General features: G+C 40.0%; 1 protein-coding gene across 1 annotated transcript; it reads left to right on the top strand.

The window, feature by feature from the left end:
* Nucleotides 1-52,934: 52,934 nt before the first annotated feature.
* LOC124595810 (anoctamin-4) lies at nucleotides 52,935-201,436 on the top strand. The gene is made up of 15 exons (XM_047134704.1): nucleotides 52,935-52,944; nucleotides 66,454-66,590; nucleotides 83,398-83,497; nucleotides 93,147-93,254; nucleotides 105,158-105,363; nucleotides 112,471-112,637; nucleotides 115,061-115,278; nucleotides 115,957-116,118; nucleotides 119,088-119,231; nucleotides 144,804-144,973; nucleotides 149,902-150,041; nucleotides 168,608-168,813; nucleotides 184,960-185,065; nucleotides 199,639-199,826; nucleotides 201,096-201,436. Exons 2-15 carry the CDS (start codon nucleotides 66,511-66,513, stop codon nucleotides 201,405-201,407), a joined length of 2,307 nt encoding a protein of 768 aa, XP_046990660.1. The 5' UTR covers nucleotides 52,935-52,944; nucleotides 66,454-66,510; the 3' UTR covers nucleotides 201,408-201,436.
* The last annotated feature ends 86,922 nt before the right edge of the window (nucleotides 201,437-288,358 follow it).

A 288,358-nucleotide genomic window follows, 5' to 3' on the forward strand; every position in this document is an offset into this window, starting at 1 on the left:
CTCTGCTATAACGGTATACAGAACAATATTAATTTGACTATACTGGTGTTATGACTCTCCAGAAAATGAGAATTGTGATTTTAGTGAAAAACAGGAACAAAAAATGGTAGAATTGTTTTCCAAAAGCAAACAGAAAGCAAAGGCTACAAAATATAGTATCTTATTGTAATTTTATAAGTAAGTTGTCCATTTCTGGTGATTAACATACAAGTAATATAATGATTTTTCGCATGTATGAACAGCATGTTTTATAAAAACAGTAAATAGCAGTTTCCTGCAAAAACGTTTGTAGTTTTGTAATGTATGCAATTTTGGGTCCACATCAGTTTGGATAATTTGGAGATTGCTATTTTTTTCTACAATACATGTTTCCTATTTCAGGATTTGTAGATGACTACTTATTTCTGTTCAAGAGTGAATTGAATTGAATTTGATCCTGGAGGATTACATGGTGTACAGTGAATGTAAATGTGATACAGGATACATCAAACATAGAAAACATTCATTGTCACATACTTCCTAACCATTTTTCTTACATTCTAACATCACTGATGATAGGTAACAGTATATACAAATTTAATGTGATGTGTACTCTTCAATGCTGTAAAATTCCTTTCTCACCAATCTGTCTTTGAGGTTCTTTGAAAACTTAATGTCATGTGTATTATCACAAAGACTTCTTAGTAATTTGATACCTGAATATTATGATCCTTTTCCAAGCACTGTCAGTCGGTGGGGTATGCTTCATATGTCATTCTTCCTTCGTGTGTTGTGGGTCCAACCTGCACTATATTTTGTGATGCATATTAAAGTTTTATATATTTACAAGGAAGTAAAAGTTAAAATGTCTAGTCGTTTGAAGCAGTTGCTGCGTCTTTAAGAAGTCTTTTTTCTTAGTATGATCCTGATTGCTATTTTTTGTAATGTGAACACCCTTTTTATTTGTTGAATGTTTGAGCTTCCCCACTCTGTCACGCCATACTGCAGGTATGGTTTGAAGAGTCAGTGGTATATTGCACACAGAAGCTGCTTGTCTGCATACAGTGATAGCTGCCTCATTATGAATATGATGGAGCTGAGTTTCTTACAGATAGAATTAATATGTTGCTTCCATTTCAGCTCATTATACACAGTAATACCTAAGAATCTAGTGGATTCTGGTTCTTCCAGTCTCATTTCATCCACCTCCAAACCATTGTGCACAGCCATCTCTTTATTTCTGAACACTGCAGTCCACCTTGGTAGCTGCATGGTCAGCATGGACGACTGCTATGCAGAGGGGTCCAGGTTCGATTCCCAGCTGGATCGGATATTTATCCTGCTCAGGGACTGGATGTTGTGTTGTCCTCATCATCACCTCATCCACATCGACATGCAAGTCACCAAAGTGGTTTCAGCCCACAACACTTGCACCAAGCAACTGGTCTACCTGATGGAAGGCCCTAGCCACACGACATTATTTGAACACTGCATACGTAGTCTTTTTTAGGTTTATAACAATTCCATTTTCCAGGAGCTACTGAGCTGTAGTGTTTGCAGATATGTACACTCTTCTCTCAATCCGTACCACATTTTGGAATGTCAAAGAGTCCAAAGGGAGTGGTAATCATTGTTTTTTCTATGCCCTCAGGTACCACAGGGACCTGCGTGTATGCCTTCGTACTGTTGATTTTCTAAATGCAGTTGCAGCTGCCAAAGCATGGCTGAAGTCCAGCAGATGTGACACTGCATATCTGTCTGGCACTGTCCTTAAATTTAGTGCATGGTAATCCCCAGATTGTCTTTCTTGGGCAGAAAACGTAAGGCAGAAGACCACAGGCTGCTTGAGGGTCAAACGACACATGTTTGCAACATTGCCTTGAACTTGTCTGAGGAAATCTGCACCTGGAATCGGCTCGTTGATGTCGGCCATCATGAAACTCCACTAAATGTGTGGTGTGGTCCAAGATCCACATTCCGATAATGAGTGCCATATGTTTTTATGGTGAAATTGTTTGCTGTGGTGAGGAACAGTGTTTCAGAGTTGTTATGATCTTTTAACATGGTTCTTGGCAAAGCTGATAAATTTGACCCAGTGTCTACCAGGTACCTCATGCTCCCATTCCATTCTGCCACAAACAGACACTTCAATATAGCACTGCAGCCAGGTGCGTCTAGGTCCAGTCGCAGCTGGCATCTGGGTGCGAGGACCTCGGCCGCTTCACAGCTGAAACCGGAGTGATACCAGCAGACGCTGCTTGGAATCTGCTCTGCTGTACTGTTAGAGTGGCTGTTATTGTTGTGTGGACCAAGTGAGCCATGCCGCCCGTAGCCTGATCTGCTGCTGCTGTGATGCCCACTGCCGTCTTGCCACGAGCACGTCAGCCATCGGTCTGTGTACAGAGTGCTGCCACCGGGGCAGTCAAGTTCTGCATGAGGTGCTGAAGGTTGGTGTCCATTGCAGGGGCTGGGGGAAGCATGTGTTACCATGGAGTGAAGGTGGTTGGTAGGGGAAAGGGCTCATGGGCAGCTGTGGATGCTGCCCTTGGTGCCGTTGCCAACAAACCATGCACCCTATCTGCCAGATCTGCTATGGTGTCCAGCTGCATGTTGTTCTGCATGGCTATCACTGCTTGAACTTGGAAGGGGAGGCTCCACACCCAGATAGAATGCAACAGTGAATCCAGAACCATGTCAAACTATGTGAGGCTCTATAGGTGTAGGAACTGTAAAGGCCTGCAGTCACCGCATTTTTGTTGGTGCAGCAGTTGCTGTACTTGCTGCTCCTTGGTTGACAAAATCCAGTGTATCATCTCATCTTTATGCTGCTTGTAGGAGGACTGCATCAGCAGGGTGATTATTATGTCCCACACTTCAACCACATAATTCTATGCCAGTTGGCTCACCACATGTCCAAATTTCGTGAGGTCACATGTGATGCTGTTGCTTACAAAAACTGCCTCCACCTGGCGAAACCACATGAATGAGTCTTAGGACCAAAAGGGAGGCAGCCTAACCAACAGATGTCCAGCACTGGTCGCCGCTCCAGAGGAGGTGGAGGGCAGTGATGTGGTGCTGTTTTGTGCATGCAAATTTTCATGTGCTGGCTCCTGGTGGGCAGTGGCCATGTACTTTGCCCATGACTGCAGCTCGTTTTCCAGCAACTGATTATTTGCCAACAGCTCTTCTAGATGCATTTTCAGATCATCCATGGTTGTCATTGTACTATTGCACAAGTTCTCCAAGAAAAGGGACACATTAAAAGTACTGAGACACACACAAAAGAAAAGCACACTAAAAGAAAAAATGGTTGAGTTCCAAATATTGTCTGCACAAGACTGTGGGTGAGCACAGAAATGTTCAAAAGTGAGTCCACTCACGATTATTCCTGGTTGCTTATGCCACTCGAGCCCATCATCACGTTTTTACCTACAAATGAACATTTCGGGGTCATTACTGAAGCAAGCATTGTTTTGTGCCACTTTCAAACCTGCCGTACTGTGAGCTGTCTTACTGCCATGCCCATGCACTAAGTCTAAGCTGTAGGTATGGGTGATAGTAATTAAATACATGTGGTTATGCATAGCACATTCATTCACAGCAATATACGTACACATGAAAGATGTAATAATTACTCTGGAAATGTCCGCATGTGTGATAGAGTAGAGAATAGCTCAACCACTGATCCCAGAGGGTATACACTCCTCAGTGATTGAACGCACAGTGCAGACTCATGGCTGCATAAGGCAATGGACGAGTGTCTGGCTGAGTGTGCAAATGTTCTCACGTTTCATGGATGTCATTTAATTCATGGGTGCAAGAAATGTAGCAAACAAGTGGCGGCTGTCCGATTTGTGTATGTGACAGCGGGGAGCATGCATTGTGCTCGACCCATGTGGACTGTGGCTGGCGAGATCACAGAATGCCACAGACGTCCATTGAGTAACAGTGGCTGGCTCATACTGGTGTCTCTCTTTGTGTCCTGTGTGCTCTTTGGTGCTGCATTGTTGACATGCTTTGGCCTAATGCTACTTTTTCGCAGGGATGCATGTGGACAAATGTTGGCCCATTGACTGTGTCGTGTGCAGTTGCCGTGCTGCTGTGAGAGGCTGCTATGGCCCCATTACGGATCCGTGTGGCTCTCCACATTTGATCAATTTGTTTTCTGACTGATATGCATTCCCTGTTGATAAATATTGTTTCCTGTTGCATAAGTACGATTCTGTCTACTCACCTGCTTGCCTGTGAGTACCATAATTTTCCATTTTTCTTATCACTATATGATGGTCAACAGTGTCAAATGCTATGGATAGACCCAGAAACATTGTGGATACAACTTGTTTTTCATCTAAGGACAGTATAATATATTCTGTCAGACTGGCAATTGCTCATTCCATAGATTTACTCTTTCTGAAACCATTCTGAGATGGTATAAGAATGTTGTATTTGTCCAGATAATCAAATAATTTATAATCAATTTAAGCATTTCCACGATTTTGAGAAAATATCAGTGACACTGGCCCATAGTTGTTGGGGCCACCCTTATCCCTTTCCTTGAACACTGGCACCACCCTGCTTATCTTCAGTTTTTCTGGAGAGACTCCATCTCTGAAAGAGCTGTTTGCTATGTCAAGTAATAGTGAGATTATTTGCTCACTTACTTGTTTATATTTCACCATCACCAGCTGATTTCTTGGGCTTCAGTGTTTGTATAGTTTTCCTGAGGTAATTTTCTGTGATTGGTTTCAAGAACATAGATCTGCTTCATTTTTTGATAACTTAGTAACCTTCTTTTGTAGACAATTTATTTCAAGTTTTAAGTTCTCTATCACATTTATATAGTTATTGTTGAGTATGTTGGCTGTTTCTGTACCATCTGTAACCACTGTGTTGTCAATTTTCATTACCCTGATATCTGTTTCTTTGTCTGATCCAGCCCATTCCTTTCTTTCACCATTAAATGCATTCCAAGCTTCCTTTACCTTGTTTTTTGAGTTCATTATGATGGCATTAATAGCTCTTGGTTTTACCTCTCCAATTATTTTTCTGTACTTCTTTCATAGTATTTTATTATTTTAAGTTTCAACTCTTTGTCTCAGATTCTGCAGCTTCGTTTGCAGTTCTATTATTTGACCTGTAATACACTTTGTCTGATCCTGCAGCTTTTCTCATCTCTTTAATTTGGGGAATGCTACATTAAAATGGTGTTTAATTGTTGTAGTAAATGAATCATACATTTCCGTTCTGCACCTGTAGGGTTTCATTCCAGGTTTCCCTGCTTAATATTGTTCTAAATATGGTAATGTACTGTTCCCTGGTACTCCTGGTTTCTTTGGTTGTATGTTTTGGTTCTCATATTATGTCCTTACCTCTGCCGAAGCAGATCAGCTACCCACAATGAGCAGATTTCTGTTTGGACTACACATGATTCAAAGTTACATCTGCTAATGTTAGTAATGATGTTTGCAATAATTATCTGACTTCAAGAAGTCACTCTTGTCGGTGCTGATATTGTTGGCTCCATATTGTATAGTGTTAACAATCCTTCAAAATCTTGTCATCTTTTCCCATGTCAGTATTGAAGTCTCCACATATAACAAAGTTTTTCTTCACATTTATTCTTAGTAGGTAATTCTTTTCGAAAAGATGCTAATCTTGTCACTTGGTGATCTATACACACAAAACTATCAAGATTCATCAGTCACTACATCAATAATTTCAAAGTCTTTTTCTCTTGGTAAGTCTTTAGGAGCTTTCCTGTTTTAATGTACATTCATCCTCAGAAAAAAAAAAACAATACACCTTGAATGACTGTAGATAAGATGTTCATATTCACAGGACATGTACATTAGTATGCTCTGGAGAAATGATTAGCATTTGAATCACATCAGCCAGTGAGTTCAAGGTCAACATCGCTATCACAGCACAACACCACCTACTGTTAAAATGTCCCTGTGGCTCTCATTGTTGTTATAAACTGAAGGTAATGGATGAGTGTGACTTGAGCAGATGTGCAGGATACCTTGCAGACATATGCATGAACTATACCATCAAATCAGTGAGTTTGAAAGAGGACACAATATAGGCATGAAAGAATGTGATGTATCCATCCAGTAAATTGCTTCTTTTATGGGATGAAGTGTTTTGGCAATGTAGCAGGTGTGCACAGGCACATCTCACCTCCCAGACCAACCCCCTTGAATATCAACACCTCATCCAAATGGCATTGCAGGACAGATGTATGTCCCTCTTGGCTCTGGCACAACAGTGGAACAATGAAACACATCGTACACTATCAGGATTGACTGTCTGTTGCCATTTATTACGTCATGGGCTATGTGCACATTATTCACTTTCCTTCTACCTTTGACAGATGTGCAGAAACATGCTAGATGGCAATGGTGTATGGAACTATGTCACTGGGAACAGGAATGGCATCAGATAGTGTTTTTAGACAAATTCAGGTTCTTTTTGCTTGAGAATGATGGCCACATTTTGGTTCACCACAGAAGGGGGGCCAGCATCACAGTGACTGTATTTGCCCTGGACATGCAGCGCCATCTCAAGGCCTTTTGATGTGGGGTGCTATTGGGAACAGCCACAGGTTATATTTGGTTCAGTTCCAGGACACTGTGACCTATGTGAATGGTATCCTGAAACCTGTAGTCATACCCTTTGTGCACAACACCCTGAATGCAATTTTTCAGTAAGACAATGCCGGGAAAATATGCTTTCTTGGTGTCACAGAATGTCAGCCTTTTGCCCTGGCCCACAAGATCACCAGACTTGTCACCAATCAAAAATGCGTGGGACATGGTGAAATAACACATACACACTGTAACCCACTACCAACCACCACAGATGAACTTTGGAACCAGGTGAATGCAGCATCGATGGCTATACCAGAAGACACTATAGGTGCTTCATACACATTGATGCCATCACCCATGGAACAAGTTATCAGGGACTATGGTGGACCTTGTACTTACTAGGCTACAGGACACATGCTGAACTGAGGTGACTGAAATCCTAATCATTCATGCAGAACATTCTAATATACATGACACTTGAATATGGAGGTCCTTTCTCTAATTGTTCAAGGTATTCTGTTTTTTTCTTAATGTGAGTGTGTACAGAAACTCCACCACCTTATGTGTAGCTCTACAGAAGTAACTGGATAAGGTATAGTCCTTTATTGTTGAGTTAGCTATCTGACTTTCAGATAGACTGTGTTCACTGATACATAGTATGTCTGGTTGTATTTCACTTAGGACTACTTTTGCTTCAGTTCCTTGTTACCATTGTATTGAATATTCTGATGTAGTACATTTATGTAACTTTCCTTTTGCTGGGTTACACCTTTCATCACTCACTTGTCACATTCCCTACACAAAGAAATGTTAATTTTTTGCCTTTTTTAATGAGAGCAAAGTGTCAGTACACTTTCCTGTCAGTGCCCTCTTGCACTGTTTCTGTGGTATAGAAGGAGCTGTTGACTTGTCATTTCTGTTGTTTGTTAGATATTACATTTCCATGGGTAGACTGTCAAAGACTTCTTTAGCTGTGTGTTTCACTCCTTTCTGTGTCACAGTTAGATTTTGTGTAGGAAGGTGCAGATCAGTTTTTCCTTTTAGTATTTTATTTGTAAATGTCTGTATTACTCTCAAATTGTAATGGATTGTTGCCATTACATTTCATTAGTCACTCAATGTACTGTGAGACTGTGGTTAATATTCCCACTTCAGTAAACAGATGCCTGCATGATGTGCATGTGTGAACATCACACACAATTCCAATAACTTCCTTTTGTGCAGCAAACACCTTTTCTCCTGTGGGACTTCAGTGAATGAAACTATCGTAGTTTATTTATTTCTATGTCCACAAAGCTGGCACTTATTTGTATGGAAAAAGCAGTAGGATCTACACATTTTAGCAAGTTCATAGAGTTTTTCTAGCCTTGAGTTTTCATCAATATGCAAACCCAAGAACATAAAACTTTCTACGCTGTTTATTATTTTTTATTTGTGCACTACATTAATAGGAAATGGGGCTTATTTTTTACATTACAAAACTAGGTGAACTGTGTTTTTTCCCCAAGATTATAGCTATTTCATTTGTGTAAAATCATCTAATGATTTTAACAATTTTTTTATTACTCTAACATCTTTTTACATCTTCTTTCTTAACTTGGAACTAAACCCAGCATGTACAGAACCATACATGTCATGAAAACTTAATTTCTTCAATAGAGTACCTTGAATGAGACACTGAAATCCTTTCAGTAACTTGCAGAAGATCCCAGCTTGTGGTATCTTATCATTTAAAATTTTTATTTTGTGCCCAGTGAAAATATAAACAGCTACCATAGCAGGGTATCCCTTTTGAAATACAAATTGTAATTGACTAAGTATTCCATTACTACGCAGGCTGGTGACTGTACTTGAGTACATTACCTTCTCAAAAATTTTGGAAATTCTTGTGTGGAATGACACTCACCAATGGTTATTACATCTGTGGCCTCACAAAAAGAGTCTTAATAATGATGTATTTCAGTCTGTGAAAACACCCTAAATTAATGACATATTACACAAGTGACTGACAACATTATATATTATAGGTTCACAACTTTATAATGTGTTACTGATACTATTATCAACACGATAAGAACTTTTGCTTTTAAAGATTGAATGATTCTTCCTTGTTTTGGATGGGGAAGTGTGAGAATTTTTCAATTTGCTTTGCCTTGCTTTTTCTTCTGAAATTATTTTCTCAACTGATTATAAAATATATTGGCTGTATATGAACTGTCTATTAAAATGCTTGGCTACTTGCTTTTGAAGCTGCAGGGGAGATTATAAGTAACACCAACGTTTATTAGGGAGTGAAAACAGTTGTATTAAGTATCACATATTATGTACACAAGGTAAAAAATGACTGTGCATGGACAGAGCTGTCATTTGTACTCAGATGATTCATGTGAAAATGTTTCCGGTGTGATTATGGACATACGATGGGAATTAACAGACTTTGAATTCAGAATGGTAGTTGTAACTATAAGCATGGGACATCCCTTTTCAGAAATTGTCAGGGAATTCAGTATCTGAAATCCACAGTGTCAAGAGTGTGCCAAGAATACCAAATTTCAGACATTATCTCTCACCATGGACAACACAGTGGTCAACAGCCTCCACGTAACGACTGAGACCAGTAGCACTTGCATAGAGTTGTCAGTGTTAAAAGACAAGCAACACTGAATGAAATAACCACAGAAACCGAAGTGGAACGTATGACAAACATATCCTTTAGGACAGTGCAGCAAAAATCAGTGTTAATGGACTATGGCAGCAAATGACAGATGTGAGTGCCTTTGCTAACAGCATGACTTCACCTGCAGTGCCTCTCCTTGGCTCTTGACCATATTGGTTGGACTCTTGAAAACTGGAAAATTGAGGCCTGATCAGATGAGTCCCAGTTTCAGTTTGTGAAAGCTGATGGTAGGGTTTAAGTGTGGTGCAGGCCTGACAACACCATGGGTCCAAGTTTTCAACAACACTGTGCAAGCAGGTGGTGGCTCCATCGTGATGGTATGGGCAGTGTTTACATGGAATGGTTTGGGTCGGATACTTGGTGACCATCTGCAGTCATTCATGGACTTCATGTTCCCAAACAACTATGGAATTTTTGTAGATGACAATGCACCATGTCACTGGGCCACAATTATTCACAACTGATTTGAAGAACATTTTGGGCAGTTTGAGTGAATGATTTGATCATCCAGATTGCTGACATGAATCCCATCAAACACTTATGGGACATAATTGAGAGGTTAGTTCATCCTCAAAATCCTGCTTCAGCAACATCTTCACGATTATGGATGGCTGTAGAGACAGCATGGCTCAGTATTTCTGCAGGGGACTTCCAATGACTTGTTGAGACCATGCCACATCAAGTTGCTGCATTACACTGACAAAATGAGGTCTGACACAATATTAGGAGGTATCCCAAGACTTTTACCACCTCAGTACATGTGCTTTGCTACCGTAACTCGAATTTTACATGTATGGACTAAAATTCAGTTCTTAAACTTGACAAAATTATTAAAATCACAGAAATACTGGATGTGTAGCAAGTATTTAGCAACAGGCGATGTAAGTCTGATAACTAAAGACTTAAACAGACAATAATAATCCCTTTTTGTTTTTATTTTTAACAATGTTATTTTTGTGATCTCTTAACCATGCTTCTGTATGCAGCCATATTATGGAATGCTGGATGACATTATGTGTCGTGGATTGTCATGTCATTTGAGTTAACTTCCTGTAAATGTTGAAGCTTTGAGTCCTGTTTTCTGGTCTATAGTAAGGTACAGAAAATGGATCGTATGATTGGTTTCATACTCAATTGTCAACTGAACTTTTTATTTAAGCTATTGAAGAAGGCACATATCTTATTTAATTATTCCTCCCTTCCATTAAAAAGCATAATATGTTAGGACTATAACTATAGTAGTAAATTATTTTATTAATGAAAGGGTATATTGATGCTAAAAATTTGTTTTGTTAGGTGTCAACGAAAATATAAAGTATTGTGACATGCTTGGTTCCATGGCTAGACCATCATGCTGATATTAAGTTTTGTTTTGAATCTAGGGCATCATGCTGCTGCTAAATTTCATTTTCAATATTAAACTAATTGTGAAAGGGGACAAATTGTCCTAGCCAGCAATGTTCAAGAAACCAGGCAAGATGTTAAACTGCTACAAGAAATAGCACAGAAAATCAGCCTTGGAGTATTATTTGAACAAGTAGAGGTTATACTAACTGATCCACCACTTGCAAACAAAATTACAGTAGAGGCTTAGAAAATCAAAATTGTTGATAAATTTAAATATTTTGGTGAAATCATAACATACAATCTAATTGAGAAACCAGTGTGCCAAAAAAGATTTAAAAAGCTGAACAAAGCAAGTTACATTACCAAAAACTCATAACAACAATAAAAGACTATCTACAGCTGCAAAATTAAAACATTATAAAACAGTAACACAACCAAAAATGACATACACAGCAGAAATCACCTTCAAAGCAACTAATACAGCAGAAACTGACAAAATACTTAAGACAGAAAGAAGAATAATCAGGACATGCATAAATAAATAATAATAAGTAAATGGGCATTGCAGAATAGCTTCAAGTGAAAGAATATGCAAGAAAATAGAACCAGTAATGTGCAGAATCAGGAAAAAAGTGCATCTCATTCTTTGGACATCTGATTAGAACACCAGAAAACAGAATTAGTAAGAGAATACTAGAAAAATTGTGAAATGGAAAGAACAACATTAAATGGATCACATAAATTAAGGAAGGTAAAAGAACTTCAAATTACATTAGATGACCTCGTCACAAGTTGGTGGGTTTTTAGACTTGCAAACTCGACATTGTGTTCTAGTCACAGCGAGCATTAGATGTGAATGAATGTGTGGATTGAATTAATACTTTATTTTGTTAAATAGCATGCTTTCATATTCAACATGATAACCAGAAAACACAATGTACTCACTAACACAAAAGTGTAAACAATCACGTTTTCCTATGTAACCAGTTGAATTAATAAACGAGGAACACAAAAAACAACAACAGTATTAAAGTAATGGAACTCCATTCTGCAGCAAGGAGAAGGCATTGCACAGCACTCCTCACAGCCAGTGCGTGAACTGTGTTGACACCTGCCAAATGATCAGCTGATCATCTGACGTCTGTGGCTGTCGCTTGTCACTACACAGTCCTTTTCAGGATGTCAGAGCATTGTCCATGATTGATGCTTGGAGTACCATCCATGAATTGTGCCAGGAAGTATACCTGTTGTCCAGAATGCATTTGCTGTTGAGTCAATGTTGGTGAAAGTTCCGATGGAGGATGCTTAGTGACAGGCAGAGATTTTGTCTGGTTTTGTGGAACATGTGGATGTCAAGATTCTTGTATGATAAATGCTAACTTCACTCTGACAATGGAGAAAGTGTTAATCCTGCCATTTACCAGGGTTTCAAATGTTTACTCACCTCTCTTAATGATGCTATGGGTACCATTCTAAGATGGTGTCAGTGGCGGTGGTGTCAGTAGCAGTGGTGTCAGTGGTCTGGGGTGGATGTTGAATTCTGGTGTATTAGTGTTGTGCATCAGAAAAGCACATGGGTTGATGACCTCACTGGGAAGTTGTAGTATTTCCCCACATACTGGCTCTGGTGGTGAGGCTACCATCTCCTGTTTGCCCAAGTTGTGTAGTCCTAGCAAAACTAATGCTAAGGCAGATGTACACTGTGAGTCATGGAATGTTAGTGCAGCTTTAAGCGACTGGTACAAGTGTTTAGTCATTCCATTAGTGATAGTGTGGTTACTTGTTTGTTAACTGGTGCACTGCGCTGCAAAATTTGCTCAATTGGGAAAATAGATCGGATTTGAACTGCCATCCTCTGTCCATCGTTATGTTGTACGGACAACCAAAATGAGAGATCCAATGTCAAACAAATGCAGTGGCTAGTGTCTCAGCTGAAATATTATCCATTGGAGCAGCTTCTGGCCAGCGTATGGGATGGTCTGTTACTGCCAGTAGGTAAAGTTGTCCTTCTGAAGGAGACAGTGGAGATACGACATTAATATGAAGGTGTGTAAATTGTGCTGTCAGTGCTTGAACATGACAAGATAGCTTGCTGCACTTGCATTTTACACATGTGAGAGCCCATGTTTGACAGTCTTTTTGTATCCCAGGCCACACAAAACTGCTAGCTATTAGTTTAACTATTGTCTTCACACTGGGGTGGCATAGCTTTCAATGACTGGCTTGCAGAATGCTGAAGGAATGAACAGACGAATTTTCCCATTTCAATCCTCACCGTATAACATGGCATCCAAGGCTGGAATTCGCCAGGCTCAAGTTGAAGAGCAAATGTGGTATCTTTTACAAAATCCTGAAGTTCCCAGTTAGAATCTAGAGCTTGGACTTGCCATGTAAAATCAACTGTCTTCATGAAACAATGGAAACTCCAGGTAGGAATATCAACAATGGAGGACAAAACAGATTATTGCTTACCATAAAGAAGACACATTAAGTTACTGGCAAGCACAATTAAAAGACACTTACCTAAAGCTTTCAGCCACAGCCTTCATCAACAAAAGAGATATACACATCATTCATATACACGAGCAACCCCACTTCATCATCACATTACTGCTAAATCCAGCATCTCAGGCCTGAGGTGCTGGAGTTGGTGGTCATATGTGCATGAGATGTGCTTGCTTGTGTGTATGAATGACATGTGTCTCTTTTTTAGTGATGGACACTGTGGCTGAAAGCTTAATATTAGTGTCTTTTATGTCTTTCTGTAACCTAACGTGTCTTCTTTATGGTAAGTAGCAATCTGTCTTTTCCTACATTGTCAACTATCTGCTCACCTAGGAGAGGCAGTCTTGCCACTACATTGTCAATTCCTGATATATGCCTTTCACAATTTGTGAAATACACTAATGAATTCCAGTTGATTGTATCGTCTGTATTGTCTTAGGGAACATTGGTCATTATTTTGCTGAAAGGCATAGGGTAGGGGTTTATAGTCTGTACAAATGATGAAATCCTTCACTTGCAACTGTGTAGAAAATATTTAATGGGCTCATAAACTGCCAGCAATTTGCAATTATACACACTCCATTGTCGCTGAGCTGGACAGAGTTATCATGAAAAGAATTTATTTATTTTATTTATTTATTTTATTTATCCATCCATTGACAATAAATGTTGTATGGATGTGAGTGTCTGCCACACCTCATCTACATACTGCTGCACTGTAGCACTGATTGCTGTTTGGGTAGTTTCTACTATGATTGTGAGAGATGCTACTAAGGCCGGATGTGCAAGGACTGCATTTGCTATACTTTTCTTATATGCTTAGAACACCTCACTGGCATTTTGCCTTTAACCTTAGGACCAGCTAAAGCTGTGATATGATGTTCATTGAGTTCTGCCACAAGAGGTAGGTGATATCAACAGATGTTAAGAACTCCAAGGAATCTTTGCAATTCCTTCACAATTTCAGGCAGTGGAATACTTAAAAAAAGCATTGACTTTCTCTGGTAATGGCACTGATCCAGCTAATAATATGAGCTGGCCTAAAAAGATAACCTTTGCCTGGCCAGAAACACACTTTGAGGTATTCAACACTACTCAAGACACTTAAATATCTCATCAGGTGCTGTTTATGTTCCTCTGGGGTTGCTGAAAAAATGAATATAACATCAGGATACGCAAAGCAATACCACAAGCATTGTAAAACTGAAACTATAAATTTGTGCAATGTCAGGGCAGCATTTCTTAATCTGATGTCATAAACAGGCTTTGAAATAGACCAAATGTTGTTATAATAGCTATTTTCAGAATATCTATTTCAGCTGTGACCTCACACAAAGGAAGAAAGAAAATATCTGAAAGAATGAAGAAATATTAGGCAGACAGAAGAGTAAAATACCCTTTGTATAATAATAAATTATAATAATTGTTGTATAACCACTATATCATTAAACTGTCTTATGACCTGAATTGTATTTATGAATAACAACAATTTCTTGCACATTTCGCTAGAGTGGTCCAGTGAAGACTATAAGATGAATAATAATTGTAAGTCTGTTATTGTATAGGTTTAAAGTGTTCGTAGAAGCCAGGTGATATTAATTTTGTGATTGCCTGTCAGGATTCGTATGTAGTAGCTTCATCATTCTCCAGTGTGTATGTAGTTTTCCAAAGTTTTAGTGTCACCTGGCAGCTTTTTAAGTTAACTATTCACCTCACTGAGTTGCCTAATTTATGGAATTTTGGTTGGCATCTTAAAGTTGATGACTGTGAGCTCATATTGATCAGGTCTTGTTTCTTCGATGAAGAAAACGCAGGAACTGGTCTTTAATTTATCTTTAATTTGCTTTTGGAAATTCTGTATGAGATCTTTGTTCAATTAAGTAAACTGATTTTTTCACACAGAAACCATTTGCCTACTGTGCTGAAGTATAATTTCTGTGATATTGCATTCATCTACATTTACACTGATGGATTGGCCCATTTCTTATTACAGCATTGATGCTGACTTGTGTAGCTGAGTGGTAACGTGTTTACCTACCATGCAGCAGGCCTGGGTTCGATTCCTGGTTGGGTTGGAGAGTTTTCTCCACTTGTAGACTGGGTGTTGTGGTGTCATCATCCTTTCATCATCATCACCAAAACACAACTCACCAAATGTGACATTGCCTGAAACAAGACTTGCAACTCGGTGGCCGAACTTCCCTGGATGGGGCCTCCTGGCCATCAATGCCACATGATCATTTCATTTCATTTTACAGCACTGATATTATAAATGTGATGAAACATTTTCTGTGCTCTTGAATCATGTGTAACTTCTATGGCAATATTTGTTATTAAGTTGTCAAGTACTAGACCTTAATTTAGAAGCTTTAGTTTCTTTTTAATAAATGTGATATCCATCAAATTTACAAATAGTAGCAGTACCTAGATATTTTTCTCACTTGTTTGGCAACTTTTCAAGTGTTTTCATGTTTCTATGGATATGAGTGTATTAATTTTCTTTTCATGTGTTGCCTTACTTATAGTTTCAGTGAACTCCTTTAGTTTATTGCTTGAGATAATCTTCAACTTTCTTAATTTTTTTTAGTACTGTGAATAGGCCATCTGAGGACCACATTCCAATTTCATTCCTTCATTCTTTTCTATTCTTCCAGTATGCTTTCATCTGTTCATTGTGTTTCTTCTTTCTGTCTTCAGACCATTTTGACCCAGCTTTTTAGCAACCCTGCCTTGGGATCCTTCCATTTTAATACTTTTTCCCAAAAGGCTTCTCTGTTGTTTGTCTTCTGTTTCTATACTGTTTCTCTATAAATTCTTTTTTACTTCACTGACCCACAAATATTTGAAAGTCTTATTAGTTAATCTACAGTCTTGCATTCAAAATAAATTCTTCTTTTCTCATTATGTCTCAAATATTTCAGCATTACTTTGTAATTTCTTACCTTCTGCTTGGTATTCTGGTCATAATATTTTCCTTATAATTTACCTTTCTAGTACTTCTAATTTATCTAAATTATAGTTTAATTCCAGGCATTCACTTGCATATAGGTGTTCTGGCTTCACTACTATTTGTAATGCCTTATTTTTGCATTTTTGGATAGGTACTTTTTATGGTAAAGATCTTTGGTGATACAATATCCTCTCCGCACTTTATGCAACCTTTCCTCTATTGTAGATTTTACCAAGGCATTTTCTTGGCTTATCTCCCCTACACATTTGAATTTGCTTACCCACTCTATTTGGTCAGTATCTGCTTTCAGGAATTTTGTAGCATCATTAATGTTTGGACCTTCCTTTCCTAAAACCACTTTGATATTCAGCTTAATGACTGTTTATTGTTGCTTCCATCCCGCTTAATAAAATCTTGAAAAATATTTTACATGCTACTGGCAGTAAAGAGATTGCTCTCTAATTGTGTACACCCTGTTTCTTACCTTTTTTGTGGTGTGGATGTATCAAGGCAACATTCTATTCCTCTGTGATTTTTTTCTGTTTTCCAGATTTCTTCAAAGAGTAAATTTAGCTCCTTTGCTATATTTGTCAACAACTAGTTCAAAAGTTCAGCTGTGATAAAATCTTCTCCACTAGCTTTGTTGTTTTTGGGAGTTTTAATCGTTTCTTAAATTTCTTCTATAGTTGGTGGTAAGTCTTCTTCCAAATTTTCATTAATATTTGAGAATTCCAATTTATGACTTGATTCAGGACAGTTCAGAAGCTGATGAAAATATCTTCCTAGTATTTCATAACTTACAGTATTGCTTAACCCAATTTTACTGTTTTCATTTTTGAAATAGATATTTGGAGTTTAGTATCCCTTTAATTTTTTCAAAAACGTTTGTTAAAAGTCACGAGCATAATTTTTTACAAAATTTTTGTCTGTTTCCAAAAGTTTCTCCTTTTCAAAGGCTCATCTGGTATTTCTGATTCACCTGGCTGTTTACTTTGTTTAGTGTTTAAATTGATTATAATATTCAGTTTTCTTCAAGCATTTCCATTTTTCTGCCTTTTTAGCCCTCACTGCTAAAGCTTGTTCACATATTTCATTCCACCATATTTTCCTTTTTATTTTTTATTGACCCAAATATTTTCTGTGCAGCATTATCAATTGCTTTGGATATTTCTCACAAGTTGCCATGTTTAGACACTTTGACTTCATCTTGATAACTTTTAACTGATACTTTTGTCGGAGTAAGTCTGTCTGTATTATGTTTTATTGACCTTTGTAACTTTCTTTGTTATTTATTAGGCAGGAGTTTGACTTCAATTTTAGAGCTGTAATGATCAGACTTGAAGTCACCATTCCTTACTACTTGCACATTCATAATTTCCATTGTACTTCTTTAGAAATAGCCACATGATCTATCTGAAATTCTCCTAACATTGGGTTGGGAGAAATCCACATTTTCAGTTTTCTTGGAAGTTTCTTAAAGAAGTTGACATTGGTGTCAGGTGAGAGCTTAAATACAAACTGATTAACCTCATACCATCTGTGTTGTTTCTTCTATGAGCTGGATATTGTCTTACTACATTTCTAAATTTCTTTTCTGTGCCTATTTGTGCATTATAATCGTCTAATAGTAATATGGTGTTCATCTTTGGTATTTTAAGTATTTCAGTTTCCAAAAGATCCCAGAATTCCTCTGTTTTTTGTGAATGTTCCCTATTGTCTTCATTTCTTAGTGCAAAGCTATTAATAAGTGCATGTATCTTGTTTTTTCATTTAACTGATAGGAAAGATATTCTCTCTGAGGTAGATTTAAATACTGTTACAGTTCATATTATAGTTTTACAAACACAGAAAGCTGTACCCAATAATGGCAACTGATACGTAATTTTTATTGGTGGTGTGCCTTTGAAAATTCTGCATCTAGGAACCTTGTTGCTTAAATTGCTAAAATTTGAATTTTTTTAAAAAGTATTTCTATTTCTTTTTGTTTACCAGTCTTGATTAGATAAATTACTTTTAAAGTGCCTAGAGAGAATTTCTTTTTGAATTTTATTTTAGAAAGATTCCAAAGCTGCTCCAATTCTACCTTCTAACTGCAGTTGTTGGGGTTCCCCAGAACTCTTTGTCTCAATGCTTTGCATGACGCAGTGGTGGATTTAAGTCTTGAGTTATCACCTGGGGTAGTGCATTCATTTTGCAGACTTTCCATACTGCAATTGAAATTGTATTACATACAAAATAAGGAATTGAATTCCAAGATAAGATTGGATTGTTAGTCCGAAATTCGATTTTTTATTTTTATTATACTTGAAATTGGTTCTGTGCTCACATATTGTTCTTGCATTCATCTGTTTGCCTAGATACCGTGTTGTTATTTTGTGCCTGATATATTTCTATCCACTGTCTCCAACTGTAACATAGCTACATATACATCTACATCTATATTCTGCAAGCCACTCAATGGTGTGTGGCGGAGGACACTTTACGTGCCACTGTCATTACCTCCCTTTCCTGTTCCAGTCACGTATGTTTTGTGGTAAGAACGACTGCCGGAAAGCCTCCATGCATGCTCGAATTTCTCTAATTTTACATTCGTGATCTCCTCTGGAGGTATAAGTAGAGGGAAGCAATATATTCGATACCTCATCCAGAAACGCACCCTCTCGAAACCTGGACAGCAAGCTACACCGCGTTGCAGAGCGCCTCTCTTGAGTTTGCTAAACATCTCCGTAATGCTATCATGCTTACCAAGTAACCCTGTGACGAAACGCGCCACTCTTCTTTGGATCTTCTCTATCTCCTCTGTCAACCCAACCTGGTACAGATCCCACACTGATGAGCAATACTCAAGTATAGGTCAAACAAGTGTTTTGTAAGCCACCTCCTATGCTGATGGACTACATTTTCTAAGGACTCTCCCAATGGTTCTCAACCTGGCACCTGCCTTACCAACAATTAATTTTATATGATAATTCCACTTCAAATCGTTCCATACGCATACTCCCAGATATTTTAGAGAAGTAACTGCTACCAGTGTTTTTTCCATTATCATATAATCATACAATAAAGAATCCTTCTTTCTATGTATTCGCAATACATTACATTTGTCTATGTTAAGGGTCAGTTGCCAGTCCCTGCACCAAGTGCCTATCTGCTGCAGATCTTCATGCATTTCGCTGCAATTTTCTAATGCTGCAACTTCTCTGTATACTACAGCATCATCTGCAAAAAGCCGCATGGAACTTCTGACACTATCTACTAAGTCATTTATATATACTGCGAAAAGCAATGGTCCCATAACACTCCCCTGTGGCATCCCAGAGGTTGCTTTAATGTCTGTAGACGTCTCTCCATTGAGAACAACATGCTGTGTTCTGTTTGCTAAAAACTCTTCAATCCAGCCACACAGCTGGTCTGATATTCCGTAGGCTCTTACTTTGTTTATCAGGCGACAGTGCTGAACTATATCGAACGCCTTCCGGAAGTCAAGGAAAATAGCATCTACCTGGGAGCCTGTATCTAATATTTTGGGTCTCATGAACAAATAAAGCGAGTTGGGTCTCAGACGATCGCTGTTTCCGGAATCCATGTTGATTCCTACAGAGTAGATTCTGGGTTTCCAGAAATGACATGATATGCAAGCAAAAAACATGTTCTAAAATTCTACAACAGATCGATGTCAGAGATATAGGTCTATAGTTTTGGGGATCTGCTTGATGACCCTTCTTGAAGACTGGGACTACCTGTGCTCTTTTCCAATCATTTGGAACCTTCCGTTCCTCTGGAGACTTGCGGTACATGGCTGTTAGAAGGGGGGCAAGTTTGTTCGTGTACTTTGTGTAAAATCGAATTGGTATCCCATCAGGTCCAGTGGACTTTCCTCTGTTGAGTGATTTCAGTTGCTTTTCTATTCCTTGGACACTTATTTTGATGTCAGCCATTTTTTCGTTTGTGTGAGGATTTAGAGAAGGAACTGCAGTGCGGTCTTCCTCTGTGAAATAGCTTTGGAAAAAGGTGTTTAGTATATCAGCTTTACATGTGTCATCCTCTGTTTTAATGCCATCATCATCCCAGAGTGTCTGGATATGCTGTTTTGAGCCACTTACTGATTTAACGTAAGACCAGAACTTCCTAAGATTTTCTGTCAAATCGGTACATAGAATTTTACTTTTGAATTCACTGTACGCTTCACGCATAGCTCTCCTTACGCTAACTTTGACATCATTTAGCTTCTGTTTGTCTGAGAGGTTTTGGCTGCATTTAAACTTGCAGTGAAGCTCTCTTTGCTTTTGCAGTAGTTTCCTAACTTTGTTGTTGAGCCATGGTGGGTTTATCCCATCCCTCACAGTTTTACTCGGCACGTACTTGTCTAAAACGCATTTTACGATTGTGTTGAACTTTTTCCACAAACACTCAACATTGTCAGTGTCGGAACAGAAATTTTTGTTTTGATCCGTTAGGTAGTCTGAAACCTGCCTTCTATTACTCTTGCTAAACAGATAAACCTTCCTCCCTTTTTTTATATTCCTATTTATATGTGTATTCAGGGCTGCTGCAACAGCCCTATGATCGCTGATTCCCTGTTCTGCACTTACAGAGTCGAAAAGTTCAGGTCTGTTTGTTATCAGTAGGTCCAAGATGTTATCTCCATGAGTCAGTTCTCTGTTTAATTGCTTGAGGTAATTTTTGGATAGTGCACTCAGTATAATGTCACTCAATGCTCTGTCCCTACCACCAACCTAAACATCTGAGTGTCCCGGTCTATATCTGGTAAATTGAAATCTCCACCTAAGACTATAACATGCTGAGAAAATTTATGTGAAATGTATTCCAGATTTTCTCTCAGTTGTTCTGCTACTAATGCTGCTGAGTTGGGAGGTCGGTAAAAGGAGCCAATTATTAACCTAGCTCGGTTGTTGAGTGTAACCTCCACCCATAATAATTCACAGGAACTATCCACTTCTACTTCACTACAGGATAAACTACTACTAACAGCGACAAACACGCCACCACTGGTTGCATGCAGTCTATCCATTCTAAACACCATCTGTGCCTTTGTAAAAATTTTGGCAGAATTTATCTCTGGCTTCAGCCAGCTTTCCATACCTATAACAATTTCAGCTTTGGTGCTTTCTATCAGTGCTTGAAGTTCCGGTACTTTACCAATGTAGCTTTGACAGTTTGCAATTACAATACCGATTGCTGCTTGGTCCCCGCATGTCCTGACTTTGCCCCGCACCCTTTGAGGTTGTTGCCCTTTCTGTACTTGCCCGAGGCCATCTAACCTGAAAAACCACCCAGTCCACGCCACACAACCCTTGCTACCCATGTAGCCACCTGCGGTGTGTAGTGGACGCCTGACCTATCCAGCGGAACCTGAAACCCCACCACCCTATGGCGCAAGTTGAGGAATCTGCAGCCCACAGAACTGTCTCAGCCTCTGATTCAGACCCTCCACTTGGCTCAGTACCAAAGGTCTGCAGTCAGTCCTGTTGACGATGCTGCAGATGGTGAGCCCTGCTTTCATCCCGCTAGCAAGACTGGCAGTCACCACCAGATCAGATAGCCGCTGGAATCCAGAGAGGATTTCCTCCGATCCATAGGGCCACACATCATTGGTGCCAACATGAGCGACCATCTGCAGATGGGTGCACCTGTACCCTTCATGGCATCTGGTAGGACCCTTTCCACATCTGGAATGACTCCCCCCAGTATGCACATGGAGTGCACATTGGTTTTCTTTCCCTTTCTTGCTGCCATATCCCTAAGGGGCCCCATTACGCACCTGACGTTGGAGTTCCCAACTACCAGCTGGGGTCAGTGTCTCTTATTATGGCGTACAATTTGCTATTGTTGTATTGTTTGTTACTTGTCCTAGTTTGTCATTTAACTTGTCTCAGTAGATTTTTTTAGCTATAGATCTTCTGAACGCAGTACAGTTACTACTACAGTGCTCACGTTGGTCTATAATTTAGTTGCTATGTTTCCTGCCAGGTATGGATGTGCCTCTGCATTCAGGACAGTAATCTTATTGTATCATATACACAGACCAGCCTTTGCTAGGTTATTTGTTGATGCTGTACCCTCCTCTTCTTCCCATCTAACTATGCCAGGAAATCCACCTGTGTTGTTCCTCAACTTGCAGCAAATCTATATTTCTTCAGTTTCCATGGTTTCCTCTACTTATCTCCGCCTCTTCAAGCATTTTCATCGTGATTACCTCCATTGCTCTTATCTAAAACTTGTCTGCCAATGATAATGAAGTCTGATGTTAAGTTCTGATCAATGTGTTGTCCTAAAGTTCTGTCACTAACACAAGTGTCATATTTCAAGTCCTGTGCTTTATAAAGTGTATAGTGTATGATTCACAACTATAGAAATCCTGCTTTTAGGAAGTCTACAAAGGCCATTATATTTTTCCTTCTTATTTGCCAGTGTTAAAATATTGTAGTGACTTTAGCTAACAAGTCATCCCATTTTTCAGCATTGGCAATGTTGAGAATGACAAATGCTGGAAGGCCCATGCTCTCCAACAGTCAGTACATCACTACCTACTGTGATACGAGGTTTGGAGTGTGTGCAGCTTTTACACATTGCCCATTATATAGAATAATTAGCCTGATGGTACTAGTACATCCTTGGACAGCAGTCATTTTTCTTGTTGGCGTGCAGACCAATAAAGTGTATTTTTTTGTGAAGTGTACCATCTACTAAGTACCTGCAAAGTGGTGACCACAATGAAAGAATCATGGAACAGTTATAACAACAGTTATAACAGCAACAAGAACAAATCGAAAAACTGTGGCAGCAATTATAGCACCAGGAACAACTGACACAACAACAGCAGCAACTACTGTGCAATTAGCAGCAGCAGCAGCACGTAGAAGAGCTTGTAACACTACAGTAGTGACACCAGGAACTGCTACGAATATGGCATGAAGCAGAGGCATCACCTACAGCACAACTCTGAGGATTGCTGCTGCCACACAACCAGAAAGTGCATGTCTGGTCTCCTGGCATCGCCTGCCAGCTGCTGTCCAGTGGACAACACCAGTTCATGGGGGACCCTGCCTGTACTGCCAAGTCCAGTATGTCTTACTACCTGTCGCCACCTGCTGGGACTGTCTCAGTAACACCTGTGAACCATGTGGCATTCAAAGCTGCAGCTCTCTGGACAGATTGTCCATAACTATGGTTCACACACATCAAAAGCCGTTTAGCCACCACGAGGATAATGCAAGGCTCCACCATATATACAAATATGGTGGTACTACTAGACAACCATTCCACCAGTGAGGTTAGCAACATAATCACAAACTGGCCTCTCTCTGGAAAGTACAAGTTACTACAAAAAGAGCTCAAGCAGTAGCTTTCCCTCTCTAACAACCAATGGTTAGGATGTTGCACAAGAAGGAAATTGGTGGCAGGAAGCCTTAAAAGTTCCTGTGACATCTCCACACCTTGGCTGGACCAGACATTCTGGAGTCACTTCTACACTCCACATGGATATCTTGCCTGTCAGAGATGCATTACATCCTGCTTTCAGTAATGCAAGAGGCAAACTTGAGCTCCATGGCAGAGATCACAGACATAGTATCCGAGACCACCACTCAGCAAGTGCTCACTACATCATCTGCCTGACACAGAGATGAGGTGACACAGCAGCTTGCAGCATTCTGTGTATGAACAATAAGACCACATGCCATCACACGAGCAATGCAGCGTGCACTCCTCACTCATCCCAGATAGGAACAAGTGTTTTTATCACCATTGTTTTGGTGACAGAGCATGTAGGTACAGACAGTTGTTTTCCTGGGTGGGAAACACTAACAGCAGCCTCCCACACCAAGTGGGCAAGCACCAGCCTGGGCAACTATCATGATGTTTACTGGCAACAGACAAGACCACTAAGCTGCAGATCCTGGTAGATACCAGCTAATGTGTATGTGTGTTCCCAAGTGCCTACTGTGGTAACTGTGACCTAAAGCAAATTATGATGTAGCAGCTCCAAATGGTTCACTCAGAGCTACAGATGTACACATGACTTTAAATTTGAACGTTGGTCTTTGAAAGTCATACAAGTGGCGATTTATAGTTGTAAACATGACCAGCCTTGTCATTGGACTGGATTTCTTGTCATTCTGCGACCTCATCCTACTTTTAATGAATGCTTCCATTTTGGACTGTGTCACATCTTTGAAGGTTGCATCCCAACCCACACCGTGCAGCAGTCCATTGGTATTATTTCTAGCCACACTGCCGCCATGGTCACATCTGTTAAATGAGCTTCTGTAGTCACATGACCCACCATAGTGCCATCATTGCTATGCAACTGGATAACATCAAGACCATGCCTGATCCTCCTGTTTTCTGATGGCCCAAATAGCTGGCTCCCAAGAAACTCCACATCACAAAAGCAGAATTTGACACAATGATTCAAACAGCTGCAGGATGACCATCACAAAGCAACTGGGCTTCTCCTCTTTTATAGAGTATTCAGTGCTCAGACAATTGCCAACTGGTACCCAGTGCGCCACATCAGAGATTTTCCATACCAACTGGCAGAGAACACCATTTTCTCGATGTTGGGCCTAGTAAAAGCCTAGAACCATATACTTGTGGCAACAGACAACATCCATAAAACTGCAATAACTATGCTCTTTGGACTATTTTAATTCCCATACATGTCATATTTCCTGTGGTAAATGGCACAGACTTTTCAGCACTCTATTCATGAAGTTCTGCAGGGACAAGGTATCTGTTACGCATACATAGATGGTGTGTTGGTGGTATCGTCATCCTCAGATGAACATGAAAGACATCACTGCATAGTTTTCTGAAGGCTTGAAAACTATGGAATCTGGATTCCTGGGATTTCAAGTTCCATGATCGATGCATATCCATTACCTGAGGGCACCAGTGTACTTGCATCTTACTCGGACCCAAAAATAATGTGTAAAATGCATCAGTACCTGAGAATGATCACTATTTGCCATTGTTTTTTACCTCACGCTACTGATATCCAGGCATCATTCCATGCTGTCTTCACTGACCCCAAAGAGCATGATTTAATGCCTGTCACTTAGACTGAAGAACTACAGGCAGCATTTGAAGCCTGCCAGACACGCCTTGAATAAGCCATCCTCCTCACACATCCAATCGCAGATGTCCCACTAGTGATTTCATCGGATGCCTCATACTGTGCTTTCAGTGCCACGCTACACCAGAATGTAGGTGGGCACTGGCAGCTTATGGGTATCTTCTCCAAGATCACAGAGAATCAGTGATCTTGGTCACCATCCTTTACAGAACTGTTTGCTACCTATGAAGCATTTAGATATTTCTGATTCAGAGTCAAAGGGTGTACCTCCACTGTACATAAAGACCAATGACCACTGAATTTGCACTTCCACATCCATGTAACAACTATCCCCCAGTGCAAATCAACCAATTAAATTTTATTTCACAATTACAACTGACATTTGGCATGTAAGCAGTTTAAGAACATTACCAGTGAAATTCTGTCAACAGTAGAAATCATTTCCACATCTGTGGTTTTTGCCAAGCTAGTGGCAGTGCAAAATGATGAGGAGAAATTGAAGACCAGCTGCATTGTGAGATGGTCCTGCACTTGCATCATATGCCACTGCCAGACAGTAAGGATCTGATATACTGTGAAGAGTCAGCAGGGCTACAGCAGCCATATGTGCCTGTCCTTCTACAATGCCAGGTTTTCAATTCACTACATGGACTCAGCCATCCAGGAACCTGCACTATGAGGGCACTAGTAATTCAGTGTCTTGTGTGGCCTGGCATACAGAGGGACTACCTTACATGGACTCAGACTTATATCCCCTGACAGAAATTCAAGGAAACGTGGCATGTAGGGGCTCCACTTGGAAGTTTTGATGTCCCAGAAACACATTTCTTACACATCAGTGTGGGCACTCTCAGTTACATGTAACTACTGGTGCTGCCTCAGTGTGGTTGATGACAGATACACCGGGTGGCTGGAGGTATTCCCATTAGAAACACAAACTGCTGAGAATGTGGCATGTGCATTTACCTATGGTTGGGCGTCACCAGAAAATTACTTCTGACCAAGGTCAGGAATGGTAGGAGAAGTATTTCATAAAATGGTCCATCTGTTCATGGTATACATGACAAGGACTTCACCATATCATGCAGCTGCAAATGGCATTGTGTAGCATCTACACCATTTCTTGAAGGGCACTGTAACATGCCACACCACGGATTCATAGATTGGCACCCTCCAAGTAGTGCTGTTGGGACTGCTCAGTGCATTAAAAGAAAACCTTCAACCCTCTCCTGCGGACCTGGTATATGGCAAATCTCTGTATCCATCAAGAGAGTTTTTCAAACAACAGACTGGCCCCCCTCTCCACTTCTCAAGGTTTCCTTGTGGATCTCCAGAGGTGTGGAAGTCATGCTGCTGAGTGGAACTCCATGACATGAGAAACAGTCTACTTTTGTTTTCAAAGACCTGGCAATGACAAAGTACACTTTACTCTGACGTGGCCCACTATGCTTACCACTGGAGCTGTCTTTCCAAGGCCAATCCACAGTTACAGAATGAAATGATGGGACACTCACTCTCCACATTAAAATGATAGAGACAGTAGTGTCCATTGACCAGTGCAAGTCCAGAAGATGCTGCCACCGTATGCAGAACACTTGCTATGTCACATCTGCCAGCAACACTGTGTCATCCAGAATAGAGCAGCCCACCTGGAAACTGAGCATCCACTGCTCACTCTAATCAATTCATTCCCTTATGGTTAAAAGAGTTCAACAATAAAAAGAGCCTAAAGTTCAATTTCTTAAGCACTTTTGTCTCAGAATAACCTGACATACAAAAGTATAATGATATTGCTCAGGAAATGGAGTTGTAGATTGTCTGTAAACTGGCTGTTATGTGAAGACCCAACTAATGTATATGCTCACCTTAACCTCAAGTTGGAACAGTGGCTCAGGTCTTCGTTCAGTTTTTCTGCTGGGGGATGATTTGCAGAGAAGTCCATATTTTTATCATGTTTCTGTGAAGATAAATAATGGTAAGTTCCATTATTGATAATGATAATTAATAGTCATGATGAAAATAATTTTGGTCAGAAATTAAACTCTTTCTTTTTTCTCATAAGTTGTATGTTCTTTCCAAAATTGATGATTAACATACCTATAATACAAATCTCCAGTCACAAGACAAAGTTATGCTTTTACATTAATTAATTAATGCCATTTTTAGCCATCCCAAATAACATACAACTTCTTCCAGTATCAAACACAGATGTAGTGACTTTCTTTAACTAACTTACAAAGATGGTCCACTACAAAGGCACAAAGAGTTTAATGCATGTTGGAAATATCGATTTATGATAACAGTTATGCAAATGCCAATATCTGACTCATAAATACATTTCCGAATATATGAAGGATTAGGTAATTTTTTTTTTTTATATATCTTGTGCATTGTCAGAAATTTACTTCATCTGTCAAAACACATGACTGAACATTTTCAGAGTTCAAATATGGCAAATATAGTGAAATATGGATATTTAATATATAAAGTAATAATAAAGACAGAATTTTAATTGCTATAATAATCATAGTAGTCATAATGTACATGAAAACTCCCTTTCTGAGTGTAAGCCACACAAATATTGGAGAAACTGAGAGCTTCTAATCACACATCTAATCACACATCTGTTTTGCCATCAACCACTGGATGGAACTCACAAAGCCAAAGCTTTATTTGACCACCCAGATGCAGCAGTCACCTCACAACACCAGCCAACCAACCAACATGCAGAAACTCATTACAGACAAAAACTGTGGTTCTGTTTCAACCTGGCAGTCATTTCGTAGCTCAAGTTTTTTTTTTTTTTAATTTTATTTTTATTTTTTTATTTATTTATTTTTAACCCCCCCTGGAGCATATGACGATGCAACCTCAGCTCATATGTCACTCCACACCTTACTGTTGGCAACATCATCATGAACTACAAATTTCAGAAATACCATGCTCTCCAGCAGACAGTACATCGATATCTGCTGCAACATGAGGATTGGAGAGAGTGGGGCTGTCAGATGTGCAATACACAAAATAACTAGTGTAATGCTACTAGTACATTCTGTGATAGCATTTATTTATCTAATGGAATGGTGTACTGACCGGTGAAGTGCCTTATCGTTATATTTACTAAGTACCTACAACATCATTTTTAGAGCAAAAATATGTTCTGACAACTTCTCAATTCATAAAGAATTCCATATTGTTAATTCATCCTTGGTTCAATCTGATATTCAAATTGTTCAGCAACAACCACTCTAAAATATTGCATCTGATTTCCTTGAGGGTAATGTCTCTGCCATTATTTGGTACTTTCTTGTTTCTTCTGTTATATAATTCTGCAAAAACACATTTTTCTTCCTGTCCAAAGGTTTCTTCCTGCAGGTGGAATTTAAATTTGATGTGGTTTTCAGCATTCCTCTGGAAAATTCAATGCTGACTAATTGTTTTAATTTTTTGCAGATGGCTTTTGACCAGAAAACATACTTTCTCAAAATCCACATTCCATGGAAAGCCTTGACGAGATATGCAGAAGTAATGAATTTGAAAATGCCTACTAAGGTATGTAAACTTTAAAAAGATGAAAAATAAAAAGAAAACTGTGTGTATAGTGTAACCTCATGATCTTAAATAAACCAGGGAATCATTATAGTTCAGCATTTCATCTTGTAATCAAATAGATAAACTAAAATAAATCAACAATATGATGTAGCATTGCATATATTTCTTTCTTTAACTATTAACACTTTATGGAGTGAGTGGATGAAAATTTTCCATTAAGTGAATATGCAAATAAAAATGTTTAGCACCTTTGAAAGTCTTATTACTATTGATGTTTTCAGATAGTATGAAGGGCCACAATCAAGTATATATTCATCGTGTAGTACAAGATAATAACAAACTGTTGAAGATCATCAATCCTTGGTTTACAAAATGAAAATTACTGTGTAATAGAAAACTTTTTTATCACATTAATATGCAGTTTTATTGCAGGGTCTCAAATATGTGGCCAGAATGCCAAGATCTGTGAACAGGGTCTCTCATAATAGGAACAGAATCTCTCATTGTAGTTTCCTGGTAATTAGACAAATGAAACGAAAAACAATAAAATCTGTGGTTTTGCAGTTTGCTGTAAATATTTCTGCTTGTGTGAGTTTTACTTATGGATAATCAGAGAATATTATTTACACAGACAAGGCATACTGCCTTATGAACACTTTGACCATCTTGTAATTTTTTAAAATATTGTGTCACTTTGACCATCTTGTAATTTTTTAAATATTGTGTATTTCAGCATTAGGTCATACAAGTGTTATCACTTCCAGTTATAGACATATTACCAAGTCATCAGATGATTTTGCATAATAATAGAGCAAAAATAATTTTTTAAAAGGCTTTGTTGTGGTAGTCACTTTGTTCATTTAACCCCGACGTGGGTATTTTTTTGACTAGTAAACATTTAATGCCCTTCAAGCCTACTCGAATAGTAACATAATCACAGATGTCAAGATATTAATCTATGCCTCCTGCTTTATCTCTGCATTTCTCAAAAAAGAGAACCAAAAGCTGTTTCATTACTACCTACACCATCCATTCAAAAATCTCCAAAATTGCTTTTATTATTGGCGTAGAGCTGAGGTCAGTGCAGTAAATACTGTGGCAGCTTGAACTAACAACTGCAAATTACAGATGTGGATTTTACTGGTCAGTTGTGGAATGGGTCTCTCATGGTTTGCCAATACCAAAGAAGTTGAAAGAAGTTGTGAATGGGATGTGCGAGTTGAATAACAACCCAAAGAAGGACTTTTCTGACAGTTTCACACATAGTTGTATGAACATTCCATGCATTGTACTCATCTTCTTCTTCATTTCTCTCTTTTGCAGGGTGGGGGGGGGGGGGGGGTGTACTATGCAGAACATCTGAAGCATTAAAACTTACCTTTTTGAATTTTCTCAATTTTCATTATTAATTCAGTCTCCAAACTTTTTGGTCTGATGGAATATATTAAAATGTTCTCTAAAGAAAACATTAAAAACTCTGCCTATTTGGCTTATACATTTTATCATATACACCCCTAACTTCGAGCATTTATTATATGTTATCTTATCTTATGCAGTATTTTATGTTGAACTCAATTGTCAGAATGAAAACCTTTTTGTCAAGTATTTTTTGATCTGGTATGAAGTTTTTTCTTCATTTTTTTGTTAGGGTCCCTTTTTATGCTTGCTTGCCCTAGTCTAAAAACAGCTTCATTTATCAGTTATTCCATATGGTCTCTTGAATGTAAACATGCAACTGCCAGACACTAGTTTATTATTCACAGATCAAGTCAGCAGGAGGACATCATCTGTTCTGCTTCTAGCATATGTTTAATTCATCTACATAAGTAATTAAGTAGTTTTTTATATCTAAAAACAAAGATGCTGTAACTTACCAATCAAAAGCGTTGGTATGTTGATAGAGGCAATAACAAACACAAGCACACACAAATATTTCAAGCTTTCGCAACCCACAGTTGCTTCATCAGGAAAGAGGGAAGGAGAGGGAAAGATGAAAGGATGTAGGTTTTAAGGGAGAGGGTAAGGAGTCATTCCAATACTGGGAGCAGAAAGATTAACCTTAGGGGGAAATAGGGACAGGTATACACTCGCACACACACACATATCCATCTGCACCCAGCTTTTGCTCTGAGGAGGCTTTCTTTCTTACACACTCAATTTTACATTGTGAACTTTGTTAACCTTATATTTCCAACCACCACATAGAGGAGGTGTTCATTGCAAACAGTCCCAATAAAAAAAAGACTGCTAGATTTTTTAAGCTTTTGGACAAAGTCCTTTGTCCTGAAATAGAAAGAACAGACACACTCACACAAGCACAGTTCACAGAAACCTGCATGCTGGATTCTGACCAGTGCCCAGAGGCAGTGGCCATGAGTGTGTGAATTGTGATTGTGCGAATGTGTGTTTTCAATTTTGGAAGAAGAATGTTGTCTGAAAGCTTAAATATTTTAGTAATCTTTTTCATTGTACCTGTCTGCAACTTAATGCCGTCTGTATGTGGGGAACGGTGATCTAATTTGTCCTTGGTTAGGGTTTCTTCATTAATAATCTTCCATTGTCAGTCACAAATTTTATTTTCTAATCACTGTCTGACATGTTTTGGAGCTATAAATCCATTTTCAAGTCCTGTAGGATAGGCTGGGTGTCACATGTTCTTCAGTTTTTCACATAAGAGTGACAGAATGAGACAGTTATCAGATTTAATGAGATAAATTGTACCTTGGGTGGAACCAATGAGATAAAGCTAGAAAAATGAGAGAAATAAAGTCTAGTGAAATATTAGTGTAGTTTGACTCAAGACTTATGTCTTCTGCATTGGTGAAAAACCAACATTTGCATTGATTAATATGCACCTTTTGACTCATGCAGTACTGTAATAAATATGTTAAATAGTTCCAAAATGTAAGTGTAAATGTGGAAGATTTTCACCAATGCACATGAGGCAAGTCGTTTGGTCAGACTCAAGTAATACGTTAGTAGATTTTATTCCCCTCATTTCTCTACCTTTATCTAATTACTCCCAACTGAGGAACAGTTTATCTTGTTAAATCTAACAACTATATCATTCTGTCAGTGGTATGTGAGAAACTGTACCACATGTAACACCCAGAGTATCCATACAGCCCTGAAAAATAGTGCTGTAGCTCTGAAACACATTGGACAACATTTATGAAATACAATTTGTAACTAGTGACAGAATATTATTAATTAATAATCCATAAACAAGAAGATACAGTCATAGACAGCTCACAACTTAATGGCTATTAATAACATAAATATCTTTTCCTTATCATTGTTATTCCATCCTTGACTTTCCATGGTTTAATCTTATATATGAGTTAAAAGAGTTACTTTATTTTATTATGTAGCCAACTGTTGCCTTTAGTGCTGATAATCAGAATGCAGATATATCTACATTATGAATGCTTCTTTGGGCTTCTTCAGTTGGCAAGTTACTGTGTAATGTATTAAAGTACATATGGTTCTGTATAGATGTTATTTTGATTTGTAGTTTAGTTTCCTAGTATTTAACTATTTCCTTTTTCCTTCTCTTTAAACAGAGCATATCTTGACGACTTGGTCATAAGTCAAAACTAGTAATGATACCACTTGTATGACTAAACCAAAATATACAATAAAGAGAATGCTATCTACTGGCTCCAAAATGAGGCAGGATGTTTACTATTTAATTAACTATTGACAGTGCTGAAACAAAAATTTCTTAGTAGTGATTTGCATGAACTGACACAAGAAAATTTCAGCTTTGTAAATATGCTAATGAATAATTTAGCTGCAGTAAAGTACTACTATTTGCTTGTTCACAAGAAAATATTCTTCTGCTTATTGTTACTATTTGAAGACTGCCTTTTCAATTTTCATGAATAATCTTCATGACAGCATTACATTTTTTGTCAAATAATAGTTGTGCCTGTTTAGGCATATGTCCTAGAATATGATAAATTATTATTCTGGGGAACACACAAAATTCTGTGCTCTCCTCTAATGTTGTATTCTGTGTGGTGCAGCCACCATATATGATTATACAGTACTTAGATTAATACACTAAATGGTAAAAGACTACTACTTCTCTGTAGGTACTACTTTTACTCAAAGGAAATAAGGCTAGTTAAATTATTAAGGAACAGTATGTGATGGCATATTAATGCTCAAAAATTAGTTGCTAGTCACCATATAGCAGAATCCGCCTCAATACCTGAGTGGTCAGCAAGACGGATTGCCGTCCTACGGGCCTGGGTTCGATTCCCGGATGGGTTGGGGATTTTCTCCGCTCAGGGACTGGGTGCTGTGCTGTCTCCATAATCATTTCATCCCCATCCGGCATGCAGGTCGCTCAATGTTGTGTTGAATGTAATAAGACCTGCACCAAGGCGACCGGACCTGCATCGCAAGTGGCCTCCTGGCCAATGATGCCAAACACTCATTTCCATTTACCGTATAGCAGAGATGCTGAGTCACAGAAAGTACAACAAAAAGACCATCAGGAAGTCAGCTTTCAAGTAACAAGACCTTTGTCAAAAGTAGACAACTTACACACATACATACACACTCACGCAAACTCAACTCATACACACACATCCACAGTCTCTGGCAGCTGGAGTCAGCCCCTCCCCACCCCAGCCTCCTCCTTATCCCCACCACCACGCCAGGCTGCATCACCTATTATGTGCAGCTGCTTGCTATGTGGCCTCAGCAGCCAGAGACTGTGGTCATATGTGTGTGAGTTGTGCTGGTGTGAGTGTGTGTGTATGTGTGTGTGTTTGTGTATGCTGTCTATTTTTGACAATGGCCTTGCTAGCCAAAAAGTAACTTTCTGACAGTCTTTTTGTTGTGCCTTTCTGCCACTCAGCACCTCTGCTATATGTTGAGTAACAAATATCCTTTTCATTATATTGTTACATTGCATCCTGGATTTTCCACTGTTTAATGCTCAAACATTTGTTGACTTTGATCTGTGTCCTATGCTTTGAGTAGTTGTTTAAGAATTGATTATCGCAGTGGTTGTGGACAAGCACTTTTCCACAGACTTAGTCATGCACTTCATCAGAAGACACAAATGCCAGACCTTCATCAGGTATTTTTTCTTCTTTTTGTGTGAGACCTTGTGCATGAAATTTTCTGGGAGTATGCAAGAACACAGTTTAGTAAACTGCTTATCCACTGACACTCAGTTGATCAATTATGATGAAATTAATCAAGAGAATAAGGACATAGTTCAAAATCGGTGAAGAGTTACACACTAATAGGTTACAACAAATAGTTCTTTAGTAAGCTAGCAGTCTTGTTTCTTTTGTGTTGATGTGTAGGTCTTAACAAGCACTGGCTAACTCCAAATGGTTTCCTGATATGACAGGACATCTAACAATCCAATAGAATCATTAATTAATGGTGTTGTAAACTTTTGGATGCTTATTAATGATAAATCATCAGGGTCCAAATTTTACATCAAAATTAGATAATTTTTTGAAACCTCATTTGTCTCATGATGTATCCTTCAATGAATTTGGTATATAGATCTATCTGCATGATTTACAAACCCCAGAATAAAAACTGACCATTAAAAATATGCCACAACCAGTCTCAGGTAATTATGTACTGGTCTCTAGTGCATAGTTTTGTATAAACAAATCAGCCAATAGTGCACTACAAATGATAAGTTACAACAGAAATAACTGGTTACCAGGTTCCTAAATGTACTAATTGTATTATGCATTCTGCTGAATCACATTACTGTTACCTACTGCCAATATCAGAGTCATCACTGTTTGGAAGACAGATAGCAGCTACATGATTCGAAAATGATGATGGCGCATATGTATAGGCATTTGGAACTAATGGTCTGCAGCACTTCTTGTGAAAGTAGATAATAGGTAATTAATACAGTTGAAATGACAATCAAAATTGTCTCACAGAATTCTGATTGAGTGAATACCTGGAAAATATAACAGTTATGGAAGCATTTTGAAAACTTAATCACATTCTCCCAACCATGTGTGGCAAGGCATGTTACAGTGCTGAAAGACCCAGTAATGCCTGAGGAATATAATACCTTGTGGGATTCACAACCAAATCACTCAAGAATATCTTCCACATGAAGTAATGGTCATAAAAAAACAGCATGAAAACATTTCTGTGATATATATTTGCCCATACTACCTTGTCTTCCTCCTTCAGAGATTGCAGTATGTCATTTATGGTGCAACCATTTATGTCTTATCTTTCCTTTAATACACCAGGAAAGATTACACACCACCAGTCAAAAACAAATTGAAGTATTTATCCTTCATGACTTTACATTACCTTTAACATTGGTGTAAACACCCGTCTGTTTTGGCATCCCCTACACAGAAAGTTATATTTAATTGGTGAGGCAGAATTCAGCCTTCTTGCCGATAGCTTATCTGGATGATAAGGTGCTCCATTATGAGAAATTCACTACCCATCTAAGCACCACCTAGACAATTTTCACATTGGAAATCGATGCCACATGGAGCTTTGTAGCTTCTACACTGGTTGTTTGTAGTGGTACATTAAAAGTCTTAGATTAGGTCCAGTGGCATATTTACATGTTTCGTGCAGGAATGTTGTCAGCACTCACTGTTACATATGATGGGAAGCCAAGGGCTTGTGTCAGCAGGTGGTTCTATGCAGCCAGTGAGAGTGAAACAGAAAGAGACAACATGTTTTGAAGTAAGAGACAAAGAAACCTTATCACATTCTCATGTCAGTATATCACAAGCTCCAAAATTCTAACATGTTTCTGAGAAACAGGCAAATATTTTGACAACCAGGACTATTAAATTAATTTAACCTGTGCTGTTAGGTTCTAACCTATCCACAACATCATAATTCATGACAAATTCAGAAAAAACTGTCTGAAGTTATTAATATAATTTTTACAAGTAAAACTGTGACATTCTACCCTAACCTAGGTGTTGGGATAAGCTACAGATCAGTATCACCACAACTAGATAGTTTAGCTTTCACATTCATTGGCTTCATCTGTTCATAAAAAATGCCACATTTCAGCCTAATGACATCATAATTTTTGACATACTCATAAAAAAACAAGTCAAATATTTGTGGCAGCCAAGATTACAAATTTAATTGCTGCTGGTTTCAATACCTCTTATCTCATGACATTTGGAAAAAAAAATACTTGTGACAGTACTGATGAAGAGAATGTTTTCAATTTCACTGCTAGAAATTCACTGTCTCTTTTCTTGCCTCTTATTGCTTATGTGGAAGTATTGTCCTAATGGCTACATGAAACTGACATATCGCCAACCTATAAGATGTAGAGAAACCCCAAAGTGACTTCTGCTGGCTCTGATTTGTAGTTTGGTCCAGTAATACTGTTAGTGTTTTCATGATTCACTTCCACTACAGATCCCTGTGGGCAATTATAGAAGCTCACCTTTTAACAAATTTTACCACTCCTGATCCAAAAGCTAGTGATCATGTTGTTTGGAACTCAAATAAACAATTTGTTTACCCAGTGAGAGTATTATGTAAAATATATTCAGACTGACTGTCATCCCTCTTATATATCTAATTAGCCAGTAGATACATGCTGCTGTGTAAATACTGTAGATGTTACAATTAGCTGGTGGTATAATATTACACTCTAAGACTATAAAAAAGATGCCCTGCAAAGGAATTATCTGATGGGATGGTAATCAGTAGATGTGATGGACATGTACAGTCAAACAAATGATTACAATATCAGAAAATTGGGTGATTTATTCAAGAGAAAGAGCCTCACAAATTGACCAAGTCAATAATGTATTGGTCCACCTCTGGCCCATATGAAAGTAGTTATTTCTCTTTTAATTGGCTGATAGAATATTTGGATGTCCTCCTGAGGGATATCATTGCCAAATTCCATCCACTAGAAACTCTCACCGTGTGTGTGCATGCATTATCTTGCTGACTTGCCATGAAGGGCAACAAAATGGGGTGCAGAATATCATTGATGTACTGCTGTGCTGTAAGAGTGTTGGAGATGACAACCTAAATTGCCCTGCTATGAAATGAAATGGCATCCCAGAACATCACTCCTAGTTGTCAGGTGACAGTCAGGTTGGCATCAACTCTATCAGTTAATGCCAAGCTGAATACCTGCTTGCATTAGGGTCAGAGTTGTACCAACACATTGACTTGCTCAATTTGTGAAGCACTCTCTCTTGAATAAATCATTCAGTTTTTCAGAAATTGTGATCATTTGTTTATCTGTATTTGTATAGCACATCTATTGATTTTTGTCCCATTCAAATGATTCCTTCATGGTGCATCCTTTTTATTTACTTAGAGTGTATTGTTAGATTTATAGTAATTTTAGCAGACATTGATTGTGCACTGATGATAACATCTGTTCCAAGGAAACCAACAATAAACACAAATGTTTTCTTAAATTTTTGTTCCTTCAAGCAGTGTGTATAGAGCCACTTACGACACATTGACATGTGTTATATGGTATGATGACATCTGTGAGACATAAAGAAGCTTCAAAATTTAATACTTTCCAGGCACAACTATTTTTCCTTATGACAAAAAATGTACAATCACCAGAAAGACAAAACTGTGAGTTAAATGTAGTTTTAAGTGAATTTAAATAAGGGTTTGTTATGCATAAGTATCAAAACAGCAGAATATAACTGCTTCTTAACAACTGGCAGTGGAACTAAACAAGAAGTCAGAAGTGACAGTCATACTTTTCTTACTGTGGTCTGTAAGTAATTATTTACAGTGCACTGAAATACATGTGGTAAAGTGATGATGTGCAGTCGTTTTTTGTCCCATTTCTTTATAGATACGTAACTGTTGGACCAAGTTTTTATTATTCATTAAGTTTATTTGTAAGCAAAGAAGTCAACCACACTTGCTGCTAATATATGCAACATGAACTTTTTTTCATCCATTGCCACATTCAACCTTGTTTGCTGCAAGCTGGAAGAATCGTCTGGGTTTCAGTGACAGTGAACTTCATTCAGGCAGCCCCTCAGCATGCTGAAATACAATGTTATTGAGCAAGTGCAGCTTTGGTCTTGGATGACTGGCTTATCACATCATGAGAACTTACATATTAGATAGGGGTAAGCATTTGATTAGGTAATTCAATTTTAACTGATGATTTGTGTATTAGGAGAGTACCTGCAAAATTTGCACCAATTACATCTGGAAATAACGTAGGTCATACTGGAAAATGAAAACATTAACCTCGGCTTTCTGAACAACGCAGTCACAATCAATAACAAACAAGTTTATGGGTATGACCAAGGAATCAAGTTGCAGTCATCACAGTGAAAATATTTGACAACCCCAATGCCAATAAAAGTGCAGCAGGTTCGCACCAATATCAAAATCATGTTGACAGTTTTTTCAACTCTCATTAGATTAGATTAGATTTACTTTCATTCCAATTGATCCATAATGAGGAGGTCCTCCAGGATCCAGAACATGTCAGAAAAACAACAATACATGACAAGTATTTACAACTCAAACAAATAAGCTAATGTACCATTCCACAGGTCCCAAGTGGCATGGTCATCATTTTTTAATGAACACTATATGAAAGAATCATTTTACAAATACTAATGCACTGAATTCAAAATAAAAAAGTTTTTTATTTATTTATAAGGTAATAAACATGTAATACAATTACTAAATATGTATTTACAATGAACACATTACTGCACTGAACTGGTGCAGAAGTTAGATTGTACTTATATATACATACACACACAAATCAGTTGGTTCTACTGAGAAATTCATCAATGGAGTAGAAGTAGTTGGCCACCAATACATCCTTTAGTCTTCTCTTAAACTGAATTTCATTGGTTCTTAAGCTTTTTAAGGCTGCTCGCAAGTTATTGAAAATGTGTGTTCCTAAATAACGCACACATTTTTGTACAAGACTAAGTGACTTTAAATCCTTGTGAAGATTATTCTTATTTCTAGTATTGATTCCATGAATTGAGCTGTTGATTTGAAAAAGTGATATATTTTTAATGACAAATTTCATTAAGGAATAAATATATTGGGAAGCAGTAGTTAGTATCCCTAGTACCCTAAACAGGGTTGCTGCATCAAAAGTATGCCCCAAAAGGCCACACTATCAGAAAGAAATACTACCAGGAGATCCTTCATTGTCTTTGTGCTGCTGTGTAATGCACATTACTGTATTTGTGGCAGTAAAAGCTTGGCAGCTCCATCATAACACACCCATGCTGTGCATTTGATTCAGAATTTCTTCCTGTGTTTAGTCAGGATCCCTACTCTCCCAAAATGGCTCTATATGACTTCTGGCTATTTCCCAAGATGAAAATGCCCCTGAAAGGAACATGATTTGAGTCAAGAGAATCCATTGTGTGGAATGTGATGGCCCAGCTACTCACCATTCCAATAAAAGTGTTCTGGAAGCTTTTCCAGCAATGGTAGGAACACTGGAAGAAGTAAGAAAAAGAAGGCAGGAGTATTAGGATTTAATGTCCCATTGACATTGAGGTCATTATAGATGAAACACATGCTCAGAATGTTCCAAGAATGGGAAAGGAAATTGGCTGTGTCCTTTCAAAGGAACCATCCCAGCATTTGCCTGGAACAACTTAGGGAAATCATAGATAACCTACTTCTAGATGGGTGGATCCAGATTTGAATTGTTGTTCTCCTGAATGCAGGTCCAGTGTGCTGACTATGCCATCTCGTTCAGAGGGAGAAATGTGTTCATTACTAAGGAGACTACTTTGAAGGGGATTAGGTTTCTGTACCTCCAAATCAAAACATGTATTTGTGCCATTCAAATGTTTGACACTTCTTGAACTCACCTTGCATGCTAATATATGGCTTTACCACTGCAATATCACAGCTGGTCCCTGACTAGGAAGTAACAATGCCAATTTTCAAGAGGTCACACTCATACTTACAGTTTACATATTCCCTATTGTTCTTGTTGTATCATAGGGCAGCAGTAAAGACCTTCCCTCAGGTTCTGTTGGCAGTCAAACATTTCACTTCTCTCCATGATTTACCAGCTTTCATATCTCCTTCTTCTATCTTTCTTTTCCAGACCTTTTTTGGGCAGATCCACCTACATGTTTCTTGCAGGTTTCAATCTATTGCAGCCTTTTCAACAGCTCCTTGTTGTATGCGTATTGTGTGACCAATCCACCTCCATTTCCTTTCCTTTATTTGCTCACAGATAGGTAGCCGATCTATTATCTTCCACGTTCATCATTTGCTGTTTCATTTTGCCACCTCATATTTACAGTTTGCCAAAGACTGAGGTTAATGAAGATTTGAGAGAGTGTACAGCTGTGTTTGTTACCTTTGATATTTCACAACTGTACAGGAGCACTGCCTTTATTTTGTTTTTGAACAGTCACTGGGTGATTTGTCTTGAGATGCTCTTATTATGCCAGACAGGGTATAGTTGGGCAAAGGATCTATTTGCCTTCTGTATACAACCCTATATCCCATCCGCCAACCCACTCCACCCCATCTTTTCAGATGGTGCTTCCTAATTATACAAAGGAATCTATTTGTTCCATTTCCTCTCCATACCCACTTAGCTTTGCATTCTCATTTTATTAGTGTTCTGAATACTTACTTTTAGTCCTGTGTTATCTGCTTCCTCTTCCAGTCTTACCATTTTTTCATTCATTTCACAATATATCTGTGAGACCAGACATATATTGTCAGCAAAATTAATTTCTTCAGGCCTATCTTGCATTCCCCGTCGAATATCTCTTCTCCAACGATCAACAACTCTCTTCATAATGCTGTCCGCAACAACAAGAACAAGGTAGGTGACAGAATATATCCCTGCCTCATCCCAACATACTTTTTTGAACAGGTTTATTAATTTTCCCTTTGTGGAGCACCTTACATTCGTATCCCTTATACATTGCTTTAATAATATTAATAATATGTGATGGTGTTCCACATTCTTCCAAGGTATGCCACATAACTCTTCTATTAAGAGAGTCAGATGCCTTCTCAAAATTAATAAATGTAAGGTTGTGTGCATTCTGTCATTCTGCACTCTGCTGAAGTATTGATGAGATCAAAATAAGTTCAGTGTTCTCTGAAACCAGCTTCCTTTTTTTCTTAGCTGTGACTCCACAGAGTCTTTAATACAATTTAGCATTAATCTTCAGAGTACTCTGCTTGATACAGTAGGAGGGCAATGTCTCACCAGTTGTTGTAGTTGATTACTACCAACTTTCTTCAGCAAATTAATAATCAGTCCCTCTTTGCAATCCTTTGGTGGTTTCTTCTGTCCACATCTTCTCAAACATGCAGTAGATTTACAGTGGTGTCAATATCTGCTTAACACTTTGAGTGCCATACCCACAATATTATGTTGCCTTCAACATTGAAAAGAATGCCACACCTGTAATATAACAGCACAACATTCAAAGAGTAGTGCTATGCCCATAATATGAGTTTGGAAGTTCTCACTAACATGCTTTGCCCATAATATTATGGGCATGGCCGAATTTGCAACATAAAAGAAAACATAATATTACAGGCATGACACTCAAAGCGTTAAGAATATCAGGTGCAATATTATCCTTTCCTGGAGCCTTCCCATTCTTTATCTGCTTGAGGGCTATTTTGATGTCAGCCTTAATTCGTGTGTTTACTTTGATTCTCTCAATGGCATGCGACACATGCCATTGTCTCATCCCCTCTTCAGGTTGCTCTTTGTTCAGTACTTCAGAAAAATGTTCTCTCCATCTTCTAAGCTGGTCTACTTCTGCCATAAACAATTGACCACCCTTATTTTTTACAGGTCTGTTCTAATTGAAACCTTTTTAAGACAACATTTGAGTGATTCTATATAGTTGTTTAGCATCACACTCACTGCAGCTGTTTCTGCTCTCAGAGCTTGATAATTCATCCACTTTTTTGTATCATTACTCACACTTCTCTTTTCTAGACTCAGTAGCTGTGTACTCAGCTTGTATTTCAGTTTTTCTATTGCCTTGTTTTACTCATTTTTAGTTTTGCTTTTATATCCTTCCTACAGCTGATCAAATTCAGTGTACTTTCAGACATGCAGTTGTGGGTTTTATGGCTATAGTGACGGACCACGCACCGAAAACTCCAACTTATTACGATAAGACACTTTTATTACGGTTCGTATATTTACAGAAACACAAGAAAAACAATGCACAGTTTCACGACATGTGTATCACTAGTCAAGTCGCAGACGGGACTGCCAAAGAAGCTCGAGTCTCCAAAGACCGTTTACTCTGCGCTTCGCCGGTGAAGAAGTTACTGGTAGTCGGACTGTCGCCACAGAGACCCCCCCCCCAGGAGTGCGCAGCACTGGGGGAAGGACGTGGGTGTCTTCCTGTGTAGTGGCATTGTGGGATGCTCGCTGGTTGATAGCAGTGTGTGCTAAGTGTCCATACTGTCTGTGCAGGGTGGACTAGCGCTCGTATAGTCCGCCATCCAGTGGGGGGAGGGGGGGGGGGGGGCGGACTGGTTGACCTGCGCACGTGAACTGGATGGGCACAGGAGATGTCGTTGCAGTACCGGCGGAGAGGGAGATGCGAATCTTGAGCATCCCGTTGGTGCTGAACGTTGCAGTTATGGCAGCCGTATCCACCCCATTTGCATTTTGGATAGGGACTGTGCGCAGGATGGTGATGTGTGATGTGGGTGTGGACCCACGTGAAGTGTCCCCTATGCGGAGGATGAAGAGGGATCCCTCATGGAGCTGCAAGGAAAGCTCGCCGCGTTGGCACTCAGAGGCGTTGATTGCGATGCAAATTTCGTCGGCGGTGGATGTAGGGTGCACTAGGGGGGTTGGGGGCGAAAAGTAATGTAGTTCAGGAGATACATTGGAACACTCTGTGAAGGTATTGGGTACCAACACTTGGGACGGTGTAATGTCACACACAACATGAGGTTGAGCCTGAGGTTGTGGATTGTCACACGCAGTGCCTGTTTGGAACGAGGGTAGAATATCATCGTACGCAACCGCTGAGTTGCCCTCAGGTGTAGGCTTGGTGCACATACGATCATGGTGGGGCGCAGGATGGTGGGTGGTCCATGTGGGATCGGGGTCGTCACCATCTGATGGAAGAACACTCGACTTGGGGGGGTGTGTTATAGATTCTTCGATCATCCAGGCTGGTTTCACGCATTGGAGGGAAACTGTCTGCTGGCGACCACTGACGAGAATGTTCATAGTATTGTCTGTGTGAGCCACTACTCGATGTGGGCCAGAGTAGGGTGGCTGTAATGCCGGTTTGACTGTGTCATCCCGTAACATAACGAACTCACAAAAGTCCAGTGCCGCATGCCGGAACACCTGAGGGCGGGTATGTGGCCTTGGAGGAGGTGTGCGGATCGCAGCTATGTGTGTCCGGACCCGTTCAACTAGCATGGGGTGTCGAATAGGTCAGCGTTTGCTTTGTCATTGATGAACTCTGTGGGGAGGACTAGGGTCTCACCATACAGGAGCTCTGCAAGTGAAGCCTGGAGGTCTGTCTCGTAAGCCGTGCATATTCCTAGCATAACTCAGGGAAGGGCATCGCACCACTCACCACCGTGGCACATGAGTGCCGCTTTCAGCGTTCTGTGCCACCGCTCGACCAGTCCATTGTTCTGGGGGTGGTAAGCCGTAGTGCGGAATCTATCCACCCCACAGAGGACGCAGAGTTTGTTAAACAGCAGGGATTCAAACTGTCTTCCCTGGTCGGTGGTGATGGATGTAGGACAGCCAAATCGAGCTATCCAGGAGGATACAAATGCGCGTGCTACAGAATCTGCTGTGATGTCCTGCAGGGGGATTGCCTCCACCCAACGTGTAATGCGATTAATGCCGGACAGGATATACCTGAAACCATTCGACATGGGTAACGGTCCTACGAAATCCTCATGTACATGACGGAAGCGGCCTTTCGAGATGTCGAATTTACCTAGACTGGGTTGTGTGTGCCTGCCGACTTTGCTGCGCTGGCACTGTAAACAAGCACGAGCCCAAGTACAACAATCCCTCTTCACACCTGGCCACACAAAGCGTTCTGTAACCAGGCGCGTAGTAGCCTTAGCACCAGGATGTGCCAGGTTATGTAAAGTAGTGAACACTTGGCGACGCAGCACAGGGGGAACAATAGGCCGAGCGGTGTCCATGGATGTATCACACCACAGTGGCTTGGCCAAGCATGGTAGGTTGCACGAAACGATCTGAAGGGAAGTATCTGGGTCCTGTTGGAGGTTGTGCAATTCGGTGTCACTGTCCTGTAAGTGGGCCAATTCATTGAAAGTAATGGGGGATGAAATTGCAGTGATACGTGATAGGTAGTCAGCCACCACATTTTCTGACCCTCGAATGTAATGGATGTCTGTTGTGTATTGGCAAATTAAGTCCATTTGCCGGAACCTATGTAGGGGAAGGTCAGTAGTGGCGTTACGGATAGCCTCCGCGAGGGGGCGGTGGTCCGTGAAAATTGTTATATTCCTTCCTTGAATGTCTGTGCAGAAATTTTACAGCTTCATAAACTGCAAGCAATTCTCTGTAGAATGCTGACCATTTACGTTGAGCTGTAGATAATTTTTTGGAAAAAAACTGGAGTGGTTGAGTCGTGTCATTGACATGCTGTTGTAGGACTGCACCAATTGCGAAATCACTTGCATCCGCTGTAATTGAGATGCAGGCATCTGGCAAAGGATGGGCAAGAGTGACACCACATGCTAACGCTGATTTAAGGTCTTCAAAAGCTCTCACCATGTTGTCAGACCATGGTACTCGGCGACTGCCTGAGGTTTGTTTCCCGTCCAATCCATCAGTCAAAAGGGCTTGAATTGCTGCCGCCATCGGCTGGTTACTACGGTAGAAATTGACAGTTCCTAAAAACCGGCACAATTAACGAAATGACACTGGGAGGGGTAGCTCACGAATGCAGTCAACCCACTCCTGCAGGGGCCATATACCATCCGAGGAGACTGTGTACCCCAGAAAAGTGACGGCGGTTCAGCGGAGTTGTGACTTGTCGTTATTGATCTCGACTCCGTTACGTGTCAATAAGTCCTGTATTGTGGCCAGGTGGAGTTCATGTTCCCTGTCAGAGGGGGAGAAAATTAGTATGTCATTGAGGTATGCATAGCAATATGTGCAGTTAAAGAGAAGTGAGTCTATAAAACGCTGACAAGTTTGGGCCGCGTTTCTGAGACCATAAGGCATGTAACAAAATTCGTACAGGCCAAAAGGTGTGATTACTGCTATCTTTGGGATGTCACTCTGTTCCATTGGTATCTGTAAATATGCCTTGCAGCAGTCCAAGACACTGAAGATGCATGCTCCGCTAAGTACTTGCGCAAAGTCTTGTATGTGAGGTATCGGGTAATTGTCTAATACCGTCCGCACGTTGAGGCGACGATAGTCGCCGCAGAGGCGCATAATGCCGTCCTTTTTGGGGACTAAATGTATGGGGGAGGACCAGTTACTGTCCGATGGGTGAACAATGCCTGTCCTTAGAAGTTCCTCCACTGCGGCTTTAGCAAGGCGTAGTTTATGTGGTGGCAGTTGGCGCGCTTTATGGCGCACTGGAGGCCCATCTGTCGTGACAATTTTGTGTGTCGTGCCATTCGTGATAGTGTTCAGCTTGGCTGGCGAACTCATTCTGGGGCCGTCATTGGTTGGTTGGTTGTGTCGGGGAAGGAGACCAGACAGCGAGGGCATCGGTCTCATCGGATTAGGGAAGTTCGGGGAAGGAAGTCGGCCGTGCCCTTTGAAAGGAACCATCCCGGCATTTGCCTGGAGCGATTTAGGGAAATCACGGAAAACCTAAATCAGGACGGCCGGATGCGGGATTGAACCGTCGTCCTCCCGAATGGGAGTCCAGTGTCTAACCACTGCGCCACCTCGCTCGGTGGGGCCGTCGTGAACAGGGATCGGTAGTACACAAGAATCACTAACCTGATGTGCCCGGGAAGCTGTCTGCTTCGGTGACGACAAAGTTCCACAAGGTACATCTCCGGTGTCAGGTGGTGGCGGCGTTGGCAGGCATTGTACGAGGTGTCATGCCTCGGTGAGGGCTTGCATTGCCGATGATCTGGCACAGTTCCGTTCGGCATTGTGAGCACAGAGATCGTCGACTGGAGGGCGTTCGGGCTGGAGATGGGCAGTGGAAATTGTGAGGCTGTCCACCAATGAAGAGCACTTAATGGGAGCGGTGTCCAGGTCGTCGGGCAGCTGGGAGGGGGGGGGGGGGGGGGGAGCGGGGGACGAAGAGGCGACTGAACTGAACATGCAATGTGCGTGGACGAGCCGTGGTGGAATAATGCAGCTGACTGAAGATCTGGAGATAGTCCGAAGTGGAAAAAGAAGTCGATGCCTAATACTGGAACTTCGACATCAGCCATGTAGAAGGACCAAGTGAACTGTTTACCAGATATGAGTTCAATAGGTAACTTGGCCAAACCCTTGACATGAAGTATCGACTTATTTGCTGCTCGAAGGGACAGTTTGGTTGGTGTCGTGTCCTTTACAGAAAATGTGGGAGGTATGACACTAACGTCTGCTCCGGTATCAATGAGAAAATACCGGCGTGAACCTACATCCAAGGAGTACAGACGTCCTCGTGGGGTGGGGAATCTGACAGAATGCAATGTCTGTGGGCGCCCCTGCCTGTATCTGTGGGCCGTGGCGCCTACTGCGGCCCATGTGCAGCGTTTGGGAATGTGCAGGGTGGACGGCAGTTGCGAGCGGCGTCCCTGAAAGTCGTGTGAAACCAGCATATGCATGAGTCAGCTGTACTCATCCCACCAGCCGAAACGTCAGGCGGGGGGGGGGGGAAGGTAGGGCAGGCAGGCGCTAGCCCGGTTGGGGTGGGGAGCGGCCGTTGCCGACCCGCTGGCAGTTCCCGATCTTGGCTGCTAGGTGGCTGCTGTTCCGTGTGCTGTCCACGATACGCACGTGCTTGGCCTCTACCGCCCGACAGTGGAAGTATACCCACAGGTTACCAACCTTGGCGGTGTTAGACACTGTGCTGCGCGGGGGAAGGTGGCTGTGTCGAATAATGGCGTATGCCTGGTCCGCCAGCCGTAGTTTATCCTCTAGTGACACTGCGGTATGTGGAAGCAAATGTAACTGTAGTTCTTGCGGCAGCTTCACCAACCACAATGCCCAGAGCGCTAAGTTCGGCAGGATCTCGGTACCGACCTTTGCACGCAAGCATCGCCACACCTGTGAGGGTGTTCTGTCGTTTAAAGTCTCATCGTAAATTATGTTGTGAATAGTATCGGCCGGTGGACGAGAGAGCCATTTGATAAGTATATTTGTTGCTCTTAGGTGGGTTCAGCAATAAGTCTCTGATGAGATCAGGGTGGTCGTGCAGGTGGTTCACTAAACACACGAAACGGGTGCTGTCATCCGCAATACCGCATATGTCCAACATGTTGTCCACCAAATTAAACCACGTCACTGGGTTGTCTGGTTGTAGCGGCGGCAGCTTCGGAAAACACCCGGGGGCCAGTGTTTGCAGGGCTGTAGGAGAGGCACGAAATGCACGGGGATCCTGCACGGTGTTCACTGGTGTGAGATGGGCCTCAGTGGCAGGCGATGTGTTGCGTTGAACGTCCATTAGCTGTGTAGGCGAGACATGGTATCCAGTCCTTGTAGGCACAGAATCTGTGCGGCCACACGACAAGCGCGGCGCGGCAGACGTGGGCGGGTCAACTGCTGGTGCAGCTGAAATCTCGAGCAGAGGCGCGAGATCGCGATTGAGCGCCGAGTGACGGGGCGGAACCACGACAGGTGCGTCACCCGAGGTGTGCGCGGGGCGGCAGGATGGATAGGCATATAAATGGTCCAGCGCGGTTGGCACGAGTGTCCCTACAACCGCCGCGAAGGGGGACACGTTAAACGGCGGCCGTGCATGTGGACCCAGAAACTGGCCAGCCGTGTGGTCCATGTTGTGCGGTAGAAACTCGGGGTTTCCGGGGTCCTGTGCTGAAGAGGCATTCTGTCGAGTGTAGAATGCCATAGAAGGTGTCCGCAATGATGTGTACAGCACCCGTTGTGGTATGCCGGCAGAGGTTAGAGTCATCCGGCCAGGCGAGGCAAACACGAGAGATACAAACATTCCCGGTGTATTAGTGGCACACGGGGTGAAGCGTTGCGCTTCACAGTCGAATGTCCATTCTGTGGTAGCGGCGTCGTGCACTGCCGAAAAAACTGGAGACTGCGACATTGTCTATTGGCGCAAAACCGGTGATACACAGCGAGCAACTGCAACGTATTTTCGCAACTCGGGGTCACCAATGTGGGTTTTTATGGCTATAGTGACAGACCACGCACCGCAAACTCCAACTTATTATGATAAGACACTTTTATTACGGTTCGTATATTTACAGAAACACAAGAAAAACAATGCACAATTTCACGACACGTGTATCACTAGTCAAGTCGCAGACGGGACTGCCAAAGAAGCTCAAGTCTCCAAAGACCGTTTACTCTGCGCTTCGCCGGTGAAGTTACTGGCAGTCGACTGTCGCCACACAGTCTTTTTTAAAGTGGTTTCTAAAGCCAATGACCTGTTCACTCACACTGCAGTAGATGTCTGTAACCTGAGTCCATGTACGATCAACATTATTTTTATTGTTTTCCTGTGCCTCTTGGAGTGCCTTGCCGTGGCTTTGTAGCTCAGTGTGGAATTCTTCTAGTTTTGCTGTTATTCTAAGATTACCAACGTCACCTTCTTTTCAGTTTTTCATAATTCTTGTTTGTAGATTTTATTTTCAGTTGAAGATTTGTGACAATAAGGTGATGATCATTGCCAAATCAGCTCCATGTTTATTCCTCGCATCAGTGGCCTTCTAAATTTTTTGCTTGGCACTATATGATCAACTTGATTTTCCTTTCTGTGGACAGTCAACACCCATGTAATCTTGTGGCAATTTGTGTGTGAAAATGTTGTACCTCCAATCACTAAATTGGGATTGGCACAAAAATTTGTAAACATATTCCCATTTTGATTCATTTTTCTAAGACCATGGTCTCTCATTACACTCCCAGGCCTTCATTATCGTTTTCAACTTTTGCTCTCAAGCATCCCATAATAATCAAGATCTCCTGCTGGTTCTTTTAATGATGTCATTTAAGGAGTGATAAATCTCTTTTTTCTGTACATCTAAGGTTTCCATGTTTGTTTTGAAGCATGCTGCCTGCAGTCTTTCTGAAACCAGTTTCCATTCCATAAGGCTCCTTTTGTTCTGTCCATTAACAAAAGTGCAACACCACTTATGTGCTCTGTATCTTCTCCAGTGAGTCCAGAGTATAAAAAGGTATATCTGTCTCACTTTTGGATTTCTCCGCAATCTACCAATCTCACCTCATGAAGTCCAAGAGTGTCCGGTGTCCAAATGTAACTTAACATCTCCTCTGTAACACACACACCTCCTCACAGAATGCTGCTTTAAAGTAACACTGTCCATGTGGGCAAGGATGCTTATGTGCTCTGGATCCAAAGGATTTTGCTGGTGGTAGCTTAGCTTCCAGCAGCGTCACACACATTGGAGTGGCCAAAGGGGAGAAACCAGACATAATGTTTCCCACCAATAGCCCATTGGTCCTTTCCTCCTGTCCTAAACCTATCCTTATGCTGTCACTTTCCTTTCATCATGAATCATAAAAAGGGTGGGGAGTAGGGGGGACTCTTAGGTATAGAGAAGCCAGCCACCCAAGGGGACTAAACAATTAAACTGGGCAAATTTGGAGGCTCTGAGATGGCAGCCCCACCACCAGACTAGGTGGCCATGAAATGTATTTGCATTTGCGAATATGGACAACCATCAGCCTATAATGGATTGACACCAATGAAATTTTTCCTTTTGACTGGGGCTTGAACATAGATTTCCTGCTTATTGCGAGTGGTCCTCTTACCATTAGGCTATCCGAGCATGATTCATGGCCAAACCACTGGCCGCTGTGGTCGAGGGGTTCTAGGCACCTCGGTCTGGAACCACATGGCTGCTATGGTCACAAGTTCAAATCCTGCCTTGGGCATGGATGTGTGTGATGTCCTTAGTTTAGTTAGGTTTAGGTAGTTCTAAGTCTAGGGGACTGATGACCTCAGATGTTAAGTCTCATAGTGCTTAGAGCCATTTGAACCATTTGAGTGGCCAGACCCAAACATCTGTATGTTGTCAGTCATCAAGCATGTCTCTCCAACTCGAACTTGCCCATTCACTATGTATGTTCCCTTTAATTGAAAGTCACTTGCCTAGTGCCAATGAATAAATTTGATATTGCAATGCCTGTGTTGTTCAGAATTATGATGCCAAGATCCTTCGAACATGGATGCAGGCATGCGTGTCCCTTTCATGTGAATATACATAATGAATGTACACATGAAGGCTGTAGACAAATGGTTGATGAGTTATAAAAGTTTGGGTATGGCCATAAGTCATGCTCAGATAGCCTAATGGTGAGGTGACCACTTGTGGTAAGTCGGAGATCCAGGTCTGAGTTCCGTTCTAGCACAAATTTTCATCGTCGTCATTCAATTATACAGCTGACAGTTGTCCATATTCACAACTGCAAAAAATATTTCATGCATTTCCTAATGGCTGTGCCTGTTCTGTTGGACATGCATATATGTCCAAAGGACCATTGCATAATAATTCTGAACAACACAGGCTCTGTAATATCATAGACTACGGAACTGTGGGCCACTCGCTGGCACTCACTAGAGTACACAATTAAAGAAATAGCGAAAAAGACAGCCAGACAGAATCAAAGTTGATGACTTTCAGCATGAACAGGGCAACAAAAATAGGCCTCTGTAATGTAAAAACATTGAGTGAAGCCAGTAGACTGAGACATACTTAGAAGCTTTTTAAATCATAGTATGTTACAGAGTGTGCACACCTGAATATACAACAGACATATTCAGTGCATCTCAAATTGAGTAATATCTGCTGACTGTCACAGAAATCTTATAAAGAAATAAGAGCAGAAATTACAGTAGTTTATTGGGTTGGTGCATAAGTGCATAGCATTTTTCATAAGTTTAATAAACACAACAGATATACTTAACAGAGACTTTAGTCACCAATAATATATTCTCCTTCATTGTTTACAACCGTCTGCCAAAACTGGAATAACCTTTAGATTCCATGACTGTAGAAACCATATGATTTTGAGGCAAATAACTCATTGAGCCATGTTTGTAGTGCGTTTTCATCTGGAAAGTAAGTTCCTTGAAGGTTGTTCAATAGAGAGCAGGCAAGGTGAAACTCTGAGGGTACAAGATTAGGTGAATAAGTTGAATGTGGAATGACTTCTCAGTCCATCTCCTGTTGTGTTTCTTGCCATCGTAGCAGAATGTGGGTGGGTGTTATCATGGAGAAGCATAACTTCACACACACAATCTTCCTGGTCATTGTTCTTGGATTGTGTCAGTTGTTGACAATAAATGTCAGCTGTCAGGATTACACCTCAGGGATGCACTTCATAGTACACCACACCATCGCTGTTCTATCAGCTGCATAATGTTATATTTTGCTGATGTGCCCAGGTCTTTGTACAGGGAGTTGCTGCTTTGTTTGGCCTCAACTATTCCTATTGGTTTGTTATGTTTGTCTAAGTAGCACCAGTAACAATATATGACAGGAATGGTCAGTGTTGTTCGTGAGCCAACTGATGACAAGCAAGCAGAGATGCACATAAGGTAACCCCCTGATTTTTGTGACTTTGTTGTAGAGCATGTGATACCCATAAACTTGAATTTTGACTCTTCCTCATTACATACAAATGTTGCACACTGATGGAATGATCAAATTTCATAACATTTGCCAGTTCTTGAGTACACTGACATGTATCATTGTGGATTAATGCATTTAAAGCATCTTCATCAAACACCAGAGGTCTTCCTGAATTTAGAGCCACTAACGTCAAAACGATCCTCCTTTTATATATAAAAAATTCATTATCACATACGTGGTGCAAGTGTATCTAGCTGCCTCCCCTGCTGTCACCCCTCTATTGAACTCTGACAGAAAGATATCTCAGAAATGTTCTAAATGTTCTGATTTATCCACTTGGCACTTACTATCTTCAAATAACAAAATGACAATATGTAAACTTAGATAGCAACAGTGAACAACAAATAAAAAATGAGAGTTGGTAAATAAACCCATAGCAACTGGAAAACTGGAATAGCAACATGCAAACCAAAAATGCTACAAACTTCTACAGCAACGTAATATGTTAAGATGGAGTCTAACATTTAACTAAGAACTGCATTAGTAAAGAATTCAGTTTACAAGTATTAAATGTTACTTGGCAATCAGGAGATATGTTTAATGACCTTCAAATATGCAAGGAAAAATATTTAACAACATTTTGCCAGGATTTTAGAATTAATAGATTTTATGTGAAACACAATTTAACTCACTTAATGGTTTGCAAAATGTACATTTCCTTGAATTTTTCATATTGTATATCAGACAATGAAAGATGAGTCTAGAAGCACAGGAAGGTGAGTCTAGAAGCACATTTTACAAAATAGGTACTAGATTTACAAACATTTTTATGTATTAAGAGTAAATATTGTGAAAATTAAGAAATAATGCTCCTCTATATCAAATAGAAGAAACCTAAAATTACAGGATGTATTTTCACTCCTTAGAGGAGTGTGCACTGATTTTAAACTTCCTGGCAGATTAAAAGTGTGTGTCAGGAAGTTTAAAATCACCACATTCAGCTGCAGAGTGATAATTCATTCTGGAGATAAGCTTCCAGACTGTGGCTACGCCATATCTCTGCAATATCCTTTCTTCCAAGAGTGCTAGTACCACAAGGTATGCAGAAGAACTTCTGAGAAGTTTGGAAGGTAGAAGATGAGGTACTGGCAGAAGGAAAGCTGTGAGCATGTCATTAGTCATGCTTCGATAGGTCAGTCAGTACAGCACTTGCCCATGGGAAGCATAGGCCCCAGTGTAGCTCATAGTTTTAATCTGGCAGGATGTTTCAACTTAAAATTGAATGATTATTTCTTGCAATGATATTCACATTATTTTTCCCTCTTTTGTTCCACTGCCAGTTGTACTTCCATAAAATAATCACAGTTTTTTTAATGTAATAAGCTTTTAAAGTTATGAAGTACATTAGCTCTGTTTCTGATCTGCTTACAATTCTCTTTTCTTTACAAACTTATCACGACTGATTAAACAGAGATTCATAGCACTTTCCAGCAATGCTTGGGTAAGTGACCGTAGAGAAGTACAATCTACAGACTGCACTTGTGAAGCACCAATGTATACTACATAAGTAATATAATCACATTTGTATAACATTACATCCAGTTCATTTTTCCTCTCTGTATTACATTTAAAATTTAGTCACGATGAGATAAAAATTGTTGGATCTCATACTGTATCAGACTGATGTTATACTTGAACCATAGTGGAATTTCAATTCTGAATCATTTTTTCCTTCCATAGATTACATGTTACAATTATGTTGGAAATGTCGTGTTTACAGTTTTATAAACACATAAAACAATTTTTTTTAGAAATTTGTCACTGACATATGAAAACAATGTTTTTTGCAATAATGTTTTGAGGATAATTATAAATAATATGCAATGATGATATATAATGAAGAGCCAAAGAAACTAGTACACCTGCCTAATATCATGTAGGGCCCTCATGAGCACCCAGAAGTGCCACAACACAACATGGCATGGACTCGACTGATGTCTGAAGTTGTGCTAGAGGGAACTGACACCATGAATCCTGCAGGGCTGTCCATAAATCTGTAAGAGTATGAAGGGGTGGAAATCCCTTCTGAACAGCACGTTGCAAGGTGTCCCAGATATGCTCAATAATGTTCATGTCTTGGGAGTTGGTGGCCAGCATTTACTCAGAAGAGTGTTCCTGGAGCCCTTCTATACCAATTCTGGAAGTGCGGGTTGTTGCATTGTCCAGCTACAATTGCCAAAGTCTGTTGAATGCACAATGGACATGAATAGGTGTAGGTGACCAGACAGGATGTTTAAGTATGTGTAACTTGTCAGAGTCGTATCTAGACATATCAGAGGTCCCATATCACTCCAGCTGCACATGCCTCACACCATTACAGTCTCCAGCAGCTTGAAAAATCCCCTGCTGGCATACTGGATCCATGGGGTCATGAGGTTGTTTCCATACCTGTACGCATCCATCCACTTGATACAATTTGAAACATGACTCATCCAAGCAGGCAACATCTTTCTAGTCATCAACAGTCCAATGTCAATGTTGACAGGCCCAGGTGAGGCATAAAGCTTGTGTCATGCAGTCATCAATGGTACACGAGTTGGCCAATGGCTTGGAAAGCCCATATTGATTGTGTTTCATTGAATGGTTCGCACACTGACACTTATTGATGGCCCAGTGTTGAAATCTGCGGCAGTTTGTGGGAGGGTTGCACTTATGTCATTCTGAACGATTCTCTTCAGTCATCATTGGTCCCATTCTTGCATGATCTTCATCCGGCTGCAGCAGTGTTGGACATTTGATGTTTTAGCACATTCCTGATATTCACGGTACACTCATGAAATGTTCGTATGGGAAAATCCCCACTTCATCGCCATTTCTGAGATGCTGTGTCCCATCGCTTGTGCGCCGACTATAATGCCACATTCAAACTCACTTAAATCTTGATAACCTGCCATTGCAGCAGCAGTAACTGGTCTAAGAATTGCGCCAAATACTTGTTGTCTTATATAGGCATTGCCGACCACAGCACCATATTCTGCCTGTTTATATATCTCTGTATTTGAATACACATGCCTACACCAGTTTCTTTGGCATTTCAATGTACATTAATAGCCTGCATTCATTTGTACTGCTGAAAATACTAATATATTTAGACAAAATGAAAAATAATTTTTTAAGCCATATATATTGTGAAAACACATTTAAATCATATCTCCACCAATATGCTTAGTCTATATGTTCTCTTCAGTATTTCAGTATTTTCAGTACTACACTTCATTTTCCATTTTCCTTCTTTCAGTAAATTTGTTCCCTTGTGAAAAAGAAAGTGTTTTACTCCATTTCCAACTTAACATGTACTTTTGTTCTATGGATTTGCCTACAAGTACTTCTTAACCTTATACCAACATCCAGAGATGAGTTTTCTTATGAAGGTGCTCAGTTCCTTTATGCTCTTTATGCAAAGTGGCAGCCTGTAATTTCTGCATTTGCAGGGCCCTTCCTTTGCTGCAGATGTGGTAGTTTCCTGTAGTTCTTGTGTGGTGGTCTTGTAATTCTCTGTTTAGAAGTGTTGTACAATTTATGATTAAAAGAAATAGTGTCTCATATATGTACAATCCTGGTACAGTTAATATTTTAAATTCTTTGAATTTGTTTTTGCAGGATTCCCATGGTGTTAGTTTAGCTATGCATCTGATGGCTTTCTTTTTAAGTTTTAGGATTCTCTGAATGTGTGCTTCTGCTACTCCTCCCCCTGCTGGAATACAGTGCAGTATGTGTGGGAAGATAAGTCTGTAGTACTTTTTTTTTTAGGAAGGTTGCTATGTCCACCATACAGCACACTTTTTCATTAAGAATATATTTGAACTTATTTTTTGAAAGATCTTATCACTGTGGTATTCCCATGTCAGAAATTTGTCCACCTCAATTCCCAGGACCTGTTACAGTCCATTTGTTCTTAGTGTCCACACCCAATGCTCAGAATAAACTCCTCTGAGCTGTTAGTTCTCTTTGTTTCAAATTTTGTACACATAGCTTTCTTCCTGTTGATCAGTAAATTATTTTCTCGAAAATACCATTCTGTCATTTCATGATTCTCACTGGCTCTCTTTTTCTGAATCCTTCTCTGAGTCACTATGTACCAGTAAAGTTGTTCATCAGCATACATTCATCTACTGCAGTAGGCATACCATTTACACACACACACACACACACACACACACACACACACACAAGTAGTACTGATCCCTGAGCTACTCCACATTTTACCTCCAGAAAATCAGAGAAAACATTTTCCTATGTATTTCCGAATTTATGTTTTATTTTGACACACTGTTGTCTGTTTTCAACAAAGGTTTTTATAAATGTCTGCAGCTTTTCCTCTTATGCTATTGCAGTCTAATTTTTCTATACGAATTATATGACACACAGAATCAAAAGCATTTGTAAGGTCTGAGTATATTCCAGACACTTTCCTTTGACGATCCAGTGCCTCAGTGATTTATATTATGAAGTTTGCCACTGCAGTCTTAGTGGATCTCCCCTTTCTAAATTCATGTTGTGCTTCATTTAAGATGTTACCTTTCACTACAAAGTTTATAATTCTGTCTTTAATCAATGCTTCTGCTATTTTAGACAGAACAGTTGTGATCTTTATGGGTCTATAGTTACCTGGATCTCTTTTATCCCCTACTTTAAGTAGTGGTTCTATCTTGCTTTCCTTCATTATTAAATTTATCAGGAATGCCAGAGGCTTTGCAAGATACGTAGCACAGTGTTCGACCATTTTTGCTGATATGACATCCAGACCCTCCGTAGTTTTAGTTTTTAGTGTTCCAATTCATCTGAAACTTCCAATTCATCTGTAGGGAGTAGGTATAGACTTTGAGCCAGCCTTTTCAGAATTTCCATGCTCTTTGGTACTGATATGTTCGGTTTTAGAAATTTCTTTGCTATAGCTATGTGGTTCTGATTGAAGATTTACACACTTGTGGGCCTGTCATTTATTTCCCCTCCTCTGTCAATATTATGTTTGTACCTTTTAAGACATGTGACTCTTTTCCATTCTCATTTATGTAATTCCAGACAGCTTTAGAGATGTTAGAAGATGTTTGTATTTCAAATTTTTAGTGGCTAGACTTTGCCTCTCTTATCATCGTAGTGTATGCTTTCTTCTTGCACCTGTAGACCTCATGACAGTTATGTCCTTTGTCAGTTCACTTCTTGCTTTTTTGATTTCTTTGGTGTACTATTTCTTGTTTGGCTTATCCCTAATAGTTCTGCATATTTTAGGACAAGTTATATCTATGTAGTGTCTTCCTACATCAAAGAAAGATTCCCAGATCTTTTCTACACTGGCCTCTTTGTACACATCATCCCATTTTGCTGCTTTTAGCAAAATTTCTAGTCTACTCAGATTTCCAATTTAGCCCCTATGTTTTCTTCACTTTTTGTATTATCTCAGAGTTTGCTTGTTTTTCCAATGTGGTCTTCAACAACAGTATTTATAACCTGAACTTTTAGTCTATCTGGAGATATATTTGAAAAACATGGCCTGTTAATGTGTTTGACGTTTCTGTATATCTTGTTGGATTTTTTGCTTGAAACTGGAGATTGTGTGTCCTCAAAACCTCATGAAAATTTCTTGTGCCTGTTTTACTTGTCTGGATATCAATTAAAAATTGAAAAGTTAGCATTTTATTTAACTGGCCAAGACCTACAGGCCACCCATCTGTAGGTTTTCTGGCTACCATGAACACACATTGTATGATTTGAAACCTGTTTGCTTTTTCTTCACTAAGTTTTTCTAATTCTGTAGCCTTCCTGTCTGTGTCGGTATTATTTTTTCTAATCAGCATCTTTTTCTCCAATAAAACTTTCACTAATATTCACTTTCCTATGCAAATGAGTACGAATTAATATTTTTCTGGCAGTACAAACATATCTATATTTTCATAAACTATGAATAAAAAAATAGAGGTGCGGGTAAGCTACTACAAACAGCATAGTGAATGCATTATTGTGGCCGAGATAGACACGAAGCCCACGCCTACTACAGTAGTACAAGTTTATATGCCAACTAGCTCTGCAGATGATGAAGAAATTGATGAAATGTATGATGAGATAAAAGAAATTATTCAGATAGTGAAGGGAGATGAAAATTTAATGGTCATGGGTGATTGGAATTTGATAGTAGGAAAAGGGAGAGAAGGAAATGTAGTAGGTGAATATGGACTGGGGGGCAAGAAATGAAAGAGGAAGCCACCTGGTAGAATTTTGCACAGAGCATAACTTAATCATAGCTAACACTTGGTTCAAGAATCATGAAAGAAGGTTGTATACATGGAAGAAACCTGGAGATACTAGAAGGTATCAGATAGATTATATAATGGTAAGACAGAGATTTAGGAACCAGGTTTTAAATTGTAAGACATTTCCAGGGGCGAATGTGGACTCTGACCACAATCTATTGGTTATGAACTGTAAGTTAAAACTGAAGAAACTGCAAAAAGGTGAGAATTTGAGGAGATGGGCCTGGATAAACTGACTAAACCAGAGGTTGTACAGAGTTTCAGGAAGAGCATAAGGGAACAATTGACAGGAATGGAGGAAAGAAATACAGTAGAAGAAGAATGGGTAGCCTTTAGGGATGAAGTAGTGAAGGCAGCAGAGGATCAAGTAGGTAAAAAGACGAGGGCTAATAGAAATCCTTGGGTAACAGAAGAAATATTGAATTTAACTGATGAAAGGAGAAAATATAAAAATGCAGCAAATGAAACTGGCAAAAAGGAATACAAACGTCTCAAAAATGAGATCAACAAGAAGTGCAAAGTGGCTAAGCAGGGATGGCTAGAGGACAAATGTAAGGATGTAGAGGCTTATCTCACTAGGGGTAAGATAGATACTGCCTACAGGAAAATTAAAGAGACCTTTGGAGAAAAGAGAACCACTTGCATGAATATCAAGAGCTCAAATGGAAATCCAGTTGTAAGCAAAGAAGGGAAAGCAGAAAGGGGGAAGGAGTATATAGAGGGTCTATACAAGGGTGATGTACTTGAGGGCAATGTTATGGAAATGGAAGATGATGTAGATGAAAATGAAATGGGTGGTTGTGATATTGCATGAAGAGTTTGACATAGCACTGAAAGACTTGAGTCGAAACAAGGCTCCGGGAGTAGACAACATTCCATTAGAACTACTGACAGATTTGGGAGTGCCAGCCCTAACAAAACTGTACCACCTGGTGAGCAAGATATATAAGACAGGCGAAATACCCTCAGACTTCAAGAAGAATATAATAATTCCAATCCCAAAGAAAGCAGGTGTTGACAGATGTGAAAATTGCCGAACTATCAGTTTAATAAATCACGGCTGCAAGATGCTAACACGGATTCTTTACAAATGAATGGAAAAACTGGTAGAAGCTGGCCTTGGGGAAGATCAGTTTGGATTCCATAGAAATGTTGGAACATGTGAGGCAATACTGACTCTATGACTTATCTTAGAAGATAGATTAAGGAAAGGCAAACCTATGTTTCTAGCATTTGTAGACTTAGAGAAAGCTTTTGACAATGCTGACTGGAATACTCTCTTTCAAATTAAGGGGGCAGGGGTAAAATACAGAGAGCGAAAGGCTATTTACAATTTGTACAGAAACCAGATGGCAGTCATGAGAGTCGAGGGGTATGAAAGGGAAGCAGTGGTTGGGAAGGGAGTACTGGCGGGCAGCGTGGAGGGTAAAAATCGTAGAGGGAGACCAAGAGATGAATATACTAAGCAGATTCAGAAGGATGTAGGTTGTAGCCACTCCCTGATGCTATTCAATATGTATATTGAGGAAGCAGTAAAGGAAACAAAAGAAAAATTCGGAGTAAATATTAAAATCCATGGAAAAGAAATAAAAACTTTGAGGTTCGCTGATGACATTGTAATTATGTCAGAGACAGCAAAGGACTTGGAAGAGCAGTTGAACAGAATGGATGGTGTCTTGAAAGGAGGATATAAGATGAACATCAAGAAAAGCAAAACGAGGATAATGGAATGTAGTCGAATTAAGTTGGGTGATGCTGAGGGAATTCGATTAGGAAAAGAGACACTTAAAGTAGTAAAGGAATTCTGCTATTTGGGGAGCAAAATAACTGATGATGGTCAAGGTAGAGAGGATATTAAATGTAGACTGGCAATGGAAGGAAAGCGTTTCTGAAGAAGAGAAATTTGTTAACATCCAGTATAGATTTAAGTGTCAGGAAGGCATCTCTGAAAGTATTTGTATGGAGTGTAGCCATGTATGGAAGTGAAACGTGGATGATAAATAGTTTGGACAAGAATAGAATAGAAGCTTTCGAATTGTGGTGCTACAGAAGAATGCTGAAAATTACATGGGTAGATCATGTAACTCATGAGGAGGTATTGAATAGAATTGGGGAGAAGAGGAGTTTGTGGCACAACTTGACAAGAAGAAGGGATCGGTTGGTAGGACATGTTCTGAGGCATCAAGGGATCACCAATTTAATACTGGAGGGCAGCATGGAGGGTAAAAATCGTAGAGGGAGACCAAGAGATGAATATACTAAGCAGATTCAGAAGGATGTAGGTTGCAGTAGGTACTGGGAGATGAAGAAGCTTGCACAGGATAGAATAGCATGGAGAGCTGCATCAAAAAAGTCTCAGGACTGAAGACCACAACAAACCACAACATATGTAAAGAGGTATAATATCAGCACAAGACTGTTTGCCAGATTGCTGCAATATTCATGTTGATTTTTTTGTTAGCCCTAACGAAAAATAATGCACGTATGAACAACCTAAAACATTTAAATACTAACTATGAGGATTGATTGGTTGGTGGAGAGGAGACCAAATAGTGAGTTCATCAGTCTCATCTAGTTAGGGAAAGATAGGGAAGGAAGTTGGCCATGCCCTTTTGAGGGAACCATTCCAGCACTTGCCTGAAGTGATTTAGGTAAATCACGGGAAATCTAATTCAGGATGGCCAGACGTGGGTTTGAACCACCATCCTCCCAAATGTGAGTTCAGTGTGCTAACCACTGTGCCACCTCACTCAATCTAACTATTAGGAAAATGTGAAGGCTCAATTCAAGCTGTAGTAGCATAAAAATAATAGTGTCAACAAAAAAATAAAAATCAAATTCAGTGTGATGACAAATATAACAGTACATTAATCACCAAATGTCAACAATTGGAAATGTCTTGTGTAGTACATTTTCTGATATCAAACTGACATAAATTTCATAGTGCCTGACAGGAAACAAATGTTTGTGATCACAGACTGCAGCTCATGACATCCTAGCAGTAATATTTGATACTGACATTAAAAAATACTAAACTTCACCCAAAAAGGACTTGAAGCCCTGCCCATTAGTACCGACAGGCCACCATGTCATCGTCAGCCCATAGGTCTCAATGGATGTGGATAGGGAGGGGCATGTGGTCAGCACACAGCTCTCCCAGCTATTGATACTGACATTGAGCAGATATAGTTAGAGTGATACAAGGTAATATGTACTGCAGTTGTCTTGTGGAAACCAATTATTTGCCTGGTTACTATGTTCAGCAATATGTATTGCCACCTTCAGATCCATAAAACTGGGCAATTGTAGTTACATCATATAATACTTAAACCACCCTGTCACATTAGGACTGCACAATATGCAGAAGGAAGTCGAAGCATTACAGTGACATGCCTGGTGTGCTTTGATAATGTATGTACAACTTGGAGTACAAATGGCTTGAACAAGACAGCTAGGTGTGACATCTTGCCTCTTCATGGCTGCAATAGAGTCATCAGACTGTGGTTTAAGCACTGTATGATGTAACTACCAGTGCCCAGTTTTATGGATCTGAAAGCAATGCATATTGGCAGAACTAGTAATCCAATAATTGTGTTAATATATCAATATTGACAAATAAACGGTTTTCACAAGAAGACTACAGTAGAAATTTATAGATTGCCTTCTGCACTGAATGATCTTGTCAAGTAACCGTAACAAGATAATATGTTGTAGAACCACACTGAAAGAAAATTAGTGTTGCATATCAGGATCTACAACTTAGTGGGCACTGTGCTGAACCAGTCTTTGAATGCTGTGCCATAACAATGAGGCTGGAAACACATAAGCTTGGTGGACTGATGTATCACAGGCAGTATATGGAAAAAAAATATTAATTTTCATCAAACACAGAGAGAAAATGTTAATTAGGTTATGTAGACTTAAGTGAATGTTCAGTATCCGTGAAGACTTAACACTGTTTTTCTGTAGATTATTATTTATCAAGGACACTAAGTGTTATTGACATTAAGCTTTGGATCAATTCACATAGTAAAATGTTTATTGAGGATTGAAGATCATAGCACCATTAAATCTTATTCTTAGACCAAATTTCTTACAACAATTTTAACGTAAAATTGTTAATAAAAGGTTTATCTAACCATGAGGGTCAAACTTTAATGATAAAATTAAGGCAGTTAAGCTTGGATCATAAAAGAAACATCATATAGCAGAAACTTGGTCATAGTAGTTAGCAAACTGCCAGGAAGAGATTTTATCACAATTTTTTCACTGTCTTACACATAATTTTCCTCTAAAATAGTATGAGGATAAAATGAAATGCAAGTAGGGACAAAAACAGGCTAGGATATGAGAAAAAAGTACCTTGTGCCGTGAAGGAAACCATCTGCCTAATTCAGGTAGCACTTTGTTATTGTTGAGTTAAAACTGCATTACTCCACAAGTACTGTAAAACCTTCAGACTGTTACAAAAAAAAGTATGATTTATGTTCAAAAATATGATTGAAGTAAGTAATTTAGAAGAACATTTGGGTAAAGTAAGGAAAAAAGTGGCATACATGTTGCTGAGGTCCAAGGTAATGGCAAAAAGTTTGATATGTAAAATCAATTACTTCTCGTTTAAATGACAACCTTAATAATTCAACCAAACATCACACCCACTAATAAACAGCAAAATAAAAATGTGTTAAATTTATTTAAAAATGCATGTTTCTCCACTAACAGACATAATTTCAAAAATACAACTCATAACGAAAATATAAAAATCGTGTTGCCCCTAAAAAGTAGTAAAACTTGCCCCCATAAAAATTTAATAGCAGTTATAGCTATAATGGTGTCCTTAATGGGGGTTTAAAAGTTTCTACTTTCATAATAGATCTGCCCTTGAAATACCTTTGTATGCAGTCAAGCAGTAAGATATTTTTTTTATACGAGTGATATAAATATGTAGTAATGAAAGGAAAAGGAGAGAGAAACAAATAAATTGAGTGCAATAGAATAGTCACTTATTTTTTCACAGTACAACTAGCTAAATTCCTCTTATACACCTTTTGCATTTGATTATCTACAGTGAAAGCCATATAAGATCTCAGAAATGAAATCTTGGTAGAATTGAAGAACAAAAACTATCCTGTAGTTGTATTATGCAACATTCAATGGGATGGATCACAACATTCTACCTCAGAAACTAAAATGGTGTCTCACTTTCATAATATAAGGCAGAGGGTCTCTTTGGAAAACTGCATTACAGATATTCAATGAAACATTGGAAGAAAGTGCCTAAAATGTGAAATCCCATGGAGTTCAGTACTGTAGTTTCTCTTGTTCTTAACCTACATAAATGATCTCACAACAGATTCATCAATCTCTCTGTAGGCTGCCTCTTCTGCCATTCCACCTATAACTGCTGCAAAGTAGTATATTCACTGGAGCTCAAAAAAATATTGCTTTACTATATTTATTAACAGTTTTCAATATACATTGCTAATCAGACAATGCCATTTGCTTTTTTTCTAAACTTTTTTTTCTTCAACTTCATAAAACTTAAACATTCTGTTTCAGTTTCTATCACTGTGATTTCTAAATAACTAGCCACCCCACCCCCACCTTCTCTGCTCCTAACCTAAATTATGTCTCCTGTATTATCTCACATTCAGGATGACAGCAATTGAAATCCCCATCCAGCCATGCAATGTTAAGTTTGCTGTGGTTTTCCTTAAGGAAACAGGTAGGACGGTTTCTTTGAAAAGAACATTGTCAAATTCCCACCCCATTCTTCCTCAATCCAAGTTTGTATGTAATGATGAAACACTAAATCTTAACCTGCATTCTTTCTGTTTTTAGTGTTTCATCAGGTGCCGCCTTCTCCTGCCTATAATGAGGCATGCTCACTGCTGCCACATCTCTATTCCATTTCCTCACTGCTTCTCCCTCCTTTAGATGTTACCTTTGCTTCCATTCACACCTCCCTTTTCTCTTCCTTTCCCATGTGTCTCTGCCACCTACTCCATTCAACATAACCTCTCACTCTAGTGGGGCTACAGCTCCGGAACAAGAGAGAGAGAGAGACAGTTAGTCTCTTTGGTCCAGAAAAGGACAATATTCTAAAGCTTATCTATGTTTTCAGTATTGTTTATGTGCCTATCTACTTCTCAATGTCTCAACTTTGTGGTGAGTGGTTACGTTTACTCCTTGTAGTGTTTGTTTTCTATCCTGCACTTTCCACCACTAGTATATTAACATTGTTTATTCATTCATCTACTGATTACTTTATTGTACTTTTGTGCATGTCACCACATTAATGTAATACCATTTTTTAGTTCCCACAGAATTACATTCCTGTTCACCTACTGTTAATGGTACACATAATGTTAATGATGTTTTCTGTACAGCCAACTGGCCAGAGACTTCAAACTTTTATCAGGATTTGCTCCTATTTGAATATATACTGCCTGACAAAAAAGAGACATACCTAGAAGACCTGGTCAAATGTCAATGTAAGTTCATACACATACACACCATTGATGGACATGTAAATGATTGGAGCTGAAGCTCTCTGTGACAAGTGGAACAGCCACCAGAGTGCACTGCTTTTGTTCATATTTAATTTTGTTACCAGGCCTGGTAGGGTATATAAGGTGTGTGAATGGCATCAGACGTTAAGTATCTCTGTGAGAGACACGGAGATGCTGTGTTCTTGTGTGAGCACCTAGAGTTTGAAAGAGGCCTCATAGTGGTCCTCTGTTCGGTCAGATTGTTCAAATCTTGCAGTATCCAGATTTGACTGCATGGGAAAGTGAGGGCAGGCATACTCATAATCTAGGTTCTGGTCGACCACATCTGACCACCACAAGCAAGGATTGGCATATTGTACACCAAGGACATTGGTAACCTCTTCACATCTGTGCCTGCCATCCAAGAGTAAGTATTGCACTCCCTGTAACACTGTGTCTCATCCTGCACCTTTGGTCAGAGATTAGAAGTAGATGTTTTAGGGGATTAGTGCTCCATGCATAGGGTGCCATTAAAATCACAACACAAATGGCTGGATTTGCAATGGTGCCATGACTGGGAAGCATGGACTGTTTATGAATAACATCACATTTTATTGAGTGATGAATCACAGTTATGCACTACTCTGGATAACCATCATCAGTAAGTGCAGTGGTGACCTTAGGAGACATCACACTCTTTCAATGTTTTGGAATGGCACAGGGGTTTTACTTTGGGCATCATGGTGTGAAGAGCCTTTGGATGTGACTACAGGTTTTGGCTGGTAATGATTGAGAGAACTCTGATGGCATAATGGTATGTCATGGACTTCTCATGTGATGGTACTGTGGTACTGTTTTTCAAAGTAAAATGCTCATCCACACATGGTACATGTCTCTGTGAACTGACTATGTGGTGTTGAGATACTCCTGTACCCAGAAAAATTCACAGATCTGTCCCCAATAGATCATGTATGAGACCAGCTTGGATATCAACATCTTCACAGTGCCAGTATCCTACCCAAGACACCAAGGACCAGTTATGACAATTATGGGCTACCTTACCTCACAAGAAGAATGTCTTTCTGACACACTTCCCGATGGAATCACTTCATATATCCAGGCCAGGTAGCGAGCAACATCATACTGATAAATGGGCTCATACTGTCAAGTTCTTCGTAAATGTGACTCAGATATTGTGATAACTCAAGTAACATCACATACCCTGTCAGTATGTGGTGTTTTATTTCATTTCCTCCTCGCCATCTGGCTGCTTTACTTTCTTTGTCAGGCAGTGTAGTCTGACAAGACAAGTTTGTTATTTGCATGTTAAGTAAGTCATGTTTGTGACAACTCAATATGATGTGGAATGTGTCAATAGATTTACAAATAAGATATATGTTCTTTGTGAAAACATGTTTGTATAAAGAGCATTTATATAATTTGATTTTTCTCTAATTGCAATCTACAATAAAATTTAACAAATGTAGTTGAGTCACATACAGAGATTATCTGTTCAGAATATTTAACCTTGGAATAGACATAGTTGCCTATCGGAAATGATTTCAGTTTGTTTTAAACTTTCATCATTTGCAAGCACCTTTAAATCACAAGGGGAGTTGTCAAATATTTTTATGGCTGCAAGCTTTGCTACTTTCTGTTCAAGAATAAGATTCAGTTGGAGATAGTGAGACCATTTTTGTTCCTAGTGTTAATCTGTTGCATTAATGAAGTACAGAACACCTACATCATTAGAAATCAATACTGCTGTAATTTGGTTCTCACTGAAGACTTTTGTTGCTTGTGGACATAACATCATTACAATAATTTGCATTTCTTTCTGTCCATTTCTGCAATGTAACTAATTTTAACATTATAAAAATTTTAGTTTTTTTTACTAGTTATTCTCACAGAAATGTGTTTTCAAGCAAGATGTTTTTTGTGTCATTTTCCTAAGCAAGATGTTTTCTTTTTGTCATTTTCATAGGCAAGGGAATAAATGAAATGGTTTATTATCAGCGTAAAAAATATAAAATAAAATTTTGCACTGTCCAAGACAGTGGATTTTATTTTGTTTTATTTTACTTTCTATCAACACACTTTTAGGTATCGTATTTGTAGCAATGCTCTGTTAGCTATAAATTCTTCGATTTTTAGTGGCTTACAAGTGAGTGAGAACCTAATTAATTAAACCATTCTTTTATGTACTTGTAGGAAACAGAGAAGGAGGAAGAATCAGAAACACCAGGATTCCCCTTTAAGTTCAAGAAAATGTTTGAATACAACCATAACCGTATCGCAAAGGAACCTTCTTTTTATGAAGCATCCTACAGCAAGGACCAGGAAGAACAGTGAGTGTAAGATTCATGAGAATGAGACCTGTAAATTAAACATGACACAACTCTCAAACTATAATGGAAAACCTGAATGGGAATGTCGAATCATGGACCATGTGCATATACATTCGTATGCACCTATATGCTGCCATAATTACAATACTCTGCACAAGTACCCTGGTAAAAGAAGAACTGGGACTGGGTCAAAATAGAGGGAGACTTCAGAAGAAACCATACGGATAAGGGTATAAAATAATTTTAACTTAACAAAAGTGAGAAACAAAGAGATATGTGAAACTGATATTGGGAGGCAGACAGAAAATAGTACAGGTAGGACATAGTGGAGGCAGATCTCAAGGGCAGCATGATTGCCTAATGGAACATATTGGAAGGACAGTAACAACCTGTATCATTCATTGAAGCTGTTGCCATATGGTGTGGGAGTGGAGCCAGTAGGAAGGAGGGTACTAAATCAGTTATTGAAGTCATTGTTGTGGCATACAGCATGTTTACAGTGGGGGTTCAAGTGGTGATTATCCACAGTTTGGTAGTAGTTATTCATGCAGGCAGACAGCTGGTTAGTTGTCTTCTCCACACCTTTCTTCTTTTATAGGATACAAAATGCTTGTGACTGGACTGTGGTAGAAGGTGACAGATGCAATATACGACCAATCTTACCCAAGATTCACCTACAAAAAAATGTCCCACATGGTGCAGAATTAGGAGTACGGTTGGTATAAGGACGGATTAGGATATTGTTTAGGCTGTGTGGATGACAGAGTACAAATGTGGGTGTTTAGCATGGACTTACACTCATTTCAGTGCACATTGAGTTTGTCAAGGGAATATTAGGGTTTAATGTCTTATTGACAGCACGATCATTTAGAGGCTAACAATAGCTCAAAGTGCCAAAAGATGGGTAAGGAAATCAGCCTTGTCCTTTACAAAGCAATTGCTTGCCTTCTGGATTGCTATATAAGAATCTCTGACCTCCAGAATATGAGTCTAATGTCTTAAAATACAACACCTCACTCGATTAGAGAAACTTTAATCATTGCTAAAGGACGATGTTAAGTTTTCAAGGTCTGATCCGATGATGAAGGGGTAATAGTAATGGCTTCACAAGGGCTGTGAATGTGTTGGTGCCACTCAAGTAACTGGCAAAAGGAAATCTATTTCTGGACTAGTTGAATAGGGTATTGTGTGTTTGTAAATGCTCAGTCAAGGTTACTGATGTGTGTGGCTAACTTCCCCCTTCCACTGCAGACGGTGCCTATAGGTGCCAAGTGTGTACACAGGAACTTCTTTATGTACACTGGGTGACACTGGTGGTTGGTGTGTTATATGACAACAGATATTTTCATGGATATATATGACCTGTTGAGATCAACAACAATGGAAGTACCTCATTGATTGCAAAAGGTTCAGGTGAAGTGGTGAATCAGGGATCAGATGTTAAAGTTTATTCTTGAGCTTGACAGCATGCGAAATGTAAATTAGGAAGTTACCACACATCCTGATGAAACGTCAGTTATTTGTAGAGAATGGTCAAAGGAGGTACTTGAGAAGGTAGCAATTTTGCTTATGGAAAATGCAAATAAATAATTAAATCAAAATACATTGAACTAAAATGATGTCCACAGTATTCCAAACCAGACCTTTTGAAACCAGTAAATATTCTGTTCGCAAAATATAGACTTTTGAAATTTTAGGGACCAATATAGAGCACCATTGAATTTGGTGGGCCGCATGGATACCACATGGAATAAATTAAGCACACAGATTTTCCTAGTGTGCAAGACAGTAAATTTTGGCAATGAGAATGTTCTGATGGTAGTATCCTATGGCTCAGATTCCAGCATCCATTCTGTTCAGCTCATCTGTAATGAGAGACACCTAAAAAGACTATTTGGACATCAAAACAAGAGAAGTGAGGTTGATTTCTAAGAGGTTTTTAAATGAAAAGGAAAATTCCATTGAGAATTTTGTTAAATTTATGCAGTGTCATATGAGACAGTCAGTCAAGTATTTTTAGGAGAGACAACTCCTAATATAGTTGATGGAAACAAATTTTAAATAAGAAGAAGAATCCTAGCTTCCAGACAGAGTCAAGCATTTCTGTTTCATATATGAAAAGAGGCAGTAGCTGTGGGAAGGATGAGTGGTGAAGACATGGATAGATCAATCATATGCCAGGTAGAGAAGGACCCACCATGTATTTTTTTTTTTTTATAAATTTCATATCATGACAGTATACATTGAGTTACATCAGTGAGAAATAAGACTTGGTTTTTCTATACGTACATTCATATGTACATGAACATCCAGTTTAAGAAAGGTAGATTTACTATAAAAAAATTCAAACCGCCAGTGGGTGCTCCAGGTGAAGCTTTCAGGAGATTTATGCATACATTACTAAATATATTAAAGGATACACACTGATGAACCAGGACATTATGAGTACTTGCTTAATAGTGAGTTCAACCTTTGGAATGCCATACAGCAATGTTTATGCATGGAATGCATTCAACAAGTCCTTGGTAGGTTTTCAGATGTATGTGGCACCAATAATCTATGCTCAGGTTGCACTATTCCTGTAAATTATGCACCATTGGTATGTGGATGCAGAACTGGTGGCCAATGGCATCCAAGATGTGCCCCATCAGGTTCAGGTCAGATGAATTTAGTGGTCAAGACATCAACGTGAGTCCACTACTGTGTTCCTCAAATCACTGTAACACAACTCTGGCCTTTTCACATGGACAGTTATCCTGCTGTAAGATGCCATTGCACATTCGGGAAGGCATGAAGCATGAAGGGATGCAGATGGTGCACAATAATGGTCTCATAGTCCACAGCTCTCCTGGTGCATCAGTTACTACCACAGGTTCTGTAGACTCCCAAGTGAATCTTCCTGATAGCATAATATTTCCTCTTGCTGTTCTGTGTATGTGGCACAGTGCATGTTTTAAGCAACTGTTCACCTGGATGACGGTGTATCCAACATGACCAGTCAATCTGGTGTAACAAAAAATATGGTTCATCTGACCAGGCAACACATTTCCATTGACCCACATACAATCTTGAAGGTCTTGCAGTCATAATTGACAGTGTCATTGGATCAACATAGGGGTTGTCTGCTACAGAGTCCCATGTTCAATAATGTGGACTAAATGGTGTGTTCCAAAAAACCCATGCCAGCACCAGCAATGTACTCTGTTGTCAGATATGCAACAGATTGTCACATGTCCTACTTTGCAAGCCTGTGACCTCTAAATTCTATGATGAGCCACAGATGTTTAACACCTAGTCATCTACTTGTAGTTTCACTCTCATTCATTACTTGTTCACGAGAGTAGCCTGTGAACTGCCAACTAGCTTTTCCATTTTTGAGATGTTCATTTCTGTGTGCCATGACATAATAATCTGCCCTTTGCAAAGTTACATATGTGAGTGGATTTCCCCACTTGCACTTCATATTGTCACTAGAATGATTCCCCATTTGTCTTTGTTCCAATTAATACTTTTCTTACTACATCTGGGTCTGCAACGCCACCACGTGGCATTAACTCTCGCAGTGGGCAGTAGCCATAATGTTTTCGCTCATCTGTGTAAAATGAAGTAAGATCTTCAAAGACAAACTTAATGACTGTGTAACACAAGTATGTATATACAATATCAGTTTCTACTAGTAACACAACCAGATATAAGATAAAACATGTACACTGCTGAATGAAAACCAATTAGGGCACCTTACTTCAAGAATAGTATCTAATTATTACTTTAAATATGCTTTACATGTATTGGGGTGATGTAAAATGAAAATTTTTATATAAAAATGTTGTAGAAAAGTTCTTGTAGAATGTAATACTTTTACTTTAAAGGAGAACACTCTCCAAAATGCAGAAGCATTGAACTGTCAATAGCCACACACAAAAGAAAGAAAAATTACGTGGGTTTTCCTTTGATGAGCTATAGTAAAACACACACACACACCTATGCCGCTGCATGGTGCCAGCTGAACTAACAGTGCCAAGGCTATATTTTGGGCAGGTTGACTAATTCTGGTGGCGGTAGTCTTGGGTGTGGCGGGTGGAGGGAGAGGGAGGCAGGGAAAAAGACTGAGTTTGGGTGGCTAGCAGCTCAGGAGGACGTGGCCAATTTGCCAACTAGCAATGTGGGAGGGAGGGGTGGCAGGCATATGTGCTGGTACAGCTGTAGCAGGTATATAAGCTGGGACAACTGCAGCAGCTGGTAATAAGTGGCAGATGCTGAAGGTGACAGAGGGACATGAATTAAGAGGGGTGATGGGACAGAGGAAGGGGAAACTGTTGGGTGGATGGTGCAAAGTCAGTGGGTTACCTGAAACTGAGGTCAGGGCCATTACAGGAGTGACGGATGTGTTGTAAGGATACTTCCCACCTGCATAGTTCAGACAAACTGGTGGTAGAGAAAAGGATCCAGATGGCTCAGGTAATAAAGCAGCCATTGAAACAGAGCATGCTGTGCTGATCTGCATATAATGCCACTGGATGGTCAACTTTATCCTTTACAACAGTTTGGCTGTGGCCATTCATCCTGGTGGACAGCTGGTAGGTAGTCATACCAGCAAAAATACTGTGCACTGTTTGCAGCAGATTTGGTATATGACATAGCTGCTTTTGCAGGTGGCCCAGCCTCTGATGGGGTGGGATAAGTTTGTGAAAGGAATGGAGTAGTAGCTCCATCTAGAGGAAACATTCCAAGGCTCCCAAAACTCCCAGCCCTTAGTCTGGTTCAGGTTCACTCCACATTCCTTCACAACTGCAACACTGTTTCTCCAATCCACTTTACCTGTTCCACCTCTGCCCAATGTGCTACCTTTCTGGACATTGACCTTCACATCTCTTATGGCTCCATTAACACCCTTGTCCACATTATACCCACTAACTACCAACAGTACCTGCATTTTGATAGCTACTCTCCCTTACACTTCAAAGTATGCTTCCCATACAACCTATCCACCCATGGACGATGTATCTGTGATGCCAAGAGCTGCCTTGCTGAGTGTGATTGAATGCCTCACAAAGACCTTCACAGACAAGCAATACCTTTGAGACCCAGTCCAAAACAGATTTTCTGCACCTTAGCCTCACCCTCACCCTCCCCCACAAAAACTCTCACAATCCCCAAGAATGAGCTACAAAGGAGAACCCCCCTCTCATCACCCTATATCATTGTGATCTGGAACAACAGAACCATACCCTTTCCTAGAACTTTCATTATCTTTCATCCTGCCCTGAAATGACAGACGTCTTACCCAATATCTTTCCCATCTCACCAAAAGTTGTATTCCATCACCTACCTAACCTACACACTATCCCTGTCCATGCCACTCCCACACCAACCCCTTACCACAGGGATCATATCTGTGGCAGACCCAGTTTCAAGACCTGTTCTGCAAACCCATTCAACATATCTTACTCCAGCCCTGTCATAGATTTATCCAACCCCATCAGAGGCAGGGCCATCTGTGAAAGATGTCATTTCATATACCAACTCAGCTGCAGACACTGCACAGCTTTTTATGTTGGTATGACTACCAACCAGCATCCACCAGGATGAATGGCCACTGCCAAACTGTTGCCAAGAACAAAGTTGACCACCAAGTGCCACAACATGCAAGTGAGCACATGTCCAATTTCAGTGCCTGCTTCCCTACCCAAGCCATCAGTATCTTCTCCACCGCCACCAACTTCTCTGAACTACGGAGATGAAGTTATACTTACAACACATCCTCTGCTTCCATAATTGCCGTGGCCTCAGTCTTAGGTAACCCACTGTCTCTGCTCCCTCCACCCAACAATTTCCCCTTCCTCCATCCTGTCACCCATCCTAATTTATGTCCCCACATCAGCTTCAACATGTGCTACTTCCCACCAGCCACTACAGTTGTGCAGTCCCATATAATTGCCACCCCTCCTACCCTCATTCCTAGTCGATAAATAGGTCACCTCCTTCCAAGCTGCTAGCCACCCACCCCCAGTTCCTCTCCCTGCCTCCTTCTCACTCTACCACCCCCCCTCCCCCTCACCACCAACACTACTCCCACATCAGCCAGTCCACTTGCACTTGCAGAAAAATAGTATTGGCACTCGTAGTTCAGCTGGCACCAAGCAGAAGCATAGACATGTTTATACATGTGTGTGTGTGTGTGTGTGTGTGTGTGTGTGTGTGTGTGTGTGTGTGTGTGTTTTGTGTGTTGCATTCTAGCTCATCAAAGGATAACTTCGAGAGCTAGTAAGTGTTGTTTCTTTTGTGTGTGCCTATCGACAACTCTGTGCTTCCGCTTTTTGGTGAGTAGTCTCCTTTAATCCAAAAGTATTTAAATTGATATAAATGTTTGCTGGGAATAGCTCTTATATTGATCAAATTTTTTTATGTACAAAAATTCATGATGATCTTAATACTGAGACCCAAATGTATACCTACACAAGTATTAACTTTCCATTTATTAAATCAAAGTAAGCTTTGTTTGTAGTCTTATGCTAGGTTAACACTCCTTGAGGAAAAAATGGTAGTCAGAGCAAAAATGACAAAGGTATGGGAGACTGATTGGATTAAAGCATTATGTACTAGGAAAGGACAGCTCTATATTTTAGTCAAGAGTTGAAACTCCAGCACCACCGTTATTATAAAATGCTCCTGTCTGGTATTACAAAGGCAAAACACACACTGTGTCCAGTAAATAATATCTTACAAGAATGGGGCAACAACATTTGGAACATTAATCAATAAGAAATGAAGAAAAATAGTGCTCCATGTGATAGCATACAACAACAAAATTTTTGTGGCAGAAATGGTGACACTTTTAAACCATTGTCCTCCAAAGTCAGTGATTACTTCTTCACAGTGACAGCAAATGATACACCAACTAATAAACAACCAAATACAGATACATCAGATTTACTTGTTCAGATTATGCCAACAGACATTAGTTTCAAAAATACAGCTCCTTAGGTGGTTTAAAAAATCATTTAGTCGCTAAAACATTGTAGTTCTGGTGACTGTGATGGTGTTTCCAGCAAAATAATTTTTTTTTTTTTTTTTTTTTGGGGGGGGGGGGGGGGGGGGGGGGTCACATGCATACTTATCAAGGGCCCAAACTCACTCTTATCAGGTGGTAGCTGAGCAGACCTACAAGTGATTTACAGCTAACAGTTTAAGTTTGTAGCTCACAAAGATTTATATTATTTTATTTCAGACAAGTAATACCAGGAGGATGAAGTGCAATCTCTAAATGGTGATTAATTAGTAAAATAAATTTCAGAAATGAATGATAAGTTAGAAAACATTTTTAATCCATAAAGGCAAGTTGCAATGACCAAAAGAATGTAGAAGTAGCACACTTCTTTGTTGCAAGGATATGATAGTGATGTTGCTTTGTGCCCAGTTTCCATTTGATGCAATACATATGTTTTCTTGTGGCAGAGGAAGAATAAACAAGAAAAGATGGATGGGGCATGAGTCATGCTTGGGTAGCTCAGAAGGTAGAGCACTTGCCTGTGAAAGGTAACAGTCCCGAGTTCAAGTCTTGGTCTGACACACAGTTTTAAATCTGCCAGGAAGTTTCATATCAGTGCACACTCCACTGCAGAGTGAAAATCTCATTCAAGAAAAGAACCATTTTGTTGAATTGGGCAAAACTTTTCTGTTTCTTGTCTGAAGTGTGGACTATAGCATGAAACTTACTCGAGATATCACTCTTCCTCTAAAGGAACTCATTTGCAACTGTGTGCTTTGCATCAGTTAATCTTACACCCTCCACAGTTTCACAAAATGCAGCTTCATTAAAGGCCACCTGAGCCCAACAATCGGTAATTTTTCCCTGTGTGTGCTACTTTATAGCAGCAAGCTCATGTACTCATCTTCTGTACTAACAATAAATCATGACTAGCCTTACACTCCTGCATGCTTCAGTAAGAGAGAATGAGGTGATGAGTATGAAGTAACTACAGTGCCACAGTTCTCATACTGTACATACTCATGGAACTACTGTGGGAACAAAAGAAGCCCCATGTAACTGCCTGATGTACCATTGGCATGTTGATTTGTGACGTGTGCAGCCCACACTTTAGATTCATACTTGCTCCATTTCTGATCTCTAACATATATGACATAAGGATATCTCGGACCTCAGCCACAATCTGGCACTGAAACAATACCAGCAGCAACAGTTGAAAAAATGTACCAGACTTGTACTCAAACATGGATATCAATCTTTATGTGAGTGGCAGAGTTAACCACTTCAGCTACCCCAGCACACTTCTCGTCCAGTCCACATTCTCAACTTGTTGCACATGTAATGTCTGCTGTCCATTACCCTCATTGCTTGCAGCATCAGCTGATTCCTACAAGGGTCAGATGTAGTGTGCATCTGTATTGAAGTTATCAGTATCATGAAAAGATAGTTGCTTCTCACCATATAGTGGAGATGTTGTTGTTGTTGTGGTCCTCAGTCCTGAGACTGGTTTGATGCAGCTCTCCATGCTACTGTATCCTGTGCAAGCTCCTTCATCTCCCAGTACCTACTGCAGCCTACATCCTTCTGAATCTGCTTAGTGTATTCATCCCTTGGTTTCCCTCTACGATTTTTACCCTCCACACTGCCCTCCAGTACTAAATTGGTGATCCCTTGATGCCTCAGAACATGTCCTACCAACTGATCCCTTCTTCTGGTCAAGTTGTGCCACAAACTCCTCTTCTCCCCAATTCTATTCAATACCTCTTCATTAGATATGTGATCTACCCATCTAATCTTCAGCATTCTTCTGTAGCACCACATTTCGAAAGCTTCTATTCTCTTCTTGTCTAAACTATTTATCATCCATGTTTCACTTCCATACATGGCTACACTCCATACAAATACTTTCAGAAACGACTTCCTGACACTTAAATCTATACTCGATGTTAACAAATTTCTCTTCTTCAGAAACGCTTTCCTTGCCATTGCCAGTCTACATTTTATATCCTCTCTACTTTGACCATCATCAGTTAATTTGCTCCCCAAATAGCAAAACTACTTTAAGTGTCTAATTTCCTAATCTAATACCCTCAGCATCACCCGACTTAATTCGACTACATTCCATTATCCTTGTTTTGCTTTTGTTGGTGTTCATCTTATACCCTCCTTTCAAGACACTGTCCATTCCATTCAACTGCTCTTCCGAGTCCTTTGCTGTCTCTGACAGTGGAGATAGGCATAATGAAAATGAGCTTTTCCTAACAAGGTCTTCATTGGAGATCCAACAGACACAAATACATGACTGCAGTCTCTGCCTGCTGAGGCCACACTGAGAGCAGCTGTGCATGATAGGAGACTTAACCAGGTGGTGGGGGTAAGGTGGATGCTGAGGCAGGGAGGAGGAGGTATAGCAGGGTATGGGTGGGGGATGGTAAAGTGCTGCTTGTGGGGGCATACAGAGATGATGTGGAGGGGTGGTACAGTCAGAAGGTTAGATGGAGGGGAGGTTAGTGGAAAAGGAGAGAGGTAAAATGACTGTGTGTGTGTTGATGGAATAGAGGACTGTATAGTGCTGGAATGGGAACAGGGAAGGGGCTAGAGGCTAAGACCAAAAGTCTAATGGAAGTTGAGGCCAGGAGGGTTATGGGAACATAGGCTATATTGCAGGGAGAGTTCCCACCTGCACAATTCAGAAAATATGGTGTTGGTGGGAAGGGTCCAAATGGCACAGGTTGTGAAGCAGCCATTGAAATGAAGAACATTGTGTTGGCCAGTGTGCTCAGCAACGGGGTGGTCCAGCTATTTGTTGGTCACAGTTCGTCGGTGGCTACACATGTGGACAGACATGCCCACGTAGAATGCAGCAAAGTGGTTGCACCTTAGGTTGTAGACCACATGACTGGTTTGACAGGTAGCCCTGCCTTTGATGTGATAGGTGATACTTGTGACTGGACTGGAGTAGGTGGTGGTGGGAAGGTGTATGGAACAGGTCTTGCATCTAAGTCGTTTACAGGGATATGAGCCATGAGGCAACGGGTTGGGAGCAAGGTATGGATGAGGTTATTGTGTATGATTGGTAGGTGGCAGAACACCACAGTGGGAAGGGTGGGAAGGGTAGTGGGTACAACATTCCTCATTTAAGGGCATGATGAGAGGTAGTCGAAACCCTGGCAGAGAATGTGACTCAGTTGCTCCAGTCCTGGGTGGTTATGAGTCACATAGGGAATGTTCCTCTGTGGCCAGGCCGCAGGAAATCTGTTTTTGTACAAGCTTGGGGAGGAGTGGTGGGTAGTTATGGTCTGTGAAGGCCTCAGTGAGACCCTTCGTGTACTTTGAGAGGGATCACTAATCACTACAGATGCGATGACTACAGGTAGCTAGGTTGTATGGAATGGGTGGCAGCTGTCAAAGTGGAGGTATTGCTGGTGGTTGGTATGTTTGATATGAATGGAGGTACTGATGTAGCTATCTTTGAGGTAGAGGTCAAAAGTGAGGAAGATGGCTTCTTGGGTTGAGTAGAACCAGGTGAAGTGAATATGGGAGGAGGTCTTGAGGTCATGGAGGAATGTGAACAGTGTGTCCTCACCCTTTATCCAGATCGTGAAGTTGTCATCATTGCATCTGAAGCAGGTGAGGGGTTTGGGATTCTGAGTGTTTTGGAAGGATTCCCAGTATTTCAGCTCACTCTCATTGTGCACTGAAATCAGAAATATGCTTCTGACTCCTCTCACAGTGGCATTCAATCACCCACTGAACCTACTCAACAACCTTGTCCATCCCTACTCAGCTCCTGCTCCTAACCCATTGCCTCATGGCTCATACACCTGTAACAGACCTAGATGCAACACCTGTCCTCCAACCATCACCTACCCCAGTCCAGTGACAAGCAGCACCTACCCCATCAAAGGCTGGGCTACCTGTGAAACCAGTCATGTGACCTACAGGCTAAGCTGCAACCACTGGGCTGCATTCTACATGGGCATGACAACTAACAAGCTGTCTGTCCTCATGAATGGCCACTGACAAACTCTGGCCAAGAAACAGCTGGACCACACCATTGCTAAGTGTCCCACCCAACACAATGCTCTGTGCCATCTGGATCCTTCCCACCAACAACAGATTTTCTGAATTGTGCAGGTGGGAACTCTCCCTGCGATATATCCTACATTCCCATAACCTTCCTGGCCTCAACCTTTGTTAGTCTTTGTCCTTACCCTCTAGTCCCTTCCCTGTTCTCATTCCAGCACCACACAGTCCTCTATTCCACCAACACACACACGGTCTTTTTACCTCTCTCCATTTCTGCTAACCACTCCCCTCCCCCTGCTTCCATCTAACCATCCAACTGCACCTAGCTGCCTTACCCTCTCTCAACATCATCCCTGTACACTCCCACAATTAGCAATTTACCATCCCCCACCTGTACCCTGCTATGCCTTCCCCTCCCCACCCCAGCCTCTTCCTTACCCCTACCACCTGTTTGCCTCTCTCATCAGGTGCAAATACTTGCAGTGTGGCCTCAGCAGCCAGAGACTGGGGCCACATGTCTGCGTGTTGCGTTTGTGTGTGTGTGTGTGTGTGTGTGTGTGTGTGTGTGTGTGTTCTACCTCCGGCAAAGGCCTTGTTGACTGAAAGCTCATTTTCTGACAGTCTTTTTGTTGTGCCTATTTGCGACTCAGCATATCTGCCACATGGTGAGTAGCAACTATTCTTTTCATAATATTGTTATATTCCATCCTGGATTTTCCATTGTTGTACATGAAGTTGTCATTATCCACAGGTATTTATATGTGGTGTATGAAGGAACAGACACCACATATATAATAATTTATGTGCCTAGCAGCAAATAATGATAACAACAGTAGGGGTGGACCAAGGTTAAATGGAGGAGTAAACTGAGTGAGGCAGAATTTAGTATTGGTTTTGGATTGGTAGGGTTGGTGGTAAAAATTGTTTCCACTGTAGGGGCTGGAAGAAGGAAAGAAAATCTTTAAGAAGCCCAGCATGATTGAATTTGGGAGGGGTAAAAGCTATAGTCTTTGGAAAAGACTGATACTTCTGTTTGGCTGAGGCTTTTGAAGAACAGTTTCATGGCTGCATTACAGGTTTGTTTCAGTTCTGGGTTCTGCACGGTGGTGAGAGGGATTTTCCGAGGGAATGGTAAATATAGTAGGTGTGTAAGGCTTGGTTTGGCTTCTGTGTGAGAGTGGGGTGGGGTGGGGGGGGAGGGGAGGTACAATGGTGGCTCTTGTAGAGGTGTAGAGGTGGTGGATAGTAGCAGTCAAAGGCAAGAGTATGAGATGAACAGGTTGGACTGTTTTTTAGCGGGCATGCTGCTTTGTTTTCTGAAGGGAAAGAGTTTAAATCTGGGAGATGGGATGCAGGAATTTGGGATTGCAGAGCAAGAGAATCTTAAAGACTCAGAGGAGGTAGTGCAGGGAGGTTTGGGCTAGAATTATATGGTTCTGCAGGACTAGGTTGATGAGGATTACGAGCTGAAGGAATTTGAGCAGATAGAGGACATTATGAAAAGAGGCATTGCAGTTAGAGATGGGAATTTGATTCTCATGCCATTTGGGGGGATTTCATGAGCTAGACAACAATATATGGGACTGGGTTCTGCCTAGGGATAGGAAAAGTTTTCTGTGTTGGTGACCATGGAAGGTGCAAAGATCCATATTTGAGGCTAAAAACTTGTAAAAATATGTAAAATTACAGAAAAATACATGTGAAAAATCACAAAAAAGATTATACGGGTGAAAATAGTGAAAAGATGAATTTGCGTAAGTAGTTTCTATGGTGAAAAATAAAATACAATGAGATCAAAGAGAAAAAATAAATAAAAAGATGAAAATAGAGTGGGATGCATGTTAGTGGATGGGTATGAAAAAAGGCAGAGGGCAGCAGATGTTATTGGATGTATGGGATGTAACAAAGTACATGTGGTGCAGAAAGATGCTGTAAAATAAGAAAATGTGAAGGGAGGTATAGTGATCAACTCAAAGGTCCATTCCATCCTGAACTTTCTGTTGTTTAAAAACTCTCATGCATTATATATCTTTTGGGTAAACTATACACATGTGTTTCTGAAAACAGTTACTTAGTTTCTTTATGCTTTCTTTCACTGCCACCTAAGATATAAGATTATTTTGTAGAATAATTCTTCTGACATCTAGCTGAAGAAGGCCATCAGGTGCATATCTGGAATTTCCACAACTAAAATATCTTCTATGATTTATCTCAAACATTTAAATGTATTAACAGTCCCATCTCTCTTCTTCTACTGTTGCCTGATGCATGTAAAAGAAAACTATAACTGTATAGTCTAAAACAGTCTGACTTAGCAAACATTAACCCTTTGACTGCTGTTGACGAGTTTACTCGTCATGCTGCGTGCTGCTCCCTGGGTGCTAATGATGAGTATAGTCGTGGCCACAGGTTTTCCCCTGAGCGCTGTTGATGAGTTAAGTCGCACTCGCTTGCCGGCCCCTGAGTGCTGATGACGAGTATAGGCGCGCCGCTACCCGAGTGCTGATAACGACATAACTCGGACAGCAGACTTCCCGTCCCATGTCTCAGTAGCCTTTCACAGTTCTGGCCACGAGCTTGTCTGTTGTGAGCCTAGGCTCTGCACTACAGTTCACTGTTCATCAGAATTTACATCAGTGTTCTTAAAAAAAATGGCTCTGAGCACAATGGGACTTAACATCTTAGGTCATCAGTCCCCTAGATCTTAGAACTACTTAAACCTAACTAACCTAAGGACATCACACACATCCATGCCCGAGACAGGATTCGAATCTGCAACCATAGCAGTCCCGTGGTTTGGGACTGAAGTGCCTAGAACCGCACGGCCACCGCTGCTGGCCACTGTTCTTCACGTTCTGTATTTTACAAGGAAAATGGCGAGGCGTCGTGGTTGCACTGAGGAAGAAATCATGGAGATTCTTACGAGGAGCGACAGTGAGGGTGAACTACTTGATTTTGACGAAAGTGATAGCTCTTCCACAGAGTCCGAAAGCTCTATTCATAAACCGTCCATGTCAGCAGGGCTGTCAAAGCAGTCTCATGTTTCAACAGGAGATGTTAGTTGTTCTGAATCTGAAGAATCCTAAAGTGATAGTGAAACACCTACGAAAAAAGCACATCTTAGTGATATATTTGACTGGAAAGAAAATTATTTTCAGCCAGTTAATCACACATTTGATGATATGCTGTCGGGACGTGTGTGTCAAATAGGGAATGAGTCAAGTAATCTGTCAGTTTTCATGTTATTCTTCACACAAGAACTGATGATATATGTAGCTGACGAAACGAATTGGTTTTATTTATTCACCAAGGAGAATACTCCCAAATCAGTGCATTCTTGAATCTCAAAGTGGAAAGATACTGGATATGAAGACATGTATTGTTCCATAGCTCTTTGTCTTCTGATGCCTCGCGTGAAAAAACTGAAAATTAGCGAATACTGGACCAGAGATGTTCTTCTAAATACTCCAATTTTTAGTGAACTCATGTCAAGAGACCGCTTTTTGTTACTTATGAGAATGTTACATTTCAGTGACGACTCTGCCAATACTGGAGGAGACAGATTATTCAAAACTAGGAACATTGTCAATAAAGTTCGTACAGCTTTCCGTTGTGCATTTAACCCACATCAGAAACTCTGTATTGATGAAAGTTTGTTATTATTCAAAGGATGCTTATCTTTCAGACAATTCATTCCATTGAAATGGAGTAGATTCGGTATTAAAAAATTGTGTTATGTGATTGTAAGACTGGCTATGTCTTGGATTTCATTGTTTATACAGGGGCATCAACAGAAACTGAGTTCCACAATTTGGGGAAAAATGGTGACATAGTGGCTACACTTATGAAGCCCTATTTAGAACCTGGATATACCCTCTACATCGATAACTGGTACTCAAGCTGAGACTTGTTTGCCTGGCTTCACAGACATGGGACCAACGCATGTTGTACTATCCGTAAGAACAGACGCAACATGCTGAAACTTTAGAAGAAACTGGAATGTGGAGATATTCAATTTATGTGTAATGATACAATGCTTGCTATAAAGTGGTGTGACAAAAGGGAAGTGTGGATGTTGACCACATGTAACACCACAGAAATGGCTGACACACGAAAGATTGACAGGAATACTGGAGAAAAAATTAAGAAACCACAAAGCATTGTAGATTATAACTTGAATATGGGAGCAGTTGACCATTCTGATATGCTGCTTAGTTCTCTCGGATGTATATGGAAAACAATGAAGTGGTATAAAAAGTTCTTTTTTCATGTTCTAGAGCTGTGTGTTTTAAATGCTCATGTCCTACACAGGTCGTAAAATGATGATAGCAGAGTTTCATCTGTCACTGGTTAGGGAACTTACAGAAACGTATGAGTTAGTGCGCAGAAAAGCTGGCAGAGAAAGGTGTTCTGATGATAACCCTCTAAGATTTGTGGGAAGGCATTTTCCAGACATTATAACAAATGAGCAATCCAAGAAAAGTGCGCTAACACATAGATGCATTGTTTGCTGGAAACAAAAAGTGCGCTGAGAAAGCAGGTACAAATGTAAAGCATGCAAGGTACCATTGTGTGTCGTACCCTGTTTTGAAAAATAACACACAAAACAGGATTACTAATTGCAACATAGAATGAATACAATAATGCTATTAGAAAAAAAAACTTCGAAAACGAAAAAAAATTATAAAAAGGGAAAAACAAAATAAAAATGTTTTTAACTTCACCAGTGCTGGTCCAAAGCCCGGATCAAAAAGAAAGATGGGAAAAATTTTCACAAAGGGTAAAAGTAACGTCTAAATTTACAGTTCATGACTTTGAATTTTCTCTATAAGTGAATTTAATGTGCTAACAAAAAGACAGAGATTTCACAGCTTTCAAATGTTGGAAAATCTGTTGAATACTTATGTGTAACAATCACAAGTATTGTACAAATTTCGTCAAAGAAACAAAATTATGCATAATTGGGTAATTACAAAGTGCAACAAGTGTTTGGACAATTCAGCGATACAAACAGTAGGCCATGTGAAATTTCTTATCATACCAGAATACGAATTTAACGATGTTGCTCACAGTAAAATCCGATGTTGTAGTGCGATATGGAAGATGATCTGTATGTCTCTTTCTCCTATAAACGATGTAATACAATGTTCTGAACAACAAAAATAATGTACAGTAATCTATAATCTATGGCTTATTTTATTCTTTCTTGAGTTAGTACAGTGAGGAACGCATAGATAAATGCAGACATTATAGAAGGGTATCCAAGAAAGAACAATAAACTATTGATCTAAAGCTAACGAATCACGTCACTTTCGGCATGATCTACAAAAATAGTGCAAGAAAACTACAAGCAAGATATCATTCTTGGTGACGGAAAATAGTTTTACCAGACAGTTTGATTCTGTAGTAATTCACCTGCAGGGGAACTACGTAGTGAGAGCATTTGCGAGTATTCTGTATCAGCCGTGAGAGGACACAATATTTCACGTGGAGTCACAGTCACTGCAGAAATATTCAGCACAGGGCAGGTGGGGCAGTGAGGGGCACTCTGCCCCAGGCGGCAGCTCGAGGGTCAGGCACATTAGCATATGTATAGGGATGACAGTGCAGGCCGCAGTGCCTCAGCATGCCAAGCGGATAGTGTGCCTCCAGCAGTCAAAGGGTTAAATTGACAACCCTCAAAGTAATTTTTTAAAATTACTAATGATACTAATTACATGAAGTTGCTTAAAGATGGACCAGTAATAAATAAAAATAAATATTTTAATATGATTTTATTCTTTTTTGAAGGTTTGTAGTGAAGGAAAGAGAACTCTTCTACACTTCAGCTCAGAGAAGCCTTGTTGTGTGGCAAGTAATGATGAGAACAAAGTATGATGAAAGTGAGAAGGTATGTTAAACTCATTTTACTTAATCACAGAACAATTTTTGTGTTTCATTTTGTTTCATCACGGAGCAATTTTTATGATTTACTATGTTTAAGGAAACATCACTGATTTTACACCACTTTCAGCTTTGTTGATCTTGCAAAAGTTAATCTTGAAGCCACTGACATGTCAGCCATTATCTCTTGCATGTGAACATTTAAAAAATGTACTATCTAACTGTTTGCATCTGCTTGCCTATCACAATCAGATGGTGGCAATCTATACCTTCATCCAGATAATGCACAAGCCCATTGTTCCCAAAATATCATAATAGTTAGAGGAATATTCTGTAAATAAATGGGGTGTGTCTGTGACCCTCCAGTCACACGTCTTCAGTTCTGTTGAGCACATCTGGAACACCACTGAACAATATCTTTGCCCCTTTGAACTAGCTGTGATTAATTTCTATGAGTTATGGACAGCAGCTGAACAGTCATGAATCAGGATGGCTCCCCAATTACTTCAGTGTCTTGTGCTGTTGCCATCATCAAGGCAAGAGAAGGAGAAACATACCACTAGCTGTGTTTCACTAATTCATTTTCTGCTGATTATACACCACTCGATATTAAATTTACAATACCATGAATGTGGCATTCTTCAAATGTCAGGTTGGCATGAAGCACACTGCATGCTGGAGTGTGCAAATGATTCATATTTAAACAGAACCCCATAAAGTGGGTAGGACTAATGATGTTTACATTCCTTATGTATGTATTCTTTATGTATGCAGCAGATTTCTAATTTAGATGTCACATTTGAATATTGGTTGTGAGAAGGTCATGTAATGACCCACACAAGAAGGCAAAATATCTACCCGCTCTTGTCAAAATTTGATAGTGGCAGGACTGTGACATATTAAGGCTATGCTTGCGTGTTCCAGGATATTGCTGGTCATATTAGTCAGAATCTCACAACTGTGATGCAAAAATGGAACTGATGTGTTAGGGAGGGCAATACTCCATGTCAGGCAGGATCTCAGTGACAGCACATGATTAATCCTTGAGAAGACAAACATATTGTTGACTCAAGTGTGCAGATTCATACAGTGAAGTCATGTACCATGAGTCATTAAATGGGACAATTTGCAGCAAGACAAAGATCTACATAGACAATGTGATCATGTCTGGACGGTCTGGACGGTCTGTGTATGAAACATTTTTGCAGCTTACCTTAACACAGCTATTGAGAGAAGTGCACCAACAGTGGTGCACCAAATTACAGTTCTGGATGCAAGAGTGTCACCATGTTGTCTATTCAGAAGAGATCTGGTTCTGAGTGCAGTATCAGGTTTTACGTATCCCTGTGTGGAGCTCCAAGAAGATTGACTACTGCCAGACTGCATTTGTTATTGTCATACGAGCCCCGCAACTAGTGTGGGGTATGGAATCCCATCAGGTACATAACACAGTCACCTCTGGTACACGTAGTCTTTAATTTGTACAGCATCCATTGCATTTCTGTGCTCTATCTTTGAGGTTTTCATGAGTCTGTCTTTCAACAAAATGATGCAAGTCAACATGTTGCCTGTGCTAATCTGACCTACCTCAATAAGAGGCTGTTTGACTGTTGCCCTGGCTGGCACATCCTTCATATCTGTCACCTTCTGAGAACATATGGTCATGGCTTGCTGAGAGACTGATGCATCACCACTTATGAGCCGCTATGCTGGCATAGAGTTAAAGCTCCATGGAATTATGTAGCAGTTTCTGTGATCCAGGTTCAGTTTGATTTGGTGCCCAGTTGGGTTGAAGCTGTTGTTGTTGTTGTCGTTGCTAAAGGTGGCAAATTTCATAACATGTACACCCCAAAATGACATACAAATTTAATCATTTATCCTTTTTTTCATTTTATACATATGATAAATAAAATTTCATTATTTACTATCTGTTTTAATTTTAATATCTAGCACTGCATATTTTCAAATAAATTGCTCATCTACAGTGTCTGCTTGGCAATAGGTTAATGAGGAGAGTTCTATTAATTGTTAAAAGTCCAACCATGCCTGGCCTGGTTCAGAGTTTACTAGTAAGAAGTGAGCATATATATTAAGCGATGGAGAAAAGAAAATGAAACACATTTGAGCTTATATGAGCACAAGAAAAAAGTTGCTCAGCCTGGCTCAGAGATAGTGTTGCTACCATTAATTTTTTTTAAATTTTGGTACATTCTGTGCAGTAATAAAAGATAAATGTCGATACATAAGCAGAATAGAATTCTTTTACATGCTTTTTAAAATAAATTTGTTGTGCATATTGCATATAAATGAATAAACATGAAATACTGCACCATAGTGAAATTCTTTGTTTTGTGCATTTTATCTAACTGATTTTGTACAATTATAATAGAGGGAAACATTCCACGTAGGAAAAATATATCTAAAAACAAAGCTGATGTGCCTTACCAAATGAAAGTGCTGGCATGTCGACAGACACACAAACAAACACAAACATACACACAAAATTCAAGCTTTCGCAACAAACTGTTGCCTCATCAGGAAAGAGGGAAGGAGAGGGAAAGACGAAAGGAAATGGGTTTTAAGGGAGAGGGTAAGGAGTCATTCCAATCCCGGGAGCGGAAAGACTTACCCTAGGGGGAAAAAAGGACGGGTATACACTCGCACACACACACATATCCATCCACACATATACAGACACAAGCAGACATATTTGAAGACAAAGAGTTTGGGCAGAGATGTCAGTCGAGGCAGAAGTGCAGAGGCAAAGATGATGTCGAATGACAGGTGAGGTATGAGTGGCGGCAACATGAAATTAGCGGAGATTGAGGCATTGAGGCCTGGTGGATAACGGGAAGAGAGGATATATTGAAGAGCAAGTTCCCATCTCCGGAGTTTGGAAAGGTTGGTGTTAGTGGGAAGTATCCAGATAACCCGGACGGTGTAACACTGTGCCAAGATGTGCTAGCCGTGCACCAAGGCATGTTTAGCCACAGGGTGATCCTCATTACCAACAAACACTGTCTGCCTGTGTCCATTCATGTGAATGGACAGTTTGTTATTGGTCATTCCCACATAGAATGCGTCACAGTGTAGGCAGGTCAGTTGGTAGATCACGTGGGTGCTCTCACACATGGCTCTGCCTTTGATCGTGTACACCTTCCGGGTTACAGGACTGGAGTAGGTGGTGGTGGGAGGGTGCATGGGACAGGTTTTACACCGGGGGCGGTTACAAGGATAGGAGCCAGAGGGTAGGGAAGGTGGTTTGGGGATTTCATAGGGATGAACTAACAGGTTACGAAGGTTAGGTGGACGGTGGAAAGACACTCTTGGTGGAGTGGGGAGGATTTCATGAAGGATGGATCTCATTTCAGGGCAGGATTTGAGGAAGTCATATCCCTGCTGGAGAGCCACATTCAGAGTCTGGTCCAGTCCCGAAAAGTATCCTGTCACAAGTGGGGCACTTTTGTGGTTCTTCTGTGGGGGATTCTGGGTTCGAGGGGATGAGGAAGTGGCTCTGGTTATTTGCTTCTGTACCAGGTCGGGAGGGTAGTTGCGAGATGCGAAAGCTGTTGTCAGGTTGTTGGTGTAATGGTTCAGGGATTCCGGACTGGAGCAGATTAGTTTGCCACGAAGACCTAGGCTGTAGGGAAGGGACCGTTTGATGTGGAATGGGTGGCAGCTGTCATAATGGAGGTACTGTTGCTTGTTGGTGGGTTTGATGTGGACGGACGTGTGAAGCTGGCCATTGGACAGGTGGAGGTCAACGTCAAGGAAAGTGGCATGGGATTTGGAGTAGGACCAGGTGAATCTGATGGAACCAAAGGAGTTGAGGTTGGAGAGGAAATTCTGAAGTTCTTCTTCACTGTGAGTCCAGATCATGAAGATGTCATCAATAAATCTGTACCAAACTTTGGGTTGGCAGGCCTGGGTAACCAAGAAGGCTTCCTCTAAGCGACCTATGAATAGGTTGGTGTATGAGGGGGCCATCCTGGTACCCATGGCTGTTCCCTTTAATTGTTGGTATGTCTGGCCTTCAAAAGTGAAGAAGTTGTGGGTCAGGATGAAGCTGGCTAAGGTGATGAGGAAAGAGGTTTTAGGTAGGGTGGCAGGTGATCGGCGTGAAAGGAAGTGCTCCATCGCAGCGAGGCCCTGGACGTGTGGAATATTTGTCTATAAGGAAATGGCATCAATGGTTACAAGGATGGTTTCCGGGGGTAACAGATTGGGTAAGGATTCCAGGCATTCGAGGAAGTGGTTGGTGTCTTTGATGAAGGATGGGAGACTGCATGTAATGGGTTGACGGTGTTGATCTACGTAGGCAGAGACACGTTCTGTGGGGGCTTGGTAACCAGCTACAATGGGGCGGCCGGGATGATTGGGTTTGTGGATTTTAGGAAGAAGGTAGAAGGTAGGGGTGCGGGGTGTCGGTGGGGTCAGGAGGTTGATGGAGTCAGGTGAAAGGTTTTGCAGGGGGCCTAAGGTTCTGAGGATTCCTTGAAGCTCCGCCTGGACATCGGGAATGGGGTTACCTTTGCAAACTTTGTATGTGGTGTTGTCTGAAAGCTGATGCAGTCCCTCAGCCACATACTCCCGACGATCAAGTACCACGGTCGTGGAACCCTTGTCCGCCGGAAGAATGACGATGGATCGATCAGCCTTCAGATAACGGATAGCCTGGGCTTCAGCAGTGGTGATGTTGGGAGTAGGATTAAGGTTTTTTAAGAAGGTTTGGAGAGGGTGATTTTGAGGAGGAGGAGGTGGGTCGTGCTGTGACGGAGGACGGGACTGTTCCAGGCAGGGTTCAATTTGGATGGTGTCTTGGGGAGCTGGATCATTAGGAGTAGGATTAGGATCATTTTTCTTCATGGCAAAGTGATATTTCCAGCAGAGAGTATGGGTGTAGGACAGTAAATCTTTGACGAGGGCTATTTGGTTGAATCTGGGGGGGGGGGGGGGGGGGGGCTGAAGGTGAGGCCTTCGCATAGGACAGAGGTTTCGGATTGGGAGAGAGGTCTGGAGGAAAGGTTAACTACTGATTTAGGGTGTTGTGGTTCCAGGTTGTGTTGATTGGAATTTTGAAGTTTTGGAGGGAGTGGAGCTGGAAGTGGGAGATTGAGAAGATGGGAGAGACTGGGTTGGTGTGCAATGAGAGGAGGTTGAGGTTTGCTTGAAAGGTTGTGAAGGGTGAGCGAGTTGCCTTTCCGGAGGTGGGAAACCAGGAGATTGGATAGTTTTTTGAGGTGGAGGGTGGCATGCTGTTCTAATTTACAGTTGGCCTGTAGGAGGATGCTCTGAACAGCCGGTGTGGACATGGGAGAGGAAAGATTAAGGACTTTTATTAAGGATAGGAGTTGACGGGTGTGTTCATTGGCTGAGTTGATGTGTAGGTGAAGGATTAGGTGGGTGAGGGCAATGGATTGTTTAGTTTGGAACTGGTATAGGGACTGATGGAAAGAAGGGTTGCAGCCAGAGATGGGAACTTTAAGTGTGAGGCCTTTGGGGGTAATGCCAAATGTCAGACAGGCCTCCTTGACGTTGACCTCCACCTGTCCAATGGCCAGCTTCACATGTCCATCCACATCAAACCAAACCAACAAGCAACAGTACCTCCATTATGACAGCTGCCACCCATTCCACATCAAACGGTCCCTTCCCTACAGCCTAGGTCTTCGTGGCAAACGAATCTGCTCCAGTCCGGAATCCCTGAACCATTACACCAACAACCTGACAACAGCTTTCGCATCTCGCAACTACCCTCCTAACCTGGTACAGAAGCAAATAACCAGAGCCACTTCCTCATCCCCTCGAACCCAGAATCCCCCACAGAAGAACCACAAAAGTGCCCCACTTGTGACAGGATACTTTCCGGGACTGGACCAGACTCTGAATATGGCTCTCCAGCAGGGATACGACTTCCTCAAATCCTGCCCTGAAATGAGATCCATCCTTCATTAAATCCTCCCCACTCCACCAAGAGTGTCTTTCCGCCGTCCACCTAACCTTCGTAACCTGTTAGTTCATCCCTATGAAATCCCCAAACCACCTTCCCTACCCTCTGGCTCCTATCCTTGTAACCGCCCCCGGTGTAAAACCTGTCCCATGCACCCTCCCACCACCACCTACTCCAGTCCTGTAACCCGGAAGGTGTACACGATCAAAGGCAGAGCCATGTGTGAGAGCACCCACGTGATCTACCAACTGACCTGCCTACACTGTGACGCATTCTATGTGGGAATGACCAATAACAAACTGTCCATTCACATGAATGGACACAGGCAGACAGTGTTTGTTGGTAATGAGGATCACCCTGTGGCTAAACATGCCTTGGTGCACGGCTAGCACATCTTGGCACAGTGTTACACCGTCCGGGTTATCTGGATACTTCCCACTAACACCAACCTTTCCAAACTCCGGAGATGGGAACTTGCTCTTCAATATATCCTCTCTTCCCGTTATCCACCAGGCCTCAATCTCCTCTAATTTCAAGTTGCCGCCACTCATACCTCACCTGTCATTCGACATCATCTTTGCCTCTGCACTTCTGCCTCGACTGACATCTCTGCCCAAACTCTTTGTCTTCAAATATGTCTGCTTGTGTCTGTATATGTGTGGATGGATATGTGTGTGTGTGCGAGTGTATACCCGTCCTTTTTTCCCCCTAGGGTAAGTCTTTCCGCTCCCGGGATTGGAATGACTCCTTACCCTCTCCCTTAAAACCCATTTCCTTTCGTCTTTCCCTCTCCTTCCCTCTTTCCTGATGAGGCAACAGTTTGTTGCGAAAGCTTGAATTTTGTGTGTATGTTTGTGTTTGTTTGTGTGTCTGTCGACCTGCCAGCACTTTCATTTGGTAAGTCACATCATCTTTGTTTTTAGATATATGATTTTGTACAATGATTTATTGCTGCAGATGATACATGGGTCCATCACTTCATGTACTGTAAAAGGAAAGTGAAAGATTCTTACAGAATTGTTGGGTGGTAGACCTCATTCTATTGTCCAGCACCTAATATGGAAGGAGTTTTTCCCTTTGCACACATGGGGTGTATGAGAATTGTGTCTCAGATGTATCTGTTGTTTGTCAATGAATGTGTTTTTGTGTTTGTTTGTGTGTGTGTGTGTGTGTGTGTGTGTGTGTGTGTGTGTGTATACACATGCACGCATGTGCATAGTGTGAAAATGAGAGAAGGCAAAAGGTAAAATCCATTGCTGGCACATGGTCTACTCTTCTTGAATAACATCAAAGGAACTGCTGGGCCTGGTGTCCCTGTCTGACTGACAAGTCACACACCCTCATTTCATGAGACCCTGTGAAGAGATTTATAAATTAATCCAGGATATTGAGACAAATTTTGATGATCAGGAACCTTACACTACCACTTCTTTTCCCCAATACTGATGCTGAACATTTCTTCTATCAGCAAGATTCAAACCAGCTACCTGTAAGTTAATTGTCACTGCACATCGTACATTAGAAAGTTCACTGTGGAAGTGGGTTGTGTTATAAAGGAAACAGCAATCAAAGTAATGGGTGATGGCTTGGAAGTAGGAGATGTAGCAAATATTTTATCTACAAGAAAGATCATGGCCAATTTTTGAATCTGAAATGATTTTTATTTAATACTGTGAAATTTTTCTGAATGAACTAAATGAAAAAATGTGTAGGTAGAGGCCATGACTGCAAAAGAAACAAAGGAGAAAATCATCTTCTGATAGGACAATGTACTTATCTACAAAGATGGTGCTGGAAGTGGTAGTAGTTTTATTTGTCTGTAGATTACTGGGTGTAGAAGTACGAAACTGGAATTTTGCTATAGATGGTGCTAGATGTCAGTGTGGGGTCAGTGATACTGTGTGTGCGGCACCATCTGCTTCCTGTAATGGCTGATGATGAATGTCGACACAAAGTAATCCAAGTACCATACATCAGTATCTGTTTCAGATCCATAAACATGTCGAGCTTTGTGCCCATGAACTGCGATTTGCAGACAATAGTGGTTTTCTGTTATCATTTGAAGAAAACTGCTGAAAAGTCACATCAGATACGTGTCAAAGCTTTTGGTGAACATGATCTTGGGAAAACACAGTGTTTCAAGTGGTTCAAAAAATTCAAAAGTGGTGATTTTGATGTGACAAATGCAAGTGTGGGAAACAACCGAAAAAGTTTGAAGATAATGAATTGCAGGCCTGACTGGATGAATATGACACTCAAACTCAACAGGAACTTGTGGAACAATTGAATGTGATGCAGAAAGCCATTTCTCTTTGGTTGAAAGCTGTGGGAAAGGTGCAGAAAGTGGGAAAATAGATTCCACATGAACTGAACGAAAGACAGCAAGCAGATCGAAAGACCATTTGTGAAATGCTGCTCGTCAGATACAAAAGAAAGTCGTTTCTCCATTGAATAGTGACAGGTGATGGAAAATGGATATTTTTGAGAATCCTAAGCATCATAAATCATGGGTGAATCCAGGCAAACCATCATCATCCACTGCGAGACCAAATCACTTTGGAAAGAAGACAATGTTCTGTGTTTGTTGGAATCAGAAGGGTGTCATATTTATGAGCTGCTGAAACCTGGTGCAATCATTAACACTGAACACTAACAACAGCAAATGATTGGTTTAAATTGAGGATTATGTGAAAAATGACCAGAATACGGAAAAAAACAACACAAAGTCATACTGCTCCATGATAATGCCAATTACCCACAGAAAAACAAGTCAGGGAAACTACCGAGGCATTCATTCGGCATATTTTCCAGCCTTTGCTCTGTCCAATTATCATCTATTTGCATCACTGGGGCATGCTCTTGCTGAACAACACTTCAATTCATATGAAAATGTGCAAAAATGGCCCACTGACTGGTTCACTTCAACTTGTTTTTTTGACGTGGCATTCACAGCGTGCTGGAGAGGTGAGAGAAACGTATAAATAACAGTGGAGATGATTTTGAATAAAGTACTATTTGTCAGTTCCAAACAACAGATGTGTAATTATTGCAACCAAATTCCAGTTTCATACTTCTACACTTGATACTATTACAAGCTATATGGACATGCCGTGGTATACAATTTAAGATTTACCAATGTGAAAACCAAAATATTTTGGAGTATGAATTGTTGGAACATCTAACCTATTCACCAGACTGGGATTCTCTGACTTCTGCTCATTCCCACATCCAAAGGAAATTGTGTGCGTATATATTTTGAGGCAAAAAAATGCTATGGCAGTAGTAAATTGGTATTGAGCATACCTATCAGAATCACAGTTCCTACTCATTGGAATGATGGGGATGAAACACTGATCTAAAAGGAAACTAAATTGAGAAATAAGAACTTTTTTTACCTAAAAAGAAGTTTTCAATACAAAACTGAGAAATTTTCACCTTGTTCTTTTGCATGCAAAATTTTATTCCTTGCCATAATAATTTTGCAGTAAAAGCTACATCTTAGATGCAAAGCATTATTACACAGTGTCAAAGTGGCATTTTTATCTATTTCAACTGGAAATGCTTTTGGATAATGACACAGTTATAATATTTACATGTTAATTAATTCATTAGCTGCAACATTTCAGATATATTGTTGTTTACATCACATTTATTTTGTATGATAACATGCTAAAAAAGAAAGATACAAACTGAAATAACTTTACAGTGCGGCATCCGCAGACTCCTCAACAATAAAACATATTTGGCAGCATTTCCTTTACATGAAGGGAAATATGCTCATGATGCATCCAGTGGATATATTTTTGATAGGAGGGTAAGCTACTATAATTGAAGAATTTTCAAGCTCAGACTGTTTTATTCACTTCTTATAGTATTATTCGGCTAAACACCCCTGCATGAAAATATTTATACTTTGCTTTAACTTGCATGTTAAACTAATAATTAAAATCCTTTACTCTAATACAAAAATAATTTTCTGCCAACTGCAAATTTATCTGAGGGCTCCTTATCTGAAAGTCATGAAAGATGTAAGTTTGGGTTATCAATTTAACATTAATATGATAGTTCTGCCAAGTTTCTTAACCAGAGTATTATTTTGAATAAACAGTTAAAATGTCATAAATGAACAGGTCAGGTAAATTGAACAAGTCCTCAAAATATTTTGCTTTATATACATACAAATTATACTAAAAATATATTTCAATGATCATTCACACAGGCATATGAACAAACTGACTCACCACTCTATTGCTGAGTATTTCCTCTTTCTTTTTGGATATCAGATCTTATACCTGGCCCCTAATGACTAATATGTGTAACACTAATGACCTTATACAGTAATGTTGTATGTAACTGACTGCATGCTTTCTGAGTATGGCTGCTTACCATATGAATATGCAATGCAGATATACACTATCAGATCAAAAGTGTCCAAATACCTATTACCGAACATTAATATGGGCTGTGTCCACCTTCACCTTCATGATGCCTTGATCTCTGCAGAGGACACTTTCAATGAAGTGTTTATATCTGTGGAGGAATGGCAGCCCATTCTTAGAGCCAAAATCAAGAGGATAGTGAAGTTAGACACTGGGGGATGAAGTGAAGTCGACATTCTAACTCAACTCAAATGTGCACAAATCAGGACTGGGCAGGCCAGTACATTTCAGGAACTGCCCAAAAACCATTGCCTCAACTGCTTTATGACAGGGTACATTGTCATGCTGATGGAAACAATCACCATCTTCAACTGTTCCTTACTGTAAAATGTGATCTTATCCTTTCACATTTAGAACAAAACAGAAAACTGTAGACCAGTATCACTATTATCTTCAATTTCAAAGGTAACTGAAAAGGTCTTGAAAGATAGTAAGAATGTGTTTGTCTTCAATACTGTGCAACACATCTCTTCTACTGCAAGCTCTTTGTGTTTTTTTAAAATGCATACTTTAGGAGCTATCGACATTTGGGGCCTATGTTTACTACACATTTTTTTCTTGTTTTGGTCCATACTACCACCCCAGGACATACCTTACAATCTTAACAACAACAGAACCAGTGCATGTATTCCACTGTCAGAGGAATCACAACAATAACTGCTTATAACTTTCGATTCTGATGTTTCCGGACCAGGGTCCCTTACCTCAAAATTATACATCTACCACTGTCCATCAGCCCTGAAAGTTTATAACATCATCACAGAACCACCTTGTATAATAAATGACCCTAATTCTTTAAAGAAACATCTGATATGGGCAGCTTAAAAAAAGTGGATCTCCCAAAAAGAAAGTTATTATGATTATGAAAATGAAATGTAGCAAAGGTCAGTTAACACCAATGTGCAAAATTTATATGCTTGACAACTATTTTCAGTTAAATGGGAAGCTGGATATTACTATAGGTAGTAAATTACATCATTCATTTTAATCCATTTATTTCTTTAGCCACTTATTAATATTGTTTATTGTGTTATTCATTATGTATACTTGTCACTTATGTATATATCTAATTATATTTACTTGTTATGCGTACATACTTGATGAAACCTATATCATATACGAGGGCAGTTCAATAAGTAATGCAACACATTTTTTTCTGAAACAGGGGTTGTTTTATTCAGCATTGAAATACACCAGGTTATTCCCCAATCTTTTAGCTACACAACACTATTTTTCAACGTAATCTCCATTCAATGCTACGGCCTTACGCCACCTTGAAATGAGGGCCTGTATGCCTGCACGGTACCATTCCACTGGTCGATGTCGGAGCCAACGTCGTACTGCATCAATAACTTCTTCATCATCCGCGTAGTGCCTCCCACGGATTGCGTCCTTCATTGGGCCAAACATATGGAAATCCGACAGTTCGAGATTGGGGCTGTAGGGTGCATGAGGAAGAACAGTCCGCTGAAGTTTTGTGAGCTCCTCTTGGGTGCGAAGACTTGTGTGAGGTCTTGCGTTGTCATGAAGAAGGAGAAGTTCGTTCAGATTTTTGTGCCTACGAACACGCTGAAGTCGTTTCTTCAATTTCTGAAGAGTAGCACAATACACTTCAGAGTTGATCGTTTGACCATGGGGAAGGACATCGAACAGAATAACCCCTTCAGCGTCCCAGAAGACTATAACCATGACTTTACTAGCTGAGGGTATGGCTTTAAACTTTTTCTTGGTAGGGGAGTGGGTGTGGCGCCATTCCATTGATTGCCGTTTTGTTTCAGGTTCGAAGTGATGAACCCATGTTTCATTGCCTGTAACAATCTTTGACAAGAAATTGTCACCCTCAGCCACATGACGAGCAAGCAATTCCGCACAGATGGTTCTCCTTTGCTCTTTATGGTGTTCGGTTAGACAACGAGGGACCCAGCGGGAACAAACCTTTGAATATCCCAACTGGTGAACAATTGTGACAGCACTAGCAACAGAGATGTCAAGTTGAGCACTGAGTTGTTTGATGGTGATCCGTCGATCATCTCGAACAAGTGTGTTCGCACGCTCCGCCATTGCAGGAGTCACAGCTGTGCACGGCCGGCCCGCACGCGGGAGATCAGACAGTCTTGCTTGACCTTGCGGCGATGATGACACACGCTTTGCCCAATGACTCACCGTGCTTTTGTCCACCGCCAGATCACCGTAGACATTCTGCAAGCGCCTATGAATATATGAGATGCCCTGGTTTTCCGCCAAAAGAAACTCGATCACTGCCCGTTGTTTGCAACGCACATCCATTAACAGACGCCATTTTAACAGCTCCGTACAGCGCTGCCACCTGTCGGAAGTCAATGAAACTATACGAGACAAAGCAGGAATGTTTGAAAATATTCCACAAGAAATTTCCAGTTTTTTCAACCAAAATTGCCCGAGAAAAAAAATGTGTTGCATTACTTATTGAACTGCCCTTGTAAATTATTGATAAATAAATGTAGATATGAATAATAATCTGAAAACATTACAGGTGAAGAAAGAATAAGTTATTCCTGTAGTCATGGTACATAAACATATGAAATGTGCACAGCTAAGTGATCCTTCTTCATCCTTTCTCTCCTCTAGGCAATAGAGTAGGTATCATTTGAAAGTTAATTTTCCTAACTAAGTCTTGTGTGTATCCCCAGTAAATGAATGGTAGCTTCATATTCAGTAAAATGCAGATAAATCAGCTGATGCATGAGCTGTTAATTTATCATAAGTGGAAACAAGGTAAAACTAGGTCCATCAAAACTGAAGAAGAAGTGAATGCGAAAAATATAGAGCAAGGATACTAAATATGAAAAGAAGGAAGATAACCTTCCCTTTACCTTTAAGGACTGAATTTTGTTTGTGAAACTTGTTCTTACTTCCCAGATTTGATACAAATTATGATATTCTTAAATTATAAATATGTTATCCACATCCCATAAAGAGGTTTGCACTGACTTTCTACAATGATAAACAGAAAGCAGCAGTTTGCTGTTGGAATTACAGAGTAATCATGATCTTATCCTTACCATGGCAACAACAATTATGCTAGCAAACTCATTTAACTCTTTGCTCGCATGGATCAAAGTGGCATAGCATTTTGTACACTAGACTCAAAGAAGTAGAGTTTAAGTCACTATCAGGCTTTCAAGCTTTTGGTTTTGTATGATTTCCCTAGCTTTTGTTTCTGTCTCTAATGATCTAAATCACCAAAGGAATTTAAAACCATCATCTTCCTTCCTCCTTTTTTTCCTCACTGTCCAATAACACAGGGATAGAATACATAGTAGTTCAAAGAATACTCCCTCTAGACACAATTCAATGAACTAAAAAAATACAAAAACTAGATCCTCATCTTTTTAAGTTACAATTGAAGCATTCTACTATATCTACATAGCTACTCTGCAGATCACACCTAAGTGCCTGGCAGAGGTTTCATCAAACCACTTTCACAATAATTCTCTGTTATGGCACTCCCAAACAGCATGCATAAAAAATGAACAGCTATATCTTTCCATGTGAGCTCTGATTTCCTTTATTTTATTATGATGATTATTTGTCTCTGTGTAGGTTGACAACAGAAAAATTCTTTCAGATTCAGAGAAGAAAACTGGTGATTGAAATTTCATGAGAAGATCCCCCCACAATAAAAAACTTCTTTGTTTCAATTATGTCCACTCCAAATCCTGTATTGTGTTCGTGACACTCTCTCCCTCCTATTTCTCAGTAGTACAACATATGCTGCCATTGTTTGAACTTTCTCAATGTACTCCATTAATCCTATCTGTTGAGGATCCGACACCACCCAGAAGTACTCCAAAAGAGGACAGACAAGCATAGTTCATGCGGTCTCTCTAGTAGATGTGTTGCCCTTTCTAAGTGTTCTGCCAATAAAGTGAAGTCCTTGGTTTGCCTTCCCCACAACATTTTGTATGTGTTCTTTCCATTTTAAGTTGTGTGTCATTGTAATTCCTAGGTATTTAGTTGAATTCAGATTTGATTGATTTATCAAGTAGCTGAAGTTTAACTGATTGAGCACTCCTATGGACAACATTGCACTTTTCATTATTTACGGTCAATTGACAATTTTTGCACCATACAAATATTATATCTAAATTATTTTTCAGTTCATTTTGATCTTCTGATGACTTTACTAGAATATAAATGACAGCAGCATCTGCAAACAACTTAAATCAGCTCCTTAGATTGTCTCCTACATTGTTTATATAGATAAGGAAGACCAGAGGGCTTATAATACTACCTTGTGGAGTGCCAGAAATCACGTCTATTTTAATCTATAAATTACTATGAGCTGTTACCTCTAGGACTGGAAATCATGAATCCAGTTATGTGTCTGAGACAATATTCCATAAGCATGCAATTTGATTACAAGCTACTTGTGAGGTGATATGTCAAAATCCTTCTGTAAATCTAAAAATATGGAATGAACTTGAAATCATTTGTTGATAGCACTCAACACTTTGTGTGAGTTAAGAGCTAGTTGTTTTTCACAAGAACAATGTATTCTAAATCCACATTGATTATAATGTCAGTAAACCATTGTCTTCAACATATTACAAAATATAACACTATCTACATGGAATTCATCATTTTATTTGGCATGTATTTAAATATGTTCAACATCCCTTGAAATATGCATTTATTTCTAACCACAAAGCAAATATTCAACCATTCATCTATGTAGTGACTTATGCTAGTCACCCTAGATAACCACAACATTTATTTCCTGTAGTCCCAGCTGAAAATCAAAATATGTTCAAACTATTTTATATGAGTTGGGCTACATTTTATGAAATATTTCATGAATTATCATAATCTTTCTTATCAGAAACTTCATATAAGTCAGTTCTTCACATATTTAGCTTCTGCCCGGATTTCTCCTGAGCCATAAAGCAAGTCCAGGGTTGCAATGTATATTGCCTCAGCCTTATGTATAACTATAAATGCGTTTAACACTATTAAAACTACATAATTTGCAGCCAAAACTCCACTTCAGTCCACCATGAGAAGTGGAGCATTATTCTTTGAGAATGCCAGTCATTCATGCTAATGGAACAATGTAATGTCAATCAGACAACTATCAGCTGAAAAACTGTAAACAGATACCTCCAGGTAATATGTACATGAACCCCGGCAGGTCCATTATTTGCATATATTACTATATGTCACCAAAAGCTCCTTCTGAACCAACAACATAACAAAGCTCATAAACCACCTTCTACATGACATATCATTGCATAACACAGTGTGAAACATATGTTTTGTTCAGCTTAGTCCATTGCCACTTATGCCTGCCTTCAAATTACACAAATATATCATATGTGTTATTGTGATGAAGGAAAATCCTGAATATACTGAAGTTAGTGAGTACAAAGATATACAGCCATTCAGGTTAAAGTGCTAAGTATCATCATGACCATGACATAATATGTCTTAGGTTCTCTGTATGATTTTCAAATCAATTAGTTCCACTCTTAAATAGTTTTATCACAAATCCCTTGATCATAAAATTCTCCTCAGTGATTGAAGAAAATACACATTGTATCCAATGTGGCAATAAAATAATGGGACTCTTGCTGAGAAACATTTTATTTCAAAAACATACATATTTACTTATTGTCACCCTCAATATACTCCCCTCCTTTATCCGAAAACACTCCATGTGAGTTTTCCATTCATGGAAACAGTGCTTGAAGTAGTCCTCTGTGAGCTCATTGATGACACATGCTACATTTTCTTTCACTGCTTCAGCAGACTGAAATCTTATTCTTCTTCATGTAGATTTGACATTGGTGCTAGGTCAAGTGAATAAGGTGGGTAGTCTGACAATGGGATGCTGTACATCACTAAAAACCTCTTAACAGACAATGTGGTATGAGTTGGTGCATTGCCTTGATGCAGGATCCATTACTTGTTCCACAATTTGGCAGTTTTATCATTGCTTTGAATCATGATTTGCTCATGTGAGCTTTTCTCGCTCTTTGTGAAGTAGGCCCTTCCAGTAAATGGACTGGCACTTAATTTTCTGAATTATAAATGAAGAAACAAGATTTGTCACATGTAATCACTCTTTCCAAGAAGTTATGATCATTTTCAGTAGTATTCAAAGTGTCAGTACAAACATTTTCATAAGATTCTTTTTGTTGAATCGTGAGAGTTTTTGTCACCAGTTTTACACACACTTCTCTAATGCTAAACTGGTTGTTTAAAATTTGCCTTATGCATTCTTTGTCAATTCCTACAGCTTCAGCAGTCAATCAAATACTCAACCAAGGTGAGATCAATTCAAATTACCTACCTTTCTTTTTATATTTTCATCCTTTTTTATGTTGAAGGGCATCTCGTGCGTGTGTGTTATCAGTGTCATCTCAGCCATCTTAGATACACTCGAACCACTCAAAAACTCTTGTATGTGATAAACAGTCTTCATCACATATTTATTTTAGTGAAAGACAGCTTTCAGTAGCAGTTTTTCCAAGTTTCGTGTGCTCTATTATTACACTTACAATTTTTTTGGCAAACAGCTCTCACACAAATGAAGGCCATACCCACACTGATTTGTCTACAGACAGCAGAGGTGCCATATTAGACTGAGAAGGTTTCATGCTTCACAGTTATTGGTCATTCATCTTTGGTGCATGCATACTTACTCTGTGATAACGTCAGTCCCATTATTTTATAGCCATACATCTTATGAGCATGAAATCTTATCCATCAAATTAATAACCTGTATCACATACCTATATTCGCATCAGAGTTAGGCCAGTAACAGCTTGAACTGTTGTCCTTTCCATGCGCCATTCATAAATGGAATGGTACAAAACCTTAATATATGATACACTGAAAATACTTTCTCCCACATAATTTATAGTGATTTGGAAAGTGTAGGAAGAGGGGCAGTCTATAAAATAATATATCAGCTATCTAGGTATGTTTTGTATAATTCTACATGTTTGTGACTACTTACTTATTTCATCCAGAACAAGATTTTCACTCTTCAGTGGAGTGTGTGCTGGTATGAAACTTCCTCGCAGATTAAAACTGTGTGCCAGACCAAGACTTGAACTCAAGACCTTTGCCTTTCATGGACAAGTGCTCTACCATCTGAGCTACCCAAGCATGGCTCATGCCCCATCCTCACAGCTTCACTTCTGCCAGTACCTCATCTCCTACCTTCCTTCTCTGAGTTCAATTCTCAGTCCGGCACACAGGTTTAATTGGTCAGGAAGTTACTTATTTCATGTCAGGTTATTTTAAAGTAGTCATTTAAGCATTCTGATTGGACTACCAGTTCATTATATTCAGGCTTTTCCTATTCTACAACATGTAGGTTTGACAGTGGCACTCCCATGTTGCAATGCTATGAGGAGGAGTATTATTCTAGAATGAATCTTTCGCTTTATATTAGAGTGTTCACTGGTTTCAAATTTCCTTGCAGATTAATACTGCACACATAATATCCTGCACTCCACTGCTGAATGGAAATTTCCTTCCAGTCAGTCAATAATAAAAATAGGAAAGGTTCAGTTTTGAGTTTTAATGTGCTGCAAAGTTTTCAGATGCAAGATATATTGTCAATGAGTGTTACTCCTTTCATCTCTGTAGGTTTTTGTTTTATATTGTAGTTGACAATAAACTAAGAACCTTTTTCTCCAAACAGAATGATAATTTAATTAAATATCCATTTCAGTTGTAGGTAATGTATCTTTTTATTGCATAACTAGTTTTGGAGGGTTTATAGCTCCATAATCAGGCATCACCAATGAATTGATAAGTCATGGGTGTATGGTGGATGGACTAGTCAATCACAAAGGATCAAACACAGCAATGATGTTCTCCTTAGCACATTTTGGGCAAACAATATGAGTTGTAATATACTTTCTAGGAGTATGTAGTGGCTGTATAATTGTTAACAGCAACACCTCACAAAAATTGACTTGTCATATATCAAACTTAATGTTCTGTCTGAATCTTGGAGAGTGCCTAAACAGCACCAAAATGTGCTACAGGTCAGTGTAAATGTAATATTTAATAACTGAATGGTGATACTTGGAAAGAGAGAATATTTGAGTGTTATAGAAGACAAAGCCATCTTCAGTCCAAAGGTTAGTTTGAACTATCCAATTTTTTGTTTCTAGACAAGGCCCTGTGGGCTGTGGTAAGACTTAACCAGCCTCCAACTTATCCAGCCTGTTACACAAGAACCTACAGTTTATTGGAGACTGCCAATCATTATGCAACATGATGTTATTTGTATGAATTGGTCATTGCCGTGATAATTAAAAGAAAAACACTACGACTAACAAAATATTGGACGGTCAGCATTTGGATTTGGTGACTGACATTGACTTTGCCAACAAGCCATACTTCCTGTGCCATCATATAAGAAAAGTAGACACATTCAATATATGTCACACTTTCAATGTTCTAACAAAAATTATCAATTTTGAAAGTGTAGGTAATTCTATAGATAAAAAATCTCACTGTGCGGTGACAAGAGAAGACACATGTAAAAGGTATTATGGTTTTGCAATTTTTGGAGCTACTGGCTCCTTCTTATGGTAGAAGGGTTAAAGGGAAAAGAGGATAGGTGAAGGAAAAGGACTGGTGAGGTTTAGGAAAAGGGGTACAGTTCATAAAAGTTGTCCAGAACCCTGGGTCAGGGGAGACTTACCCATCCAGTAGCATGCGGCGTTCTGAAGAACTGATCTGTTTTCATTTTATATCCCTTACATGCCTAAGAAAAGCTGCTCACATTAGTAAGATATGAAGATCTATACATGCACATGGTCTGCAGCACATTTTTCTGCAGCTTGGGAAATGTTTCCTTCAGCATGTGGCATGAGGTGTTGCTGCAGCAGTCTGTGGCAGAATCTTCATTCTGCTCACTTATGTTGCCAGAGACATTTCAGATCAGATGAACTACAGCTCCCTTTTCCAATTCACCGATCACTCACTCCTTAGAAGGATGTGGCTCTTTGAATCAGTTCATGAGCAGATCACCCATCTCTAAAATACACTACAACTGATCTGCTGGAACTGAAATTCATATTTACGTGCAAGTCAAAAAATGCATAGGGGTTGTATGCCTATAACAACTTTAATTATTTTCTGATTTTCCTTCACTAAAACATACCCACTTTTATTGCTGAAGAAGTGTTCGTTCCCCTTTTTACAGTAGATTTTCCTCCCTCCCTTTGCAACCTTACCTTCACACTTCCTCACATCCGTGACCAGCATATTACATGTAAAATGCAGTTTCCTAGTTTGAAGAGAAATTTTGCAACATACTTAGCCTCTCTCACTTAATGAGTTTATTCTGAAAATTTATAGTTGCTGTTCATCATTCTTTTTGTGTTTTTGCAGTGTAGACATGCAACAGAAACACATTTCCAGGTAAACATGTGCATAAAACAATTCCCAGCAGACTGTTGGATCCAGATCATATATGACTCACATTCTGTGATTATAGCTGATATATTCAGTCCATCTGACTTTTGTTACATTGATATGATTCTGATCAGACATGTATCAATATACAGGGTGGACTATAAGTCAGTTGTCAAAAATGCATTTTGTGCAATGATACTAAACAAATGAAAATACAAATGTATTATCAACACAGAAATAAGAGTCAATGAACTAACAAAAGATGTTCAAAGTGATTTCCATGCTATCCTCAGCAAACATTGTGTCTTTTCAATGCTGATTCACAAATTTTCTCACAAATCTTTCAGGACTGTAGATTTTCAGATTCTGATTGAATTCATTCCTTAAAATGCTCAACATCATAAATCCTGATGGTATAAACCTCATTTTTTAATGTACCTCTGACTAAAAAGTCCATTGGTGCAATATATAAGGTCATGGAAACCATTCAACAGTAACCAGTCTGCCAATCCATACATTAAAGTTTTCATTTACAAAGTCTCTCTCTATAATTCCATAAAGCAGGGGTGCCCCATCTTGTTGCCATATCAACTTTTCCTTAATTGACTTTGTATGTTCAAAAAGTGGACTATTTTCCAGTCCTAAAAACGCTTCTTGAAGCATATGTAAGTAATTTACAGAATTGATAATACCATTAAAAAAAAGACGTGAGTAGCCCGATGCTGAAAATCCTTGCTCATGCAATCTTGCCAGAAGAGTTTAACTCTGCCTCCATTGTGAAATCTCAGTAGAAACAGTTGTGTCTGTTCACTCTTCCACTCATCTTAAGAGTCACTTTGTCACCTCAAAGAATACTTTTGTTGAACTTGGGGTTGGTTTCTTGTCAGACTGTACAGCTTTCAGAATTCAATTTACCTGTCTGGATCGTCTACAATTAGGCCTATATGTTCAGAATTTCAGCTTTTTTAGAATCCTTTTTTGGCCTTTTTCTGCTATTCCATACTCCTTGGACACTTTTCTGTGAGATTTAGTCAGTGATTGCACAAAAAATTGCTCAACAGCATTAAGATTTTCTTCTGTAGTAACAGAGTTCTGCATGCCTGAATGAGAGAGCTCCACTACTTACACAGTCTCTTTAAATCTTAAATAATTTTTGAATAACTTATTGAGATGAAGGCTGAATATTTGGAAAATATTCCATGAACAAATCACAAACGGCATTGTTGTTATGGTCATGTTTCCATCATGTTACAAAAAAACCTCATCGTTCTGTAGTTAACTTACTATTCATTGTTTTTAAAATAACAACAAAGAATAAAACTCAAAGTGCTAATGTCAAATGACTTACAGGTATGATGCACTAATCAAGTTCACAATTGAGTGCCACTATGCTAGGCAGAACAAACTGTAAGGATTGCTAGTAGCTGGCCGAAGTGGCCGTGCGGTTAAAGGCGCTGCAGTCTGGAACCGCAAGACCGCTACGGTCGCAGGTTCGAATCCTGCCTCGGGCATGGATGTTTGTGATGTCCTTAGGTTAGTTAGGTTTAACTAGTTCTAAGTTCTAGGGGACTAATGACCTCAGCAGTTGAGTCCCATAGTGCTCAGAGCCATTTGAACCATTTGATTGCTAGTACAACTGACTTCTGGCCCCCTCCATATTTCCACGAGTGATATTAACATTAGTTTCATTTATGTTGCATTACTGATTTTGGATGGGCATATCCTTTCTCATAATATTTGTTGTATAAATCCACTATCACAGCATGCTATCATTTCTCTTTTTGGTGTGATACTTTTAACTAAAACCATAGTCTTGTTTATGGAATGTCAAATGTTATTCTTGTATCACCTACAGTTGCTGTATCTTGAGTGGGCATCTCTGTCATGTTGGTATAAGAAGCAACCCTTTTGGCTCATCAAGAAATATTTTGGTGACAAAATAGGCCTGTACTTTGCTTGGTTGGATTTCTACACCAAAATGCTTATTCCTGCTGCTATAGTAGGTCTGCTTTGTTTTCTTTATGGTGCAGCAACACTATACTCTAATGATAATGTACCAAGGTAAGGAAACATAGTGCAGTTATGCTCATTATTTTCTGAAAATATGTAGGACTGAATAATGTGTTTCATCAGATCAAAGGAAAAATGAGAAACATGTAGTTCTTATAATTTTTATCTATATTTAAGAGTCCTTGTACAAAAATGTCAACAAATTTCTGTAAGGCAGCAAAATGTCTTGAGTGCTCAGCCAATGTTCAGAGTGCTAAGTTACTGCCTTTGATAATAAGAGCAGTGTTTGAGAGGTTAATGTGAAGAGAATTACAGATGAAATTTACAAGAACAAACTAATAACTTGCAATCCATGTGGTTTATTCAGCTATTATTGCATACTAACTAAAAAGCAACATGATAAAAATGAGTGTATGATTTCATAAAACAATCAGGTGTGAAATAAATGGTCATAGCAGTAAACCATCATGCATGGACAAGGAGGCATAATCTATTAGTCAATACTGAATGATGTTGATGAAGATAATGTTTGTATACTGAATTACGGAGTGTGATGTAGTTCTGTGTTTCATACATTACATGTAACATAAGATTTCTCCAATGAAACTGAATTTCTTGTGTTATATTTTGTTAGATTTTTATTAATTTAATGAATTCCTGAAGGCAACATAATTAATTTTCTGAAGAAAATAGAAAGTTACCTATAACTGTTGAAGAAACCATAATTTAGGAAACATGTGAGAAATCAAGAGGAGAATGGTTGGCATAGAATCAGAAGCACTTTATCCAAAAATTTTATTAGTGCATCCCTGTTTAATGCTTTTATAGCAAAGAATTCTTAGAATAAGGAGTAATCATTCTCTCCAGTTTGGACTGAAATTTGCAGTTATATAAATAAACTGATCAAAGTCTCACTTACACAATTTGTATTTATGGCAAAGACCAATTCTTCATTATGACACTAATTTTTGCAGTCTGTTATGTTAAAGAGGTTTCTTCTAGTATGTGTTAGCATACTGAAGGAGTTAGATGTAAATTCTACAGCTTCAGTTAGATCACATATTCTTAGAAGTTCTAGTGGAAGTTTTCATATCTCCAAACTGGATATGGAACTTAGAATATCATGCGAGAAGAGGGTGAGACAAATTATGATTGATTAATGATTTTAAATCCATACTAATTTCCAAAGAGAAGCTGACTATATCAACAATTGCCTGTTTTATCTGCAGGTGAAAGACAATGGAAGGGAAAGCTGTCAGTAGGCACCAATACTGTCCACACTGTTGCATGAAGAACTGCCAGTACCCAGCATTTTGCTCTAAATATAAATACTTAAACTTTTGCTCATCTTGTTTGAAGATGAACCTGAAACAGACCAAAAACTAGGTGAATTAAATAAAGAGATATTTGGTAATTGACTGGTTGCAGCTATCTATACAAATTATTCTGAAATTCCTGTTACAAACTTCTAGGACTTGTGGAGGTGAGTGAGAACATAATATTTCGAATAGCAAATCATGTCCAGAAATCTACAATTTCTATTCTATGATTGTTTCAATTAATATGTTTAACTCATCCACCTCTGCTTGAGGATTTGAATTAGATGTTATGCAGTACAGCTATTAGGTAACAATTCGAAAGGAAACATAATGAAACATCCATTTATCACTTAAGGACATTTGTTTGTGTTAACACTTAAACATTATATGTTTACATTATTCCAAAACATTACAGAACCCTGACTGTATAGAAGAGTACTGATGCATTACAATAGTGGCTCAATGTGGTGACCACCAACGTTGTTACAAACATTATATCTTCAAAGCATGTTCTGGTACACACTCTCCATACCACCTGGTATCTCTTCAACTTATAGTGCCGTAGCCAGAATTCATGCCAGCAGATCTTCTTCTGTCTCTACAGGAGTCTTGTAAGTTAAATTTTGCAAATGAGATCACAAGAAGTAGTCAAAGGAGCTAAGTCTGTTAATGTGGTCATGTGGATGGACCACCTCAGCCTATCCATCTTTCTCCACACCATCTTTGAAATGTCTCCAAATCAAACATGTGAAGTGAGGTGGTGCACCATCATGCTGAAACCACATTTTCTGGTGGACATTCAGCAGCACAGCTTCCAAGAATGAGTCCAATGCATTTTGTAGGAAGATCAGGTATGCAGGACCAGTTATCTTGAGTGGAACGAGGTATAGCCCAATCACATGACCATCCACAATACCTGCCCAAACATTAATACCAAGCCAGTGCTGAAATCCCTGAACGTGTGGGGGATGAGGTTTTTTGTCTGCCCAGACATTACCGTGTTGAGAATTCAGAACACAGTTCCTTGTGAACTTACATTCATCTGTGAACAGAACTCAACATGGAAACTGGTGTGTCTATGCAGCGGTGCAGAAACTACATGCGGTAGGCAACGTGTTGTGGAAAATTGGCTGGATCCATAGTGTGTACCATTCATTAAGTGGTATGGAATTAATTGTTGCTCCCACAGAATGTCCCAGACAATACTGTGACTAACAACCACTACACGCATAATTGTTCAAGTACTCATTGTCGGCGTTTCTTCAATTCGATGCCATACACCTTCTTCAAATTCAGCCATGTGACATTGCCATGGAGCACCACAGTCCTGCCTCCTCATGATGGAAGTACCTGTTTCTCAGAGCCACTGCATAAGTTGGGCAAATAGTTTGTGTGATGGCATGCTACATTGTATAAAACATTTGTGATACAGCTGATTAGCAGTTTTTCTGTTACCTTGAGCTTTGCCATACTTAAGAAGCATATCTTTGTATTCCAAAAAAGTGTAACAAACCATTTTTACTGTATCAGAGACACGCAGGCATTGAATAAATCTCACAGCAAGGCAGACGTTAAGTGATATCAAGCGACCATCTGGTGTAGTACACATCATCCATCTACTCTATTGCATATCAGACAAGCAATTCTGAGACTTTTCTTTTTCCCTCAGCAGAAGTGGATGGGTTAAATATCTGAATTGAAACCATCATAGCACAGAAATGGTACATTTCCAGTTATGGGTACCTATTCAAATATTATGTACTCATGCTGTTAAATTTATTGCTTGTGAGGTTATAGGATCCAGACGATAAAGTTCCTCATTTTGCCAGAGGTAGTTTGTTGTTACAGTATATCAAAACTCTATTTTGAAATCAGTGTTATTTATTTTTCTTCATATTTCTTCTTTCAGATTTCTACAATGGTTACAAACTTCATTTCACCAAAATAACATTAATAGTCACACATTGCAGAGCCAATTACTTTTTGCTGGGTGAATGTTATGGAATTGGTACCTTCTAGGTACAATAATTTCATAATCATAACATGAATTTTAATAAAATTAATAGAAAAACAATAGCTATTAAACAGTAGTAATGAATTTTCAACATCAATTTGGTTTTAGATTAGAAGTTTTTGGAATATGACAAGACGAAAGAGAGGACAGGAGAGAAGTAGAGAAATGGAAAACACTAGTAGGGATAGAAGGTATGTATAGGGCTGGAGTAGGAGCAGGGAAGTGGATAGGTAGGTGGAGGATAGGGACTAACAAAGGTTGAAAGCAGGGTGATTTCAGGAACAAAGTATATGTGTAGGGAGAGTTCCTATCTGCCAAATTCAGAAAAGCTGTTATTGGTAGGAGGAATCCAGATGGCACAGGCTGTGAAGCAGTCTTTAAAAATGAGTCACATTATGTTGGAGGATATGTTAAGCAACTGGATGGTCCAGCTGTCTCTTGGCCACAGTTTGTTGGTGCCCACTCATGAGGACAGACAGCTCGTAGTCATCACACCCACATAGAAAGTGGCACAGTTGTTGCAGCTTAATTTGTAGATCACATCACTGCTTTCTCATGTGGCTATGCCTATGATGGGATAGGAGATCTCTGTGACAGGATTGAAGAAGGTCTTACCAAGAGGATGTATGGGACAGGTCTCGCATCTAGGTCTATTGCAGGGATATGACTCATGAGGCAAGGGGTTGGGAGCAGGTGTGGAGTGAAGATGGACAAGGATGTTGAGTAAGTCCAGTGTGTGGTAGAATAGTGCTGTGGGAGGAGTGGGGAACATATTCCTCATTTTAGGGCCTCAAAAGAGGTACTTGAAATCCTGGCAGAGAATGTGATTCATCTGCTCCAGTCTTGGTGGTACTGAGTTGCAAGAGGAGTGCTCTGTTGTAGCTGGACAGCTACAGAGACTACTCATTCTCCACCAGTATTTCATATAGCTCTCATTGTGCACTGAAACCAGAAATATGCTTACCACTCCTTCCACAGTGGTATTCAAACACCCTCTGAACCTAATCAACATCCTTGTCCACCCCTACTCCATCCTTGCTCCCATCCCCTTGCCACAAGGCTCATATCCCTGCTATAGACCTAGATACAAGACCTGTTGGATACTTCCTCCCAGTTCCACCTACTCCAGTCCTGTTACGCCCATTTCCTATCCCATCAAAGACAGAGCCATCTGTGAAAGCAGCTTTGTGATCTACCAACTATTCTGCAACCACTGTGCCACTTTTTACATGAGCATGACAACTAAGAAGCTGTCTGTCCACATGAATAACCAATGGCAAACTGTGGCCAAGAGACAGCTGGGCATCCAGTTGCTGAACAAGCTGCCAACATGATGTGCCTCACTTAAATGACTGTTCCACAGTGCGTGCCACTTGGATTCTTCCTACCAACACCAGCTTTTCTGAATTATGCAGGTGAGAACCCTCTCTACAACATATCCTTCATTCCTGTAAACTCATTGGTCTCAGCTTTCACTACTCCCTGTCCTCCACTTACCTATCCACTTCCCTGCTTCTCATTCAAGTACTACACTTGCCATTGCAGCTAATAGAGTTTGCCCTTTCTCTACTTCTTGCCTCTCCCCCTTCCTCTCTCCACCAACTCCAGCACAGCCTCCTGACATTGCACCTAGCAGCCCTATTTTGTCCCATCACATCCCTGCCTGCTGCCACAGACAGCACTGCATTATCCTTTACCCATACCCTACTATTCCTTCCCCTCACTGTCCAAAGCCGTCTCCTTACCATGACCACACATCCCAAAAGATTGCTGCTCATGTTAGGTGCAAGTGCAGTTAGGCCTCAGCTCAGAGAGACACTGACCATGTGTGTGTAAATTGTGCTTGTGTGAATGTGTGTATGTTCTACTTCAGAAAAGTACTGTGTCCAAAAGGTTATATGTAAATATTTTAGAAGTCTTTTCCATTGTGCCTGTCTGCGACTCAGTGGCTCCTCTTTGTGGTGAGTAGCAATCTATCCTTTCCATACTATTGTTGCTATTACATCATAAACTTTCTGCTGACTTTGGTCAATAGAAAACTGCATCAGATAGTTTCTAAAATGAAATTTTCACTCTGCAGCAGAGTGTGCGGTGATACGAAACTTCCTGGCAGATTAAAACTGTGAGCCATACCTAGACCTGAATCAGGACCTTTTCCTTTCACATGCAAGTGCTCTACCAACAGAGCTACCCAAGCATGACTCATGATCTGTCCTCACAGTTCTACTTCCACCAAATAGTAAACTTAATTCTCTGAATCGAACAGTTCATATTCAGAATTTTACATAATTCCTGATACTTTGCACCATGTAAGTTGATGCAGTGTTTAGCACACATATCATATTTTGGAGTAGAAGATACTGAATTCCTATTAGAGAATCCAATTTGGAAGTCCCTAAATCACTTTATAAGGATGCAGTGTAATTCCTTTGCTGCTCATTGGTAATTGAGGTAGTTCTCCATTATTTACGAATTTAGTGTTGATAGGGCATTACATTCTAATTTTGTTTGCTGTCACGTATATTTGTGTACAAAGAGGAATCAAATGAAAACAACAAAGTTGTGTTTGCGTGAGTATGTATGTGTGTGTGTTTGTTGTCTAATTTTGATGAAGGCCTTACTGGGTGAAAGCTGTATTTGTGACAGTCTTTTTGTTGTGCTTATATGCAACTCAGCATCTCCACTAAATGGTGAGTGGCAACTTTCCTTTTCATAATATTGTTACATTCCTTCCTAGATTTTCCATTGTTTGATAGATCTGTCCTGTACATATAACATATACTGATATTTTTTCCAGTGATGAAAAGTCTTTTATTAACTAATATCCATCTTTGTACAAAACTACACAATGGTAACTGCCTGTCAATTCACTGTGTGTGTGTGTGTGTGTGTGTGTGTGTGTGTGTGTGTGTGTGCATCTGAAGAAACATGCTGGAGGATGACCCTAGCCCTGAAGAATCTCAAATTATTATTCATAAAGAAAATATTATCCTAAATGACAGTCCTATATGGACAGATCACTGGCACACAATTGATGATGTAACTCTACTCTTTCATACCATTCATAGATGTGCATGACTGGTTGGTGAAATGTAATTGTGCACACAGTGAAATATACCTTCAAAGATGAGAATAGACATCACTCAAAGGAACTGTATGATGTCTATGGATGAAACGTGATGCAAACATACAGACTAAACGTCAAGTGACACAATATGCTGAGCAAACACAAATCATTGCAACATAATAAAAATACCAAACATTTCACAACCACAAATGGAATGTTACTCATCCTCTTGTTTAAAGGGACACTACATCCCATTTATGATACTTGGGGAATCTCCTGCATCTGCTCATTACTGTGATGTTACTTTCTGTAGCATACAATTTAAAACAAGTGACCCAGACATAATTAGTAAAGATGAAATTACATACATCACAATTCAGCATAGAAACTATCCAGGAGTTGCACAATGAGCCACTATAATGCCTTGATGTATCAGATCATAATTCCCAGGTTTAGAAAAGCTACATGGAGATGCAATTAAGACAGTAAAGCAGTGATGCTACCAACAGTAAAAATCTAAACAGTGTACAAAAACTCAGTGATCAGGATATGTGTCTGAATTCTGATCATAATTATGTTGAATTCAAATTCCTTTAGTTGGCTATTTTTCCTTATTGTCATTTGACTGAAACTGATATTAATCTACCTTTCCTTTTTGAATCCTGTCCTCAGATAGTGTTAATTCATCAATTAAATCTTTAAACAATAATTTCTATCAGTATTCATATTGTTTGTGTAACTGATTTTTATGGTTTCAGCCTGGAGATCTGTAATAGGTCTGGACCTGGCAATATCACACTCTGTCCACATTGTGACAAAGCATGTCCTTTTACCAGACTGTATCAGTCATGTACATTTGCAAAACTCACATATCTGTTTGACAATCCAGCTACTGTCTTCTTTGCTATTTTTATGTCTTTCTGGGGTAAGTTACTTATTTATGCTTCATTTTGATCCATAGCATATGTCACTGTATGAAATATTAAAAACTTTAATGTTGAATTAAACACACCATGAGACTGGTATATAGCAGAGGTGAAAACTATGTTGGGGTTACCAAAGGTGAGGAAAGTGACAGTGCCACCAATGGGAATTATATACTATTTTATTTATTTGAGTAAGCACAGTGAAAAGCTATTAAAGAACTTAGATGTGACTTAGTAGGTATGTGGGTGTCAGACTACACATCCAAAGATTCACATGGTTCTCTTAGAAGAATGTACACCATCTGTAGACATTGCTATGGTCCAATTCCATACACGCCACACATGTCCCTGTGAATTTCACTCAGTTTATGCCCTTTGGGTCACAAATATCAAACTGCTCTCTGATGCTCTTCACAAGCTGATGACAGTAACATGTGTGCTACTTTTGTTTCATAGTTCAGGCTTCATTTGCTAGAGCTGCATATGAAAACAAAATACTCTCTGTAGAGCAAACTTCAAACTATATTGTCATGCAATTTCAACACTCCAACTGTGATATAAGGGGGGGGGGGGGGGATTATTTTGATCCTACCTCTTATGCTGTATTGTCCTCACAAGCTTTGGAGCTTATTCACAGATAGGTTAATGCAGAAAATGTTGAATTAAAAATATTTAAGTAAGGTTACAAAAGAATAACATTTGTATTATGAGGAGAACTCATGTCTGGTGATAACATTGTTGTGTTTTCTATAACTGAATATAATTTTGGGTTGGTAAAATGAATATGAAAGAAGAATTCATTATCAGCCACTAGATATAAAATGTTCTTGCACATAGATAAAACTTCAAACAGTAATATCAACTTTGTCTAAAATGCAAAAAGAAAGACAATTTCTGATACATATAAATACTATTATTTCATCCCCAGTACCATTGGTGGAAATGTGACCCAAAATGCAAATGAAGCTAATGAGTAATATGAACAAAATTAAATGAAACTGGACAAACTGAGATACAAAATGTGGATGGTAATATAGTATTACAGGCCAAATCAGATATTGCTAATGATGATTTGTTTGCATTTTATAATACCTGAAGTAATGTTCAAAATAATGTTACGGAGATATACTTAAATCTGTACATGAATTGTATGGAATTGCGGAGGTCCACTGGAAGTTGGCAGCATGAAAAATAGAGAGTAATAACGTATTCCATACCTCCTATAGCCGCATTGATGCATTTTATATTACAGAACAAAAAATTAAAGTTACACAGAGTAGAAGAATTTTGGGTTAAAGTCAACTGATGTGCCTCTTGATGTAAAATAATAAATGCTATATAAAATCTCAAAGTTAAGTATAGTAACTGAAGCATTTCACTATACTTGAACTTTTTGTTTAGTTTCTTTTCTGTTAATAATACTTTAATAACAGTACACCACCCTCAGTCAAAATCTTTATTTTTGTATTTAAATCTAAAGAATTTCAGAGATACAGCTCCATGTTAAAGGACTGATTGATGTTTTTGCGAGTTAAATCTTCAGTTTATCACCTAGCAGTAAATGAACAACACATTCGTAAACCAAAAACTGTGTCATTCCTTTATAGTCAAGTGATAAAAGGTGCAGAGATGCATCTCAAAAAAACAGTCAGTCCTTAAAAATATAGGTGCTGCTCTGAAATGCATTGGGCATAAATAGATAAATAAATGAATGAAAAGGGTGGAGTATAACTGACACACTTCTAAACTAGTTGCAGAAGGCTGCAGTTGAGTCAAATAAAAGCTACTATGACTAACTTGTATTGGTAAATATAGTTCACATATGACAATCTTATGAAAAGGATAGTTGCTATGCACCATATGGCGGAGATGCTGAGCTGCAGATAGGCACAACAAAAGGACTGTCACAAAATAAGCTTTCAGCCAACAAGGCCCTTGTCAAAAGTAGCAAAAGTAGACAACACACACACACACACACACACACACGCGCACACACACACACACACACACACACACACACACACACACACACACACACACGACAGTCTCTGGCAGATGAAGCCACATTACGAGTGTAGTATGGCTCCAGCTGCCAGAGACTGGTCATGTGTGTGTGAGAGTTGGTTTGCATGTGTGTGTGTGTGTGTGTGTGTGTGTGTGTGTGTGTGTGTGTGCATGTGTTTTGTCTACTTTTGACAAAGGCCTTGTTGGCTGAAAGTTTATTTTGTGGTGACAGTCTTTTTGTTGTGCCTATCTGTGAATCAGCATCTCCGCTATATTGTGAGTAGCAGCTACCCTTTTCACAATAATGTTACATTCCATTTTGGGTTTTCCACTGTTTCATTTCACATATGAGTTTCTTTTTTCTGAACTGCTCATTAATATTAATATTCTCCTGATAAAATTCAAATGATTTTTGTAGCTACCACCTTTCTTGAACTCTGGAAACGGCGACAAGCAGTAATTGTGTGGGAATGGGACTTGCAAAATGCTGAAGAAGATGAAGAACCAAGACCAGAATTTGAGACATCAGTTAAAACATTCCGCATCAATCCAGTCACACATGAAAAAGAGCCATATCTTCCCACATGGAGCAAAGCTTGGAGGCTTCTGGCAACTACTTCAGTCGTGTTTCTCATGGTGAGGTTGTTATAGACAGTGTGAAACTGTAGCTTAATACAAATTAATTAATGTTGAACTTCTATTTAACACATGTTTTTAATAAATCGTAGTATAATTAAATTGTATGTTAGTTGGTGTTTGTCATAGACTCTACAGTACAGCCACAATGGTTGTTAGCTGCTTATTAGTGCTTGTTTGCTAAAAAGGAAGCAGCCTGTCTGCATGTGCATAATTTTTGTGTTCGCTTTGCTCTGATGAGAAACAATTGGCTACTAACTGTGCCAGCTATTATGCACTGCTTGAACTTTGAAAGTGAACCGATGCTTTGTTGTGTCACATTGGAAATGGTCTACAATTTGTTTCTGACAATGGAAGTTCTGATTTGGGGAGGGTGGGGGGGGGGGGGGGGGAGGCGGCTTGCTTGGTTCTATGGTGTGAAATCTCTGCTAAAAATTAATTTTAATTTAAATAGAATGATTTATCACACACAGTGTCGAATCCAGCATTTAATGGGGAATTTGATTACAGCGTCTTCAGTAACTGTAAGCTGGTCACAATTGATGATTAACATATAAAAATACTCTGGACTTTAATTTTATTTAAATTAGTGTTAGTGTATCTAATTTTACCAATTTTGTGATAATTAAGAGTGGTAACTCTCATGAATTTTTTGCAAAACTCATACTATTCTTTCAGGTTGTTGTTGTGATGGGGACAGTTCTAGGAACAATAATCTACAGAATTGCACTAATAACAGTGTTTCATAGCAGTGGAGGTTTCTTCAGTACACATGCCAAGATTTTCACATCGGTCACAGCTGCTGTTATCAACTTAACGATCATCATGATTCTGACACGGGTAATATTACAAAATAAGTAATGAACTATAGAAACAAAATTTCTGCTATATTACTTTAAACTTTTATTGTTATTCTATTGTACATTCCATTTCTTCTTTACAAGTAACAAAAACTGCAGTAAGTAATTACTATCCATATAGCAAAGACAGGGTGATCCTAACTCTTTAAAACATTACTGACTGCAGCACTCTGTTGATGTTAAAATATTCAAAGATGGTTTCAAATAATGAAAAACCTGTAATTTAAGAATAATATGCTCCATCTTGATAATGCTAAATTTAACATATTTATATCACATTTTTCTGGAACTGTCCAAGGTAATAAAGCAAAACATTGCCAGGATATAGAGTCATATCATGTACATTCACTGTTCTAGTGTCAAGTATCAAACATTGTTAGGAACACTATATCAATTTTTTAATGAAGGTCTTAAAAATTTTTGTAATTGAAAAAAATATTTTGCTATCTCTACCATTGTAAATCCACATAAACATAGTACTGTTCTAAGTGGTAAAAATTTCAGTGTTAGGTTAAATAGTTTCTGGCATAGTGGGAAACTTTTTTCAATTAAAAAGAAAGAGATAGAGAAGAAGGAGGAGGAGGAGGAGGAGAAGAAAGAGATAGTTTTTCATAAATCACATTTGAAAGTTGAAGTAAAGGAAAACCCACAGTTTAATGAAGAGACACACTAAAACTCTCCAGCTTTGTGATCTTTATCTTCTTGAAGATCAACCAGCCACTGTCTCTTTCTCTGTCTCAGGGATCTTATTGCTTCTATTATATTTTTGACCATAATTTCTGCCTTGGATACTCATCATCTATTCAGCTCTTGGAGGACTGTTTCTGAATTGTGGCCAGACTTAATTTCAAATTGCTTCAGAACCTTTATTCTGCCTGCATTTCCATTATTGAAGGTGATCACAGCATTGTTGACCCCAGTCTTCAGGGTTTTCAAGCCAACAAATACAGTTTTGGGCACTCTGTTCCATACAACATTGTTGAAAGACTGATTTACATTTTGAGTTTTTACTGTGAGGCATTTCTTCAAGAGATCTGGATGTGCTACGTCTGTACACATTGACTTTGTTACTGTTCCAACAGCTTCAGGGATGGTGTTTCCATGGGTATATTCAGTTACTGCTGCCTCAGCTTTGTAGTATTTACAACCGCCAATTGAAAACAAGCTGTGCAGTGGCTACTAATCACTTGATGTCTTGTGGAAAAACATTGTCATTACTGCTTTTCTCATTCCTTCCAGGTTGTTTGTATTCTGTCTAGTGGCTTGGCCATAGTATTCACTAACCTGATATATTGTTTTGTCAGTCAAACATGATCTAAATGTCTTTCCATCTTCAAGCTTTTTGCAAGAAAAGTTCTGCCTGATTTTAAGCAGTTGGGTATCCATTAGTTTTGCACATGATAGAGTCTTTCCAACTTTTGAAGTTTTAGGTCATCACAGAGCTTGCTGTCAATTATTGATTTGAAAAACTGGAATCACAGTAACGAATAAATAAATTTAGCATAAAAAACCCCAGATTATTCTTGAGGGAATTGAAAGATCTTCACAGCTGAGGCACTTTCTATTCCTCCATTGGATCCCTCATATGCTTTGCGACACTTGTGTTCATACAATCATGTTTTTTTGTTTTTTTTCCATTAATTATTGGTACCCACTTTTGTGCGGCCTTGGAAATGTTTTGACAATACTTCCATGTCAAGCACCTTTCTGATATCAGTACTTATTGCAGTGGCAAAAGAATTTTTTGATTGATGGTCCCTTTTCTGCCATGATCCATCAAATTCAGTGCAAATGTCATTGTTTCTATCGGTGTCCCCCCTCCCCCCCCCCCCCCCCCCCCCAAGTGCTTCTGCTGTTCCAGATTTCATTGGCTCTCTGAAGTTACTTTTACTGTTTCTCCAAACGCATCTGTGTATCATGATACATTAGTAGGAGGCATGACAGACTGATAAGAGCACACAATCTCTAATATTCATCCCAAGAAATTATTGTTTTCACATCTGAGTGACTTACTCACATGTACAGATCTATGGAACAAGTATATAAATAAATAAAAATAAATAAATAAATAAACAGATGTCCAAAATTCGCTCTTATTCTCACGACTTAATCAAGAGACTTCCCAACAAAGAACTAAACCATTTCCTTCGAAGCCATTTTCAGAAATTATTATCTCTTCACCATACAAATTACAACATGCAGATTGATTAAAAATTGTTTTTAGTACACTTGAACTTAATATTATACTGGTTTCACTGTACACTTCACTACTGTTCACATAACTTTGTTCATTGTTGCTTGCCCAAATCTCCATTCTCTGGATGTAAATTTCCAACAGGATACGTTCAGTAGAATCTATTTTCCTTGTTTCTTCTCTTCTTAAATATTTCCTTTGGTGGAGTCATATTAAAGAGTGAAACACATCTCAATGAGCAACAAGTCCAAATATACACAACGAAAAGTGTAATGCACCTTACAAAATGTGGATGATACCATGCTTTATAGCACAAACAGGAAGTGATATCACAACAACCAATGAAACAGCTACTGCAGCAAGACATTCATAAAGCACTGCCTTCTGGAGCGAACAGTTCCCAAGACATCTTGCCGGAACTGAACAAGTGCTCATACAACCTATAGAAATTACTTGTGTAGTAAATTATTTCAAAATAAATTAAAAATACTTGGAGTCCTCCAAACTCAATGAAACATACATCAAATTAAATAGAAAACTCCAAACAACAATTTTCCATAAAAAATAAAAATCTACATTTTATATCCACTCAAACCTTCGTATTTGCCATAAGACAGATATTTATTCACTACATAAAGAGAGCATTGAGCAGCATAGAAGCTCATCTAAAAATAAATTGTTAGATAAGAGAACCTGTTATATTAAACAAAATGTATGGCTGTATAATGACTTAAATCAATACAATTTGTTTACAGCTATATCAGAGAATTGCAACACTTTTGACAAACCTAGAGAATCCCAGGACTCAAACAGAATATGAAGACAGCTACACTTTCAAGATATTTGTCTTTCAGTTTGTGAATTTCTACTCCTCATTGATCTACATAGCTTTTTTCAAGGTAAGCTTTTTTCCTTCTTCATAATTATAAACATTGCCAGTGAAGGTAGAAAACCATGAATGGTTATAATAGGCCACACTGTCAGTATTATTCATAGTTTTTGTCCTTCATTTAATGTAGACAATTAATAGTAATTGACAAATGAAGTGAAGGTACAGTGTCCGCAGCTCGTGGTCGTGCGGTAGCGTTCTCGCTTCCCACGCCCGGGTTTCCAGGTTCGATTCCCGGCGGGGTCAGGGATTTTCTCTGCCTCGTGGTGACTGGGTGTTGTGTGATGTCCTTAGGTTAGTTAGGTTTAAGTAGTCCTAAGTTCTAGTGGACTGATGACCATAGATGTTAAGTCCCATAGTGCTCAGAGCCATTTGAAGGTACAGATAGTATCACTTAACTTTAAATTCTGTCAGCAGAAAATGTAAAATCCACAAAAAAGAATAAGGTATCATAAGAAATCATTTTAAAGTCATATTTAAAATTATTAAACAAAAAACAAATGAAGATAATGTAAAAAATATCTTAAATTCATGTCCGAAACTGGCTATGACATGGAAAAAAATGTGCTTAAGCTATGAAATATAAAATGCAATGAATTATTTATATTTTTACCAGTATTCCTGTGTTTTAAAACAAAAAATGAAATGCAGTTTTTCTGTTCCTACAGACAGCATGTGCAATCAAGATTTGCATCTTCATGCATACAACTGTAAAAGTATTACAAAGTTGTTAGATTTATGTGGATCATTTAGCCTTCTGGCTTCAAATGCGTGTTTAGTAATACACTGAGGTGTCAGGTGACATGGGATACCTCCTAATATCATGACAGAGCTCCTTATGCCTGACATAGTGCATCAACTCGACTCAACATGTCATTAATTCAACTATTGGTTGGAAGTCCCCTGCAGAATTATTTAACCTTGCTGCTTGTATAGCCATTCATAACAGTGAAAGTGTTGCCGATGCAGGATTCTGTGCATAAGTTGACCTCTTGATTATGTCCCATAAATGTTGGATGTTATTCATGTTGGGTGATTGGGTGGCCAAATCATTCACTCGAATTGTCCAGAATGTTCTTCAAACCAATTGTGAACAATTGTGGCCCAGGGACATGGCGCATTGTCATCCATAAAAATTCCATCAGTTTTTGGGAACATGAAGTCCATGAATGGCTGCAAATGGTCTCCATTTCCAGTCAATGAATGGTTCATCTAGACCAGAGGATCATGTCCATTTTGTGTAAACACAGCCAACACCATTGTGAAGCCACCACCATCTTGCTCATTGCCTTCTTGGCAACTTGGGTCCATAGCTTCATGGGGTCTGTGCCACACCCAAACTCTACCATCAACTCTTACCAACTGGAATCAGGACTTTTCTGACCATGCCACAGTTTTCCAGTCCTTGAGGGTCCAACCAAAATGGTCATAAGCACAGTAGAGGTGCTGCAGGTGATGTCGTGCTGTTGGCAAAGACACTTATGTTGGTCATCTGCTGCCATAGCCCATTAATGCCAAATTTTACCACACTGTAATAAAAGATACATTGACTTCTGCAGTTATTTCATGCACTGTTGATGTCTGTTAGCACTGACAACTCTATGCAAATGCCACTTCTCTCGGTCATTACATTGTCTGTGGTGAAAGATAATGCCTGAAATTTGGTATTCTTGGCACACTCTTGACTCTGTGAATCTTGTTGTTGTTGTTGTTGTTGTGGTCTTCAGTCCTAAGACTGGTTAGATGCAGCTCTCCGTGCTACTCTATCCTGTGCAAGCTTCTTCATCTCCCAGTACTTACTGGAACCTATGTCCTTCTGAATCTGCTTAGTGTATTCATCTCTTGGTCTCCCTCTATGTTTTTTACCCTCCACACTGCCCTCCAATGCTAAATTTGTGATTCCGTGATGCCTCAGAACATGTCCTACCAACCGATCCCTTCTTCTTGTCAAGTTGTGCCACAAACTCCTCTTCTCCCCAATTCTATTCATTACCTCCTCATTAGTTATGTGATCTACCCATCTAATCTTCAGCATTCTTCTGTAGCACCACATTTCGAAAGCTTCTATTCTCTTCTTGTCCAAACCATTTATTGACCATGTTTCACTTCCATACATGGCTACACTCCATACAAATACTTTCAGAAACGACTTCCTGACACTTAAATCTATACTCGATGTTAACAAATTTCTCTTCTTCAGAAACGCTTTTCTTGCCATTTCCAGTCTACATTTTATATCCTCTCTACTTCGACCAACAACAGTTATTTTGCTCCCCAAATAGCAAAACTCCTTTACTACTTTAAGTGTCTCATTTCCTAATCTAATTCTCTCAGCATCACCTGACTTCATTCGACTACATTCGATTATCCTAGTTTTGCTTTTGTTGATGTTCATCTTATATCCTACTTTCAAGACACTGTCCATTCCATTCAACTGCTCTTCCAGGTCCTTTGCTGTCTCTGACAGAATTACAATGTCATCGGCGAACCTCAAAGTTTTTATTTCTTCTCCATGGATTTTAAAACCTACTCCGAATCTTTCTTTTGTTTTCTTTACTGCTTGCTCAATATACAGATTGAATAACATCAGAGATAGGCTACAACCCTGTCTCACTCCCTTCACAACCGTTATTTCCCTTTCATGTCCCTCGACTCTTATAACTGCCATCTGGTTTCTGTACAAATTGTAAATAGCCTTTCGCTCCCTGTATTTTACCCCTGCCACCTTTAGAATTTGAAAGAGAGTATTCCAGTCAACATTGTCAAAAGCTTTCTCTAAGTCTACAAATGCTAGAAACATAGGTTTGCCTTCCCTTAATCTTTCTTCTATGATAAGTTGTAAGGTCAGTCTTGCCTCACGTGTTCCAATATTTCTACGGAATCCAAAAAGCTTTCTCTAAGTCTACAAATGCTAGAAACATAGGTTTGCCTTCCCTTAATCTTTCTTCTATGATAAGTTGTAAGGTCAGTCTTGCCTCACGTGTTCCAATATTTCTACGGAATCCAAACTGATCTTCCCCAAGGTTGGCTTCTACTAGTTTTTCCATTCGTCTGTAAAGAATTCGCATTAGTATTTTGCAGCTGTGGCTTATTAAACTGATTGTTCAGTAATTTTCACATCTGTCAACACCTGCTTTCTTTGGGATTGGAATTATTATATTCTTCTTTAAGTCCAAGGCGATTTTGCCTGTTTCATACATCTTGCTCACCAGGTGGTAGAGTTTTGTCAGGACTGGCTCTCCCAAGGCCGTCAGTAGTTCTAATGGAATGTTTTCTACTCCCGGTGCCTTGTTTCAACTTAGGTGTTTCAGTGCTCCGTCAACCTCTTCACGCAGTATTGTATCTCCCATTTCGCCTTCATCTACATTCTCTTCCATTTCCAGAATATTGTCCTCAAGTACGTCGCCCTTGTATAGGCCCTCTATATACTCCTTCCACCTTTCTGCTTCCCCTTCTTTGCTTAGAACTTGGTTTCCGTCTGAGCTCTTGATATTCATACATGTGGTTCTCTTTTCTCCAAAGGTCTCTTTAATTTTCCTGTAGGCAGTATCTATCTTACCCCTAGTGAGATAATCCTCTACATCCTTACATTTGTCCTCTAGCCATCCCTGCTTAGCCATTTTGCACTTCCTGTCGATCTCATTTTTGAGACGTTTGTATACCTTTTTGCCTGCTTCATTTACTGCATTTTTATATTTTCTCCTTTCATCAATTAAATTCAATATTTCTTCTGTTACCCAAGGATTTCTACTATCCCTCGTCTTTTTACCTACTTCATCCTCTGCTGCCTTCACTACTTCATCCCTCAGAGCTACCCATTCTTCTTCTACTGTATTTCTTTCTCCCATTTGTGACAATTGTTCCCTTATGCTCTCCCTGAAACTCTGTACAACCTCTGGTTTAATCAGTTTGTCCAGATCCCATCTCCTTAAATTCCCACCTTTTAGCAGTTTCTTCAGTTTTAATCTACAGCTCATAACCAATAGATTGTGGTCAGAGTCCACATCTGCTCCTGGAAATGTCTTACAATTTAGTACCTGGTTCCTAAATCTCTGTCTTACCATTATATAATCTATCTGATACCTTCTAGTATTTCCAGGATTCTTCCATGTGTACAACCTTATTTTATGATTCTTGAACCAAGTGTTAGCTATGATTAAGTTATGCTCTGTGCAAAATTCTACCAGACGGCTTCCTCTTTCATTTCTTTCCCCCAATCCATATTCACCTACTATGTTTCCTTCTCTCCCTTTTCCTACTCTCAAATTCCAGTCACCCATGACTATTAAATTTTCATCTCCGTTCACTACCTGAATAATTTCTTTTATCTCATAGATTTCATCAATTTCTTCATCATCTGCAGAGCTAGTTGGCATATAAACTTGTACTATTGTAGTAGGTGTGGGCTTCATGTCTATCGTGGCCACAATAATGCATTCACTATGCTGTTTGTAGTAGCTTACTCCCACTCCTATTTTTTTATTAATTATTAAACCTACTCCTGCATTACCCCTATTTGATTTTGTATTTATAACCCTGTATTCACCTGACCAAAAGTCTTGTTCCTCCTGCCACCAAACTTCACTAATTCCTACTGTATCTAACTTTAACCTACCCATTTCCCTTTTTAAATTTTCTAACCTACCCGCCCAATTAAGGGATCTGACATTCCACGCTCTGATCCGTAGAACGCATTTTCTTTCTGCTGATAACAACATCCTCTTGAGTAGTCCCCACCCGGAGATCCAAATGGGGCACTATTTTACCTCTGGAATATTTTACCCAAGAGGACACCATCATTATTTAACCATACAGTAAAGCTGGATGTCCTCAGAAAAAATTACGGCTGTAGTTTCCCCTTGCTTTCAGCTGTTTGCAGTACCAGCACAGAAAGGCCGTTATGGTAGTGTTACAAGGCCAGGTCAGTCAATCATCCAGACTGTTGCCTCTGCAACTACTGAAAAGGCTGCTGCCCCTCTTCAGGAACCACACGTTTGTCTGGCCTCTCAACATATACCCCTCCATTGTGGTTGCACCTACGGTATGGCCATCTGTATCGCTGAGGCACGCAAGCCTCCCCACCAACGGCAAGGCCCATGGTTCATGAGGGGTTAATAAATTTATCAAACACAAAATATCTAATCTTGACTGTTGTGTCCAATTGCTGTCAAAACTGAAAACTAACATACATTTTTACTTAAGCTGGCTTAACAGTCTCTGTTAAGATATTCATCTATAGAGTAGAAGGAGTTTCCCATCAAAAAGTCTTTCAAACTCTGTTGAAATCGTGCTTTATCTGAAACCAAGTTTTTGATGGTTGCTGGCAATTTATTTAAAATGTGTGTTCCTGAATATTGGACCTCTTTTTGGTCTAAGGTGAGTGATTTTAAGTCTTTATGTAGATTGTTCTTATTCCTAGTATTGAAACTACGTATTGAGCTATTTGTTGGAAATAGAGATGTATTACTTGCAACAAATTTCATTGAGGAATAAATATACTGAGAAGCAGTGGTCAGAATACAGAGCTCCTTGAACAGGTTTCTATATGATGTTCTTGAATTTACACCACAAATGATACTTATCACATGCTTTTGAACCCCAAAAACTTTTTCTCGGTTTGATGAGTTGCCCCAGAATATGATCCCATATGACATACTAGAATGAAAGTAAGCAAAGTATGCAAGGTTTTTTAATTTTATATCACTTACATCTGACATCATTCTCACTGAAAATACAGACTTGTTTAGGCACTTAAGCAATTCTGTGGTACGCCCTTCCCAACTGAATTTATTATCGAGTTGTAATCCCATAAATTTAAGACTGTCAACCTCTTCGATTTGCATGTCTTCATATGTTGTACACATGCTGGAAGGAAATCTCTTACAGGTTCTGAACAGCATACAGTGGGTCTTACCAAAGTTTAATGACAATGAGTTAGCTTTAAACCACTTATTAATGTCAGTGAAAATCTGATTAGCAGCTATTTCCAAATCTGTACTTGACTTGCTACTTATTGCAATGTTTGTATCATCTGCATACAAAACAAACTTAGCATCTGGCAATGTAACAGATGAGAGGTCATTAATGCACACAAGAAAAAGCTACACTTGTCACAAAGCCTACGACAGCCATGAAAATGTCCTTGTGGTATGTCCTCAGCACATGCAGTGGTACCTGTTAGATAGCTGTGTCTGTGTGTGTGTGTGTGTGTGTGTGTGTGTGTGTGTGTGTGTCTGAGCATGTGTGAGCTCATACCTTTACACACACAGTACTGTGCATAATACTGCCTACTTTGTAAAGAAATAATAAGCAACCAGTTGCATAAAGGAAATTTAATTTCTAAAAATACATGTGCACTCTTAAAAGGTCAGTTTTCCTTACATGGAAATCCTATAGCCAAATTAAAAAAAGTTATCAGACACATAGTCACAGAATATTTTGAAGACCTATTGGAAAAAAAAACATAACTGGTACAACATATTCAGATGTTTGAAAACAGAGTAGGCAGCTTAGTATTTTATCCATCTTCAGTAACTGTAGTTGTATGTAACAAAATAATAAGCAACCAGCAACATAAAAGAAATTTAATTTATTTACCAGTTTCTTGCACTTAGTGCCCTTCTTCAGAAGGTTATACCTATTGCATTATTTGTGAGTGTCAACAAGAAGAGGCATACAGCAAAATGCCATATTTTTTAGGACCAATGCAACAAACAAAGGGTTTGTATGTCATCCATTTTATAGATAATTTTCTAAAAGTCTTCCTGTGAATCTCAGCCTATCACCTATATTACCTACAAAAATTTTTTTGTGTGGTAATTCCACTCTATGTCACACTGGATGGTTACTCTTATGTATTTTGCAATGGTTACAATTTCCAGTGATTTGTCACCAGTAATATAATCACATAATAGTGGCATTCTTCACTTACTTAGGCACTGTGTGTCACATTTATTTACATTCCATGTTAACTGCCAGTCCCTGCGTGAAACATCAATCCTTTGCCAGTTTTCCTGGCTGATGTCCATAGACGTTAAGTCCCATAGTGTTCAGAGCCATTTGAACCAGTTTTCCTGCAGTTCTTTATAGACTTACGACATTGCTACCTTCTTACAGACAACTGCATAATCTGCAAACAGCCTCATGGGAGCTTCTAACATTACACACAAGCACATTTATATACACAGACAGAAAAAATCACAAAACCAAGAACAAGTTGTACAATGTAAATTAAATTTGGTATGCATACTTCTACACCTGGAAAATGACACCATTTGAAATTCATGCCAGTTGCATAAGAGTGAGACTAAGAGTGCCAGTATGAGGATGCAAATAAGGTTAGCTTTAAATACATGCTGTAACAATCATTAGCATAAGTTACCTCCGAAATTGGGCATGTTGAGTTGATGTTAGTCAAGAATGCCTTTAAGGCAGCAAAGATGTCATTACCAACAACTCACGGAGTTTGAATGAGGTCATGTAACAGAGCTACAAGAAGTTGAATGTTCCTTCTGCAATATTGCAGAAATACTTGGCAGGAATGTTGCTACTGTGCATGATTGCTGACAGTGGTGGTCACGAGAGTGTACAGTCACAAGAAGATTGGACTCCTGATGACCACGTGGCACTACCAAGAGGGAGGACATCGTGTTTAGCATTTTGCTCTGGTGCCTCGTACTTCATCTACAGCAACAGTTTGAGCAGCAGTTGGCACCAAATGGTGCTTCATACTACATCTGCAGCAACAGTTTTAGCAGCAGTAGGCACCACAATGATTCAATAAACTGTTGCAAATTGGTTCCTTCAAGGACAGCTCCTAGCCAGAATCCATGTGGCATGCATCCCACTGATACCAAACCAGTGTCATTTGCAACTTCAGTGTTGTCAAGCAAGAGCTCATTGGAGGACAGGGTAGAGGTCTGTTGTGTTTTCTGACTAAAGCTAGTTCTACCTAGGAGTGAACGAGCTATTGAGGGAACGATCTATTGATACATATTCAGCATGGTTTCAGAAAACATCGTTCTTGTGCAACGCAGCTAGCTCAAAGTAATGGCTGCTATCGGCAGGGGATCTCAAGTTGATTCCATATTTCTAGGATTCCGGAAAGCTTTTGACGCTGTTCCTCACAAGCGACTTCTAATCAAGCTGCAGGCCTACGGGGTATTGTCTCAGTTGTGCGACTGGATTCATGATTTCCTGTCAGGAAGGTCACAGTTCGTAGTAATAGACGGCAAATCATCGAGTAAAACTGAAGTGATATCAAGTGTTCCCCAGGGAAGCATCCTGGGACCTCTGCTGTTCCTGATCTATATAAATGACCTGGGTGACAATCTAAGCAGTTCTCTTAGATTGTTCGCAGATGATGCTGTAATTTACCGTCTAGTAAGTTCATCCGAAGACCAGTATCAGTTGCAAAGTGACTTAGAAAAGATTGCTGTATGGTTTGGCAGGTGGCAGTTGATGCTAAATAACGAAAAGTAAGAGGTGACCCACATGAGTTCCAAAAGAAATCCATTGGAATTCGATTACTTGATAAATAGTACAATTCTCAAGGCTATAAATTCAACTAAGTACCTGGGTGTTAAAATTACGAACAACTTCAGTTGGAAAGACCACATAGATAATATTGTGGGGAAGATGAGCCAAAGGTTGCGTTTCATTGGCAGGACACTTTGAAGATACAACAAGTCCACTAAAGAGACAGCTTACACTACACTCGTTCGTCCTCTGTTAGAATATTGCTGCGTGGTGTGGGATCCGTACCAGGTGGAATTGACGGAGGATATCGAACGGGTGCAAAAAAGGGCAGCTCATTTTGTATTATCACGTAATAGGGGAGATAGTGTGGCAGATATGATATGCGAGTTGGGATGGAAGTCATTAAAGCAAAGACATTTTTCGTCGTGGCGAGATCTATTTACGAAATTTCAGTCACCAACTTTCTCTTCCGAATGCGAAAATATTTTGTTGAGCCCAGCCTACATAGGTAGGAATGATCATCAAAATAAAATCAGAGCTCGAACAGAAAGGTTTAGGTGTTCGTTTTTCCTGCGCGCTGTTCGGGAGTGGAATGGTAGAGAGATAGTGTGATTGTGGTTCGATGAACCCCCTGCCAAGCACTTAAATGTGAACTGCAGAGTAATCATGTAGATGTAGATGTAGATGGAGCCAGTGATGACCATGTTTTGGTTAAGAGGCCAGATGAGGGCCTGCAGCCAGACTGTCTGTGTGTTGGACACACGGGATATACACCTAGAGTTATGGTCTATGGTGTGATTTTGTATGACAGTAGGAACACTCTCATGGTTATCCGACACACCCTGACTGCAAATTTGTATGTCCATCTGATGATTCGACATGTTGTGCAGCCATTCATGAACAGCGTTCCAGGGGGTATTTTCCAACAGAATAATGGTCTCCCACATACCACTATTTTAACCCAACATGCTCTACAGAGTGTAGTCGTGTTGCCTTGGCCTCCTCGATCACCAGATCTGTCAAACATATATGGGATATCATTGGACAACAACTCCAGTATCATCCACAAACGGCATTAACTGTCCCTGTATTGGCTGACCAAGTGCAGCACGCACAGAACTCCAGTTCACCCACAGACATCCTATACATATAAATCACAATGCATGTACTTTTGCATACTTACATTCAGCATTTTGGCGTTTACATCAGTTATTAATGTGCAGGCATTTCACATTTGCTATGGCTTATTTCACACTTACATTAGCCTCTGATCTTGCAATGTTAATCACTTAAATATGTTATCTATGCAAATGTATGTCTGTAATTTCATTACCCTACATTATTTTTTGGTGTTGGGATTTTTTCTATCAGTGTACACTGTACATGTAATAAACCCATCACACTTCTCTGGGGTACTCCCGAAATTATTTTTAAATCTGTCAATTTTGTTGTGTTTAGAATGTCATGTTTAGTTCAGTCTGCAAGGAAGTTCTGATTATAGTCACAAATCTGTTCCAAGTAAGCCCCTATGTTGTTCATTAAACAACAGCGTGGAAATGTCAGATGCCTTTCTGAAGTCAAGGAACATGGTATCAACATGGACATTGTTGTCAACTGCACTCTGGATTTTGGGGATGAATGGTAGAACAAACTGAGTTTTACAGGATCTCTGTGGCAAATAATTCACTATTAACAGGTCAATTCCTTGAATAATCTTTACAACCTTTTGCACCCTTGTCATTTGTAATCTTGCTAAACCAAATTGCACTTTTTGCATTCATGTCTGCTATTATCACTAAACTTTTGCTGTGAGCATAGCTATCTGCTTTTCTGACTTTTTTTGATGTATGATTTATGCAAGCTTTTATGAAAAGTATAGAAAAAGCTTTATCAGAGGGAAGATAGGCTTGAAGCTAACAACCACCCAATTTTACAAGTTTATATTTCAATTAATTCCAAGGATAATTAAGAAACTGAAAGAATCTATGTCAAATAAAAGAAATTATTGAGATAATTAAGGGAGATAAAATTTATTTGTGATAGGGGACTGGGATTTGATAGTGGGAAAAGGAAGAGAAGGAAAAATAACAGAGACCTGAAGACACAGAGTTGTTTCAGATAGATTACATAATGTAAGACAAAGATTTCAAAACCAGGTTTTAAACAGCAAGACATTTCCAGGGGCAGACACCAACCATAATTTGTTGGTTGTGGACTGCAGGTTGAAACTGAAGAGATTGCAAATAGCTAAAAACTTAAAGAGCTGGGATCAGGACAAACTGAAAGAAGCAGCAATAGTTGAGAGTTTCAGAAGCATCAGACAACAATTGACAAACAGGGGAAAGGAATAAAACATAAGACAAATGGGAAACAGGGGAAATGAATAAAATAAAAGATGAATGGATAGCTTTGGAAGATGTAATAGTGAAGGCAGCAGGGTATCAAATAGGCAAAAAAACAAAACCCACTAGGTATCCTTGGATAATGCAGAAGAGCTTCTGTGAAGTTTGGAAGGTAGGAGACGAGGTACTGGCAGAATTGAAGCTGTGAGGACAGGTTGTGAGTCATGCTCAGGTAGCTCAGACAGTAGAGCACTTGCCCGCGAAAGGCAAAGTTCCCTAGTTTGAGTCTCGGTTGAACACATAGTTTTAATCTGCCAGGAAGTTTCATATTGAATATAATTGACAAAAGGAGAAAGTGTAAAAAGGCAGCAAATGAAGCTGGCAGAACGGAATATAGGCATCTGAAAAATGAGATTGAGAGGAAGTGCAATATGCCAAAGCAGGAATGGCTAGGTGAGAAATACAAGGATCTAGAAGCAAGCATAAATAGTGGGAAGATAGATACTGCCAACCAGAAAATTAAAGAGGCCTTTGGAGTAAAGAGAAGTAGCTGTATGGAATCAAGAGCTCAGATGGCAAAGAAGGGAGAGTTGAAAGGTGGTAGGAACATATAGAGGGGCTATACAAGGGAAATCAACTTGAACACAATGTTGTGAATGAGAGGAGAAAGTAGATAGAAGTGTTAAGAGGTACAATACAGTGAGAAGAGTTTGACAGAGCTGTGAAAGGCTTTAATCAAAACAGCACCCTTGCAGTAGATGATCTTCTCTCAGAGTTATTGAGATCCTTGAGAGAGCCAGTCATGACAAAATTATTGCATCTGGTGTTCAAGATAAATGAGACAGTCAAAATACTTTCAGGCTTCAAGAAGAATAAAATAATCCCAATTCCAAAGGAGGCAGGTGCTAACAGTTGTGAATATCACCAAACTATCAGTTTAATAAGTTGTGGTTGCAAAATACTGACATGAATTATTTACAAAAGTATAGAAAAATGAGGAAGATCGGTTTGGGTTCCAGAGAAAAGTAGGCATGTGAGGTGACACTGGTCCTACAGCTTACCTTAGAAGATAAACTGATGAAAAACAAAACTGTGTTTATAACTTTCATCAGTTTAGAGAAAGCTTTTAACAATATTGATTGGCACAGACACTTTTAAATTCTGAAGGTGCCAGAGATAAAACACAGAGAGTGAAAGATTATTTACAACTTGTACAGAAGCCAGACAGCAAATGAAGAACATAGAAAAAAGCAGTGATTGAGAAGCAGGGCTGTAGCCTATCCCCAATGTTATTCAACCTGTACATTGAACAAGCAATCAAAGAAAACCTGGCCACATTTGGAAAGGGAATTAAAGTTCAAGGAAAAGATATAAATGCTCTTTGGTTTGACAATGACATGGTAATTCTATCAGAGACGGCAAAGGAGTTGGAAGAGCAGTCGAATGGAATGGATAGTGTTTTGAAAAGAGGTTATGACATGAACATCAACAAAAGTAATGGAATGTAGTTGAATTAAATCAGGTGATGCTGAAGAAAATAGGTTAGGAAATAAGACATTTAAATAGCAAATGAGTTTTGTTATTTGAGCAGCAAAATAACTGAGGATGGCTGAGGTAGAGAGGGTGTAAGATGCAGACTGGCTGTAGCACAAAAAGTGTTTTCCAAAGGAGGCAGGTGCTAACAGTTGTGAATATCACCAAACTATCAGTTTAATAAGTTGTGGTTGCAAAATACTGACATGAATTATTTACAAAAGTATAGAAAAATGAGGAAGATCGGTTTGGGTTCCAGAGAAAAGTAGGCATGTGAGGTGACACTGGTCCTACAGCTTACCTTAGAAGATAAACTGATGAAAAACAAAACTGTGTTTATAACTTTCATCAGTTTAGAGAAAGCTTTTAACAATATTGATTGGCACAGACACTTTTAAATTCTGAAGGTGCCAGAGATAAAACACAGAGAGTGAAAGATTATTTACAACTTGTACAGAAGCCAGACAGCAAATGAAGAACATAGAAAAAAGCAGTGATTGAGAAGCAGGGCTGTAGCCTATCCCCAATGTTATTCAACCTGTACATTGAACAAGCAATCAAAGAAAACCTGGCCACATTTGGAAAGGGAATTAAAGTTCAAGGAAAAGATATAAATGCTCTTTGGTTTGACAATGACATGGTAATTCTATCAGAGACGGCAAAGGAGTTGGAAGAGCAGTCGAATGGAATGGATAGTGTTTTGAAAAGAGGTTATGACATGAACATCAACAAAAGTAATGGAATGTAGTTGAATTAAATCAGGTGATGCTGAAGAAAATAGGTTAGGAAATAAGACATTTAAATAGCAAATGAGTTTTGTTATTTGAGCAGCAAAATAACTGAGGATGGCTGAGGTAGAGAGGGTGTAAGATGCAGACTGGCTGTAGCACAAAAAGTGTTTTTGAACAAGTGGAATATGTTAACATTTATTATAAGTTTAAATCTTTCCTGAAAATACAAAATGTGATCAAAAAGTAATGAGAAATTTTTAGTTTTGCTGGATTTATACACAAGTGGTTTTCAAGATTTTTTTAAAATCTTGTTGGTGCACATGCTCTTGATGTATGTTTGCATTTTTGGCTGTTTTAACTATTTAGTTTATTATTGACAGTCGAAAAGTTTTTACCTGTTGGGTGAAGTTTTACTTTCAAAACAGATAATGCAAAGGATTTGCATTAAATTTTACTAGAAAAATGGAATGAAGTGGAGTGCCACATTCTAGACATTGACTGTGGCTTTTGGTGAATCTACTATGAGTAAGATGAAGTTTGTGAATGATATGAGTGATTTGAAGAGGCTCAAGAGGACATTGAAGATGATGACTGCCCTGGATGTCATTGCACATAAATGACTGACAACTATGTGGAAGAAAAGAAGAAAATGGTCTGGAAAATCGTTGAATTACCATCAGAGAGGTTGTCGGTGATGTCAGCATGTCCTTGAGGGCAAGCATTTTGGGGGGGGGGGGGGCGTGGCGGGGGGGTGTTTTGGGCTTGAAATAAATGGGTAGCAGCAAAGTTTGTTCTGAATTTGGTGAATTTCAACCAAAAATGACATTGCATAGACATTGCTCAGGAATCACTAAATTAAGTCAACAATGATCCATCACTTCTAAAGCAGGTTATAACAGATGATGAAACATGGGTATACAGGTATAACATTAAACACAAGGCCCAAGTGTACCAATGGAAACTGTCCGTTGAGCCGAGACTGAAAAAAATTCACATGTGAAAGTTCTTCTCACTATTTTCTTTGATTACAATGGGATAGCACATCATGAATTCCTTCGTTGTGGTCATATGGTCAACAAGGAATACTATGTTGAAGCTATGTGCAGCTTGTATGTAGCAATCAAAAGAAACAACCAGAATTATGGCTGAACTACTCGAGGAAATTGCGTCATAGTAATGCTCCTGCTCACACCTTAATGCTTATTCATTGCTCTTTGTCAAAAAACAAAACCATTATGTTGCCTCAGTCACCATATTCACCAGACATGTCCCCTTGTGATTTCTTTCTATCTCAGAAATAGAGAGAAACATGAAAGGAGGTTGTTTTGCCACCATTGAGATAAATACAGAATCGCAGAAGTAGCTGAACATCATAATGAAAAGTGAGTTCTAGAAATGCTTCCAGGATTGGAAAATGCACTGGCATTATCATATTATATACATATGATGGGGATTACTTTCGAGAACACAAGTTGATGTTGATGAATAAATAAAGAATTTTTAAGAAAAACAAAAATTCCTATCACTTTTTGATCACACCTCTACTTGTCTGGAGTGTAATGTTGTACAGAAACATGAATGATAAGCAGTTCAAAAAGGAAGAGAATGCAAGCTTTCAGAAAATGGTTCCAGATCAAATAACTGATGAGGAGGCACTGAACTCAATTGGAGAAATAAGAAATTTGTGGAAAAATGTTATGAAAAGGAAAGTTGCAGCTCACCATATAGTGTAGATGCTGAAGACACATTTATGGAAAAACTTAACTCAAGGAAGGGATTAGTTTATAGGACACATTATGAGGCATTAACGGTCAGTTTTGTAATGAACAGGAGTGTGTCTATGGAGATAGACTGCAGTAGTTTTTCAGAGATGAAGAACTGGCATAGGATAGAGTAGCATGCATAGCTGCGTCAGACCAGTCTTCGAACTCGCAGTAGTGTTCTCGCTTCCTGAGCACAGGATCCTGGATTCGATTCCTGGTGGGGTCAGTAAATTTTCCTGCCTTGAGATGACTGGGTGTTGTTGTGTCGTCTTCATCATCATCATTCATCCCCATTATGGTCGGAGGAAGGCAATGGCAAACCACCTCCACTAGGACCTTGCCTGGTAAGGCAGCGTAGGTCTCCCGCGTCGCACCCCTATGCTCTGTAAAGAAGTATGGGACTCATCATCATCATCATAATATATATATATATATATATATATATATATGGTCTTTAGTCCGAAGATATATATATCTGTGTGTGTGTGTGTGTGTGTGTGTGTGTGTGTGTGTGTGTGTGTGTGTGTGTGTGTGTGAAGAGCCTCTCATTCTTTTGGTATTGAAATACAATAAATACTGGATAGTCAGTGCACACTTCAGAGATTTTATTAATCATTAAATACAATAACTGAGTTTGTATTTTCTGGTCCTAGGATGTAACTGAGGTCTGAGGAGATGTGTGTGAATTTCCCATTTTTCAGATATGTGTCATCTGTTTTTCTTAATTTGATATTGCATAGTAACCTCTCTTTGCACTGATGAGTATTATATATATAGCTATAATTAGAAATGTGTTCAAATGTAGCACAGTGGAGACATGTTCCAGGATTCAGTTTTAATTTGTCCTTGAATTTGTACCAGATCCCTCTACATGTTATGTAGATACAGATGTTCAGATATTTCAATCTTTTTGTGTAGTCCTGATCTGGACTGCAGAATCCTTTCAATATCTGTAGACAGATTACTTACCATCAGGATTAGTCTGTCACTGACTTTGTTGTGAGGAAGGTGGCTGATTGACATTTTCATACCCAACTGGTTATATTTTGAAGGGTGATGTATATGATCCTTTCATCTCTTCTTTATCTAGTTTCACATTTATTGTCTATATGTTTGTAAATAGGATCCACTGTTTCTAAATGTTGTCTAGTGTCTGACTTCATTTGTGAACTCATGTCGTTTCATATATTTGTTTCATCCTTGTTCAGTCTGTTATAATATGCATCCAGTGTACTAATTGATAGATTTTCTGTTTGTTGATCCTGTTCCACAGTAATATTGCATGTGAGTTGTTTCTTGTTATTATTATGAGCTATATCCTCTGTTTCAACATTCAACATTTCAATAATCTGTCATTATTACTACTGCTATTCAGTTTTATTAGTGAGGACATAATACGTATGTTGCCTGCGTTATTTTCTGTCATTGTTATTTTTGTGGGTTGTACAGTTCACATTTCTGGGTCTGCATTCTTATCAATTTTCACTGCAGTCTTTTGCATGACTTGACCCTTTTAGAATCTATTTGAAGTTCCTTATTCATTATTTCATCTTCCAGTTCTTCAATTCTAATAACAAGCTGGAACTGCAGCATAGCTGTTTCCTGATTTCTATGGTTAGTTTCATTGGTGTATGACCTTGCTTAATTAAGTTTTTCATGTATTCAGATAGATGTAAGAAGGTGTCATTTATTTTGCAGATAAACATATTGATCTGACTGAATTTTCTTCTCATTGTCTTTCCTAGCCAAATGCAACTGCAGAAACATTGAGTGTGTTGCATATTCTTTGCTGTTTTTATTTGTACTTTTTGTAATAGTAACATGGTTTATGTCACAGTTGCCACATATTTGGATTTGCAGTGTTTCAGTGTTTGATTAAGATCGAGTCACATAAAACATTTTGAAACCATAGTCCAGTAGCATATTCCCAAATTTTGCAATGACTTTGGAAACTTGGTGGAATCCATATCTAAGCTGATGCCCAATTTTGTAACTGAGTTTCATCTACATCTACAACTACATAGATGAAACTTCCTGGCAGATTAAAACTGCATGCCAGACCGAGACTTGAACTCGGGACCCTTACCTTTCGCAGGGAAGTGCTCCACCAACTGAGCAAGACTACATAAATATCCCAAAAGCCACCGTACAGTGCATATAGGATGGTACCTCTACATGTCATTACCTTTTCTGTTCCACTTCCAGGTAGAGTCAGGGAAAAATGACTGTCTAGATGCCTCCGTATGAGCCGTGATTTCTTGTACCTTACCTTTATGGTGCTTATGCACAATACATGTTGGCGGCAGTAGAATCGCTTGTCAGTCTGCTTCAGATGCCAATTCTCTAAGTTTTCTCAATAGTTTTTTCTTAAAAGAATATTGCCTTCCCTCCAGAGACTCCTATTTGTGTTCCTGAAGCATCTCCATAACACTTACGCATAGCTTGAATCTACCTGTAACAAATCTAGAGCCCGCCTCTGAATTGCTTTGATGTATTCATTCAGCCCAACCTGGTACAGATCCCAGACACTTGAACAGCGTCATATATGCAGTCTCCTTTACAGGTGAACCACTCTTTCCTAAAATTCTCCCAATAAACCGAAGTCGACCATTCACCTTCCCTACCACAGTTCTCACACGCTCCTTCCACATGATATTGCTTTGCATCATTATGCGCAGGTATTTAAATGACTTGGCAGTGTCAAGCAGGTCACTAATAATACTGTATGTGAACATTACAGGTTTGATCTTCCTAGTCATCCACATTAACTTACATTTTTCCACACTTAGGGCTAACTGCCATTCATCAGACCAACTGTAAATTGTGTCTAAGTTTTCTTGTATCTTCCCAGAGTCACTCAACTTCAACACCTTAATGTACACCACGTCATCATCAGTAAACAACCACAGATTGCTGCCTACCCTGTCCACAAAATCGTTTATGTATATAGAGAACAACAGCAGTCCTATCACACTTCCCAGGGGAACTCCTGATGATACCCTTGTCTCTGATGAACACTCACCATTGAGGACAACGTACTGGTTTCTATTATTTAAGAAGTCTTCAAGCCACTCACATATCTGTGAACTTATTCCATATGCTCATATTTTTGTTAATGCCTGCAATGGGGCACAGTGTCAAATGCTTTCTGTAAGTCTAGAAATATGGAATCTACCTGTTGTCCTTCATTCATAATCCTCAGTATATCATGTAAGAAAAGTGCAAGCTGAATTTTGCACAAGTGATGCTTTCTAAACCATGGTGATTTTTTACACAAGCTTCTCAGTCTCAAGAAATTTTATTGTATTCGAACCGAGAATATGTTCAAGGGTTTTGCATCAGACAGATGTTGGGGATATTGGTGTGTAATTTTGCATGTCCATTCTTTTATCCTTTTATATACTGGAGTCACCTGCACTTTTTTCTAGTCACTTGTGCTGGGCAACAGATTCACAATAAATGAAAGCTAGGTAATGGGCCAATGCCATAGAGCACTCTTTGTAAAATTGAACTGGGATGCCATCTGGACCTGGTCATTTATTTGCTTTCAAATCTTCCAGTTGTTTCTCTACACCAGATAAGCTTATTACTATGTTGTGCATATGGGAGTCTGTCTGATGGTCAAATGACAGTATGTTTGCACAATGCTCCTGTGTGCATGATTTCTCAAACGTGAAATTTAAAACTTCAGCTTTTGTTTTGCTATCCAGACTGGTCAACAAGGGACTAAATGGAAGCCTTAGACCCACTTAGCGATTTTACGTACAACCAGAATTTTCTCTGGTTCTCTGCCAGATCTTTTGCTAAGGTGTGATGGTGGTAGTTGTATGCTTTGCACTTGGATCTTTTCACAGATGCATGAATCTCTACTAATCTTTGCTTGTTGTCATATATGTGTCCTCTTTTTAACCTAGAGTGCAATAGCCTCTGCTTCCTCAGCATTCACCAAATTTTGTTATTAAGCCATGGTGGGTCTTTTCCATTCTTTATCCACTTACTATGAACATAGCTCTCCAGACCACAATTTACAGTGTGCTTAAACTTTGTCCATAATTCCTCGACATCCATCTTACTGAACTAAGTGATACCAATTCACCATCTAAGTGAGATGTTAATAATTGCTTATCTGCTCTACCAAGCAGAAATAATCTCCCAGTCTTCTTGACTGATTTATTAACTTTTGCAACCATAGTTGATATAATGACATCATGATTGCTAATCCCCATTTCTATACTGACATTGTCAATAAGGTCCAGCCTTTTTGTAGCTACAAGCTCTAAGATATTTCAATTGCATGTGGGCTGCGAAGCTAGCTGCTCAAGACAATTTTCAGAAAACATGTTCAAAAGTATTTTGCATGACTGGCTGTCTATACCCCCTGCAATGAATCCGTAGACATCCCAATCTATACTCGGCACATTAAAGTTGCCTGCAACTAGTATTGCATTATCTGGGTACTTACACACTATTGACAGTAGACTTTCTTTGAATGACTCTAGAACTGTCACAGCAGAATTGGATAGCTGGTAAAAACATCCAACAATTAACTTGATTTCACCTACACCTGTTATACATGACCAGATGACTTCACTGTCACACTCAACTTTGAACTCAGTAGAGACAATATTTTTGTCTACTGCAATGAACACTCCCCCTTCTATGACCTGTAATCTGTCTTTCCAATATATGTTCCATGCTTCACTAAATATCTTATCCTTTCCTCTTTGGGTTTCAGCCAGCTCTTGGTCCCAAGAATACTTTGAGTGCCAGAACTTTCCTGGAGGGCAGTAAATTAGGGAACTTTATTATGAGTGCTTTGACAGTTTACTGATAAAATTGTGACACTCGAAGTATCTTATTCTGAACGCCATTTGACTTCCCTTGCTGCCTATCGACTGTTGAGTGTTCATTAGAGCACCTCAAACTACTCTCTAACCTAAAAAATCCTCATGTGCACTCCACAAGTACTCTGCTACCCAAGTGGCTGCTTCCTTTGTGTAGTGCACCCCTGACCTATTAAGAGGAGTCCTAAAAACCCCCATATGATAACACTGGTCCAAAAATCTGTGGCCAAGACCGTCACAGAGGCAAAGAAGCCATTGTTTGAGATCCTCCACTTGGCTCCAAACCAAAGGACCCTAATCAACTCTGGGAACAATGCTGAAAATTGTGAGTGCAACTTGCACCCTGCCCAATAGCCAGCAGTCTCCACTACCTCTGCCAACCACCTGTATGAACTGATGATTACCTCAGAACCCGTGTGACAGGCATCGTTGGTGCTGACATGAGCCACAACATGCAGATGACTGCAACCTGCACTCTCGACAGCCACAGGCAAGGGCCCCTTCACATCTTGGATGAGGCCCCCAAGCAGACATACTGACTGCACATTCCTTTCTTTCCAGCGCTGAACACTACCTGCCTAAGGGGCTCTGTAACACACCTAATATTCGAGCTCCCAATAATTAATAAACCCCTCCCCCCATGTGCCTGCTTGGACTGTGCTGAAGGTGCGGTCACCTGTCCACTCACAGGGTGAATGGGTGAGGCCAGGTGGCCATTCTCCACATTGGCACTCTGCCTCGAGCGACACGAATGTGTTACCACCCGCCACTCACCCTGCTGTGAGGGCTGATCCCCCATGTTGGGTAAACTAGGAGGTGCTGCGGAAGCAGAGCCCATGGGCAAAACAAGCAACACCTGAGTTGTTCCATGTGATGTGCCACATTCTCCATCACTGCTACACTCAGAGGCAACACCCTGAAGATGACTGACTGTAGCCAAAAGCACATTCAGCTGTTCATGAACTTCCGCCGACTCCTCCTGCATCGCCATGCACCGTGCACACATCCTAGCAAAACTAATTAAAGAAATTATTTACAAAAGCAGATAATCCAAGATGTGCAACTTGCTACTCTGCCAATATGTCACCTATGGAAGCTGATGTGTTAATGAGCTATGTACCTGGCTTTCCAATGAGCAACTATTGCACTTCAGACTGAATCAATTTACACTTACAAAAATGCGAGATGAAACCTCTTATGCAGAGAAATACGAATGAAATTTAATGAATATACTATGTGGAAAACACAGAAAAAGATAAACACTTAACTTGCTGCTCTGTAGTTGTACTCATATATCAGCCTATTGTATTCAGTTTGTAAAAGTCTTCTAATAGTCACCCATCTGTGGTTTTTTTTAGCAGATGTCTTTTGTTTTTTGGTAGCTCTCATTTTACATTTGAAATTGAGTCTGCCAATGATTTTTCATTAATTTTCCTGATTACAGCATCTTTTTATATTTTTATTGTTCAATCTAATGACTTTTTAATCTTAAGAGTGTCATTTACAGGGTTAATTAATTTGGTAAGTTTGTCCTTAACAATCTTTCCATCCTTGTTGTCTGTTGGCATATTGTAGCTTATGCTACTATTTCCAGCTGAAGCAGATGCAGTGCCTGTGAAACAGCCAGTCTTGTAGTCTGTATTATTTTTGTTTTCTTGTTTGGGCCTATCATTTTCCTTTTAAATCATTTTGGTTTTCATTGGGCATGGCAGTAGGAATGAGAGAGGAAAGGGCTAATCCACATTAAATTTCAGATGGTAATAACAAATACTCTGTTCATTAATCACAAGGGGAAGAGGTCTACTTGGAAAATATTTTAAGACATGTAAAGATTCCAGCTGAATTACATCATAGTCAGACAGGGATTCCGAAATCAGATATTGCATTGTAAAGAACATCCAGGTACAGCTATATACTCAGATTACATTTTAGTAATAATGAAGAGCAAACTGAAGTTTAAGAGACTAGTCACAAAGAATAAATGTGGAAGGAAAAGGGACACTGAAGTACTGAGGATGAGACACATATGAAGCTCACGAAGGTTGTGGCTACAGTGGTAAGGAATACTGGTAGGCAGTTGAGTTAAAAGGGCTGGACACCTCTATAAAGGACAATCATAAATTCTGGACAGACAACACATATAGAAGGAAGGTAACTATGAAGAGACCTTGGATACAGAAGAAATATTCAAGTGGTCAAGGAGAAAAGGAAGTACAAAAATGTTCAGGGAAGGAAAGGAATACAGCAATATAAATTCCTTGAGAATGAAATAAAGTGAAGTGTAGAGCAGACAGTGGCTGCAAGAAAAATGTGAAGAAAGCAATCATTGGAATGACTGATTCAGCATATAGAAAAGTCAAAACAACCTTTAATGAAATTAAAAGCAATGGTGGTAACATTAAGAGTACACAGGAATTCCACTGTTGAACACAGAGGAAAGAGTGGATAGGTGGAAAGAGTATGTTGAAGGCCTCTTTGAAGGGTAGGACTTGTCTGATTATGTGATAGAAGAAAAAATTGGAGTCCATAGGGGATTCAGTGCTAGAGTTTTTGAAAAAATACCCACACAATCTTGAAGGTAGCAAGGGCAGGTAAGAATGAGAACTATCGTACAGTCAACTTGACAGCTCATGCATCCAAATTTCTGACAAGAATAATATACAGGAGAATAGAAAAGAAAATTGAAGATCTGTTAGATGATTGGTTGGGCTTTTGGGAAGGTAAGGGCTGTAGTGGGGCAGTTCTGACTTTGTAGTTGCTAATGAAAGCAAGACTCAAGGAAAATCAAGACACGTTCCAAGGATTTGTTGACCAGGAAAAAGTGTTCGACAAAGTAAAACTGTGCAAGATGTTCAAAATTCTGACAAAAAATAGAGGTAAGCTATAGGGAAAGATGGGTTATATACAATATGTAAAAGAGCCAAGAGGGAACAATTAGACTGGAAGACCAAGAACAAAGTTCTTGGGTTATACAGGTTGTAAGAGAGGAGTGCAGTCTTCTGCCCCTACGGGAAAGAAATGTTTAAGACTGGAATTAAAATTCAGGGTGAAAATATATCAGTGATAAGATTCTTTGATGACATTACTGTCCTCAGTTAAAATGAAGAATTACAGGATCTGTTGAATGGAATGAAGAATCTAGTAAGTGCATATGACCTGACAAGCCTGTCTGAAAAGTTCTTGACCTCACCCAGAGATGACAGTACTACTTGCATGATTTTCTTTCCCTCCTTAAATTGGTACATGTGTTAGTAGATGCCCATAAAATTGCAAGTCGATCCAGGCAGCAGTTGACTGTAGGCAGTCATTTGAAGTAGTTGTGGTGTGCAATTTGTTGAAAATTGAAAAAATTAAGTATTGTGCAATGATAAAATTCTTCATAAAAGAAGGTTTAATGCTGATCAAAATTCATTTATGGTTTTTAAATTTGTATGACAGCTCATTACTTTCAATTTACACCATGAAAAAATGGGCTGCTGAGTTCAAATGTGGCTGTGAAAGTGTCCAAGATGTTCCACATGAAGGACGTCCAAAAAGTGCAAGCACCCCGGATATCCTCAATGAAGTGCATGATATGATTTTGGAAGATCAGCATATAAAGGTGTGTGAAAGTGCTAATGCTCTAAGGATATCAAAGGAATATGTTGGTCACACATTGCAGAAGAAATTGAACATGAGAAAGCTTTGCACAAGATGAGTGCCATGTGTGCTCACTGTGGATCACTAACGCATTCGCATGATACTTTCCGAAAAGTGCTTTGTGAGTTGTAAGAAAAATGAAAGTGACTTTTTTCATTGATACATGAGTGGATGAAACACAGATTCACCCTACACAACTGAATACAAACAGGAGTCTCTGCAGTGAATAGAAGTTGCTTTTTCAGCTGTAAAGAAGGTACTGATAGTACCATTGGTGGGGAAGATCATGGTGTCACTGTTTTGGGATGTGAAAGGAATTTTGTTGATTGACTATCCTGAAAAAGGTAAAACCATAACTAAAGAATACTACTCTCAACTTCTTACAAAATTGGACACAAGCATTCATGAAAACATACACGGTTTATAGAAGAAAAATATCATCTTCCATCAGGACACTGCACTCGCCCACAAAAGTGTCTTGGAAGTGGAAAATTGAGGGGTTTGAGCTACAATGTGCTGGAATATCCACCTTATGTCCCAAATATGGCTCCCTTAGACTTCCATCTGTTCTCAAAACTGAAGAAATTCCTCACTGGTCACTGCTTTTCTTACAGTAGAAACCATCGCAGCTGTATGTGTCCCCCCTTTGGTTTTTATCTGCTCCGTAGATTTTTGGCTCGCCTGATTTTGGAATGGGGGACTGATGACCTTCGCTGTTTAGTCCCCCTTAAACATACCAACAACCACCACCACCAGCTGTATGTGGGTACTTTACAGCACTAGCAGAGGAATGTTACAGAGAAGGGACAATGGCATTGGAACACCAATGGATGAAATGTATTGATATTAGAGGTTATGTTGAAAAAGAAAACTTCTTTGAAAGTTTAAATTATTGTTTTCACTATCAGGCCAAGAACTTTTCATACCACTTTCATAAACCAGAAAAAGAAAAAAGTAATGAGAAGAATCAGAAATGAGAATAATGAGAAACTTAACATCGTAATTGGTGATCATGAAAATTTCTATACAAATTTCTTTACAATTTTGGAGCAAGAATACCACCAGTATTACTGACGATAAGTTGTTGAACAATAGATACATACAATAGAAAGGAATTTATGTGTTTGTTAAAACCATTTTCATGTGAATCAGCAGAAGTACAGAAAGGATCATGAATGTTATGAAGAAACCACAACCTTACAACCAGCCCCCCGTAAGTGACTTCCATGCTCCTCTCTATGTTCAGCTCCACAATTTAATCTGAAGATAAACCAGTTCTAACAGCAGCTTCATATCAAAGAACTTTCGTTGCCTAGATGTGTATAAAAGCAGAAAGAAAGTGGAAGAAAAGCATTTTTAAAGGAAACTACATACATTAACAGTCACATTCATTGTGTTCAACAACTGGTAAGTAAATATGTTGTTGGACCAAGAATAATTCACACAATACAGATCTCTGAGAAATATATAAGTTGCTGGAATTCTGTGGTGTGTACCATGTGTTTCATTGTAAATCTCTTTCCCAATGTTTTGTTGACATTTCTCTTTCATTTGTTATATTATGCATCTCTTTCTGTTGCTATGAATTCCTACTGAGCTGTTTATTTGTGACTGGAAATTTATCAGTACTGACATCACGTTTCTCTTCATGTGTGGGCTGTATGACTACGGCCTCATTTTATCTCTTCCTTATCTCATTTTCCTCTTTAAGGTCCAAATTAATAAATTAGTGTTTACCTGCTCAGACAGCATAATGTGCAGCACACTAACTTGTGAGACAGGTAGGTAAGCCAGACACAGATTGAACCCATGCAACAGATTAACAACTTTGGGCTGGTACACTGGGCTGCCTGAATGTGGTCTGTGGGCAGTTTCTCATAGGCAAATGTTGAACTTGTCCCCATATTCTGCCTTTGAGAATGTGAGACACAAACTGTTAAAATATGATAAAATACAAAAGAAGATTTACATGAGTCACAGACAGGCAGGGCACACAGCTACCCTTCCTTAGGTTACCTTGAAGACTGTGACATTAGAAAGGGCATCTAGCCATGGATTTGATCCAGGTCTTTCTTTTCTCCCTGTCTTGCAAGGTAGACTGCTGTGTGTTATATTATATGAGCAGATACTATTAATTATTGTTTTTACTACACCAAAATTAAATTTATAATTTTATCAATAAATGTATATTTGTCAGATATCTTTAGATGAAAAGAAATGAAATGTCCAATATTAAAAATGTTTTATTCCAGGGGCGCTTTTATAAATACCCTGGTGACAAAGAAGCACGCCGTGATGCATTTCAAAGACTTACACTGGATGTTTGTGACCCAGCAGGCTGCCTATCTGAGCTCTGCATACAGCTGGCCATCATCATGATTGGCAAGCAGTGTTTCAACAACTTCCTTGAGATCTTCTTACCGTAAGAGATTAACATATTTAGTCAATAATGCCACGTAATTTTATAATACTACTGTTTATATACTGCTTGAGCAATTGAGATACACTGGTTTCTATAATAGAGCAAATATTATTTTAAAAAAACAAAGCAATTACTTCATAAACTGAGTATGTTACTAACAGATAACTGCTGCACAGAACTACAGCATGCAAACCAGCTGTAATCAACTCATATCATCTACACTTTGCAAACAATTGCACATTTGAGAGTTGATCAGTATTTATTTCTGTGACTAAGAGATGAGCCACCTGGGATGATCAAACCAGTCAAATGACATCAAAGCATTATTTACTTGAGAAACTGCAAGGAAGAGTCATTTACAGACTGGAAACAGTAAAAGCTTAGACAGAAATGGCTAAGCGATTAAATGTTCATCTTTGTGTTCTTCACAGACAGAAAACAAGTTCTAATACGCAGATTCAATAACTGGAAAGTACAGCTAAGGCCTTCAACATGCAATAACAATCAAAATTTACTATTAGGCACTTTAAAAAATGGGAGAACACAATTCCATCACAGCTACAATCTGTCCGTGTTCTGGTCACTTATAGGGGGACATCATTAAATCCCATGAACAGAATGCTTTATGAAAGTGGTATGTAAGCAAGGAAATCTTTGAAATGTGTATTTAAATATAGAAGCACTGCACTGCACATGACAAAATGCTGACTCAACTGAAAAAGTATAGAGGATCATTCTCCGCATTCACTCGGTATAACTTGCATTTTGACGGTAAATGTTTGTTGACTTGTGTGAAATAAGATCCACTATAAAACGTCTTGAAAAGTGATGCCATTAAGCAAGACAGTATCTGTGTGGGGGTTTGTGTAATGCTTGGCAAAGTCTAAAGGTGGCCTTTACCCAAAAGTGGATGTCAAATGGCTAACTGATGATTCAGTAGTATTATTATTATTACAAAACATGCCACTATCCAATACTTTGTAAGTCTTGTGTTGGCAGTAACTTGTACAGACCAATTTGTTGTCTAGCCATTTGCAGCTACTGCGATAGATACCACATTGCCCCATTTATAGTTATGTAATTCCAATCTGATCCAACACACCTTAAGTCAAACAATGTATGTATGCAGAAGAGGAGATTACCAACTGGGACAGTGCACCTAAAGGTAATAAAGTGATTATTCAGCAGAAGCAGGCTATAAGAATAGTGATTATTTGACAGAAGCAAGCTGTAAGAATATTGTGTAAAATTAATAGCTATACATATTGCAGAAGCTTTTTTCAAGGTTCATGGAATTCTTATACTCCCTATCCAACATATTTATTTTGCAATAGTTTTTGTTGCTAATAATGAAAATCTGCTTCAGCTGAATTGTGATTTACACTGTAACAATACTAGAGACAAAAATACAGTAATTTCCATGTAGACTTTTCCTCCTTGTCTAGGGTTCAGAAATGACATATATAATCTGGTGAGAAAATAGTCAACAAAGTCCTATCAAGTATATAGCAAGAACCTGGGAAGCCAAATTAATTTAAAGACAATTAACAACATACCTAATTAGCCACCCTTTCCACAAAATTATCTAAATATCTATATTCAAATACTGAAAAGTTCCGTTAGCTACATGGCAAGTGGCAGTGTTTGTTGCAAAGCTGTGTGACAAGTATTAATGTTGTACAATAGGTCTCATTGGTTACAGATGTAGATAAATATTTAGTCCTTGAGTGGCATGCCATTTTTTATAACACAAGTGGACATACGGCGTACATTGCACACATTTACAGAACAGCTGTCTTCGTTATCAATGTAAATATTTATGAGGATTATCATAGTTTAATCTTAGTTTAATAACTTAATAGTAAAATAAACTTACATTATATGAACTAAATCACTGTGTAATTAAACAATAACATAATAAACGTTCATTATATCACTCTGTTGTCACGTGCAGATGTTACACTACAGTAAGGACCCACTCGAAGCATTAAGCAGCACTGTTGGATCAGGTCCCACCCAACTGCTTACTTAATTTAGACAACTGCCTCATTGTGGGATTATGCTCCTGGTATCTGGATCATTTTCATGCACAGATCATAAATTTTTTCTTGTATAGGTCACTGTTTATTTTGTATTACTGCTGCTCATTTGGACATATGACAGCACAACTTATCATTGTATTAGCTGAAGCAATAATGAAGGATTATCTACAGGCTTGCAGTTACAACAATGGAATGCTGCAAGACAATGTTATTTTGTGGTTGCCACACTTTATACATAGGCATGCCCACCGAAAGGTTAATATGTAAAATCCCGTTGTCATTAAGTAAATATTAAGTTAACAGTTGCAGATGAGTTGTAACTATTTAGTATAACAAGGAGGCAGCAGATTGCTTCAAACTAGTAGCTTTCTTTTTAATTTACTTGATTAAAATCAGTTGACTCAAGAACGAATAGCATCAAGCAGTATAGTAACAATATTAGAGAAGGAAAGTTGCTACTCACCATATAGTGGAGATGCTGAGTCGCAATAGGCACAACAAGAAGATTCACAACAATTATAGCTTTCAGCCATTAAGGCCTTTGTCAGCAATAGACACACATACACATATGCACACACATAATGGCCGAAAGCTATAATTGTGTGAATCTTTTTGTTGTGCCTATTGCGACTCAGCATCTCTGCTGTATGGTGAGTAGCAACTTTCCTTCTCCAATATTGTTACATTCCACCCTGGATTTTCCATTGTTTGGTCAAGTAGTATGGTGATAGATTATTGTTAATACAGCACACAGATTAAGTTCCTTTTCATTTCTTAATTTATGCTTTGACTCGTTCCATGTCTCTGAAGGTTCTGTATTACTACATTATTTAAAAACAATTGTAAACTTTAGTTTTCATTTCTATCTGTTGTAGTTATCACACCTTCCAATCTTCCATGGGTGAGGAAAAGAATGATTGTTGATCCATAAAGTGTATTCCTTGTCTACAGAACAAGCCTCCTTTGACACAGCACGAGATGCGATGGTCAGTAACCAAAGATCATGACAAGGGCATTGCAAATTCTAAATACAAACTAAGGAAGAGGCAGATACTTTTATAACTGTGCAAGTCTAGACTGGGGGATGGGCTAGAGTCAACCAGTTAGAACCCTGGACCAAAACAGCTCATGAAGTACATATTTGGTGTTGGGAGTAATACAAACATAATCAAACAATGGAAACTCTAGGATGGAATAACAGCAACACTATGAAAAGTGTAGACTGCTGCTAACACATGGAGACGGTATCAAGTAACACACAATCACAATGAAAAACTGTTAAACATATAAGCTTTCAGACAAAAAGGTCCTTTTTCAGAAGTAGAAAACACACATGTATTCACATAAGCAAAGCTCACACCAGATGGCTGCTGTCTTCACCTGCTGTGGCCCAGCCCAGTGAGATTCAAATATAGTTCTAAGAACATCAAAATCTTGAGGTCAGTCTTGTTTCCTGTTTCTGTGAGCCCCATTACAACTGCATAAATTTATGTACAGAAATGTAGCACACCTTTCAATATATTAAAAAACAGGGGAGGGGGTGGAGAAGAAGAATAGAGATCCAATTGGTCATGAAATGGAAGCCACAGTGAAAATCAAAAAATTTTTTATTTGCAACATTTAGCCACACCTTCCATCTACTTCTTTGCATATTCATCATTCTGACTTGGATATTTGTTGCAGTGTGGTCTAATTTTCCAATATCCTTGTCACAGAAAGCTGCCTGTGCTTTCAGCAGATTTTCTATGCTGGTCTGCAGCTTGTTGTCTGTGTTAAAGTGCTGTCCTCATAGGCAGCATTTCATGATCAAAGACATGAAAGTCAGAGGGTGCCTAGACAGTACTGTATAGTAGCAAACACTTTCCACTGAAAACACTGCCAGAATATCTTTGTTGCAGCTGCGGTGTGGAGCCAAGCATTGTCGCAAGGAAGGGAAATGTGATGACAACATTCCTTTTCACTTGTTCTGAATTGGCCTTCAGAGACATTGACGAGTCATGCTGTATGACGGCAGTGCAGTGAATTCCATAAATTCCATAAATGAAATTCCTTTCAGGTCCCACAACACAGTAGCCATATGCTTTCTGATGGAGTAGGTTCCCTTGGACTGCTTTGTTTTATTTGGGAAATGAGAATGTATCCACAATTTGGATTGCTCTTTTGTTTCTTCATTTTCAAAATGGACCCATGTCTGACCTCCTGTGACAGTTTTGTCCAAAAAAAATCTTGTCCTTCATCATGGTAGCTGCAGAAATGTTAAGGCAGCACCCATTCACTGTGTTTTGCTATGATTGTACAGCATTTTGGAAACCCATCCTGCATAGTTTGCGATACTGAAGTCTCTCACTCATGATGATATAGAGAGCTGACATTGAAATTCTCGGTATGAATTACTCAACACAGAAATTGTGAACCAACTATTTATCCACTCACTGATCAAAAGCAACAGTTGACACTCATTTCCTTCTGTGATTGTCTGCGTCATGAATGTCTGTGTGTCCTATGCCAAATTTCATACACCATCACCACACTTCATTGTCACTCATAGAAGTTTCACCATACATATTATTAATTCATTGATGAATTTCAGCTGCTTTGCACCCCTCAGCATGAAGAAATCAAATGACAGCACACACTTCACACTTGGTGGGGGCACTGTTCTAGGCATATTTTCATGCTCAAGGCATTCTCAAAACTGATAAGAGCAACATGATGTGATCAACTGGTGTACTAGGAACACTGCACAAAACATATGCACAAAACTTCATTGGATTTTCTCTGTGGTTTTAACTTTGCAATCAGTCAAACCTGAAAAAAATAGCTATTGTAATTTGCAGCTCTCTTATACTTACCTGTAAATTCAGAGTTTTCTTGTTGAATATGCAGGAAACTACGCAACTGGTGGCGTAAGAGGTACCACATATCAAATACAAAAGATTTAGAGCGCAGTTATACCCGGTGGGAAGAAGATTATCACCTTGAGGATTCGGGACGACTTGCTCTTTTTGAAGAATACCTTGAAATGGGTGAGTTTGAATATTTCATCTCTATTTATTAAAACATCAAGGAAATAAGTGGATGTAAACCAGGTGAATGCCTTTCATACATATATTCTTGTTATAAGAGAAACATAAAGTTAGTAAAAGACTGCAGAGCACAGATTGCCTCTTAGGTTTAATATGCATAATCTCTGCTTTCTCTACAAGCCCATAAATTTTGGTTTTAACTCCCTTATAATGCCAAGGTACAGCTCACATGACCTGTTTAATAGATGTGTGCATTTTCTACAAAAAATAAGTTATATACAAGAGAAAACATGTGAAGGATGTATGCACTAAAATTGCCATGCCAACATTGTGACACATAATACAAGGACACAGAAATGACAAGGACTAAAAGTTTGTGATTAGCATGCTCCTAATATGGTGGCACCACAAACAAGAACATTGGCATTCCAGTATCAATGCCTTTCCTAAATACTGGAAAATTTCAAATTTATTTTCTATTCATAAAATATAATTTTAGATACATGGGCAATGTCAACAAAGTACAATTACATACTGCATTGTGCACACAGAGAAGTTTTTTTACATTATTCTATGATTATTTAATTCTTGCAGTAGGCTAATAGAGAAGATGGAACAGTGTCCTTAGTGAATAGCTGGTTATGTATGCAGTTTAGTATTACACTTATTGCTAGGAAAGTATTGTTGCTTACATTGTTATTCATTGTTATTTAGGCCTTTTTGGATAAGTCACTATCTAATTCCCATTAACCCTCTTTTGGGATCTTTAATACTAAGCTATTTTGCCACTGCTTTGTGGATCTCTCTTCAAACTGAATTTGTTTCAATGAAGGGTGGAGCATTTTAAGAGAAATTTGTCAGATTTTTAATAACTGGCATGGTATTAAATTGCTGTTAGTGCCCAGTAAGGTCCTCACCAAGATTATATTAAATAGGGTTAGAGATTCACTTGAAAATAAACTGCATAAAGAACAGGTGGTATTCAGGCACAACACACTTCTGTTTAACTTACAAATATGCTTAGGATTTTGTAGGCCACCATACACAGAGGTGACAAAAGTCATGGGATACCTCCTAATATCGTGTCAGACACCCTTTTGCTTGGTGTAGTGCAGCAACATGATGTGGCAGGGATTCAACAAGTCTTTGGAAGGCCCCTACAGAAATATTGAGCCATGCTGCCTCTATAGCTGTCCATAATTGTGAAAGTGTAGGTGATGGAGAATTTGTGCACAGACTGACCCCTCAGTTATGTCACATAAATGTTCAATGGGATTCATTTCAGGCAATCTGGGTGGCCAAATTATTCAATTTAACTGTACAGAATATCTTCAAACCAATTGCTGACAATTGTGGCCAGGTGGCATGGCTCATTATCATCCATAAAAAATCCATAGTTGTTTGGAGACATGAAATCCCTGTATGGCTACAAATAGTCTCAGTTGGTTCAGTTAGACCAGAGTACCCAATCCATTCCATGTAAACACAGCCCACATCATTATGGAGCCACCACTACCTTGCACAGTGTGTTGTTGACAATGTGGGTCCATGGTTTCATGGGGTCTGCATCCCGTTCAAACCTAACCATCAACTCTTACCAAGCCTAATCAAGTCTCATCAGAGCAGGCCACAGTTTTCCAGTCACTAGGGTCCAACTGATATGGTCACGAGCCCAAGAGAGACACAGGCACTCACATTGGTCATCTGTTATCATAGCCCATTAACACCAAATTTTGCCACACTGTCCTAACAGATACAGTATGCAAACACTGCTGTTTTTGGCCATTAAGTGAAGGCCATTGCCCACTGAATTGTTTGTGGTGAGAGGTAATGCCTGAAATTTGGTGTTCTCAGCACAGACTTGACACTGTGAATCTTGAAATATTGAATACCCTAACAATTTTTGAGATGGAATGTCCCAAGCAACTAGCTTTAATTACCCTTCCATGTTCAAAGTTTGTTAATTCCCATTGTGCAGCCATAAACACATTAGAAACCTATTCACAAAAAATCACCTGACTGCAAATGACAGCTCTGCCCATTTATAGATTGTGTACGCATTACTGCTGCCATCTGTATGTGTGCATATCACTATCCAATGGCTTTTATCACCTCAGTGTGCACCTGGCATTCATCGATTTGGAAAAGGCCTCTGATTTTGTGAAATATCACATGCTGTGGCATAATCAAAAATCAGTGTGATGGATACAAATGTCATGTGTTCCACAAAGAAAAACCAAGCAAGGTGGCACAGTGGTTAGCACACTGGACTCACATTCGGGAGGACCATGGTTCAATCCTGCATCTGGCCATCCTGATTTAGGTTTTCCGTGATTTCCCTAAATCACTTCAGGCAAACGCTGGGATGGTTCATTTGACAGGGCACGGCTGACTTCCTTCCCCACCCATCCTTCCATAATCCAATGAGACCAATGACCTCGCTGTTTGGTCTCTTCCCCCAGATCAATCCAATCCACAAAGGAAATCTCACAGAGATGCTAGAGGTAACAACTGCAGTCCAGCAGGGATGTATTTTATCACCAACATTTTTTCTGTTTGTCCTTGCCTTAGTTATGAGAAGAGTCACAGCAGGCAGGAGAAGAGGAATCCAGTGGTGAATACACAAATGTAAATTCCAAAAGAAGGTATCATTATGAATGAGCTTGACGGCAGCAGGAACAGCATGCTAGCCAGTACTGTCACAGGCATCACATGACTAAAATGTGTGTGTGTGTGTGTGTGTGTGTGTGCGTGTGTGTGTGGGTGGGTGGGTGTGAGCATGCATGTGCGCAAACTGAATTTCTTGAGGGAAACAGCATGTTATGAGCATAAATGACATAATTAACCATAAAAGATTATTTCCAGGAAGAAGAAAGAAGGAACAACTATCTACACAAAAAATAATTGTTTTAAGTGTCAAACTCTGCATTAATATTGCAAACAGCACAATCTTGTGTGCTGTACCATGTAACAATCTTAAAAGTGCACCAAAAACAACTATGTTCAACATCCGAAAGCAACTAGAATTTTTTTTAATAATAATTCATATCTTGAGCAACAACTACAGAAATGGGGTGGGGGAAGGATTTCATTATGTTTTTTTTTCGAATAATGCTAGAAACATTTCAAATTACTGATATCTGAAATGTCATTGTAGTCATACATCCAACAGTCTTCAAGAACATAAAAAAAAGAAAATCAAATAATGACAGAGTATCGATATACACAATGTTTTGCTAGTAATGTCTACATGTGAGCCACTGGAACAGTAGTAACTACAGCATGAGTGGCATATTTATAAATCTAGAAAGGATACTTAAATTTCTAGTTTCCACATATTTTTAAAAATTTATCTCTTGTGGAAAATGTAAGAATATCATTATCATATCCTGCTCATCACACTACTAAGTCATGTGCTGTAAATCTTCAGGTTTTTCTTTGTATAATAGCTGTGAAACTCCATGACTATGGGGTGGTATAATAAAAGAATTCAAAAAAGGAAGTCTGGTAAACAGCCTCACCACTGCAGACGCAGAATACCAACTCATCAAGTCTTCGCAGCCAGAAATCTGACTATTAGACAGTGGGCTGTAGATTGTTCAGCAAGGGATTAAACACAGGAAAGATTATCTAGTCATCTTACACCAAGACCATGATGGGGACTTAGATATGAGAACATAACACTTGGAAATATCATTTTCTGTAACATGACAAGACTATAGACAGAAAGCTCAACAGCCTGGGAGTGATGCAGCTGTCCTCTCAGCAATTCCATGGGACTGCACCATATACTGAACGCTCAGGATCTCTAGACTGGACTGAAAATTGGTCACCTGCTATAGAAGTGGGCTATGCACATAAATACTCAACATTGGAAGAAACTGTTTGTGCAAAACAGATTCAAAACTATGGAAAAACTGTATTTGTTAATTACCAGACACATTAATGCCATCACTTTACAACAGATACCTCCTACCTAAGGTGTACTTAATTGAGAGAGTATTGTTCAGTTGGGATTTGAAGATATTGTTTTCCTGTCATATGCATAATGTTGAGATCTATATGCTCTTCTCACATTGCATAAACAAGTACATCTTCTTGACATCTCAGTAATACGACTATCTGTTTACAATGGTACTGAGCTATGTCACCAAAGCTGACCTCCAAGAGAAACACACACAGGTGTACATCAAAAAATTGGTTTCCTAAGCCAGGTGTAGTTTTATATGAATCTGTTTCGATTTTTTCTAATTATCGAAAGTTGTAGGGTCATTACATCATTCACACTCATGTAAGCCTCTCCCATGTAGCAGGGAAACTGTTTTTCCTAATATTATTAAGATTGTCTGTTCATTATGATTCTATTAAAATATGTTTTTGTGCAAAAACATTCTGTCTTTTGACAAAGGATTTGCAGATTTAAAATATGGTGGTGATCTTTTGAACTTTGCCATGTCTTTCTTTTGCTAGTCTTGTATTCTGAAATTCCATTTTTCAAATGAAAAGTTGAAATGGAAAACATTCTATGTACGATTTTCTCACTTAATGTGTTTTCAGTGCTGTTGTGTCCTTGATAATCTGTTGCATGTCTGTAGCCTTGATCCATGTGCCAAACCAAGGAGAAAGTCTTCCTTACATGTGATCATAGGTGGCTTACTTACAGTGAATATGCAGGAAAAAAATTGGCATTTGTTGATGGAAAATGTCCTCTCTGCTGTTTTAAAAGTACAAAAAAATCATAATTTTTAAACTGTAAATAATTTTAATGTTTAGAAATTGTTACAAAAGAAGACATGTACCTTTTTACACTTTACAGTTAATGTTCAAAATGCTTTCCATCTTGTAAGCACAGTCATGCCTCATTTTATATTTGACAGTAGCAGATTTAAGTCAGATGTGGCCCCAGGCACAACAAAAATTAAGGGTTCTCTCCTCCCCCCCCCCCCCAAAAGCATAATAATAGAACACATCACCTCCATATTTTAAATCTGCAAATCCTTTATCAAAGACATCATCCCGGTGTTCACCTCAGTAGCTTTAGGGGAACTACTGCAGGCCCTAATCTGAAAGGCCTGATGGAAAATGAACCTCACTCACTTTTTTCCTCCATTACGGCCTTGCCATTTCTCTCACCTTAATTTGCCTTACTGGTTCAGCTTTTACAAAAATACTCATTTACTGACTAAACTGAAAGGAAAAAATGCTTCATAATCCCAACTGAAATATGGTAACTATCTAAAGATGCTTCTAGGAAGAAATTTAAACTTTTATCCTTCTCATCTGGTTTAAAACAACAGTATGTTTTTGTATGGCTTCTGCTTGCGTTTCTGGAGAAATGTTAGTCTGCAATATTCTATGCTTTGCATTTGTATAAAGCTCTGATAGGACATCTTTTTAAGACTATTAGCTCCCTCTATACAACTTCTGTGAATTTTTCATGCTGATACCTAGACCATCATTCATGCCACTCCTCTGTTCATCAACAGGAATGTCTGGCCCAGTGTAATGAATTTGCAAACCAAATTGTTGATGACTAGGGGACACACTGTCATACTGAAAATTCACAGTATTTATTCCACTGGTACAAGTGTACAGTTAATTGTAATGCATAACATGCTAGAGTAGTATTGTATTTCTTATTAAGGTATGGGTGAAATTTGAGCCTAATTAGATAGGGACTTAATTGAGAAGTTTACATTTCAAATACATTTGTACTAACTGAGAATATACTTGGATAGTGAAAATGGAAAACATACTAAGTTCCTCTTTTGCATAAAACACGTTTTCAGTGCTGTTGTGTTCTCAGTACACTATTGCATGTGACAAGACTTCATGCAGGTGCTAAACCATGGAGAAAGTCTCTGAAACATACATTAGTAGATGGTGTATGGTCTTTGTACCAAGCTGTGCTTCCCTATGGAGTTTCAAAATTCAATAGATATGAGAAGGGGTTTTTGATGACTACAGTTCTACTAGTTAAAAACCTAATGCTATAATTCAGCAATGTAGGAAAAGACGGATTACTTCTTACCATAAAGAAGAAATGTCAAGTTCCAGATAGTCACAATTAAAAGGCACTTACACAAAAATTTATGTAAGTGTTTTTTAATTGTACCTGTCTCCAACATATCTTATTTTCTTTACAGTAAATAGCAATCTTTCTTTTCCTACATTGTTGATATTCCTACCTGTAGTTTCCATTGTTTGATAATGCTGTATTTCTGTACTTGTATTCCTTCATTTTAGTGACATTTGGAACAAAACTCTCTTCATGCTATTTTGATGAAAATGGACATTTTTTAGACGGTGGCTGTGTACAAAATAAAGATGATTCTTGCAAAGAAGAAAAGGAAACAGCTACTGGCCACTATTAATAACACTATTTATTTATGTAAATAGTGCCATTACTGGTTTCAAACTGACATGTTCATTTTCAAATGACTGTTCATGTTTATGTTACTTTTGTTGTTCTTCATATTAGTTGTTGTATAAAAAAAACAGCCAATATTCGAAGAATAGAAATGGAAAATGCTCTGTTTATCAAATCTGATATTTTACAGAAGAACAGAAAAAAAAGAAGCAAATGCACATTCGTGCCACTGCCGCCATGATGTACATTCAGAGTTTAGAGTGGAATTTCAATATTAAAGTAGTTTTTCATCACTAATCATCAACATAATGTAGTAAGTAACAAAATCAGTAAGAGACAAAGACTGTACAATAAATGTCTTGCTTGTTGCCAATGGTATAATGTATAGAGTGGTGGGGAGAGGGGGTTCGAGGTGGGTGAGAAGGTAGAGAACACTAAAAAATCTATACACTGGAAGAATAGAAATGGAAAATGCTCTGTTTATCAAATCTGATGTTGCTTCTTTTTTTCATTCTTCTAATATCAGATTTGATAAACAGAGAATTTTCCAGTCCCTTTGACTGTTCAGAGACGTCACTAAACCCACCCAAAGATGTAAACAACCATGCATGAGCAGCACCTATTAGACAGAGGGGGTCTGACAGCCAATCAGTTCCAATCATTTCACCAGGAAGGAGGTACACGGCTCAAGTACCATGCCTTGATTGTCAATACTGCGGTTTGATTGCATCCGCATTGATACATAGTGCCAGGAAGGGCTCTCAACAAGGGAAGTGTCCGGGCATCTCAGAGTGAATGAAAGCGATGTTCTTTGGACATAGAGGAGATACAGAGAGACAGCAACCATCAATGACATGCCTCCCTCAGGCCACCCAAGGGCTACTACTGCAGTGGATGACCACTACCTATGGATTATGGCTTGGAGGAACCCTGACAGCAATGCCACTATGTTGAATAATGCTCTTTGTGCAGCCACAGGACATTGTGTTATGGCTCCAACAGTGCACAATAGTCTGCATGATGCACAAGTTCACTCCCAATGTCCATGGTGAGGTCCATCTTTGCAACCACGACACCATGCAGCACAGTACAGATGGGCCCAACAACATGCAAAATGGACTGCTCAGGGTTGGCATCACGTTCTCTTCATCGGTGAGTGTTGCATATGTCTTCAACCAGACAATCATCAGGGACGTGTTTGGAGGCAACCCAGTCTGGCTGAACACCTTAGACACACTACCCAGCAAGTGCATCAAGGTAGAGGTTCCCTGATGCTTTGGGGTGGCATTATTTGGGGCCAACGTACACCACTGGTGGTCATGGGAGGTGACGTGTCGGCTGTACGATACGTGAATGCCCTCCTCCGACCGATAGTACAACCATATCGGCAGCATATTGGCGAGGCATCATCTTAATGAACAATAATTCGTGCCCCCATCATGCACATCTTGTAAATGACTTCCTTCAGGATAATGACATTGCTCGACTAGAGTGGCCAGCACTTTCTCCAGACATTTACCCTATCAAACAATCCTGGGACATATATGGCTGTTTATGGATGACGTGACCCACCAACCACTCTGAGGGATCTATGCCGGATTGCTGTTGAGGAGTGGGGCAATCTGGACCAACAGTGCCTTGATGAACTTGTGGATAGTATGCCACAATGAATACAGGCATTCATCAATGCAAGAGGATGTGCTAGTGGGTATTAGAGGTACTGGTGTGTACAGCAATCTGGAGCAGCACCTCTGAAGTTCTTGCTGTATGGTGGTACAACATACAATGTGTGGTTTTCATGAGCAATAAAAAGGGCAGAAATGATGTTTATGTTGATCTCTATTCCAATTCCTGTACAGATTCCAGAACCCTCGGAACTTAGGTGACGCAAAACTTTTTTTGATCTATGTATTTTCTGTGGTTTTCCCAATATCACTTCAGATACATTCCAAAGTAATACTTTTGACAAGAGTACAACCTATTTCCTTTCCTATCCTTCTCCCAATGCAAACTTGTGCTCCATTTCTAATGAACTTGTCACTGATGTAACACTGAAAATTACTCTTCCTTCATTCTCATTTTCAACACTGGTTATTCTTCTTTGTGTTTCTGTTACACATCTTAAAATTATTGTTTTGATTGTAAATTTTCTTTAAATTACTATATCACTTGTCTTTCTCCACAGTCTTAGTTGTCACTAAGCCCTTGTCTGATTTCAATTTCTGATTGCATTTCTAATGTCATCATTCCAACATGTCATTTCTTTCATTTTCTTATAACATGCAGTCATCTACATAATTTCTTGCCTCATTTAGGGTATTCCATTCTTTACTTATAAATTTCACTTCCTCATTTGGTGACAAGCTACTCAATTGTCCCTGAGTTCTTCACATGCAGTAAAGAAATTCACCAAGTTTTTATTTACATTATTCCTTTTGTTTGCAGTTTATAAGGTATTTTCACTGACACATGCAAATAACAGCCTGTGATTTATTTATTTATTTATTTATTCATCCGTGGAACAATAAATATTGTATGGATGTCGTCAGTTTACAACACATCAGCACACATTTACATTTACAATGAAAAAGGTTTCTCATATTTTGTGTAGTTTTTATAACTAGTCATACACACATTTATAATTACATAATATTTTGGTGATAATGTCATATGTTGCTAATAATCTACATCTATGTTAAATATTCTTTTACAGTATAACAAGTTTTACTTACTAAAAAGGTTTTAAGCTTTTGTCTAAAAGTGAGGGGCTCATATATTTCTTTAATTTCTTGTGGTAATTTGTTATACAGTTTTATCCCATTATAAAATATACTTTTTTGTGTCTTTGCCTTGTTCTTTCTATCTAGATGGAGGAGATGACAAGCTCTTGTTTCATGGTCATGTATTAGGCTGTTTGTGTTGTACACGTTGAGATTTTTCTTAATGAACATTATGTTCTGAAAGATATACTCACAAGAAACAGTTAGAATGCCTAGCTTTCTAAATAATTCTAGACAGTGGGCCCTGTTGTTGCTGTTTGTTACTATCTTTATGGCTCTTTTTTGTACTTTGAACACAGTTTGTATGTTACTAGCACTTGTTCCCCAAAACATGATCCCATAGCTGAGGACTGAGTGTAGATATCCGTAATATGTTATTTTAAGACAGGTATTACTGCGTACCGGTGCAAGGATTCTAAGAGTATAGCATGCTGTGGATAATTTCTTTGCCAAAATGTTGACATGGTTTGTCCATTTCAGTTGGCTGTCTACATTCATCCCCAAGAATTTGGTACTTGTTACACATTCTAATTCATTATTATTAACTTTTATTCTAGTGGCATTGTGTTTTTTGTTCAATTGGAAGTTAATATAGTTAGTTTTCTTTACATTTAGGGTTACTTTATTTTTTAATGACCAGTTGTGGACATCATTGAGAGCCTCGTTTGCTCTTTCTGACAATTGTGTTGGATTTTCACCTGTTATTACTATGTTGCTGTCACCAGCAAAAAGTATTTTTTCTGCATGTCTGATACTTTGTGGGAAGTCGTTAATGTATATAAGAAACAATATTGGGCCTAATACACTTCCCTGTGGGACGCCTATATTCACATTTTCTGGGTCAGACAGGTGTTTTATAAGGGAATTGTTTGAAACTTGTGATATCTCAACTCGTTGAACTCTGTTTTCCAAGTATGATTTGAACCACTTCTTTGTCACACCTCTTATTCCTATTTGCCCTAACTTATGAAGTAAGATTTTGTGGTCAACTGTATCAAAGGCCTTTGACAAGTCTAAAAAGATACCACTTACATTTTCACCTTTGTCCAGTGCTTCTAAAATTACTTTAGTAAACTGTGCTATAGCAGATTGTGTGCCTTTTCTGGGCCTAAAACCAAATTGGTCATTGGAAAGAAGATTATATTTATTCAGGTAAGGATTCTAAGAGCATAGCATGCTGTGGATAATTTCTTTGCCAAAATGTTGACATGGTTTGTCCATTTCAGTTGGCTGTCTACATTCATCCCCAAGAATTTGGTACTTGTTACACATTCTAATTCATTATTATTAACTTTTATTCTCGTGGCATTGTGTTTTTTGTTCAATTGGAAGTTAATATAGTTAGTTTTCTTTACATTTACGGTTAGTTTATTTTTTAATGACCAGTTGTGGACATTATTGAGAGACTCGTTTGCTCTTTCTGACAGTTGTGTTGGATTTTCACCTGTTATTACTATGTTGCTGTCATCAGCAAAAAGTATTTTTTCTCCATGTCTGATACTTTGTGGGAAGACGTTAATGTATATAAGAAACAATATTGGGCCTAATACACTTCCCTGTGGGACGCCTATATTCACATTTTCTGGGTCAGACAGATGTTTTATAAGGGAATTGTTTGAAACTTGTGATATCTCAACTCGTTGAACTCTGTTTTCCAAGTATGATTTGAACCACTTCTTTGTCACACGTCTTATTCCTATTTGCCTAACTTATGAAGTAAGATTTTGTGGTCAACCATATCAAAGGCCTTTGACAAGTCTAAAAAGATACCACTTACATTTTCACCTTTGTCCAGTGCTTCTAAAATTACTTTAGTGAACTGTGCTATAGCAGATTGTGTGACTTTTCTGGGCCTAAAACCAAATTGGTCATTGGAAAGAAGATTATATTTATTCAGGTAATTTAGCAGTCTCTTTTTGACTAGTATTTCTATTATTTTAGAAATGATAGACAGTATAGAGATCGGTCTGTAGTTCTCTACATTTTCCACATCTCTGTTTTTAAGGATAGGTATAACTTTTGCTTGTTTTAGGTACTCCGGAAAGTGTCCAGATTCGAAAGATTCATTAATTATGTCTGTTAATGGGCCCTTTATGGAGTCTATACAATCTTTAATTACGCAGACTGGGATTTCATCAAGTCCTACTGAAGTTTTATTTTTTAGTTGGTGTACTACTAGTGCCACTTCCCTTTCTGTAGTTGGCAAGAGCACCATTGAGTTTCTTGGCTGGTTCTGAGTAGGTAAATCATACATATCTGGAAATTTCTGCTGTAATTTTTCTACAATACTACTGAAATATGAGTTTACAAAATCAGCTAATTTTTTAGGGTTACTACTGGTACATCTTTGTTTTTAATATGTGAATTGAGGTCCTTTTTAGCAGAGTTAGATGTTTCCTGTTTGACGATGTTCCAGGGTGCTTTGCTCTTGTTTTCAGCTTCAAGTAATATTTTGTTGTTTGAAAGTTTTTTTGTGGCTAGCAACACCTTTCTGTATATTTTCCTGTACTTTTTGTAGAATTGCAGAACTTCTGGGTTAGATTGATTATTTTTTATGGAGTTGAGCTATCTAAGAGTTTCTGGGGATTTTTTGATACCTGTAGTCACCTATTGATTTCTCTTTGTAGTTTTAATTTGATAAAGAGTTTTGGGAAACATCTCTTCAAATCTGAGTTTAAAAATTGACATGAACTTGATAAATTTCTGATTTGCATTGGTTTCTGCAAAGACTTCCCTCCAATCTTCATATTCTAGCTGGGATTTAAACTGATACAGGGCTGATTTGGAAAACATTCTTTTATATGTACAAAGTTTAGGAGGAGTTTCTACATGAATGTTAGTTTTTAAGATCTGGCAGAGGTGGTCTGATAGGCCCAGGTTTTGGACAACAATATGACATTTTTTACTACCAATATCTGTAGATACATGATCTATAGATGAGGAGGATTCTTTCGTTATTCTAGTTGGACAACTAACAAGGGAGGATATTCCTTAACAGCTTAGAATATTCACATATATGTTGCTAGCCTTATCAGGCTTCATCATATTAATCTTTAAGTCACCACAGATAATTACATTTGCTTTTGGTCCAGAAACCTTGTCTAAGCTTTGATTCAGTTTTGAGAAGAATATATCAATGTCTCCGCTGGGAGAGTGGTACACACAAAATATGACTAATTTTTTTGGTATGCTAGGTCCTATTATTTCAACAGTGGAAAGTTCGAAATGTTTGTCCTCACCTAGATCTAAAAGATCATATCTAACTTTAAATGACATACCTTTTTTTACGTAGATATATGAACCTCCACCATTCATTGAGATTCTGCTATAGTAACATGCAAGGTCAAATGAGGCTAATGCAATGTGTTCAATTTCCTTCCCTTTGCACCAGTGTTCAGTGATACACAAAATTTGGCTATCAAAATTTTCCAATTCTACTTCTAGCTGTTGTGCTTTGTTCTTTATGGCTTGAATGTTTTGGTGAAACACTGTTAGGCATTTGTTTTCACTTATCTTGGTGGCGCCTTTCCCTTTAGACCTGATGCTAAAAAATCCTTTAGATGAGCTGGTGGCATGGTTATTCTTCTGTTGATGACAGAGGAGGTGAGTCTGTTGCCAGTTAGACTTCTAAGTTGGTGTATCTGAAGGTATCTGCCTTATGTTAGTCTTGTAACTGAGGCTGGGTACCAAAAATCCTTGTTGTAGATTCCTCTGCTTGCAAGCATTTATCTCTTTCCCTGTTATGTGCTGTTGTTCACTGCTTTGCCCCAGCAAAAATCCTGGCTTCTCAAGGGTGGTTGTCTTCTTCTGGTGTGATGACTACTCCTATTACCACTGCTGCTGCTGTGTGCTGTTGCAGTGAATGCCAGCGATTCTGGTTGCTTGGTTATTGATGTTGGAACTACTGCTTCTGATGTTGCTGTGACTGCTAATGATTCTGATTGGTTGGTTTTTGATGCTGTAACTATTGCTTCTGTTGTTAGTTCTGCTGCTGCTAATGTTGGTTCAGTAGTAGGTTCCTCTGTTGCTACTGTTTTTTAGATGGTCCATTTGCGTGCTGCTCCTGTTTTTGCTGGTGTTTCTGCTATTGGAGAATTATACCATCCCAGTTAAGTGGCTGTCACTTTGTAGTTGCATTTAATTGCTTCCCTTATTAAGTTTCCTAACCTGGCCTTTCCATTTCTGTTAAGGTGAAGCCCATGTTTCGTAAAATATTCTCTGTCAAGTGTGCTTGAGTCAATTAATTTCACATTGCTGAATAGCCTACAACTACTTTTAAGTTTCGCATTAATTCTGTGAATGTCCTTATTCACACATGACCATTCAGGTAAATCATGCCTGTGGGTAAAGTTCACCAGTAAAATGTTTGTATTTGACAGTACTAGCAAAAGACTCAAGAGCTGTTTATACATTTTCATAGCACTGCCACCAAGGTGTTGACTGAGGATTCCTGTAATACAGCAGAGAAGGATAAGAAACAGGAAAAAGAAAGTGAACTGAGAAGAAGGGAAATACACTCTAATTACAAAACCAGAAGTAACAAAAAGTGTATTGTTTAAAAATATCCATTAATGTACAGCTAACATTCAAATTCCATTGTACTTTTACCAGTTAACAGCCATAATTAATAGATCAGAAGTGAAAACTGAACCAAAATGAAGTTATTCAATGCAAATGAAAATGGAAGATGAATAAGGCATGTAGGATGCAATGGTAAACTAGGGCGGGTAAGAAAGATTAGAAAAATATGGTGAAATATATCCAAATAAAGGAAGAACAAACCTAATTACTTCAAACATAGTAAAAGAAAAGCATAATAAAAAGAAGGAATTTAAAAAGGAGGCAGATACACATAGAGAGATGGAGTTGAGTGAAAGTAAATATAGAAATCAAACAGAGTTTAAAGGTACGTTTTGGATGAGCAATGGAACTAAGGGATAACAAGTAAATTGCATCAAAATGAGAATTAACTTGAGAATGCCATAGATTACAAGGAAACAGACTGACTGTTAAATTATCGTCTTCAAGGGGTGAATTTCCATTATTGTCAATAAACATATTAAAAATAGGCTTTTAAAACTGTAAGTTCCTTTCTCAGGGAGGAAAGGAAGATAGGTTTAGGAGGAGAAGCAGATCACATGATAGAGACACACCTGTTTTGAGAACAAGTGGAAAATGAAACCAAAATGCTTAATGGAGCTGTCAGTTCCCATGTCCAATGTATGGGAGTATTGTTACTTGGACATGACATCCAAGAGGCTGAATGGTGAAACAACTACTGTAATCAAACCTCTGCTTGTTGTGTTTCATCAGTTTCATCAACACATCCATAGCACTGATAACAACTTAAGATGCTAGGAGGTAAACTGATATTTGGACTTTGTTGAACTCATGAGTACTCTTATTAACCTGGTGAAGAACTGACCAGTGATTGCAAGTATGTGATACACTATGTGATCAAAAGTATCCAGACACCCCCAAAAAAGTATGTTTTTTATATTAGGTGCATTGTGCTGCCACCTATGGCCAGGTACTCCATATCAGCAACCTCATTAGTCATTAGACATCACGAGAGAGTAGAACAGGGAGCTCCACGGAACTCATGGATTTCAAATGTGGTCAGGTGATTGGGTGTCCCTTGTGTCATACATCTGAACACGAGATTTCCACACTACTATACATTCCTAGGTCCACTGTTACCAATATGATAGTGAAGTGGAAACGTGAAGGAACATGTACAGCACAAAAGTGTACAGGCTGACCTTGTCTGTTGACTGACAGAGACTGCCGACAGTTGAAGAGGGTCATAATGTGTATTAGGCAGACATCTATCCAGACCATCACACAGGAATTCCAAACTGCATTAGGATCCACTGCAAGTACTATGACAGCAGCCAGGAGGTGAAAAAACTTGGATTTCATAGTCGAGCGGATGCTCATAAGCCACACATTACACTGGTAAATGCCAAAAAATGCCTCGCTTGGTGTAAGGGGCATAAACATTGGATGACTGAACAGTGGAAAAACGTTATGTGTAGTGACAAATCATGGTACACAATGTGGTGATCCAGTGGCAGGGTGTGGGTATGGCGAATGCCCAGTGAATGTCATCTGCCAGTGACCGTAATGACAACAGTAAAATTCGGAGGCGGTGGTGTTATGGTGTGGTCATGTTTTTCATGAAGGGGGCTTGCACCCCTTGTTTTTATGTGTGACACTATCACAGCACAGGCCTACATTAATGTTTGAAGTACTTTCTTGTTTCCCAGTGTTGAAGAGCAATTTGGGAATGATGATTGCATCTTTCAACACGATTGGTCACCTGTTCGTAATGCACAGCCTGTGGTGGAGTGGTTACACAACAATACCATCCCTGTAATGGACTGGCCTGCACAGAGTCCTGACTTGAATCATATAGAACACCTCTGGGATGTTTTGGAACTCTGACTTCATACCAGGCCTCACTGACCCACATCAATACCTCTCCTCAGCACAGCACTCTGTGAAGAATGGGCTGCCATTGCCCAAGAAGCCTTCCAGCACCTGATTGTACATATGCCTGTGAGAGTGGAAGCTGTCATCAAGACTAAGGGTGGGCCAACACCACACTGAATTCCAGCATTACCGATGGATGGCACCACAAACTAGTCAGTCATTTTCAGCCAGGTGTCCAGATACGTTTGATCACATAGTGTAGCTACAGCTTCCAGGTTATAAATGTTGGTACTGTAATCAGCAGAACATAGTGAAAAAGCATCAAATGCATCAAGAAATATGAGAAGAGAAACAGTAGAGACAATTGAAAATGATGTTCCACATTTTTTAGAAGACTTTCCAAACAATTCTCTTAAAATACACAGATAAATATCATAAACTCAATGAACAATATAAAATATGAAAGACTAGAGTGCATCAGAAAATCAACACTTATCTGTACTAAAGATCAAAGTTGTTGTGAGAAAGTTGATAAACTGCAAAGTGGCATAACTATACTGGCAAATCTATACTGTCAAATGATACAAAACAGGAGAAAAAGATTTCACTAAAAAGAATTCCTGTGAAGGATTTCTAAATAAAGGACCAGACAAAAATTCGCTCATGGGTTGTTGTTCAGCACAGATTAAGGCACAAGGATCAAATTAAAATGCCCAAAAAGTATTGAAAAGTAGAATTTCAGTTCCTGTGTTACATGTGACATTGTAGGTATGAACACAGAATGTTATATACTGAGAAAAGGACAGGTTTCACTTGACTGAAGTGAAAAATGGCACAAAAGCTACAAAAGAGAAAATTTTCTGCATAATCTTTTTATAAAATACAAAATATGCTAATTCAGTTATTAAGAAGCAAGAGACAAGAGATAACAACAGCTGTAAGACTGGTGTTGACACTGACCTGAAGGATGAAACAGTTATCAGTACCATACAGCCAAAAATATTGTTATGCAAAAGTATAGTGAAAAAGAAGTTCAATTTCCCAATTTAAAATCTGCTGTGTTATTATTCCTTGTTGAGAAAGTTTTATGTGTTTCTGAGCATTGTATGATGGAACTGGAAGGTGAATACCACAAACATACTGAGTACCTAAACAAGGCACTGAAAATTACGTCAACATGGTGGTGTGGCTGTTTATAGTAACCATATCTTCAAAATATCAAAATTCAGGAAATTGATTTAAAAAATTACTCCCCCCCCCCCCCCTCCTTCATTTGCTGTGGTGATGACTGCAGTGCATGATATCATTAATTCTGTGAGAGACCGAAAATTATTGGGGTCACTTTGATCCATGTCAGGCCATGCAGCCTAGTAGTAAAACACATGCCTGGAAACTTAAAGGCCACTGGATAAAATCCCAATTGAACTACAATATATTTTAGTGTTCCTTTACCCTAACCTTCCTCTCAAATGATGTAAAGGCTTACCAGGAATGACACATGGTTCAGACTCCACATCCAGCAGTAGGTTTCAACTATAGGACCCCCTTTCCCCTGTGGGATTCTTGAGGTAGCTAGGGAAGTCCAGTTGAAAGATTTGCAGTAGACCATTGAGCCTCATGCAGTTATTTTTATATCATTACTTGTGACTGTATAACCATCTCTCATAATTCGTGGAAACTGTCCAGAGCAACTATCTCCTTTGATGACATCCCAGATGTTCTCAATACAAATGATGTCAGATGATGTGATGGGCCACTTTAGCACTCCTCATGTCCTTTATGTGTTTCTCAAACCTTTCTGGCACATTTTGAGGATAATCAGGTGGTGCATTGTTTTGCTTAAGGTACTAGTCACCTATGGCATCCACATGACCATGTGTTAGGTTCTTTATGTTGTTCATCAGAGACACAATGGCAAGAAATCAGGTGCCTCATTTTGTCCCCTATGAAAATCCCTCATATACCATAACCACCTGCATGGATGTTGCACTGTTGCCAAACAGGGAGGAGTATCTTGTATTTTTCAGTGTAATCAAACCCTGCCATTTATGTGTGCCATCATTTGGTGTGATCCATCAGTCCAAGCAACCTGTTCCCACATGTGGAGTGTCAAAGAGTGGTGTTCTTTTGTCTATACTAGTCTGTGTGCTCTGTGAAATGTGATGAGTCTCACTGGTTATTGTTGTCCAACACTGAATAACACACAGTTGCCCATGTCAGCTGACTATGGCAGCAGTGTATCTCCTGACTTGTAGACACACTACATCCTTGGCATGGAACCATATGAAAACTTCAGTATCTGCAGAATTTCAGAGATGATGGATTGTGTGCACTGAGAATCATATGATCTGTCTGTGATCAGATAAATTCATATAATTTGACCATCCAGGAATCATCTGCAATGGTGATGACCAATACAAAGCCTGACAATAATTTAATCAATTGACATGACAGACTATTCCATCCACAGTGGTCAGGAATGCTCTCTCTTAAGTGTAGCAGCTGCCTCTAATTCAAGCATCTATAGATAAATCATGCATATATTACTCATATTGCCATATACTGACTTATTAGAAGTTAAATTTCTTCTACTCAAGAAAATGAGAGGGTAAAAGTGTACCAAAAGCTGTAAGAAGTCTTACATGAGAGATCACACATAGTCAAAACAGGAATGAAGTTAAGAGAGAGAATTACAGATGCAAAATAGATAACAAAGTGCCAGTATAGTACCAGTACTGAATATAGTTACTGCATCTTGCTTCACATAGTGAAAAAATCTAAAAAAAAAATGTTTCAACCTTTTCGGTTTGTTCATGTAAACAATAATTTGCTTGCAAAACTATTTTATCATGTATCATATTCATAAATACTACCCATGTTCTTCATCATATTCTGTAATTACAAAATAAATACAAATTATTCATAAAACAAAGTATTTAAGTATCATTTCTGTATATCTCTTATGTATTCTTATGTTTCAGTAATTCAGTATGGTTTTGTAACTCTTTTTGTGGCTGCATTTCCTTTGGCTCCTCTGTTTGCATTGCTAAACAACATTGGTGAGATTCGATTGGATGCATATAAAATGTTGACCCAAGCTCGACGTCCACTGGCAGAACGTGTAGAAGATATTGGAGCTTGGTATGGGATTCTTCAGGGGCTCACCTACACTGCTGTTGTTTCAAACGTAAGTGTTTCAGGCAACTTTATTACGTGAGTATTTAATGCTTTACATCTGAATTAGGTTTTTAAAGATGGATGTGGATGTTGTGGTTGGCTTTAAGATACTGTATTCCAAATTCTATTTAGAACCACTAAAACAGTTTCATTAATGAATTATAAGAGTAAAATAATAATAATTACAATATGAAATAGTAAAAATAAGTTTAAAGCACACAAAATGCATGAGTACACTAAGTCAGAATATACAAACACCAAGCAGGTGGTATTTGTCAGAAAATTAAAATAAATTGATAATCTGTTTTGTTTGCCATCTTATGATTTTACAATGAAGGTTCATTGTCTCACAATAGTTCAAAATACATCTGACAATGACAACATTATCACCTAAAGTAGAAAGTAATTCTTCTGCAAAAACATTTGATGTCTCTCTCTGTCAGTGTACAAATCACATCTAGTTGAAATGTGGTGCTCTGTTAATAGTGTCACATTCTGGTGGTTCTTCACAAAGTAAGTAGGAAACCATGAGCTAGAGTGAAGTGTCATATGTATCATGAGTTAAAATAACCCCATTTCCTCTGAGGTAGTATATTGCTGTCAGTTGGTCACTAAATCAAAATTTCTAGTGTTTTTTTTCCAGCCAGTTTGCACAATTGTATACATCATGTTCGTCAGTAACATCGCTAAATGCTTTGAAATATCATGTAATGCCATTGCTGTTTTGTGACAAGCTTGACTGACTTCTGCATCCACAATCTGGTTGCTGTGGGTGCTGGTGTACCCAATAGAATTACATTTCTGTGAACTGTTGGTAGAATAGAGAGTCCTACATAATTTTTTCTGGTAGTTAGATCTCCAAATGATCTGAATAGCACACCCATAACAAAGCTTGGACAAGATGACTGTTCTATAAAACAGGGGTGGAAGTCCACCCCTGTATCTTCCATTGAGACACTTCAGAATGTTCATGGCCTTCAGTGTTGTTAGGGGTCACAGGTATGATTGCTAGGTGAATTTTATACTCAGTTTAACACAAAAGTTTTATGTACTTTCAAAACTCAATAATTCTGTCACTGAAACTGAGGTGTTGTAATGACACTTTTCTCCAAGAAGCAAAGAGTTAAACTTTGCATGTTATTCCATGTGACAACATTCTAGTGTGCAAACTGACTTTGGACTATGCTCCAACATTACAACGAAAGAAATATTTTTGAGAGGAAGAAATGTGGTAACAATGAAAGGCAACCACACAAGCTCTAGTTATGACAATTTCTTTCTAATGTTATACCTATACATAGAACTTTTCAATGTAGAATAATATCCCTACAAAGTTTTTCTTGCCTAGGAAAGCCTCTAAATAGCTAGTTCCAATTAAACCACATGATCTTCATTAACCATAGAATGGTATGTTCTGAACCGAGGGTAGCGTCTGTTGTGTCCCCTAGTTGTCAAAAGGTGGCATAGAACATTACAGACATTCAATAAATGAGTAAAACATGATACATAGAGTAATAAAATTGTACATATCTTTTTATCCTGTGAGTTTACTTCAGCAGACTCTGTTCCATCAGATAACTGAATTGGCTTTTTTACAAAAAGGTAGATCACTTGTTAACAGTTTCTATCATTTTCTCAAAAACATCATGCAAATACATAGTTGTGGTCTCACTGCAAGTCTTCTGAGATCTGGGACAGAGTTCAGTGTGTAGTATCTTTAAAAGATGCATGGTGGATTACATTTACATGCAGTGAATTGAAGTGAAGTTGGTGTCCTTTTGTGACATCATAGCATCCTACATAAAAAGAAGGCAAGATGTGGAGAGTGTGTGGTTCACTGGCAGCCTGTTTAAATGTAACTTCCCCCACGAAAATGTGAATGGTCTGCCACACGTGGTCGACAAAGAGACCATCAATATTTCAGGGTCACTTATGAGTTTCTGTAATGTGAGATTAGATACTGATATACCATATATTCAAGGGTCTGTAGTATGCAGCTGGTAATGGAAACTCAGTTTCTTTTAGTTCTAGGAGAGAAATGAAAAGCTTCCAAAAGGTTCAAGAGTTAAGGTGTTAATCCCTAATACTGAATCTGACTGAAATGGACAAGAAGTGTCTCTTTAGATTTATTATTCAGAATACAATACTGAGTGCCATAAGCTTGTGGCACCACATCTTTAGACACAAATGAAGATTCAATTTTCACATACAATAGCAGCTATTATATATCTCTCCATTGCTGGAACTGGATGGCAAATGTTGTCCTTCTTTCTGCGATAGATATGTACAGGGTGTGTATGCCCCGGGACAACCATGAGATGAAGGAGAATCCTGGGAATCTTTTCATCCAGGAGTAAACTGGGAAAAACTCAGGAATTTTTTAGTATTCATTGCTTTAGTTTTCAGTTAAATTTTTGTAATTTTGACTGGTAAGAACTGATACTCTAACAAAGAATTTTACTTTAGCCCACTGGTGCAGGATGATACTGCAGCAATAAAACATAAACAAGGGAAAGAAAACCAAAATAAACTTAAGTTGCAAAGGAAATGTGTTTAAGTTGCAAAGGAAATGTGCCATTTCCAAGAACAAAACACAGTGCACACACAAGTGTATGCCAACACCAAAATGTGCCAAAGGCATTAGAGTGAAGATTATGCAATACCTCATAACAACAAATTGCTTCCAATGACCGCATCAGCATTGGTTTACATGAGGTTCATTTGAGCAGTTGCCAGTGGGCTCATGTGCATGCGTGGTTGAGTCACATATGAGCAGTATCTGCTCCCGCTTATTGTTACTTGAAGTAAGGCTATAAGCTGTAGCAGTAGTAGCAACAAGCAGCCAGACACTAGCCGGAAAATTTCTTCTGGTGAGTCCAAGCTGCCAGATTCGTGCATGTGCAGACCAGTCTGAGTTGCAGTGGAGAGGGCGGTAGTCTCCATGTTATAAACTCCATGTGATCTGTGTTGAGGTTTAGTGATTTTTCTGTTTCCTCTTCATTTACAACTCTCATGTCAAATGAAAGCAAAACGGATTTCTGTGGCTGAGAGGTATCAAGAGAACTATAATACATTCACATACTTAGGGAAGGCTAAAATATGTTATTGGTTTTAGTTTCCTGATTTATTTCCAGGTTTTCGGCAGTCAAGCATTAATTACCCTGCGGAACACTGAAGCTTTTTTTGTTGATTCACTAAAGGAATTTGGTTTTTATTAATCTTTCCCACAGAGGCAGTCAATTTATTTGAAACAAATTGTTTCATTCTACAGTATTGGCTAGTGCAAACTATTTGATAAATTACAAGTGCCCGTTTTTATCTCCTGCCACATATGGTGTTATGCCATATTAAGGAACCAAACATGAGATAATACAATACTGGTACTCCAAGAAAATTTGCAGCCCAAAAACCACTCTGAAATGCTTAATATCAGGTTGAGGCCTACTTCTTTGTGAATCTGGACATATGAATGTGCACTTTCAGCCGAATTATTCATTTTAGTCTTGTTTACGAAATTCCAATGGTGCTGGAGTACTCTCTGATGTTCTGTTTCATTAACGACATAATGTAACACCTCTTAATGCTATATAGGTATGAACATGTGGGCTTTCTACATCATTGTAGCTGTGCATGTCCAGTAACACCGTTTTCTGGTGCTCTCTGACAACCGAAAAAACGAATTCTAACAGTTTGTGGGAAAATACTGCAAATGGTGATTGAAAAGTGTTACTTTCAAAGTAATTTTCATTTTATGAAAGATGAATTATGTTACATGTGCAAATGTGCTTTGAATTTCTCAAATAATAGAGTGTTTGATTCTCATTTAAAGCTTAACACTCTGAGGGCCAACCACTTAGAAGAATTTCAAGCCCAGACATTTATGTATTATTTGAAATTTTAGTGGCACATTTGTGTGATGTATATTAAAATGTAACATGTGCAAAAAAGACCAGTATTATATGTGAAACTTTAGCTTTTCTTGTAGCTACACTATGTATATTAATTTAAATGATTAACTTTGCCTATTCATGTGTTTGTGCCACTGAACAGTGATGTTGGTTGCTATTGGCTGACTATGTCATGTGTCCTATACTCTGAATATCTACTATCATCAGCTGGCGTGATCACATGACATTAGCTATGATTACTAAAGTGCATCCCAATCTGAATCTCAGTGCTTCAGAAACTAACATTCTGTCACTTGACCTAGAAAATGTGTATTTTCACCCAGGAAGAAGTATATTTTTAACTGGGATATCTGGGAAAAATCTTGGAATATTTTTTCCTTGTCCATGTATACACCCTGATGGTTCTTTGTCATTGTCTGTTACCATGTAACAAAGACATTATGCAATTGCCTGTGCTATACCTAATGAAGAAATTAATAGCTCTTCATTGTTTTGACAGCTTTGATTAATAGTCATCTGCCTGTACCAGAAGTTTTCATGTGTGAGTTTCATAATCCTTCAGCCTTTTTAGAATGATTGAAAGGAACTCCTGCTCTGGCATTCAATGGCTTTCTTCAATTCCTCATTTGCCCTTCACCCTTATTCTCTGGAATTGTGACTACTTTTGTATCATTGTACTGTCTTTGTATTTAAATATAGCTAATTTGCTCTATCATATCCAGATCACATCATATATAATCCATATGTGCAGCTTCTAGAAAGCACTGTTCTATCTTATTAAAGAGTCCATGCCAGGATTGGCATGGGCTCTTTGGAAGATGAATGGAAGATAAGAAGACTGAATTGGATGCTACAAGCAGATGAACTATGCAGAGTGATTCAAAAAGAAAGAACATATTTCAATCATTTATTATGTACAAACTTGATGGATGTAAACATATTATACACAGAACTCAATACAGGAAGGTTTATAGTTTTATGTTCACACAAACAGTGTGCTATATATTCAACATGAGCACCATGGGCTTCATGAGAAACATCAAAATGTTTGTTTATTTCACTACACACATGAATCAACAGGTCCCTGTTTATTGAATTGACAACTTCAGCAATTAGATTTCTCAGCTCTTGAAGAGTAGCTGCCTTAGGTGGGACAATGACTCCATCTTTTATGCACCCAACAGAAAAAATATCACAAGATGTGAGGTCTGGTGATCTGGGAGGCTAAAAGCAATTAATGTATCCTGTTGTCCACCTTTTCTAATCCACCATTGTGCTATGGTTTGTTAAGATAATGCTGCACCTCAAGGTGAAAGTGAGGTGGGCCACCATTATGCATAAAAAATGATATCATTGGAATCTTTGTGATGTTGAGGAAACAACCAATTTTCCAGCATGTTTTAACACTTCTACTTAATTATTATCTACTTGTCGGTAAGGTAATCCTCAAAACTTCAAAGACAGATGAACTGACTTATCAAAAGTGTGTCATCTGATGTTATCTAGAATCATAAGTAGAATGTTAAAACAAAATTTTTCTCCACATAACTGAAATATTTGTAGATTGCCTGGATCTTCATGAAGTGTGTGGTTTACAGTGAAAGTGATCGGTTCCAGTTTTTAAACATTTATTCTTCCGTTTGTAACAGCTGATCAAATCCATCATGACACATTGCAAAGAGGCCAAGTTGTACAGTATGTCTTCGTAAAACAATTGACTGGTTCACAAATAAGAAACATACTTTTTCACAACTTTAAATCTTAGTGAAATAATATTCAAGTAACTAACACAGGTTACACTTCGAGATATCAGCTCAAACTGCCCGTCCCAGCAGCCTCGCTGCTTCCCTATTTATATATTCTAAATAATGGCTGGTCACTTAGACCATTATTACTTAATGACAACATTTTTAATCATATTTGCAATTAAAAGTTCCAAAGCTAAGATGTTCTGATTACACAGAATAATACATGTAAAATTACAGAATTGAATAATATGTGAATTTTGTAAAGTAAAAATGTTTTTAAGTGTGAAAATTCCATCTAAAATGAGTACAATAATGAACTTCACAAAATTAATTAATACATGCTAACTACACAACGACTTGCATTCCTAACAATAATTGAAGCTAAGAGGGTAAAAGAAATGAGTTTTGATTGACAGAATTTGTAACAGATGCCTAGAATTTTAAAATTAGGTGTATATCTGGTTACAACAACATGAGTTTAATTAATAAAGTCATTAAGATGGAATGTTCTTTACAGTTTTCTTTCTAAATTTATGTTTTACAATATGTGCCTTCATTTGTAAGCAACAGAATAACTTCTTGAATGAGTAAACTACATTTGTAAAAGTACACTTATTTGAATAATTACAGTTGATGATTAATACCATATATTTTATTCCTACCATTTTCACTAATTCAAGTCTTTCCCATTACTACAGTGAAAGCCACAGTTTGTTAAAATACATCATCATTTGTTTTATTTTGTAATAGTGTCTGCTAATTAGTCTCCAATTTAGTGTCATTTTTATGAAATTCACAAATCACCACAATACCAATCATTTTAATGTGAGTTATTGTACTACACAATCAGGGAATTGAAGTTTTCATTAAGTCTTTGTATATTACAATGTCCAGGTATGACATTCCTGTCAGAGTTTCTATAAACTTTGTGAACAGAGGCAGCTCAAAACACATTCTGTTTTAGTAAAATTATAAACAGCCGACCAGTTGCAATGGATAAAGAATTCTTTACCTAGGTTTCAACAAATTTAAATTTGTCTTCTTCAGAAGGTGACCTAAGGACAATGAACATCATAGCTTACATTAGAAAGGTATGAAACTTAAGTCAAGAATAGATTTTAACACAAATTAGAGAGTTCTTGCATTACAAAAATATGAGAACGACGACTGGTACTTACAATTTTACATTAGTATGGACTGATGTATCATTGCCGTTTTTACAAATGTCTGCATAGATCCATTTGTCAAAATTAAAATATAGCCCTAAAAATAGGGTTTGTAACGTAAATATAAATTAGTACATGGATGTTGCAGAGCTCACAACCGACTGAGTGTAATCGGCCAGCGTAGTTACTCTGCAGCCAGGGCAGGTGGCGCTCATGGCGCGAACGATGTGCTAATTGGCGTCCAAAAGCAATGTGTAAATTATCAGTATTAATAACGTCCTTAGATAAAGTAACTATAAAAAGAAAGAAAGCATTTAACACTCCCGTTATAACAGTATGGGAGCCTTGGTACAATTAATGTAGTTATACATCAAAAAGGCAGGTGGCGCTTACGCCGAGAGAGTTACGTACAGTGGCATATACAGCCAGAATATAAAAATTACATTACAATATTAGTGAAGCCCACACACAGTATATATGTCAGAACTTTAAAATTGACAATAATGGCTCTTAAGACAGCCATTATTGTCAATTTTAAAGGTATATATGTCAGAACTTTAAAATTGACAATAATGGCTCTTAAGACAGCCATTATTGTCAATTTTAAAGGTCTGACATATATACAGTGTGTGGGCTTCACTAATATTGTAATGTAATTTTTATATTCTGGCTGTATATGCCACTGTACGTAACTCTCTCGGCGTAAGTGCCACCTGCCTTTTTGATGTATAACTGCATTTATTGTACCAAGGCTCCCATACTGTTATAACGGGAGTGTTAAATGCTTTCCTTCTTTTTATAGTTACTTTATCTAAGGACGTTATTAATACTGATAATTTACACATTGCTTTTGGACGCCAATCGGCACATCGTTCGCGCCATGAGCGCCACCTGCCCTGGCTACAGAGTAACTACGCCGGCCAATTACACTCAGTCGGTTGTGAGCTCTGCAACATCCATGTACTAATTTATATTTACATGACAAACCCTATTTTTAGGGCTATATTTTAATTTTGACAAATGGATCTATGCAGACATTTGTAAAAACGGCGACAATACATCAGTCCATACTAATGTAAAATTGTAAGTACCAGTCGTTGTTCTCATATTTTTGTAATGCAGGAACTCTCTAATTTGGATTAAAATCTATTCTTGACTTAAGTTTCATACCTTTCTAATGTAAGCTATGATGTTCATTGTCCTTAGGCCACCTTCTGAAGAAGACAAATTTAAATTTGTTGAAACCTAGGTAAAGAATTCTTTATCCATTGCAACTGGTCGGCTGTTTATAATTTTATTACGTGGAACTGTTGCTGTTGTGCAGCTATGTTTAAAATACTGACATTCTGTTTTGATAACTCTCTTCCACATTTTACAATGACATCAGTATTTTGTAACCCCCACATTCTTTCATTCTGGAAGTTTACTTTACCTGATAGGTGGAATATTAGTTCATTCCAAAAGATGAGTCATTTGGAAAAAGTGTCCTCTGTTGAATCTTGGAGAACTGAAATGTAAAATTCATACATCTGTTATGATTGCTGGGACATGATTGCTGCAGTAACTGCATCTTATAAGGCTTCATATGCAGACATTATTTTTTAACCACCACACCATTGTCTGAGGAAGTTGAAGTTCCTGGAAAGCCTGTCCTGTGGTTTTCTGAGGGCTCCATGTAAAAGCATTTTCGGTACTCTCAAAATTGTATTCAGATGTGCATGGCCAACCTGTGCTCTTCCCTTTGCATATGCAACCAGCTTCAAAGAATTTTGTATGCCAGTCATAAATCTGCTTGTTCATATGGGCTTCTTCCTGAATCGACAACAGAATGAACGCTGCAATTGAACAATGGATTGACTTTGTATAAAGTCCAACACACAAAATTATTTCTCTTGTGGTGTAGTTGCTAGTAAAAACAGTGCAGTTGTGTCAAAATTCTGCACCTTCCTCTATCCAGTGACATGTGCAATGTGTCTCTAAATTTTATAGTTTGTATATAATAAACAACTGAAATCTAACAATGGAAAATCCAGGATGGAATGTAACAATACGAGAGAAGGAAAGTTGCTACTCACCATATAGCGGAGATGCTGGGTCACAATAGGCACAATAAAAAGATTCACGCAATCATAGCTTTCAGCCATTAAGGCCTTTGTCAGCAGTAGACACACACACACACACACACACACACACACACACACACACACACACACACACACACACACACACACACACACACGCGCGCGCGCGCGCGCACACACACACACACACAAACACACACACACACACACACACTCACGCAAGCACAACTTGCACACACGTCTGCAGTCTCAGAGAGCTGAAACTATGCTGTGAGTAGCCACACCAATGCATGATGGGAGTGGCGACTGGGTGGGGGTAAGGAGGAGGCTGGGGCAGGGAGGGGGAGGTATAGTGTGGTGGGAGTGGCGGACAGTGAAGTGTTGCAGTTTAGACAGAGTGCAGGAGAGAAGGTGTGGAGGGGGGAAGGGGTAAGTAGCAGAAAGGAGAGAAATAAAAATAAAAATAAAATAAAAAGACTGGGTGTGGCAATGAAATGATGGCTGTGTAGTGCTGGAATGGGAACAGGGAGGGGGCTGGATGGGTGAGGACAGTGACTAACGAAGGTTGAGGCCAGGAGGGTTATGGGAATGTAGGATGTATTGCAGGGAAAGTTCCCACCTGCGCAATTCAGAAAAGCTGGTGTTGGTGGGAAGGATCTATATGGCACAGGCTGTGAGGCAGTCATTGTGACTATGAGGCAGATTGTGTGAATCTTTTTTTGTGCCTATCACGACTCAGCATCTCCGCTATATGGTGAACAGCAGGTTTCCTTCTCTCGTATTGAAACAACTGAAATCCGTGCTTTCAATTTAAATCAAGTGATATTTGAATGCAAAAGCTATATTTAACCAGTATTTTCTCATTCAGTAGTGCCCTCACAAAAAGGTGAGGAAGGCAACATAAGGCTGTGGCAATGATAAAATCTATAATCTCTGAAAAGGAGAAAAGGGTGTGGAATTTGTTTGATAATCTCATTAAGAGCTGATCTGTTGAATGGAATGGCAGAAGATAGATGGAACAAGTAATTACTTTCAAAGACCCATGACCTATTACTGACCAACACAAAGCCAAAGTGTCTTCAGCTCTTTCCTCAAGAGAGACATCCTTACTGTGGAGATTTTAGCGTCTTAATGGCGAGCATTAGATGGTCTAAATTGTACCTCCCTGTGTTTAAACTTTAAGGTCATCCAGTTGGTTTGTGAATCTATTCAAGTTCCATTGAAGCATATATGCTATTGTTATCGATGTCTTCTTTAGCCTAGAATCTTTTCATAGGTTAACATTATTTCTGGTGGACAGGGATACTATAGAAAACATTAAAAATTTGTCTATGCAGTTATCATACTCCATTACGCAAGACTACCCTCGTAATTGGATAACAGACAAAGTATATGATGGGATGGCTTCCTTATTGGCTTTTTTGTCAGGACTTGTGTTGTGCATTTCTAACAAAAAGAAAACAGTAAAATCACCAGGGGAGAGAATGGCTAATCAGTATTTACTTCAGGAGGCAAAATTTCAAGTAATTCCCAGTAGAGACACATATAAGTAGGAAAAACTATGCATAACTTGTATGTTCATTCCACAGAGAAGAAGAGGGATAGATTGGAAAAGGAGATGCAGATCACTCAGATCTAGATCCAACTACCGTTTATGAAAAAGGAGGGAGGGGGGTGGGAGGGGGGGGGGGTCAGGGAGTTAATGGACACTTAAGTTTGTGAGGCAGTGTTTGTCAGTGATGAGGGAATGTTGGGGAGGTTTGGAGGTTGTTGTAGAGATGGTGGATAGTGGTAGGCAGACCTGTTATGTTTACCCCACCCTCAGAACCTCCCTCCCATAATCAAACAGAATCCAGAACCTAAACAGATCCGAAACACAGTTGTGAACTTTTCCTCCAAAAGCCTTAGCCTCATAGAAGTATCAGTAATTGCCAAAGGGCCCACCTTTTGCCCCACTCTCAAACTGAATCATGCAGAACTTGTTAAAGACTTTCTCTCCTTCTTCCGGTCCCTACAGTCGAAACACTTCTTGCCTGCCAACTCTACCAATCAGACTTAACCATAGACCTGTGTTGAACCTTGCCTGACTCTGTTCACTCCTCCATCCAGCTGTGATCCATCACTACTGCCCTTATAATCCTATCTGCTGACAAAGGCTCCATCACTGTTATTTTGAACTGCAAGGATTACCAGGCAGAAGGACTCTGCGAGCTGTAGCCACCTACATACCCTGCCACAGTGACCCATTCCAGAAATCAAGCAGGGTCTCCAGCCTCTCCTCAAATCCTTAAGCCCATTCCAGAACTTCTTCCCAGAGTCCATCTCTCTCCTCACCCCTACCACTCTGCACACTCCTACCTTCTGCATGCTTCCTAAAGTCTGTAAACCCAACCATCAAGGATGACCCATTGTGGCCAGTTACTGTGCCCCCACTGAGATAATCTCTGCTCTCAGAGATCAACACATTTAGCATGTTACCTGCAACCTCCCTCCTGTATACATATACCAACAACTTCCTCTTCCAACTCTCCTGATCGTTTATACATGATGTCCTGCTCATCACTGTTGATGCCACCTCCCTTTACACTAACATCCCTAATACCCATGGCCTTATCACTACTGAGCAGTGCCTTTTGCAACACTCAATGGATTCCAAACCCACAACCTCCTTCCTAGTCATCATGACCAACTACACCTTCATGTACAATTACTTCTCCCATTCGAGGGCGATCTAGAGAAATCCACCTGGTTCAGATTCACTGATGACATCTTCATGATTTAGATAGAGGGTGAGGACACCCTATCCACATTTTCTCCAGACCCTCAACACTGTCTCCCCCATTTGCTTCACCTGGTCCTACTCAACCCATCAAGCCACCTTCCTCAATGTTGATCTCCACCTCAAAGATGGCTACATCAGTATCCCCGCCCACATCAAACGTACCAACAACCAGTAGTACCTCCACTTCAACATCTGCCACCAATTCCCCATGAAGAAGTCCTTTCCATACAGCCTAGCCACCTGTGGCCATTTCATCAGTAGTGACAAGCAGTCCCTCTCAAAACACACCAAGGGTCTCACTGAGGCCTTCACAGACCATCCTCCCCAAGCTTGTACAAAAACAGATCTCCCATGCCTTATCTCTCCAGTCACCCACCACCTCCCATGACCCACCTTCCATCCACAGAGGAGCATTCCCCTCACGACTCAGTACCATCCAGGACTGGAGCACTTTCCCCACCAGGGTTTTGACTACTCTTGTCATGCCCTGAAATGAGGAATGTCCTACCCACTATTCTTGCCATTGTTCCCATTGTGGTGTTACACTGCCCACTGAACCTACACAACATCCTTGTCCATCCCCACACAATCCCTGCTTCCAACCCTGCACCTCATGGCTCATAGCCCTGTAATAGACCTAGATGCAAGACCTGTCCCATATATCCTTCCACCACCAACTACTCCAGTCCGGTCACCTTTCCCATCAAAGGCAGGGCTACTTGTTAAACTAGTCATGTGATCTACAAGCTAAGCTGCAACCACTGTGCTGCATTCTATGTGGGCATGGCATTCAACAAGCTGTCTGTCCGCATGAATGACCACCAAGAAACTGTGGCCAAGAAACAGCTGGACCTTACAGTTGCTGAGCATGCTGTCCAACATGACATTCTTCATTTCAGTGACTGCTTCACAGCCTGTGCCATCTCGATTCCTCCCACCAACACCAGCCTTTCTGAATTGCAATATATTCCGTGTTCTCGTAACCATTCTGGCCTTCGCCTTCATTAGTAATTGTCACTACCCACCTAGCCCCTTCCCTATTCCCATTCTAGCACTATACAGCCCTCCATTCCACCACTGGACACACAGTCTTTATACTTCTCTCCTTTTCCTCTGCCACTCCATGCCCACCATCTAGACTCTTGACTTAACCAAACTGCCCTGCCACCTTCCCACCTCATCCCTGTATGCCCCCTGAGCTGCAGTTTACTGCCCTGCCCCTATCCTACTGTCTCATCCCATCCCTGCCCCAGCCTCCTCCTTACTCCCAAAACCTGATTGCTTCTCCCACATGCACTGCTGCTCACAGTCTGGCCTCAAATCAAATCAAATGAGATTTTTACTATCACATAACATGCCTCATACAAACAAATATTCTGATATAAGTTACTTGTCAATTTTAAGACAAACATGCAGACTAATAAACTAATCTAAGGTGACAATAGATATGTATTACTTGAGATGGCTCTCATTTTTTTAAATTTATGGTTATAATATATATGGTGTTACCCTTTAGAGAGATGCTATACAGGGTGTTCAGAAGTGATGGTCAATATTCAGGGATATGACAGGAATGACCATTTGAAACAAAAAAGTCAAGTAAACAGGGGGTCTAAAACACATACCTTAAGACCTATTAGCAATTCTTGATCTTTGCTACTGTGAAACAAATTTCTTCTGCTGTAAGCTCTTTGCTTTCCATATTTTTGGGAAGTGGCAGTAGGGACCAAAACAAAAAAAAGTCCAGTAAACATGTATTCTAAAATGCATGCATTGAGAGCTATGAGCACATTTTCATCTTCGCTACTTTGAAACATAGCTCTTCTAATGAACAAATGCTCATAACTTTTAAGGTACACATTTTAGAGCACATGTTTACTGGACATTTTTTTGTTTTGATCCAAACTGCCACTTCCCAAAATATGGACAGCAAAGATTTTGCAGTAGAAGAGATTTGTTTCATAGTATCACAGATCAAGAATTGCTAATAGTTCTTAACATATGTGTTTTAACCCCATGTTTACTTGACTTTTTTGTTTCAAATGGTCATTCCTGTCATATCCCTGAATATTGACTATCACTTCTGAAACACCCTGTATTACATGGTCATCATTCAAGAAATCTTCTACACTATAGTAGCAACTGCTTTTAAAATATTTTTCCAGGTCTCCTTCAATACTTTTTAGATCTGGATCACATTTCCCCTTACAAATTTTATTTACAAATTTCATGCCCTTTTAGTGTGGAGTTTGAGTCTGTGAGGAGGGAGCATAAAATTTGCCTCACGTCTAATCACATACTGATACAGGAAGTAGTTGTCCTTAAAAAGTTGTGGGTTTGACATTGTGAAAATTAGCATCTCATACATATACAAGCTTGGAATGGACATTAGATTAGTTTTTCAAATAGAGGTTTGTGATGTTGATTATTTTTAGCTCTTATCATGGCTCAGATTATCTTTTTTTTATATTCTAAAGGGTTTGAGGAGATTAGTTTTCTCAGACCCCCAGAAAATTATGCTACACTCAACTACTGAAACAAAATAGACATAATATATAGTTTTTAACTGCTGGATGAGAAATTCAGGACATACACAAGACTGCTCAGTCGACTAAGAACGCTGTCTACATGATCACCCCACAACATATTTTTATTTATTAACACAGCTTGCAGTGCCCAATTTTTTTGTCCATGTAGCTAATGTCACTTATACATCATGCTGATTGTTTTGTGGTGAAATGAAGAATTTCTGTTGTTGCTAAGTTTAATTTCAAATTATTATTTTTTACCCATGCCTCCACTTCCCCAAGTGTCTGCTCAATACAGTAGATTAAGTCATTGGTTTTACAGCAGATTATCACAGTTGAATTGTGCATAAAGGGTGGTATCTGACTCAGTGTTGCATGGCATATCATTGATGTAAATAGTAGTGGCCCTAACATTGAGCCTTGTGGGACATCTAATTGTATGTGTTTCCAGCCAGAAAGGAATTTCTTCCCACTGTTATCAACAAATACTCTTTGTTTGTCATGTATGATGTCAAAACCATAGCTAGTCAATTTTTGAAGGAGCCGGTCATGGTTTACAGTGCTGAAGGCCTTGGTAAGATTGCAGAAGATGCAGCCAGAGACTGTGATCATGTGTTTGTGACCTGTGTTTGCATGTGTGTGTGTGTGTGTGTGTGTGTGTGTGTGTGTGTGTGTGTGTGTGTGTGTGTGCGTGTGTGTGTGTGTGTGTGTGTGTGTGTTTTGTCAGTTTCTGATTAAGGCCTTTTTGGCAAAACACTTACTTGCTGACAGCCTTTTTTTTTGTGCCTATCTGCAACAGCATCTCCACTGTATGGTGAGTAGTAACTATCCTTTTCATAATACTGTCATTATTCCAAGCAGGATCTTCCATCATTTCACTACTAATGTTAGCAACTTTAAGAACTAAACTGTAACTAACTGCCACATTTGTATAAATATGTTTATGTGTGGCAGCATGGTGACCAGAAACACTTCCCCGTGATAAATTTTGTAAAATGAATATTTTTAACAATTACCATTGAAGTATGCAATTTTCATTAAAAAGAAATAGATATTTTAGTTCCCTACAACACTGGCAACTCTAGTGCTGAAACTTTTTCTTTTTATTCCCATTTCTTTAACAAAGACTAGTAAATTAAAAATTGTTTCCATTATGAACATTTTATTTCACCATTATATAAAATTCCATAAAGTCATTTTCTTTTTGTACACTAATTATTACTTGTTGTGCTGTTATGCATTGATTAGTGTAAGCTGGAAATTAAGACATGACCATACTTTTATGTTTATGAAGCAAATTATCATATATTGTAGTGTTCATTAATCAGTTATATCACAAAGTTCAATTAATGTGTGACTTCAAATTCATATTCTTGTCAGTACAAAAGACTAAGAATTTAGCATTTTCTGTTTCACTTGTTGATTTACCCTGATGTATTATTTCTAATTGTGTGGTCAGGCCTTGTGTGTACAAAACTGCACATATTGTGTTGTGCATACAGACCTGCACATATTGTGCTGTACCTAAGTTTAGTGGAAGTCCATTTACTGATAAGAAGTTAGTAATTCAGCTGTTGGCAATAGGTCAGAAGTTAGTAATTCAGTTGTTGGCAATAGGTCAGAAGTCCATATTCTTGCTATCACACTGCAGTAGTTTTCAGCATACAGAGGCCAATGTAGTGGTTAACTGTATTCTATGCCGAGATAATTGTTTTTTATTCCGTCTTGTAATCATATTCAGTAGTAGTGCTTTAATATTGGTGAATTTCATTTTAGTCAGCTGAGTAAAGAAGACTATATATTTTATATCTAAAGACTTTGAGGTGCATATATAAATAGTACTCATAATTGAGTATGTAAGCTGCTGTCACTGCTGAACTTTTAGAAATTTTAATTTGTCACTAATTCAGTATAGCATTCATAATGCTTTAAATTTGTTTCAGGCATTTGTCATTGCATATACAAGCGACTTCATTCCACGTATGGTATACAAATTTGTCTATTCACCAGACAACACATTAACTGGTTACATTGACTTCTCACTTTCTGGTAAGTCAAAGGTCTTCCTCGTTCTCAAAATTAATATACTGAAATGTACTGCTGCCCCTTGATCCAATAAAGAAGCAGCAACATACTTACTTCATAGTAGTGACTCAAGTTAGATAAATATTTGTTACAATTAAACAATGCAAAGTCCAGGTAGAAATAAGAACAATATTATGAAAAGGGTAGATGGCACGCTGGGCTGCAGACACGCACAACAAAAAGACTGTAACACATTTAGCCTTCTGCCAAAGCCTTCTTCAGAAAAGAAAACACACCTACTCATTCATGCAAGCAAGCACAACCCATGCACACATGGCAGCTATCTCTGGCCCCTCCAGCCACAATGCCTGTGTGCAATGTGGCTGGAGCAGCCAGAGAAAGCAGTCATGTTCATGAGGTGTGGTTGCTTGCATGAATGAGTGTGTGTGTTTTCTTTCCTGAATGCTTTGGCCAAAAGCTAAATCTGTAACACATCAAAAAATAATTAATGTAATTTAATGAAATTTCAGGAATACATTTGTCTAGGTAGCATATTTAAATGATTGACATTGTAAGAACACAATAAGCCACTGCAAATGTGAAATGTTGGTATATGAACAAACAGTGTAACCATCAGAATATTGACTGCAAGCATGGAAATGTGCATGCATTATGTTGTACAGGTGCTAGATGTCAGTTTCTGGGATGGAGTTGTATGCCTGTTGCACTTGGTTAGCCAATACAGGGAAGATTAACGCTGTCTGTTGGTGACACTGGAGTTGTCATCTGATGATGTCCCATATGTGCTTGATTGGAGACATATCTTGTGACTGAGCAGGCCAAGGAAATATGTCAACACTCTGTACATGTTGAGTTACAGCAGCAATAATTGGATGAACATTATCCTGTAGGAATGCTGCTCATGAATGTCAGCACAACAGGTCGAATTACCAGACTGACACACAAATTTGTAGTCAGAATATCTCGAATAATCACTAGAGTGCTCCTGTTGTCGTATGAAATTGTACTCCAGACCATAACTCCATGTGTATGTCCACTGTGTCTAGCACACAGATTGGTTGGTTGCTGGCCCTCAACTGGCCTCCTCTTAACCAACACACAATCATCACTGGCTTCAAAGCAGAACCAGATTTCGTCAGAAAACACAAGAGACCTTTACCCTGCCCTCCAGCAAGCTCACATGTGACACCACTAATGTCACAAATGACAGTGGTTTGGCATCAGTAGAATCCATATTACAGGGCATCTGGCTTGGAGCTGTCCTTCAAGTAACCAGTTTGTAACAGTCTGTTGTGTCACAGTGCTGCCAATTGCCTCTCAAATTCATGCTGCAGATGCTGTATGGTGCACCAGAGCCATACACCAAACATGGTGGTCTCCCTTCTTGGTAGTGCCATGTGGCTGTCCAGAGCCCTGTCTTCTTACGACCATATATTCTCATAACCACCACTGCAAGCAATCATGTACAGTGGCTACACTCCTGCCAAGTCTTTCTGCAATACTGCAGAAGGAACATCCATATTGTAAAGCCTTATTCAAACTCAGTGAGGTGTTGATAATGGCATCTTTGTCATCTTAAAGGCATTCTTGATGAAAATCAACTCGTCACTCCCAATCTCAAAGGTAACTAATGCTCATGGCTGTTACATTCCTCATAGTGGTGCTACTAGTGTCATTCTTATTCGACTGGCATGAAACTTGAATAGATATCATCCTTCAGATGTAGAAACAGAAAAACACATATCCACACAATCATACAAGCACAACACACACATTCCAAGCCACTGTCATCTCTGGTATTGAGGCCTGAATGCAATGAGCAGTGATCCCAGCTGTGGTTGATGGTGAAGGTGCAGAACTGGTATGGGCAGAGAGGGGAAGGGGTAGTAGTGTAGTGGTGGGGAAAGATGCCATAGTGGTACCTGTGGAACTGTGCTGGGATGTAGCCAGGACCAGGAAAGGGGGAGAGCAGAGAAGCAGAGATGGGGAAAGGACTATGCAGGCATGCTGGGAAGATAGCAGGTGTGTGTGAGGCTAGATTGAGAACAGGTAAGAAAACAGAGGCAGGTGGGGACTAGGACTTGTGAATGCTGAGGACAGAGGTTCTGGGAAAGTCCACTGCTCCTCCAACTTGTGCAGTGTTCTTTTCCATACCTATTCCACCCCTGATCCCAATCCTTTGCCCCATTGCTCATATCCCTGTAATAGACCTAGATGCAGGTTCTGTCTCACCTAAGAGCCCACTGTCCCATCCCCACATCATCCCTGCACACTCCCTCAGGCAGTACTAAAGTATATTCCCACATCCTCACCCTGCTATCCATCCCCGTACTCACTCCATGCTTCTTCTGTACCTCTACTGCCCATCCCAGCTGAGATCACTGCTACAAGGCTATAGATGTAAGAAATTTTTGTGTTGATCAATAAGCCTCAAGAGGCTCGTTGCATTGAACTCCATGTTAATACTTTGCCTATTTATGTGGGTACTGCTTACAAAGCTCTCTCAGGGAAGCTTAGTATATTCGTCAAGCAAGTAGAATCATTTTTAAGTCACCTGTTCTCAAAAACTAAAAAAGTAATCATGCTTGGTGACTTAAATGAAAATTTTCTTACTTGTAATAATGATAGAAAAGATTTTGAGAATGTAATGAGAGCTTTTAATCTGAGGGCAGTTCTTGACTTTCCCACAAGAATGACATAGAACTATACAAGTCTGACTGACAATATCTTTGTAGGCAGTAACAGAATTGATAACATATGTGTAACACAAATCTTAAATGGCCTTTCTGACTAAGAGAGGCAGCAGTTAAAAATGCATGATGTGTGCCCTGCTAACAAGAGTAGTTTTTGTCAATGGATCATATATATTAATCAACAGTGAGAATCTAGAAACCTTCAGCAGACATTTTCAGTAGTTAGAATGGGAGACATTATACACAGTTAAAAATGACAATGATAAATTTAACCTATTCCTGAATGAATTTGTTACCCTTTTTGAAGCTGTATTCCCTAAGAGAATTTCAAAAAGTAACAACAGTGGCTCACTAAGGGAATCAAAACATCCTGTAAAATAAAGAGAATGCTTTATATTTCTCTCAGAAATTCTAACAAACCTCAGGATAAGCAGCCCTACAGCTTGTACTGTACCATCCTGAAAAATGTATTTGAAAAATCCAAGAGCATGTTTATAAAATCTGGAACTGACAGCTCAAATAATAAAATAAAAACTATTTGGAATGTGGTCAAAAGGGAGACAGGTAAAATTTCAGAAGATACAGACAGTATCGAAGTGTGTCATAATGGAAGCATGGAAAATGAAGGTGGTATAGCATTGATTGACTGTTCCGTCAGTTATTGGTAGTATGTTTTGTACATTATGAATGAAACACACATAGCACTGGTGTAATATTCTACAGTATTTATTTTTTGTTACATGAACTGGTTTTGTGCTGTGGCATCATCATCAGGTACAAGGATAAGTATGTGGTGCAGTGAAATTTTGTTGGATAAAAGATTTTAAACTGGTGCATGTGCAGAATACCTCCATTTCCAGAGATGAAAATGTTAATGTTAGAATAGGAATAAAACAAGTAAGGTTATCTCAGTGCAAATGTGATGTACGATCATTTGACTAAAATAAAAATATGTGACACATTAACAAATGAACTGTTGACAAATTACAACAGTCATACACAGAACAAAACTGAACAATAAGCTTTGGTGACATATTCCAAAGAAGTGGCTGAACAAAATAATCTTGTCTTTACTGGATCATAAATCACAAACAGATAAGATATAATAGTGATATTAAGCAGGTGTGTGATGCAGCTGTGATTATACAAAGTAATTTTTTTAACACAACAAGAGAAATTGTAGTAACTGAAATAAAGGAAATGGAGTAACATGGCCTGGATGGAAGTGTGAGTAGCATTTGCAGTTGGAAGTGGTGAGTAAGGGAACTGTGTCTGGTCATTCTGTACTAGGCCTGTGATGATGAACAAGTGTTTATTAGTTTCCATAATTTCAAGACAGTTCATCTTCCTTCCTTTGGAGATGTGACATAATACTGCATGTCTCACCTTGTAACTATGACCTTCTTTAAGAAGGTGGTCTGCAAAAGTAGAGTCTCCTTTTCTAAGTTTCCAGCTTCTGTCATGTTCCTTAAAGTGGGTATATATTGCACTGCCAGACTGATTTGTATAGAATTGGCCACAGTTACAAGTAATTCTATATATTCCACTCTTTTCCTAAGCTGGAATGCTGTCTTTCCCATGGAGAAAAAAGTGTCCATCAGTGTTTTGCAATTAAAATTATGTTTTTACATTCCTGGATTTAAGCTTTCTGGCTACATCCATTGAGAATTTTCCTAAGTATGGAATTGTGCACCATTTATTGCATTCTTGAGTTGGTGGGTTAAGGGCTGGGAAAAAAAGAGTACACCTATTGTTCCTGCTTTTTTTGTGTTATAGAGTCTGCTATGGTAGGATGACAGCCATTGTTTAATGCTATTTGTTTGATGGCATTTAATTCCATTTGGAAGTTGGCTTCACTAATGGGGATGGATAATATGCGATGCATCATAGAATAAAAGGCAGCATGTGTATGGGTCACTGGCTGTTGAGAATTGGCTGATATTGCTATATCTGTGGTGATAGGTTTCCTATACATGTTGAAAGTATGAATATGATCAATGATCTGTATAGTTGGATCTAAATAATTTATGCAGTTACCCCCAAGCTACATTGTGAATTTTATACTGTTGTGTTTAGAATTTTGTTGTTTGAGGAATTTTTGAAGTTGTCTTGTAGTTCATGTTTATAAGCACAACACACCATCAACATACCTAAACCTGTGTCCAACCTTGGAAGAGAGTCAATTATTTTCCAAAAACTGTGTTTCAAAATTGTCCATGAAGATTTCAGCAAGGACTAGACTGAGGGAGGATTCCATACCTAGACCAACCAGCTGATGGAAAATCCAGGATGGAATTTAACAATATTATGAGAAGGAAAGTTGCTGCTCACCATATAGCAGAGATGCTGAGACACAGATAGGCACAACAAAGAGATTTTCACACTTAAAGCTTTCAGCCAGTGGTCTTTGTCAACAATAGACATACATTCACACACACACACACTCATGCAAACACAACTCACACACATGACTGCAGTATAAGGCAACTGAAACCACACTGGGAACAGCAGCACCAGTGCATGATGGTAGTGGCGACTGGGTTGGGGAAAGAAGGAGGCTCGGGTGGGCAGGGGGAGCACTAGTATGGAGGGGATGGCGGGCAATGAAGTGCTGCAGGTTGGGTGGCGGACAGGGGAGAGGTGGGGAGGGGGGGGGGGGGAGGGAAGTAGTGGAAAAGGAGAGAAATAGAAATAAATAAAAAAATAAAATAAAAAGACTGGGTATGGTGGTGGTGTGACAGCTGTGTAGTGCTGGAATGGAAGCAGGGAAGAGGCTGGATGGGTGAGGACAGCGACTAACGAAGGTTATCTTATCCGTTTGTAATTTATGATCTATTACAGACAAGATTATTTTGTCCAGCCACATCTTTGGTATATGTCACCAAAGCTTATTGTTCAATTATGTTCTTCTATGTACAACTGTGGTAATTTGTCTATAGTTCATTAGTTAATGTGTCACATATTTTATTTTAGTTAAATCATCTTACATTGCACTTACTCTGAAATAACCTCACTTGTTTTATTCCTATTCTAACATTAACATTTTCATCTCTGGAAATGGAAGTACTCTGTACAAGTACTAGTTTAAAATCTTTGATCCAACAAAATTTCACTGAATCACATACTAACTCCGTACCTGATGATGGCGTTACAGCCAAAAACCAGTTTGTGTAACAAATAATAAATATGTAGTATATTACACCATCTTGTAAGAGTTTTATTCATACTCAAGCTGATGTAGTTGCCAATATGGTCAGAAACCATTTTTTGACAGTGATGGATCAAACTGGATGTAAAGGATCTATACTTGAAGCCATGAACCTTCTTCAAAAAGCAGTGCTGAACAAAATTATTCAGAGGCTTGTACCTTATATTACAACTGACGAGATTGAGGAAGTAATATGCCAAATGAAAAATAAAAATTCCAGTGGAATGGATAATATATCAATGAAAGTACTGAAGCACTGCTTCAAATTTATTCTTGGAGTTCTCCATCACATATTTAATGAGCATATAAATCAAGGTACTGTGCTCAATAGACTCAAATATGCAATTGGTAAGCTGCTATTCAAAAAAAGCTGAGATTTCCAACTACCAGCCAGTTTCATTGCTAACAAGTCTCTCTAAAATTCTAGAGAAACTAATGTTAAAGAGAAACATAGATCATCTTAATAAACATAAAATCCTTAATATAAATTGGTTTGGATTCCAAAATGGTATTTCAACTGACCACGCCATTTTCCCATTTTTCAACCATCTTCTTGAATCTATAAGCAATACAATGTCACCAGTTGGAATCTTTTGTGATCTGTCTAAAGTATTTAACTGTGTAGATCACAAAATTCTACTTATGAAGGCTGAACGCTATGGCTTCTATGGTAAAGTCAGGGCGTGGCTCAAATTGTATCTAGATGACAGAAGGTAGAAGGTAATATTGAGTAATTCTGCAATGGCACCCACCTGCTCTGACTGAGGCACAGTATGGAAAAGAACCAAACTGCTGTCTAGAGAACTCTGTGACCAATATATGCAAAGAAACTTTAGACTGGTTCACTTCTAATGGTCTGTCTCTCAGTGTTAACAAGACTCTATCCATTCAGTTTCAAAGGGTAGACAAAAGCTAGAAAATATTGAAATAAAATGTCATTACAAAGAAATGTTGAGATTAGAGCCTTCCAAATTCCTGGGATTACACATTGACAACACCACCCTATGTAAAATACTGAGTTTAGCAGTGTTTATCATTCACTCAATTTCATCTGTTCATCACTTGGAAACAGTCAAAGGTACACACTTTGGATATTTCCACTTACTTATGATACATGTAATCATGTTCTGGGGAAACCAGTCATAAGCAAATAGTCTTTATCACACAGAAGAGGGTCATCAGTTATGAGTAGAGTAACCTCTAGGTGCTCTCGCAGAAACTTATTCAAACAAATGGGGATCATCCCCATGCCATGCCAATACATTTTTTCACTAATGTGCTTTGTGAACAACAATCAGACAATGTACAGGACGAACAGTGAATATCATAATCACGGTACAGGAAGTAAACATGAGCTTCACAAAGACATAAAAAAATCTCAGCATGGTTCAGAATGGAGTATATTATTCAAGCAAGAAAGTACACAATAAACTTTCAGTTCACTTAAAACTTCCGGGCTGATAGGCCGTGGTCGAAGTATAAAACTGTCTCCTGACGTTTTGTCTCCGACTGCGGGAGACATCCTCGGAGGTAAAACGGCGAACTGCGAAGAGAACTTGAGGAAGCGCTGATTATATAAGCAGTACAGATGGTGCCAAAGTCGATCACGTGGCGTCGGCTATGAGATTGCCTCTGGTGAGGATTCATGAGACGTGGTGAGCACTGGCGGTAACCAGCAGTAAGCTTTTTCATCTCCACTTGGTTCTTAGTAATACTATGCAGTGTGGTGATTGGAATAAGATTGATGGTATAACATTCAAATCTATGGAAGTTAGTGCAGAAATATCACCAAATAGGCAGAAGAAGAAGTTCAATAACTTACAGAACAACATTTCGGGAGGCTCAGTTGAGGACAATTCTCGAACTGTTATTAACCTGTCTGATAAAGATTTGTCAAAAGTTGAAATTTCTGTACTAGCGAAAGGAGGCAATTTTGCTGTGACGCCCCAAAACGTACCAACAGAATATATTGTAGCAAATATTGAGGCCGGTATCTGGCAGCTTCCACAGCAGACCGCTGACGTAATTAGGATGGAAGCGGCTAGGATTTTACATACATGTAAGCCACCTAAAAGTAATTTGTCGCACGCTCAAAGGAAGGCGCTGAGGGATATAAATGCAGATAAAAACATTATTGTTCTTAATGCAGATAAGGGTAATGCCACCATCATACTGAACAGTAAGGACTATCATGGAAAAATCAATGATATTTTGGTTCCCTCCAATTACAAGAAACTCCAGAAAGATCCGACTATGAAGATTTTAAGAATGACAAATCACTGGTGAAAGCTTCTTCATTTGGCTCCGACGATAAGAAGCTGCTTTGTAAAACGGAAGCGTACCCACCTAGACTTTATGGCTTACCCATAGTTCATAAACCTGGGACTCCGTTGAGACCAATTGTCAGCGCTATAGGTGGGCCAACACACGAGTTAGCTAGACACCTTGCCTCAATGCTGCAGCCTTATGTTGGTAGGACGGACAGTCATATTAAAAATTCAGCTCATTTCATTGACAAGTTAACGAAAACGAGCGTGGGCCTGGATGATATCCTCGTCAGTTTTCACGTTGTGTCATTATTTACCATGATTCCGGTAAACGAAGCTATCTTATGCATAGCGGATATTTTTCCTACCGATATTGTGGCATTATTCTGACACTGCCTCACCACAACCTACTTTCAATACAATAATGACTTTTATGAACAGATTGATGGGGTGGCTATGGGCAGTCCTCTCAGTCTTGCTGTGGCTAATTTATTTATGGAGACTTTTGAACAACGGGCGTTGCAGACTGCCAGTAAGAAACCAGCCAGATGGTATCGCTATGTTGATGAGATGTTCGTAGTATTGACACACGGAACTGAGGAGTTGGATGCCTTCCTGACACATTTAAATAGCATTAATCCGAAAATCCAATTCACTATGGAGACAGAAAGGAATGGGCAATTGAATTTCCTGGATGCGTCTGTGATTAAACGACGGGACGGAACGTTGGGCCATAAGGTGTATAGAAAGCCCACACATACTGATCATTACCTACATAAAGATTCAAACCACCACCCTAGACAAAAAAGAGGTGTAATGAAAACTTTGATAGACAGGGCGTACAAACTTTGTGAACCTGTTTATTTAAAAGATGAGATTGAACATCGATGGTCAACTTTCGTGAAAAATGGCTATTCCAGCAAGGATATAGGTCGAACACTTCGCTTTAGGCAGAGAATCAGGAGCAACGACTAACAACAGTCACCCAAGGGCAAAGTTTTTCTTCTGTTCATTAGTAAGGTCACAGATCGCATTGGGAACGTTTTAGGCAAATATGGGGTGGAAACTACTTTCAGACCCACTAGGAAAATAAAAGAATTTTTAAGGTCGGCAAAAGATACACTACACCCTTTGGCTACACCGGGGTTATATAAAATTCCTTGTAGTTGTGGACAGATTCTCATCGGTACCACAAAGAGAAGTGTGAACACCCGTCTTGCTGAACATAAGAGGAATTGCCGCCTGGGTCACACGGATAAATCGGTCGTAGCGGAACATGTTTACCAGGAAGGTGATCATGAAATAAAATTCTGCAAGACAAGCATCATATCAAAAACCTCGCATTATTATGCATGCTTGTATAGAGAGGTTATCGAGATTGATAAACATCATAATAATTTTAACAGGAAAGACAAAGGTGTTAAACTGGATAAAATTTGGATGTCAGCGTTACACCGCAAGCGTGACGATCGATTACTTTCAATCGAGAATGTTGGCATCACCAGAGACAATCTCATAGCCGATGCCACATGATCGACTTTGGCGCCATCTGTACTGCTTATATAATCAGCGCTTCCTCAAGTTCTCTTCACAGTTCGCCGTTTTACCTCCGAGGATGTCTCCCACAGTCGGAGACGAAATGTCAGGAGACAGGTTTATACTTCGACCACGGCCTATCAGCCTGGAAGTTTTAAGTGAAGACAATACCGGCCATGAAAGTTTACATTGTATGATCAGACTTTCAGTTAATAATAGTTCGGTCGTTGGGCATAAGAATAAGATCAAAAAACAGCTAAAACATTATCTTTTGAATACTTCTTTCTACTCCCTACAGGAATTTTTTGACAATGTATAATAATTAGTAAAATATGTTTCATTTTATGCATTCCTATAAAAATGACTATATAGTGCTCCATATCAGTTGTGGCAATTAATATTATATGAATTAGAATGCAACCCTTATAATTTTTTTGTAATCTAGGTTGTTATTTGAATACTTGAAGCTCATGTATCTATTAACATATGTTTTAGATTGTAATTCTCATGACCATTTACGTATGGTTGTTATTGTAATAATCTCCCATGATCTACATCCTAGCGATACACTTGCATCAAGAGTCCATGGAACTCGAAACTAAATACGTAATGAAACTGCACCTCTGTATCTGCAGGCATCATTGGCCATGTGTGTGTGTATGTGAATTGTGCATATATGATTGCTTGTATGTGTGCTTCTTTGCATCTGAGGAATTACTTTGTGTGACTGGTTAGTCTCATTCTAAATGTACTTTAAAATTGTGCATTTGCTGCACAACGCTTCTTCCATCCATTTCTCTCTTGTTAACAGTATTATGAGAAGGAAAGTTGCTACTCACCATATAGTGGAGATGCTGAGTCGAAGATAGGCACAACGAAAAGACTTTCACAATTAAATCTTTAGGCCACTGGCCTTCATCAACGACAGACGCTCATACACACACACATACACACACACACACACACACACACACACACACATTCACACCAACGCAACTCACACACACAACTGCAGTCTCAGACAACTGAAACCACCCTGCAAGCAGCAGCACCAGTGCATGATGGGAGTGGTAACTAGGTGGTGGTGAAGAGGCGGCAGGGATAGGGAGCGGGAGGGATAGTATGGTGGGGGTAGCAAACAGTGAAGTGCTGCAGGTTAGACAGAGGGCAGGGGAGAGGTGAGGTGCAAGGCGGGTGGGGGGGAGTAGCGCTAAGGAATTCAATAAAAAAACTGGGATCGAAAGACAGCTGTGTAGTGCAGGAGTGTAAAAACAGGGAAGGGGCTGCCGACGAAGGCTCCACCATTGTTGTTTTGAACCGCAAGGATACCTGGTGGAAGGACTCCACCAGCTGTCAGAAACTTACACCTACGAACCTTGCCATAGTGACCCCATTCTAGTAATCCAGTAGGATCTCCAGTCACTACTCAAATCCTTAGGCCCATCCCAGAACCTCTCCCTGGAGTCCATCTCTCTACTCACCCTGCACTCCTATCTTCCACATGCTTCCTAAAGTCCATAAACTTAACCTAACCACCCAGGATGCTCCATTGTGGCCAGTTACTATGCCCCCACTGAAAAAATCTCTGCTCTCATAGACCAACACCTTCAACCTATTACCCAGAACCTACACTCGTATAGAAAAGATACCAACCATTCCCTCCACTGACACTCCACAGTTCCTGACCCTTTACCACAAGGTGCCCTGCTCATCACTGCTGATGCCACCTGCCTGTGCACTAACATTCCTAATGCCCATGGCATTACCACTATTGAACACTCTATTGAACTCTACCTTCCCCAGTGCCTGACAGATTCCAAACCAACAACCTCCTTCCTAGTCACCATGACCAACTATATCCTCACACACAATTACTCCTCCTTTGATGGCATTACCTACAAACAAATCCTATGCCAACCTTTTCATGGCCCATCTAGAGGAATTCTTCCTAAAACCACAGAATCCTAAACCCCTCACCTGGTTCAGAATCATTGATGACATCTTTGCTATCTGGATTGAAGGTGAGAACACCCTGTCCACATTCCTACAGAATGTCATTAACTTCTCCCAATTTGTTTCATCTGGCCCTACTCAACCCAACAAACCACTGTGCTGCATCCTATGTAGGCATGACAACCAACAAGCTGTCTGTCCGCATGAATGGCCACCAACAAACTGTGGGCAAAAAAAATGTGGACCACCCTGTTGCTGAGCACACTGTCAAACATGATATCCCACATCTCAATGACTGCTTCACAGCCTGTGCCATATGGATCCTTCCCACCAACACCAGCTTTTCTGAATTGCGCAGGTGGGAACTTTCCCTGTAATACATCCTATGTTCCCGTAACCGTCTTGGCCTCAACCTTCGTTAGTCAGTGTCCTCACCCATCCGGCCCCTTCCCTGTTCCCATTCCAGCATTACGGAGCCGTCATTCCACAATCACACCCAGTCTTTTTATTGATTTCCTTTACCGCTTCTGAACCCCCCACCCCCCACTCCGCACCTCACCTCTTCCCTGCCCTCCATCTAACCTGCAGCACTTCAGTGTCTGCCACCCACACCATACTATCCCTGCCCCTCCTCATGCCAGCCTCCTCCTTATCCCCAACCAATTGCCACTCCCATCATGCACTGGTGCTGCTGCTCACAGTGTGGTTTCAGTTGCCTGAGACTGCAGTCATGTGTTTGAGTTGCATTTGCCAGTGTGTGTGTGTGTGTGTGTGTGTGTATGTATTGTTGATGAAGTCCAATGGCCAAAAGCTTTATTTATGAAAGTCTTTTTATTGTGCCTATCTTTGACTCAGCATCTCCGGTGTATGGTGAGTAACAACTTTCCTTCTCATAATATTGTTGCATTCCATTCTGGATTTTCCATTGTTTCACTCTTGTTAACTTTTGATAGTTTCACACATGTGAAATACCGAAGTAGGTAATCTGTTCAAAAGATAGTTTAGTGTGGCAAAGGCTTGTGAATACATAAATTTTAAATATTTCATTCTATTACTGTGCTGATATTTACTAGTAACGTGGCTTCTGTGGGCTATAACAGTTTATATTTGTCAATATTGTAGTTTTTCATTATGAATAGACTGTAATATTTTACATTTAATATGATACAAAACAGCTCAGTATTTCCTTGTAAATTATTAGTATGAATTTTAAATTGCTAATAAAGAGAAAGAGTTATAAATGAAGGATGATTACACATGTACAGTATAATAAATATATATCATCACTCTTTGCTTATGAAATTACAATGGGACTTTATTCAGTAGTCTTGTGTGAGGAGGACCAAATCCTTTTGTCTGAACTGAAAAGAGACTCACAGCAAAAGAACTGTATGGTGAACTGCGTCTAGTGTGGATATAGAGAGTAGTACCATGTTTTAAGAAGATAATGTGTTAGATTCACAAAGAATCAAACTCTGGTTTACTGTGATATTTGGCACAAAAACTGAAAAAATGAAATTCATCCTACACAAATGTAATACTTATAGAAACAAAAAAAATGAAGTTTCCAGTGGATGCAGTCACATTGCTAACATCAAATGACTATTATTTGGACCCACAATGCATTTGACTGAATTTTTTTACACAAAATTCTACCAAAAAATCTAGACAGTACAGAAGAGCAGTGGGACAGACATAGGATAATTAACTACTACATGTAATATGTGAATAGTATCTTCTTCCAACATGGTCCTGTAACTAAGTGCCACTTATCAAATGATGGGAAGTTAAGGGTGGAATAGAAACGACATTGAAAGGACAGAATGCTACTCTCCACATAGCGGTGGCATTGAGTAGCAGGCAGGCACAGTGAAAAGGAATACTAGAAATATTTCTGCTTTATGGAAAGGATAGTTTGCTTCTCATCACACAGAGGAAGCATTTTATGGAATCATATATTGCTATGCACCACAAGAAGAGGACTTTATCCAAAAGCTGTCACTAATCATCATAACAAATGCTAGACTGCACCTAGTTTTGGAACGTAGTACAGAATCATGGAGCAATGAGAAGACATTGTTTTATAGTGATTAACCATGGTATATTTTTTATGTTTCAGTGAAAGGTAGAATTCTGTCAACATTGTCATCATTAAAGACAGGGAAGCATATGAGATAGGGGAATGTCTGCTGCACAGTATCTTGGGGTGACCATAGTATCTACAGTGAAATTTGATATGGGATAGTTACAATGTGGTCCAGCTTCTCACTGTATAAGCTTGGGACTCATTCAAACAGGAAACTGTGAACTTCATACCGCATAGTGTTAATTGTGATGTTTCTAAAAGTATATTTTGGACATGTCAAAGATTAATAAAAAGAATAACTGATACAAATCATTAGTTGATTAAACATTACTCCCTATTTAAAATTTGGATGGTGGGCCATTTCTGTCAGACCATTTAGCAGTAGTACACTAGAATTGCATAGAAGTTGAATTCCATGCTTTACATTCTTCTAGACCTTTTTGGAAAGTTTTCCATACTTATATATTTTGAAAACTCATTCATTTTCCCATACACATAAGTACATATGCATACCTTTATATGTAGAGGTCAGAGTGGTTGGGGAGAGATGGGGATTACAATCAGGTTGTCCAGTGAGTAGCTCTAAGTGTACCAAAGCAATGATGTTAACATGCATCCTCAAGTTTTGTATTGTATTAAAACTAGTGAGTACCAGCCATTAAAATTATTAGCTAAAATAATAGTGGCTTTTATAAGTATTAGCTCTTGCATAGCACATTTTTCTGTTTCCCTTAATGAGGTTGAAATAATGTAGTTTGTGTTGATGTTTGTGTAATAAAATTGCCATTTTACACCCCCTTGTTTACATTTCTATTACTCTTTCTTTCTGTCAGAATTCAATACATCTGACTTCCAGAAAGATATGATACCTGATGATGATGACAATCCCAACACACCACCTCCAGAGACTTGCCAATATAGAGGTTATCGTAACAATGCCACTTCTGAGGATCCGTATGGCCTTTCAGCTGTCTACTGGCATGTCTTTGCAGCCAGACTTGCATTTGTTGTTGTATTTGAAGTAAGTGAACTATGTACCCAGTAGTGCACTGCTTTAAGTTGGCTTTAGTAACATTGCTATTACAGATGTATGTGATTGCCTTAGAGATTTAGAGACTTCAAACAACTGTTCAGTAAAATAGAATTTCAATATGCCATTATTTCATTTACAATTAGCAGTTCCTCCATTTTGTTCTGTTATTATTATAGCTCAGAACAACTTTTTCTCATCATCAGTGAGCTTAAACTAGCAAAAATAACTGAAAAATTAGTTCAAAAATCACCTGAGAAGTATGTCTTCTTTGTTAAGTTTTCTATTTCTTTTCACTGCATGCTTTGTATGTATTACAGTGACAGTTTCATGATTGAAAAAACAACCAAACAAAAATTATGAAAGTCAGCAGTTCACTTACAAATAAATGAATCTATCCATCATTTGTCTGATGAGTGACTGCCTTTTCTAATTATTGTCTGTTGTTTCTCTTCATATTTTTTTATTTGAGATTCCATTTTAGCTTATACATAGGTATTAGTCCTTTTAATTTGAACATAGAGAATGAGCACTGAGACTTAAAAAAATGAATAACAGCAAGCAAAACTTGTGTACAATGAAATACTACAAGAGTGTGCTGAAGAGTAATGCCTCTGATTTTTTAATGTGAAAACTCTCAAAGCTTCACAAATCAAACAAATGTTATTAAAATTCTACATCTTTATTCTCAACGTAGTTAATCTGGTGATGAGCACACTTCCCCCAACAAGAGACCAGCTTTTCGACACAGCCACAGTCTCACTTCTGCTTGCACTGCTTCATCAGAAAAAGATGAAAATCGGATGGGGCCAAGTCAGGACTCTACAGAGGATGGTTAATGACAGTGAATCCAAGGTGTTGGACTGTGGCAGATGTTGAAGCACTTGTGTGTTGTCTGACATTTTCATGGTGAAGGAGAGGGGGCTCCACGTGTGGATGAACTCTTTGAAATCAAAACTTGACTACAGCATGCTGTTTCTCAGAGACTGACATAGTTAGACTATATGCCACCATATTACACACTACAATTTGGAGCCTTTTAGCAAACAGAGGGCTGCAAATCTGTAGACATGGAGAATAAAGGTGTTGCATGTTAACAATACTTGTTTTATATAAAAAGCTTTAACAGTTACCACAATTTGTGTGCATTACTTTTCAGCACACCCTCATAGTTGCACATAAAAACATATGTACTTCAATTATATTTTTAAATGTGCTTTAGAGACTCTAATTAAAAAGATTTTATTTTCAATTTTGCAGCATATTGTGTTTGCGCTGACAGGAATTATGGCATATGCCATACCAGATATTCCACAAGAGGTCCAAACTCAAGTGAAACGTGAGAAGCTTTTGGAGAAAGAGAGAAAGTATGAAATTGGCCTCAAAGCAGCAGGTTCTCCAAGTAATTTTCGTGACAGAGAAGATGGAAGTAAACTTCAAGGGAGATTACAGCTGCCTCCACTTTTGCCTCCTGGGACAGCAAGAGAATCAAACAACTGGTGGGCTCGGCGAGTGAGCAAAGTACGAGATGTATCAACAAGTCTTGCAGCTCTCAACAAAACAACCACTTAGCACGAAGAAAATGAATTGTACAATACTTTCTCCTGATGCGGCAAAGCTGAAAATCATTTTCTTGGCTATCTGCTGTTCAGAACTTTTATCTTGTACCTATATATTTCAAAGGCATTAACACAACTGCAGAAGACCAGTGCCTACTAAAGAAAATTGTTTGTGACTTGGTCCAATTAGTGCCTACTAAAGAAAATTGTATGTGACTTGCTCAAATGGAATTGTTGGCTACGAGGCCCTGAGGAGTAAATCCACCCTCCTAATCAGAAAGGCATAATGGTCCTTTTCTTTGTAGTGTGTAAGAGTTGTGTCTTAAGTGTCTCTGTAATGAATGTTTGTATAGTATGGTGCCATACTTGTGTCTCATGATGATGAGAGAAGGTAGGGGGTGAAAACTGCTGTCAGCAATAGCCTATTCTTCTCATGTAGCACAAAGGGGACCACTGAGCATAAAGTCTCCATCTGATCATGCTGTAGGACACTGTGAAGGGTTTGGAATTTAATCTAAGACATTGATGCCAAGTCTGGTGATCATTCCTCTTTCCCTTTGCTGACCACATACGAGAGGAGAAAATTTCTTCCGACACCATGTTTCAGACCAACTACCTCTGAACTGAGCGCCATCGCACAGTCTTGCATTAGCAACTTTTGCTATGGAAATGCCTATATTTCAGATGAAAAACATTTTTAACTGTTAGTCCTTCAGATAGTGATTACAGAATAGGTGCCACTGAATATGACTGATAGCATAAATAAATTGTATCCAAGTAAGACTCTGTGTTCTGAATGGGTGCTGAAATATAGATACTCAGCATTTCGTATGTGCAACTGTTTATTGATCTGTAGATATATATGTATTGTTCTGTGCATTTTGACAATTTTTCCAACATCTTTGTTTTATTATTGTTTTGAGGTATCCACACAAAAAAACGAAGAAGTTTGGAAATAATAAAATTTGCTTGTTGCGTCAGATACAAAGATTGTTAAATTGAAATTGTTTTATTGTTGAAGATTATGGGACCATTTAATAGTCTTAGGATTCTATTAGCAATGCATCCAGTATATGTAACTTATTTCTCTACCTTCAGAGTAGTAATTATTGCCAGTACATTATTATAGGAATGTTGTGACTGGTGTTGCAAATTGAGTTATATACCATCTACTAAGGCTGTGACAAGTACAAAAATAATGTCAACTATTGTTGATAAGTAAAAATCTTTAAAATGCAAAAATATTGTACCTTAAGCAGTATGCATTTAATATTAAGCAGATGTATTAAGATTTGCTTCTCTTCCATGTTTAATATGAAGTTTTGCTGTATTCTCTGCTTTTTCTCCCATCAGTTTTCTTACTTCTTGTTTTTGATTTTTAAAATATTGTTGATACTATTTTATTTCACTCAGTCTCCTTTACTTCAGATTGATATACCCACCTGGGTTTCTCATACTTGATACATACTGTTTATTTAGTGATCTGATTGTAGTGGACTGTTCTATCCTCCTCATTACTAGATGGATTATTTATGTTAATTCCATTCTAAGTGTTAATCAAAAGAAAATCTATTTTCTGAATTGTGTTTGTGGGACAGATATTCTGATAATGGATAAACCCTTACCTCTCTTTGAAATTTCATGTTTTTGCACACTGAAGAATATAACTTTCAACTTAATTAATTTTTTACTAACAAAATTGTTAAACTGTTTTTGAAAATTGTTATGAAAACTGTAAACTAAACTCAGAGGCAAACTAAGTTTATTGCTCAAGAACATGTTAACTCATCACAGATGGCTATCATTTAGCCATGCAGTTTCATACATGTGTCATGTGCAATACCCTCATGTTGTTTTTTTTTTTTTTATTGTATTTAGTAGATGTACACTATTCCATTTTCTTTCTTTTGTGTATTTTCCTTTGTATTCTTATGCACATATTTTGTTTCTGCATTTCATTAACGCTTTATATAATTACTCATATTCTTCTTGCTAACACTGCACTGTTGTTTCTATCATTGCATGCCTTACCGCAAAAGTTTTATTTTTAACTTCTTATGAGAACTGCAGTGCATAGTGATTATCTTCAACAGATTTCGTCATAAAATTAGTCTTAATGGGCTTCAGTCACACTGTTTCCTTTTGGTTTACTTATTGTAATGTAACATGCCGTTCTAATTATTGTTTGTCCTTTTTGTTTTGCCATTCTGTTAAATACCTGTAGCAGTTTCTATCCATTAATATTTTTGTTTGCAATAACAGGGTGTTTTATATGCAATGAATTCTATCTGCTGATATGGTGGACACTTCTATTATGTTTCTAATTTATGTTTATGTCTACAGAATGTTTTTCATTCTATCACCATTTCCTGCCTCATTTTATAACATTAACTTAAGGTAGACAGTTTCCTTTTTTGATACTTTTCGACAAACCTGCATTTGCAAATTGCGTACACCATCAAACTCATTGTATAGGATGTATGTCCGAAAAGTCCTGTAGCATAAGCAGAATCAGTGTGCTTAAATAATATGTTGTCTACTGAGCTGTACACATATAGCTAGAACTGTAAATTTTTGATGACTTGGGGGTTTAGTAACTGGGACAATTACTTCACATATGTTGTTGCCTCTTGAATGATGATGAGTCGTATTACATATCAAAAATTTAACACACTCACACAAATCACAGTCTGATGGCTGTGTAACCCTTTCAGCAGCTCCTTTATAGCCAATCCAGGATTCCAGGAATGTAGAATCCAACCAGTCCTCTATAGCCAATTTGTGATGGTGGCTACATCTGATGGAGTACCATCATACATGAATCACTTCTATTTAATTTAATTATGAAAATAAATTAGGAGTAAAGACAACAACTCACCAAATAGTAGAGGCACTGCATTACTAACAGGCATGTAAACTAAACTGAGAACTTTGGTATATTTTGGACAAATATTTTTTCAAGCTAGAGTACACATACATATGTGTGCACCCACCCATCCACACACCCATCCACACACACACACACACACACACACACACACACACACACACACACACACACACACACACACCTGTACAGTTGAATTGTGCCAGATGACTACACAGTGACAGGACTGCAGTTCTGCAGGTAGACCGATGTGAGGAGTTGTGTTGGGTGAAGAGTGCAAGGAGAGAAGGGGGGCTGGATGAGGGAGGGATGGTTGCAGAAGGATAGCTGATGGCTCGGAAGGAGGCAGCAGGTGTGCAAGATAGGAATGCCTCCTGTATGCAATGCAGAGGCAGCAGGTTCACGGGATAGGAATGCACAAACTAGAACCAATGAGTTCGTGAAGCACAAATTGATTATGATGAGAAGGGATGGGTGACATAACAGAGAAAAGGGGAGGCTGTGGGAAAGAGGGTTTGTGTGCAACATGAGTGAAGTTAGTTTCTTGGGGCAAGGAGGAAGTGGGTGTAGAGCAGGGCATTAGCAGATATTTAGGCCTGGAGGATTATGTTAAAGGATGTGCTGTGATAACTCCCATCTATACGGTTCAGAAATGCTGGTGCTGGGGTGAGGGGGACCCTAGGTTCCACAGGGATGTGATCCATTTGGCAAGAGGTTGGAGGTGGATATGGCAAAGCAATGGAACAGGATAGGATGTGTGGGCAGGAGAATACCTCACAGATTTTGGGTGGGATATTCCTTTTTTCCAGGCACAGTGATAGCCAAAGCCATGGCAGAGGATATGGTTCAGCTGTTTCAGTCCAGAATTATATTGGTTGATGAGAGGGCTTATCCATTGAAGTTGATTTTTTGGGTTGGTGGGAGGATTAAGGATATGTAAATACTGGATGTGAGAAGTATGCACATGGACTAGGTTTGGGGTTTAGTGTCTGTCTGTGAAGGCCTTAATGAGACCTCCAGCACACAAGAAAAAGGAGTTCTTGTCACTCCAGCTGTGCCACCCCATGGCTAGCCAGAATATATTGGAGAGATTTTTTGGCGTGGAAGGGATGACAGCTGTCAAATTGCAGGTGATCTTGATGCTTAGTGAGCTTGATATAGACAGAAGTATAGATGTAATCATCAGAACAGGTCCAGGTGAAGCTAATGGGAGAGAAGGTGTAGAGGCTGTGGTGGAATGAGGATAGGATATCTTGGCCCTGTGTCTAAATCATGAAGATATCATCAATGAAACTGAACCAGACAATAGCTTAGGGGTATTGAGAGGCTAGGAGGGTTTCCACTAGATGATCAATAGACAGATTGGCATAGGATGGTGTCCTGAAAGGCCCGTGGTGATGCTGCAGATTCATTTGTATATCCACCTATCACAGGAGATGTAGGTATGATTACCAATCTACTTAGTGAGATGTACAATGAACAAAATGGTGGGTTTGGTGTCAGAAGATGTTAGGAAAGGTAGTGTTTAATAGGAACACACTCCTGCAATCTGTCAGTTCCAACACAGACTTATCTTATCCCATCAGAGGCAGGATCATCTGTGTAAGCAGATGTGTCATGTATAACTCTGCTGAAATTTCTGCACAGCACTTTATGTGGACATGACATCCAACCAACTGTCCACCCAAATGAATGGCCACCACCAGGTGTTGGCCATGAGGAGATTACATGTGCCTCCCTCTGAACAATTAACCATTTTTCAGCAGACTTCCTACCTGTTCCCTGCCACCTTTCTTCCTTCATCCATTTCACCTGACACAGCCTCTAACCCCAATCCACCTGCAGAACTGCAGTTCCAGCATTCTGTTTTCAACCAACTGCAGTTCTTGCATTGTTTATTCAACTAACGCAATGTAGTTTTACATAGGTGTTTGTTTGTTTGTTTGTTTGTGTGTGTGTGTGTGTGTGTGTGTGTGTGTGTGTGTGTGTGTGTGTGTAAGGGCACTGCAGCTCAGAAAAGGATTTGTCTGAATGGTGGCAAAGTTTTCAGTCCTGTTTATGTGCCTGTAGAAGAACCTACTATTTGGTGAGGGATTACGTTTGCTCCTAAATTATTTACATTCTGCCAGAACTGTAAATGCCATATTAATTTAATGATGGATACATTCCAGTACTGTACAGTTCATATATCAGGTAACTGAGCAATATTGTCTAGTAGTTCTTGTTTTCAGCCTCTTCCAAAAAGTGTGAGACAACCTCATGTTGGTTCCATGAACTACATCATATGATAACCTGCTGGTCCCCTTGTCGGTGAAGTTCATACAAGAAGAGTTTATTCTGGCACAAATATTGCAGATTCTGGGTATTGGCCTCTGTATTGACACAAGTATCTCATGGAAAAACAGCACACTGTAAAAATGTAGCATCTTCATCCATATTCTTTAAGAATCAAGCTAATATCTTCAGTCTGCATTCAGAGCAATCTTCCAGTAGCTGAGACAAGAGTTGCAGTTTACATGGATCAGTGTGTAGCCTTCCTTATCAGGGATCCATCTGCAGTAACTCCATACTTCTGAAATCCTCATCTATCCTAAAGTTGTTGTTCAGTGCAATAGTGACTGAACTTAGAGGTAACAAATGGATGTAAGTAATCTTCACTCCCACATAGCAGAATGTTTCGTATGTTTACATCTTTTGATAGCATCATTCATTCAAAAAATAAATACAAATAACTAAACAAAAATGTCTATGTTGCAAGACTTGGCAGGCATCACAAATTTTCCATTCTTTTATACTTTTTAAAAGTCCAGGAGATAAGATAATTCTAGTTTCCATGCTTTCCTAAAATAATTATGAACTCTTTTCCATATTTTTAACTGCACATAAACCAAAACCTCTTTGACAGTATTCTTAATGGGTTTATGTGCACTAAATTTCAAAATAAGAATGTTCTTCATGATCAATTCATAGCAAGATATTATGTTAACAGTGAAGATAAATTGTTAACATTCATTGCAAACAATTATTGTGGGCTTAGCTTATTTTTTATAGTGCAGTATCGACACCAATCAAGTATTTGAATAAATTCTTTATTCTTCATTTCAATTGTGACTTGTGACACTTGTATTATCACAGTATTTTAAGAATTTTCAACGTTTGTATTTGTTCCATATGTGGATATTGAATGGCTTATTTATTCTTTGTTACTTTAAAAATCTAATCATAATTGAATGAATTGCTACATTTATGCTGTTCCTTCTCTTTACAAGTGAACACACGCATTGCATTTCATTACCTCAATTTGTTCATATACTTTATACAGTTATTTTAAAAATGAAAAATTGTAACAAACTTGAAACATTGTTTGATAATATTAATAAAATATTTTTCTAGTAAAACTTTTATACTTATCTTTTTGTTTCTTGACATTCCACCAATAAGTCTTTTCCCAGTTTGTGCACAGCATATCTGTAAGTTATTTTTAAGCAGAAACACTGCGATATGTTTAAAATTCAGGGTAGTAGCATGGGAAAAGATAGTGGTCCAAGTAAGGACTAGATGAAATTAGAAATTAATTCATTGAACTAACATATGTGTTAATTGTTCAGTCAAGACATTTCAAATAAGCAAGACTCCATAACAAATTGTGATGGAGATTTATGTAATACTAGAGATTATCAACATGCAGGGTCATTAAGTAACTGTACTTCTCTTCACAGTTTTTGTCAAGTGGCTCTTGGTGGACAGCTGCCCCACACAAATAAAGACACAATCTTCTCAGCTGGTCTCAAATTATCACCAAATCTGTAAAAATTGATGTTTGCCAGATCAGGATGTACGGTAAACATATGAGGTCTGTTAGATAGGTATCTGACCTAAAGCCAAACTTGAACCTTCATGCACATGTGTGAACTTTTTGTCAAATATCAATAGCAATCAGCAGTCGAGTGAGGTAGCAGCTAGTGCTCACATTGATGTTTTATTGCAAGGGAAATGATGGAATGACTGAAGCAACAATACTGCATCAAATTTAGCCAGAAACAGGGTGACAGCCCGGGGGAAACCATTCAGAAGATTCAGACTGCTTTCAGTGATGATGTATGGGCATCACACAAATTAAGGAGTGATACAACTGGTTTTAAACATAGCTGCACATCAGTGGAGAGCAAGCCACATTCCAGTCAACCATCAACATGCAGAGGTGGTCAGGTCTTTGCCAAGGTGAATATTGTGGTGATGTGGAACCGTCATGTGAACTATCAGAGAAATTGCAGAAGAAGTGAGCATCAGCACTTTTTTGGAATATTTTATTGTCACCAGAGACTTGGTCATGAAGAGAGTGTCGGCTAAATTCATGCTGAAGCTGCTGATGGTGGAGCAAGAGCAACTTTGTGTTGAAGTATCACAGGACATGCTGAACTCCCCAAACAGTGACCCTGACTTTGCGAACACCATAATCACTTGTGACAAGTCCTGGGTGTATGGGTAAGGCCCAGGAACCAAATCCCAAATGTCACAGTAGAAGCATTTCTTGTCACCAAGACCAAAGAAGGCCCACCAAGTGCACAGAAATGTCAAAGTTATGGTGACTGCTTTCTTTAACTTCAGCGGTGTGGTACACCATGAGTATGTGCCACAGGATCAAACAATCACCAAAGGATATTACAGGGTTGTTCTCCATCACTTGCAGCCCACAGAAAAGTGTTGCCTCCATCATCATGATGTTCTAGTACATTCCTTGCACTTGATTCAGACATTTTTGGCAAAAAAAAAAAAAAAAAAAAAAAAAAAAAAAAAAAAAAAAAAAAAAAAAAAAACAGGCTGCAACTTCTGGCTGTTCCCCAAACTTAAGAGCCCATTGAAAGGAAGGCAATCTCAGACAAGAGAGTACATTATGGCAGCAAAGACAGCTGAGCTTAACTTCCTTCTGAAAGACGCCTTTTTGGCATGTTTCCAACAAATGCTTATGCAGTGACACTAAACTAGAAGGTCTCATTAGGGAGTATATATTGGCATGTAAATTTAAGAATTGCAAGGTTTCTTAAGAGGCTTCTGCAAGATGTTCAGTTATCAACTTTACACCATTTCCTTACTGCCTACTTCTATGGAATAAATACCTATCTGTCCACAGTTGCGCTGTCTCTGATTATAATAAACACAACAGTACTGAGAGAAAGTATACTATATCTGAATCAGAATAACAAAGTGACTGACAGCTTTGTGTTTACAGGACGGCTAACACAGCAACAACCAATCAGAGCACATGTTTGGCCACTCCCTCTATACTGCACACAGTTGTCATATCACTCTGCTAACTCAACTGCAGACGACAAGTGTGGTGAATAACATAACTGATTTATTCTTTGTTTTGTTTCTTTATGTGGTATATTTCTTTTCTGGCATATGTGAAGGTAACCATGAAATTGCTTAGGAAAGTGCAATGAACTCAATATTGCATGTTAATGGTGAATGTATAAACATAACATCTGTTGCTGTTGGAGCCATATGCCCTTGTACATAATAGTGAACTGACAGATTTATAAGTGCAAAGGAGGTAGAATTGAGCTTCGTAGTTAGTTTATCCATGTGCTAATGCCACTAGGTGGTGATAGGAGGATGTATGGGACAGGTCTTGCATCTAGGTCTATTACAGGGATATGAGCCATGAGGTAAGGGATTGGGAGCAGGGGTTGTGTAAGGATGGCAAGGTTTTTAGGTGGAAGTATCTGACAGCTGACGAAGTCCTTCCACCAGGTATTCCTTGCGGTTCTCATTTGAAGGCATTACCTACAAACAATTGCAGGATACAGCTATGGGCACCAGCATGCACCATCCTATGCCAACCTATTCATGGGCCATCTAGAAGAATCCTTCCTAAAAACCCAGAATTCTAAACCCCTCACCTGGTTCAGATTCATTGGTGACATCTTTGCTATATGGATTGAAGGTGAGGACACCCTATCCACATTCCTCCAGAACCTCAACAACTTCTCCCCATTTACTTCACCTGGTCCCAGTCAATCCAACAAGCCACTTTCCTAGATGTTGACCACCTCAGAGATGGCTACATCAGTACCTCCATCCATATCAAACCTACTAAACACCAGCAATACCTCCACTTCGACAGCTGCCACCCATTCCACACAAAGAAGTTCCTTCTGTACAGCCTAGCCACCCTTGGTCATTGCATCTGCAGTGATGAGTAGTACCTCTCGAAACATACCAAGGATCTCACTGAAGCTTTCACCGAATGTAATTATCCAACCAACTTTGTACAAAAACAAATCTGCCGTGCCTTATCTTCCAGTCTCCCATCACCTCCCAAAGTCCCACAGTCCAGCCACAGAGGAGCATTCCCCTTGTAACTCAGTAACATCTGGAACTAGAGCAACTGAATTACATTCTCCGCCAGGGTTTTGATTACCTCTCATCGTGCCCTGAAATGAGAAATGCCCTGTCCATTATCCTTCCCACCTCTCCTACAGTGGTATTCAGCCATCACAATATACTCATCCATCCTTACACAACTCATGCTCCCAATCCCTTCCCACATGGCTCATACCCCTGTAATAGACCTAGATGTAAGACCTGCCCCATACATCCTCTCACAACCACCATCTCCAGTCTGGTCACTAACATCACCTATCCCATCAAAGGCAGGGCTACCTGTGAAACCAGTGATGTGACTTACGAGCTAAGCTGTAAGCGCTGTGCCGCATTCTATGTAGGCATGCCAACCAACAAGCAGTCAGTCCACATGAATGGCCACCAACAAACTGTGGCCAAGAAACAAGTGGACCACCCTGTTGCCGGCCGGAGTGGCCTTGCGGTTCTAGGTGCTTCAGTCTGGAGCCGGGTGACCGCTACTGTCGCAGGTTCAAATCCTGCCTTGGGCATGGATGTGTGTGATGTCCTTAGGTTAGGTTAGGTTTAAGAAGTTCTAAGTTCTAGGCGACTGATGACCTCAGAAGTTAAGTCGGATAGTGCTCAGAGCCATTTTTGATCGCCCTGTTGCTGAACACGGTGCCAAACACCGTATCCTTCATTTCAATGACTGCTTCACAGCCTGTGCCATATGGATCCTTCCCACCAACACCAGCTTTTCTGAATCACACAGGAGGGAAGTTTCCCTGCAATATGTCCTACGTTCCTGTAACCCTCCTGCTGGCCTAAAACTTCGTTAGTCAGTGTCGTCACCCATTCAGCCCCTTCCCTATTCCCACTCTTGCACTACACAGCTGTCTTTTGACAACCACACCCAGTCTTTTTATTAATTTCCTTTACTGCTACTCCCCCTCCCCCCCCCCCCCCCCCACCTCACCTCTCCCCTACCCTCTGGCCCTCTGTCTAACCTGCAGCACTTAATTGTTTGCTACCCCCACCATACTATCCCTCCCTCTCCCCACCCCAGCCTCCTCCTTGCCCCCAACCTATCGCCACTCCCATCATGCACTGGTGCTGCTGCTCACAGTGTGATTTCAGTTATCTGAGACTGCAGACATGTGTGCAAGTTGTGTTCGCGTGAGTGTGTGTGTGCGTGAGTGTATGTGTGTCTATTGCTGACAAAGGCCTTAATAGCCGAAAGCTATAATTGTGTGAATCTTTTTGTTGTGCCGATCGTGACTCAGCATCTCCATTATATTGTGAGTAGCAACTTTCCTTCTCCAACATTATTATATATAAAAACAGGGACAACTGCAAGTAGGACTCATGCTCTGAGGGTTCCCTACAAACTTGGTTATGTATATACACTGTCAAAAAAAAAATTGCAACACCAAAAAAATATTAATTTAGAGTAACGAAATTTCAGGTCTAGGTAACATACTTAAGTGATTAACATTGTGAGAAGACAAGTTAATGGAAGCATGAGATGAGCCATTGTAAATGTGAAATGCTGGTACATTAATAACCAGTGTAACTGCCAGAATATTGGCTGAAAACATGCAAACATACACGCATTGTGTTGTGCAGGTGCTGGGTATCAGTTTTCGGGATGGAGTTCCATGCCTGTTGCATCGGTCAGTCAGTACAGGGACAGTTAATGCTGTTTTTGGATGACACTGGAGTTGTCATCTGATGATGTCTGATATGTGTGCAATTGGGGACAGATCTGTTGATCGAGCAGCCCAAGGCAATATTTCAACATTCCATAAAGCATACTGGGTTGCAACAGCAGTGTGTGGAAGAGCGTTACCCTGCTGGGAAAAAAACTTGTAATGCTGCTTATGAATGGCAGCACAACAGGTTGAATCACCAGATCAACATACAATTTTGCAGTCAGGTTGCAATGGATAACCATGAGTGTGCTCCTGCTGTTGTATGAAATTGCACCCCACACCATATCTCCACATGTAGGTCCTGTGTGTTTAACACACAATCACTTGTTGCAGACCCTCAAACTGGCCTCCTTCTAACCAACACACAGCAATTGCTGGCACCAAGACAGAACCAGCTTTCATCAGAAAACACCACAGACCTCCACCCTGTGCCTCACATGACACCATTGAAGTCGAAAATGGCGTTAGTTTGAGTTCAGTGGAATGTACGGTACATGGCATCTGGTTTGGAACTGTCCTTCAATTAACCAATTTGTAACAGTTCATCACGTCACTGTGGTGCCAACAGCTGCTTAAATTGCTGCTGTGGATACAGTACCATGCACCAGAGTCATATGCCGAAGATGATGGCCTTCCCTCTTGGTAGTGCCACTTGGCCGTCCAGAGCCCAGTCTTCTTGCGACCATACATTCTCGTGACGACCACTGCCAGCAGTCATGTACAGCAGCTACCTTCCTGCCAAATATTTCTCCACTATGTTAGACGGAACAAACAGCTTCTCCCTGCCCTATTATGTGACCTCGTTCCAACTCAGTGAGGTGTTGATAATGGCATCCTTGTCACCTAACATCGATTCACAACATCCAGTCTTAAAGGTAACCAACCCTCGCAATTGTTACAGCATGTATTTACAGCAAACCTGATTTGCATCCTCATAGTGATGCTACAAATATCATTCTTCAGCAGCTGGTGCAATATTTGAATAGACATCATCTTTCAGAGATAGGAACATGCCTTCCAACTTTCATTTACGTCACACAATTCCATCTTGGTGTTCCGATTTTTTCCTGTCAATGTAGATAATAATAATAACTTCGAGTGGTTCAGTGACCTGGTGCAAGTCTTTCTACTGAACACCACTTCAGCGACTTGTGCATCCTTAACCTACCCTAGTAATCCTACTGGGAAAAGGGTACCTACAGTTTAGTGACTCCTCACATCAGTGAGGCTAGGCTAAGTTCAATGAAGAGTGAAAAATCCATTGTTCAACTGAGATTCACTCCCAAGACATCTTGGTTCCCAAGCATGCACTTTAGTGCCAGGTCCAACATGTATGTCAGTAAGTTCATCTATAGGTTTTGATGAGTGAGATTGCAAATATCAAAATATGGGACATATATGGCCATATCTTTAGATCCCGTTGACTTACAAGCTTAAATTATTAACAAAGGACCATAAACCTCAGTGTTTGACATGCATTTCAAATTGGTACATCTAATCCTTCCTGGGAAAAAGAGGTCTCTACAGACTGCCACATCCTTTGATTGCATTGACTTAGAAGTTTAATTTTTTATACCTTCAAGGGACTGTAGACCTTAGCATTTCACATAAGTTTCAATTTGACTACACCTTTTACCGGGAAAATGGGGTCTTAGACGAACAGAGAGACTGATGTCCTGCAAACACAAAAAGTAAATAAATTAATTAATTAGTAAAACAAAAACCTTTGATATAATTAACAATTAACAAATTTCAGATATTTCCAAGAATGGAAAATCCAGGATGGAATAATGACAATATTATGAAAAGGATAGATTGCTAGTTGCCTGAGACTGCAGTCATGTGTGTGAGAGTTGTGTTTGTGTGTGTGTGTGTGTGTGTGTGTGTGTGTGTGTGTGTGTGTGTGTGTGTGTGCGCACGTGTGTGTGTGTATGTGTGTCTATTGTTGACAAAGGCCGTTGGCCAAAAGCTTTAAGTGTGAAAATCTTTTTGTTGTGCCTATCTGCGACTCAGCATCTCTGCTACATGGTGAGTAGCAACAATTCTCTTGCTTGAAAGATTTGTTAAATGTGAAATTTAAAATTTCTTCTTTGGTTTCAATATCTTCAACTGCCACACCAGACTGGTCGACAAGTGACTGGATGGAAGCCTTAGAGCCACTTAGGAATTTTACATAGGACGAGAATTTTCTCAGACCTTCTGCTAAGGTATGATGGTAGTAGTTGTTTTATGCTTCTCGCAATGTTTTTTTCGCAGACTCTTGAATTTCTACTAATCTTTGCTTTACATGATTTGCACATTTTCTTTTGAACTGAGAGTGCAACAGCATCTGCTTTCTCAGCATTTTCCGAATATTATTATTAAACTATGGTGGGTCTTTAACATCCTGAGTCCACTTACTAGGCACATAATTTTCCAGGCTATGGTTTACAGTCTGCTTAAACTCTGCCCATAATTCCTCTATGTCCATCTTACTGAAACTAAGTGATGTCACTTCACTTTCTAAGAGATGTGAAACAACTGATTAATCTGTTTGTTCTAGCAGAAAGACTCTCCTAGCCTTTTTCAGTCATTTATTAACTTTAGTAACCATAGTTGCTATAATGACATCACAATCACTAATCCCCATGTCTATACTGAGGCTGTCTATGAAAAAAGGCTTCTGCCTGTTAAGTGCACAATTTGACTCCTTCCACATCCCTGTTGGTTTATCCTCATGATGGCATGTACAGAACTTGATGTGTGAGTGATGATAGTCTGTGCAGTGGGTCTTGGGAGTGACTGTTAAGACTGCCTACTGTATTGTACGGTACCACACATCAATGTGAGAACTGTAAGTAATCACTTATTTACATAAAAAACGAGATGTTAACTGTTTTATAACCTACAAATTCATACTAAAACAAAATTGTATCATTTTATATCTCACTGATAATGCCTTAAAGTGATAAAGGTGAAACACACCTGGGAGAAATAAAATACAGTGCAGCAAACATTCTGAATGAGTGCTTTCTAGTTCTGGATTGGCAGAAATCAGATGATTTCAGCCAGCTCATGTTTTATATCTGGTCCCTGGCAACAATGGTAATCTAACCATACAGCACCCATGTGCACCACAGTTGCTATGAAATGCTTATCTTGCCGTGCTGTGCTGAACAAGTAAAGGCATGTCTAGTGCCAGTGCCAGGTGATGAAAGTGTTGACTTGTTCATCTCGCACCATTGCTCCCCCTCTCAGCATCCCATATACTGGGAGATGGTGTGTGGAGCTTGCTTCCTCCAGTCCCACCCTCTTTCCATCCCTTCATCTTCCCTCCCCCCCCCCCCCTCCCCCCACCTGAAATTTTATTGAGAGAAATACACAATATCGTTAGTTGTACAGCTAGTTATGTTTCTGTGCTGTTACAGGTATCCTTGTGTCGCACAGCAATCAGCTATATGTGAGCAGTAAGTTAGCTAATATTTAAGTCCACACATACAATTAACTTATTCTTCCAAAAGTGTTGACAGCACCCTATGAACTCTAGGAACCACCCCTTGACACATTGCGGATGGATATTACAATATAAGTTACATTGTGCACTTAATTTTATTCATTCAAAGTGTTTTCTGCAATATATACGGAGTGGTTAGCACACTGGATTTGCATTCAGGAGATGATGGTTCAATCCCTCGTCTGGCCATCCTGAATTAGGTTTTCCGTGATTTCCTTACATTGCTCCAGGCAAATGCCAGGATGGTTCCTTTGAAAGGGCATGGCAAACTTCCTTCACCATCCTTCCCTAATCCACTGAGACTGATGACCTCACTGCTTGGTCTCTTCCCCCAAACAACCCAACCCCAACCCCTCTGCAACACATCTTCTACAGGTATAATTGCTACTGTTTAACATTTTCTATTTTACAGATATGAAATTTACACCACTGTTTAATTTGTGTTATTCTGAAGTGTGATATTACTTTATAATTTTCTGTTTCTACTCTTCATTTTATTATCTGTGTGTCAGGACACTGTTATACAACGGGTGGGTTTTAATTCTGAGTTACTGCTTTCTGTTACCAACTGTAGCTTAAAAGCTTAATATAAATTGGGGGCTTTTTTGACATGTGACTAATAGTGTGTTTTATTTATATTTTTATGAAGGCCATGAGTAAAAAATTAGTGAATTGAGATTGATCATCTGTATCCTTATCCTATGTATTTGATCATTCGACAGGGCTCCTGATGCTGTCCAGCTCAGTTCTGTTAAGACATCAATTTTTCATTCTGTTTCTCACTTTTTTGCCATTTTTTTCCTGTTGGTGAAAACAGACTCTCTGATGTTTACATTATTGCTACAGAATTTTGTTGTTTTTTTAAACAATCTCAGCAGCAGTACTAACTGATGTAATCCACTCAAACATCAGTTTCTAATAAGATAATGCACCTTGCTGTACAGACTTATCATTGGCTATCAATTTTCTTCTTTCTAGTGTAGGACTAGGTCCTGTGGTTACGTTGGTTGATGGAACTCTTAGGGTTGCTCAATTGTTAAATTTGGAAGGCTTTTTGTTTCATTCGTTCATTGTATTCCATAGATTTCATCCAGACTGATAATCTTTTTGTGAAAATCTTTTTGTTTTGCCTATCAGCGACTCAGCATCTCTGCTATATGGTGAGTAGCAACTTTCCTTCTCATAATATTGTACATTCCATCATGGATTTTCCATTGTTTGAAGCAAGAGAATCATGCAGACATACTATCATTTGACCATCAAACAGACTCCCATCTGGACAACATAGTAATAAGCATTCCTGGCATAGAGAAACAACTTAAAGAGTTGAAAACAAACAAGTTGCCAGGATTGGATGGAATCCCAATCCGGGTTTGCAAATAGTACTCTACAGCATTGACACCTTGCTTACCTTGCATTTATCATGAATCTCTTGCCCATCACAAAGTCCCAAGTGATTGGAAAAAATCACAGTTTACTCCTGTGTATGGGAAGCGAAAAAGAACAGATCCAGTTTGCTGCAGAATCCTTGAACTCATTCTTAGTTCAAATATAATAAATTTTCTTGAGACCAAGAAGCTTTTGTCCATGAATCAGCATAGCTTTAGGATTCATTGCTTGTACAAAATTCAGCTTGCCCTTTTTTCACTGCTGTGAACTATGGATGAAAGGCAACATGCAGATTCCGTATTTCTAGAGTTCCAGAAATCATTTGACATAGTTCCCCATTGCAGAATGTTAATGAGGTAGCAACATACAGAATAGGTATCCAGATATGTGAATGGCTCAAAGTGAGAAACAGACTTCTGAAGTAATAGAATCCAGTATGACGTCCTCAATGGCGAGTGTTCATCAGAGACAAATGTATCATCAGAAGTGCCACAGGGAAGTATGATAGGGCCACTATTATATTTTATATACATAAATGATATGGCAGAGGGGGTGCGCAGCAATCTGTGGTTGTTTGCTGATGGTGCTGTGGTGTATGGGAAGGTGTCAAAGTTGAGTGATTGTACAAGGATACAAGATGACTTAGACAAATTTGTAGTCAGTATGTTGAATGGCAGCTAGCTTTAAATGTAGAAAAATATAAGTTAATGTGGGAAAAAACAAACCTGTAATGTTTGGTTACAGCATTAGTAGTGTTCCACTTGACACAAGATACATTGTTTAACTATCTGGGTGTAATGTTGCAAAGTGATATGGAATGGAATGAGCATATGAGTATTTTGGTATGGAAGGTGATTGGTCAACTTAGGTTTACTGGGAGAATTTTGAGAAAGTGTGTCTCACCTGTAAAGAAGACCACATATAGTGAGTACTGCTCGAGTGTTTGGGCTCCATACCAGGTCAGATTAAAGAAAAACATTGACACAATGCAGAGAGGGGCTGCTAGATTTGTCAACAGTAGGTTGGAACAACTCGAAAATGTTACGGAGATGCTTCAGGAGATCAAATGTGAAGCCCTGGAGGGAAGGCAAAGTTCTTCTTGAAAACACTATTGACAAAATTTAGAGAACTGGCTTTGAAGATCAGAATGATTCTGCTGCCTACAGCATACATTTGATGTAAAGACCACAAAGATAAGATATAAGAAATTAGGGTTCATACAGAGGCATATAGACAATCATTTTTCCGTGACTCTATTTGTGAATGTGACAGGAAAGGAAATGACTTTTAATCATACAGGATATGCTCCACCATGCACCATGCGATGGCTTGTGGAGTCTGTATGTAGATGTAGATGTAGAAGCAACCACTGCTGGCCACTCCTGTAAAGTATACCAACAGCGAATTGTGACTAGTACTAATCCAAGAAAAACAACTACTTTGAGAACAGCTGCTGCTATTACTTCTATACTACACACCTGCTGATATTATCTAATACTTCAAACAAAGTATTTATCTAATTTTACACAGACCACACCACTATCACCTGTTTACAGACTGGCAAATTCAGGAGCTATCTAATACAAATATTACAGGCATACAGAATTTACATTCAGTACAAGTATAATGATAAACTGTTGAAGAAGTGGCTAATGAGGCATTCTTTTACTTTGGTTGTAAATATTTGGGGATTTTCAATTCCACACCTGATGTCAACTGGCGAACTGTTATAGACTTTTGCACTATTCTGAACCCAAGGAGGGGATGAGTAGTTTATATAGAGATTATTTCTTTTTTTAGTATTTTGGTTGTGAACTGCTGACCTCATCCTAAATTATCTATCATTAGTAACCAAAAATACTGTTAAGGAGTACCAATGTATCTACTGTTGTGTAATCAAACAATGTCTGAAGAGGCTTCTGCAGGATGTTTGGCTGTCAGCTTGATACTATATTGCATGCTTCTGTAGAATAAACATTATTTTCACCTTCATTGCAATGCCCCAGAAGACTATGTTATATGACAGAGCAGGCTGAAAATATGAAAACTATGCTAGAAATCTTGTCTGCTAGTCAGTACAGAGAGATTTACGAGTGAAAAACAGGCAGAACTATGCTTCTTAGTTAACTTATTCACATGATGGTGCCACTCCAGTTTACAATCCACTTGGATTCCCAGGAACTTTGTACATGGAGCCTCATCCACTTCTCACACCTCTACCTCTGGTGTCTGAAAGTCATTTTTATTTATTTGGAATTCCATATTAAAGGTTTCTGCTACTCTAAATGAATAACTGCCACCAAACTAAGGTGAAGAGTCAGATGTACCACTCAGTTGCTGAGCATACTGCACAACATTGTGTGCTTGACATCAACATCTGCTTCAGAGCCTGCACCATCTGGATTGTTCACATCAACACCCTCTTTTCTGAATTGTGCATTTCAAAACTCTCCATATGACATATCCCTCATTTGCTTAATCCCCCTTGTGTCAATCTTTGGTTGTGCCTGTCCTGACATGTCTTCTTGGCTTCCCTGTGCACACTTTACTCTGTTTCCCGTTCTCTCCTTTTCCCATCAAGCACAGCCTTCCAATATAGTACCTAACAGCCCACTACATCCCTGCACTACTAAAGCATCTCCACTCCCACTCTGCTATCCCTCCCCCTCCCCACCCACACTGCTTCTGTACCCCTACTACCAAACCTGGCTAAGATTACTGCTCACCACATTTAGGCATCATTATATGGGGATGTCAGTGCCCATGTGTGTATGCGAGTTGTGCACATATGAGGGTATGGCTGGTTTTCTGCATCTGTGGTATGACTCTGTCCAATTGCTTACTCTTATTTTCAATGTACTTTAAACATGCCTGTTTGCTGATCAATGCTTCCTCTATGAGGTGAATAGCATTCTATGTATTTCACTGTTGTTAACTTTTGATAGTTTCATACATGTGAAGTATTGAGAAATCTAACTGAAAGGCAGTTTAGTGTGTCAAATGCTTGTGAAAGACATAATTTTTATATTTTATTGTATTTCTGTGCTGATATTTAATTGCAGCCTGCTTTCTGTAGGATATAACAGTTCATATTTTTCAGTATTACAAATTGTAATAGTGATATAAACAAACAACTGACGTTTTCAGTGCATGCCGTCATATTGCTAACAGTATTATTTATAGCCACAATATATCACTGAGAGTCTTTATACAAAATTTTATCAAAAAAAAAACTAGACAACACAGAAGAACAATGTCATAGACATAGGATTCTTACCTACAACATGTAATGTAAGGGTGTTCTGAAAAGTAATGTCACGGAATTTTTTATGTGACATCTCTTAAAGCTTACTAAATAAGACAAGTGTTATTAGCAATCTACGTTTTTACTCTTCATGTATACATACTTATAGCACTCAGCCACCCTAAATTATAGTGTGTAACATGGTGACGTGTAACATACCTTTGTCGGAGCATGAGGAAAAACGTGCTGTAATTGGGTTTCAAATTCAAAGAGTTCATCCACAGATGGAGCACCCTCTCCTTCAGCTTGACAATGTCAGAACACACAAGAGCACTGCAACATCTGCAGCAATCTGGTGCCTTGGGTTCACTGTCATCAATCATCCTCCATAGACTACCAACTCAGCACCATTTGGTTTTCATCTGTTTCCAAAACTTAAAGAATATCTCTGAGAAATCTACTTTGATAGTGATGAAGCAGAGCAAGCAAAGGTGGAGTCATGGCTCCTTTACTAATGTCAAAGAATGTACAGTGACAGTATCAACAAAGTGGTCTCACATTGTTGAGAAATAAATATGTAGACTTGAAGAATAAAGATTTAGGATGTTAATAATGTTTGTTTTGTTTAAAAAGCTTTAAGAGATTTCACATAAATATTTGGAGGCATTACTTTTCAGCACAACCTTGTATGTGAATAGCATCCTATTCCAACATCATACTGTAACTAAGTGCCACTTATCAAATAGTGGAAAGACCAGGATGGAATAAGAACAATATGGAAATGACAGACTGCTACTCACCATATTTAGTTGCAAACAGGCACAGTAAAAATGGATGCTAGACATACTTCAGCTGTTAAAGTCCTTCTTAAGAACTAGTCGAGCTTTTACAGAAAGGATAGATTGTTACCCTCTGCATAGAAGAGGCACTGAATCACATACAGGTACACTGAAAAAAATTCAGAAATATTTCAGCTTCATAGAAAGGATAGATTGCTGCTCATAACATAGAGGAATCATTTTATGGAAAGGACAGACTGATACTCATCACACAGAGGAGGATTTTGTCCAAAATCTGAAATATTTCTAGCATTCTGTTCATTGTACCTGTCTGCAATTCAATGCCTCCTCTATGTGGTGGGTAACAATCAATCCCTTCCATATTGCTGTTAAGTGCCACTTACATTATGTAGACCAATCAGCCTTTTTAAATATGTCCAAGTTAATCACTTTTGATTTACAAATGTAGAAGGAATGCGTAAGAATCTCGCTAGTTCATTAGCAGCCACACTGACCATTATGGTCTTTCTGGGACAATTGCAAATTGAAAAAATGTTCTGAAACTTAGAAATGCAGCATTGTTAGAAATATAGCATTGTATCAGTATCTGATGTAATGCTAAGAACTGCCATAAATCACTAATCATCAGAACAAATGCTCTGTGTCAAAACTGGAAACTGAGAGAGCAAGCCACTGTGCTATTTGCTCCAAGAGCCCCCAGTGACCCCAGAAGTGACATGCCTGACAAGTTCCCTATTGTTTAAAACAGTGGCTTGGTTATGCCTGTCTATTAAGCAGAGGTGCTAGAAAAGTAGCATGATGTTGAGTTCAGTGGCTTATACTGGACTGAACTGCCTCTGACCTGAAAGACAGACTGGAATGCCACATAGGACTGATGGGTGAGTACTTGAAGTACACAATGGAAAACAAAGTTTGAAATAAAAATTTACAAAAAATCATAAATATTCCCGTAAATATGACCATACATCATTCCCCCTTCCATGGGCCACTCTGTACAAATCACTTGATGAAATACACCACTCTTCATTAAACTTGTCTGTCTCATCCATTAATACAATCTGGTAAGGGTTCCAGACTGATGAGCAATACTCGAGAATCACTTTAACAAGTGTTTTGTGGGCTACCTATTATATGGATGAATTGCATTTTCCTAAGATTCTTCCTGTAAATCTCAAGCTAACACCTGCTTTTCCTACAATATTTACTTTATTTGGTCAATCCACTTTAGATCACACCATATTGTTACTCTGGTGTATTTTACAATGGCTATTGTTCCCAGTTATTTTTCACCATTGGTGTAATCACAAAACAGGGAGTTCTTTGCTTACTTATTTGCTATATGTCACATTTATTTACATTCATTGTCAACTGCCAGTCCCTGCACCAATCACCACTCCTTTGCAGGGCTTCCTGCAGTTCACTAGAGTCTTCTGAAGTTGCTACCTTCTTATAGACAGCTTCACCAGCTGTAAATAGTTGCATGAGAGTTTCCAACATTATCCGCTGGATCATTTATATATATTATAAACATTAATGGTCCCAACGCATTTTCCTAGGGTACACCTGATATTACTTCTACATCTGTAAAATTTTTTTCCATTATGAATGTTGTGACAACCAAACAATTTACTGTAACAAATGACTTCAATTGGAATTTGTCTTGTCTCTTTCATACTTCTGATCTTTGATGCTCATCTGGGTTTTAGTGCCTTTTTCTCTTAAAGTTCTGACTTTGTGCTCTTGTAACTGTGATTTAATGAAGGCGTAGAATTCTATCCAGGGTGTTTGCATCAAGATCACCATTGTAACAACCACTGCTACAGTGTCGCTCCATTTAGGACAAGAAATGTTGATGCTACCAGACAATGGAGGGATAAAAGGGAAGGATTATGCCAGCAAGCTGCCTCCACACATGAGTGCCAGTAAAGATACTAACCTTCACTACAACAACAGCAACAACATCTAATACAGCCAACAACACGAGATAGGATAGCACAATGTGTGAAATTACTAGTTTTCTCAATATCCACGCCATAACTTTGGTTCTTACAGGTACGGAGTATTTTTTGCTAGCATGAAAATGATTTCTGAGACTGATGTCTGGAATACTCCTCTTTGGTACTGACTATGGGGAGACAGAATCAATAGCTAAATCACTGAGGATTAATGACTCTCATGGATATGATGGTGTGCCTAGCAGAATATTGAAGTACTTTGCTGCATATGTTAGCCATGTACTTAGCCAGATTTGTAATTTTTCCTTTAAGAATGGTCAGTTTCCTGAACAATTTAAGTACTCAGTACTAAAGCCACTTTATAAAAGAGGAGAAAGGGATAATGTAGACAATTTTAGTCCTATTTTTATGCCATCAGAGTTTGCTAACGGTATTGAAAAGGCTTTGTATGTAAGGATAATTGATCATTTTATATCACACACTTTGATATCAAATGTACAGTTCGGCTTTAGAAATCAATTAACAACTGAAAATGCTATATTCTCTTTTCTCTGTGAAGTACTGGATGGATTAAACAAAAGGTTTCGAATGCTAGGCACATTTTTTTTTTTTTTTTTTTTTTTTTTTTTTTTTTTTTTTTTTTTTTTTTTTTTAAAATAAGGTATTTGATTGTGTTGATCACAAAATATTGCTTCAGAAGTTGGACCATTACGGAATATGGGAGTGGTTCACAATTGGTTCACTTTAACAACAGGCTGCCAAAGGTCATTACTCACAGTGTTGAGAATGGCTGTGACGAGGGTCTGAGTATGGTACAGTCAAATGGGGGGTGCCCCACGGATCAGTATTGGGGCCACTCCTGTTCCTCATTTATATAAATTATATGCCCTCTAGTATCACGGGTAATTCTAAAATATTTCTGTTTGCTGATGACACTAAAGTAGTAAAGGATGTTGTGTGCAACATTGGCTTTGTTTCAAATAGTGCAGTTCATGACATTAGTTCATTGCTTGTAGAAGATAAACTAACGCTAAATCACAGTAAGACTCAGTTTTTACAGTTTCTAACACACAATTCAACAAAACACAACATTTTAATTTCACAGAATGGGCATATGATTAAGGTTTTCATATAGATATTAAACTGTTGTGGAAAGTCCATATTCAGGATCTTATTCAAAGACTTAATGCCGCCATGACATGGAATTTCCTGATAGCCAACGCAGGGAGTCAAATCTGGGTGCTAATTTTTTAAGTAACTCCGACCTCACAGTGGATATTAAGATAGGATTACTGCAGAAAAAAACATTCGCAGCAGCGGGCTAACTGGATGAATGATACAGCATCGTACAAGAATTTCTGGGTATCCTACTAAGTGCATAAGTGCAGGCAAAGGTGCAACACAACATACAACATTTCATTCACACCACACCAGGGCAGTCAGTAGTGGCCAAACCACGCCGTCTCATGCCTGAAAAACTTGGAGAAGCAAATGCTCAAGGGTGCGACGAGGCCATCAGACACTCAATGGGCGTCAAGAAATGAGACGGCACATGGAGGCTGTGCAGAGACTTTCGAGTGTCAAATTCGAAAACATTCGCATATAGTTACCCTATTCCACATGTCGTGTATGTGAACAATTCAATAGCAGGCACACATTTTTTTCAGCATAATTGATTGCACGCGGCTGTATTCACAAATTCCTGTGGCCTCATCAGAAATTGACAAGACAGCGGTCACCACACCCTTTGATTTATTTGAGTATGGTTACACACCTTTCACGTTGAAAAACACTGCTCAAACATGGCAGCAGTTTATTCTTCAGACGCTGGATGGACTGGAATTTTTATTTTCCACATAGACAACATCCTTATTTTCTCGATGTCTCAGGAGGAACACAAGTCTCATTTATGGCAAGTTTTCTCACGCTAACATGGTGGCCAATTTAGGCAAGTGCATTTTGGCGAGATCAATGCAAAGTTCCTCAGTTTTGAGGCATTGGCGGACAGATTAACTCTCCTGACGGAGCGTCTGTTAGCCATACAACAGGTTCCACTCCCTGGAACATTCAAAGATACAATCCTCTGGTGGGCGCACCTTCTGATTTCACGTGAGTAGCCGCGCCGCGGCATTTACACTGCAATTTCGTCTTCATATTGTTATCGTTTTTAGGCAAACCAAAGGGTAAAAACTGAAATAAAACATCATGCCGCCATTGCAATTAATTATTATTATTATTATTATTATTTTTATAAAAGTAAAGGAAAAAATCAGTCAGCTTTATTAAAATAGGTTACATAAATAAACATCTTCAAGCAGAACAAATTTCCATCACAAGAGAAACAGATAACGTTCTGACAAGAATGCTTCTTGCAGACATTGTTTACACAAGTGTTGCACGATGCCTTCGTCCTGACATTTTTGTGTCGTCCGCATATTCCAGGTTTAGGTTCATCGTGAACTGGGCCTCCTTTTCTGAATTTATCAAGAAATATTTGTATATCTTTCGGAAGATTTGTTAGTTTCGCTTTGTCCTAGATGAGCGTTCATAAGACTATACAATAGGTTTTTTTAGAAAAAGCCATCGTCTGTCTGTATTGTCTGGGTTGTCGTGGCTACAGATGAGGTTCAAATTAATTATATATCAAGAGAGAGGAAGATCACAGCTTTTGTTTTTTTTGTGACAGTTGAAGATAAACAGAAACTGTACTTGAAGTCAGAGTGTCGATTTGCTTTCCCTTGCGTTACTAGCTTGAAATTCGGGTGGAATTTCCTTCTCGTTCTTTTTTTTTTTTTCTTCAATTAGCCGATGGTGGTCAACTTTTTATCTAGTAGATTCTGAGCTACACTATAACTGGTGTGATAGTTATCAGTCATGAGATTCCTGTTCGTGCCCTCTATGGGACTTACCAGTCTTTTGACAACATCTTCAGGATTGTTTGATTTTAGATACGGCCCAGCGAATTGTTTGCCACAATACACCTCGAAATTGAGGGTATAAAATGTTTTTGCGTCACTAAGGGCATATATTTTGATACCATAATTCACAGGCTTATTCTGAATGTACTGTTACAACCCCACAACGGCCTATAAAAGCTTGCAGCATTTCATCAGTTGTCACAAATTCACTGACATTAGAGTGAGAAATACAGTTATTTACAAATTCTTAGTCAAACTCACGAAGAGGTGCCAGTTTGTCTGTAGACCTTCATTCAATTCTTGTTTCTGTATAGTCAAACGTAATTGCTCTAAGAAGAAAATGGAAAAGTTTATAACTGAAAAGCGATCGTAAGATAGTCGTACCAGTACCATCAAACACCCACAGTTCACTGCAGTTGGCATTATGTCCTTTCTTTATGCAAATTAAAAAAAGTGCACTGAAAATGGCATGAATTTCTTCTGCTGAAGTGTCTTTGTAATCACGAGCTCTAGAATAGTTGGCATCACTACGTTTTTTCTCAATACATCTGTTGGTATGAGCTACAATGTCTTCTATCATGTTTCTAGTGATAAAAAGGTAAAATGCATCTAAAGGTTAAGTGCGTTTCTGGCAGTCCCTTTTGGGCCCGGTAAAGTTCTGTTAATGGTTTTAGCACTTGTTTTCCCTGCAGTTAAGGGCTGACTAATCCAAAGAGTTTCACCGTCTTTTCCAATATAAAATGTACGTCATGTGCTCCCGTTTCCTTACTGCCATCGTCTTCCTATGGCTCTTCGGATTCACTACAGCAGTTGTCAGCTTCAATAATTTCCTCTTCCGTATCAAAATCGTCTTGAGGTTCATAACACATCAACTCATCTTCCGAAATTTCCGCTAGAATTAGAAGGATTTCTTCAGGATCCCTAACAATATCACTTTTCCTGGAAATAAATATAGTATACCCATAAAACAACAGATTCACACTCTAAACATGAATAAATGATGAAAACATGTGTAACAAATCGTAAGGATGTAATGTTGAACCAATACTTAACATGACTAGGCGCGTAGCGACAATCACACTGCAGAGGCATAACTGAAGTTAACAACGCTGTTGCAACAGAACACAGGCAAGATCTGGTTTCAAACGAGATTACACACACTCCATCTATGATGAAGATTGCATACTAGATTGCTTGGAAACCGACAACTAGCATCAGCCAGTGGACACTCAGAAAACTAAAATTTGCAGTGTGTATGCCACGGCGCGCCCACCAGAGGGTTAAGGTAGTTTCTTGGAATGCTTAATTACTATTGCTGGCACCCTCCCCAGGCAGAGACCCTACTGCAACCATTAGCAAAAATACTCAATGCAAATACATGGCTGGTGCAAAAAAGGTTCCTTGGAGCGATGAGCTGATGGCAGCATTCGACCCCAGAGTGAAGGAGTATGCTGTGAGGACACCACTGCTCGCACATCCTCATATTAATACGTCGCTAGCCATTATGTTGAGCGCCAGCCATATGACTGTGGGGGCAGCACTTCAGCAACTCGTCAACATTGCTTGGCAGCATCTCGTTTTTTTCTGTGTTGCTCACACCCATACAAAAGACTTGGATTACTATACAAAGGGGACATTTCGTAGCATTGTCACTGTCTGTCACTTCAGAGATTCAATTGAAGGCCGCACTTGCACTATTTACACAGACCATGCAGTAATAACGTTGCTCTGCTGCTTCACAATTAAGTATAGGTGTGAATTTGGGGAATTCTTGTAAACTTCGTGCAGCTATGGGTGGAAGCTATTAGTTAAGGAACCGATTGGCACATTGGATGGCAGGTATGGGCAAGTTGATATTTTGAAAATGATTCTGCGAGGCAGGTTTACAATGCCGCTCGCAGGCAAGAAGGAAAGGACTGGTGGGCACTGTATACAAGTGTGAAATAATCAGAGTAGCACAAGGTACTAACGTACTTTGAACAACCAACGCATTGCAGTTACAACAGCTGCTAGTGACTTGTGTAGGGTTGAAAAGGACTGAGGAAATCTGACACTGTAATTATTAAAGAGCACTCCACTTGTCCCCTCCAGAGGAACTACGTCAGAGGCGCAGGGGAAAGATGTATAAATAAGCAAGCCCAGAGGCTCAAATTAGGCATTGTGTCACCGTGCTGTACACATTTAGAACCAGAGAGAGTAACGATTGTTTGAGTTCCAGGCCAACTACGGTGACCTCTGGTGCTGGATATCAGTGGCCAACCGACCTGCTGAAACTACTTCCAACCTCCACTGCACGGATGCGTCACAGCTGTGGTGGGGTGGGCCGCACCAGCTCAAGGAGTGAGAGGGCTGCTGGCCTCCGTTCTCTGGGCTGCATCGTCTGGTGGACTGTAAGCTGCCATCTGCAGGGCCAGGGCGTGAACTTGTGGCTTCCCGAGTGCAGAGCTGTCTGCGGCCGGTAACCGAGCTGCCCTGGGCAGATGGCTGGAACTGTTAAGCTCACTATACCAATGGCGGACAACTGTTTCCCTTCAGCACTCTACATGGTGTCCACAAGTTGCGCTTGAGGTAGCATCAGTCGTATCGCAGGTTACTGGCGCAGCAAACATACACAGTGACCACTTAGCTATGGCATGATAGGAGTGCTACGTCTGCAAGGCTGGGCGCCCAGCATTGGTATTGTTGCTGCACGCTGCGTGGCGCCTTCACCAGGATCAGCGAAAGACCAGCTGGCCAGCTATGTTCCTTTGATGCAGTAAAGTCAATGACACACTTGCTGGTGTTTCTCTGCACGCTTCACCATGAGTCACCCGTCCCTCCCAAACCTTACATCTCAGTTGTTCTCACATATTACAACCTTTGAGCTCAGGGAGTTGTAACAATTTGGTGTCTGGAAGTGGTCGTTTTGCCTTTCAACACATCATGTTGCAAAGTGTTCGCCCATCTCCAACACTACATTCTGGTGAGAGAGTTGATTCTGGAAAGTGGTGAGTGAGGTAGTGGTATTTGATGTAGGTTGGGTGGTACCAGCTCTGCACAATGCAGAGCAGTGAATCTAAGTTTTATGTATGTTATTTTTGAGTTTTGCTCTCGCTATCAGAGTTAGTTTGTGAGCTATGGTAAAAGATGTTCAGAGTTACTTTTGTGAAGCACTGGAATCCATGGACTTATCTTTATTTAGAGGTAATGGTGGACATGACAATTTAGTGCCATTGAGGTGTTCATTATGCAGTTTGTTTGGGCACGAGTTGACATGTACCAGAGCTTAGCAGTTGTTGGTTCTGTATGTAGGCATACTGGTTATTTGTGTAGTGGTTGTACTGGATGTAGATGGGCTATGATTCACCAGCATAATTATTTCCTGTCTACATTTTTTGTATAGGGTGAAACAGGAGTTTGTGTTTTGTCTTAAAAAAATCAGTCGAATTAAGGTGGAGGTAGAGTATGCGAAATGGTGGAAACACATGCTACTACCTCGGATACAGCTGCTGCTTTAAATCAGCAAGTGCAAGGATTAACAGAGCGGTTTGAGAGCATGAAACAGTCGCAATCAGAGTCACAGGGGAGTAACTCTGGATTTAGTGTGTCTTCTTTTTCATATCATCCGGCAGTAGTCACACTGATGAATCACTTCTCAGGCAAGGCTAAGGAGGAGGTGATAATTTTCATTAAGGATGTTAGGGATGCTGCAGAAGCACATAGGTGGTCAGATGAAGTAACCCTGTATCTTACTAATATGAATTTGGCGGGTGAGCCAGTGTATACGTTTTTTATCTCGAGAAATTGAGTAAAGCACATATATTCCAAGAGTGGGCTGCTGGACTGTGCCAGCAATACCGAAAGCAGAACAGTGCATGATTTTTTTGGAAGAAATTAAGTACAGTGCTGATGCAGCACAACAATCCTGTGGAAGCATTCTCGGATAGAGTCCTTAAGCTAAATGTGAGGACATATGTACAGACCCAGAATGCAGAAGCTAATAGGGTACTGTTCAGGGAGGCAGAAAATACAGCAGTGGGCACTTCTTGCATGGTATACCCACTGAAATGCAACGGAGGCTATGGATAGAGAACCCAGAGGACTCACAATCAGCTCTTAGGAGAGCAACACTTATAGAGGAAGTAGATATGGCCACAAAGCAGAGAGTGGACCACTGTGTGTCCATGTCTGAAGTCAAGTGCTATAGAGATGGTCGGGAGGGGCATGTAAGGAATCAGTATAAGCAATTAGAGTGATATTCATGTGGTACACTGGATCACCGAGTGTTTGAGTGCAGCGGTAGAAAGGGTGGAAAATTCTGGCAAGGGAAGGAGCCATGAAACGCAAATGGGATTGCTTCAACCATTGGAAGACTGTCCAATAGACCGTAACATGGCTCAAGTTAGCATACAGACAGAATGTAGCTTAGTGGGCTTAGTGTGGCCGAAAACAGAGATTTTTATGATATTGCAGTGCCTGTGTTATTCTAATTACAATGCAAAGTTCCTTTGGACATACATGCATGTCCAAAGGAAGAGGCAGTGCGGCGACAACAGCCATTATGAAATATATTAAACATATTCACAATTGTGAATAAGGACAACCATGGAGAATGGAATGACGACAATGAAAATCTGTTTGGAAAAGAACTCAAGACCGGATTTCCTGCTTATTGTGACCGGTCACTTACCATTTGGTTATCTGTGCACAACTCACGGCCAGACCCAAACTTCCATATGTTGTCAACCATGCGTCTATGACCTGCACTCGTGAATCCCTTATGTATATTCCAGTACAGACGTTGTACATTAAAGTCGTTTGCCCAGTATCAGCAGGGGATTATGATATTAAAGTACCTGTATTATCCTGATTATGATGCAGTTCCTTTGGACATGCAAGGCCGGGTAACCAGATGCTGACACTGCAGATTCCGGCATTGGAATTGGTGCTGACGCATGCATGCACGCCACTTGGCATCTTCGCCAGGATCAGTGAAAGACCGACTGTGTATCTTCAATGCAATAAGTCAATGACACAGTAGCCGGTGTTCCTCTGCATGCTTTGGTGTGAATCACCCCTATCCCCCTGACAATACTGCTCAGTCATTGTGACATATTACAACCCCGGGTCTTGGGGGTGTTGTAACAGCTCTTCAGCACGGAAACTCCAACAGGTTCGCCGAAACTCCTCAGACATGCCAATTTTATTTCACAAGTAATCATGGCTGTCCATCACATTCACTGTAGCAAGGACATTGTGGCTGATGGCTTATCACGGTGTTGTACGAGTATAAAAGAAATACTGGAAACATATGCCCTAGCACAAGTTCTTGATCCAGAATTACATTACTTATGAGTGAATGGATAATCTAGCCTGACACTCAAGAATGTAAAAACTTCAGTAGAAGATTTAACATCACGGCGTAATGTTGCACGCAACATGGTGTGTGTTCACTTCCAAAAATGTCACTGAACAGTTTTTGAAGCATTCCACAGCCTTTCACACTTCAGAGTGTGAGCTAAAGTGCAATTGCTGACAAGAAAGTTGTTGTGGCTTGGAGTGAATAAAGACAGTTGCAAGTGTGCACTATAGTGTGAGAACTGTCAAAAATGCAAGAGGGAAGACATATTGCTGGCCCCATGGGAAACATCATCAGGCCCCCGGCAAGATTTGGTTACTTTCATGTGGATATGGTAGGGCCACTACTTTACTCAAATAGCTTCTGCAATTTGATTGCCACAGTGGATCATTTTACAAGATGTCCAGAAGCATTTCCTGTCACAGACATCACTGCTGCAACAGTGGCCAAGAAAGTACTCAGTGGAAAGATAGCAAGGTTCAGATTACTGTAAACTATTAAAATCAACAGAGGCAGAGATTTTTAGGCAGAACTCCTTCATCTCTGCAGGTGCAACCACTGTAATCAGGTGTGGTAAATGAAGCTCTGTTATAAATCTATTTTTACAGAATTTACACTCAATGTTGGATGACAATAATGCATACAAAAGATTTTTAAAAAATAAAAAAAAGAAAGCACCCGAAAAAAAAAATTAACGAAAACCAAAGAGAAACAGTGCTGCTACTGTAAAACAACATTAACATTATACCAGTAACACCCTCCCTCCGTGTTAATTATTGGTTGTTGAATTACAAGTTTGAAGTAAGTCCTAGCAAGGCTCTAAATTTTTCAGATTCTGGTCTAAATAGTGGCTTTCCTAGAGCATCAGCTCGTTGCTCATTTGTGCTAATATGCTTTGACAGAACTTCCTTAGTGAAAACTTTCTCTCTCACAAATAAAACTTTGACAACTGTGTGCTTTAGTCTATGATGGAACTGTGGGTTCTCGTAAAGTCTTATTACTGGTGTATTATCTTAATAAAGTACAACGGTTTTCTGACTACCAAAAGACTATAATACAAATCACTGAGCCAATAGGCTTCACTAGTAATCATGCTATAAATTCTGGTTCTGTTGATGACAGAGACACTGCAGGTTGCTTCTTAGATGCCCATGAAACACTACAACCTATCTGCTTTGTCACCAGCCCAATTAGAGTCAACATAACCGATCATGAGATTGATACAATTTTTATCCCTATCATATAACAGACTCAGTTTTAGGGTTCCCTGAATATAATGCAATACACGTTTTAAAGCAATCCATAAAACCAGACTTGTACAAGTCTGCAACACAGGTATCTGATTGGCATACATCAGTGACAATAGTAATTTTCTACATCTTTTCTCAATGTTTTATTCTTCACATTTTTTTTCTTCTTAAAACACTGTGATCAAAATTTTACCTCTTGGGAGTTGAAACAAAATTACTTTTAAACAGATCAAAAACTTTCAATATTTTTTCAAGATAGATACTTTGACAAATACTAATAATACCCTCCGTTAAATTTTGAACATATTCATTCCCAAATATGAAAAATATGTAAAAATCAGTCATCCGGTTGCATAGGTTTTCTATATACCTTGACCAAGTATTGTCACCTCCAAAGGTGACTTCACCAGAAGGTAAGGTAATTACATGAAGAACATATCATCAAAGATGTACAGAGATTTAGGAGCTGAGTTGCTCAAGTCATACATTAAAATATAAAACATAATGGTCTTCAAAAGGTCAAACATTAAAACATAAGTATCACCGGTGTGGTGTTTCTCAAATTTGTGTATACAGTTGCTGCAAACGTCAGCCATGTTCCAAGTTGTACGCATTCCCAGATAGTTGCTAGATAGGCTCAAATCCTTCATTTCAAAGTTATCACTTAATAACAGCTTTAAATTGTCAGTTTCCCTGTGGGAACTTGAAGATTCCAGCACATCGATGTAAACAAGTAAGAATGTTTTATGATTATTTTCTGTCTTTATATACAAGCAAAATGCAAAATCACGTCTTACAAATCCTAAGCCAGTTACTAGTGAGTGGAATTTAACATTCCAAATTTTTGGTGTGTCCTTTAAACTATACACAGCCTTTCTAAATCTACAAACTTTACCACTAATTTTACAGCAACATCCACTAGGTAATTTAACATACAAGTCTCCAGCTATCTCTCCATAGAGAAAAGCGCTACAAATATTCAGTTAACAGATAGGAAGGTATTCGAATTAAGAAACACCTGAAAAATCTATGTTGGAAACATTTAGCTACAAGATGAGCTTATATATAATTTTTTTAAATATAAATTTAGCAGCGCTGGCGTGTTTGAGCGGATTTGTTACCAACATATACAGTATATAATCACCAAAATATTGATTATTGAATATAAGGTTACGAAATTTTATTGCAGTTTTAGTTAATTATAAAGAATTATTTGCAACAGGTACGGTGTTGGCGGCAATCGAGTCTTTACAGAATTAGAAATTACAGAAAGAATCACAAAGTACAGAGTCCACAGGTCGTCATAATGACATTCATTACATGTTGCTAAGGGCTAGCCAGCAAGGGTGAATTCTGTTATCGTGACAAAAAAGTTTCTGCCACTGTCATGTAACATCTCAAAGTGGAGTGCGCTCACGACAGATGGCAGTCACTAAACCTTTAAAAAAAAATCATATCGTAGTTTATCGATGTACGAGATTTTGAAGAGACGGTCATTATTTGCCAACTTATGAGATGTAAAAGAATACACCATAAAGAAGAATTGCGGTACTGCACACAACCTTTGGAGCGACAGGCAGGCAAGTGGAAAATTTTACATAATGTTTCGTAAACCTCGACAACGTTCAAAGAAATTTTTCAATATTTTCGAATGAGTGTTGAATGTTTTGATGAATTACTTCACAGTTTACCTCCTTCAATATACAAAAATACGAACATGAGGTTATCTATCCCAGCTGGAGACAAGTTGTCCCAAACACATGAAAATATTATTCGACTGATTTCTTCCCATTGTCTAATTTTCATATTTATGTCCGAGTAACCCTTCCAAGTTTCTGCTGAAAATGTCTGGCCTCTTTTCCACTTCTCTTGAAAGAATAGCATATTCGATATCGTGTTCGTGCACAGTCACATTGAGCGAAGACGCTAATGCCATGTCTGAGTGTCACTGTGTCGACAGTCGGAAAGCAAATGGCAAGCAAGGAATGCACGGAGAGTGACAATTTTGTCACCCGTGTGCGGGCGGCTATCAAAACTTAGCGGCGTAGTGACAGGTTTGTCATGGGTTTGTCCAAGAGTCGGCAGAGAAATTGGTCGCCTGGCTGTCACGCCGTAACAGGCACGATCCTACGTATAGGCCCTACATTCACAGACTGGAAAGTCATGGTGACAAAAATAATTCGCGTGCGCTAGCTCTAAGGCCAAGTTTCCTGGGGGCGTACAAGTTTAAATTTCTCCAAATAAAAAGCTAATTAACAACTTCTGTACGGAGCTGATATTGTGTCTGCAACTGACTTAACCTACAATTTTGACTTTTACAGGGCAACATTTTGTCATATATAACAATTTCGGCTATAAAATGTTTGATATTACAATAATTACTTTCCATTAATTCATTAACACGGCAATATCCAATCAATAACTGTCGCATCGCACTTACCTGGGGCGCAGAGAAATTACTTGTGTCTGTTAATGACTTTCCGTCTAACATATCACTTAAACGGATCAAGTTACTTGGACATCAGCAGTGCAGACAAGACGCAATAGAACGATACGCAAATCAGTTGTTCTCATCTTAATGATACATTATTTCCGCTGTTGTTATAACAATCTTCAACAAAATTCCATGGTATTTATTGTGCTCTAATAAAACGTTTACTCTGTGGGTAACGGAGAAAACAAGGTATTTATTCCCACACATCCGCGATAACAGTTTACAGTTGTACAAACATGACTGCACGCACAATGTAAAGCGCGGAATAACTAACAGAAACGTAAACGAAAGAGCAACTATACAGGGCGTTTGAGATGTGATGGTCAATAATTCACACATGGAAAGTATAGGCCCAAGGTAGCTAAAAATGTCCAACAAACATGGGTCCACAAACAACCGCTATCGAGATAACAACACATTTTTTCATGCGGTGCATCAGCGTCTAGGAACACACGGCATCTCTAAACGTTAAAGTAGATATTCGAAATGTTGTCCATGCGTCCGAATGCAGCACTGAACTTGTGTCTGAAGTGAGCTGCGATCCTCTCAGGCAGTCCAGGGGAATTTTGTAAATGCTGCAAGGCTGCTTCAATTCTCAAGCGTAATTCCTCAAGAAGAGTTCACCTCGTTAGCATAGAGCAAGCTTTTGACATGACCCTACACACAGAAATCCATGGGATTTAAATCTGGAGACCATGGCACAGGCCCTCCTCTATATGTCGAATGTTGACCATACGTCCGAGTTAGAAGCAGGCGCATTCGTAAATGAAAATGTGTTGGAGGACCGTCATGCACGAACCACAGATTCAGGCGTTGGTTCAGTGGGACATCATCACGTACATCTGGAAGTACAGTTCGCAGAAACCGCATGGACTGCTTTCTAGTTAATATCCGTGGTAGGAAATGCTTTCCAGTTATGCGGTCTCCGAGCAGTCCTACCCAGGCATTCAACGAATAATGCTGCTGATGCTGTGATATGTATGTTACGTTAGGATTGACATCGGTCCAAATGTGACAGTTATGGTAGTTAAAAATACCGTCATTGGTAAATCCAGCCTCGTCCGTGAACAGAATACTGCTTGCAGACAGGGGATTCAGGGTACACTGTTGTTGCACCCATTGACAGAAATTCCCTTTAGGAGGGAAGTCTGCATTGTTGAGGGCTTCCACTCGTTGGAGATGATATGGATAGAGTACTTCCGATGTAAAATCCGCCACACACTGCTATGACTCAGGGCACACTCTTCGGTAGCAATCCTCCTTGTTGAAGTACTCGGACGTTCTTGTACAATGTGTAACAGCCTTTCCTCAACATCGGATGTTATGGATCCGGGTCGACCTTCTCGTACGTGATGTGCGGATCTCCCGCTTCTTTACGGCGCTGAAGTAACCGGCTAAATGTACGCCTGTCGGGCTGCCTGGGGAGAGGAAAAGCTTCTTCATACAATCGTGCAGCCTCAAGCAGCTTTCCCATACATGAAGAGCATGTCAGCGTACTCTTCATTGGTGTAACTTCCTGTCCAAGGTGCCTTCACGCTCGTAACTGACTGTGGGAAAGGGAAGTAGCTGCGCATACGTAAACAGATAGTCGATCCCAAACTTTGATATACCAACGTGAATACCGCAGTACGAGGGACATTTACAATTGGTCCCCAACTAGACTAAATGTGATACCTCGGCAACGGTTGACTTGCGGAGTCATGTTTACTGGGGCGTTTTAGCTACTTTTGGCCTATACTTCCCATGAGTGAATAATTGATCATCACTTCAGAATCGCCCTAAATAAATACAGTTTAAAACTGTCAGAGCACGGAACGTTTATGCATCACTGTACACTTGCGGAGACAAAAAATTGGAACAGGTCGCTACATGACTCCCTCTTTAGTATTAACTATACTGCGGACTCAATACAGGCCAACCCTCGTAACTACTTCTTTCTTGACACCGGGGGTGCATCACTTGTGTCAGTGCTTCTAACAGGTGAGCGGGGTAGTAATCCTCGACATTGGTCTCGGTGTCGTAGTGTTTGGTTCACCGTGGTGCTCATGGGATACAGGAACACTTCTTGTTGTTGATTCTTGTGGTTTCTCTGGTTTGCTTTGAGTGGTGGTTGTAATGTCTGTTGTACCCAGGAAAGCCGGCTTGATCCGATCCAATGCAACTGTGGTGGGTGTACCATGGATCGTTATGCAGAAAGAATTGCTGTCCCTACTGACTACCGGATACGGTCCGTCATACGGTGGGTGCAACTGCTTGCGCACTGCACCGTTGCGTAATAACGCTTGTGATAACTTGTCTAGCTCCTCAAAAATGAACGAGTGTCTTTCCAACTGGTTTCTAGGCATTGTCAGCCCAAGCTGGCGCATGTGTTCTCTTAACTTGCTGGCGAAGTTTGAGGCGGTGATTGTGCCATCTGCCAGGCTGTGCAGAAACACTCCAGTCATTCGTAACGTTTGTCCATATACCACTTCCGCTGCTGTGCTCTTCAGATCACTCTTAAATGACGTTCTTAGACCTAAAAGCAAGACGGGCAGCGTCTCTGTCCATTTCGGTGTTGCGCGGCATGTTAGTGTTATTTTCAACTGCCGATGAAGACGCTGAACTACTGTTTGATGGGGGTGGTATGCATGGTGCGTATGCGCTTCGAACCTGATAATGTGGTCAATGATCTGGAGACGTAGGCTTCAAATTGCCGTCCCTGATCAGTGGCAATTCTCAGCGGGACTCCAAACCGGGTAATCCAGCCACGAATAAATGTTTGCGCTACAGTTTCTACTGTGAAGTTCTTCATTGGAAATGCCTCTGTCCACTTAGTGAACCTGTCTACTACTGTGAGGCAATAACTGTAGCCTTCTGATGCTGCGAGTGGACCTACGTTGTTCAAAACGCTGATTTGCCGGAAGAAGTGCACCTAACGGTGCTCTGACATGCTGCATGATTTTATTCCTCTGGCACGCCGCACATCGCTTTACAAATGTTCGGCAGAATGTGTGCATTCCTGGCCATACAACGTTCTGTTTGACTAATCTGACAGTGGCGCTTACTCACGAGTGTGCCAGACTGTACATTGATGCTATTGCCTGTGTTCTGAATTGCTGTGGCACAAATGGGCGTACTTTTTCTCCTGATCGTCACAATATAACTCTACGTTTGCTTCAGGCGATGTCATGAACTGTAACCTCAGTCCTTTCGATTGCTGCAATAAATCACGCAACTCACTATCAATTCGTTGCGCGTGTGCGAGGGCGTCGTAATTAATGACATTTGACTCTGCTTCCACAACTGCTGTGTCATCTGCTACCGCGTCCACTGTCCTACATGCAAAAGCACGTCAGCTGAAACATTTAGCTTCCTTTCCTCATACACAATGTTTGTAGTTCAAATGGTTCAAATGGCTCTAGGCACTATGGGACTTAACATCTGAGGTCGTCAGTCCCCTAGACTTAGAACTACTTAAACCTATCTAGCCTAAGGACATCACACACATCCATGCCCGAGGCAGGATTCGAACCTGCGACCGTAGCAGCAGCGCGGTTCCGGACTGAAGCGCCTAGAACCGCTCGGCCACAGCTGCCGGCAATGTAGTGAACTGGCTGACATCTAAGCGTCGCAGCTGCCTAGGCGATGGTTTCTCCGGCTTTACCTTCAAGGCGTATAAGGGGCTTATGATCGGTACAAATGGTGAACTCTCGCCCTTCTAATTATTGTCGGAATTTTTTGATTGCAGCGCAAGCGGCGTACAGCTCACGATCGCATATTGCCCAGCGTTGCTGAGATGGCGACAACTTATGACTGTGGAATGCAATGGTCTGCTAATCATGATTAGTCTGTTGCTGAAGTGCAGCACCAATGGCAGTGAATGAAACATCAACCATGAGCGCAAGTGGGGCTTGTGCGACCGGTTGTGCTAATAGGGCGGCCTCCGCTATAGCTATTTTCACAGCTTGAAACGCGATGTCTACCTTGCTAGGCTGTGGTTTGGCCTCGGTGCGCCCTTACGTAGTTCTTTCAATGGTGTGGTTATCAGTGCGTAAATGCGAATGACCCGTTAGTAGAAATTTACTACTCCTTGGAACCGTCGTAGTTATCTGTAATAGGCTGTGGGTATTTCCATATGGCCCTTACTTGTTTTGTGTGGAAGTCGAATACCCTGTGCGTTCACCAAATATCTTATGAAGTGCACCTCTTTCTCCTCGAAAACACACTTGGCAAAATTAGTTACTAATCCCTTTGTGCGTAGGCAGCCAAATGCCATAAATGCTCCTCTCCTCATGATGACATCACCAACAAATCATCTATGTACGCATAGCAAAAATCAATATCTTTTCTCACCTCTTTCTTAAAGCACTGGAAGGTCAGAGCTGTGTTACACAGCCCGAATGGGATTCTGGTGAACTCAAGCAGACCGAATGGCGTCGTGATTGCTCTTTCAAATGTCTTCCGTAGCTACAGCGATCTGACAGTATGCTCGGATTAGGTCAGCGATAGAAAACGTCTTCTTATCGTGAACATCTGCAGAAAATTCTTCTACTTGGGGGTACTGGTCTGGGATGGTCCTTGCACTGAGTTGGCGACAGCTACCGCAGGGGAGCCATCCATTCTTCTTTTTAGGCACGACATGAATCGGGGCCGCCCAAATGCTACTAGAAATTCTGCAGATACCTTGTGATAGCATGCTGCGAAATTCCTATTTTACCACCTTTAGCTTTTCAGGCGTCAATTGTCTAGGCCGAGCGTGAGTTGGCGGCCCTGGCGTGGACAAAATATGGTGAAGGTTGTGTGCTTGACCGGTGGAAGAATAGATGATTGCTGAGTGATCTCAGGGTATCCTTTCAGTAACCATATGTTCGGCGTGACTGTGCGTACTGCTAGGGTGGTCGCTACTTTGTCATCTTATGTTATATGTACATCTAGTAAAGCTCGTATTCTGTGATCCTCTGTGCCGTTGGACATCTGATGATGGACATAAGTCCGAGACGCAAAAAATGAGCAACCTGAGCAATAAACTCATTTTTCATCGGGTTTGTGACTGTTTTGAAGAGAGACCTACTCGGCTGTAATACAGTACTACATTATAACTCTACATTGTTTCAGAATGACTAACGATTATTTTATTTAAAAAATAGAATACAGGCACAAAACGAATTAACGTGTTTGACAGCCCCCAAAGAGTCATGGACTGTTGTTGTTGTGGTCTTTTGTCCAAAGCTGGACGCATGCAGCTCTCCGTGTTATTATATGATGTGGAAGCCTCTTCAGTTTTGCAGGTCCTCCTCTGTAGCGCAGCGGTAACGTTTCTGCCTACCATGTAAGCGGGCCCCGGTTCGATCCCCGTTAGAGGAGCGGGTGTTGCGTATTCATCATCTTTAACGCGCAAGTCGCCTGCTGCCGATCCCCAATGGGGGAATCATGGACAATAAATACCATACGATCATTTTATTTTTTCATCTCTGCATCACTACTACAACCTACAATCATTTGAACCCACTTACTGCGTTTAACCCGTGGTCTTCCTCTACAATTTTACTCCCCACACTTCCATCTATTACCAAATTAACCATTCCTATATGCGTCAGACTGTGTCGTATCAACCGATCCTTTCCTTTAGTCAGTTTGTGCATTCATTACCTCCTCATTAGTTATTCGATGTGCCCATCTAATTTTCGACATTCTTCTGTGACACCACATTTAAAAAGTTTCTATTCTCTTCTCGTCTGAACTGTTTGTCATTCACGTTTCACTTCCGTACAAGGCTACATTCAATGCAGATAACTTGAGAAAAGGGCTTCCCAACATTCGAGTTTATATTCAATGTTAGCAAATTTTTCCTTTTCGAAAATGCTTTTGCCGCTATTACCAGTATGCATTTTATATCTTCTCCACTTCGTCTATCACTTATTTTACTTCCCAAACAAGAAACCCATCAATTACTTTTAGTATTCGTTTCCTAATTTAATTCTATCAGCATCATCTGATTTAATACGACCTCGTTTTATTACCCTCGTTTCACTTTTGTTGCTGCTCATGTTACAATCTTTTTTCAAAACATTATCCATTCCACTACCATTGATGACACAATAACAACGTCTTCAACAAATCTCAAGGTTTTTATTTCTTTTCTCTCCAAGTTTGATTCATTTTCCAACTTTCTCCTTGGCTTCCTTTATTGCTTGCTCAATGTATAGATGAACTAGTACCTAGAGATGCTACAAACTTGACATATTTTCTTCTCAACTGCTGCTTCCCTTTCACGTCCTTTGACTTCTGGAAGTGCAGTCTGGGTTTTGAACAAGTTGTAGATACATTTGTTCTCTCTACATTTACCCCTGCTGCCTTCAGAATTTCAAGTGCAGTCAACATTGTCAGAAGTTTTCTGTATATCTACAGGTGCTATAAATGTAGTATTGCCTTTCCTTAACCTATCTTCCAACGCAGAGTCAGTACAATCTCGTTTGTTTCTACACTTTTCCGGAAACCGGACTGAATTTTTCCGAGGTCGGCTTCTATTAGTTTTTCCATTCCACTGTAAATAATTTCTTTCAGTGTTTTATAACCATTACTTAATAAATTGAAGGTTCGATAACGTTCTTTGAAACAGTAATTATTTCAGTCTTCTTGAAGTCTGAGCGTATTTAGCCTGTATCAAATATTTGCACCCCCAGGTGAACCCGTTTTGTCATGCTTGGCTCCCCCAAGGCTTTGATTATTTGTGAGGAAATGTCGTCTACTCCAGGTTCTTTTTCCTGAATTTGATCTCTCAGTATTCTGCCAAATTCATATCTCCCTACTTGCTTCCATGTGTATAAACGCTCACTCTGCTAGGAGTAGTGCCACTTTTAGTTTGATCAAGACTTAAAGTTTGCGATGGAAATTTCTTCACGTTCACGGTTTATACCAAAAAATATATACTACCAACTTCAACAGATCCTGTCTATCTTCCTGTTATTCTTATAATCAGTATAAGATAGTATGTAAAAGAAAAAAATAGTTTTGTTCACGGTTTCTATTAATTTCTCGCTAGGCCTCATAAAGACGAAACGTACCAATATATGATCTTTAGGATACATGTGACATGAAGTGATGAGCCCAGTTGTCAGGTTGCCACCTTTACAGTCTTACGTCAATGTTTAACAATGTTATTTCATTTAAATGGTTATTTTTATAACTCAGTTTATTAGACTGATTCATATTCTGTCATTAATTTCGTTCCCACCTTACCAAGTATACACTCACTGCGGTGGTTCTACTGTTTCTGATCGATACTTGAACATAAATCATGAACAGTTTTCATTTTGTAATTCCAAAATACCTTTCAGAAGAAGTGAAACTGGCTTTTCAATAGTATGTATAACGAACACATGCAAATGGTAGGCACATATTCCAAAAAATAATCTTCGTGATATAAGCAACTTTATAAAAACCGTTTTTATCGAACACATTTTATGAATTTTAGTACTAAAACCTAAAAAAATGTGTAAAACGTAATGTTGGAATTTGACAGGTACGAATTAATACATACTTCCATGATATCAATATGTATAGGCCTACGCCAGCAAGTTTTAATTGTAATCCATAAATTCTTTGTTTCTAATAGTGGATAACGTTACTAGTCATTTTTAAAATAATAAACACTGAAGAGTCAAAGAAACTGATGCACCTGCCTAATATCGGGTAAGGCCCTCGCGAGCACGCAGAAGTTCCACAGCACGATGTGGCATGGACTCGACTAATGTCTGATGTAGTGCTGGAGGGAACTGACACCACGAACCCTGCAGGGCTGTCAGTAAATCCGTAAGAATACGAGGGGGTTGAGATTTGTTCTGAACAGCACGTCGCAAGGCACCGCAGCTATGCTTAATAAAGATCATGTCTGGAGAGTTTGGTGCCCAGTGGAAGTGTTTAAAATCAGAAGAGTTTTCCTGGGGCCACTCTGTAGCAATTCTGGACGTGTGGGGTGTCGAATAGTCCTGCTGGAATTGCCCAAGCCGGCCGGCGTGGCCGATAGGTTCTAGGCGCTTCAGTCTGGAACCGCGCGACCGCTACGGTCGCAGGTTCGAATCCTGCCTCGGGCATGGCTGTGTGTGATGTCCTTAGGTTAGTTAGGTTTAATTAGTTCTAAGTTCTAGGGGATTCATGACCACAATGTTAAGTCCCATAGTGCTCAGAGCCATTTGAACCATTTTTGAATTGCCCATGTCCGTCGGTATGCACAACGGACATGAATGGATGCAGATGATCAGACAGGATGCTTACATACCTGTCACCTGTCAGAGTCGTATCTAGACGTATCAAGGGTCCCATATCACTCCAACTGCACACGTCCCACACCATTACAGAACTTCCACCAACTTGAACAGTTCGCTGCTGACATACAGGGTCCACGGATTCATAAGGTTGTCCCCTCACCCATTCACGTCCATCCGCTCGATACAATTTGAAACGAGACTATTCCGACCAGGTAACAATGTTTCCAATCATCAACAGTCCAATGTCAGTGTTGATGGGCCCAGGCGAGGCGTAAAGCTTTGTGTCGTGCAGTCATCGAGGGTACACGAGTGGGCCTTCGGCTCCGAAAGCCCACATCAATGACCTTCCTTTGAATGGTTCCCACGCTGACGCTTGTTGATGGCATAGCATTGAAATGTGCAGCAATTTGCGGAAGGGTTGCACTTCTGTCATGTTGAATGATTCTCTTCAGTCGTCGTCGGTCCCGTTCTTGCAGGATGTTTTTCCGGCCGCAGCGATGTTCACGGTACACTCATGAAGTGGTCGTATGGCAAAATCCCCACTTAATCGCTACCTCGGAGATACTGTGTCCCATCGCTCGTGCGCCGACTGTAACATCACGTCCAAACTCACTTAAATCTTTATAACCTGCCATTTTAGCAGCAGTAAAATTACCGGACTATCAGTTTAATAAGTCACAGCTGCAAAATACTAACGCGAATTCTTTACAGACGAATGGAAAAAGTGGTAGAAACCGACCTCGGGGAAGATCAGTTTGGATTCCGTAGAAATACTGGAACACGTGAGGCAGTACTGACCCTACGACTTATCTTAGAAGGTAGGTTAAGGATGGGCAAGCCTACGTTTATAGCATTTGTAGACTTAGAGAAAGCTTTTGACAATGTTGACTGGAATACCCTCTTTCAAATTCTAAAGTTAGCAGGGGTAAAATACAGGGAGCGAAAGGCTATTTACAATTTGTACAGAAACCAGATGGCAGTTATAAGAGTCGACGGGCATGAAAGGGAAGCAGTGGTTGGGAAGGGAGTGAGACACGGTTGTAGCCTATCCCCGATGTTATTCAATCTGTATATTGAGCAAGTAGTAAAGGAAACAAAAGAAAAATTCGGAGTAGGTATTAAAATCCATGGAGAAGAAAAAAAAATTTTGAGGTTTGCCGATGACATTGTAATTCTGTCAGAGACAGCAAAGGACTTGGAAGAGCAGTTGAACGGAATGGACAGTGTCTTGAAAGGAGAATATAAGGTGAACATCAACGAAAGCAAAACGAGGATAATGGAATGTAGTCGAGTTAGCTCGGGTGATGCTGAGGGAATTAGATATGGAAATGAGACACCTAAAGTAGTAAAGGAGTTTTGCTATTTGGGGAGCAAAATAACTGATGATGGTCGAAATAGAGAGGATATAAAATGTAGACTGGCAATGGCAAGGAAAGCGTTTCAACATCGAGTATAGATTTAAGTGTCAGGAAGTCGTTTCTGAAAGTATTTGTATGGAGTGTAGCCATGTACAGAAGTGAAACATGGACGATAAATAGTTTGGACAAGAAGAGAATAGAAGCTTTCGAAATGTGGTGCTACGGAAGAATGCTCAAGATTAGATGGGTAGATCACATAACTATTGAGGAGGTGCTGAATAGAATTGGGGAGAAGAGGAGTTTGTGGCACAAGTTGACTAGAAGAAGTGACCGGTTGGTAGGACATGTTCTGAGGCATCAAGGGATCACCAATTTAGTATTGGAGGGCAGCGTGGAGGATGAAAATCATAGAGGGAGACCAAGAGATGAATACACTAAGCAGATTCAGAAGGATGTAGGTTGCAGTAATTACTCAGAGATGAAGAAGCTTGCACAGGATAGAGTAGCATGGAGAGCTGCATCAAACCAGTCTCAGGACTGAAGACCACAACAACAACAAGCGATTTAACAACTGCGCCATATACCTGTTGTCTTACGTAGGTGTTGCCACCCACAGCGCTGTATTCCGCCTGTTTACATGACTGCGTATTTGAAAAAAAAAAAAATTGTTCAAATGGCTCTGAGCACTATGGGACTTAACATCTGAGGTCATCAGTCCCCTAGAACTTAGAACTACTTAAACCTAACTAACCTAAGGACATCATACACATCCATGCCCGAGGCAGTATTCGAACCTGCGACCGTATCGGTCGCGCGGTTTCAGACTGTAGCACTTAGAACCGCTCGGCCACCTCGGCTGGCCGTGTGTATTTGAATACGCATGCCTATACCTGTTTCTTTGGACCTTCAGTGTATAAGAGTCAGGAACCTGCCATCATGGTCTCAATTTTCCGACCGTTTATGTGAGAGGGTTTTGTTACAGTTCTGTAAGCTTATTACGCAATAAACATGTAATTTTGAAAGAGAACATTATATCAGCCTGAATTTCTTGAAATCTCTTGGCACTACCAATAGATTAACTACAGTGTCAGAACTCCCAAGTTGCAGCAAACTTTGGTGGAGCAGATACTCGCAAATTCTTTGACAGCTACTGCAGCATCGGAGATCACCGAGAAAGGAAGATGAGTATACGCTAATTAACAGTTACGCTCTGTGCTATTTCAAAGCCATCTATTGTCAGGCACTGTTAAGGAAACGTGCGGAAAGAATGCAAACGTGGAAAAAACGCTGCACCACCTGGAAATATCCCTGTCAATCTGTGTTGCGTTGTGAGACAATACATATTGCATGAGGTGGAGGCGATATTATCCGCTGAGATTATCACCATGTTATTCTTATCGCATCGGTGAGTATGGCTATCCGTTGTAGATAAACGTGTTATGCTGTGACGTCACCATTGTAACACGCGCTCTCCCGTTCAGTTTCCCACAGGTCGTTTTCACCGAAGACTGCGTACATACAGAAAGGCAAAGAATTTGTAAATTATCGGTAACAAAATGTCGATCAACTCGATTCATCTTGCTCATTTATGCTAGGGTGACCATTAAAATTGCAACATGTCAATTGGCATGAAGTGTATTATGTGCTTGGATATGCCATTAAATCACATTTGACTGTTGTTTGTTTGTAAGAAGTAGTGTAACGCCTCGTGTAAGGAGAATAAACTTCTACCAATACGTGTCGGAATTAGACAACGGTAGCTCGGTGACGCATCGATTCTGCAGTTTATTGTTCCTCAATGAAGCTCGCGTTGGTCGGGATAGCACACCTGCATAGCTAGCAGAGCGCCATCTATGACTAACCTTTAAGAGGGGATGCTGACCGGACGTAATCGATGCGTTAAGTACGGCCGTACTCAATGACATGCAAGATCTCAACGGCCCAACGCGACTCGCACCCGAGAGGACAGGCATATTCGGTGTTTCAAAATGAATATCGGGATTTTAAGGCTTTGTAGAATTTCTTACATTCAACAATTGTAAATAATACATAGAAAATGAAAGAGCAACTCAAATAGTTTTTCTTATAAGTATTCAATGTGAGCTCCATTCGTCGTTCGGCACACATCAAATCGATACCGGAGTTCTTCCCAAACCTTGATCAGTGTGTCCGGAATAATTGCACCAGTTGCTTCAGTCTCGTGTCTTAAGTCGGGTAGATCAGCTGGTAGCGGAGGCACATACACACGATCCTTTATGAACTCCCAAAGGTAAAAATCGTATGATGTCAGATCTAATAAACGTGGAGGCCATGCGAAACAAGCTCTGTCAAGGGCTGTTCCAGCGGTCGGGCAGAATGGCGTTTCACCAATCACGTACTGAGTTACGTCAGTCAGGTGGAGCACCATCTTCCTACCAAACAAAGTCCCGTGGTTCCGCTTCTTCTAATTGCGGAAAGAGCATGATTCTAGAAAATCAAGATAAGAAACATCAGTTATACACTGGCGGAAAAAAAAGAAATTAGTACACCTGGAAAGACGACGTAGATTTTGATCCGATGATTGCATATGTCACCCTGTTGTAGTAAATGTACTGATAATGGTTTTATCGTCGTCCGCCAACGGATAGTGTAGTGGCATAGCTAGCAGAGCGCCATCTATGACTACGCATCGCATTAATAGGGGATGCTGACTGCCAGAAAGCTCAGTGTGGTGCAAACGAGTAAAGCATGAAGGGAACAATGTCACGGAGACGCACTTCTGCTTCTTACAGTCAACTGACTGAGTTTGAAAAGGATCAAATTGTGGCCTTCTGAGTGGCGCGACGGTCCTTTTGGAGAATTGGCTCACAAGTTGGGCGTGTTGCGTCAGAGGTACAATGATGCTGTATCGGTGGTCACGTGATCATTCTCAAACCTGTAGACGAGCTCCACGCAGCGCAGACATCCGCTAGGATCGTCGTCTTGAAGGAGCAGCAGTGGAAGAACGTACAGCTACCACAGCACAGATAAGAGGGCTTGTGAGCTCAGATGTGTCGACACGAACTGTTGCGAACCCGTTGTTAGCAATGAGACGACGGTCACGCACACCTCTAGCTCACCTTCTACTGACGCCACAGCATCGACGTGCACGACTCGACTTGTGCCATCAGAGGATCAGTTGGAAGATGGAATTGTGCACCGTGGTTGTCAGCGATGAAAGCAGATTCTGCCTGCACACAAGTGATGGTCATTTGCGTGTACGACATAGACCTGGTGAGAGCTGTCTCCTAGAGTGCATTCGCTCGAGACACATCGCCTCCCCCCAGGCTTATGGTCTGGGGCGCGGTAAGCTACAACTCTCGTTGACCTTAGGTGTTTCTGTAGGAAGTGCTAATCATTACTTGACATATGCATAATGTTGTTCGACCCTTTCTTTTTCAGTTCTTGCAACAGGAAGGTGATGTGTTGTTCCAAGAAGATAATGCTCGCCCACACACTGCCCGAGAGACTCTATGTGCTGTACAAGACGTGCAGCAACTTCCTTGGCCAGCACGACCTCCAGACTTGCTTCCAATCGAGCAAATGATAGGCCGAAAAGTGACTCATGCGACTCGTCAATCAGCAACTACGTGAACAGGTCGAGAAGGCGTGGCATAATGTATCCGCCATCTGTACGATCGACTGGATGCCAGAGTCAATGCCTACGTTGCTGCCCATGGAGACTACATCACTAACTGATATGGATGTTTCAACGTGGGTCAATTCCTGGTGCCTTAGAACCACCTGTGCTGTTGATCTGTAAACGTAATCATTTAATGTACTCCATAAGCATTGTTGCAACAATAAATCTCGAATGATTTAGAGACACTGAAAGAGTGCACTCATTTTTTTCTGGCTGAATAGTTGCTTGCCCGAAAAAGAAACGCCCATAAACTTTACGCCGGGATACGGCACAAAAAACATTTAATTTAGGGGAGTCTTGTTGCAAGTGTATCATCTCGTGGGGATATGCTGACCCCCAAATGGGCACATTATATGTGTTAACATTCCCACTCAGGTGAAATGTCGATTATCATCGAAGACGATATGATCCAGCAAATCTTCATCGTCATGTAGCAATATTTCTTTTGTAAAGTTGGCACATAAACTGTAATCTGAAGGTCTTAAAGCTAGTAATAGTTGCAATCGATAAGGAAGTGCAGGGTAATTACAAATGATTGAAGTGATTTCCCAGCTCTACAATAACTTTATTATTTGAGATACTTTCACAATGCTTTGCGCACACATACAAAAACTCAAAAAGTTTTTTTGGCATTCACAAATGTTCGATATGTGCCCGTTTAGTGATTCGGCAGGCATCAAGCCGATAATCAAGTTACTCCCACACTCAGCGCAGCGTGTCCCCATCAATGAGTTCGAAAGCATCGTTGATGCGAGCTCGCAGTTCTGGCACGTTTCTTGGTAGAGGAGGTTTAAACACTGAATCTTTCACATAACCCCACAGACAGAAATCGCATGGGGTTAAGCCGGGAGAGTGTGGAGGCCATGACATGAATTGCTTATCATGATCTCCACCACGACCAATCCATCGGTTTTCCAATCTCCTGTTTAAGAAATGCCGAACATCATAATGGAAGTGCGGTGGAGCACCATCCTGCTGAAAGATGAAGTCGGCGCTGTCGGTCTCCAGTTGTGGCATGAGCCAATTTTCCAGCATGTCCAGATACACGTGTCCTGTAACGTTTTTTTCGCAGAAGAAAAAGGGGCCGTAAACTTTAAATCGTGAGATTGCACAAAATGGAGTTAGCAGTTGGTGGATCTTTGTTGAACTTCGTCCTGAAGTGTCGTTGCACTGTTATGACTGACTGATGTGAGTGCATTTCAAGCACGATATACGCTTTCTCGGCTCCTGTCGCCATTTTGTCTCACTGCGCTCTCGAGCACTCTGGCGGCAGAAACCTGAAGTGCGGCTTCAGCCGAACAAAACTTTATGAGTTTTTCTACGTATCTGTAGTATGTCGTGACCATATGTCAATGAATTTATGAAATTTATGAAATCGCTTCAATCATTTGTAATAGCCCTGTAGTTGCATGTGTTCATTAAAAGTTTCCATACAGACATCATTAGAATTACTGATTCTTGATTAGCCTACTGAACCGATTTCTTGGGGTTAAGTGTGAAACACTCTCCCATTCGCTCAACATGTTTTTCAGTCACTCTTGGTCATCCCATACTCCTATGCAGATACAGCCGGTGCCTTCAAAGTAATGATACCAAAAACGAGTGTTATTATCATCTGGAGGACTACGATGGAACATGGTATGGAACGTCCATTGCACTGTAACAACAGATTCAAGCCTTGAAAACTGTAGAACACAAAAATCTTTCTGTTCACAAGTTGTCATCTTTGCTACTAGCGTTTTATAAAAGAAAAGAAAGGAAGATTGGGGTTAAACGTCTCGTCGACATCAAGGTCACTAGAGACGGAACACTAGCTCGGGATATTTCAAGGATGGGGAAGGAAATTGGCAATACCCTTCCAAAGGAACCATTCCGGCATTTGCCTAGAGCGATTTAGGGAACTCACAGAAAAGCTGCATGTGGATGGCAGGACGCGGGTTTGGATCGTTGTCCTCCCGAATGCAAGTCCAGTGTGCTAAACAATGCGCCACCTCGAATTGGAAGACACAGGAAACAGCGCATGCGCTTGAGCACAAGTATACGAACAAAACTGTTTGAGTTATTTATCATTGTAAGCTGAATGTAGTAAACACTATAAAGCCTCAAAACGCTGATACTCATTTTGAAACACTCGATATTGTGCGCTCGATCATGCAGGATCATACAGCTACGTAACGGACCTTGAGATAGGAAATGGGCTTGTTTGCTGCTAGGTAAGTATCCGTATGGTCGATGTGACTACATCTATAGTACTGCAGACTGTCAGCAAGGCTACTATTGTAATGGACATTCTTAATGCGGAAGCAGAGGGAGGTGGATGGAGAACGGTGCGCCCGACGGCAACTCTGGATACACGAGAAGCACCAAGCTGTCTTTTCAGACGAGTAACAGTATTACGTACAACATCACGATAGACATATACATGTGTGGAGGCTCCGAGGAGAATGAAAGTCGCCAGATTACATTTGTTGACGTCACACGGGCCCAGCACCTGGTGTGCTGGAATGGGATATCATTGGGTACGCAACACCTCTGGTTCATATAGTAGGTAATTTAAATAGCAGGTGGTACCTTTCTGATTTATTAAATCTGGTGGCTGTGCCCTCTGTTCTACGTCTGCATGACGTCGCGTGAGATGTACAGACAGTCGTTTTTCTTTTGCTCTGTAAGCAAATGGAGCAGGCTAGAAAATAGCTAACACTGGTGCTAAGTACTTTCAGCCATCAAACTGTAACAGCTTTGGGGATATCGACATCGTTAGGGCTGCCTGAAGGCATAAGCATCGCTGGGCAGAGAGATAGGGACACCAAACAGGAATATATGTGCAATAAAGAAAGACTTCAGTGTGCTGTGAGATATAAGACTGTGCAGTTACGCTTTTTTATCGTTCGATTACAATAAAGTATTGTCTGCTCACAACCGTCTTGTCTCCATTATTGGAACTTTCCTTACACCTAGTATGGAAACCCTCTACATTGGTGAACCCATGTCAACTGTGCATCACTACGAGTAAGTGTTCAGTCCGTTTCGGTTCATGCGCAGTAACAATGTGGTCATCTTTTGTTGGATATACCGTTTCGCCAGGCCCTCGTGACTCTGCCACATGGATGAATGTGAGTGGAGTGTTTCAGAAGTGCGATCAGCGATCAGTGTTGATAGTCACCGACTAATAGTAAAATATGAGTGCATGGCGTCTACAGGTTCGGTATTAAATAACGGGCCCAGCCCAGACTCCCCTCCGCAATGGCAACAGCCGGATAATCTTCTGTCAGACGTTGGACACGTTTGCGTAGTAGGGGAATTCGGGGCGGAACGGGATACTTAATGCTTGACAATTTCTATAAAATAAGGGAACACAAGGAAACACTTCTTAAAGTGATAAAGAAAACACCTTGTAGTGTAACCTAATGTACCTTATTTTAAAATCACTTAAAACTATACATTTTGCATTTTTTACAATTTTTCAAAGAAAGTCTTGCATATTTCCCGTTCCGCCCCGCCCATGGGGCAGAATGGGATAAGGGTATTTTTTGTTAAATTATTGCATAAACGTTGAATTTGAATTACGAATTTAGTATAAAAGTACGACAAAATGTTGTATAACAGGCAATTCAGATTAAGGAATGTGTAATTTAAACAATTAAAAAGTCATTCTTCAAAATAAGAAAATAATTTAATGTCATTCTGAAAAATGTACAATGCTTAATAACCACCAAACCACTAACTACTAGCCCTTTCGACAATAGTCACAAATCAGTATTTCCTCTTCATCTTCACTGTCTATGCCAGCACATGAATTGTGTGCGCACTCCGGCGTGCGACCCAGCCCTCATGAGAAATGGAGTAGAAGTCCCCACAGTAGAGACACACAGCAGCCTCTCTCTCTGATTCTCTGTTCTCCATCATCTTTTTCCTTTTATTTTTCTTAAGGTCTTTCATGTCCTCTGTTTTGGTTTTTTTTTGTGTACAGTTTGATATTTTTGCCTTACGTTACATTGCACCTCACGTCTGTGTCCTGACATTGTTTATGTTTGTGCACCCTCCTCCTTGCTGTAGGCCTACTTTACGTGCGACAGCATTCTGCAGTTCCTTCTTATAAGGAGAATCTGTTAATACGACGGTTTTTCCTTTTCGTCTTGTACTGCGCCGAGTATTTTGACAGAGTAATGGGATTGGAATGACAGCCTCGGGCGACATCTGGAAAGCTGAGTTGTTTGGCGAACATAGCTGATTAGGAGAGTCTGGCATCCATGAACATCCAGGGTGGGTTTGCTTTCTACTTGCATCAAAATATGACGGGGCAGAACGGGACACTATCCCATTATGCCCCTTCCCGTTCCGCCCCAAGAGCACTTTTGAGGTTAACAACTTTTATGGAGTGTAATAACTGACGTATTTAAACGCATTAAATAACTAAAGTACAACAAATGCCATGCACTTTAAGGGAATATGTCATTTTAGGGTATACAATTAACAATTAACAGCTTACCTGGCGTTGAAATTCACCAAACGTTAGAACAACGCAAGCGGTAACGTGACGTACAACAATTCTCTTAGATCTAAAAAAGAGCAATTTCCCATTGTGCCTCGCTATCCCGTTCTGCCCCGAGTTCCCCTATTAGTTCATTTTCTTTCTATTTTACAGTAATAGGTATTTACAATACTACGTTTGTTATTCATTTTTGCAAACATTAGTCAAGAGATTTTGTTTTGTTTCTTTCCATATATAATGGATGATAATACTGTGATGAGTCACATGAATGATGACCCACAGGCAGAGTTGGATAAAATATTACAAAATATCGCTGAAATTAATGATGTAATGACAGCATCATGGACTGAACAAGGTGCTGACGCTTTTGAGCGTAAGTACTGTTACAAATTATTATTCTCTGTTTGAAGAGGAATGGGAAGGCTCAATGCCACCGACCGACCGCCGTATCATCTTCCGCTGATAGACGTCGTTGGATGCGTATATTGAGGGGCATGTGGTCAGCACACTGCTCCCCCGCCCGTTGTCAGTTTTCGTGACCGACGCCGCTACTTCTCAGTCAAGTAGCTCCTCAATTGGCGTCACAAGGGCTGAGTGCATGCTGCTTGCCAACAGCGCCCGGCAGACCCAAGTGCCAGCACTCAACTTTGGTGATCCGATGTCAAGTGGTGTTACCACCGCGGCAAGGCCGTTGGCCTAAAGATTGTTATAAACGTCCGCGTATATCTTTTTTTTAAACATGATACTTATCAATATCATTCTGCTTATTTTCTTTGCAGATGCGGCAGACGTGTGTGGAGTCGAGCTTTTGCCTGGAACAACAACTCCATGACCTGACACCACGATGGTGCTTTCGTTGCACCAGCCTGGTCCATTACCGATGTGTTTGCATTGCCTGCAAACACTACCATAGTCAGGTCTGTGATCATCAGCTTGGTATGGGCTGAAGACACCAACTTGACTGCTAATGTAGCCATAATCTCTGCACCCCGGACCATCTCACAATTGCCATGGACCTTCAAGATGTCAGGCATCATCTTGACATCATCCCGAGTCAAGCAGTAGAAACTTCCCTGCCTGCTCTGTTACAGATAAATCACGCAGCTGAACTGAACTACTCTGTATTGCTGGCGCTTTTGGGGACACAATTTCACAAACTCACAAGCATAACACGAACGCAGGGTATCAACATCCTGCTACTTTCCATAATGCAAGATAAGCTGTTTTGGAAAGGGAGCTCCCTGGAATCGTCAACGACCCGCAGCATCCTGCCATTAAGGGCAAGGCAGTTCTATATTATGAATTCGTCCTCCCCACGCCCCCCACCACCCTTCCCCCTCTCCGAAACAAGGTCATGACGCTGGTGAGGAAACGAGGATCACCTAACTTCGGGGGGCTAATGGTGTGACGTCGCAGAGAGCGACTCATTTGCAGAGTGGCTCGGAATTTTCCCCAAGAGCGTCATTAACAGAGACTGGTAAGAAGCTCAGGCGTGTACTCTGCCTCAGTGTACTGGCTGTCCATAATTAATGTTTCCGTTTCGAAACGCTGCATAAAGAGAATGACTGCTCAGAAAGGTGTCAAATTTGAAGAGCATATTATTGACACTGAGGGAAACATCATGGAACATAAAAAAAAATTAACGAAAATTTTACCAATCATGCCGCTGCAAGCGCCTTAACGTAAATGTGGTCAGCTACAAATGACAGATGAATCGCAATGTGACGGGTATGGGTTGAATAGCACATTATACCATCTGTACTGTTCAAGAGCACGACTGCGAAAATTTCAGCAATCAACAATTGTGGCGCAATTAGCTAGGTAAGGCCATCCTCCATGGGAAGGTCATACAACATCGGATGGGAAAAATAGGGTTTTAATTGTCCTGAGGCCAAAAACCACATAAAAAGCAAAATGACATCAGTTTTTAATAATTGTTCTGTGGACAAAAAATACACGAAAAGCAAAATGACATCAGTTTTTAATTGCCATGGGGCCAAAAACTGAACAAAAAGCAAAACGACATCAGTTTCTAACTGTCGTGAGGCTGCGCAAGACATGTTCAACGTGATGTCCACCATTTTCGCGCCACGAGTTGACATCCAGAAACAGCATGTTCCACAACAAATTGTAGTGTCTCAGGTATCATATTCAGAACGCGTTGCACAACCCGTGTCTTCAATTCAGCTACGTTAGGAATTGGACGACTGAACACGACATCTTTCAGATAACCCCAGAGCAAGAAGTCACACGGGTTAAGATCGGTAATCCAGACGGCCTGACTGAAGGGAAATGACTACTGATAGTTCTAGCACTTGCGAAATCTCTCTACAGCAGCCACTTCACCGGCTGTGCGATGTGCGGAGAAACGCCTCTTGTATAAAAATGATCCTATCCACACATCGATGATGGTGATGGGTTAGAATGATGTAGGTGCACAATAGACTTTCAAAACATTTACCAGTGACTGTACAGGTAACAGTAGTCGCAGGACTGGTCATGTCTAAAAAGTACCTCCCTACGATAAACAATGCTGTCAAACAGCACCATACAGTTACCTTTGCAGATTGAAGTGGTACCGGTTTATGTGGCATGCAGATTTTCCATTGGCCGTATTCTGCAGTTCTACCTACTGACATGTGCTTGAAAATAGGCTTCGTCCGTCCACAGAGTGTTCCATGGCCATTCATTGTCCACTTCCATGCAAAGCAAGGAATCCCTGAGCGAAAGTTTGTCTTGCGGCAGGTCAGCTCCTGAACATGTGTGATATTGTATAGATGGCAATGTAGGATGTTCTTAGTATTTTATGCACGGTGCTCGCATGCATGTCGAAGCTTTGGACGATTCCCCATGCCCCCCCCCCCCCCCCCCCACCCTCTGCAATGCTGTGGTCACATCTTCTACCTAAGGAAGATCAATTGTTTTCCCTTTTTACCTCACTGCACTTCATAAGAACCAGTCTTCAGACCCTTAGCAGACATGGGTCCAATGCCTTTTTCCATACACTTGAGTACTCGGTACTTCTGCAGGGCTACTGGTGCACAGTCACCGTTCTCGTAAAAGAGCTTTATAAGCAGCGCTCGATGGTTCATGGAGACAGTCGGGTGTCTCGGATGCAAACTGAGGAATAGCCCTGTACCATGCATCATTAGTATGCAATTCAAATTTGACATCATTCTGTGCAGTGATTCTCTTTCTGGAACTGCCTGCCGGAGTGGTCGTGCGGTTCTAGGCGCTACAGTCTGGAGCCGCGAGACCGCTGCGGTCACAGGTTCAAATTCTGCCTAGGGCATGGATGTGTGTGATGTCCTTAGGTTAGTTAGGTTTAAGTAGTTCTAAGTTCTAGGGGACTAATGACCTCAGAAGTTGAGTCCCATAGTGCTCAGAGCCATTTGACCCATTTTTTTGTTCTGGAACTGGAACTTTAATTATGAACACCCTGTATACTTACATGTTTTTGATTCACTTAATTGGGGGGAGGGGGGAGGGGTCCAATTTCATCCCTCTTCGAAACATATTGCTGCAAAAAAAGCATACATTAATATCCAGAATACCGTTGAGCGGTATGAGTTTTGCTTTGCTTTGTCACTTCTGGCTTACGATAGAAATAATAGTGATCATCTTGAGCATACGACTGTATACAACAAACGTCTGTGGGCATTATGCCGGCCGCTGTGGCCGAGCGGTTCTAGGCGCTTCAGTCCAGAACCGCGTTGCTGCTACGGTCGCAGGTTCGTATCCTGCCTCGGGCATGGTTGTGTGTGATGTCCTTAGGTTAGTTAGGTTTAATTAATTCTAAGTCTAGGGGACTGATGACCTCAGATGTTAAGTCCCATAGTGCTTAGGGCCATTTGAACTTTTTTTTTGTGGGCATTATAATTTCAAAGGAATCTCATTCCCTGTATAACTCCACGACCCACCGAGAATTCAAGAGGCAGAACCTGGATTAGTCTGCTCACGTTTATGGCCTGGATATACGTAAAAGTGACCCAGAAGATAAGGAGGAGCACACTGTACAGAAAAAAGTAAAGCATAAGCTAGGTAGATCCCTCTACTAGAGCAGCTAGGAGAGGTCTACTTGAATGGGCCCATTGTTCTCCTTATGCAAACAAACTGGACACCTGCCCTAGTCTAATTTAATGACCCATATGTAAATAAACTGCTCACCTGAGCACTTGTTTTGATTATTTACGATGTGAATAAAGGGCTGTAACTGTCAATATTATTAAAAATAATTGACTATAATGGTCATTACAAACTGATGTGCCAAAACATTATGACCTCCTGCTTAATAGCTTGTTTGTCTGTCTTTGGAACGAAATACGTCACAGATTCTGTGTATGAAGGATCCAACAGTTTGTTGGTTCGTGGAGGCCATGTACGTACGCAGTCATGGTGCACAATACCAATCCAGATGGATTCAAAAGTAATGCTCCTCAGACCACTGTTCTGGCTCCGAGACATGGACAATTATACTACAGAAAGATGACATCGCCGTCCAGGAAGTCATCAAGAATGAAGGGTTGTAGGTGTTTGCAGCTATCAGTGTGTCTTCGATTACTACCACAGGTCCCATGCAGGCGCAGTAGAATGTCCTCCTTAGCAAAACGCTGCTCCCACCAGCGTGTGTCCTTGGTCCTCTGCGCGTTTCGAACAGCCTTTCCCTAGATGACAGCATTTGTGGAGACGACCATCGACCTAGTGTAGCAAAAATGTGATTCACACAAAGAGCTGGTACTTTTCGATTGATCGACGGTCGAAACCCGATGGTTCCGTGCCCACTGCAATCGTGAGTGACGACGTCGTTGGGTCAACAAGTGAACACGTATGGGTGGTGTGCTGCGAAGATCCATGTTAAACAATTTACGATGGACAGTGTGCTCCGAAACAGTTGAGCGTGCACCAGCATTGTGCTTTTTCGGCAGAGATGCCACAGGTCACCATCTATCCTACATTACAGAGCAGACAAGCCTCCGAACACTACATTCTGCGAAGGATCATGGACGTTCAACCACTTAGTGCCCGGTGGTAGTTTCACTGCCCTTCTACCACTTTCCGCAGATGACAGTAGCATATGAACATTGGACCAGCTCTTCAGTTTCAGAGATACTCGTTCACAGGCTCTGCATAATAATAATCTGCCTCTTGGTCAAAGTCCCTTATCTGAATGAATTTCCCCATTTGCAGCCGCCTCTTCGCTCGGGTGATTCGCTGTCTGAATCTGCTCCGATTTCATACTTTTGTTATCACGTCATGTGCCTGCAACGTCACCAGACAGCATCCAATGTCGCGGTTGGCAGTGGTCATAATGTTTTGGCTTATCACTGTAGTTACCATAATTTATGGGCAAGAAGGTGACCAATTTACACACTTGCTTTCATGCTTACCCAGGTGTTAGTTGAATGTCAAATGTTTTTAGCCCAAAAGTGCTATGTGTCATCATAAAGATGGTAATTTATGAGCCAAGACTGGCGTCTCCCGCCCCCACTGGTGCAGTATGCTAATTTTAGACCTCCACCACCACCACCACCACCACCAGTAACAGCTGTAGCAAATTCACACGACACTTCATGGCAGATTAAAATTGTGTCCCAGACCGAGACTCGAACTCGGGACCTTTGCCTTTCGCGGGCAAGTGCTCTACTGACTGAGCTACCCAAGCACGAATCACGATCCGTCCTCACAGCTTCAATTCTGCCAGTACCTCGTCTCCTACATTCCAAACCTCACAGAAACTCTTCTGCAGAACTAGCACTCCTGGATGAAAGGATATTGTGGAGACCTGGCTTAGCCACAGCCTGGGGGATGCTTTCAGAATGAGATTTTCACTCTGCACGGAGTGTACGCTGATATGAAACTTCCTGACTCGAGTCTCGGTCCAGCACGCAGATTTAATCTGCCAGGAAGTTTCATATCAGCGCACACTCCGCTGCAGAGTGAAAATCTCATTCTGGAAATTCACATGACGTTTACATATTTCCAGCGGAGAACTGTACCTAATGGTATTTGAAGTTCTGGGGCTTTGTTTTCGCAGATTTTCAGGAGAGTATCGCACCCAAAGCTGTTCGATGCAAATTATGAAACTATTTAGGGTTTCGGGCTAATTGCCGATTTTTCCTCGATCTTTAAGAAGACACATGTTTCATTACTGTTTTACTGCTTTTTTTCCCCAGATTGTAGGAAGACACAGGTAAATATGGGTTTTGTTGCTATTTCCCCCCAGTTTTAAAGAATACATCTGTAAATACGAGTTCCGTTGTTAGTTCATCGATTCCGACCTACTTTTTAAGAACTCATATGTAAACATGGATTTCGTTGCGTTTTTTCTGATTTTCCCCCACTTTTTAAAAAGTCATACCTAAAATCGGGTTTAGTCGCCATTTTACCGATTTCTCCCCACATATTAAGAAGACAAGTAAATTTGGATTTGGTTGGTATTTTATCGATTTTTAATTGTGGTTTATAAGACGACACACGCAACTACTGGTCTGTGCATTATTTAACAAGTATTGAACTCTCATTTGTACCGTCAGTAAGTACACCACCATTGTTTACGATTTTTGTGCTATTTGCCGATTTCTTCTCCAGTATTCCACGAACAAACACTTTAAGCGAAAAAACACACATGAAAATATAGGTCAAATATTCACCACAGCGGTACAATTTAACAAATTACACGGATTTTCCACGTTAAACAAATTTTATTTGACAACAAGTATGCATGAAGTCTATGTTTCAATCTAAGGAATTTACCTCTGACTTAGGAGTGTATTAAATAACAATGATGTCACTATCAGTTCCTCTGAGACGGGTTTAACACTGAAAGGGTGCCCTAGACTTGTAAAAATATGTGCTAGATCTCCGTCGTGCAGTAATCACTCCTCTCTCCTGCGCCCACTGTACGCTCGTCACTCTCTCTTTCTCTCTCGCCTTCTCTCTCTCGCTGCACTACTGCCGTTGCAAACACACAGTGGGTTGGTGTGCAGGAAGGAAGAAAGGAGAGTAGCAATTACTTCATTATTTGTCCGCAGCCCCGAATATCCTCCCGCGGTCAGAAAAATGGTCCGAATCCTCCCAAGCACGCAAGGGTCTGAAAAACGATGGGACCGAATCCTCCCGTTTGAAGCAGGTAGCAGTTCTAAACGTTATCAATACTCCAAGAAGGCAAAGGAAAGCATATGAAGTTACAGTAGAAGATGTAAAATATTTTCGCGTGTATTGTACGTTTAAAAGTTTTATCTTTTATCTTATTGAGATAAAGTCCAGTCGGCACAGCGCCAGCCACTAAGTCCCGCTCAGGGTCAAGCGCAAAGCGTGCGTAAGTGAATCAATATTTTTTGTTTAAAACGTGGGAGGGGTAGGGAAAGGAGATAAGGTACAAGGCAGAGATAATTATATTATTGTCTATAATACACTACTTGCCATTAAAGTTGCTACACCAAGAAGAAATGCAGATGAAAAACGGGTATTCATTGGACAAATATATTATACTAGAACTGACATGTGATTACATTTTCACGCAATTTGGGTGCATAGACCCCGGGAAATCAGTTCCCAGAACAACCACCTTTGGCCGTAATAACGGCCTTGATACGCCTGGGCATTGAGTCAAACAGAGCTTGGATGGCGTGTACAGGTACAGCAGCCCATGCAGCTTCAACACGATACCACAGTTCATCAAGAGTAGTGACTGCCGTATTGTGACGAGCCAGTTGCTCGGCCACCATTGACCAGTCGTTTTCAATTGGTGAGAGATCTGGAGAATGTGCTGCTCAGGGCAGCAGTAGAACGTTTTCTGTATCCAGAAAGGCCCGTACAGGACCTGCAACATGCGGTCGTGCATTATCCAGCTGAAATGTAGGGTTTCGCAGGGATCGAATGAAGGATAGAGCCACGGGTCGTAACACATCTGAAATGTAACGTCCACTTTTCAAAGTGCCGTCAATGCGAACTAGAGGTGGCCGAGACGTGTAACCAATGGCACCCCATACCGTCACGCCGGGTGATCGGCAGTATGGCGATGACGAATACACGCTTCCATTGCGCGTTCACCGCGATGTCGCCAAACACTGATGCGACTATCAGCTGTAAATAGAGCCTGGATTCATCCGAAAAAATGACGTTTTGCCATTCGTGCACCCAGGGTCCTCGTTGAGTACACCATCGCAGGCGCTCCTGTCTGCGATGCAGCGTCAAGGGTAACCGCAGCCATGGTCTCCGAGCTGATAGTCCATGCTGCTGCCAACACCGTCGAACTGTTCGTGCAGATGGTTGTTGTCTTGCAAACGTCCCAAACTTTTGACTCAGGGATCGACACGTGGCTACACGGTCCGTTACAGCCATGCGGATAAGATGCCTGTCATCTCGACTGCTAGTGATACGAGGCCGTTGGGATCCAGCACGGCTTTCCGTATTACCTTCCTGAACCCACCGATTCCATATTCTGCTAACAGTCATTGGATCTCGGCCAACGCGACCAGCAGTGTCGCGATACGATAAACGGCAATTGCGATAGGCTACAATCCGTCCTTTATCAAAGTCGGAAACGTGATGGTACGCATTTCTCCTTCTTCCACGAGGCATCACAACAACGTTTCACCAGGCAACGCCGGTCAACTGCTGTTTGTGTATGAGAAATCGGTTGGAAACTTTCCTCACGTCAGAACGTTGTATGTGCCGCCATCGATGCCAACCGTGTGTGAATGCTCTGAAAAGCTAATCATTTGCATATCACAGCATCTTCTTCCTGTCGGTTAAATTTCGCGTCTGTAGCACGTCATCTTCGTGGTGTAGCAATTTTAACGGCCAGTAGTGTACAACATACAGTGTGTCAGTTTGGTAGGAGTCAGTCCTGTTACCTGCTTACTCACCTGGTTTCGAGAGGATTCGGGGCTTCGCCCCTTTATTTAAAACGTGAAAACTTGCAGGAGAACGTCTCCCGTTATGTGCCCTCCGCACTGTGCCGAACGCAGTCGGTACAGAGAGAGATAGAGAGAGGCAACACGTCACCTCTGACTGCCACTGCCGCCGTCGAGTGAAGGCTTACCACCTCAGCGCGTCGATAAATAAGATATGAAGGCATTAAGAGTACAGACAACACTGCCTTGACCAGCCGTATAGCTCTCTACTCTACCCGCCCCCGTCCGCAGCTCTCGCACGTAGCGTCGAGTATGTGATAAGGGATGCTGCAGTGGCCATCTGGTGCTGCAGCCAAGCCTCTGTCCTAAATACAGATCACTATTAAAAACGAGTAATAATGACTCTAACCACTTCCATCCCTTAGCCATACATATTCGAGCAGACAACATGAACGAATTTACATCCTTCCTAGCTGCTTGTTGTGAGGTCAAAAATATGTGGACGCATCCGCCATGCTGTGCTCCTCTGCATACAGCTCCTTCCGCCGGCCGAAGTGGCCGTGCGGTTAAAGGCGCTGCAGTCTGGAACCGCGAGACCGCTACGGTCGCAGGTTCGAATCCTGGCTCGGGCATGGATGTTTGTGATGTCCTTAGGTTAGTTAGGTTTAAGTAGTTCTAAGTTCTAGGGGACTAATGACCTCAGCAGTTGAGTCCCATAGTGCTCAGAGCCAGAGAGCCAGCTCCTTCCCACTGCAGCTCCGCACGTCTGCCCACCTCCGTCACGCAGCCCACACGGCTCAAGCTGCACGGCTGTCCAGTCAGCTTCTCAGCTACTAGTCTTGAAACACATGCATGATCTCTGCTAGTTACACTAATGGGACGTTATTAATATTCCAGCACCATGACAAACACGACCTTCAGAGCAATTCACATACAGTGAGCGTTGTTACGCCATCTGTATTCTGTGTTTTAAATGAGTAGCTATGACTATCCAATGTCATTACGGTAGTGCACTGCCGATTGAACGTATCTTTTATCAACACCCCCTCCCCCCCCCCCCCCCCCCGCCCAACATTGTCAGTATGTACATATATATAATTTCGTTGTGGAAGAAAACGTTCGTATTAGCTCCAATTTCTTGTTTCAGTCATTTCTTGAGATGTATGTGATAGGAGCTAATATATTGTCCACAACAGAAGAAGAACTAGTCTGTACATAAGCCATAAATCCTTCACAGCACATTTCAAACATCGTGGTATGCTGGTGCCACAGCCCTCCTATGTAGATAACAGCTTATATCTATACACACGTTCCAAATACCACTGTACAGTGGATGGTGGGTCTATGTGATAGCAGTATTATCAATCACTATTTAACGGATTGTATGTGGGATGTTGTACACATGGAAGAACCCTGGAGATACTAAAACGTTTCAGATAGATTATATAATGGTAAGACAGAGATTTAGGAACCAGGTTTTAAATGGGAAGACATTTCCAGGGGCAGATGTGGACTCTGACCACAATCTATTGGTTATGAACTGTCAATTAAAACTGAAGAAACTGCAAATAGGTGGGAATTTAAGGAGATGGGACCTGAATAAACTGAAAGAACCAGAGGTTGTACAGAGTTTCAGGGAGAGCATAAGGGAACAACTGACAGGAATGGGGGAAAGAAATACAGTAGAAGAAGAATGGGTAGATTTGAGGAATGAAATAGTGACGGCAGCAGAGGATCAAATAGGTAAAAAGACGAGGGCTAGTAGAAATCCTTGGGTAACAGAAGAGACACTGAATTTAATTGATGAAAGGAGAAAATACAAAAATGCAGTAAATGAAGCAGGCAAAAAGGAATACAAATGTCTCAAAAATGAGATCGACAGGAAGTGCAAGATGGCTAAGCAGGGATGGCTAGAGGACAAATGTAAGGATGTAGAGGCTTATCTCACAAGGGGTAAGACAGACACTGCCTACAGGAAAATTAAAGAGATCTTTGGAGAAAAGAAAACCACTTGCATGAATATCAAGAGCTCAGATGGAAACCCAGTTCTAAGCAAAGAAGGGAAAGCAAAAAGGTAGAAGGAGTATATAGAGGGTCTATACAGGGGCGATGTTCTCGAGAACAATATCATGGAAATGGAGGAGGATGTAGATGAAGATGAAATGGGAGATTTGATACTGTGTGAAGAGTTTGACAGAGCACTGAACGACGTAAGTCGAAACAAGGCCCCGGGAGTAGACAACATTCCATTAGAACTACTGACAGCCTTGGGAGAGCCAGTCCTGACAAAACTCTACCATCTGGTGAGCAAGATGTATGAGACAGGCGAAATACCCGCAGACTTCAAGAAGAATATAATAATTCCAATCCTAAAGAAAGCAGGTTTTGACAGATGTGAAAATTACCGAACTATCAGTTTAATGAGTCACAGCTGCAAAATACTAACGCGAATTCTTTATAGACGAATGGAAAAACTGGTAGAAGCCGACCTCGGGGAAGATCAGTTTGGATTCCGTAGAAATGTTGGAACACGTGAGACAATACTGACCCTACGACTTATCTTAGAAGATAGATTAAGGAAAGGCAAACCTACGTTTCTAGCATTTGTAGACTTAGAGAAAGCTTTTGACAATGTTCACTGGAATACTCTCTTTCAAATTCTGAAGGTGGCAGGGGTAAAATACAGAGAGCGAAAGGCTATTTGCAATTACCAGATGGCAGTTATAAGAGTCGAGGGGCACGAAAGGGAAGCAGTGGTTGGGAGGGGAATGAGACAGGGTTGTAGCCTATCCCCGATGTTATTCAATCTGTATATTGAGCAACCAGTGAAGGAAACAAAAGAAAAATTCGGAGTAGGTATTAAAATCTATGGAGAGAAACAAAAACTTTGAGATTTGCCGATGACATTGTAATTCTGTCAGAAACAGCAAAGGACTTCGAAGAGCAGTTGAACGGAATGGACAGTGTCTTGAAAGGAGGGTGTAAGATGAACATCAACGAAAGCAAAACAAGGATAGTGGAATCTAGTCGAATTACGTCGGGTGATGCTGAGGGAATTAGATTAGGAAATGAGACACTTAAAGTAGTAAAGGAATTTTATATTTGGGGAGAAAAATAACTGATGATGGTCGAAGTAGAGAGGATATAAAATGTTGACTGGCAATGGCAAGGAAAGCGATTTTGAAGAAGAGAAATTTGTTAACATCGAGTATAGATTTAAGTGTTAGGAAGTCGTTTCTGAAAGTATTTGTATGGAGTGTAGCCATGTATGGAAGTGAAACGTGGACGATAAATAGTTTAAACAAGAAGAGAATAGAAGCTTTCGAAATGTGGTGCTACAGAAGAATGCTCAAGATTAGATGGGTAGATCACATAACTAATGAGGAGGTATTGAACAGAATTGGGGAGAAGAGGAGTTTGTGGCACAACTTGACTAGAAGAAGGGATCGGTTGGTAGGACATGTTCTGAGGCTTAAAGGGATCACCAATTTAGTACTGGAGGGCAGCGTGTAGGGTAAAAATCGTAGAGGGAGACCAATAGATGAATACACGAAGCAGATATAGAAGGATGTAGGCTGCAGTAGGTACTGGGAGATGAAGAAGCTTGCACAGGATAGAGGAGCATGGAGAGCTGCATCAAACCAGTCTCAGGACTGAAGACCACAACAACAACAACATGTGGGATGTGTACTGTAGTTGCCTGGTATACACACAGTCCAACTGACAGCTGTTAGACCATCCATATAGAGAATTCCCAGGACGGTTCCTCATGTCTGTACACTATAAGTACTACTGTTTGCGTTTCTTAAAGTGGTTTGTGATATTCTTAGTGATTCCTATCATATAAGTAATCGAGTCACTATGCTTTAAACATTTTATTTTACATAAATGAATGTTCCTGTAAAATCTCACCCTATATGAGCAAGAGTAATAGTTTAAATATTGAAAGTCCCATAAATACAATTATCTACATGTGTCTTTGGATAACGATCTTGTAAAGTATCTCCACCACACATTACGTCCAGGAATGCCTCGAATGTAGATCTACCATCTGTTATGTCCGGACAGTGCTCAAAGGTGGATCAACCACATGTTATCTCCAGGATAGGTGTCGAATGGATCCATAAATATTATGTCCAGGATAGGGTTTGGAGGTAGATCCAGACAGCAGTGTCTCCCTAATCTTGTTTGTCGATAATTATGGCTTGGGGCGACACTATTGGTTGGACCTAATGTCACCAGAGATGCTTGTTCCCCTCCTTGAAAGCACGTTTTTCCTTAACATGGTGGATGTCTGGGGTACTGCAGAGGTGTACCTGTGACTGTGCACTTGTGGTAGGTCTAACTGTTTTTTGTATAATACTTTCGTATAATACTTGTAACCTGTGCAGAGTGGAAGAATGTCCACATTCATTTCTGAATCGGCATCGTCGTGCAGTTCAACGTGTGATGTCCGTGAGATTGAGTCAGCTCAGCTAAGCACAGACCATGTGATGTGAGTCTGGCAAAGTGCGATAGTTGGTCTTTAGCTATTAAGCATTGTCGTGACAAATTAAGTGAAGCTGGATTCTTTTATACTGGTAACGGAGCTCAAATCTGTATTTTATATTGTGATGGAGGGTTGAGATGTTGGGACGAAATGCACAATCCATGTGCTGAACATGCTATGTGGTTTTCCAAGTACGTATTTGTGATTTTTACGAAGGATAAAGTTTTTGTGTATAATATTTGTCAGAACAGTGATGTAGTAACTATTGCAAAGGATGCAGCAAGTATTAAACCTCCATCAAATCTTCAGACAGCAGCATCAGAACGGTAAGAGACTGTGAGAGCTACTGACAGCGCTTGCTGTGTTAAAATTTGCTTCTGGGAATAAATGGGACTATTGTTTCTTCAATGCAGACATATTGCTGCTTGCATTAAACATGGACATTTTGTTCCATTGTGTGCTGTGTCAGAGACCTGTTTCAGCTAAAGTAAGATAATTTTTGAGGAAAATAACTACTTTGTAGAACACATTAATAATTTATTATATATTTTTATGTACTGTTAATATATATTGTGTTAAATAAGGTGCTATCGTTAATATACATTTTTCCCCCTATGTCAACCACACTTAGGTCTACTCTTAGTATGATAGCTACAATTAAACCATGGTCTTAGCGCTCCATTGGACAAAATGTGCTGGCCTGAATGAAAGAATCGTGATTTTAGTGTGAAAACATAGAATTGCTGAGGCAATACCACTGTTTGTCAAAGTGTGTAATCTTCTATGTGGTTACAAAGCACCATTTCATGCCCAGTAGAGTACTGTCGATAAGACCTGTGCTACATAGTTCCATATCGTCTGGTAACAAGTACTTTGCAATGTGAGAACACTGCAAGACTCAGACTGGCTGTCAACTGAGTATCCCTTCCCATCGTTCGAGACTGACATGGCTATCATGACTGGTAGGCAGCAGCTGTGGTAGGGAAGAACTACGTATATAACCCCATCAGTTTACCTAGCCATCAGTGCAACGTTGCTGTTCACGAGAATGTTTTATTTGATCAAATGTGATCCACAGCGTGTCAAAGTTGGCATTTCATCAGACATTGAGTTTGAAGTGGTAATTGAGATAAAGAATGTGTTACGTTGTAGGTAGGTTAAGCTGAGCCAAGTGGAGTGAAAGTGCTTGTGCGACAGATATTTTACATCAAGAACCAATTAGCTAACAAGTACAAACCAGACCAAATTAGTGCTGACACCTCCTCCAGCAGCGGCAAAGTCACCACCAGCAACAGCAGCATTCTCAGTGGCTCAATGGTAACTGTGTTTGGTGGCACAGCACTTGAATCAGGTAATTATGCACCGTCTATTGTTAAAAATCTGGGAGTGTAACTAATACTCATATATTTCTGATGTGGTATGTTTTGCTAGTGACCAAATAAATAAAGTAAGTTGATATGTGAAAAATGTATTCAATGACATTGAAGAAGTGTAATGGAATATTGTTTGTGCAAGGATCCCAAGTTAGACGATATCATAGGTGCATACGGACAGGACTACATACATGCTGAAGTTAACAAACGTAAAAAACAATTATTTAATAAATATTGTCACATAGATAACGGTTTTGAAGGAATAAAAATGAACATATATTAAAAGACTGTGTACATGAAAGAAATGTATTACATTAGCTTTAATAGTTGCAATACTTGTATAATTTCTTATCGTGCGTATTGCTATACCTTTTTTCTGAGAATATATGTACTTGATTCATAAATTACACTACTGGCCATTAAAATTGCTTCACCATGAAGATGACGTGCTACAGACGCGAAATTTAACCGACAGGAAGAAGATGCTGTGATATGCAAATGATTAGCTTTTCAGAGCTTTTACACAACGTTGGCACCGATGGTGACACCTACAGCGTGCTGACATGAGGAAACTTTCCAACCGATTTCTCATACACTAAGAGCAGTAGACCGGCGTTGCCTGCTGAAACGTTGTTGTGATGCCTCGTGTAAGGAGGAGAAATGCATTCCATCACGTTTCCGACTTTGATAAAGGTCGGATTGTAGCCTATCGCGATTGCCGTTTATCGTATCGCGAAATGGTTGCTCGCGTTGGTCGAGATCCAATGACTGTTAGCAGAATATGGTATCGGTGGGTTCAGGAGGGTAATACGGAACGCCGTGCTGGATCCCAACGGCCTCGTATCACTAGCAGTCGAGATGACAGGCATCTTATTCGCATGACTGTAACGGATCGTGCAGCCACGTCTCGATCCCTGAGTCAACAGATGGGGACGTTTGCAAGACAACAATCATCTGCACGAACAGTTCGACGACGTTTGCAGCATGGTGGACTATCAGCTCGGAGACCATGGCTGCGGTTACCCTTGACGCTGCATCACAGACAGGAGCCCCTGCGATGGTGTACTCAAAGACGACCCTGGGTACACGAATGGCAAAACGTCATTTTTTCGGATGAATCGAGGTTCTGTTTTCAGCATCATGATGGTCGCATCCGTGTTTGGCGACGTCATGGTGAACGCACATTGGAAGCGTGTATTCGTCATCGCCATACTGGTGCCATTGGTTACACGTCTCGGTCATTTCTTGTTCGCATTGACGGCACTTTGAACAGTGGACGTTACATTTCAGATGTGTTACGACCCGGGGCTCTACCCTTCATTCGATCCCTGCGAAACCCTACATTTCAGCAGGATAATGCACGACCGCATGTTGCAGGTCCTGTATGGGCCTTTCTGCATACAGAAAATGTTCGACTGCTGCCCTGGCCAGCTCATTCTCCAGATCTCTCACCAATTGAAAACGTCTGGTCAATGGTGGCCGAGCAACTGGCTCGTCAAAATGAGCCAGTCACTACTCTTGATGAACTGTGGTATCGTGTTGAAACTGCATGGGCAGCTGTACCTGTGCACGCAATCCAAGCTTTGTTTGACTCAATGCCCAGGCGTATCAATGCCGTTATTACGGCCATAGGTGGTTATTCTGGATACTGATTTCTCAGGATCTATGCACCCAAATTGCGTGAAAATGTAATCACATGTCAGTTCTAGTACAATATATTTGTCCAATGAATACCCGTTTATCATCTGCATTTCTTCTTGGTGTAGCAATTTTAATAGCCAGTAGTGTATATATAAATACAGTTGTTAGATTTAAAGCACTGACTATTTCTTTGTAAGTAAATTGCATTCAAAATCATGTGGATGGAAGATGGAGGTGTATATGGCATAGAAGACTGCAGCTGTAATCGAGCATTTGTTAATGGCAGGCGAGAGCAGATGACGTGCTATTCGTCATAAGCAAATTACGTTTCAAAATCAGTATGGGATCTATATATGTGTATGCGACAGAGAAGATTCGTTTTAACGGACCGATAGACATTTGGAAACTATGTAGAAAATAGCTTTGTTACACATGTCTGATTCCATCGTCTTCTGGATGACACACACACACACACACACACACACACACACACACACACACACACACACTACTCTGAAATAGCGACAACACTGATCACACGAAATTGGAAAAAAGATGCGCGTCTGACGACATATTTTCTCCTGAAACAAGACGGTAATTATGGATGTATATGGAGTTTTTTTTTATTCGTTCAGTGCACACAAGAGTGGAATGGTAGCGTAATCGATAGTATTGCTACGATATACCCTCCATCACGCACAGTACGAATTCTTGCACGGTATTTGTTTAGATATAGTATATTTGTAGGTAATGGAGTGGTCTACTAGCAGGCAATAGCGAACTGCATGAAGACTTGTGTGGAAATCGGTGATTGGTGCTGGTGCAGGAACTGTGAGCTGACCTAAACATAAATATGTCTATCTGTCACACAAATACGCTAATCAGAAGTAACATTATGACCACCTGCTTATAGTTGGTATGTCCACATTTGGCACAGAGAACAGGAGTGATGCATGATGCCATGGAAGCAATGAGGCTTTGGTAGGCCGCTGGAGGGAGTTAGCACCACACACGTCACCTAATTCCACTAAATTCCGGCAAGGGGGGCGATAAGCTCTGACGCCATATTCAATCAGATCCCAGATGTGTTTGATAGGGTTCATATCTGGCGGGTTGTGGGGAGGGGTGGGGGGGGGGGGGGGAGCAGCAACTTAATTGAAACTCGCCACTGTGTTTCTCGAACCACTCCATCACACTCCTGGCTTTGTGAAATGGCACATTGCTGAAAAACGCAACTGCCATCAAGACACATGCCTGTCATGAAGGGGTGTATGTGGTCTGCTACTAGTGTACGATACTCCTTGGTCATCATGGTGCCTTGAACAAGCTCCAATGGACCCATGGATGCCCACATGAATGTTCCTCAAAGCATAACAGAGCCACTGCCAGCTTGTCTCTGTCCTGCGGTACAGGTATCAAGGAGCTGTTCCCCTGGAAGATGACGGATTCGCGCCCTCCATGATGAAGAAGGTATCAGGATTCATCCGATCATGCAACACTCTGCCCCTGCGCCAACATTCAATGACAGTGGTCAAATGGCATTTCAGTCATAGTTGGCAACCTCATGGTGTTAACATTGGCACATGCACGGGTTGTCGGCTACAGAGGCCAATTGTTAGGAGTGTTCGATGCACTGTGTGCTGAGACAGTCTTCTACTCTGTCTAGCATTAATGTCTGATTTTAGATCTGCCACAGTTTACCACCTGTCCAATCTGTGCAGCCTACGACATCCGACATCTGTAATGAGGGCTGGCCACCCAGCCTCAAGACGTCTGGGTGTCATTCCACCTTGGTGTCACCATGTGTTGAAGATACAGCAATCCTCGAACACCCAACAAATCATGCAGTTTCTGGGCCATCACAAGATGCCCTCGGTCAATCTCAGATGGATCTAAACCTTCCCAGTTCTACAAAAAAATGGTTCAAATGGCTCTGAGCACTATACAACGTAACTTCTGAGGTCATCAGTCGCCTAGAACTTGGACATCACACACATCCATGCCCGTGGCAGGATTCGAACCTGCGACCGTAGCGGTCGCTCGGCTCCAGACTGTAGCGCCTAGAACCGCACGGCCACTGCGGCCGGCCCAGTTCTACACATGAGCAACGTGCTCACTGATACTACATGCACTGTGCTTGTGTCTGAGTAGCAGTCATTCCTCGACAGGTGACATTTCTTTCGCCTGGATGGGTTTATATATTGATAGTAGGTCGGTGGTCATAATATTCTGGCTGATCAGTGTTCAGAACCAGAAATCATCTACTCTATCACTGGAAACAATAAGTACCATACAAATACCTAGGAGTGAGCTAAGTAGATGAACATGTTGGGCTCAGATTCATTCGCAAGAATTTTAAGGGAATGCAATCCACCTAGTCAGAACTGATACGTCTACTTACGTGTAGCAAGTGGGTGACCACATATTCCCATCGCCTTCACCTAGAGATAGTAAAACTACAATTTAGACCAAAGTGCAAGTACTGGGTTTGTTTCCAATAACATCTACCACTATGCACATGCACGATACTTGTGTGGGAGATATATCACCACCACCACCATTGTACATCTGGCAAACGTCCATAAGGAAACCACCAAAGAGACTAGTGTGTGTACAGAGGCATATAGATGATTATTTTTTATATTTTTTTCTTGATTAATATGTTACAATGGGACAGCAAGGAAAACTAATAACACTACCGTGTTACACGTACTATCATGCACTGTTCAGTGGCTTCCCGGGTATTTGTTTGGATGTAGATGTAAGATGATGCATTTCCCTTGGAGCATGGATGCGTGGTAATAGCTGCAAAGGAAAAATATGCCTGACGGCTTCTAGAAGTGACACTATATCTCTTGTAGTTACAATAATGAAACTTAATTGAGTGGAGAATCGTCTACCATAACATTGACGCATGGTGCAGGGAATGGCAATTCAATCTCAATGTAGACAAGTGTAATGTGCTGCGAATACATAGAAAGATAGATCCCTTATCATTTACCTACAAAATAGCAGGTCAGCAACTGGAAGCAGTTAATTCCATAAATTATCTGGGAGTATGCATTAGGAGTGATTTAAAATGGAATGATTATATAAAGTTGATCGTCGGTAAAGCAGATGCCAGACTGAGATTCAGTGGAAGAATCCTAAGGGAATGCAATCCGAAAACAAAGGAAGTAGGTTACAGTATGCTTGTTCGCCCACTGCTTGAATACTGCTCAGCGGTGTGGGATCCGTACCAGATAGGGTTGATAGAAGAGGTAGAGAAGATCCAACAGAGAGCAGCACGCTTCGTTACAGGATCATTTAGTAATCACGAAAGCGTTACGGAGATGACAGATAAACACCAGTGGAAGACTCTACAGGAGAGACGCTCAGTAGCTCTGTACGGGCTTTTGTTAAAGTTTCGAGAACATACCTTCACCGAAGAGTCAAGCAGTATACTGCTCCCTCCTACGTATATCTCGCGAAGAGACCATGAGGATAAAATCAGAGAGATTAGAGCCCACACAGAAGCATACCGACAGTCCTTCTTTCCACGAACAATACGAGACTGGAATGTAAGGGAGAACCGATAGAGGTACTCAGGGTACCCTCCGCCACACACCGTCAGGTGGCTTGCGGAGTACGGATGTAGATGTAGATGTAGAACTGGCGCGTCAGTTCATGGGTGACACATTCATGGACAATCATTTTATCAGAATGAGAGAAAAATATGTCTTTACTGAACGCGAGTTTCATGCATTTCAAGTCTGCACTGGAAGTGTATGTATACCTCTAAACAGTTTGGAATAGTATGTTTGGTTGCAGGAACACCAATAATGTATCATTCTTGACGCTATGTGGTATGTTATGAAATTAGAACATTAGAACATAACATTGATGACACCTAACTACGTTTAGCACTGGTGAGCGTGCAGGGAGATGCCTCGGCTGTGGCTGCAAGGTGCAGGGTGAGAGGAGGCCGCTTGGAGTCAGATGCAAATCTGTTCTGCAGTGCGATGGGGCGGGAAAGGGAAGGCGAGGGTAATGTGTCTGCATGCACTTGCATTCTGCTGTGCTGTAGGTCTGAGAGAGTTATATGTGATCCCCCAGTCAGTAAAAAAAAAAAAAAAAAGCCTACATTAGTGGTTTTGCTATGGGAAAAAGAATGGTAACAACATGTCACTTTTATAAGGAAGAGCCTGCATCAGTGGTGCAACAAAAAGGCTATTATTATTATTACTATTAGGCGTTTAGTTGGCCAATGTGCCTGAGCGGTTCTAGGCGTTACAGTCTGGAACCGCGCGACCGCTATGGTCGCAGGTTCGAATCCTGCCTTGGGCATGGATGTGTGTGATGTCCTTAGGTTAGTTAGGTTTAAGTAGTTCTAAGTTCTAGGGGACTGATGACCTCAGATGTTAAGTCCCATAGTGCTCAGAGCCATTTGAACCATTTGAACTATTAGGTGTTTAAATACAGTAGAGAAAATAAAGTATGTAGAATGTAGATTGTGCATAGCAAATTCATTCTCAGTTGGTTTTTTAAAACTAAAATCAGGAAGAAGGTTTTGGAGGTGAAAACGCTATAAATCGATGACTGAAGTTTTAATGGAGGAATTGTTGAAGGTGAGGATACGGGGAATAGCCGTTCCATTCATGAAGGAGGTGCTTACAAAATGCATTTACAACTGGTCACAGGATCTCATACATATCTCACGAACTGATTGCAGCAAGAAAGACATTCCATCCATCTGCTATTCATATAGGTACAAACCGAGAGTTACTGTACATCCAGCTAATTTGTTTCAACTGATTTTCAAAGTATAGCCAACTAGTCAATTTTAACTACTTTTCATTTTCAGGAACCTACTTTTCAAGATCTTCATCCATAGAGACATGTAGATATCGTAATTATAGGACTTTAAATATTCAAGCAATCGCTGTTGCTTATGGTCGGTGCGAGTGTACAGGAACATTTAGATGTCTAAAACAAAATGTTCAAAGCATAGCGCACCAATTTCTTACCTGTATGCTAGGGATCACAGGGAATATCACAATATACGTTAAAAAATGCAGACAAAGCATTTATAATGCAAAGGCATGAGAAACAATCCAGGGACTCCATATATAGATGTTCCGTAAACTCTCAGGTGGACTGTGTGTATATCAGGCAAATAAAGTGCACATCCCACATACAGTTCGTTAAATAGCGATTTACAATACTGCTATCACATGGATCTACTATACACTGTACAGAGGCTTGTAGAATGTGTGTTTAGATGTAAGCTGTTATCTTAATAGGAGGGTTGTGGCACCAGTAGGCCATAGTGATTTAAATGAGACCTATGTAGAGTCGATGGTTAGTGCAGTGATTTGTTCTTTATGTGTTCTGAGCAAAATATTACTTCCTATCACATACATCTCAAGAAATGACTGAAATTAAAAACTGGAGCTAATGCGAAAGTTTTCCTCCACAACGAAATTATAGTTTGTTTGCCAATGTTAGGGGGAGAGGTATAAAAGATATGTTTAATCGGCGAGAGAAAGCCACAACTACTGTATCTATCAGAACACATGATCCTGGCTGTGTGCAGTGCATTACCGTAATGACAATGGATAGTCATAGCTACTCATTTAAAATACAGAATACAGGTCACGTAACGAAGTTCACTGTATGTGTCTTGCTCTGGAGAAAATCTGTGTCATGGTGCTGGAATATTAATACCGTCTCATTGATGGAACTAGGAGAGTTCATGTGTGTGTTTCAAGACTGGTAGCCTAGCGGCTGGTTGGGCAGCCGTGCAGCTTGAGCCGTGTGGGCTGCGTGACGGAGGCGGACAGACATGCGAAGCTGCAGTGGGATGCAGCTGAATGCTAAGGGTCACAGCATGGCAGATGTGTCGACATATTTTTGACCTCACAACAAGCAGCTAGGAGGGATGTAAATTCGTTCATGTTGTCTGCTCGAATATGTAGAGCTAAGGGATTGCAGTGGTCAGAGTCATCATTACTCGTTTTTAATAGTAATTTGTATTTAGGACAGAGGCTTGGCTGCAGCACCAGACGGTCACTGCAGCATCCCTTACCACATTGTGGACGCTACGTGCGAGAGCTGCGGACGGGGGCGGGTAGAGTAGAGAGCTATACGGCTGGTCAGAGCAGTGTTGTCTGTACTCTTAATGCCCTCGTATCTTGTTTATCCACGTGCTGAGGTGGTAAGCCTTCACTCGACCGTGGCGATGGCAGTGAGGGGTGTCAAGTTGTGTTGTCTCTCTATCTCTCTCTGCACGGACTGCATTCAACACGCTACGGACGGCACACTTTCAATACGTCTCGGTAGATATCCTCCCGCAAGTTTTCTGTTTTAAATAAAGAAGTAATTGCTACCCTCCCTCCCCCCTTCCTCCCTGCACACCAACCCACTGTGTGTTTGCAGCGGAAGTAGTGCAGCGAGAGAGAGAAGGCGAGAGAGAGAGAGAGAGAGAAAGTTTAGTGGCTGAGGTATGACCGACAGCAGGAGTGCACGGCGGGCGCAGAGGAGATGAGTGATTACTGAAGGATGGTGCTCTAGCACACATTTTTACAAGTGCAGTACAACCTTCGAGTGTTAAACCCGTCGTAGAGGAACTGATAGTAACATCCTTGTTATTTAATACACTCTTAAGTGAGAGGTAAATTGCTTGGAATGAAACATAGACTTGATGCATACCTGTTCTTAAATAAAAACTGTTTAAGGTGGAAAATACATGTAATTTGTTATATTGTCGCACTGTGGTGAATGTTGGACCTATGTTTTTATGTGTGTTCGTGGAATATTATTAATGAAAAACTCAATTTTCGGGTAATCCATGGAAAATGCTAGAGCATATCGCGAAATTTATTTATTTTATTGGTGGGAGGAGCGTTGCGGTGCAAGAGATTACATCACCAGGTGAAATTTTAAGCAGATCACCATCTTACATCAAGGACTAGTAGCTGTGGAGATGGCTAAGGTTTAGGTGCAGTTCATGAAGTCTGTTCATGTCAATATGTGTATTCCACACCTCTCCAAACGTCACATGTATCGATTCCACTATGAGTTTACGAAGCTTGTCTTTACTGATCCCACTTTATATAGATCAGACAGTTTCATCTTCTAGGCCGGCCGGTGTGGCCGAGCGGTTCTAGGCGCTACAGTCTGGAACCGCGCGACCGCTACGGTCGCAGGTTCGAATCCTGCCTCGGGAATGGATGTGTGTGATGTCCTTAGGTTAGTTAGGTTTAAGTAATTCTAAGCTCTAGGGGACTGATGACCTCAGAAGTTAAGTCCCATAGTGCTCAGAGCCATTTGAACCATTTTTCATCTTCTGGCTGAAAGGCTGCGATACGTATTAAGTAATTAAGTACAATCCTGAAGCATTTGACATGTCTGGATATGTGGTCAATAATCCTTACGGAATAACACGTCGAATTGAGAGGTTATCGCTGCCATGTAAGATGCAAAATACTCCAGCCAGAAGATGGAGTTACATTCATTAAATCCATTGTAGTTTCATGATAAGACGTACCGGGAACAAGCCCGTCAACAGCTGTTAGTTCACGTACAGAAAGTCTTTTACAAACTGTGTGGGCCTTGATAAGGGCCTTTCTCATAGCTAGGAGGTTGTTTACTTAAAGCAAGTGCTCGAAGTGGCGACCCTCTGACGCGACACAAGCATAGTAACATCGAACGATGTTTTGCCAAACTCTTTCAAAGATTCCTGGCATTGCCCTGATGTAATTGCCGGCATGTTGAATGCAATCCGTTAATTCCTCCTCGTTTCTAGGTGGTTCGCGTCCGGATGAGTGAACCAGAACATTGAAGAACCCCACAGGAAGAAGTCCAGTGGTCTAAGGTCTGGTGATCGTGGAGGCCATGTCCTACGAGCACCTCTCCCATTTACGCGGTCGTTAAGAGTTTAATTACATATCCACGCACAGCACTGCTATCATGTGCGGGCGCCCCATCATGCTGCAACCACATGCGTAGCCGTATGTCCAGGGGAGCATCTTCCAGCAGACTGGGTAGAGTTTCTGGCAAAAAGTGAAGGTAATTTTCCCCGGTAAATCGAGGAGGTAAACGGCCCGGCCCAATCAAATGGTCACCCACAATACCTGCCCAAATGTTGAGCGAAAATCGTTCCTGGTGTCCGCGGACGTACGTGACGTGAGGATTTCCCCTTGCCCAGTAATGAACGTTTCGACTGTTGTAAAGGCCATCCCGATGGAAGGTGCACTCATCGGTACATAATAGAATGACGGAGAAGTCGGGATCTCGTGCAACACGTTGCGGAAACCACTGGCAAAACCCTAGCCTGTGTTCATAGTCCGCCACAGGATTTAGGTCTTGGACAGGATGGATGTTGGTTGTCATCCCTCAAAACCTCCCAGAGTAACCGATGAGTGACCCCGCATGTCGTGTCCAACCGCTCGAGTACTTGTGGTAGGCCGGCCGCTGTGACCGAGCGGTTCTATGCGCTTCAGTCCAGAACCGCTCTGCGCTACGATCGCAGGTTCGCATCCTACCTCGGGCATGGTTGTGTGTGATGTCCTTAGGTTATTTAGGTTTAAGTAGTTCTAAGTCTATGGGACTGATGACCTCAGATGTTAAGTCCCATAGTGCTTAGAGTCATTGGAAACATTTGAGCTTGTCGTAGGTGCTGCCTCAAAGCACTCGAGAACAGTCTCTTCAAATGCAGCATCCCGTCCTGTTCGAGGTGTTCCAGCATCACCATGATATCCCGCTAACCAGCCTGTTTCGCCAAGTCGCCGGTGAACTGCTGTAAACGTTTGAGGGTGTGGGTGGTGTATTGATGGGTACCTTTCCTCATACAACGTCGAGCTTCATGCACATTGCCGTCTGCTAGTCCATAAACAAAAACCATATCTCGTTGTTCTTCAAACGAATACTGTGCCGCCATGCTTACTGTATGACTAAATCGCAGGTGACGTGTGTGTGCTCCGAAGCGAAGCTTATGTGTGAATGCCTCTGACGTGAGGCGGAGAGAAACAACAAGACCTATTCGACACTCGTGCGTATCACGTTCGGGCAGTGACGGGGCGAGGGACGTCTGTACGAGTATGTGTGAACCGACAGTCACAGCGCTGCCCGTCAACCGACGAACGCTAACAGGACAATCCTAAGGCCAAGTTTCAGTACTTTAAAAATGGTGCGTTGTCAACCTACACAAAATTAGTAGTACACAAAATTAGTAATTTTTGGTTCATCAGCTATCCAGGGTTAAAATTTCGTGACACAATTTTTCTCCACACACACGCACACAATATATATATATATATATATATATATATATATATATATATATATATATATATATATACTCCTGGAAATTGAAATAAGAACACCGAGAATTCATTGTCCCAGGAAGGGGAAACTTTATTGACACATTCCTGGGGTCAGATACATCACATGATCATACTGACAGAATCACAGGCACATAGACACAGGCAACAGAGCATGCACAATGTCGGCACTAGTACAGTGTATATCCACCTTTCGCAGCAATGCAGGCTGCTATTCTCCCATGGAGACGATCGTAGAGATGCTGGATGTAGTCCTGTGGAACGGCTTGCCATGCCATTTCCACCTGGCGCCTCAGTTGGACCAGCGTTCGTGCTGGACGTGCAGACCGCGTGAGACGACGCTTCATCCAGTCCCAAACATGCTCAATGGGGGACAGATCCGGAGATCTTGCTGGCCAGGGTAGTTGACTTACACCTTCTAGAGCACGTTGGGTGGCACGGGATACATGCGGACGTGCATTGTCCTGTTGGAACAGCAAGTTCCCTTGCCGGTCTAGGAATGGTAGAACGATGGGTTCGATGACGGTTTGGATGTATCGTGCACTATTCAGTGTCCCCTCGACGATCACCAGTGGTGTACGGCCAGTGTAGGAGATCGCTCCCCACACCAATATGCCGGGTGTTGGCCCTGTGTGCCTCGGTCGAATGCAGTCCTGATTGTGGCGCTCACCTGCACGGCGCCAAACACGCATACGACCATCATTGGCACCAAGGCAGAAGCGACTCTCATCGCTGAAAACGACACGTCTCCATTCGTCCCTCCATTCACGCCTGTCGCGACACCACTGGAGGCGGGCTGCACGATGTTGGGGCGTGAGCGGAAGACGTCCTAACGGTGTGCGGGACCGTAGCCCAGCTTCATGGAGACGGTTGCGAATGGTCCTCGCCGATACCCCAGGAGCAACAGTGTCCCTAATTTGCTGGGAAGTGGCGGTGCGGTCCCCTACGGCACTGCGTAGGATCCTACGGTCTTGGCGTGCATCCGTGCGTCGCTGCGGTCCGGTCCCAGGTCGACGGGCACGTGCACCTTCCGCCGACCACTGGCGACAACATCGATGCACTGTGGAGACCTCACGCCCCACGTGTTGAGCAATTCGGCGGTACGTCCACCCGGCCTCCCGCATGCCCACTATACGCCCTCGCTCAAAGTCCGTCAACTGCACATACGGTTCACGTCCACGCTGTCGCGGCATGCTACCAGTGTTAAAGACTGCGATGGAGCTCCGTATGCCACGGCAAACTGGCTGACACTGACGGCGGCGGTGCACAAATGCTGCGCAGCTAGCGCCATTCGACGGCCAACACCGCGGTTCCTGGTGTGTCCGCTGTGCCGTGCGTGTGATCATTGCTTGTACAGCCCTCTCGCAGTGTCCGGAGCAAGTATGGTGGGTCTGACACACAGGTGTCAATGTGTTCTTTTTTCCATTTCCAGGAGTGTATATATAGGGTGGTCCATTGAGCGTGACTGGGCCAAATATCTCACGAAATAAGCATCAAACGAAAAAACTACAAAGAACAAAACTTGTCTAGCTTGAAGGGGGAAACCAGATGGCGCTATGGTTGGCCCGCAAGATGGCACTGCCATAGATCAAACGGACATCAACAGCGTTTTTTTTAAACAGGAAACTCCATTTTTTATTACATATTCGTGTAGTACGTAAAGAAATTTGAATGTTTTAGTTGGACCACTTTTTCCACTTAGTGATAGATGTCGCTGTAATAGTCACAAACATATGGCTCACAATTCTAGACGAAAGTTGGTAACTGGTAGTTTTTTTAAATTAAAATACAGAACGTAGGTACGTTTGAACATTTTATTTCGATTGTTCCAGTGTGGTACATGTACCTTTGTGAACTTATCACTTCTGAGAACACATGCTGTTACAGCGTGATTACCTGTAAGTACCACATTAATGCAATAAATGCTCAAAATGATGTCCGTCAACCTCAACGCATTTGGCAATGCGTGTAACGACATTCCTCTCAACAGCGAGTAGTTCGCCTTCCGTAATGTTCGCACATGCATTGACAATGCGCTGACGCATGTTGTCAGGCGTTGTCGGTGGATCACGATGGCAAATATCCTTCAACTTTCCCCACAGAAAGAAATTCGGGACGTAAGATCCGGTGAACGTGAGGGCCATGGTATGGTGCTTCGACGACCAATCCACCTGTCATGAAATATGCTATTCAGTACCTCTTCAACCGCACGCGAGCTATGTGCCGGACATGAATAATGTTGGAAGAACATCGCCATTCTGTCATGCAGTGAAACATCTTGTAGTAACACCGGCAGAACATTACCATTTAGATTATCGATAAAATGGGGGCCAATATCCTTCCTCCCATAATGCCGCACCATACATTAACCCTCCAAGGTTGTTGATGTTCCACTTCTCGCAGCCATCGTGGATTTTCCGTTGCCCAATAGTGCATATTATGACGGTTTACGTTACCGCTGCTGGTGAATGATCCTTCGTCGCTAAATAGAACGCGTGCAAAAAAATCTGTCATCGTCCCGTAATTTCTCTTGTGCCCAGTGGCAGAACTGTACACGACGTTAAAAGTCGTCGCCATGCAATTCCTGGTGCATAGAAATATGACACGGGTGCAATCGATGTTGATGTAGCATTCTCAACACCGACGTTTTTGAGGTTCCCGATTCTCGCGCAATTTGTCTGCTACTGATGTGCGGATTAGCTGTGACAGCAGCTAAAACACCCACTCGGGCACCATCATTTGTTGCAGGTTGTGGTTGACGTTCAACATGTGGCTGAACACTTCCTGTTTCCTTAAATAACGTAACTATCCGACGAACGGTCCGGACACTTGGATGATGTCGTCCAGGATACCGAGCAGCATACATAGCACATGCCCGTCGGGCATTTTGATCACAATATAGCCACACATCAACACGATATCGACCTCTTCCGCAATTGGTAAACAGTCCATTTTAACACAGATAATGTATCACGAAGCAAATACCGTTCGCACTGGCGGAATGTTACGTGATACCACGTACTTGTGACTATTACAGCGCCATCTATCACAAAGCGCAAAAAGTGGTCCAACTAAAACATTCATATTTCTTTACCTACTACACGAATGCGTAATAAAAAATGTGGGTTCCTACTTTAAAAAACGCGATATCCGTTTGACCTATGGTAGCGCCATCTAGCGGGCCAACCACAGCGCCATCTGGTTTCCCCCTTCAAGCTAGACGAGTTTCGTTCCTTGTAGTTTTTCTCGTTTGATGCTTATTTCGTGAGCTATTTGGCCTGGCCACATGACCAGTACTGGGTTAGGTCATGACCTTGAATGTACCTCGCACAGTTGCTTTAGGTGTGCGGGTAGGATGGAGATCCTGTGGGTGACTCTGAATATAACTCGCCCAATTGCCTAAGGTGTAATCTGATACCCCTGACCTTGAGATAAGATCGTTATCTGAGCAGGACCTGCACTGATAACCCACTTCTTATCAATTACAAAGTTAGCTTATCACTGGAAAGGATGCGTCATCCGATGTTTGCCTGTCCCAGGAAGTATCCTGCATTACAGCCAGTACTAAATCGCAGATATAGGACGGTGGCTGCCGTTTTATGCTATGAAGAACTTCTGCGCTTCTATGGGATGTACGGTAGTAACCGAACGCACCATGACAGCTGTGGATTACGTGAACATTGTTGCGAACCACCTGCAACCCTTCATACATGCCGCTTCACTGATGGCGATGAAGTCTTCCATCAGGATAAGTGTCCAGGCCACGAGGCAAACATCATGCAACAGAGATTTGAGGAGCATGCTAGGGAACTTACTCTGATGTCTTGACCACCGGAGTCACCTGGTTTAACCCAATGGAACTCATCTGGGATACTGGCAGGTGCCAATCCGCACCCAGCACCTGTGTGATCCGTGTGTAGACATGTAGTGCCACATATTTCCAGAAATCTATCACAGTCATACCATATCTGTGCCACACAGAATCGCCGCTGTATTGCGTTCAGAGGTCGATCAACACACTGTTAAGTAGGTGGTCATAATGTCATCAGTGTATGTAATATTTATTGATGGGTGTCATCGTTAACACCACGGCACGCGGGATTAGCCGAGCGGTCTAAGGTTCTGCAGTCATGGACTGTGCGGCTGATCCCGGCGGAGGTTCGAGTCCTCCATCGGGCATGGGTGTGTGTGTTTGTCCTTAGGATAATCTAGGTTAAGTAGTGTGTAAGCTTAGGGACTGATGACTTCAGCAGTTAAGTCCCATAATATTTCACACACATTTGAACATTTTTGTTAACACCACGAATGTTATCGATGTCTACTGAACTGGGTGGCTGGCTAATTTTTTGAAGGCAGGCAGAATGAAAATGATTTCACTGGTTTCCCGTAACAGTGGAATATTTGTATTAGCATATACTCGTATATTAATGGATGTATGCTTGATATGCAACACAAATCAATTTACAACCGAAGGCACGCAATTTTATTTCTTAAACACAGTAGATTACCTTCACCTCGGAAGCAGTTTACAAGCGTTCACCATCCGATTATGCACTTGAGTTGCACCTGCTACAGATATCCTTGATTTTGCTTTTAACTCTTCCTTTTTCCAGAGTAATAACTCAGTCAAATAATTTGTCTGTGGCGAAGCTCATTAATGCATGCATGGCTTTGTCGAGAAATTTCAATTTTTCCATGCAAATATGTGTATTTTATTGTTCGGTGTGTTCATCCTAAACGCATGTTTGTGTTAACAGTGCTATTTGTTCTGTAACAGTACACTAAACACATGGTATTTTGAGAATATGTTCTTGGAGGCAACTCAGTAATCACTCACTCGAGCTCTAAAGGACCCGCAGTTTCAAGACAATAACTTCTATTTCTTGTATCAATTTCTCACTAACTTCTGCACTTCAGCATGTCCTTCGGTTTAATTTTCGCTCATATTTTTTATCCATATCCCGACAGTGCGCCATGAACAGTCCACTGGTTCTTCTACCTGTGTAAAATAATTCAGATAGCGGTACATGCTGCAAACGGAAGAAGAATTAACTAGCAGACTTGGGTATCAAAACTCTCAATATCTAGTCTCTGCTGTTACCAGACCGGGACACTTCGGACACTAAGCACCGAATTTCCTGCTGGGATGTTACGAAATTTGGCCGTCCTGTGCCACAGATTAGTGAGCCAGTTAACGCGGCATTTTTCTACTTAGCGTTTCACCGTAGGCGGATCAGTCGCGCCTCAGTAGGTGGCTCAAAAATGGTTCAAATGGCTCTGCGCACTATGGGACTTAACATCTGTGGTCATCAGTCCCCTAGAACTTAGAACTACTTAAACTTACCTAACCTAAGGACATCACACACATCCATGCCCGAGGCAGGATTCGAACCTGCGACCGTAGCAGTCGCGCGATTCCGGACTGAGCGCCTAGAACCGCTAGACCACAGCGGCCGGCATCAGGTGGCACTGCAGGCGTTACTTTAATTGTAGTTATCACTCTCAGAATTCTACCACTCAGTTCAAAATGACTTCAACACAATTCCGTTTCGAATCACCAACACTCTAGTTGTTCTTTGACAACTCTGAATCCTTTTGTGCTATCATCTACTACGGTGAACACAAATTATTAGAAGACAGCCAGAGTTTCCTCCAGTTCTCCTATCTTCTTTCACAAATCTCACTGAGCGTCTGTAATCGCAACATTCAAAGTCTTATTTCACAACTTTGTAACTGTGATTCTCAATAGGCTCCCGATTGTACAACCAAATACTGAAAGCAAAATTAGGGCGAGACACTGATGTTGGCAGAACAGCAAGGACATGCTACATCTTTTACTGAGTGGAAACAAGCAGGTGTTAGCACAATAAAAATAACTGACTTCAGGAAATATGTACGTGCTTACATACATTCAGGCACCTATAAATAAGAAAAAAATTATCTATGAAATATTCTTCCTTTAATTACTGTCAAGTTGGTAGCGTAGAGTAGACCCGTATGTATTATTCATTGTCCAGGGATAAACCAAATTCAAAGGCAATGAATATTTTCTAGGTCTCTTCTCGGCGCAAATTGCACTTCAGAAGGAAAATGATAACGAAAGGAAGTCGTAGCAAAAATGTTGGAGCATTGACAGCTGTATCCTGACCTGAAGATCAAGCAGAAGAGCAAGCAGTGGAAATGTTAAGCATCGCCAGTGCCGAAAAAAATGTGCAGTCTTAGACGTCATCGGGGAGAGTCATGTTGAGCGCTTTTTTATGTGATTGCACTACAGTACTTTTCACAGACTACGCTTTTACGGATCAGCCAGTTAATGGAAAATATCACGCTATCCTGACAAGAATGCTGGAGGGTATCAAGCACTAACACTCCATAAAGCTGTTCGAAGAAATTTGTTAGCTGCTTAACGATGCCCCACCTTCTTGCTGACATGACACAGTAGCGGAAAGGGCTGTTTTACAACACAAAAATTTGTTCTATCTCGCACACATATCCTCGGTGTAGCGAAGTTAATAAATGGTTTACAATACAAAAATTTATTCTTCTCGCACACATATCCTCGGTGTAGCGAAGTTAATAAAGGCAAGGCCTCCGATCCTTAATGTATACCCGTCAGGTTCCTTTCAAAGTATGCTAATTCAATAGCTCCATATTTAGCAATCACATGCAACCGATCCCTCTTTGAAAGATCCGTACCTAAAGATTAGAAAGTTGCACAAGTCACATCAGTACCCAAGAAAGGAAATCGGAGTAATTCACTGAATTACAGATCCAAATCGCTGACATCGATTTGCAGTAGGATTTTGAAACACATACTGCCTTCCAACATTATGAATTATCTCTAAGAAAACGATTTATTGACGAAAAGTCAACACTTATTTAAAAAAATATCGTTATGGTGAAAGACAACTAGCTCTTTATTCTCACGAGGTAATGAGTGTTATTGACAGAGGATGTGAAATTGATTCGATATTTTTAGATTTCCAGAAGGCTTTTGACACAGTACCTCACAAGAGACTTCTAATCGAATTGTGTACCTGTGGACCATGGTCTCAGTTGTGCGACTGGATTCGTGATTTCCTTTCAGAAACGTCTCAGTTCGTAGTAACTGAAGGAAAGTCACCGAGCAAAACAGAAGTAATATTTGACGTTCCTCAAGGAAGTGTGATGGGTCCTCTGCTGTCCCTGATCTACACAAGCGATTTAGGAGAGAATTCGATTGAGCAATCCGCTAAATTTCGGATACACGATAAATCATACAAATCTAAAGGCTCTAAATTCAACTAAATATTTAGAAATTAAAATTACGAATAACTTACACTGGAACGACCATGCAGATAATGTTGTGGGTAAAGCAAACCAAAGATTACGATTAATCCGCAGGACATTGAGAAAAAGGAACAGGCTTTGTAAAGAGACTGCCTGCACTAAACTTGTACATCCTGTTCTCGAGTATTACAGTTTGGTATGGGATCCGCATCAGCTAGGATCGACGGAGGACATCGAAAAAGTTCAGAGAAGAGCTGTTGGTTTTGAAACATCGCGAAATAGAGGTGAGACCGCCAAGGATATGATACCTGAATTGGGATGGCAGTCATTAAAACAAAGGCGTTTTACGTTACGGCAATATCTTCTCATGAAATTTCAATCACCAACTTGCTCCTCAGGTTGTGAAAATATTTTGTTGGTGCCTATCTGCGTGTGGAGGATGATCATCATAATAAAATAAGATAAATCAGAACTCGCACAGAAATATTTAAATGTTCGTTTTTTTTCCACGCGCTGTTCGAGAGTGGAACGCTAGAGAAATAGCCTGAAGGTGGTTTGATGAACATTTTGCCAGGCACGTAATTATGTATTGCAGAGTAATCATGTAGATGTTCATAAATGTAGATGAGGCTGACACCCCGTGAATAATTCGACTTTCTTTATGTGAAATAGCCTGTATGTCCAGTACTTCCGAGACGTCAATGACGTGGTAGAAGCAGACCAGTTGTCTTTAGCCAAAGGAAGGAGTACTTCAAATACTCCCGCAACTCAGCCATTAGTGAAGGAAATTTCTTTTCCTGAGAGGAATAAGTGCGTAGTTTCCCCTGGGGCAAGAGGAGCCCTAGATAACAAAAACGTAACAGTGAAACCGACAGTAAATTACAAGATACCTAAACTCCTATTGTGGACTCAAATGCAAACTTATTTTTACTTTATTGGCGGAATAGTGCTGTCTCACTTCGTTGAAACTTAGTATAATAAGTGTAGCTGTTCGAGAGCGTGAAAGAGAGTAATATTAGCCTGTGCACATGACACACGAGATTGTACTTACTTTTATCTCACTGATCGTTGAAACCTTTGCGTGATAATTGATAATCAGTTAATAAAATAGCGCAGCTCTCAGCTAAACATGGGTATGTGCTCGTGGAACACAAGTGACTCCTCGTGGCCTCCAAACCCGAGGCGCAAACCGAACGAGAAGACACAGTGGCAAGATGCTGAACTCACGTTCGGGAGAATGAGCATTCACATTTGACTTTCCCGTGACTTTTCTGTATCTAAAGTAAATGCCAGGAGAGTTCATGATCAATTTCCTTCCACTGCTTCTGTCTGTCTAGGTTTGTGCTCCGTCCCTAATGACCATGTCGTCGACGTAAAGTTAAACCCTAATCTATCTTACGTTCTCCTCTACAAATTTAGATTACATCTTTAGCACGTCAGTGCTCTCTCACACACTGAAGGGACAAACAGCACAGGAAACGTTGTAAAACTAACGAGGCACATAACGTTACGATTACCTATACTGACACCCTTACCGACATCAGTGCTCAGTCTATTATCGACGCAGAGAAAGAGTAATATTGGTAAACCGCTCGATATGTTATTGAAATGCTGAATTCTTTCTTGATTTCATATCTTATTTGGCGTGGGCAGTGTTTGCTACCGTAAAACTTATTGATCTTACACTTCTTTTTTTTTAATTTGTTGGTATTTCACTGTCGTCATGCAGTTTTCCCACACGTTCACGTAGCATCATTCTATGTGGCCACTAAGACATTACATCTAAACAATTAATTGTACCGTCACATTGTAGATTTTCTCCAAAAAAATACAACAGTAGTTATTAATGGTCAGTTCGAGCCAAGGAGCAAGGGGGTTAGGCAACCCGCACGTTCAGTGATTTGCTAACACTGTAACTGATAAGCAGTTGGTTATCAGTGGACAATCAAGCCAAGATAAAAATTTGTCTCAGGAATTCCAGTGTCAGGCAACATAGTTGTGCTAGTTATACCGGGTGATCAAAAAGTCAGTATAAATTTGAAAACTGAACAAATCACGCAATAATGTAAATAGAGAGGTACAAATTGACACACATGCTTGGAATGACATGAGGTTTTATTAGAACCAAAAACATATAACAGTTCAAAAAAATCCGACAGATGGCGCTTCATCTGATCAGAATAGCAATAATTGTCATAACAAAGTAAGACAAAGCAAAGATGATGTTTTTTACAGGAAATGCTCAATATGTCCACCATCATTCCTCAACAATAGCTGTAGTCGAGGAATAATGTTGTGAACGGCACTGTAAAGCATCTCCGGAGTTATGGTGAGGCATTGGCGTCGGATGTTGTCTTTAGCATCCCTAGAGATGTGGGTCGATCATGATACACTTGCGACTTCAGGTAACCCCAAAGCCAATAGTCGCA

This window comes from Schistocerca americana, chromosome 2 (assembly GCF_021461395.2).
Source record: "Schistocerca americana isolate TAMUIC-IGC-003095 chromosome 2, iqSchAmer2.1, whole genome shotgun sequence".
NCBI classification, from domain to species: domain Eukaryota; kingdom Metazoa; phylum Arthropoda; class Insecta; order Orthoptera; family Acrididae; genus Schistocerca; species Schistocerca americana.

Coding starts and splice junctions, on each gene's coding strand:
- LOC124595810 (XM_047134704.1), top strand. CDS start 66,511: ATGTTTGAATACAACCATAACCGTATCGCAAAGGAACCTTCTTTTTAT. Junction 93,255..105,157: donor GATATATTTTTGATAGGAGG/GTAAGCTACTAT, acceptor TATCACCTACAG/TTGCTGTATCTTGAGTGGGC. Junction 119,232..144,803: donor TCTACATAGCTTTTTTCAAG/GTAAGCTTTTTT, acceptor GTTTTATTCCAG/GGGCGCTTTTATAAATACCC.